Source organism: Peromyscus leucopus, chromosome 5 (genome assembly GCF_004664715.2).
Source record: "Peromyscus leucopus breed LL Stock chromosome 5, UCI_PerLeu_2.1, whole genome shotgun sequence".
In the NCBI taxonomy this organism is placed as follows: domain Eukaryota; kingdom Metazoa; phylum Chordata; class Mammalia; order Rodentia; family Cricetidae; genus Peromyscus; species Peromyscus leucopus.
The window spans coordinates 138431439-138719796 of NC_051067.1; the positions used below are offsets into that span (position 1 = coordinate 138431439).

At 43.7% G+C, this 288358-nt stretch overlaps 3 protein-coding genes, 4 non-coding genes and 1 pseudogene across 21 annotated transcripts; 5 read left to right on the top strand and 3 right to left on the bottom strand.

Annotated features, from left to right (window-relative positions):
- Window positions 1-25569: 25569 nt before the first annotated feature.
- Window positions 25570-189053, top strand: Dnajc5b (DnaJ heat shock protein family (Hsp40) member C5 beta). Of its 12 annotated transcripts, XM_037206401.1 has the most exons (9): window positions 25572-25796; window positions 49951-50069; window positions 51717-51862; window positions 55043-55239; window positions 132132-132385; window positions 150203-150329; window positions 174256-174469; window positions 177991-178162; window positions 188730-189053. In XM_037206401.1, the coding sequence occupies exons 6-9, from the start codon at window positions 150211-150213 to the stop codon at window positions 188822-188824; spliced, it is 600 nt and encodes a 199-aa protein (XP_037062296.1). In that variant the 5' UTR covers window positions 25572-25796; window positions 49951-50069; window positions 51717-51862; window positions 55043-55239; window positions 132132-132385; window positions 150203-150210; the 3' UTR covers window positions 188825-189053. The 12 variants fall into 12 exon arrangements, with proteins under 12 accessions (XP_037062301.1, XP_028720359.1, XP_037062302.1 ...); XM_037206399.1 differs by lacking the exon at window positions 49951-50069 and having other exon boundaries at window positions 51717-51866; XM_037206398.1 differs by lacking the exon at window positions 49951-50069.
- Window positions 185963-186280, bottom strand: LOC114690086 (annotated as a pseudogene).
- Window positions 189054-207216: 18163 nt separating the features above from the next.
- Window positions 207217-207289, bottom strand: Trnar-acg. Its single transcript has one exon. It is a non-coding gene; the product is annotated as a tRNA-Arg (tRNA).
- A 294-nt stretch (window positions 207290-207583) lies between these two features.
- Trnay-gua lies at window positions 207584-207676 on the top strand. Its single transcript has 2 exons — window positions 207584-207620; window positions 207641-207676. It is a non-coding gene; the product is annotated as a tRNA-Tyr (tRNA).
- A 342-nt stretch (window positions 207677-208018) lies between these two features.
- Trnay-gua lies at window positions 208019-208107 on the top strand. The gene is given in 2 exon segments: window positions 208019-208055; window positions 208072-208107. It is a non-coding gene; the product is annotated as a tRNA-Tyr (tRNA).
- Window positions 208108-208219: 112 nt separating this feature from the next.
- Window positions 208220-208292, top strand: Trnaa-agc. The gene has a single exon. It is a non-coding gene; the product is annotated as a tRNA-Ala (tRNA).
- A 10741-nt stretch (window positions 208293-219033) lies between these two features.
- Trim55 (tripartite motif containing 55) lies at window positions 219034-267536 on the top strand. Of its 4 annotated transcripts, XM_028864528.2 has the most exons (11): window positions 219034-219371; window positions 219877-220049; window positions 226362-226527; window positions 228754-228849; window positions 242200-242433; window positions 242690-242712; window positions 242798-242922; window positions 244274-244521; window positions 245770-246057; window positions 247309-247396; window positions 267275-267367. In XM_028864528.2, exons 1-11 carry the CDS (start codon window positions 219204-219206, stop codon window positions 267283-267285), a joined length of 1620 nt encoding a protein of 539 aa, XP_028720361.1. In that variant the 5' UTR covers window positions 219034-219203; the 3' UTR covers window positions 267286-267367. The 4 variants fall into 4 exon arrangements, with proteins under 4 accessions (XP_028720361.1, XP_028720360.1, XP_028720362.1 ...); XM_028864527.2 differs by lacking the exon at window positions 247309-247396 and having other exon boundaries at window positions 267275-267536; XM_028864529.2 differs by lacking the exon at window positions 247309-247396 and having other exon boundaries at window positions 219035-219371; window positions 245770-246022.
- Window positions 267537-269191: 1655 nt separating this feature from the next.
- On the bottom strand, window positions 269192-271323 carry Crh (corticotropin releasing hormone). Its single transcript, XM_028864643.2, has 2 exons — window positions 270967-271323; window positions 269192-270322 (listed from the first exon to the last, which is right to left on the bottom strand). Exon 2 carries the CDS (start codon window positions 270306-270308, stop codon window positions 269706-269708), a length of 603 nt encoding a protein of 200 aa, XP_028720476.1. The 5' UTR covers window positions 270309-270322; window positions 270967-271323; the 3' UTR covers window positions 269192-269705.
- Window positions 271324-288358: the final 17035 nt, after the last annotated feature.

Consider the following 288358-nt stretch of genomic DNA (forward strand, 5'->3'; position numbering starts at 1 on the left):
TACATCCTGTCTCATTGAGTTGACCTTGTTTTCATTCTGCTGGCATGGAGGTAGTCTGAAATTTGAAACTTTACAAAGCAGCAAGATTTAGTTGAACTGTCAAATAACTGAGGCCAAGCAAAACCTGCAAATATGCAATTAGGAGAATTGCTGCTGTTACTGTTGAAGTGTAACTGCTCACCCAGTAAAGCTAAAGGTGTGCCCCAATTACGGGTTTTCAAATGCGTGCTGATATTTGTATGATCGCGATGCTGTAATTATATTCAAAGGAATTTGTGGTCCTTGGGGGACACATGGCTATAGAAGACACTACTGCTGCTGTAATGATTTTTCACTGTTTATTTATGATACAATAACTTCATCAGTATTAACCTTCAGATAAAATGGGCTGTTGATATGACCATTGAAAATGTAAACTACACCGTAAGACACTTCTGTGACTGGAAAACACACTTTGGTTATGTTCTCCTGAAGAAATGTTTTTTCACAGAGTAGGTGGCAAGTATCCTTTTTTGTTTTGTTCATAGTCCATCAGCTGTATGATAGCTGGGGTTTCCATGGCTTGTGTTTTTGAGCATTAAGAAGGTATATCTTGGTTTACATTCACCTTCATAAATAACACATTTTTTTTTTCACCCAGCAACTGACATTCTGGTAAGTGGATCAATAAGAAATAGAAAGAGAGGTAAACAGAAGCAAGACATGACATGACACCTTGTCCCTGGCTGGGTTATTTTACTGCCCGCAGCACCAGGAGTGTGTGCTGCTCCATACTGGCTCTTTCGTGTTCCTGAGCAGGCTGTCCTGAAAGCTTCCATGGAACAACTACACCTGACTTAACCTACTGAACAAAATGGCTTTGTCCAAGACCCTAAGCTTGCTGGAACTAGATGATTGCATCTTCAGAAGAAAAAGTTCTTATTTAGCTACACAGAAGAGGACATTGATGCTTTCTTGTTATAGGACAGTTCAATATATAGCGTGGAGGTCAACTTTGAAGATGCCTCAATCCGTTGTCGGAGCACAGTCTAGGAATGGAGTCGTGCAAAGAGGATGCTGAATGCTTGTGAGAAAACTCCAGGAAAACAAGAGTCTTGTTGTTGTGGGATGCTCTGTATGGTAAATGTGTTGCTCTGATTGGTCAATAAATAAAACACTGATTGGCCAGTGGCTAGGCAGGAAGTATAGGCGGGACTAACAGAGAGGAGAAAAGAAAGAACAGGAAGGCAGAAGAAGTCACTGCCAGCCACCGCCAGGACAAGCCGCATGCGAAGATGCCAGTAAGCCACGAGCCACGTGGCAAGGTATAGATTTATGGAAATGGATTAATTTAAGCTATAAGAAGAGTTAGCAAGAAGCCTGCCACAGCCATACAGTTTGTAAGCAATATAAGTCTCTGTGTTTACTTGGTTGGGTCTGAGCTACTGTGGGACTAGTGGGTGACAATGATTTGTCCTGACTGTGGGCAAGGCAGGAAAACTCTAGCTACATCTTGTGACCTCAGTTTCTTCAAAAACCTGGAGTTGTTCTTGGAATGTGTTTACGTGTTCCTCCCAGGGGTAACAGATAGGATAGGAGTGAGTTCGCTTCAGCTCTTGCTATTAGTATTTCTCTATGGAAAAACAAGTTTATGCCACATGTGTGGCTTGTCCTTGTGATTGTATACTTTACTCAGGTGATTTTTTCTTAACCCTCAGAGTATAAATTGTCCAATGCTCTGAATAAAGTTGCCTATTGCATGAGACGTTAGTCTGCTTCATTTATGCTCCACTTTCCCCAGGCTCATGCTGCTACCTAGAGTGGTAAACAATTCATACTCATATAGACCATGACCTTGAACTTACTGGCTGGGACTGTGGTGAAGGCAATTTATCTTCTGCAAGTCTCAGAATCTTAAAAGATAAGTTTCTCAACAGAAGGTCTGCTGAGATTTTGCAGGAGATGATTCTTTGCAGTGGAGAATCCCTTCCACAGGGTAGAATGTCTATCATCTCTGCCATTAATTCTGGTAGCACTTTCCCTCAGTTAAATCATCCCCAATTGAGAAACATGTTCAGTGTGAAATTATAAACAATAGAACTCATTTTACAGGAATGATAGGAAAAGTAGTCACCCATATGTTGGTCATATTTCTGTCACTGTAACAAACATCCGAGGTAAATCAACTTAAAAAGAGGAAGGTTTATTTGTCCATAGTAACAGGCCCATTGCTGTTGGGCCTATGGTGAGGCAGTATTTTATGCCAGGAGGATGCTGAAGAGCAGCCCATCCATCGCACGGTGGCTAGGAAATGAAGGAGAGAGGGTCAAGGTCCTGACACTGCATCCAAAGGCATGTCTCCACTGAGTTCGCTTCCTTACCAAGTTCCATTGTCTAGAGGTTTCCACTGCCACTCTTGATGAACAAGTCTTTTCTATGTGGACCTTGGAGAATCTCTCAAAGGCACGAATTCCTGATCCAAACCATGTCAGATCCCCCAAATGCTCTGAGTTCAATCTCTGTTAATGTACTACCTTATATTGTAAAGGGCAATCAGGGTGGCACTAAGGTTACTAGTCATCTGGTCTTAGACTATCTGGAGAGACCCAATGTAATCACAGGGATTCTTTAACAGTGAGAGTGGGTGAGGAGCAGAGGTCAGAGTGATGAGATGTGAGGACTTATTTCCTCGCTTTGAAAGTGGGTAAAGGTTCCAAAGAGCAGTGGAATGTAGACATTCATTAGAAGATAGAAAAGGAGAAGAAACAAATCCTTCCAAAGATATATAGGAAAAAACACCTTGATGATTTAGTAATATCTATGTAAATCTTCTGGCTGATATCATAGGATACATTTGTGTTTTGAGCTACCAAGGTGGTGCTAAAATTTATTACATCAGTAATAGAAAACAGAAACAATAGGACTAGACCCTTATACCATATGCAATAATTAGTATTTTCTCAAATATGATATTCAGATAAACAGTAAGCACCAGAAAAGATGTTCAATGACCGTCAGATACTAAGTGATTGCAAATCAAAATGGCATGAGATACTACTTCATGTCCACATAGAAATAGTTCATCCACTTTGGAAAATGTCTAGTAATTGCTCAAGTGAATAACATAGAAAATCCGGGTGTGGCAATGCATCCTAGGAATCTCTACACTTGAGAAACTAAAACAGACAGGCCGTTGAAAATTTGAGACCAGGTGTCCTTACCAAGAGAGTAACATTCTCTACCTGTTGGTTAATGAACTTGGGGAACCCAACATGACCCCACATTAGTTGTGGTTCTGGATTCAGTGTTGGATACCTGATAAAGAATTTTTTCCTCCCTGAGAGCTGAAGCATTTAACCAGGCATATCTCAGAACTGTGGGTGTAGGAAATCTAAGTTGAGCAGGTGAACTCAAGGGAATCGTGCTTAGAGGAGCTGGTCTTATCTCGGTCCTCTCCCTGAGCTTGCGCAGTACACTTGGCAGGAAGAGGCTCTATGCATCAAATGTTTGTAGAAGGCCGTGGAAAACCTGCAGGGTGTCAACTTAATAGCACATGTGCAAGCGCTGCATCCACTAAAAGTCACAATGTCCACATGGTGGTTTAACAGTTCCCTAGAGAGTTCTCGTCGGGAGGCAAAGAAGCTGCAGCCTGATGTCAGCAGAGCATGGCAGTAGTAGATGTAGTCACTGTGTTGATTAGGGTGGGTTTTGTTGTTGTTGTTGTTGTTGTTATTTTTTATGTCAGCTTGACCCCAGATAGAGTCATCTGAGAAGAAGGAATCTCAATTGAGAAAATGCTCCCATCAGACCGCCTTGTAGGCAAGTGTATGGTGCATTTTCTTGATTCATGATTGGGTGTGTTTCATGGCTGTTTCCTCTAAGATCAAAACAGTCCAGCTTACAGGGAAGCTCATTAAGATAGGATGTAGACAGCCGGGCGGTGGTGGCGCACGCCTTTAATCCCAGCACTCGGGAGGCAGAGTCAGGCGGATCTCTGTGAGTTCGAGGCCAGCCTGGGCTTCCAAGTGAGTTCCAGGAAAGGCACAAAGCTACACAGAGAAACCCTGTCTCGAAAAACCAAAAAAAAAAAAAAAAAAAGATAGGATGTAGACAACTCGAAATACTTTCTGGAACTCCCTGAAACTGATCAGATTCACCTGTACCCTCCCTCCCCAAGAGTGTATGAACAGTAAAGACTGCCAAGAGAAGACTCAGACAAGCCACGCCTCTTGGAAGAAGCAGAGACCAGCCTAGCAACCTGAAAGAGTCTCAGACCAGGGAAAGACACTCTCAGCTTGTTGAGCTGCCTGCAGGCTGTGCAGTGCACTCCAGGCTCCCAGCTTTCATAGACTGTCATCCAAAGGAGTGAGCTTTGAGGATGCAGCTGTCTTTGAGTCACTTCAGCCCCTGTAAGTCACACCTCACCATATTCCCGGGGCTAACCCCAATAAACCCTCTGGACACCAAGCTGGACACCAAGCTGGACTTCAATGGTATCCGTACTTTGGTCTATCATCAGTTCTCTGTCTGGGGTTTGTTCCTGTCTCTCCAGGAATAGAGTCCCACAGCAACACGGAAGGGTCCCGTCCACTGTTGGCAATCTCGCCCAGGTGGCAGGTGGTCCTGGGGTGTATAAGAAACCAACCTGGCAACCTAGGAGGAACAAAACAGTAAACAGCACTCCTTCATGGCTTCTGCTTCAGTTCCTGCCCCCAAGTTGCTGCCTTGAGTTCCTTCTCTGACTTCTCTCAGTGACAAACTTGCTTGGAACATGTAAGCTAAACAAAGCCTTTCTTCCCCGAGTTGCTCTTTGCCGGGGTGTTTTATCAGAGCCATAGGAAGCAAATTATTACAGAATTGGTAAAAGGATCATGGGGAATTGCTGTGATAGACCAAACTATGCTGTCCTTTGGAGGATTGTGGACGTTTCTAGAACTTTGGTCTTGAAAAGCTGTTTAGTGCTCAATAGGCTATTCTGTGAGAGTCTGGAAGATGAGAATGCTGAGGCAAACGCAGAGGATGGAGGCCTGGCTTGTAAAGTTTCAGAGAATGTTTGTGTGACATTTTGAGTTAAGCATCCATGGAAATGAAGCTTGTGATTCACTGAGGCAATAGATACTAGTCAGCTGGGGCTGAAGAATCAGATGTGATTAATAAGACACCAGCAACATTCATTCATGCAAAATCTTCTGGGGAGTGTTTCTTCAGGGTCAGCACACAGAAGCTGTGGTTCAGAGAAGGCCAAGACTGCATCTCATACTGTCAGCCTAATGTGGTAATGTGTAAGAGTCTCCCCTGTGGTAATGGTTTGGGCATCATGAGAACTTCAGAAGTGTGGTCATGGAGAGATGTAAGGCTTGGCACCATATGGCAGAGTTGGAGTTCCCTGAGAGAGGCCAAGAGGCCATTGGTGCGGCCTGTGGAGACCCCAGCACAATGGAAATGCCAGTATTGTGGGCAGGACAGTGGCAAGTGTTGCATGGAGCTGGCTGAAGTTGTCTGTAGCGGGACTGAGCCTAGAACATGAGCTGTGTGCGCTGTAGATGGCAAAATTGGGAAAGTGGAGCTTCCCAATTCCTTTGGACCCAAGAAGATAATAAGTGAATCCCAGAACTTGGACACTGAGTATCTATATGGTTGAAGTTTGTTTTGTTTTGATTTTATTGTGACTGTGCCCTGGTTTTTCCCTCCTGTAATAAGAAGATATTTAACTTATTTTTATTTTGAAGGAGCTCACAGTTGAGAGACTTTGATACATGAAAAAGATGAAACTTTTAAAGTGTTAAAATGTTTAAAGACTGTGGGACTTTTAAAGCTGTACTACATTTTCTATTGTGATATCAATATTAGCATGACATCTTGGGGACAAACAAGAAATGAAAGTTTATGGTTTAATAGTGATATGTTTGTGTGTCAAGTTGACAAGGGTTCAATTGTGTTGGTTAGTTTTTTTGTTTGGTTTTGTCAACATGACACAAGCTAGAGTCATCTGAGAAGAAGGAATCTTAGTAGTGAAAATACCTCCATCACATTGACCTGTAGGCAACTCTGAGGGGGCATTTTTCTTGATTGATGATCAGTGTAGAAGGGACCATCTCACTGTAGTGGTGCCATCCCTGGGCAGGTGGTCCTGGGGTGTATAATATAACAAACTGAGCAATCCAGGAGAAACAAGTCAGCAAGCAGCATTCCTCCATGGGTTCTGCTTTAGTTCCTAACTCCAGGTTCTTGTTCTTCTTGAGTTCTAACCCCGACTTTTCTCAGTGATAGACTATGATTGAGAAGTGTAAGCAAAATAAACCTATCACATGGTGTTTCATCTATTTGTTTTGCAACAGAAAGCAAACTAAGATAGATGTACTCACCCAAGGAGACCAAGGGCAGGCAGACAGCACTGTCCCCCCACCAGACCTCTTTATATTTAGGTAGATCACAGGAAGGTGACAGCCACTTTAAGGATCAATTATACTCCCCAATTAATTTGCATCTGAGCTTACAGACACACTCAGGAGTGTGTCTCCTAGGTGATTCTGAATCCCATCAAGTTGACACTCAAGACCAACCATCACACCAGACTGTCTAGTCTCTGAATTTTCACTTTTGCTGCTTCCAGGCCCCAGTTAACCAGTCAGATCATTTACTACTGTCTGCTATTCTAATGGAATTAGAAACATCAATATAGAAAACCCTTAGAAGTGCTTTCTATGAAGGGATCAAAAACCTGGGGCAGTGGTTGAAATGTGAACAACATTTCAAGGGGTCCAAATGATTATTTAAAAAGTAAGTATGTCAGTATGCTGATGGAAAAATCCAAATGAAATAGAAATTAGGATATCAAGGCTGTTGAGAAGACTCAGTGGGTAAACATGCTTGCTGCCAGTCCTGATGACCTGAGTTTGAATTCCCAGAACACACACACACACACACACACACACACACACACACACACACACATACACACACACGTGAGATATAATTTTAATATTTAAAAAATGAAGTTATAGTATAATATACTGAGAATAGGATTCATAGAGATGGAGTCAGTGGCCTTGAAATATACTATAAGTGGCAATATTTCATTTGAAGATGAATGATGACATATAAATCATTTTTATATAAATTTTAACATGAGTATATTAAATGGATTATCTATTAAACATATATTAAGAATTCACTGGGAATTAGGAAGATATTTTTTCTAAAGAGACAGATAAACAAGACCTCCTCAGAAAATTCATCATGAAAGAGGTAATGGTAGTAAAAGTTAATTTCAATTCAGCATGAGGCTTGCTCTAATAGAAGCACATAGAAGAATCTTCATTGTGATATCATACATTCAAAATACTCAAATAGCTCTTCACATACATGAAGCTAGGTAAATGTGGAAGACACATCACTAATTCTTTGAGAGCTCTGAAGTATCTTTTATCTGCTGTGCTTATAAGGGAATCGCAAGAGAAACTAGTAATTTTTCATTTAGCCTTAATCTTTTCTTCCTGCAAGATGATGGGCGAGGCAACATCAATGTGAATGTGGTTATTAAAAGTCACAGTGTGAATAGCTGGTGCTATCAGCTACAGATCCTGATCAGTGGGTGGTATATGGAGCCATGAAGATAATTGGCAGAAGAATGTCATAAACTCAGATGCGCTTACATAGGAAATTATTAGGGGAAATTGCATTAGAGTGGAGAAATGCTCGATTTATTTGGATTTTACTGTCTTTTACTGAGTATGGATGTTTCATAAAATTGCATGATGTGAGTCAGTTTACCTTGAGAGGGAAAGGGGAATGCAGTTTTGGAAGAAGATTTAAGCCCCAAACCTGAAAATGCCTTATATGTATTTATTATAGTATATCATATCATATTATATTATATTGAAAGTCTCTCTGTTTCCTTTTTCTATAGCATTGTGAGTGGATCTGCAGATGGGAACATGGGTGAGGACCAAACGGAGCTGACTTCTGGCAGTAAGCAGCAGGGCATTGGAAGATCAGCTGCCCTGAACCAAACCAAGGCTCATTTTGTCCCCAGATGGCATCAACCTTAGTAAACTCTCACGTCCTCTCCAAAACATATTATTTTCAATTGCTTTAAAATTGAAATGCTTTTATGATTTCTAATTTCACTAGCTATAGATTACTTTGCATTACACGTAGATGCCCAGTCTGGTTAGAGTTGAAAGGGTGATATATATTTTAAAACACTTTTTAAAATTACAGGTGGTATTACTATTCATTTTTAACACATCATAGGCCCCTAAAACGTCGCAATTCTAAGTTCTTTGCCAAATAATGACTAGTGGCTAGCATTCACATGGTACGTAGGTCCTGGTTTTGTTCTCCTTTATTCAAGAATGCCTCTACCATTTGAAGATTATAAAGTTATTTTGTAGTGAGCCAGAGTTATGGCACTTTCAACTTGGGAGACTGAGTCTTGAGCATCCCAGGATAGCCTGTGCTATGTAGTGAGAAACCTGTCTTAGAACAAATTTAAAAATAACTTTAATTAATTGGCTCACTGTGTGTGTGTGTGTGTATGTGTGTGTGTGTGTGTTACAATGATCTAGGTACATATATACATACGTTAGTATTTCTATTTGCCTGAATGTATTTACTAGTTAGTGGAGGATTTGTTTAAGAGAGATGCTTATGTTGTCAAGGCAATCAGCTTTCAAGACGGCAGAGAGGCCAAGTAAGGGAAATGAAATGACAGAAAAATGCGAGTAAAGCATGGAGGAAATGACTCCTTTTCTTATCCTGGGAAAGTGTCTCTTTTTCAGCTCTCCTCCTGGAACTTTGCGTATGTATACTAAAGTTACAGTGAGTACAAATACAGCCAGCAGATATTTGTAAAGAGATCTTGCTTGATGGTCAGTCATCCAGGAAGTTCCCAGTGGGGGAGAGGGGAAGGCAAACCTGAAAATCAGGGCTTTTGGGGTTTCAAGATCTTACTGATCTCAGCTCCAAGAGAGAACTGCACGCTCAAGCTGGCGTCAGATAGGAGTTTCCCAGAAGCTAGCATCAAATTTAAAGTTAATGCAAGCACAAATCTGATTCTAGGCTCAGGAGGCAGCCGCGTGGCCTTCTGGGATAAGGCACTGGGCTCTCATGTGAGCGCTCTTGGATAATGCTGCTGAAAGTGCTCCGTGTGGAAGCCTTAGGACTGGACAGAAAGGTGCCCCGCAGAGCGGCAAAGGGCAGGGGAGACGTAGCTCCTGGGCTTTCTCTTTAAAAGGAGCGGTGGAGTGCCGGTACTCTGGAGCAAACATCCTCAGACAGATGTTTCTTGACACTCACCACGCCCTCCAGAGCCGATAAAAGCTCCCGAACGTCGCCAGCACCAGGTCTTCCCTGTCTTTTGTTGGTTTCTCCAAACCCTGCTCATTCCTTTATAAATCCACCCATCAAACTTGGCCCAGTGCTCCCAGCAGAGTGGTGCTGTTTCCTTTAGGGACCACAGGGCTACAGCCACTGTGCTCATTGTCAAGATCCCGAACAGAGACCCTCCTTAGAGCCAGGGCATGTGACGAGACTTTAAGCTTATTATACTTCGTACTCTCTCTGAGAACATGGTGTTTTGAAGTTTTAGCTTCATTGGAGGAGGAATGCTGATTAGATTCACATTGATTAATTAGAGTCTGGGCTTCATCTCCTAATCTTTGCACCCGGGAAGTCTTTCAAAACTGTAGGTCAACTTCCCAAGATTCAGGGAAGAACCCAGAAGCCAAAACCCAGCTAAAGTCTAGCCTCCCCTGAGAGCTGGACCTGAGAACTCTCTTCTTTCTCAGTTCGTTGATGGTCTTACATGTTTTAGCTTTGATCCATGACTTCCATGCAATCATCTTATCCCCAGAAATGAAAATTCTCCCTCATTTTCTTTAACAACATATGAGAAATTTTCTCTTTTACATCCTTCACCATCCTCTAAATATCATATAATATGTTTGTCTATTCTATATTCGGTGTTATTGTATAGCAGTTTCCTCCGAATTGAAACATTCCCTCCAGGAAGGAGGAGGGGAGCTCTTGGGATCCAGGAATCATGAGGATTCCCTCCCCAGGTTTGTTAAACAGAAAATAACTTCGTGGGAAGGAGCCTGACCAGCTGAGCTTCAGACATGCTGACCAGAAAACAAACAGGCAGCTCGTGGACCCCTGAGCTGCCTCCAAATTGTACAGAGAGCTCCAGGGTTGCAGCGTCTGGGTCAGGGTGATGGATTGGGGCCTCTTATCTGAGTGCTCTCTGCTCCTGTTAGTCTCCCCTCCCCCACACTCCTGTGGCAACCCCAGCCAAAAGCCACTGGGCCCCCAAGTTGGTCTTTGGTGCAATCGTTACTTTGGTCAGCTGTGGGCTCCCTTTCTGGGGTGAATAGATGTATATTTTGTGTCTCCTGAGGGAAAGTCTCTCACAGAAGTGTTCTTGTTTCAAGTATGAAAATATCATTCATGTTCAGACCAGAGAATGTGTATGAATACTTTTCTCTCTTGTTTTTTTTTTTCCTGCAGTCAGTCATACTTAAGTTTTCCCAGAATCAAGGGCTTTCATCCCATACCTGCCTTAAACATCTTTTTTAGAATTTATTTATTTAGATTTTATGCTTCTGAGTGTTTTGCCTGTATGTATGTATGTATGTATGTATGTATGTATGTATGTATGTGTGTATGTGCACCATGGAAGTGTCTGGTACCCAGACAGGCCAGAAGAGGATGTCAGATTCCCCCAGAACTAGGTTACAGATGATTGTGAGCAGCCACGTGAGTGCTGGGAGTGGAACCCTGTTTGTCTGCAGGAGCAGTAATGCTCTTAACTGCTGAGCCATTTCTCCAGCTCCATATCCTAAGCATCTTGATTGATGGCTTGATGATACAGGTATTCATAGATGCAAGTCATTTACCTAAAGATTACTAAGTACATTGACCTAATCTTACCATGTGTCTAATGCTGCCACTGAAAGATCTGACATCATAGTGATGCCTACACCTTAGTATTCAGTTTTCTTTTTCTCTGGAAGGTTTCTGGAGCTTATTTTTCCCCCATAATTCAATGAAACAAAGTGAATATGTCTCTTCAAAAAGATCTATCTTGTCACAGTCACTAATTTCTGGAAATCTACATTTTTGAAAGTTTTCAGACTATTGCTTTAGATTATTTGATAATGTCCCCACTTGATTTTCCTTCTTGAACACATTTTAGTTATATGTCCATCTTCTAGGACTAGGGTTCCAATACTGCTGTATTTTGCATTCACTTCTTTCTTGTCTTTCATATTTCTGAAATTTGTGTCCTCCCCCACAACATTCTGATGAATTAAAAACTATTTTGATGATATCATTATTGTCAAGTTCTTCGGTGTTCATAGCTTATGTAGCAAACTGCCTTTGTTTCAATTTGCAGCTTCTTTTCTAATCTGCTTGGCTGTTAGCTACAGGGTTTTCTTGTTTATAGCTCTTGTCTTTTGGGTTGGGAGTGCTTTCAAAAGGCTGATGACACACTCTAAAGCTGTTCTGAGGAAGTGGCTTTTGATAAGCCTCACTGTCGGACGGTGACAGCCCCACACCCACCGAAGACATTTTTATTATAAAGAGGTTAAAAGAATCTTGATGAGTAAGCGACAGAAACTATCTTATGCTGCTAGAGATTCTATGGTGAATGGGACAGCCCCTCTCAGCAAAGGATTATCTGAGACAAATGTCAGCCGTAGCAGGGTGAGAAACCCTGTCCCAGATGAGTGGCCAGCATGCTTTCTCATTATACAGTAGTCAGTAGAAGCAGGCCATTTCTCTGCTGTGTGTGGGCAGTTTCTCCAGGGAAGGATGCTCCAGCTTTTCATGGAGAACATAGTCTGGGCGCCCCTGTTTCAAACTAGGCAAAGGAGGTAACTGTTAGTATGAAGGCTTTTGCTTAAAATTTTTCTTTTTACTATAGTTGTTTATAGGGTAATGCCTGGGGGGGCACCCACCAACCTAAGACAGAACACCTGTGTGGCCTGGGCAGGCATCTCCTTGACGGGTAAGGTGACCTGCTGATGTCCCATGCAACCCAAGTCAGAAGCTCATTTTTTAACAAAAGGGGGACCTGTAGGTCCCTGGCCCCCATTTTGGGTGACTGTTGCCTTGCTTGTGGACCTTGACCTTGATATCCTCCCTATGCTAATTCCCTGCCAGGTTCCACCCTCCTGAATGCTTAAGGGAAGTTCCTTGTCTGTGTATCCCGAATAATGGGCATTAACAGCTTAGATACAAGATTGTAAAACATCAGTAGCGAACTTCTGCCCTCCAGGGTCCTCCCATTGTGCTGTAAGCCTGTATTTAAGACCTCCTACCTTCAAGAAATGACATTCAACATTTAATATATATATGTATATATATGTGTGTGTATATATATATATGTAAAATTGAATGGATACTACGAATGTAATCTATGAATACCACAAATGTGATTAATATCATGAGTGTAATTTAAAAAATAAATAAAATTTTCTTTTTACTATAGTTTTTTACACTTTCCCTCTTCATTTATACTCTCTATGCTCTGAGTATTTCTGGAGAAGGTATCACCAAGTTGAAAAAGGCAGGAATAGGATATATGGACCCACGTTATATTCTTACAGACTTTCAAGCAATTGACTTATTAACATCCACTCATCCCCACATTTCATATCGCTGAGCCCTCCTTTTTCTGAGCCACTCTGGAGTCCCGTGAGTGTAATTAGCTTGCTTCTGTGTGGCATCACACCTGCAGACACTTAGACCTGACCTTACTTGGTCCAATAAACATTTATTCTCCTTCCACATGACTTCCTTCCTAATACAGTGTGGTTTGGGGTTACAGATGTTTCCTAGGTTCAGCAAAGATGGGATTTAAGTTTCTGTTTCTCATTCTTACTGTGACAAAGACGTTAGAAAGTCTGTAAAAGGAAGTAATCAGGACTTTTACACCAAAGAACAGAAACCTATTCTGCCTCTTCATTTGCATCAAGTTCACAATTTAAACACACTTGGTGCTCTTTCCAGTGTTCCAATAGTGGCTCTTTGAGCCCTTGCTCCTCCATCGTGGGTGTAGCATGATTATTCTTCCTGCTTTTCTTTTTCTTCATTTTGTGTCTCTGAGCTTTGAACCCAAGGCCTCATGAAGACTAGTCAAGCGCTCTACTACTGAACTACACCTACCAGCCCAAGTTTTTCTATTTGTTAATGATAAAAAGGTAAATGTAATGAATTAATGATTTTGAAGTTCAGAGGAGAAACAAACACCCTTGGGAGACAGGAGGATAGTGTTGGAGGAGTGAGACTAGCTGAAACTGAAAAGTTAGGATGGTGTTCGCTCATGAAAGAATGGGGGAAAAGGAGAGAGGATAAGGAGGAGACAATTATGGCAGAAACAATACAGATTAAATAGATGAAGAAACGTAAAAAGTTGTTATGGAGAATAATGATGGCCATTATTAGCATTTGGGTGGCAAGGCCGTCTAATCCTCACATTATATCTGTGTAGAAGAATGTTTATTGTCATGTTCCCCAAAGTACCCTTGAAGAAACTTAGGCAAAGAGATATTTAACAACTTACTCAAGGTCCCTTGGATGGTAAGTCACAGAGCAGGAAGGGAGGCTCAGGTGGTGAAGTCCAGAGAGTGAGCATCTCATAATCTCAGGAGTGTGTCTTCAAGAGGAATGGCACTACAAGGTGACAATGATGGGGGATAGGACCAGGGAGGAAAAAGTTAGAAAAAAATTATATCTGTGGGTGTTTTCCTGAATCTAATTCTGTACACATGTACATGCCTGGTGCCCAAGTAGGGCAGAGATGGTGTTAGATTCCCTGGGACTGGAGTTATAGGTGGATGTGAGCTGCCTTGTGGGTGCTGGGAACTGAACCCAGGTCCTCTAGGAAGAGCAGTCAGTGTTCTTAGCCACTAAGCCACCTCTCTAGCTCCTAGTCTTGTTTAAATTTAGTCCTAAATTGTTACTGTTCTGATGCTCTTATAAGTGGAATTGATTTCTTAATTCCATTTCTGTATTATTCATCTTAGACTTATAGAAACACAAGAACTTGCAGTGGTGGCCCACACCTTTAATCCCAGCACTCAGAAGGCAGGGGCAGGTAGATCTCTGAGTTCAAGGCCAGCCTGGTCTACAGAGCGAGTTCCAAGACAGTCAGGGCTACATAAAGAAACCCCATCTCAAAATAATAATAATATTAATAATAATACCAACAAAAGCCAAGGATTTTTGTGTGCTTGTCTGACATCCTGCAATTTTGTTGAATTTATGTACTATTACTATGCTTTTCTGTGTGGATTGCTGTTGTGTTTTGTTTTTTGAAACAGCATCTCACTATGTTACCCAGTTTGCCTTCAAGCTTGTTATCTTCCACCTTAGCCTCTTGAGCACTCAGATCACACGACAAGTGGCATCACGTCATCTTCTAACATAGTTTCATGTCTTCCTTCACTATCTGGGTTCTGTTTTTTGTTTTTTCCTTCATTGTTCTGACTGGGATCTCCAGGACAATGCTCACAGACATCCTTGTTTTGTTTCTGATCCATTACACAGAATATAACTCTGTAGTTTTCACTGACATCCCATTAGCAGGTTTAATAAGTCCCCTTTATTTGTAGTCCATGAAGTGCCTCTTATCATGAAAGACGTATTCTCCCAAGTGCTGTTTCTATACTTAATGAGGTGATCATTTGATTTTGTGTTTATTTTGTTGGTATACGTTACAGTGGTTGGTTTTTAAGATACTGAACCAGTTACACTTTCCTAGGATAAATTATATTTCATATGGTGTTTAATCCTTTTTATAAGTTCTGAGTTCTACTTGCTAGTATTTTGTTGAAAATCTTCATACCTATGTTTGTAAAAATATATCATTCTGTAATTTGTTGTGATATTTTTCTACAGTTGGGACAGCAGAATAAAACTGGTCTCATGAAATAGACTAAAAAAATGTTACCTTCTTGGAAAACTCAGCAATGAAGCCAGAAAGAGTCCAGGTTCTTTTTACTTTCTTTCTGGGTGGTGTTTGGCTACTGATCTGGTTTCTTCACTTGTTAGAGGCCCATCCAAACAATGTCTTACTTCCTTTTTTCTTTTTGTACGGGTCTCACTTTATAGCTGTGGTTGGCTTGGAGCTTGCCATCTAGACTAGGCTGACCTCAAACTGGTGGTAGTCCTCCTGCCTCTACTTCCTAAGTACTGGGGTCATACCACACACTCAGCTGGTCTCCTGCTTCATGAGTTACTCTTGCCAGTTTGTGTCTTTTTAAGAATTTACGGTGGGCGGTGGTGGCACACGCCTTTAATCCCAGCACTCGGGAGGCAGAGGCAGGTGGATCTCTGTGAGTTCGAGGCCAGCCTGGTCTCCAAAGCGAGTTCCAGGAAAGGCACCAAAGCTACACAGAGAAACCCTGTCTCGAAAAAAAAAAAAAGAATTTACTCATTCATTCCATCTAAGCTGATAAATTTTTTTGTGGATAATAATTCATATTGCTTGTTTATAATTCTTTTTGCTTCTAGGAGTTTTACAGTAATGTTCTTTCTTTCATTTTGGGTCTAGTAATTTGAATCTTGTCACTTTACCTCCTTGTCAGTCTTGTGGTATTTCTGTGGAGCTTTACAAAGAACCAGTTTTTTCTTTCAATAATTTTCTTTATCATTTTTAGTTTTTATTATGTTTTAAACATGTGTTTGTTTATTACTGTGTGTGTGTCACAGCACGTGTGTGGAGGTCTGAGGACAACTGGCTGGAGTCCGTTCTCGCCTTCCACCATGGGTTACAGAGATCTAACAAGGTCATCAGACTGGTGTAGCAAGTGCTTTTACCCAGCACGCCATCTCCCAGGATCTGCTCTTTGCTTCTTGTGTTGATTTGAACTGGTGTTTAGAGTCACTTGCTTTCATTCTGAATAATTTTCTTAGTATTCCCTAATTAGTGGGTCTAGAGTTGGGGATTTAGCTCAGTGGTAGAGCGCTTGCCTAGCAAGCACAAGGCCCTGGGTTTGATCCTCAGCTCCGGAAAAAAGAAAAAAATAGTGGGTCTACTAATAAACTGTTCTTATTTTTTATAAGAATGTTTAATTTTGCCCTCCTTGTTAAAAACTGGTTTTGCTAGGTATGATACTTTCAGTCAGGTTTTTAAAACTTTCAGACCTTTTAATGTTTTCCCCCTGACGCCTGCCTGGGTGTGTCTGACGTGGCAGCTGTCAGTCTTACCAGGGTTCTTTTCTCAGCATGCTCTTGCTGCTGTCATCATTTTTTTCTTTTTGACTTTTGAGTGATATTTCTACTTGTGGATCTCTTTGTTTTTGTTAAAATGGTGTAGACTAATGTCTTCATCAGTTCAGGTTGTCACCTCCTCGAGACTACTTTCTGCCCCCCCCCCTTCCTGTTGCTCCTGTATGCACAGGCTGTTACATTGCTATGCCTCATTACATTCCTCTGTAGCTCTGTTCATCTTGTTTTATTTCCTTCCGCACTCTGTTCTTTACTTACATAATATCTATTGACATATCTTTCAATTTTCTGAGTCTACCTTCTGCTATTTCAAATATTCCATTGGGTTCCTTCAGTGAATTTAATTAATTTCCATTACTGTTCTTTCCAAATCTATAATTTTTATCTGGTTCTGTTAATAATTTGCCTTTGGTATTCTTTATAATACATTGCTATCCTTCTCTAATGAAGATTTCCTTGAGTTTTTTTGAGCATAAGGAGTTCTTGTTTGCTTGTTCTGAGACAGGATCTTACTGTGTTGCTTTGGCTGGCCTGGAACTCATTGAATGATTACACTGACCTCACAGAGATCCACCTGTCTCAGCCTCCGGAAGGCTGGGATTATAGCTGTGTGTCACCATGCCTGGCTCAACTGGATGGTTTGCAGACAAAGACCTGTTAAATACGAGGGTGTCACCACGGGCGGTTTCTGGACTGTTCCCTTCTGTATTTATGTCACACTTGGCTATTTTGTTTTGTTTCGCATGTCTCTTCTGTGATAATTGTTGAAAACTGGACATTTTAGGTACCATGGCAATCCTGAATCCTGTTGTCTCCACCACAGGATTCGCTGTATTGTTGTTTGTTGATTTGTTTGCTTGGTGACTTGGCTGGATTATGTTTCCGAAGCGTGCCTTCCCAAAGTGCACAGCTGTAGTGCTGCTGCTCAGGAGGCTCAGTCACCCCAAGAGAAGAGTGGGGTCAGCAGAGTCTTCTTTAGCTTCTTTTCCTGAATCTCTCTGTTATTCCGTCTGCTTTGGTGGGCTTCTTGTTCAGCCACTAGACTCCGTTAGATGTTGGCCGACTCTTTATTGTTTTGGGCCATTACATGATACAAAAATTACTCTATAGTGTGATTTACTTCAAGACAAGCCTCTTCACAGGAGTTATTTTGAGAGTAGTTTTGGGGTTTTGTTTTGAAACCTGGTAGTCATTTGTGTATGTGTTCACTTGTTCAAATGTGTGTGTGTGTGTGTGTGTGTGTGTGTGTGTGTGTGTATGTGTATGTGTGTGTGTGTGTGTAAACCAGGTCAGGTGTGGGCTCTCTTGTGTGTGGATGCACATTTGTAGAGGCCAGAGGTCCAGCTTGGGCATTATTCTTCAGGCACTGTCCACCTTGTCTTTTGAGGGACGGTCTCTCACTGGCCTGGCACTCACTGCTGAGGTGAGGCTGGCTGGCCAGCAAGCCTCGGGGAGCCACTTGTCTGACTCCCCCACACTGCAATGACAAGTAGTTCCCTGGCCGGCTAGCGAACTCAGGCCCTCGGGCTTGCGAGGTAAGCACCCCACTGATGGGGCTAGCTCCTGAAACCCGGCAAGTTTGGGTGGGTGGCTGGTTGGTTGGTTTTGCTTCTGCCTCCGTTATCTCTGAGTAAACAGCTGGCAAAGGCCTACCCTGGTTCTCGCGGCAGCAACAGTCTCTCTCAATTGTTAAGTTGTTCACTACTGTTTCCAGTAAAGTCTGCCCCTTTGGGGAAAACGTCAGAATTCTCTTTTCTCATAGAGTACTTTCTCACAGGCAAAGTCTTTGATCACTGTTCTAGATTTGGGGATAGGGAAAGGGTCTACTTCTCTCAAAACATTGCCCTGATTTATGAGTTGGACACGGGGGGGACGACACGCTCTGGTGAGTATGAACGAGGTCTCAGTGTTCTCGGCCTGCCATGCCTGGGGTAGGGTTTTTACTGTGTTTGTTGGGACTGGGTGAAGGAAGGAGCCCTCAGTGTGTTCCTCGGGGATTTAGTGTGTGCACACCAAAGGCGGGAATGACAGAGGCTGCTGGGCCTGCCTCAACCAGGAAAGCCTTTCAATGCTGTGCCCTTGTACAAGAGCTGAGGGGAGCAGGAGTCTCATCCTGTCTACACCCCCCTAGAGAAACCCCCATCACACTCGACTGGGGTTGAGGAAGGAGGAAATGGACCATGACACTGGCTGGGTCCAGGCTTACTGTATTTCTTATGGAGACATAGCAGATCTTTAAATATGTGTCTCTTCATTTGTCATACATACATACATACATAATACATAAGATGATTTCCAAAAAATGTAAATAACTTTGCTTCTTTTTAATTTTCACCAGATATGGTTGTTTTTCTGGGAAGTAGGTCTATGGTGCAATTTTTTGTTGTTGTTGTTGTTCTAGAAACAGAAGTCTCTGAAATCATCAATTTTGTAAAATATTTAGTTATGTGAAGGCATGATCATGACCTAATAATGGACAGCAGAATAACTTAAAACTATTTTTGATATAGTTCCATAGATATATGGCTAAAAAATTTAAATAAACATGTTCTATATATTGATAGAGATTAGAAAATGCAGTCATAACATCTTGTATAATATCAGAGGGGCCAGCCTTAATATTATACATCCCAGGGGCTCAGGAGAGAGAACTACTAACGGCGAGGACTATTTTCGGGAAATAGAATCTCAGCACACCGAGCTCTACAGTCCACTTGCTTTAATTCCTCTGTCATAACATCCTACATACACAGCTTCAGTTCTGTTCTCGTGCCTAGCTCCTTTCTTGCCTGATTTCTCTCTGTTTATCTACTGCTCCCTCTAAGTTCTATCTTAATTCTCTCATCTTAATTCTGCTTCATCTAGGCCCTTTTCAGCTTGTTATTACCCAACTAGTACTTTCCCATCTGGCTCTTCCTCATCTTCCATCTCGTTCCTCTAGTCCTCTCTTCTAGCCCTTCAACCTAGTTCTTCCCCATCTCAGTTTGTTCCTCTCAAGTTCTAATTCTTTCATTCTCTTTTCTCTTCTCCCCCCTCATGCCCTGGAAGTCCTGGTATATAAAGCCAGGCTTCCAAGATCAAACAGAGGGGTGATAAGAAATCACATTGAAGCCGGGCGTTGGTGGCACACGCCTTTAATCCCAGCACTTGGGAGGCAGAGCCAGGCGGATCTCTGTGAGTTCGAGGCCAGCCTGGGCTACCAAGTGAGCTCCAGGAAAGGCGCAAAGCTACACAGAGAAACCCTGTCTCGAAAAACCAAAAAAAAAAAAAAAAAAAAAAAAAGAAATCACATTGAGAGGCAATAACCATTAATTATCATTTGCAACCCCAAAGGGAAGTGACCAATGGGGAAATGAATTAACTAAAGGCTAAATTTGGGTAATATCTAAGAAGAGGGATCTTATGTGCTCCACTGTAGTCTTAAACGTGATTAGTAGAAAATGTTAAGAATCTATAAGTTGCTAGGTCAATGGGAGAAAATAAAACTGTCTTCTTTTTTCCTGTGGCTCCTATCTGTCCAAGCTATCTGCCATTTTTCTGCAGGGTGGGGGAAAGTGTGCTCAGTCGCTAGGCAACCTGTGTACAGCTAGATGCCTCTGGTGGTAGTTAAAGGGAGATCTGGAACTAGAGGTAAGGTTTGGGAAAGGAGGAAGTAAAGCTTAATTAGCACATCTGCCAGGTCTTCTCAAACAGGTAGCCTGAATGCTTAAGTCTGTCCTTAGAGAGTACAAAGGTATCTCTGATAAGGTACTTTCCTCCATCTGGGGATGGACCTGGCCAGATGCTGCCAATGATGATAATTACAGGGAGGCTTGAACCAGGGTTCTGGTTGAACATAGCTGTCAGGACAGAAAGTTATCTAACTATTCCTAGAAGTGGTTAGGTAAGGAGTTAAAGGTCTATAAAGTTAGTAAGGCTGTAAGAAAGGAGGGTCTGAGCTAAATTGTGTAAAGCTATTACTTAACGTCCACCTGACCTAGGCGGTGTCTCCTTGTGGAATTTATCTTAAATCAGGAGACTTGCATGTGGACTGTTATTACTGCTAGTCCTTGAAAGTGGCCAAGGGAGATATCTGATTCCAGAGAAAGCCTTTCCTGAGGCTGTTCTCAAAATGCCTGGAATGTGTATGTCCAGAGAGTGATCAGTCCACACTGTTAGCCCTTCTTAGGGAAAAATCAACTGTGAAAACTATGAAGGCACACATGATTTTCATAACAGAAGACAGCTGATATATAACAAGCCAAGTAACACCAAAAGCTCCTTGGAATTTGGCTTCCTCTGGAGGAAATCCTTGATCCCTCCAGGTAGTAACTTTGCCATAACCAGCTGAGTTCTTATGATATATTTCTGCGGTCTGCAGCAATAACATTGATTTTCTTTTATTTCCCAAAGTTTCTTTTTGAATTTAGGGAATATCAGTTATTTATTTACCTATTTATTACCTTTTTGTTGATTATGGAGGATGTGCCATGGTGTAGGTGTAGAGGCCACTACAACTTGGTGGAGTAGGTTCTCTCCATCACTTTAAGGTAGGTTCCGGGTACCAAACCCACACCGTCAGGCTTGCCTCAGGCAAGAACGTGCCTTTACCAGCCGAGTCACCTTGCCAGCCTCCAGATTTTCTTTAAGGAATATATGTCACCAGTATAATAAAAATAAAGTTAAAGTGAGATACAATGACTTGGTGCTTTTAGCACAAGCATGCTTTTGTCGGCTCACCTCGTGGGGAGCTGCAGCAGTCGTGTTAGAGGAACAGTGGTGCTGTGCATGTGTTTGCGCATTTCTCCTCTGCAGTGGTAGAAACACCAGTGAAATGCATGGTCACCATAGTAGTCAGAACAGATGATGCATTTTTATGAATCAAATTTGGCCTGCTTTGTACCCTGAGGATATAATTACGCTTTATTCCAGTTCTGCCTCTGCCTCTTCTTCCTCCCTACTCTTTCCTCTTCCTCTGGTCTCTGTCTTGCTATTTGGACCTGGGTGGTCTTGAACTTGCTGTGTATCCTAGCCTGGCCCCAAATTAAATTCATGGCCCTCCTGTCTTTGTCTCTGGGTGCAGGGATTACAGGTGTGAGCTCTCTGTGCCTGGCTGTTATGGCTCTTGCCTATTATAATGATGGCAACTGGCAATTCTGAGTACTTAGAGTGAATCAGACCAGTTTTCTCTAAGTGATAGACCTATTATATTGCATATTTCACACTTTCCAGATTTAATTGTGTTTAGAGACCTGGACAGAAAACCCGAACAACATTGCTTTAAATTTTTAAGGTTTGTTGTTGTTTTCAGAATTTTCCATCTGTCTTTGTTTTCACATTTTACCTTATGTCACACAGCCTCAGGGTCCTAACAGTCAATAGCGCAGTTCCTGAGTTCTTAACTCTATGCCTCTGATTGTTGAGCCGTTTCAGAGAGCACTAACCAGTTAATGTAACATTTTGCCAGGAGAATGACCTTTGTATTTGTGGTTCCAGAACTCTGAGGAGGATCAGGAGGATTAGTGATGCAAGGGATGATTTGAAGAGGCTGTGAGGGCTGTGGTCCGAGAAAGATCTCACTAGCATGAAGACTCAGTCATGCAATCAAGGGCTTAGTTCAGCTCATCCAGAGGGAGGGAGGGAGGGAGGAGGGTAGTTCGTGGGATTCCATCTACTAACATTAAGCTACTTGCAAGGGAAAAAGCAAGGCCAATGGGAGCAACTATTATAAAACTGAACCCACAGAGACATGCAGACAGACTATCTCTGGTGTGCTGGTTCCTTGTGTTAAGTGTGTGTCTCCAGGGTCTTCACCTATTGACCATCTGTTTGATAGAGATTGTCTCATGATCACAAGTCATGGGCAACACAGGCCAGTCAACTTGCCCACATATTTTAACTCCACTTCTCTCCAGAAGACCATTACATCAATCAAATGGAATGTTTAAATTAAATTTAAGTATAATGAAAATCAACCAGCACACCAGTGTTTCCTCTGTATAAAATGTAGGAGATATGGTGTCAGATTTATTTTTTAAAAGTATAGCCCTTAAGATGATCCGATGCGTCCATTAATCTTGTGATGTTTTTTGCTTTAGCTGTATTATTGATTTTAGACTTACATTGAGGTTGATAAGCTTAACCTGGCTGGTTCTGAGTGGATAGAATGGATGAATTGATAAGCACAATTAGTTCTAAGTGAATTGAACAAATAGTCCTAACGTTTTAAGATGGCTCAACAGTTTCTATATGTATGCAACTCATATCTACGTTTGTATCTCTCTACATATTCAATTGGTCAGTTTCCAGGTCATTTTGCCTGCAAGCACTCTACCATACCATGAAAACATTTGTTTCCGAAGAGAAAATGTTAAAATAGGACATTTGCAAATGTATTTAAAATATTGGAAGAAATGACTAAATAACTTGGAGGAACTAATGATTATTGTAAAGCATTTAGCCTGGATAGTGTGAATTAGCCAAATACTAGTAAAAGAATAAGTAAAAGTGATTCACATCTTCATTAGAATCTTAAGTAGAAGAACATTGTTTATTAATTGCACTTAAAATGTGAGGATGCTAGATTTGAATTTTCCAACAGTAAGTAAATATTAATGTAAACGCACAGTGACTGTAAATTGTTCTTTCTCTGCAGAGCCCCCTCGGGCCTGAAAAGGCTGCGCATGAACACATTTCCATTCTGGATGAATAGAGGCTTTGTGCAGCCATTCACTGTTTACTCAGCCCGCAGCACTTGTCTAGACAAGGACAATGAGCCACTTAGTGCCAAATATGAAGGGAGCAGCAGGTTCCAAGAACCCGTGGTGTGCCGTGGTTACTGGAAGCCGGCTTCTCTGAGGCCCCCACCACTCCATCCCTTGCATAACATTCTTATTTAAAACCGTGTTTTTTCTGACTAAAAAGTGAAATCTGCTGTTGGATTAGGACAGACTGAGGGTGTTCCATCTAACAGCTTCGGTTATCTGACAGCAAAGCCAAAAAGCATTGCTCACAGGATTCCTAACTGCTGAGCAGCCTGGGGCATGTGCTCTGGCGAGAGGCTCTCAGACTCTCCTTCTGAGAAGGGAAAGGTTTATGTTTTCTGTAAGGCTGTACTGACATCCGTCCTAGTCCAGAGGGATGTCGGTTTGTTTGTTGTGGCTGTGCCAAAGTTGCTGGGCTGAACATTCACCTGCTGAAGCACCATACTATTCCCTGTCTACAGCAGGCATCCTCTCGTCATGTGCCCAGCCTAGATCTATGGCCAGGAGAATAATGTGCCGTTCTTTGTCTCTGTCTCTGTCTCTGTCTCTCTGTCTCTGTCTCTCTGTCTCTCTGTCTGTCTCTCTCTCTGTGTGTGTGTGTCAGGGATGGAAGTAGAGAGGCTGTTTTGCATGTGATACTCCTAGGTGGGGCAGTTAGCTCAGCTAGTGGGTTTTGTGAGTTCCAGATTTTCGATGGATGTGTGTCTAGAAGCAGTCAGCAGCAGCTCTTTCTTTGATAATGCTCTGCCTTAACGAAGTCGGCCTTTTGTAGCCGAGAGCCCCCTGGTGCATCCTTTTCTAAAATCTTCCTTAAAATCTCCATTGTGAATATAAATTTCCTAAATTCAGGTACTGTTTGCTTTGCTTAATGGGTTTTAGTTATTTAGTTTTGTTTTTTAATTTTTTTTTATTTTATGTGTATGGGTGTCTTGTTGCATGTATATCTGTGTATCACACATGTGTCTGGTGCCTGTAGAGGCCAGAGAGGGGTGTGTGATCCCCTGGAACAAAGGTTAGAGATGATTGTGGTGTAGAACTCAAACCTGGGTTCTCTGGAAGAACAGCAAGTGGTCTTAACTACGAATCCATCTACCCAGCCTTATTTTTTTTAGTTAATTTTGTTCTTTATGAATTTTTATGGTACTGGGGGTGAATCCAGAGGCCCCAGCATGCCAGACAAGCTATACCTATGAGCTACATCCTAGCCCTTCCACTGACTTGATTATAATTTAATATTACAAGTCATTTTCAAAAGTAGTTTCAAGTTCACACTCCTCTGTGACAGAGTGACTGAATTTACAGTAATACTGGTGTCCTTGGAAGACCGCAGAACATACAACAAAAGTGCCACCAGCCTTTGGGGTCCCAGAGGTGACTTTAAATCCAAGTCCCTCAAGGTGTCAGACACTGGGATTACTTGCCAGGTACACACTGGTCACTGGGCAGTCTGAGTGTCTGTGTATCCCGCGTGACTCCCCAGGGCCCCATGGACTACATTGCCTCCTGAGTCTGGCATCTGACCTCTCTGTCACCTCTTCTTCCCGCTGGGGCATCAGATCTGCACCTGGGAAGCAGAGATGCTGCCGTCTGAATGTTCCACATCACACGGTCAAATCCACAAGTGTTTTGGGGGAAGTCCAGGCTTTGCAAGCTCCTGGCGATGCTCTGTTGCAGTTTCTGGGGCCAAAATATAAAGAGAAAGGATTGAAAGGTGTTTCAGGTTCCTGCCTTCCCTTTCCCCTTTCCTTCCTCCCCTTCTGTGAGGCTCTGGTACCTGATGGAACTTGTGAAAAACAAAAACTTATACTTTAAAAATTCCCCACCCTCAGTACCTGCATCAGAATTTAGGTGGAAATGTGTGCAATTGTAATGAAGGAGCTAAGAAAACATTTTGCCATTCAACTTGCAGTCTTTTAAACTGGATTCAGCTAAATAAATAAACAAACAAACAAACCATTCAGCCTGGAGTCACTGTGGATCACTTACCTATAACGTGCCAAGTTAAGACTGAAGATAATTTTTTTTTTTTACATAGCTTGCCTTTACTTCCTTTTAACTTAATTTAAATACTTATGTTTTTATGGTGCTTAGAGATCAAACCCAGGGCCTTGTACTTGCTAGCCAGGCACTGTGCCACTGAGCTGTTCCATACTTACCCCCTTAGTTCCTCTTAAATAATAGAACTTGATACATTTTAAGAAATTAACTTTTTAGGAAAAATGAATTTCTGGTGACATTACCGCTATTGGATTCCAAGAATGCAGTCATGATTTAAAATAGAATTGATGTTTTGGAGAACTTCCCTGATATATGGGATAGGGAAAAATTGTTTTCTTTTTAATAGCTAATAAAAATAACCAAGTGAAAATAATATTACGTTTCTAGCCTTTAATTCTGGGGCTTCTGCTCTTGTGTTTTTTACTTTTTCTTTCTGACTTTTGTATCAGTAGCTGGTCTCATCCCATTACCGAAGACTTCTAGCTTCCTCACTGTGTTACCAGATGTGGTCGGTGATATCTGTCACGCCAGGAACAGTGTGACTTCCTTCCTTTCCGGAGTGGCCACTGCGGAGAGTAGATCTGCACAGAAAACTGTGTTGACGTTACTATCACAACTGAACCTTGTAAGACAGGAAGCCCAGTTTAAGTACTGTGGATCTCACTCCACTTTTCCAGCCTTGCCAGCAGAGCAAGAAGATGCTGGTAATGTTGCTGGGTTGGGTGATTCAGTGTACCCTCTAGAGAGAGGCTTTGGCCTGGGTCAGAGGGAGCACCATGAGTCTCTCAGGCTGGTCCATTGACTTCAAGGATTGCCAAGACCATTGCTTAGAGTCAGGTGAGTACCAGAGGTTCTGGGATGGATCTGAGCCCCCATTGAAACCAATCCTTGCCCAAGTTCTCTAGTGAGCTTCAGTAGCACCCCGGCTTTTGTTATATGCTGCCGGAACTCTTTCCTAAAAGGGGCCCACTTAACCATGTTTCAGCATCTAAAAACCATTTCCATATGAATGGAACGGCTATTGCGCCAAGCGTTTACTCTCAGCCAAACCCATTATTTAATTCTTTGAACGTGTCATTGAAGAAGTGAGCTCTGTGTTGCAAGTAAGAAAACTAAGACCACAAAGTGTTAAATAACTTGACCAAAGTTATTTAAATCAAGAGGTGAGTGTGGGTGTGGCCAGCCCTGGGTCTTGGCAGTGAGAAAGTGCATTGCTTTCAGAGAACTGTAATATAATATTAAAATTAGTCAGGCTACATATATTCTTGGCATTTACAAAATTTGGGTAAATACACATAACAGATTTTTTTTTCCATTTCAACCATTTTTTGTTGTGTAATTGTTACTATTGTCTACCTGCAAAACCCTTTCTATCACCCCAAATTGAAATCTTGTGCCCATTATACAGCTACCTTTCTTCCTCCTCAGGTCTGAAAAGCCACCACAGGTGCCTCCTGTAAGTGGAACTGTATAATAGTTATCTTTTGTGTCCAGCTGATTTCACTTAGTATAATGTCCTTAAGGCTAATCCACATTATGCAGGTACTAGAAATACCTGTCTTCTTAAGAATTGATAATATTCTGTTGTATGCATATGGCACATTTTGTTTGCCTAGGCATCTGTCAGTGAACATGGAGTTGCTTCTTCTTTTTGGTTATTGTGAAGAGTGCTACCATGAACGTGTGTGTGTGTGTGTGTGTGTGTGTGTGTGTGTGTGTGTGTGTGTGTATGTGTGTGTGTGTTTAAATCATATTGGTGTACTAGCAACTCTAAATAATATCCGTAGTATGACATTCAGAACCCTGTTTTGGCCTTGGCCCCATGACTCCTGGGATTTACGGGATTGTGTCACCACCACACCCAGCCCCTAGACTTCTAATGTGAAAGCAATTGTGGGTGCTATTGGGTTTTAATAGTGCGTATGACTCAAAGCTTGTGCATGGGCTGACAGGTTGCAAGATGTATTCAAATCTAGGTCTGTCTAAGTCTGTGCATTTGACTCCTGCTCCAAAGTTTAATTATTTACTAGCAAGTTTTCCCATTTTCTTTTTTTTAATTTATTTTACAGCACCATTCAGTTCTACGTAATAGCCATGGGTTCCCCTGTTCTCCCCCTCTCACCCCCCTCCCCCTCCCCCAGCCCATCCCCCATTCCCACCTCCTCCAGATCAAGGTTTCCCCCGAGGACTGGGATCGACCTGGTAGACTCAGTCCAGGCAGGTCCAGTCCCCCGCTCCCAGACCGAGCCAAGCGTCCCTGCATAAGTCCCAGGATTCAAACAGCCAACTCATGCAATGAGCACAGGACCCGGCACCAACGCATAGCTGCCTCCCAAACAGATCAAGCCAAATGACTGTCTTACCCATTCAGGGGGCCTGATCCAGTTGGGGGCCCCTCAGCCTTTGGTTCATAGATCCTGTGCTTCCATTCATTTGGTTATTTGTCCTGTGATTTATCCAACCTTGGCTTCAACAATTCTCGCTCATATAAACCCTCTTCTTTCTCACTAATTAGACTCCCAGTGCTCCACCAGGGGCCCAGGCGTGGATGTCTGCATCCAGATTCCTCAGTCCTCGGATGGGGTTTATGGCACAACTATCAGGGTGTCTGGCCATCCCATCACCAGAGTAGGTCAGTCCCGGCTGTCTCTCGGCCATTGCCAGCAGTCTTTTGCGGGAGATCCACAAAGATACCCCCGCAAAAGTTTTCCCATTTCCTAAAGACAGCTTGCTGTCTGCTGTCAGTGTGAGGGTCACACCTACTCTGCCAAGCACAGTAGCGGGTGAACATGGCCTTCCCTTCCTCAAGGAACTCTACCCTTGGTGGCGAAGAAACGTGGTGTGATTGTTTGAACCGTTTTAGGAAATCCACTGGTTTCTTGTTCTTGTATTGCTTTTGTTTTTGTGCTGCAATCCACACGGCAAGATAGGAGAGGGATGAGGAGTGGTGTGGAACAATGGGACTCAAAACCCTCTCCCAATCCATGTAGGTGGAGAGTCCCGAATTTGGTCTACAAATGCACACACCTAACATTCTCCCCATCTCAGATGGTGGTTAACACCTTTCCTGTTTCTAATGAGTTAAAGCAGGATTGTTTGGTTTGGCTCAGGACGCTGGATAGAGTCTTAACTGGGGAAGGCAGGAGTGCCTCCCGTGGTCTGTGCATGGGGAGGGAACAGGACGGGCAATAAATGAAGGCAAGGAATCTGTGGTGTTGCAGTACATGGCAGAGTCAGGTATGAAGAGTTGGTGGTTTTCTGCCGTATTGGAAAGTCAGTCCATATGGACTAGTACATGCTGAGTCACTGAACAGCTGCAAGGTATTGTGGGTCACCTGCAGATGATGGAGAGTACTGCTGTGGACGGGGTGTGGTGCCTGAATGCACCTTAGAACTGGAACTCAGCAGGTCAGGATGGAACTACAGCATCACAGTTTTCTGCAGAGAAACAGTTTTATAGTCCTTCATGAATTCAGAATTCTTGGGTGATCTCATGACCAAGGGTGGGACAGGGAGGGAGCCCATGGATTAAATTCTTATGAGTCAAGAGGGTGAGACAGAGGAGTACATTTAGTTTTAATTTTAGAAATAATGGAATGTGGCTTTTTTTGCACCTGAGTAATGAAGAGTAAAATTCCTGCATGTTATACAAATAAACAAGTAATTGCAACAGAGTGGTTAAAAAAAAAAGTTTGGGGAAGCATCAGGTTCACAGAGAGCTTTTAGGAGAGAGAAAGAAAGAAGGCCTCCTGGGAAGAAATGTCTAAGCCAAGAACAAACAGCATTAGCCAGAAGAAGGGTGTTGGGAAAGCAGAATGTTCCAGAGACGGGGAATTAAAGGCACAAAGGCCCAATGGTTGCAAAGGTGTCAGGGGAAACCTAGGATGGTTGGGCAAGGAGTTCCAGGGTAAGAAGTCGGTGCCTGGTTGGGTAAGAGGGACAGATCATGAAGACCTCGCACTGGGAAGGAAGTGAGGGTTTATCCTGAAGGCAATGTGGGGAAATGTGTGTTTAATGGAAATGTGTGACAGGATGAGAGCCAGGGTTTGCAAAGGCCACTCTGGCTTCCAGAGTGGCGAGAAGGGAGGCTCTGTCTGATGACTTCGCAGCTGAAGGGAGGCAGGATTGTTGGAACTGGTGGAGCCATGTCCTCCATAGCACCCAGAGAACCTGTGTTCTGTATCTTTCTCTTAGCTTCTGGAGTTGCCAGTGATCCTCGGTACAGCCTGGCTTTCTGATGCATCACCAGCCTTTGCCTTCGTATCACACAGTGCTCTCCTTGTGGCTCCTGCCTCCACATCATCTTTTCTCTGTGTGTGCCTCTGTCTTTTTGCATCTTGCTATGAGGCCAACAGACAGACTGGATTTAGGTTTTCCTGTTCCAGTGTGACTTCATCTTAATCAGCTGTGTCCACAGAGACTCCCTCCCTCAAACAGTTATGTTCTGAGGTGTCAGGAAAGACATGAACTTAGGGTTGGAGGGAGCTCTAGTCTACATGGAATACATTTCATGGGAGCATATCTAAGCTGACTATGAATTATGGGACACCAGGTATCTGCCTCATCAGGAATTTCCCCTTGCCAAGGCATCCCTGTGCCAATAGGAGCTAACATACTCTAGAAGCATGCTCCCATGAGTTGTGTGGGAGTCTCAGGAGTCTGTCATATCTTCTCTCACGAGAAGTCATAACTGGCAGATTGCCATCAGTGTTTTTATAATTTGCTTATAAAACCATTGACATGGCCGGGTGGTGGTGGCGCACGCCTTTAATCCCAGCACTTGGGAGGCAGAGCCAGGCGGATCTCTCTGAGTTCGAGGCCAGCCTGGGCTACCAAGTGAGTTCCAGGAAAGGCGCAAAGCTACACAGAGAAACCCTGTCTCGAAAAACCAAAAAAAAAAAAAAAAAAAAAAAAAACCATTGACATGGAATGGAAGAACAATGGCCTTTCCCACGTCCCTCCAGGTTTACATTGCCTGGAGAGCATCAGCCCTGTGCAAACACATCTGTCTGTCCATCATCTGAACTTCAGACTTTCTCACATCTGGAAAAGCTTCTGTCAAGGTTCCAGGAATAGCGACTACAACATGCATATTCTCAACATAAACACGTACTTTTTCTTTTCTTTTCTTTTCTCCATTGAGATAGCATATATTTCTACTACGACATAAGCTGTAAGTATCCATGGAAATTTTAAAGGAGTAATGCTAGGCAAATAACCATGCCATCCATAGCTGAAGAGGTAAAAGCAGTGAGGAGTGGGCTGAGGTGGACGGCCTGATTGTTACCCAGGGTCATGGTAATGTCTAGGCTCCCAGGGCCCACGCCTGGGTTCATGGCCCTGTTGTAGCCTCGTGGCTCCTGATACTACTGAAGGCCAAGAGGACAGGGCTGCACAGAGTTGGTCCCACCACTTCCTAGTTGCAACACTGGGAAGAACTGGTCCTGCCCCTCACTGGTTGCAGCACTTGGGAGAGTGGGCCCTGCACCCTGCCTGGGCAGCACAGTAGAGCTGACCCTGTTCCTGGGGGTATGGGCAAGCTGGCCTGGGAGCACGAGAATGGGAGAACAGATCCTATCCCCCCATCTACCTCCCCCCTTCCCACTGATACCTGCGGCAGGCGAGGGAGCTGACCTTCCCCTTTAGCGGCTGGAGCCCTCGGGAAAGCAGGCCCTGCACCTCTTCTGAGCAGCACAGTTGAGCTGACCCTGTTGACAGGGTGCTGTGAGCCACCCTGACAGCGTGAAGGCCCCACCCCTCATCTGTCATATGGTGTCAGGGGCAGAGGAGACACCACTCCATCCTACTCCAGCCCCCCCACCCCCCACACCTGTTGTCCCTCACTGCCTGTGGCAGGTGGGAGAGCTGGCCCTGCCCCTCACCGGCTGCAGTGCTCAGGAGAGTGGCCTGGGCAACACAGTAGAGCTGGCTCTGGTGGTGTAGGTGTGGGTGAGCCAGCCCTGAGGGTATGAAAGCAAGAGAACCAACCCCAACCTTTGCTCATTGCTGCTTAGGTGAGCTAGATGGGGGGGGGGCATGGGGGCATTACCAGAGAGTTCACTCTGGTTGTAAGATTGGGGAGAGCTAGCAGGCTGACCAAACCTGCAGCTACCTAGGCCCAGAGCCAATGTTATGAGTTGGCCTATCCCAATATCCACCCCATCTATGATCTGCTGAGCACCAGAAGGGTCCAGTCCTGCAAACCCTAATCTGCGGGATCCCATGACACAGGGCAACAACAAGCTATCCAAGAGGAGTCCCAGTGAGGGCCCAGTATCAATAGTGCAGCAGAAACAAGGGGCCCTGAACCAGACCAATGACTTTGCAATGAACACTTGCACGTAAAGATATATGGATAAAAGGATAAACTGTGTGACCCACTGTGTCCACTGCAGCCTCCACGACATTTTTCTTTTCCTTTCTTTTCTTCCTTCCTTCCTCCCTCCCTCCCTCCCTCCCTCCCTTCCTTCCTTCCTTCCTTTCTTTCTTTCTTTCTTTCTTTCTTTCTTTCTTTCTTTCTTTCTTTTTCTTTTCTCTTAAATTTTATTTTATTTTGGGGAGGTTGCAAGGGCAGAGGGTGGATATGAAGGTACAGGTAGACAAATAGGATTGAGATGCATAATATGTAAGCTACAAAGAGCAAATAAAAAGAAAGTAAAAAAAAATCCATGCCAATTTTTAGAAAATCCTAAATCTAAAGTTGGAATGTTTAACTATTTTAGGTAGAGAAAATACTTTTACTTTAATTTAGAAGCCAAAAACTGTTTATACTTTAAAAATTTATCAGAAAATTCAAAGAGAATTTGTATCATCAATAGTTTTAAATATTGACCAAAATTATGAAACTGGGACATTAGACAACCAATTTCATTTTTGTATTGTATGCATACTTAGTATATGTTAGCCCCTTCCTGTATGATTTACAGTGCTATCATGTCTCACTATCTATGAAAGGAATATACCTTTCCATGTATAATTTGATAAGTAGCTTACCATTTTCCTTATCTTTAGTGTGAATTAGAATATGTGAGTTTCATTGTTTACTCTATGCATTTTGACCATGGAGTCTTAATAATCATGCCTATTTTGGAGATTACACATAGAAAAGAATTCATTGAAGGGCTAGGCCTGTTTTCCTGGTCTTCCAAGAAAGCTCTTCTGGGTCCCATGTCAATCATAGCTTCTGTAATTAGATTTTATATTTTGTCAGATTGCCATCGGTGCCCTTTTCTTATTTTCCTATAAAATTATTGAATTAGAATGAGAGAACAATGACCCTTTCTACTTCCCTCCAGATTTATATCACCCTTTGGCAAGAGCGGTCAACCACATGCAAATCTCCCCATGTGTCTGTCATCTGGCCAGCTGGTTTCCTGCGTGCCTTGTGAAGTAGTTGAAGCAGTTTGTTTACTTTCTTCTTTTCATTTTGCTTGTTATAAACCAAGTGTGGTGGGAACCATGTCACAAATGAAGAGAGGTTGATTGTACCTAATTTGTTGACAAATCCATTTATAGGATCCACTTGGAACACGTGGCCACATCGTTTCTTTTTAGGTATTAGAAAAACATTATTTGGCAGTTTTAGCATTTTGTCTGGGATTAACATTACCATGCATGCTTTATGGATATAATAACAACCTCACATACTACCATTTTATCAAACGTCTACTCTATACCAGGAACCATGCATACTATCGGCTTGTTCATATGATGTTCTCTGCAAGCCTAAGAGGTCAGTTTTATTTCTCCACAGAGAACTGAGGGCCACAGTTGCTTCTTTCCATATCCACGTGGCATGTAAGGGAAGAGCCATCTCAAGACTATCTGGTTCATTAGCTATGCTCCTAACTTCAGCTCTGATAGCTTGTGAAATCACACACAAATGACGTCACTGAGCTTTCCCAAGTCTTACTCTATGTGCTTGTCTTCTCTGAGAACTGTGCCTTATTTTCTTTTTATCCTCAGTACTGGGCCCAGTGTTCCATAGGAGGGTTCCCCGTAAGTTCTTGAATAAATGGGTTTAAGATGCCCTTTCCTTTTCCATGTGTATTCTTATGTGTAGGGTTAGGAGACTGTCTTGATCATTCTCCTCTAACACCTATCTGCTGCCCATGACATTTACATATCATCACCCAGTGATGTTAACGTCTCCAGCAGCCATGGGGCTTTATAATATTCCCTGTCATCTAAGATTCAAGGAAAGCCTTGGAATTCAGCTTTTGTAATCTGATGATTATATCAAAGGCCAAGAACATAAGGTCCAATGGAAAATGAGTAGGCTTCTTTTTGCTTTTACCAATTGATATTTAAACACACACTTAAAATTGCTGTGTTTTCATCTTCAAACACAAAATAGTACTCTTTTAAAAAAGAAAGTCAGTGCTCTTTTAGTTCTTTTCAATTCCATATAATATTTCCCCATGTATCAAACATAGATTCTTTTTTCATAAGTATAACCTGAATAGTTTCTCCTTTTTCCCCTCCTCCTAGTTCCTCCCAATCTCATCTCCAATCTGGATCCACTCCCTTTCTGTCTTTCACTAGAAAAGAACAGGCTTCTAAGAGATAACAACCGAACAACAAAATATCATAAGACAAAACAAAAACCATCATATCCAAGTTGCACAAGCCACACCAACAGAAAAAGAAAAATAAAGAGAAGGTACAAGAATCAGAAACCCACTAGTTCTCACATTCAGGAGTCCCATAAAAAATCCTAAGCTGAAGGCTGCAATATGTATGCAGGTGACCTGGTGCAGACCACCCGATGCAGACCCATGTCAGGCCTGTGCTTGCTGCTGCAGCCTCTGTGAGTTCAGATGAGCTTTGCTCAGTTGATTTAGAGGGCCCTGCTTTCTTGGTGTCTTCTGTTCCTTCTGTCTCCCCATTCCCTCTGCCTACTCTTCCCCGGGGTTCCCTGAGCTCTGAGGAAGGGATTTGATGGAGACATCTTATCTAGAGCTGTTCTAAGGTCTCTCTCTGTGCAACATCTGGCTGTAAGTCTCTGTATTTGTTCCCACCTGCTGTAGGAGGAAGCCACTCTGATACTGGCTGAATAAGGCACCAATCTATGAGTATAGCAGAATAGTGTTAGGAGTCATTTTATTGTTACTTTTTTTTTTTTTTTTTTTTTTTTTTTTTAGACCAGGAATATTTGGTTTTACCCTAGGTCTCTGGGCTATCTACTCTCTGGTTCTTGGTCACCCAAGAAGTGTTTGTTTCCATCTTTAGAGTAGGTCTTAAGTCAAATCAGACATTGGTTGGTTATTCCCACAAGCTTTGTGCCACCATTGCCCTAGCATATTTTGTAGGCAGGACAGATTGTAGATCAAAGGTTTTGTGGTTGGGTTGGTGTTTATGTTTCTTTTTTGGTAGCCTGCAGAGTACCTCTCCACGTCAAAGACTCTAGAACATGAGGGGTGGAGGTTCTGGGTGGGCATCAGCTTGACCTCTCCATGTTCAATGAGTTATGTGAGGTTTTGTCTTCAGCAGTGGGGCTCACTGTCAGTATGTGGAGAGCAACCTATTGTCTTGGCAACAGCCTGTGTTGTTTGGAGATTTAGGTGGGACTCTTTTGGCCAGCAGCTCGATTGGATAAAACCCAGTCCTGGTACTGGACGCTTCATCTGGTGACAAAAGGTGGCCAGTTTGTGTGTGTGTGTGTGTGTGTGTGTGTGTGTGTGTGTGTGTGTGTGTGTATGTGTGTGTGGTCTCCATCTCTCTTATTATTTGGAAACTTCATTTGGATTGCCTTCATATATTCTAGGAAGTTTCCACTGCACTGTTTTCATACCACCCCTCAAACACCCTTCAATTCTAGATGTTTCTCTCCTCTTTCCTTCCTTCAACCCCACTTCCCCTCCCCCTTCCCACCTGATGCTCCTGTTTAAATCCTCCCCTCCAGTCCATCTATAACATATATTCTGTTCCCTCCTCCCAGTGAGATCCATGTGTCCCCCAATCCCTTCCTCTATCTCTAACCTCTCTGGGTCTATGGATTGTAGCTTGGTTATCAGTTATTTAGTGGCTAATATTCACTTATAAGAGAATACATACCAATTTATCTTTCTGGGTTTGGGTTACCTCACTCAGGATGATTTGTTTTTTGGTTCCATCCATGCATGCAACTTTTATGATTTCATTTTTTTAAGAGCTGAGTGATATTCCATTGTGTAAACATGCCACATCTTCTCTACCCATTTCTCTGATGAGGGGCATCTAGTGTTTACAGTTTCTGGCTATTAAGCAGCAATGACTTGGTTGAGCAAGTGTCCCTGTGGTACCATAATGCAGCTTTTGCATATATGCCCAAGAGTGGTGTAACTGGATCTTGAGATAGATCAATTCCCATCTTCCTGAGTAACCACTATACTGGTTTCCATAGTGCTCTTATTGCCCATGACCTTTTACTTTAGGAGGTGGCCATATTTAAATCAATAATGCATAGAACACTTCTTGGCCTTGGGTCTCATTTGTTTACTCATTCATGAAGTCCTAGTTCAGGCATAATTTTTATCATGCCAAAATACTGGGATGAGAATAAAATAAAAAGGTTTTCCTAATATTCAAAGAATTTTGAATTGTGCTGATGGCAACCTCAAAAGTGGAAGAAAAATAAAAAAGATGATTTTTAGTCTTTAAAGTGGACAGATAATTTATTTAGGCTTTGGCTAATATATACAAATTCTATTCTTTACTTACTTAGCCTACAGCATGCACACACACACACACACACACACACACACACACACACACACACTCGGAGCTACTATAGTTGAGGATTATCTCTTAGTAGCCAAGAATGCTAAGTTTTTGTTGATAATCTGAAATGACATTTGATTTGGATTGGACATTGGATTTGACATTTGATCTAATGTGTTTTCTAAATTGTTGTTCCTGAGGAGAGGACTGAACTGTAGCTAGAGAAAATGGATTCACTAAAAGATACAAGAAATGAGCCTGAACTCAGAAGGGGAACCTCCACCTAGATGCCAGCTAGGAAGGGGGATGGAGCAGGTCCAGGTTGGCCGTGGTGAGGCTCTGGAAGAACTGGATCTGGATTGAAGAGGGCACTACAGCAAATAGTTGGAAAAGGAGGATTCTAGCTGAAATCTTTCAAGTTGCCCTATCAGAAGGTTCTGACCATTGAACACTGGTCTCTTTGTATATCTCTGTTTTAAACAGTGTGTGTTAGTTATACACAGTGAATTTCATGATGGAATTTTCACACATGTATATAATGTATTTTGGTCATATTCACTCTCATTACCCTCTCTTCTCCCCCTTTTATTCCCTCTGATTTCCTTCCCTTCCCAACTAGTTCCCTAATACTGCCCTGCTTTGATGACCCAGTGAGTTACAGAGTTATATTAGGGTTACTTATAGGAACATATGTGAAGGGTTATTTAAAGAAACATGGCACCTTACCAGCGGCTACACCACTGGAAAAAATATTCCTCCTTCCCCCATAATTTATTAACAGTTAAGTCCTCAAGGAGGGGTGGGACCCCGTGAGCTCCTCCCTCATCCATCCTAGGATGTTGATGGGCCCAGCCTTATGCAGATAATCACAGCTGCCATGAGCTGAAGTATGCACAGGCCATGTATGTCATTCCCAGCAGTAGGTGTTCTCCGTATTACCCCTAGCCTCTGCCTCCTACATTCTTTCTGCCCCCTTTCCACACTGTGCCCTGTGCCCTGGGGAATATAGATGTCTAGTTAATGGCTGAGCATTCAACGGTCACTTATTCTCATTACATGTATCAATTAGGAGCCCATGAGAGAAGTGTCTCTGAGCAAGGCCGGCAGCAGCAGTCATTTGTGGCTACAAACACAGACAGAGAGAAGGCAATTTGATGAGCACATCATGTACAATTCGCAAAATAACAGCAGTATCTTCTCCACTAGGGCCTATGACCTACAACGGGCTTTTGACTAGATTTACAGTACCCGGGGAGGACACCTTCCAGTGCAGCAGGCCTCAGTTCCAGTCAAAGAGCCGTTGGTCAGCCCTGGAATAGACATTGCCATTATTGTACCAGTGGTTGCATCTCGCTTGGCTTGTTGATAATGTTTCATGCACAATCCAAAGCTGAGTGAGATTGTTGCTGTCAATTCTTCCCTACTGGACTTGGCCTCATAGGTCCCCTTCTAATACTATGAGGGCCAGCTCGTGTCTCTTAAAGTGACACTTCCTCCTGTTAAGTGCTGCGTATACAGCTATCTTGACTCATTCCTTTTATTTGATCATTAACCACCGTTACACTGCTACACATTAGGGACACACAAAAAAAGTGGCTCAAGTCAACATGTTTTCAGAGGAGCTGGGTAAGTGGTTATGCCAAGTAGCACAGCTGCTCATCATAACCTTTAAGACAACGGAAGTTTGAGCGCTAAGTCACCCCCACAAGATGCAGGGAAGCTTAAGTATGCTTATAAACATGCCTCTGAGTGCAGCATTAAGTAGGAAAACACACGATGTGTCTACTACAGTTCTTAGCAAGATATACTGTTTGATATGTGCAAATAATTTCTATAATAAAATCACACTTTTGCAGATAAGTTATTATGCATTGAGTCCTTACAAACAAAATCACCACTCTTAAATGCCACACTTGTTTCCCCTCTTACAATATTTCTACAAACATACTATTTAAAGGATAAGTTGCATGAATATCTTGACCCTTTATTCCTAAATACCTGTTCATACTTCCTAAGCACCTCTTAAAAGCAAAAGAATCCTTTTATGTATCTGCAAGTCAAAAGCTAGATTCAGGAATTTTAATGGCAATCTACATTCCTGTTCTACAGCATCTACTCTGCATTCAAATTTCCCCAATTCTTTTCATAACTAAATGTCCTGATTGACAATTTCTTTTCAAATCCAGAAACCAGTACCAGGTCATGAACATCACTTGGTTGATATTTCTCTTGTCTCCTTGACTCTAGAACAGTCCTTCTCTGTGTCCGTGATGAAACTCACATTCCTGTTTGTAGCAGTGCTTCATTTGGATTTGTCTGGTTATTTCTCCAGGTTGCTTTTCAGAGTTCCCCAGGTATGGCATGGAGGAGATGCCCAGGTTCTTCTCTCTGGCTGCTGTCCATGCTTTCCATGTGGGTACCACTGCTTCATCTTGTCCCAGTCTTCTACAGATGAGTAACTTGAAGGCTATCCATCCCTTTACCTGATAACCCACTGTTCATAACTAAGGCAGTTTCTATGAATGGAGAGTTTAACCCCCCACCCCTAGACCACATTTACTAATAATGTTAGCTTGTGCAGGTGTGGGCAACACTGAGACAAGACTCTAGCCTGGATGTACTGACTCAAGGCAAACCCAACCCCTCCAGCATACAGGGAATGGCCTCTTGCAGGAATCCTCCTACAGACAGGTTTTCACTCATCTGTAAACATATGCTTGGACAAGAACCTATAAACACCTCTCTCAACAACAACCAGTAATTTTCAGACATAATTTCTAAATCCAAATTGAGGAAAAAATTATAACCCTCCAGGAGCATAATTGAGCTTAAGATGTGCCCAATTTACATCACTAAATACACCGTCCAAAGCATTTGTGTTTGGGTTATTTTATTGCCTTTTGGCTTTATTTAAGAAAAATAGTAAGTTCTTGCCCTTAAACCTACACAATTAAAAGGCCTGTTGAAATGATGTTTACAAGGACCGATTGAGCAAGTTGGATCCAAATGTAAATTCCATCCTCTATCCCAGGCTGTGCAACTTTGAGACTAGAAGGTTTTCCCACCTCGACTAATTTTTTGTCTTTTGCTACTTTGTGGTAGATTTTCTGTATCACACTACATTACAGACTGAGTCCTTCTAATGTCCCCTCCCCCACAGTCCTGATTGCAAAGCCTGCCTTAGTATCCCATGCTTCTGCCAAGCAGAGCACCACGCTGTTGATTTCTGATCACGCTACTTACTTGTTAGCCTTTGTTTTTAATGGCACTTCTATCTTGAATCTTCTCTGTATCATCCCAGTTTATTAAATTTCTATTTAGTCTTTGAAAACAAAAACCTAATGCTATCTTATAATCTTCACCGCTAGATATGATTGCTTCTCTCCCTTAAATCCATGTTATGGTCTCGATAGTAACTGTCCCTCGGAGGTCACAGTTGAAGTTTTGGCCCCCAGAAGGTTGTGCTGTTGGGAGGTGGTGGGGCATTTAGGAAGTTAGGGCATGAGAGCATGCCCTTGAAGGAGTCACTGGCACCCCAGCTTCTTCTCCCCATCCTCACCTCTGCTCTCAAGCTGCCATGAATGAACACATTCCTGAGTTGAGTTGACACATCCCTACCATGATCTTCTGCCTTTCCATAGGCCAAAAGCCATGGGACCAAGTAACTGTAGACTGGAACCTCTGAGGCTGCGAGCCAGAGAAAAAAATTCTTTTAAACCTTGGATGTGTTTTCAAAGCAGCAGGAAGTACACACATTCCATCCCTCAGGGTCTGCTCCCTTCTATTATGAAACTGTCTTCCCCTTGCCTGGGTTCTTGTCCTATGTATTCCCCTGGGATTTCTCAAGATCAGTGGCAGAGTCCTACTTATCTTAGAACAGATGGTCCAAATGCCTGATTGAGCTAAGAGTGCAGGAAATTTCATATCTGACCTCAATTACATCTCAAGATACATCCGAAAACTAGCGGAAGGACAGGAGAAGAAATATGCCAGTTTATGCTTATTTGCTAGCCACAGCATTGGCCAGTCACTAACAAAAGCACTGTAACCAAAGCACGTTTCAGACCCAAACTTAATGAACATTTGATGGTATAGTAGAACAGATGGGCAAAAATGATTCCTGGATGGCAAAGTTGGAGGTTTACGGGGAAAGTACAATTGTTGTTAAATGGGAAGTACATAAGTACATACTTCTCTTTCTGCCCGTTTGCTCAGCTGCAGTGGAAGGAAAATTAAAAATCAAAACAAGCATACATTAAAGATCTTTAGTCACACACCTCTTGTGATAGGGGAGCAAGTACAAGGGGTGTGAGTGAATGCCATGTCTAGTATACAATACTAGGAACTGTGCAAAGTGTTTCTTCTGTGACACCACCCACACGCAGAAAATTTTACAGAGGTCACAAGAAGGTTTGAAGTGATTGGTTCCTCGTGACGTTCAGCAAAATAGTCAAAACGTTGCACAAGAGTTTCTGTGGGAAATAGAGAAAGTAAGCTGTGCTGCAGGGGCCTGAGTCAGAGGCCATCTGGAAGGCCCTGGGAACGCCCAGAAGTCCGAGGGACTTCCCCAGCCCATGGCTATCAGGGCTTTGAAAAATTTCCCCCAGAGCATAGAAATAGAGGCCTTTTAAATAAAATTATCACTATAGCTAGTCTAGTGGGTACAGGCTTATTGCCCAGTACTTCAGATATGTTGGCCAATGAGTTATTTACGTAAGTTCTATATTGATTGTTACAGAGAGGGGGCTGTGAAAGGCAGTGGACTATAACATTGCTAGATAGACCCTTTGAGGCTAGACACCTGAGTCTGAATCTCGGTTCCATTGGTTTTTTTGTTTGTTTGTTTGTTTTGTTTTTGTTTGTTTGTTTGGTTGTTTTTTTGTTTTTTCAAGACAGGGTTTCTCTGTGTAGCTTTGTGCCTTTCCTGGAGCTCACTTGGTAGCCCAGGCTGGCCTCGAACTCACAGAGATCCACCTGGCTCTACCTCCCGAGTGCTGAGATTAAAGACGTGCACCACCACTGCCCGGTGGTTCCATTGTTTATTGGCTTTGTGACCTTGGTGAGTTACTTGACAACATCTGGTGCATCTGTTTCTTATTTGAAAACTGTAAATGATAAAACTTGTGAGCAAAGAATTCAACAAAATTTGTTAATCTTCTGAGCGAATCAAACACATTTGACTATCTTTTCTCCTAGTAACTTGGAAAAGGTAAAAATATTAACTATGTTACAACCATATACTTGTAGTGAAGATGAGCCTTGGTTAGTAAAATAATATCTGGGCTAGGAGGAAGAAGTGAATCATAAATAGGCAATGGGGATGCCATGCTCGAGGCTTTTGTGAATGTAGTGACTCTAGTACCTGGATGTTTGCCTTATATCCTTGAAAGCATGCCTAGAAAAAGCCTCCTGTACATATGCTTTGTTTCATAGTAAACTACTTTAAACTTGAAGTAAATAAATAGGAAAAGAAAAACCCTACAGGGGATATTAACATATTGTTCAACAACCACACACACCCTTCAGCATTTCACCCAAATGAATTGGACATGTACGTCCACACAAAACCCTGTGCCTGGATGCTTCCAGAAGCTTTATTCCCAACGGACAACAAAACATGCAAGAAGCAATCAAGACATCTTGCAACAAACGAGTGGGTAAATTGACAATGAATCCAAACAGTGGAACATTGTCCAGCACTACAAAAAGTGATCTATTCAACCACAGAAAGATGTGGCACAATTCGAAATGCAGGTCACTCAGTGAAAGCAGCTGGTCTGGGGGCTGAGCATAGCATGCTCCTAGCCTAGGACATTCTAGGAGAATAAAAGATTACAGAGGGAGGCATTGCAAAGGTTAGCGGGTGCCAGGTGCTGGAGGTCAGTTGAGGTAATCAGAAGGGAGCACAGGTGGGACACAGGGAATTTTTAATGCATTAAAACTATTTCATATGATGCTGTCTGTACCAGTGGGTACATACACGCGTACATATCTATCAATATGTGCAGAATGTATACCACAGAGACTGCAGACCTTGGCTGTTACTAAATAACCATGTATTAACAACATTGTCTGATCAAGTACAACGAATGAACCACACTAAGGCTATGTATTAATAATAAGGGAACTGTGTGGCCACAGAGGGTTAGGACATATGGAAATTTTCTGTACTTTCAACTCCCTTTTTCTGAAACATGAAACTTCTCTAAATTATGAAGTCTAGCCAGTGAAAGAAAAAAATCTATCGAAGGTTTTTTATTAGCTTTGGTGGAGAGTAAGATACCTGACTGAACTAGGGTAAATGCCGTGCTTACATATCGATCTCATTTCCATGGACCGACTGGTTTGCTTCAAGAACTATATGGACATAATGAGTTCTAGGACCGCCAGGGTGATATGGTGAGACTCTGTCTCAAAAGAAAAATAAAAAAGAGCTGTCATAGAAAGGAAAGGCCTGAAGCTGCTTGGCTGCTGAGCTCTGGTCCCTGTTCATGTCCTTCTGAATAGACTGGTGGCCTGTGGTCACTCTGAGTTTGTGCATTCAGCTGAGCTTACAAAGACTTCTTTGTGGTCATTAATTATCCCCTAGCATTTAATTGTGACAATTACCGGAGTTGATCTAAGCAAAACATTCAGGGCTCTGGATACATATACACTGTATCATTGTAAGATTGTTGTATGGATGAGTTCTATAGTTTAACATTTTAATAATTATATTCCAAAGTTATGACCAATAGTAAGGTCACTGTAGATAATGGTAATGCATGGCTTGTTAAAGTAAAGTTAGAAGAAAGGGTTGTCAATGTTTTAAATGCAAAGACATGATAAATGCTTGAGGACATATACTTTCCCTGATTTGAGTATCATATAATACATATACATATTGAAACACAATATGGTACTCTGTAAATACATGACAATTTATAAGGCAATAATTAAAATAAAAGTGTGAGTGAAATTCCATGTCACATTATATAGATACACACACTTTGCTCATTATATAATGCCTTGCACATAATTTGTTTACCAACATTTTCCAAAGCCCTAAAATGTGCTGAGCACTAGGCTACTAGTTATTTAGAATAAAGTCCTAATCAAAAACATAATCCCAGAGTTGAACACACTCAATGTTCCAGCCTAGTTTCTCTGGGCTCCACCTGCTGCATGGGCCTTTTTCTTCCCAGGAGCCAGTTTCCTGCTTATTTCATTTCTATTTCCCCAGGCAATGTCTGGCCTTTGGTATTATCCATTACTTCATCACATGTTCTTGGGTGGAACACCATATCACAGGCTAGAGAAACCTGGCTTCACGTACTGAAGCAGCCTGGAGACGCCACAGAAGTTTAGGCGAGTTAAATCAGAAAGGAGACTGATTGGTGGATGACGTCAGGGTTACTACCGCAGTGATGAAACACCATGATTAAAAGCAACCTGGGAAGGAAAGGGTTTATTTCCCTCTCACTTCTATAAAACAGTCCATCATCGAAAGCAGTGAACCTGGAGGCAGGAGCTGATGCAGAAGCCATGGATGGTGCTGCTGACTGGCTGTTTCTTACGGCTTGCTCAGCCTGCTTTCTAACAGAAGCCAGGACCACCAGCCAGGGGATGGTCCAGACAACAGCGGGCTGGGCCCCCTTCCATCAACTGCTAATTAAGAAAATGCCCCACAGGCTTGCAGACAGCCCCATTTTATCGAGGCATTTTATTTTTTTCTTCCTTTATTCTTTTTTTTCAAATCTGTAACCCTCTCTAGGGTTTCCCACAAGTCTTTGGCACTTTCCTTCCTTCCTTCCTTCCTTCCTTCCTTCCTTCCTTCCTTCCTTCCTTCCTTCCTTCCTTCCCTCCCTCCCTCCCTCCCTCCCTCCCTCCCTCCCTCCCTCTCTCTCTCTCTCTCTCTCTCTCTTCCTTCCTTTCTTTTTTTCCCTGGAACTCACTCTGTAGACCAGGCTGGCCTTGAACTCACAGAGATCCACCTGCCTCTGCTACCCGAGTGCTGGGATTAAAGGCGTGCGCCACCACCCCTTACTTGGAGGCATTTTCTTAATTAAGATTCCCTCCTCTCCAATGACTTTAGCTTGTGTCAAGTTGGCATAAAACTTGCCAGCCCAGTATATATGGCAGATTCTTCTTCTCCACCCATCCCTATAAGGGACTGCTTTGGGTTATGAAATTCCTGTATGCTATGTTTAGACACAGACCTTTATGGAAGAGGCCCTCCAAGTCCCTTCTTTCTCTCTCATTTGTAAAGTCCTGGGTTCGACAACCAAGCAGACCACTAGCTGTGAAGTTCTGCGTTAGGTTCTGTTCTTTGGGACACTGACTAAGTCTTGCTCCCCTCAGTCACCAGCCCTTCTACTTACTGTCTACTTTCTGGACCCTTTCTTTCCACACGTGTGGCAGTTTCTTTCTGTTCAGTGTCCAACTCTTCTGTTGATGATTCTCTTTGGTTCCCTATTTTGGTTGATCCGAACCCCCTGTTTTCTTGGGTTTCCTTTTTTTCTTATCTTTAGTACACAGGGTTCAAGTAAGACTTGAACTTCCTACAGCACCCAGATCTTGGTCAACGGCACATTCTGTTTGGCTAGTTGCAGGAACTAGATTAGAGATAGGCCCGTGGCTGCATCAGTCCAAACAGTCCGTCTTCAGCTCTGTGTTGAACTACCAAGAATAAACGCCTCTTTCTCTGCTTGAAAGAGACTGGAAAGTAGGTGAGTCTGATCTCCGAGTTTGCCTGAGAACAAAGCCAGACCTGGGGCAGGGTGGGGGGTGGGGTGGCACCTGGAGCCAGTGAATCTATCTGTGCCTCCAACCTTTAGGTTTTTCTGTGTGAATAAATTTCATTTGGGGTTTTTCTGTTCTCAGGCGGAAAGCATAAAGACTACTGTGCTGCTGCCTTTCTCTGAGCCCTGGGTGTTAATATCAAAGCCTGGTACCCAGCGAAATAATAAAAGGGCTCCCTAAAACACTGATCACTCAGCCTTCTACATCCGCTGCTGCTGGAAGAGCTCCACGGACCGTTTGGTGGAGCCAGGGCTGGAGTTCCTGGCCCCCGAGGCAGGCAGTCCACGCCTGCTGCTCACACTCACCACTGCACAGCTCTGCCTGCCTGCCGGTCTTGTCACATCTTGTCTCTTTCCTTTCCCTCTTGACCTGTGTTCCTGTCTGGGTGTGTTGCCAACAATGTGATGCAATTTCTCAAATCTTTCACGCTGTAGGGAACTTTGACGGGCATTCAGGCACATCGTTCTGAAGCAGAGCAGGGCAGGTGCAGTTTCTGGATCCCTACCAGACAGGAAAGAAGGCAGGTCTCACGCTGGGGGGTGTGGGGGACCCTCGAAGGGACTTTCCAATCTGACCATCCCTGTCTCCCGAGGCTAGTTCCTCCTCTTTCTCCCTGACTCATGTTCCTGTCTTTCCTAACCCTCCTCCTCATGCTGGTTTACTTCTACATTTTGGCTCCAGACAGGCTCCCCTGACCCTTCAGAGTCTCTTCTTTCCTCCAGTGCCCCACCCCCGCCCATTAAAACAGTGCACATTCATGAGTTGTGAACCAACACGACATAGAGAACCTGGATGCTGCTGAGATCTAGTTAGACCCCTGTGGGAGATGTTCTGAGAGTCGTGTAGTTGGGTGATTGATTGTCTTGAAAACTCAGTGCACTGTTACACACTTAGATGGTTTAAATCAGTCCCTCCATGTGGCATCTTGATGCATCCAGGGAGTGTGGGAACAAGATATATGATGCTGTTTGTTGGTATAACATGATGTTTACTGGTTTACAGTAAACTTTTTCACATAAGGAGTACACTTTAAAATAATGACTAAAAAGTACAGCAGAGTGAACACACACCAGCAATATAGTCATTTGTTATAAAATACTACGTAGTGCACGTAAACTGTGTACTGTGACCTTTTTCAAAACTTATCTTTTGATAAGTTTTATAAGCACGTGCTTATGCATGCATGTGTGCACTTGTGCATGCTTATGCATGCATGTGTGCACTTGTGTGTGCATGGAGGCCGGAGGAAGGCACCCATTGTCCTGTCACTTTCCACCTTGTTCCTTCGAGGCAAAGTCTCTTGCTGAGTGTGGAGCTTGAGTTCTTTGGCTGGGTTGGAAGCCCGCAGGCCCCAGGAGTCCTCTTCCCTTTGCTTTCTGCAGTTCTGGAGTGACAGGCGCCAGAACTCTATGCCTGGCTATTGCGTGAGTGCGGGGATCCGAACTCTGGCCCCAGGGCTTGCCCAGCCAGAGCTGCACTGTGAGCCGCCTCTCCTGCCTCTGTGCTGTGCTTTATACAACGGGCAGCACGGTGGGGGGTCGTTATCCACAGAAGCAATGCGCTGTGACGGGCAGCCGAGACAGCTGTGATAGCACTCGGTGGGAAGGGGTTCTTTAATCTCCTTTATAATCGATGGTGTCACGGGCTGCAATGTTTCTATGTCGTGCATGACTGTATTGTAAAATAGGGTTGATGACTCCAGTGTAATCCAGGATGTCCTCATGTGTCCTGGTCAGCACTAGGGAAAAAGTGAAAGCTCTTCACCTTTACTAATGAGTGTCCAGCAAACCTCTAGAGCAGTGGTTCTCAACCTGTGGGTCAAGACCCCTCCACAGGGTCGCATATCAGATATTTACATTATTTTATAGCAGAAGAAAGATTACAGTTATGAAAGAGCAATGAAATAATGTTGTGGCTGGGGTCACCACAACATGAGGAGCTGTCTTAAAGAGTGGCAGCATTAGGAAGGTTGAGAACCACTGCTCTAGAGGATGTCTGTCCTGCCCTGTTCTCCGAGGACCATCCTTGGTTGGTGATCACTTATATATTGGCAAGGTCTAAAGACAGCCAGGAGTCTCCTCCTTACAAAACTGAGTGACCAGCTTCTGGGTTAGTTCATGAAGCACAGGCTGAAAACTATTCCTGCTCATGCAATGGGGCAACTTCTGTCTGACAAGTTAGCTCCATTCATCTGAACAGTTTCTAGACCTGTGTGCTGACTCATACCAAAGCTACACCCTCAGTCTGTAGTCAAGAAACATCCTAGGCAACCATTAACTTTCAGACAACTGGGTGGTAGAATTCTGGTGGCCCAAACAATAAAATCCATATTGATGCTCAGAAAATAAACCAAGCATCCTCTACATGCAAGCCTCTGGCTAGTGTAGTTTTGGAAGAAAACACCCATTTCAATTAGGTACCATGGTGCATGCCTATAAGCTAAATGCTTGAGAAAAGCATTGCAAGTTCGAGGTCATCTTGGAAGCAGATTTGAGGGTAGCCTGAGCTACATGATAAGACTTTTTAAAAAAAGACTAGAAAAAGGAAACTTATGCTACGAAACAAACCAACTTTGAACAGAATGAGTAAGAGGCACAGACAGAAGAGAATAAAAATCCAGGGGAAGGCTTTTCCAAGAGTTTAGGAAAAAAAAAAAAGCAATGACTAATCAAATCAAAACAAAACAACAACAAACCCCAGAGAAGGTCATGGAGGAAAGAACAATGTTACAGCCCAAAAGAGATCCACATGTGAAGATCTGTAAGGTGTATCAAGGAAGTGAAAAGAAATCAGTGGAGTCTGAGGTAGAAAGCAAGGGGGTTGGGAGTGATGGAGGTCAGCAGGACTTGAGGCCAGGCTGTCTGGCCTTGGAGAGTTTGAATGTAATCCATGTGACAAATGAAGCCACTGAAGTCAGAGGACCACAGGAAACATTTGAAATCCTAAGGTCATTGTTCCTCCTAAGAGTATGCACGGACAGTGGATTGCTGAGGTCCTGCTGGGGAAGAGTGAAATGCTGTCCTCTGCTCAATGGAAGTTGATTCAACTGGACTTACTGTTAGAGTTCATTGTAGTTGGCATTTTATTTGAGCTGCCAACCAGCTCCCAAATAAAGATACGGAGACTTATTATTAATTATGAATACTTGACCTTAGCTCAGGCTTGTCCCACTAGCTCTTTTAACTTAGTTTAACCTGTTTCTCTTCATCTATGTTTTGCCTTGGGGCTTTTTACCTTTCTTTCATTCTGTATGTCCTACTTTCCTGCTTCCCCCATGTCTGTCTGTCTGTCTGGCCCCTGGCATCTATTTTTCTTTCTCCCCTTACTCGAGCCTAAATTCCTCCTCCTGCTTACTCTCCCTGCGGGAAGTCCTGCCTACACCTCTTCCCTCACTACTGGCCATTCAAATCCTTATTAGACCAATCAGGTGCCTTAGGCAGGCAAGGTAAAACAACAGCACATCTTTACATAGTTAAACAAATATTCTGCAACATAAACAAACACAGCACATCTTTACATAGTTAAACAAATGCAACACATCTTTGCATACTTAAACAGCTATTCCTCAACAGTCCATGTGAAAGGTGAGGGCCAGAGTAAGCAAGTAGGACTCAGATTTCTTGCCCGAGAGGCTGGTCCATGGTGATACCATTAAGTGTGTCCGAGAGGGAGGTTGTATGGGTTAGCATGAGTGAGAATCTGTTCATTTGGGAATTAAGTTTCAGACATTTGTCAGGTCGCCACATGAGGACACTCATTGGAAAGCTGTAACCTGGAGAGGAGGTCCAGACCCGGGGAAGGATGGCATTTAAAGTGATGGAATTGGGGCTGGAGAGATGACTCAATGGTTAAAACAATTGCCTTGCAAACTACAGGGCCAGATTTCAGATCTCCAGAACCACGTACATTCCTGGTAGGCATGGCAGCCAGCCAGTAATTCCAGCCTCAAGAGGCGGGGACAGGAGATTCAGATCAAGCTGACTAATAAGACTGACTAGCTGTGCAGGAAAGCTCTGCATTCGCCTGGGAGATCCCACCTCACAGAATGAGGTAGAAGAATGATAGAAGAAGATCCCTGACACCAACCTTGGGCTTCTACATGTGCACATATGTGTCCATGCACCTGTATATGATTATACATATATGCACAACACACACAAAAGAAGAAAAATAACAAAGTCATGGAATGAATGGTGTTTTTAGAAGGTGTGGGAGGGAAAGGGAAGGTCAGAGGTCCTTCATCCCAGCCCTTCCCCTCAAGCCTTCTTCTTATTTCCTACTCCTTCCTTTAGGCCTCCTGTGAAAAAGATACTTCTCTGCTCTCTTTCACACAGGAGCCTTGTGGTCCTCGGCAGATGAGTCAGCTCTGCCTCATTCCTATTAGAAAGCTGGATTCCAGCAGGTGTGGTGGCACACGCCTTTAATCCCAGCACTCAGGAGGCAGATCCAGGTGGATCTTTGTGTGTCTGAGGCCAGCCTGGTCTACAGAGTGATTTCAGGGACAGCCAGAGCTATTATGATAGCAAGACCCCATCTCAAAAAATCAAAAACAAAAAACAAAACCAAACAAACGCAAACCAAAAAATGAACAAAGAAAGATGGATTTCCACCCCTCCATCTCCTTTCTGATGACCTTTCCTTTTCCCACCTAAGTGTGAAGACCCACAGAGGTTTCCTAGTGAGATCTGATCTTGCTTTACCCAGCAAGGCTGTATAAGGGGATGATTGGACCACGGGCATGGTTACCAGGTGTTTTGAAGGGTCTATACTTGGCTGGGTGGTGTGCTTTGATCTAGCAAGGGGGAGGTCTTTTACCCTGCCTCTTGGCCCTTTTGAAGAGACAGAGGGGGCTGGTGGATTTTGATCCAGGTCCTCCCGAAGCTATCCTGCATTTCTGTCTGTCTCCTCTCTGCTGTCTTTCTATCTAAAAGTTTCTTATGCCTCTCTCCTCCTCATAGGAATCTTTGAAAATGTAGGAGCTGGCCTCCTACAGATGGTGCCTGAGACTCAAAGACTGTACCTGCTTGTCTCTATGTTAAGTGACTGGGCTTTACTTTTACATCTCTAGGAATATATCCTAGTTCAGGGTCATCAGATTATCTGTAGGATAAAAAGGAAGGAATCAACTTCAAACATCTTCCCCAAACAAGTACCTAAACAAACAGCAATAGTGTGAATACTCAGAAAGACTACCCTTCTGGCCATGTCTTGGGGATTGATTGTCTTTCTGACTCGTAGGCTTTTGTGATGAATAATGCTTCAGCCTGCTCTGCTAAGTCTTGCTAGTCAGTGTGCGGCACAGCCTATGAAAGGCAGAAACAAGAGAACTGCCTGGTTCTGGGTCAGCTACCGTGACCAGTAGACAAGCGAGTGCTCCCCTGAAAGTCGGTTGTGAGGTCCAAGTGCACCGTAAAGAATCAGGTGTCTTTTGGTGTGGTGCCAAAAGACTCAAAGACTGTACCTGCTTGTCGTTATGTTAAGTGACTGGGCTTTTCTTTTATGTCTCTAGGAAAAACACTTCCTGGTCCTGGTAGACTCATACCTTCTCCCACCCATAGACCCCAGACTAAGCCAGGAGCCAATTCCTGCTACAGAGAGAAGTGAACAGGAAATGTCTTCATCACGGCTGTAGGTTACCCACAACACTGAGGTTTCCTTGTAGTTCATTTCTACTTAGATTTCATGTGCCCGCCCCTTTCCTTCTGGGGCAGCGTGAGGCCCCTTTGCTAGTCGCTTTCTACAGTGCCGAAGTTCTTTTTGCTTTTCATCTGCCTGTGACTTTTCCGACCGTGACGCACGATGAAATGTGGTCTGATCCACAGCTTTGTCCCGAGACTGGAGTGCTCTGAGCATCCAGTCTTTCGGTCCCTATGAGACAGCAGACCAACAGCGAAGCACAAACCCATAGCCTCCACTGTGTGCTCTCCCGGCCCTGGGTTCCTTCCTGACTGAATGCTGGCCTTCACCCCCATAGCCCCTCTGCTGACCTGTGATGTGTTTCTGCCAAAACTGCTTCTTGTGGTGCGATTGCTTCCCATGCACAGCTGATGTGGTTATAACTCCTTGTTTATATATTTTTATAGATTTTTGCGACATTTTGGCTGGGTCTCTTGGGTATATATGATTCAGTAATACTTCCTCTTTCTAAAAAGTTAGACATTATCATGTGACTTGTTTTGGACAAAGAAACATGAACAGAAGCTACATTGTTGCCTCTTAGTGGAGACTCAGAACCATCCTGTGCCTTGGCATACTTTCTTCTTCCAAGGCCAGTGCCATCCATCAGAAATCCAACACCAGCCACATGAAATCTAAAGCATTTCAGTAGTTACACTTCAAAAGGAAAAGACAAAATTAATTTTAACAGTATAGTTCATTTAACCTAATTAAGTAAAAAAAAATCATCCAGCAGGTAATTAATGTTATTCAATACAGTTCACCCTTTTGTATTAAATATGAGATTTAATGTGTATTTCACAATTATTTCTCTAGCCAGATGAGCCACATTTCAGTCTCAGTAAGTGTATATGCCTAATGACTACAGTTGCCTTTGGTATCCATTAACAATTAATTCCAGAAAAACCAGCACATAAAATTTGCAGATGTCCAAATGCTTCCTATAACACTAGCATAGTGTTTGCACATAGCATATGCCCAACCACTCTCCCATGTATGTAATCATTTCCAAATGACTCTATAATATCTAACACAATTACATTTAGGGTAAATAGTTCTTATACCACATGCTGCATTTAAATAATTTCTTTTGATTAAGATCTTAATATGTAGCAAAGATTGACCCCAAATTCAGAATCCCCACCTCAGTCTCTTGAGTACTGAGAGTACAGGCATGTGTCACTGTGTTCACACCTTTTGTTGTAGTTCATTTGGGCATTAAAATAATTTTTTAAGCCAGGTGTAGTGGTGATGCACACCTTTAATTTCAGCACTTGGGCGACAGAGGCAGGCAGATCGTTGAGTCTGAGGTCAACCTGAGCTACATAATGAGTTCCAGGACAGCCAGGGATATGTAGAGCAACTAAAAAAACAAATGAGATAGGGAATCACTCACTCTGTAATGCAAGCCGGTCTGGAACTCACTGTGTATTCTAGACTGGCCTCAAAGTCATGATTCCCCTGCCTTTGCCTTCTAAGTCCTGAGGATTACAGGCATACAAACCATACCTAGCCTATATTATCTTTATGATTGTGTGACTATTTTTTGTTTGCTTGATTGTTTTAACAATTTTGTCCCACAACTGGTTGAATCTACAGAGGCAGAATTGCAGCTCTGGAGGGCCAACTACACCAGACTGAGCAGTGTGAGCCTCAACATCAGATAACAACAGACAGAATCCACAAGGATTCCCAGAAAGAGTGACTTTGAGCAAAGACCACACATACCGCCCTTGGCTGTATAGGTAGGTGAGTGTGAAGTTGGCCCTCATTGCTGTCAATCACTGACTCTGGGGTTGTCTTTGCAGTGGTATAACTTAACTAATAGAGAAATATTAATGGAAGGTTAAATACTGATATAACAGTAAGCTGAAATATGTGGTGTAAGTTGAACATCCATCTTGAAATCTGAAACCTAAAGCCCAGTTTGGAATACTTCAGATTTCAGAATTTTAGATTAAAGATGATTAACAAGTAAAACATAGACAAGTATTCCATAATCCAAAACCAAAGACATGAACAACAACAAAAGCCTCTAAAATCTGAAACACTTCAGGCCTGAGCACTTTGGATAAAGAATACTCAAACTGTACAATCTTAAAGCAGAAGCAACAGATAACCAGGGCATTTTTAGCAACTGGAAGGGTAATAATGAGCTCTATGTAGTGACAAACATTTGGTCAATCTCTTACTTTTCTTTGGAAAATTTACAAGGTATTTGTGGTGTTCTGAATGAAAATGGCCCCCTAGACTCATAGGGAGTGGCATTATTGGGGTAAGGCCTTGTTGGAGTCGGTGTGACCTTGTTGAAGGAAGTGCATCACTGGTGGGTGGGCTTTGAGGTTTCAGAAACTCAAGCCAGGCCTAATGTTGCCCTTGTCTCTTCCTGCTGCCTGGGGATACAGATGTAGAACTTTCAGCTACCTCTCCAGGACCACATCTGCCTGCATGTAGCCATGCTTCCCACCGTGATGATAAGGGACTAAATCTAAACTGTAAGCCAGCCCCAATTAAATATTTTCCTTTATAAGAGCTGCCATGGTCATGGTGTCTCTTCATAACAATAGAAACTCTAAGACAGTATTCAAAGCACTTGTATCAGAAACAGGGCTGGATGGCAGAGTATTTAGTAACATGTGTTAGCTGTTGTTGTCTGCATTATTGAAGTATTATAAGTTGAAAATCAACTCCAAAGATAATTGCTTTTTAAGAAGGAAATAGAGTTTTTCTAACTGTGTTGGCACTCATATGGCAGAGACTTATTAACTTTTTATCAAGCCCCAAATGGCTTCTCTAGTCAGCATCTTTGAATTCTTCCAAATTCCTCCAGCAAGCCAGTTCCACATATATTTAACAACTGCTGTGGGATGGTCTATATGTCAAATTGCTCTGATTGGTCAATAAATAAAACACTGATTGGCCAGTGGCTAGGCAGGAAGTATAGGTGGGACTAACAGAGAGGAGAAAAGAAAGAACAGGAAGTCAGAAGGACTCACTGCCAGCCGCTGCCAGGACAAGCAGAATGTGAAGATGCTGGTAAGCCACGAGCCATGTGGCAACGTATAGATTTATGGAAATGGATTGCTTTAAGCTATAAGAACAGTTAGCAAGAAGCCTGCCACAGCCATAAAGTTTGTAAGCAATATAAGTCTCTGTGTTTACTTGGTTGGGTCTGAGCAGCTGTGGGACTGGCGAGTTACAAAGATTTGTCCTGACTGTGGGCCAGGCAGGTAAACTCTAGCTAAAAGGAAGAAGGTTTATTTTGGTAACAGTTACAGAACTTTCAGTCATTATCCCTGTTGTAAGGCAAGACATCAAGACCGTTGGGAATGTGTGTATGGTGAAGAAGCTTCTTTCTCTCATGGTGACCAGGAAGTAGATTGGGAGCCCAGGATGATTCTTAAAGGCGTGCCCCAGTGATCTTCCTCCTCTGGGTAGGCCACACATCCTAAGTTTCTGCAACCTCCGGAGACGGTGCTACCACTGGGAACCAGAAGTTCAAAGCGTGAGCTATGGAGCTCCGCGTTTTGAAATCATGACAACCACCACCCAGTTCTTCCTTCTGTGTCATTTGGTTGATTCCATAGAAATATCTTAGACGATGCCATTGTAGAGAGCCGTAAATACTCTGCAATCTCACTTCCAAGGAACTTAAACTCTGATTTTTTTTTCTAGAATCCAAACAACCCTTTGACAAGTTGATCACCAACTACCGGTTTTGGTTTCGGTTTTAACTATCTTCCTTTTTCAGTAGCCTTTTCTCCTTTCATATTACAAGTCAAATTATATTAGATGGGTGGTTTAGATCCTTTTCTTCAAGTTCATGTGCTGAAACCCTAGCCCTAGTATCTGAGTAAGTGACTGGATTTGGATGTAGGGCTTCTAAAGATGTGATTCAGATTAAATAAGGTTATACAAATGGGTCCCAAATCTGACTGGTGGCCCCATAAGAGGAGAGTTTGTTGTTGTTCTTGTTTTAAATAAGAGATAATTTATTCTGAAGCCAAAATTATGAGTAACCATGGCTTAGGAACTTGGAGCTGGATTACCCCAGGTTCCACATTCCTCCATGGGAGCAATTCCAGGAAGCTGTTAGTGGTAGAAAAAGAATGTCAGTATCAAGGCAATTGTAAAACACATTGGTGGGTACATCCGAAAAGCAGGTCACACTTAGGTAGGCAAGCCTCAGGTATTATCTGATAGCATTCTTAACCCTTTGATGGGTTAAGAGCCTCGTGAAGTCAATGCATCACAAAGGTCTTTATGGGTTTATAAGGATGTTAGGTCTGACACAGAGGTGAGTAAGGAATGACCCCCCTCATAAGAGGAACTTAGAGCATATAAATATCAGGGATGCTCATGTCCACGGAGATTTTATAAAGAACATGAGAGAAAGTAGGCCACCGCAGGTAAAGGAGTGCACCCTTAGGAGAGACCAGACCTGATAAAACCTTGATGTTGGGCTTAAAGCCTCTAAAAGTGAGCAAACAAAGTTTGAGTGTTTGGCAATAAACAAATAAATATCATATTATTTCAAGACCTAGAAAGACCATCAGGTCTTTTTGATGAGTCAGATGTGAGTCTCTATAGAAGACAGTCAGTCCCTAATGCTTCAGATACATTCAAGGAGGATGCTTGATACGCCAGGTTACCCAAGTACCTTCTCTGCTCCCAAGTAGAGAACCTTTACCATGCTTTCTCTAGGAGGCTAAAGAATTCTGGAGGACTTCTGGGGCTGTCACACTCTCCCAGATTTTAGAGGAGAGATAATGTGAAGGCCTGAAGAGAAATCACTAGTGTAGCTGATGGTAGAGATAAGGACGGAGGACAGAGAAGCTGGGGATAAGCAATTAGAATTGTTGGAGTCGTATAATTTGGAGTCAGTTTAGCTATCTTGGCTACTGCTAGGTTTCTTCTCCCTCCAGCACTCCTTCCAGAGAGCATTCCCAGCAGGGCCACGGCACTGGATGAAGTGGAGCAGTGCGGACCACACCTACAGTAGCTTGTCACCAGGACCTTGCATACCTCCCTCCCACACATCATCCAGACCTGATCTTCATAAACATTGGTTGACCGTACTCTCTCCATTGAAACCTTTCAAGGCCCCTTCATTCTTCTTAAGGTAAAAATTGAACTCCTGAAACATGGTATCCAAGGTCCTTCCCAATCTGACTGCTGCTTTATTTAAGAGAATCATTTCTTGTCACTCATGTTTTTTACTTCTGGGAAATGAAGTATGTTGAGTTTCTTGCTTGTAGCATGGTTAATCTGTACTTTCCTAGCTTACTCTCTTCCTGATTTTTTAATCTACTCTCTACTGCAATGACTCTCAACCTTCCTAATGCTGTGACCCTTTAATACAGTTCCTCATTTTATGGTGACCCCCAACCATAAAATTATTTGTATTGCTACTTCATAACTGTAATTTCCCTACTGTTATGAATTGTAAATATCTGTGTTTTCTGATGGTCTTAGGTAACCCCTGTGAAAAGGTCATTTGACCCCAAGGGTGTCATGACCCACAGGTTGAGAACCACTTGTCTACCTTGTAGCCTGTTAGGATGATTAGATGTTCTTATCTGGATAGTTCTAAGGCCATACACATCTATTGCTAAGCATACTATTCACATTAAGATTATGCAATGCTATTTTGTCATGTTGAGAGCTGGATAGATGATTAGTGTTTCTGACTCTTTTTTGTCTTCCTTTTTAATTTATTTTTTTGGAAAATTTCACAGTTACATTATTGCCTCCCTCTTTATCTTCTCTCCTTCTCTTCCCTTGTTCCCCCAAATTATGGCCCTCTCAAACTATGGCCTTCTTTTCTTTAATTATTATTGTTACACACACACACACACACACACACACACACACACACACACACACACACGTATGAAACCTGCTGTGTCTATCTAGTGTTGTTTTGTGTGTATATGTTTTAAATTTTTTTTTTATTATTTTAAATTACATGTAGGTGTTTTTTGTTTATTTACACATGGGTGCAGATATCTGCAGAAGCCAGATGTGTCAGATCCCTTGGAGGTGGAATTACGGATGGTGTGAGCTGCCTAACAAGGCTGCTGGCAACCTGACTGTGCTTTTGCAAAAGCAGTATGTGCTCTTAACCCTGAGCCACCTCTCCAGACCCTTGCGTGCATTTCCTTTTAACGCTGATCACTGGTATTGGAAAACCAATTAAGGACTTCTTCCCTGGGTTCTTCCTCTCTCGGCAGTCATTAATTGCCCGTATTTCTTCATCTGGGAGTGATACTTGTGAGTTCCCCCATCCACAATGATATGTCAACTGATGTTGTCAATTGTTAACGAGCACCCGCATTGCTGAACTGCCGTAGATGAAGCATCCCCATTCTTATCTTTCTGGCCCATCTTCTGTGATGTTTCCTGAGCCTGGAGTTGTATGAGCTGTGTTGTAGGTTCGTCAGTGTGGGCTGAGCACCCCTTGGTCAGGTGTTCTCTGCTTCGTGTTTAAGTTGTAGCTTTCTGTAATGGTCTCTATCTGCTGCAAAAAGAAGGTTCTTTGATGAGGGTGAGAGCTGCACTTGTCTGTGGGTGTAAGTGTGTAAAACATAGTTGAAAATTGTACTGTTCTACAGAAGCGGCGTAGTAGTTTCTCCTCTCGGTTCCGTGGTCTCACCTGCCCTGGGTAGTTGGCTGGATTTATAGAATGAATTCCCTACTATTATAGTGAGTGAACCTTAAATCCAGTAGGGTAGCTGTTGGTTACAACCAAGATTTAAGTGCCTCCAATATAGTACCTTTGGGGGTATCTTGCTTTTCTGGCCATTATTATGGTTTGTAGGACTTACAGCTGAATGAGACTATTGGCCTTCTATTCACCAATAGGCATTTTATCACTCTTTCTTTTCCATATTTGTTGGTGGTCTGCTTAAGTTGCTGATCTACTCTTTTTTTTACTTTAGGGATAGGGATGGATCTAGAAATTCCTCCATTTCTTTTAGGTTTTTTTTCCTTCATGGAATATAGACTTTTAAAAATATTCCCATTTATTTACTTGTTTGTTTGTTTTTGTGTTTCTGTGTTCATCTCTAATTTTATTAATTTGAGTCATCTTTATCTTCTGGTTGACTGGGCTATCATCTCAAAGAACCAGCTCTTAGCTTTGTTGATTCTGCGTATTTTGTTGCTGTTGTTGTTGTTGTTTTCATTTCTTTAATTTCTGCTCAGATTTCTAATGTTTCTTGCCATCTACTGGATTTGGGTTGAGCTTGTTCTTGTTTTTTTCTAAATTCTTGAGTAGCATTATTATGTCATTTGTTTGTGACCTTTCTGATTTTTGAATTAAGTACTTAGAACTATAAGTTAGAACTGCTTTCAATGTGTTCCAGAGATTGCATTGTCATTTTCATTTAATTCTAGGACATTTTTTATTTTTTATTGATTACTTTTTTTTTTACCCATCCATCATTTAGTAGTGTGTTAGTCTTTGTATTTTCCTTATGTAATTGAACTCTTCTACCTTATCTTCAAGTCCTGATGTTCTATCTTCTTCTTGATCTGGCGATGGACAGAGAAGTGTGTAGCTGAAATAGCAGAGTCTGGCTCTAGAACACACAGTCCAGATGCCGAAGCACTACAGGCGTGTTTGTATACCAAAAGTGGAACGTAATTTCCAGATGCTTATTTATTTTTTATCAAGTAGGCCTCTAGAATTCTGATTGTCTAAGTTAGTCAGCTTGGTTTTGCCTTCTTGGAGAACAGTTCCCAGCACCTGGCCTTTACCATAGCTTGCCATCAATTCCAACTGGGGAGCAGAAGCCCAGGCTTCCTATGGTTGAAGGAGCTGGCTATGTAGTAACTGTGACAATGTTACTGTTATGCAACATGTCTGATTGTGCAACCGTGGCTAAGACCTTAGTGGACCTTGACACAGTGGATATTTACTGTGCATTTCTGGACTGAGATATGAAATAATGGACAGTTGTTAAGTAACCTTTTATTAAATGCCAAGGTTCTTGACAATTTATGGAGCTGTGTTCTCTGGAAGCACTCCATTGTATTGTTTCTTGTCCCTGGAACACCAGGAGCTCTACTGAGCCTTTATGTCACCCCTGGACATAGTGGATTGGTTTATAAGTGAAAAATGAATTTCAGTTAGATCAATAACAAACTCCCAAATTTTAAATCATACTTAATTGAACTGAAGTTATCACCTGACTGGAAAAAAACCTGTCTATCTTATTAATAAAAAGAAAGGTTGAAAGTTATGAGATGAAAGGCCCAGAGAAATTCAGGTAGCTGTACACAGCTGCTAATAAGTCAGCCAGGAAGAGTAGCCTTGGGGTAGACATGATCTTGTTCACATCGTGTTCCTTCAGGATGATTCCAATGTAAACATAGCCATGAACCTTCAGTTCCACAAATATCAAAGCCCAGCATAGTTACAGATGAGGAATTAGAAATAGAAAAGGAAAATGACACAAAGATAACAAATTCCTCAGTGAAAGACACTGTAGGCCTGGGCTTTAAAGTGTATGGGTGAATGTTCCAAGTCCTTTCACCCATTAATATCTAAACAACAGACTCATATGGCTTGCCTTGAAAACATACATTATTCTGACTTGGCAGGTTATATATTAGGAATATCTATCTATCTATCTATCTATCTATCTATCTATCTATCTATCTATGCATGTAACAATAACTAATGAAAAAGAGGCCATGAATTTGAAAGAGGAGGGGTACATGGGAGGATTTGGAGGGAGGACAGGGAAGGGAGAAATGGTGTAATTGTATTATAATCCCAAAAGCAAAAGAAAACGGTTTCAAACAACACCTCGGAAATGACTTCTTGCTAGCTACACCCATAGGTCAGATCATCTCTTAACAGGGATCAACCCTCATCAGAGAAACCTCTCCTGGCAATAGATGGCAATTTATACAGAGACCCTCAGCTGGTCAGTGTGCAGAGCACAAAAGACTGTGGAATGCTCGGACCCATCTCAGGCATTCCCACCACACTTCTTAGCCCAGAGCTCAGGGGCCTTTGCAGAAGAGGGTGTGGAAGAGATGGTGAGAGGCAGAGGCAGGGACCTCAAGGAAGCAGTGTTTTCAGACACAACAGGGTAGGCTCACTCAGAAGCAGTGACTGTTGACTGCATGCACAAGACCAGTGCAAGTTCTAGCCAGACATATCCTGGGGTGGGGGTAGGGGGGAGTGAGAGGTGGGGGGGGGTGGGAGTGGGGGGCATGCAATCCCACCACTAGCTAAGGAGATGTTAGCATTTGATCTTCCTTGTTGAAACCTCCAGGGCTGTGTAGGAAGGAATGGGAGGTTGAGAGCAGGGTAAGGAGAGGGGTTGAGGTAGGTGAGTATGTTCAGAATGTACGTAATGAAATTCTCAGAGAATGAATAAAAACATTTTAAAAACACATTGGAAGGTAGGACTGCTGAATTTTTTTCAAGAGTAATTTTATATGTGAAAAATACTTACGAAAAGTTAAGAAACTTTCTCCATGGGTAAATGGAATAATTTCATTTCCATATTCTAGATTTTCTCTTTTAAGTATTTAACATTCTATGCTATCTGAAATTAATATTTATAATGGTGTACAAGTCTAAGTTGTTTTCCTATTAGCTACCCAATAATCTCTTTCATTCTGTGGAATTCTTATAAAATTATGAAGTATGGGTTTAATTTTTGCATCACAATTCATGATATAAAAACAATCATGAGAAAAATCAGCTGTTTCAAGCTACAGGCTACTTTGAGGCTACTTTCCTGCTCAGCATCAGAGAAACAGAGCAGTTTCTTCTTTGAATTAACGATTTAATCACAAGCACGTGCTCTTCTCCTCATGGAAACTGTTAGTTATACAAAGTTTGAACCTGCCTGACCTTTTGACTTCTAGCCAATAGACTATAGCAGAAGTGATGATGTCTTCATTTTGAGCCTCAGCCTGGTGTGTTTGTGAAGACATGACTCATCCCTGCTGGCCCCACAGCCGACCACAGACTTGAGCAGCCCAGCTGAGATCAGCCTGGCCCAGCCCAGAAGACCTGCCCAGTTGGCCCCAGCCTGTACTGCCAATCTACTAGAGAACCAGGCTTTAGAAAATGGTTATTGCTATAGTGTTTTGAAATAGTTTGTTAAACAACCATGGTTATTGGTACACGGGCCATTTTTTTTAATTCACTGTTCTCCAAAAGCAAAATTAAGAAATATTGGTTGTTTTGTCCAGTTGTAGAGAGAGTGAGGTTTTTTTTTATACTTTATAATTCTGAGAATGAAGCCAATAAAATAACTGATTATTTTTCTCCGTGGAAAAAAAAATAGCATGGGAACACCCAATAAATAGTCTTCTGGCATTCTTATTGTGAATTTAAATCCTAAATTCAATTATGAGGCAATAGATGAATCCATGGCCTGAAGATGCTCAGTGGGTAGGGTCATTCGCTGCTAAGCCTGATAACCAGAGTTCAATATCCGCGTTCTACAAGGGGAAGGAAAAAACTGACTCCTGTGAGTTGTCTGCTGACCTCCACATTCATGCCGTGGTGTGATACTCCCCCTCACACACAACACATCACACACACACACACACACATACACACACACACACACACACACACACACACATACACACACACACACACACACACACACACACACACAAATGTAATAAAATTGAGAAAATAAACCCAAATTGAAGGACATTCTTTAAAAGAGTCAAGGTTATAAAGATGGTGTGTTTGTGTGTGTGGGTGGAGGGGGGGCATCATGCAGCACTTAACTCCAGACTGGAATCTTTTATTATAAAGAATATTTTGGGGACAATGGACAGATATGGGTAGAGTTCATAATTAGATGGCTGTAGGACATGAGTGTTCATTTGTCAGTTTGTGTGATTGTATTGTGTAAGAAATATTCTTGTATAAACAAGGAATTATGCATTCAAATGTTTGGTGGTTTTGTGGACTCATGACCTTTCTCAATAGTTCAATTTAAGAAAAGTTAACAATAAGGGGTTGGGGATTTAGCTCAGTGGTAGAGCACTTCCCTAGCAAGCACAAGGCTTTGGGTTCGGTCCTCAGCTCTGTCAAAAAGAAAAAAGAGAAAAAAGAAAAGAAAGAAAGAAAAGTTAAAAATAAAAACAAAATATTAAAACAATAGATATTAATGTAAGGGCAGTTCTAGTCCCATAACATAATTTTAAAAAACCAGTTCTTATTTACTTCAGTAATTTGTTTTTGTTTATCAGACTTCCTGGCCGTAAATGTTGTCTAGGATCTGATTTCTTTCTTTCTTTTTTTTTTTTTTATTTGTGATATATATTTTTTATTTTACAATACCATTCAATTCTACATATCAGCCATGGGTTCCCCTATTCTCCCCCCTCCCACGCCCTCCCCTTACCCCCAGCCCACCCTCCATTCCCACCTCCTCCAGGACAAGTCCTCCCCCGAGGACTGTGATCAACTTGGTAGACTCAGTCCAGGGAGGTCCAGTCCCTTCCGCCCAGACTAAGCCAAGTGTCCCTGCATAAGTTCCTGGTTTCAAACAGCCAATTCATGCATTGAGCACAGGACTTGGTCCCACTGCCTAGATGCCTCCCAAACTGATCAAGCCAATCAACTGTCTCACCTATTCAGAGGGCCTGATCCAGCTGGGAGCCCCTCAGCCTTTGGTTCATAGTTCATGTGTTTCTATTCATTTGGCTATTTTTTTTCAATAATTGAGTAAAACTGAAATTTATTATAAGCCACAGTCGTCCTAGGGACCTCCATGCTATATATATATATAGCCTTTATGGTTCTATGGGTTGTGGTCTGATTGTTCATTTTATATCTAGAATCCACCAATGAGTGGGTACATACCATAACTGTCTTTCTGGGTTTGGGTTACCTCACTCAGGATGATTTTTTCTAGTTCCATCCATTTGCCTGCAAATTTCATGCTTTCATTGTTTTTCTCTGCTGAGTAGTACTCCATTGTGTATATGTACCACATTTTTTTCATCCATTCTTCCGTTGATGGGCATCTAGGCTGTTTCCAGGTTCTGGCTATTACAAATAGTGCTGCTATGAACATAGATGAGCATGTATCTTTATGGTATGTATCAGCATTCTTTGGGTATATGCCCAAGAGTGGTATGGCTGGGTCTTGAGGTAGTTCGATTCCTAATTTTCTGAGAAACCGCCATACTGATTTCCACAGTGGTTGTACAAGTTTACATTCCCACCAACAGTGGAGGAGTGTTCCCTTTGCTCCACATCCTCTCCAACATTGGTTGTCATTGGTGTTTTTGATCTTAGCCATTCTAACAGGTGTAAGGTGGTATCTCAGAGTCGTTTTGATTTGCATTTCTCTGATGATTAAGGATGTTGAGCATTTCTTTAAATGTCTTTCAGCCATTTGTAGTTCTTGTTTTGTGAATTCTCTGTTTAGCTCTTTAGCCCATTTTTTAATTGGACTGTTCAGTGCTTTGATGTCTAGTTTCTTGAGTTCTTTATATATTGTGGAGATCAATCCTCTGTCAGATGTGGGATTGGTGAAGATCTTTTCCCAATCTGTTGGCTGTCTTTTTGTCTTATTGACTGTGTCTTTTGCCCTGCAAAAGCTTCTCAGTTTTGAGAGGTCCCATTTATTAATGGTTGTGCTCAGGGTCTGTGCTGTCGGTGTTTTATTTAGGAAATGGTCTCCAGTGCCAATGCGTTCAAGAGTGCTTCCTATTTTCTTTTCTATTAAGTTTAGTGTAACTGGATTTATGTTCAGGTCTTTGATCCACTTGGACTTGAGTTTTGTGCATGGTGACAGATATGGATCTATTTGTAATCTTTTACATATTGACATCCAGTTATGCCAGCACCATTTGTTGAAGATACTTTCTTTGTTCCATTGTATAGTTTTGGCTCCTTTGTCAAAAACCAGGTGTTCATATGTGCATGGATTACTGTCAGGGTCTTCAATTCGATTCCATTGGTCCGTATGTCTGTTTTTATACCAGTACCAAGCTGTTTTTATTACTATGGCTCTATAGTAGAGTTTGAGGTCCGGGATGGTGATGCCTCCAAGGGTTGCTTTATCGTATAGGATTCTTTTAGCTATCCTGGGTCTTTTGTTTTTCCATATAAAGTTGAGTATTTTTCTTTCCAAGTCTGTGAAGAATTGTGTTGGGATTTTGATGGGGATTGCATTGAATCTGTAGATTGCTTTTGGTAAGATTGCCATTTTTACTATGTTAATCCTACCTACCCATGAGCATGGGAGATCCTTCCATTTTCTGCTATCTTCTTCAATTTCTTTCTTTAGAGATTTAAAGTTCTTATCAAAAAGGTCTTTCACTTGTTTAGTTAGTGTTATCCCAAGGTATTTTATATTATTTGTGGCTATTGTAAAGGGTGATGTTTCTCTGACTTCTTTCTCAGCCCTTTTATCATTTGTGTATAGGAGGGCTACTGATTTTTTTGAGTTGATCTTGTATCCTGCCACTTTACTGAAGGAGTTTATCAGCTGTAGAAGTTCCCTGGTAGAGTTTTTGGGGTCACTTATGTATACTATCATATCATCTGCAAATAGTGAAAGTTTGACTTCTTCCTTGCCAATTTGTATCCCTTTGATCTCCTTTTGTTGTCTTATTGCTCTAGCTAGAACTTCTAGTACTATATTGAATAAATATGGGGAGAGTGGACAGCCTTGTCTTGTTCCTGAATTTAGTGGTATCGCTTTGAGTTTCTCTCCATTTAATTTGATGTTTGCTGTTGGCTTGCTATAAATTGCTTTTATTATGTTTAGAAATGTTCCTTGTATTCCTATTCTTTCTAAGACCTTTATCATGAAGGGGTGTTGGATTTTGTCAAAGGCTTTTTCAGCATCTAGGGAGATGATCATGTGGTTTTTTTCTTTCAGTTTGTTTATATGGTGTATTACATTGACTGATTTCCGTATGTTGAACCATCCTTGCATCCCTGGGATGAATCCTACTTGGTCGTGATGGATGATTGTTTTGATGTATTCTTGGATTCGGTTTGCCAATATTTTGTTGAGTATTTTTGCATCAATGTTCATGAGGGAGATTGGTCTGTAGTTCTCTTTCTTTGTTGCATCTTTGTGTGGTTTGGGTATCAGGGTAATTGTAGCCTCATAAAAAGAGTTTGGTAGTGTTCCTTCTGTTTCTATTGTGTGGAACACTTTGAAGAGGATTGGTATTAGTTCTACTTTGAAAGTCTGGTAGAATTCTGCACTGAAACCATCTGGTCCTGGGCTTTTTTTAGTTGGGAGACTTTTGATGACTGTTTCTATTTCTTTAGGGGTTATTGGTCTATTTAAATGGTTTATCTGGTCTTGATTTAATTTTGGTATTTGGTATTTATCCAGAAAATTGTCCATTTCTTCCTGGTTTTCCATTTTTGTGGAGTACAGGTTTTTGAAGTATGATCTGATGATTCTCTGGATTTCCTCATTGTCTGTTGTTATGTCTCCCTTTTCATTTCTGATTTTGTGAATTTGGGTGCTCTCTCTTTGCCTTTTGGTTAATTTGGCTAGTGGTTTGTCTATCTTGTTGATTTTTTCAAAGAACCAACTCTTTGTTTCATTGATTTTTTGTATTGTTCTCTTGTTTTCTATTTCGTTGATTTCAGCCCTCAATTTGATTATTTCCTGGCGTCTATTTCTCCTGGGTGAGTTTGTTTCTTTTTGTTCTAGAGCTTTCAGTTGTGCTGTTAATTCCTTGGTATGGGATTGCTCCATCTTCTTTATGTGTGCATTTAGAGCTATGAATTTTCCTCTTAGCACTGCTTTCATAGTGTCCCATAAGTTTGGGTATGTTGTACTTTCATTTTCATTGAATTCTAGGAACTCTTTAATTTCTGTCTTTATTTCTTCCTTGACCCATTGATGTTTCAGGTGGGCATTATTCAGTTTCCATGAGTTTGTGGGTTTTCTATAATTTTTGTTGTTATTGAGTTCTAATTTTAAGGCATGGTGGTCTGATAAGATACAGGAGGTTATTCCAATTTTTTTGTATCTGTTGAGATTTGTTTTGTGTCCAAGCATGTGGTCAATTTTTGAGAAGGTTCCATGGGGTGCTGAGAAGAAGGTATATTCTTTTGTGTTAGGATGGAATATTCTGTAGATATCTATTAGGTCCATTTGAGTCATAACATCTGTTAGGTCCTTTATTTCTTTGTTAAGTTTCAGTCTGGTAGATCTATCTTTTGGTGAGAGTGGTGTGTTAAAATCTCCCACTACTAATGTGTGGGGTTTGATGTGCGTTTTAAACTTTAGTAGTGTTTCTTTTATGAATGTGGGTGCTTTTGTATTTGGAGCATAAATGTTTAGAATCGAGACTTCATCTTGGTGGATTTTTCCCGTGATGAATATGTAATGTCCATCCTGGTCTCTTTTGATTGATTTTAGTTTGAAGTCTATTTTATTAGATATTAGGATAGCTACACCAGCTTGTTTCTTAGGTCCATTTGCTTGGAAAACCTTTTCCCAGCCCTTTACTCGGAGGTAGTGTCTGTCTTTGGAGTTAAGGTGTGTTTCTTGTATGCAGCATATGGATGGGTCCTGTTTTCTTATCCATTCTGTTAGCCTGTGTCTTTTTATAGGTGAGTTGAGACCATTGATATTGATGGATATTAATGACCAGTGATTGTTAATTCCTGTTATTTTTTTGGTTGTGTTGTGTTGTCCTTCTGTGGTGTATGTTGGTGTAGGATTATCTATTGCTTGATTTTTCATGGATGTGTTTAGCTTCTTTGGGTTGAATTTTCCCTTCTAGTGCTTTCTGTAGGGCTGGGTTTGTGGACAGGTATTGATTAAATCTGGTTTTATCCTGGAATATTTTGTTTACTCCGCCTATGGTGATTGAGAGTTTTGCTGGGTATAATAGTCTGGGTTGGCATCCGTGGTCTCTTAGTGTCTGCATGAGGTTTGTCCATGATCTTCTAGCTTTCATAGTCTCTATTGAGTAGTCTGGTGTTATTCTGATGGGTTTGCCTTTATATGTTACTTGGTCCTTTTCCTTTGCAGCTCTTAATATTTTTTCTTTATTCTGTGTGTTTAGTGTTTTGATTATTATGTGGCGAGGGGACTTTTTTTTTGGATCCAGCCTATTCGGTGTTCTGTAAGCTTCTTGTATCTTCATAGGTATTTCTTTCTTTAGGTTAGGAAAGTTTTCTTCTATGATTTTGTTGAATATATTTTCTGTGCCTTTGAGTTGGTATTCTTCTCCTTCTTCTATCCCTATTATTCTTAGGTTTGGTCTTTTCATGGTGTCCCAAATTTCCTGGACGTTTTGTGTTAGGACTTTTTTGTCTTTATTGTTTTCTTTGACTGACGAATCTATTTTCTCTATCATGTCTTCAGCGTCAGAGATTCTCTGTTCCATTTCTTGCAATCGGTTGGTTATGCTTGTTTCTGTAGTTCCTGTTCGTTTTGTCAGGGTTTCTATTTCCAGCATTCCCTCAGCATGTGTTTTCTTTATTGTCTCAAATTCATTTTTCAGATCTTGGAATGTTTCTTTCATCTGTTTAATTGCTTTTTCTTGGCTTGATTTGATTTCTTCCCATTTTTTGTTCGTTTTTTCTTCCATTTCTTTAAGGGAGTTTTTTATTTCCTCTTTAATGGAGTTTTTCATTTCCTCTTTAAGGGAAGTTTTTATTTCCTCTTTAAGGGAGTTTTTTATTTCCTCTTTAAGGGAGTTTTTTATTTCCTCTTTAAGGAAAGTTTTTATTTCCTTTAAGGTAGTTTTTCAATTCCTCTTTAAGGAAAGTTTTTATTTCCTCATTGAGGGAATGTTTTATTTCTTCTTTAAGGGCCTCTATCATCTTCTTAATGTCATTTTTAGGGTTGATTTCTTCTGTTTCTTCTGTCATGGTATGTTTAGGTCTTGCAGGTGTAGAATCACTAGGTTCTGATGTTGCCATATAGGTCTTTATGTTGTTGCTTGTATTTTTGCACTGGCGTCTACTCATCTCTTCCTCTGTGAGGTGCAGGTGGTGTCTGTGTCTGAGAGTGCCTCTCTTGTTCTAATTTTTAGTCTTGGTTTAGTAGTGGTTCTTGGTTAAATTGGTGCTATTGGGCTATTTCTTCAGGGGCAGCTGATTTCGATCGGTGAATTATATACTTATGATTCTGGTGATCTGGTTTGGTGTCTGGGTAGCGCCTTCTTCTGTGTTCCCAGGTCACGTTTTGTTCATTTGTCAACTCCTCAGCTGATCTTGATTCCTCAGACTTTAAACTGTAGGCATCTGAATCCTCTCCCAGATGGGTTTCAGCTGAGCAGGGTAGTCTCACCAACACCTCCAAATTGTTGGGTTTCACAGGATCAGCAGCTGGGCCCTGGGTTGTTCTCAGACGGAGTGTTCAGATTCGTTCTGGTTCTGACCCACCGAGATAGCTTCTTCCCCAGATGTTGGGGTTAGGGGCGTCCCTGTTCCAAGCTGCGTCTGCTTGTCTCCGTCCCTGGGCCTGTTTACCTCTGCAGTCCGCCACCGGGTCTGTATGTCCCTGTCAGCTGCTGCTGGGCCTGTCTGCCTCTGGAGGCCGCCACCGGGCCTGAATGTCTCTGCAGGCTGCAGCCGGGACTGAATGTCCCTGTCGGCTGCTGCCGCCGGGACTGAATGTCCCTGTCGGCCGCTGCCGCCGGGACTGAATGTCCCTGTCGGCCGCTGCCGCCGGGCCCGTTTACCTCAGCGGGCCGCTGCTGGGCCCGTCTACCTCCACAGGCCGCCGCCACAGGCCTACCTGCGTCTGCTTGTCTCTGCCGCTGGGCCTGTCTACCCCTGTGGGCCGCCGCCGGGCCTGAATGTCCCTGTCGGCCGCTGCCGCCGGGCCCGTTTACCTCAGCGGGCCGCTGCTGGGCCCGTCTACCTCCACAGGCCGCCGCCACAGGCCTACCTGCGTCTGCTTGTCTCTGCCGCTGGGCCTGTCTACCCCTGTGGGCCGCCGCCGGGCCTGAATGTCCCTGTCGGCCGCTGCCGCCGGGTCCGTTTACCTCAGCAGGCCGCCACTGGGCCCGTCTACCTCTGTGGGCTGCCGCTGGGCCTGAATGTCTCTGCCAGCTGTCGCCGGGTCTGAGTATCCCTGTCGGCTGCCACCGCTGGGCCCGTCTACCTCCACGGGCCCCCGCCGCAGGCCTACCTGCGTCTGCTTGTCTCTGCCGCCGGGCCTGTCTACCTCTGTGGGCCGCCGCTGGGCCTGAATGTCTCTGCCGGCTGCCGCCGGGCCTGAATATCCCTGTTGGCCGCTGCCGCCGGGCCCGTTTACCTCAGAGGGCTGCTGCTGGGCCCGTCTACCTCCACGGGCCGCCGCAGGCCTACCTGCGTCTGCTTGTCTCTGCCGCCGGGCCTGTCTACCTCTGTGGGCCGCCGCTGGGCCTGAATGTCTCTGCCGGCTGCCGCCGGGCCTGAATGTCCCTGTCGGCTGCTGCCGCCGGGTCCGTTTGCCTCAGCAGGCCGCCGCTGGGCCCGTCTACCTCTGTGGGCTGCCGCTGGGCCTGAATGTCTCTGCCGGCTGCCGCCAGGTCTGATTATCCCTGTCGGCTGCCACTGCTGGGCCCGTCTACCTCCACGGGCCCCCGCCGCAGGCCTACCTGCGTCTGCTTGTCTCTGCCGCCGGGCCTGTCTACCTCTGTGGGCTGCCGCTGGGCCTGAATGTCTCTGCCGGCTGCCGCCGGGCCTGAATGTCTCTGTCGGCCGCTGCCGCCGGGCCCGTTTACCTCAGCGGGCTGCTGCTTGGCCCGTCTACCTCCACGGGCCGCCGCAGGCCTACCTGCGTCTGCTTGTCTCTGCCGCCGGGCCTGTCTACCTCTGTGGGCTGTCGCTGGGCCTGAATGTCTCTGCCGGCTGCCGCCGGGCCTGAATGTCCCTGTCGGCCGCTGCCGCCGGGTCCGTTTACCTCAGCAGGCCGCCACTGGGCCCGTCTACCTCTGTGGGCTGCCGCTGGGCCTGAATGTCTCTGCCGGCTGCCGCCGGGTCTGAGTATCCCTGTCGGCTGCCACCGCTGGGCCCGTCTACCTCCACGGGCCCCCGCCGCAGGCCTACCTGCGTCTGCTTGTCTCTGCCGCCGGGCCTGTCTACCTCTGTGGGCCGCCGCTGGGCCTGAATGTCTCTGCCGGCTGCCGCCGGGCCTGAATATCCCTGTCAGCCGCTGCCGCCGGGCCCGTTTACCTCAGAGGGCTGCTGCTGGGCCCGTCTACCTCCACGGGCCGCCGCAGGCCTACCTGCGTCTGGATCTGATTTCTTATTATTCCTCTGCTTGTGTTTATTTATTTTATTGTTTTTGGGTTTTTTCTTTGTCCTATTGTTTTGAGACAGTATCCCATACTGTAGGCCAGATGGGCACAAACAGGCCATCCTCATTAGTGCTGGGATTACACTGGGAGCCCAGCCATCTTCAGTGTTTCAGAACGTAAGAAAAATTCTATTTGGCATGTCAAACTGAGCACTTAGCCAGCTTTCTTTACCCGGAACCAAACATGATAAAATGACTACATGTCAGAGACATCCTACATAGCGGTAAATAGATGGTATATATAGTGTTCAAACAGTGCTCGTTGACTACCAAGCAAGAAATATGGTAATTAACAAACTTCATTCACATGCATTTCGTTGTCACTTTATTTCGGAATGGTCTGCACATGACACTGTCGAAGTTAAAACCTTCCTTTTTGAAAAAGAAAAAAAGGGGACGTGCTGTGAATATAGCTCTGTATAAATAAACACTGATTGGCCAATGGCCAGGCAAGAAGTATAGGCGGGACTAACAGAGAGAAGAAAAGAGGAAACAGGAAGGCAGAAGACAGACTGCCTGGAGTCACCAGGACAAGGAAGATGTAAAGTACCGGTAAGCCACAAGACACGTGGCAAAGTAAAGATTAATAGAAATAGGCTAAATATAAGAGTAAGAGCTAGACAATGATAGGCCTGAGCTAATGGCCAAGCAGTTTAAATAATGTAAGAGTCTGTGTGTTTATTTTATAAGTGGGCTCTGGGACTGGTGCGACTTGGTGGCAGGAGCTGGAGAGAAATTCTCCAGCAACAAACATCATTATGGATCATAATTTTAGATAAATCACAAATTTAAACATTTGAAAAAGAAAATCTAGAAGAAAGAGGGATTGCAATTTTTTTATTTATAGGAAAGTTTCTTAAGGTTAGAAATACAAGTCAATACTAGCAATAGTGGAGAGGGAACCTGAACTGGCCTACCCCAGTAATCAGATCGGTGAATACCCTGACTGTCATCATAGAGCCTTTCTCCAGTAACTGATGGAAACAGATGCAGAGATTCACAGCTGAGCACCAGCCTGAGCTCCAGGAATCCAGTCAATGAAAAAAAGGGGGATTCTATGAACAAAGGCATCAAGATCATGATGGGGAAACCTACAGAGACAACCAAACCAAACTAGTAGGAACTCATGAAATTTAGACCAACACCTGTGGAGCCTCCACAAGACTGGACTAGGCCCTGTGCATAAGCGAGACAGTTGTGTAGCTTGATCTGTTTAAGGGCCCCTGGCAGTAGGATCAGGATCCATCCCTGGTGCATGAGCTGGCTTTTTGGAGCCCACTACCTATGGTGGGACACCTCGTACAGCCTTGAGGCAGGGGGAGGGGCTTGGACCTGCCTCTACTGAATGTACCAGGCTCTGCTGACTCCCCATGGGAGGCCTTACCTTCTTGTAGGAGGGAATTGAGGGGTGGGTTTGGGGGGAAGGCTGAAGAGGTGGGAGGAGGGAAGAGGGGGAATCTGTGATTGATATGTAAAATGAATAAAAAATTTTCTTAATTAAAAAAAAGAAATACAAGCCAGTAAGAAGCAAACATACAGATGTAACATACAGATGTAGATACAGTAAAAATATAAAATTCTCAGTGTGCGGCCTTAAAAGGAAAATGTACAGCAAATATGAGACACAGTGATAAATGTTGAGTTCACACACAACAGGGTGAAAAATAAGTGAAAGATGAGAGAAGGAAAAGTCAATTCATAAGAGAAGAGACACAAATAGAGAAATTATGAGAGAAGATGTAAAAATACTGAACCAGTTTACAGGGAAATTTGCTAGTGGCCCAAGAGATGAAAATCCTAACTCTGAGCTGTCAAAGGCATCTGCTAAACTGGAAATGTCATATAGCAATGTCACAACACTCAGTGGTGATGAAGGTGTAATGGACTAGCTAGGTGCCTTAGCTGAGCGTCCCTGTGAAGGAACACATTGGGGAAGTTATTTTGCATGCTGACCTACGAATATGAATATGTTTTGGAATTAACTAGTTCTTCTACACAAAGGTGATCATTACAAGCATCTTTATAACAAAAATAGTACCTGTGTTGGAGTCAGGGTGGAAGCAAAAACCTAAATACTGTGGCTATCGGTTAAGCAAGCTATAGCAACAGCACCTAATGTAAGAGTAGGCAGCCATTAAAATAGGGTCCCAAGTGAACAACGATGAGTTTAGACGCCCCAGAAAGTAGAAGACAACATGGTATGCCTTGTGACATTACAGGTCATTGTCACAGAAGAACCAACGTAAACAAATACACCACGAGATTGTTCACCAAGGTATTGACAGGACATGTAAGTGCTAAGGGATGAGAGATTCTTTAAAAAAAATGTCTTCCCTATTTTTCCAAATTAAAAAAAAAATACATTGACGTTATGATTTTCAAAAGAAGAGGAGAGGTGATGTGACAGTTAACTGGATGTTTCTTCCTGTACAAGGATTCGGTAACTGTCACCTAAAGTTCGTGAAGTGATCATCTGCTTGTGAATGTTAGCGCACTCTGAAAACACAGCTGGACGATTGTAGAGCACATCAAAGATCCAGCACCCCGCTGAGGCCCGTGGCAGTGCCAGAGCAGACGGAAGCCGAGCACCGACCTGCACCAGGAGACTTTCCTCTGCTCACAGCTGTGAAACTGTGAGGCTTTGCAAACCTACCCCGTGCTCACTGGTCAGGAAACCAGTCTCGCTGTTTATTTCCACATAATTCATGCCTGTGTCATCCCAGCTTTTCGTACAATTAAATTCATGGTGTTTTTTTTTTGTTTGTTTGTTTTTGTTTTTGTTTTCATTGTGGAATTGCTAACTGGAAGGGAAACAAAACAAAACCACAGAAAAACAAAACAAAACAAGCTGGGCAGTGGTGGCGCACGCCTTTAATCCCAGCACTCGGGAGGCAGAGGCAGGTGGACATCTCTGTGAGTTTGAGGACAGCCTGGTCTATAGAGCGAGTTACAGGACAGCCAGAGCTATTAAATAGAGAAACCCTGTCTCTAAAAAGCAAAAACCCCAGCCGTCCTGCCAACCACTATGTTTAATGGAGGGGCAGTGAGTAGTAGGATCCGTTTTTCTCTCCAGGAAGGCCATTTTGAATTTTCACAGCACGTTGGGGCTGGTAGTATTGCCAATCCAGGAAGTACACCAGTAATATCGTCTTACCTATAATGTTGCTGCTTCTTGTGGTGGAGGGCGTTTAAAGTGAGTGTAATGCAGCAGGGGGTAATCTCCCATTTAGCTTTATAATTCCATTAGCAAAATGCCAGGAGAGAAGGAATATCATGTTTTCTCAGAGTTGTGTCTTTTGCAATTTGAGATTCAAGTTCAGGTTTCTTGACGCACCTCTGGGCATTAAATCTGAATTAATTATTGTGTCCAGTTTCCTCCACCTAACCCCTAAGACAAGTGCAAACAAGCCTGCAAAGGTTACACCATGGCCGGGAGAATCGTATCAAGGGAGGGCTCAGACAACATGGTGCTCTGCTGGAGTTTGTTCTCTGAGAAGAAACAAGGGGAGGGCCAGGGCGGCACGGGTTAGAAGTTGTTGAGCACACCTCACATCTTCTTGTTTAATTCACACTTTCCAGGGATGGATTAAATCGCATCAAGAAAATTTTTGCCCTAACGACAAAGGGGGTGGTTTCTTCTTTCTTTTCTCCTCTTTCTTCCCTCGAGGAGCAAGTGGGTGGGAGGGGCTGGAACGCAGCAGGCAGGCCAGGTTGCCTGCAGGCTGATCAGGTTCCCACCCATTCTTAGGAGGAAAAATGTTGTTTCATGGCAGGTCATTGGAATGACTCAGGACAGCAAACAGACAGAGAGCTCTCTGAAGTTGGGCCTTGCCAAAGGACATCAACTCCTCGAAGTGTTTTATTTCTCGTGATAAGTTCTCAGGAAGGAATAATTAAATTAAGGGAGAAATTTCATCATTTTGACTTCTAGAAAGTATACAATTTTCTCACATTGCCTTTTTGTCTTGGTCATAATTATCCATGATATATATTATTGAGGGACACCGGAAGCTGATCCTGGGCAGGAGAAATAGGAAGTCTTCTTACTCTCTTTACTAAAAACATAAGTGAAGGATTCCCTCCTCTTAATATAGTTTAGGGGCCAGAACTTATGAGAGCGACTTGTAAATTACTTATGAGATTGAATATTGCACAATTTTATTTTAAAAATAAAAATAGATATTATTAATTAATTGTCATGAAGCAAACTACAAAGACCACAGTATATTACGGTTGGGACATGGATGAGAGCAAGACAGACCTGGCTGAGAGGCCCAAGTTAGTAACCATTAAGTCTGGGTTTTTACTGCCACCCAAGAAGCCATTGTTATTGGTGGGTGTTTGCTCTTTCTTGCCTGATGGTGATGTAGGTAGGAAAATGTAGGTAAGGAGAAGGAAAATTGCCAGGGGTAGAGAGAGAGAGGCAGTACAGTCCGATATGAAAGGTTTTCTTCTGAATTCAGATCAAAACATACCAGTGAATGTCACCGAGAAAATGAGACTCGGGGATGCCCATATGTCTTGTGGCTGCCTTATAGATAATGGATAGGCATAAGACTGGAGGCCTGACCTAGGATGATGGAGTGGTCCAGTGAGAGGTAGGTATGGCTGGGCTACTTTATAGATAATAGGGATGGGAAGGAAGGGACAAATGCTTAACTCTGTCCAGAATAGACTCCATAAGGTGCAAGAATTTGTTGGCAGTATCAAGAATGAATAAATTACACACTTCGTGTTCATCAGTTTTCCATCACTTTAACCAAGTCCAGAGAAAGTCAACTTAAAGGAGAAGAGGTCTGATTTGGCTCATGGTTTCTGAGGTTTGAGTGTGTGGTCACTGGACTTTGTTGCTTTGGTCCCGAAGTGCTATGTGTCACAGTAGGAATCATGGAAGAGGTCTGTTCATTGCACAGTGACTCGGAAGTAAAGAGGCAAGAAAAGATGGAGATTCCAATAGCATTTTGAGAGTATGTGTTCCATAACCTAATCCTCTGCCGTCCAGGAGGCCTCTCTTCCTCAAGGCACTACCATCTCTCAGGAGTACTGGCTGGGAAGGGCTCTTGGGGGACAATTATCTAAATCATAGCAGGTATCAGAAGGAGAATTGCTGATATGGAAGTCTCCTGGTGTATATTGTGAATTAATAGGGATCATCCAGTGCATGGTAGTTTTATCCAAAAAATAACAAATCTTAGTAATTCTCTCATGATCCCTTTTAGTCCCTGACTGAAGGCAAACATCTTTGCCTCATAGGGCTGGCCATTTGAGTGCATCAAGAAGACTCATACTTAAATAAAAGTTTTGGACATGTGTTTGAAATGTCTAAATCCTTTATGTGGCTTTTTAGAGTATAGTATTAATTTTTAATTATTAAAACTAGTATTAGAATTTATCGATTATTTTTGTTTAAATGTGTTCATAAAAAGCATTTAAAACTTAAATTAGATTTATTTATTTTAGTTTATGTGGTGAATGTTTTGTGTGTATGTATGGGTGTGCACCAGATACATGCCTGGTACCCATGAATGTCAGAAGAGGGCAGCTGATACCCTGGAACTGGAGTTGCAGATAGTTGTAAACTACTATGTGGGTTCTGGGAACCAAACTCATGTCTTCTGTAAGAACAGCCAGTGCTCTGAACTGCTGAGCCAGCTCTCCAGCCTTGCAGAAAGCACTTATTTTATAAATACCCTTATATTCACAGATGCGTATAGCTCTCATCCCTCACCAAAGAGAAACTTTTTATTTTTTATTTATTTATTTTTGTTACAGTAGATGGAGGCTTCTACAGAGATTTACAACTGGTCAAAATGCAGAGAATAAATGACCACAGGGAACCCAGCAAAGGTGGATAAATCTCGATCCACTTTTCAGTTACGGACATGTAAGTGGCTGTGTGGCTTATTTGTAGTTTTTCTTGATAGCATCTTTAGGCTATAAGTCAGCCTTGAAATTAAAAAAAAAAAAAACAACAACAGGTGTTGAAACAGCTGGTATTTAGAGAACTCGGAGCCTGGACCGGAGTTTGAACCAGAGCTAGGGATACAGCTCTCTGGTAGAGTGCTTATCTAAGATGCATCAAGGTCCTAGGCTCAGCCTCTCATACTGTAAAAAAAAAAAAAAAAAAAAAAAAAACGAACTGTGTGATTGGATAGCATCTTATATAGCAAGAAACTCAGAACCATAATTACAATGATTAGTTTTACAGAAAAAAGATATGTTTTTAAAATCCGTTTGTCTTTCTTACAGATTAATTTTGACTCTATTTTTTTTTTTAACTTGAGAAGTAATTACTGAGAGCTAAGAAACAAAGGATGACTGGAAGACTTCGTATGATTTTAATTTATTAGTCTACTGTTCAGTAACTTATTCTTTGATGACAATGTAAACAAATTTCTAGGCTTTTTGTGTTTTCAAAGAAAATGTTTTTGATAATATCTCTGTTTGTAACTAACCACGTATACTTCCTAGAGTTGTGAGCCTGAGATGTGTTCAGTGGCTCAGACATATCACTAATGAGTTCACCATTGCCACCCAACAGTTCAGGTCAGCAGATGTGAGTGGCTGCCTGGTACTCTGCTGCAGCTTACCGAGTGCTTGATTTCTCTTTATCTTGTTTATTATCTCGTATGGTCTAACGTAAACAAGCTAGGAACTCATCTGTGTCCTAAATAGGGGAAAGCAGAAGTTCCAAGTTTCTTTCCCAGAAGCTGGTTTGGGAGCTTGGGGATGTCGGCCTGGAAGCAAGCCCCAGAGCAGAGCTTTTCTTCTGTTGTGAGTTATCGGTGCCTGGCTGTCCCATCACATCCGCAATTCCTCTCCATGAAAACTGTGTTCCAGGAGCGCAGGCAGTTTGCTGTGTCTGTTCTCATCATTGATTCTTTTTTATTGTGTTTATCGGTAGTAACAACCACTCCTTTTCTGGAATGTCCCGTCTGTGTTTGTCGTGTGAATCATGAAAGACCTCTGCAAGTCTCAGCATTCCCACGAGAACCTTTCGGCTCCCACTAGGGGAAGGGACTGTTCTGTCCGTGGTCTCTTTACAGTATCGGAGAGTCTTAACCTCTATCAAGTTTGCATCCCACCAGACTTGTTGCTCCTCAGCCTTCCTGACCAGACCACGAGATATTAAAACACATCCTGTGTTCTGAGCACTTTGTACCCCCACCTGCCCACACTCACACCCACACTGGCGCTTGGCTCTGGGCTGTGATGGCCTTTGAATTCAAGGAGCTCGTGGAAAGATTGATGACTCCCTGGCTGCTTAAAGCTTCCCTCCCCACCCCTCACGCCCTCGCTTGGTTTCTCCCCCTTTCCCATCTCTTCCCCTTCTTGCTACTCCTGGTCTTTATTAGGTGGCCGTATCTTCGGCTGCTCTCCTGTGCTCACTGGGGTTTGAAGACCAGGCTTTTAGAAGTGAATGGATGTCTTGAGCATAGCCAACCATGTGACCCGTGTTGTGTTGTAAAGCAAGTGTGACCGCACTTCCTTTTAGAAAGCAACCGTTTCCTTATAAATGCCAGAATCAAAAATCTCTCCGGGAAGGAGTTTATTTTTGTAAGAACTTTTAGAGAATTATTTAGTATGAAACCAAGTCGCTCAAATATGCAAAGACATTAGCTATTATTTACCTATCTAAAGGAAGGGTTTGATAGGTCGGTCTCAGCTATTTCAGAGTCACTTTACTGAGAAGCTGGTTCATACTCTGCTGTTCAGAACAGAAGTAAAACTGCCATGAGGTGGCTTAGGCCAACAGCTCTCCTTTCTTTTCTCTTTCTTTCTCTCTTTCTTTCTCTCTTTCTTTCTTTCTTCCTTTCTTTCTTTCTTTCTTTCTTTCTTTCTTTCTTTCTTTCTTTCTTTCTTTCTTTCTTTCTTTCTTTCTTTCTTTCTTTCTGTCTTTCTTTCTTTGGTGTTAACCACATGACCTTTAAAAGCGACCTTTGCAATTTCTACAGCTACTATTCTGGGGACTAAAGTCAGTAGTTTGTGGGTTGGACAGTTTGACTTGGTTAACCCCCTAAGCACATTCTAGAAAAAAGGGACATGACAGAAGGTCTTTGTGAGGTGAGCTGCTGAAATCCAGCCTACTAAATGAAAGAAGTGGTGTGGACCCAGGTGAGGGGTGGCTTGTGCCTGGGTATGGAAGCAGGGCACATAGTTCTCACTGGGCCTGAGAGCAAATGGGAATTAGAAGACAGGATTAACGAGATAGCTTGGCATCGAGGCCGAACTCACCAGTGAAAGAGCACTGAAGTTTTTCCTACAGTGGAGACCGCTCTGGGTACTTACGAGGAGTACAACAGGATTCAGTCAGTGCTTGAAAATGAACACTGTGGCTTTTTAAAAGGAGGCTCAGGTAGCACCACAGGGATCCGACCGTGCAGGGAATGAACTGGAATGGCCACGGTAGTGGTAGCGTGGGCTGACTATGGAGGAGTTCACAGCAAGAATGATCAGGACCTGCCAGTGGAGAGAGTATGGAGAAGAGGGAGCCTCAGGATGGTTTTGAAGCCCTGAGCTCAGGTACCTGGAAAGCAGAAGTCAGACCTCACGAGAGGAACTCATTTTAAGATGCAGTGGACCAATTCAAGTCTAAGTGTTGAGTCAGAGGTAGAGGCAGCAGAATGACCAATGGAAGCACAGCACGGACAGACGACAGGTGCAGACCCCTTGGCTTTAGAGAGAGGACTAGCGCCCCCCTCTGGTGTTATTCCCACGCACTCAGCACAGAAAGCACAGTCCTCCTTAGGAGACTGACAGCATCTCTGAGAAGTGAAGACAGAGAGTTTTAGGATGAACCCCCAAACAAGCATAGAACCTTCCAAGGCAATCAGGATAGAACACCCAGATTGGGAAGATGAGAAACCAGGTTGTGTCGTGGTGGAGACAATCCCACAACCACACCAGTTGTTGCCATCAGTTTCTTAATGGAAACAACCAGAGATTCTGAATCACCTGCACATTCATGGCTGGCTATCCAGAGTCACTTTCCTGTCTATAGCCGAGTTCCATGTGTGGTAAACTAAATACAGTTCTTCTCAAAGCAATCCTATCCTTCCTTGCACTCCTTTGCTGGGTCCCTAGGTTAACAATCTTCCAGATAAATTGCTAGACAGGAACTATCGTAGCCAAGAGGCTGTGCATGTTGACAGACTAACACAGACACTGCACTTTGTTTGTGAGGTCTGCGTTGAAATAGCCATGTCTGCACTACAGAGCTAAGAGCTGAGACTGTCCGCAGCTTGGACTGAGCTAAGGGTGATCTCTGTGCGTGCGTTTCATTTGAGAGTGTGAGGACACGCTCTTAAGAGAAAAAAGGCATATCTGCTTCTATCAAATTTTTTCATACAGTATAATGAATTTTTAGCTAGGAAAATTTTTTCTTAACAATAAAGACTTACAAGTCCAGAAAACATCTTTAACGTTTTAGAAAGTAAAGGGAGCCAACAAGGCGAATGCAGTCTTCCTCCTAATGGCATAGATTTGTTACCTTAGCCTCTGAGCCTCTCCCCAAGATTTTTAGCTTCCCAGGCTTTATCTGCACATATGTTGCTGACAATTTGATATTACACAGTCAGTTTTGCAAATGCCAGAGGTCAGATTTCCTTCACCATGTACTGTGTGATGTCCCAAGCAGAAAACTTACACCTTGCTTTGTTTTCATTCTGCATAGGTTTCATTTTGCAGATATTGGTGGCTATTAATGAATGTTCCATATGATCCTTTAGGGAGTTACATGATTCACTGCCTATGTAAAAGGCATGCAAAGTATTGATCTCCAGCACTGGAAAAGAAAGGGAAGGGAGGAGAAGAAAAATAGATGATGTAAGGCACATATAATATCTGTGTGTGGGGAATAAAGTCTACCTGTGCCTGTTGGGGAAACAACAGTTAAGGAGAGTAGATCCCCCAAAACAATAATACTGAAGTCCTAATTATCCAGATTTGAGATTAAAATTCAAGGCCACATTTTCTGGGTTTTTCTAGGTACTTTCCTATGTGGAGAAATATATAAAAGCCCAGCTGACACTGGATTTGCTGAAGATGACATTGTTTTATGCTCTGGCACCTCCTGCAATGAGAGGACTTTTTGCTCAGGGGCCTGGTGAGGAAAGAGCTACCAAGTGGTAGCCAGTGGCAACTGGTATCACAGACTCCCCTGACTACGACCCAGGAGCCCTGTGGATCAGGGGCACACTTGGATGGAAGGCAGATGGCATTGGGCGAGCACTGGTGTTACAGACTCCCCTGACTATGACCCAGGAGCCCTGTGGATCAGGGGCACACTTTGATGGAAGGCAGATGGGCATTGGGCGAGCACCCAGGACTGCCAACTCCTCAAACGTGCACACACTCAAACTTTTTGCTAACACTACAATTAAATTCCTGCCTTTACTGTTCCCACTCATGGGCTGGGCTGAGCTCTTGCCCCGTGATCCTGACAAAACTGCCTGGATTTCATTTAACCATTGTTATGGGTGACAAAAAGATGTTGCAAAAGGAAACTGCCAAGTGTATTTAAGTTTATAACTTTTAACTATACACTGTTATGTTTATAAACAGCATGACACAAAGAGGGTGCCTTTTCTTCACTTTTTATTTATTCTTTTGACTTTCATTTAGCCTCTTTCAGAATGCGCTAAGCTTACTTTGCAGTAGTTGTATTCTTATACTAAATACAAAACACCGGCTTCTACCTCATACATCACAGATTAAAGTGTGTGCCCAGATCAGATGTAACAAAACAGGGCTTTTCAAACACATTCATGTTTAATAATTAAAGAGGAGCTTCTGAAAATATGATAGCCAAAGTACATTAATAAATTAATACTTTTTCAAGGTAGCAAGCAGTCACTTGTAAACAACCCCACTGAAAAAGAGTTCTCCTCGCTCATAGGAAGGCTGAGGTCTACACTGTGGGAAAGCGCACTGACTGTGTGCACGTGCCATAATATCTTGTTTTAAGCACTGAATCCTAGTCTTTGGTCTTTTTGCTAAGCCAGAGTGCATTCCTGGGATGTTGATAACCAAGCTGGATGTAAAAGGATTTAGGCAAGGACCAGAATAACTGTGGCGAGCGGAGAGGGGCCATTGGGTACAGGGGTGGCCACGGCGGTCAGAAGGTCAAGGGCAACCATGTGACCCACCGAATGGGTCCGTGGACTGAATTCTCCCGGATACTGGAACTGAGCAGTCTCCCCTGCTCTGCCCCACAGGCCTCCGCTGTAGCAAATGAGAAAGCGCTGCTGCAGTCAGAAAGCTACTCTTTGCACTCAGCACCTCCTAGGCTCAGTTTCCTGACCTGAGGCAGTATCTAGATTGCAAGTTGTCATAAATACTCAATGAGATAACACATTTAAACTGCTACACTTAGGGCTTGCGATTCAGCAAGCGCTTGGTAAAGTGATCCTCACGCACTCACTCTGTGCTATTATTGTTGCCTTTGCTTTTCCCTGGCCACAGAACCCCATTGTAATGATTATTTGTACATGTTTACCAAGCACCAAACCATTATCATGAAATTATAGTGCAGGGGAGTTAAAATGTATGCGAGGATTTGCTAAGCAAATAGCGGCAGCCGTGGACCATGAGATGTAGGTCAGAGTCTGTGTGTCTAGTCCCTGCTCACTGAGTACACAGCCACATAGTGGAAAGGTGGTTGTTATTACACAGCTTAAGGTGGCATTGGGTGGCTTCTGAGGGCTGGTCTGGATGGGAATGGAGAGACAGCAAAGGCCTGCGAGGTGTGCATTTTCAGGACGGCTGCTCTCATCTGGGATCGAGAGGCCTGTGGGCAAGTTCCTTGGTGAAGGTGGGAGGGGACAACTGTCCATGCTTCAGTCCCTGGGTAGAGAGCGAAAGGCTCTGTGGACTCCGAGGCAATGCTTCTCCCAGGGTCATTGGAGAACAAGACAAATTTAGAAAGTAGCCATGATCTCCAGGGGCCTTGGGATACATTCTCGGTAGAAAGGGGTCTGGGGACTGCTTTGGGGACTCCCTCTGTACTGTTTACCTGCTCAGACCCTTGTCTGGTCTTACCATAGTCTTCATGACACCAACACTCTATGCCTGGAGTTTCTACTCTAGCCACACTAAAGTCTTTCCAGTTTCCTAACAGTCCCCCACCTGCCCCCCCCCCCGCCTTTGACTGAGAACAGAACTGCTCTATCTCCCTTTATCAGCTCTGTCCAATCAGCCTGTCTCTTCCATGTCCACAAGACCCAGGCCAGGTGCTGCCCTTGGGGAGCCTTCCTTCATTCCCTCCATGACTGACCACTAGTGAGTTCTGTGGTCTCGGGGCTTATGGACACCGTGGCCCTAACTGGGCTCTGATATACACCCACACACCTGACCTCCTGTTCCCACATAGGTTTGCTGAGAGTAGAGACCATATTTGTTTACAGCATAGTGCCAGTTGTACAGGAAGTACTTGATAATCAAGAGACCAAGGCGGGAGACACACACTGCATGGGGAAACTGCCTGGAAAATGAAAAGGGGGGAAATTAGAACATGCTTAGGGGATATTCAGGGAACAGTCTTGAAAGATTTGCCATAACTTCACTCCGTAAAAACTCCACCAGCAAGTAAGTTGCTGATTCCTCTTCAAACAGGTAAATAAAACAGGGTCAAAAGCATACATTTTCCCTTTCCTCTGAATGCTAGAAAGATATGTGTTTATCATTAAATAGAGCCAAATGTATACTTGAGAATCCAACAGTGAACGCTATACATGGTCATTAACACATATTTTCTTGTACTTGCTTATAGGGACTACAGGTACCTGTTACCATGTAGGAAAGAGGCACTTTTTTTTTAAAGAAAGAAAAAATACACGTGTACTACCCCGTAATCTTAGAAAAAATACAACGGGGATAGTATGAATTTAGTTGCTTATTTTGTACCCTTCACTAGGGGAAGATTAACTTGTTTAAACATATATTTATTTATCTATTTTCTGATGCAATACATACAGGCTTTTTATAATTTTGTGTAGCAATTACAGAAGTTGGGCAGTTATCTAACATGTGTAAGGTCCTATCCTTACTCTTGGGTTCTATCCCTAGCTTTGAGGAAACAAAAGAATAGAATACAAGTTCAGAAATGAACAAAAAACAACAAAATATTCAGTAGCTGGCCTCCATGGCTTCTGGCCATCCGCAGCTAGCTGCTGGTTGAATTGTGAGGGACACAAAACGCTGTCTCCACTGTCACTCTTCTCCATCACGTGGCTTTCTTCAGAATTAACTGCTTTTCCTACCTTGGCTCCAGGATGGCCTTTGACATTGAAAACTGACCCGTGAACCACAATGGGTAGATCCAGAGACCTCCAAATTTGATCTACTTTCCATTAATGTTAGCATCTAGGGTTTGCCAAATAAATGCTGACAGGAAGCAGTTTGAATAATGTGGAAAACTTCAAAGATGAGCATAATTATCACATTGAGGACAGAATCATTGAAATGCTTCCTGTGTCCTTGAGATGTCTCCAAGGAGATGCCCTAAAACTGTCATCATTAAGAGTGACAACATCATGCTATCAACAAAGAAAGTTTCGACATAAACTTCTAAAATATTCAAAGAGCTCTGACGAGCCAGGAGACAATGAAGCTGCTGTGAATAAAAAGTTACACAGACTTGGGGGCATTGAGATGCACAGCAGTTAAGATGTTTGCCACCAAGCCTGATGACCTGAGTTTGATCCCTGGAACCCACATGGCAGGACAGAACTGACTCCTGCAAGTTGTCCTCTGACTTCCACATAGTGTCGTGGCATGCCCCTCCTTTGCAGACAGAAATATTTTTTAATAAATTTTTTTAAAAAGAGCTTAGTCATTTCTTCCCACAATTGATGGCAAGGTCCTATTGTTGAAGACAACACTTACTTATCTCATTGAACACAGAGAAGTCAAGTTGGTGCTTAACTAACGCTATCATTCCTACTGAAGAGTGTTCATGGTACTAGAAGGTACTCTGCATGTTACCAGAGGAGAAGCGTAGCCACCAATACAATTCCAAACCCTGTTATCTACATGGTGACTTACCTGAGTGATGTGCCCATGCAATAATGGCACAGACGTGAGAGTAGCCAATCACTCTATGATAGATTTAAGGCCCCACTCCATTAGATGGAACCTGTCTTAGGTAGGGTTACTATTTCTATGATGAAGCACCATAAGCAAAAGCAAGTTGGGAAGGAAAGGGTTTATTTGGCTTACACTTCTACATCATAGTCCATTTTTGAAGAAAGTCAGGACAGGAACCCAAACGGCACAGGAACCTGGAGGAAAGAGCTGATGCAGAGGCCATGGAGGGGTGCTGCTTTCTGGCTTGCTCTCCACAGTTTGCTTAGCCTGCTCTCCTTCAGAACTCAGGACTATTAACCCACAATGGACTTGGCCATCCTCCATCAATGACTAATTAAGAAAATGCTGTACAGGCTTGCTATAGCCTGATTTTATGGAGGCATTTTCTTAATTGAGGTTCCCTCCTCTCTGATGACTCTAGCTTGTTTCAAGTTGACATAAAACTAGCCGGCACAGACCTCTTGCCTGACATTGCTTGGGTGGCCAAGAACCGGAGACTAGATAGGCTATGAGCTTAGGAGAAAACCAAATACTACTATTGTTCTGCTGAAGGAACATAACAATTAAATGACTCCTAATGACATTCTGCCACCCCCATAAAGCGGCGTCTCACTGAGCCATTATCAGAGAAGCTTCCTCTGCATTAGATGGGAACTAGTACAGAGACCCATACTGTACGATAATCAGAGTGAGAGAACTCGGAACACTCAGGCCTAAATGGGATGTCTTCATCAAGCCCCCCACCCTCAGGACTTGGTGAGCTATGCAGAAGAGAGGCAGAGAGACTGCAAGAGCCAGAGAGAATGGACGACAAGGAAACAGTATCTTCTAGTCACCGCAGGATTAATTATATATAACTGTAGAGACGATGATGACGACGATGACGACAGTATGTACAGGGCCTACACGGGTTCAAGCCAGATGGGGTCCCAGCACAGAGGATCTTCCTGTTCCAGAAGCTATCTCTAATTGATGACTATGTGTAAAGGAAAAGTTTATTTCCTCCAACGGAGTCCCACTGGGTACACAAACCACACTTGAGGTCAGGGCCCACACCCAACAGTGGACAGTCAACACAAAATGAACTCAACAGTATTTTTTTTTTGTCTCATATTGCTTTGTTGGAACATTTTTCATCTGACTGGTCTTTTACTCCTATATTATGGCGCCCAGTTTTGTGTTTTTATGGTTTTTGTTTGTGTGTATGTGTTTCTTATGTTTTTGTTTTGTCATTTTTTTTATTTGCCTGTTTATTTTCTAAAGAGAGAGAAAAAGAACAAAATGTTGGAGATGGATGGGTAGAGAGGTGGGGAGGATTTGGGATGATATGGGGGAGGGGAAACTGTGATCAGAATATATTGTATACATTTACAATCTATATCTATCTATCTATCACCTATCTATTTATTTATCTAAGTTTTTTGAGACAGGGTTTCTCTGTGTAGCTCTGACTGTTCTGGAACTCATAGATTCACTCACCTCTGCCTCCTGAGTGCTGGGATTAAAGATCTGTGCCACCACCACCCAGCTTAAAATGTTTTTTAAAAGAGCTTTAAATATATATACAGGCATAGTAATAATGACCAGATTCAATTCCTGATTTTTCTCTGAGCAGCTGTGTAACTTGGTCAAACTGTGTTTCTTCATTTGAATCTGGATTCCTAACTACCTCCTTAATTTAGTATTCATTCATTCAATAATTTCAAAATGTTTTCTTATTGAGCAAGCATTAAAAGTCAGACACCCAGCTGGGTGTTATTTTCTCTCTCTCTCTCTCTCTCTCTCTCTCTCTCTCTCTCTCAAGGGTTTCATTGTCTTGGGGCAAAGCCTATTGATTTAAAAAATGTAATAACCCAAAAATAATGCAATGCATAATGAAATGGTCTTGATATTAGTAAGATTAATAAGGTGTCACCATACTTGAAAACATTTTCATTTATTGTATTTGGGAAGAGACTATTTACTCTTACTCAATTTAAAAATTGCTTAAGCTCAAAAGATATTCCAGCCAAAACTTGTCTTTTAATAAAACAACAGAAAGATGGACAAGAAATAAGGTATGAAGAAGAGAGGACATTCAGACAATCAAGGAAGGCTTTGAGAAAGAGAAGTTTCAACACCATCTAATGCTTAACAGGTCAGCAGAGATGGTGATGGAAATGACCTCAAATGCACAAAACCCAGAAAGTTTAGGGAGTCAAAATGAGGTGTTTGTGGTGTCCTAGAGTTTAGGAAACATTTTTAAAGGAGATGGCAGCAAATATCTCACACTAAGAAAGCATGCAGAAGAAAGTCTCCATTGGTGCTGACAATATTTAGCAGAATCAAAGGGGCACAGAATTGGCCAGTGTATTCACATAGTACAGATGAGAAATTGCAGCACAGAACAGCTCCCTGAGAGAGCTGTGTGGAGAGGTGAGTGAACCAGACAACAGCAAGGAGCTTATCCCCTCCATCCCTAATGGTCTCCCCTTCCTCCCTCTCTCCTTTCTGCCTCTCTTCTCCATTCCCTCCTCCCTTCCTGATTGATAAGACCCAAACCCCCTTTAAGGAATGTGAAGCGGATCTGAGGGTGAACAGCCAGTTCCCCCAGAGTGCAGAGGCTACAGGTGAAGGCTGGTCCTGCAGTAAGAACAAATGCCTCTTCTGAGAATGAAGTGAATGAAACATGGGGAGTGGCGGGGACAGAAGGCTTTGACGGGAAAGAAGGAACCAATTACCCAGGAAGAGGAGGGGATTTGTGTCTGGTAACCTGCAAGTTCTCTAGACAGGGTTTGTTTTGGGGGACATAGAAAAACATTTGGAATAATTACATTAGAGAATGGGAGTGGGGAAACAATATGCATCAATATACATTGATGGGACATATTGGAACTCAGAATATATTTGAGATACACCCAGATCAGCTGTAGCAATGCTATCATTAGATGAACTTGGGCCAGTCAGGAGTGCTTCCATTCAGAGCAGTTACTGTCAAGGCCACAAAGACATAAAATTGCTGAATTTGAAATTGGACAGATGGTACCATTTGGTTATTAGACCTACGGTTGTGACTGCCTTGTTTTGAGAGCTGGATAGGAGTACTCAACTTCTTGTCCTACTCATGTCCACAGACAGACATGTAAGAATTTTTAACAGATCAATCCAGTATTTTCTTGTACATAACCTTCAGTGTTCTAAAAAATAGTAGATTAGTAAATTCTGGGCCCATATTAATGGAATGTCCAACAGCAGAGACACTTTCTTATGCATACTATACAATGACAAAAGTTTCTCTCTCTCTCTCTCTCTCTCTCTCTCTCTCTCTCTCTCTCTTTAAGAAAAGAAATCTGAATTCAGAGATGGCTGAAGCAAGAGTCAGGGACAAGAGCTAACGGAGCCAGTTTGTCCTCTCCCCTGGCTGATCAAACTTCTAGGTACTGGGGGTCAAGGCGGGACCGGGACACGGGGTAGAGCAGGAAGGCTGCCCAGGCTTATGCGGAGAGCATGCAGATGTGCTGCTACTCCTGCGGCTGTAATGGTTGTAGAAGATTTCAGAGGGAAGCCCATGTGTGAGCCCAGGTGCCTGAGGCAATCCCACAGATGTGTCTTTGTGAGTGTGAGGTAGCCCAGAAGGGAAGGGAAGAAATCTAATGTTTGTTGAGTCCCTAGTGTGAACTAGCAGCTCACTTTTCCTCATTTGAGTTCACATATCAGCATGGTGCCTTACATGGATTTTTTTTTTCTTAGAGAAAAGACGGCAGGGCTCACAGCAGCATAAGAACCTGCCTGGGTTTTGCACACAGAGGTCATCCTGGGTAGCTCGCACATGTGTTACAGAAATAGGCACTGCAGTCTGGGTGTCCAGCTCTGCCACTTACCAGCCTGATGTGTGGAGGACTAGTTTAGAGCAGCGGTTCCTAGTTCACTGTTTAGTGAGAATGCTGTCTTCAGTGTTGTAAGTCTGTTTTGTAGATGCAGTTCAGTCCTTAACCAGTTGACTTTAAGAGGGTGTTCTAGATAAATCTGGGTGCAAGGATGTAAGAGTGGGGCTGGTTTACTAGAAGAGGAATTCCACCTGTGAGCATCAGCTTTCTCCAGGGCCCCAAAACCTAGTTAGTCATTCCTAATAACCTTTGTTGTAGGTCTCAGAGTTTCCTAGCCAAAGTGTGATATCGCATAAACCTACTGCCTAAAAGCAACAACAGCACACGCACATGCCCAAATACACACTTATGCACACACACACAAACAAAAGCACACTTACATACACGCATACACACAAGTCACACACACACACACACACACACACACACACACACACACACACACACACATCTTATTCTGCATCTCAGGTACAGCTCTGAATCAGTCAGTGCTTCCCTCCTATGCACTGGGAAGGTGAATGAAGTAACCAACAGGAAATGGCTCTCTCAGTGCTAGAAGCACAAGAAAGCATTTTATCCCTTGGTGGTTGTTCTTATGAGAACTTAGCGAACACCAGACTGAATTCCATTTGGCTGGCTTCTAAGCTTAACTCTCTACCCAACACAGACTCGGTTAGTAACTGAAGTCCCAACCTGAGCTCCCAACTCCATCACTAATTCAGTGTGACCTAGCATAAGCTTCAACACCAGTTTACTTTTAGCTAAGTGAGAGGGTTGGGCATTAAGTGACTTCTGTATAAACCTCCAGCTCTGGTGTCCTCTAGGTCAGTTTTGGATATCATTTATCAGATTTTTATTAGGTCTTCTCTACTTCCTCCAACCAGCAGACAAGTCCTATTCCATTACTGCTCCAAGCAGGGCTGCTCTTACTAAATGGCCCTCTAATTACTGGGTGGTTTATGGCCCGAGAATGCAAACTGAGCTTAATATTAACCTGGGCAAAGCAACCATACCCATTTAGTCAGTGGTTATAGAACTCCTGTCTGCCCCAGACGATGGGCCAGGGGGCATATAAAGAAACATTAATTGTAGTCCCTTCCCTCAGGAAGCATAAGGAGACATCCAAAAATCTGACACTACTATGAGGGAGTATATAACCAAGTTCAAGCACTACAAGATTGGAGACTAAGGAAATAACAAGACCATTCTGAGCTGGGGGAACCAGAAAGGCATAATACAAGAGTCAGGAGTTTAGACACAGAGGATGCTTGTTTAAGAGGTAAGAGGCATTCAATATTCTGCTCCCAGTGTGCATCATGTATGCCAAGAACCAAGGGTGAGGTCTGAGAAGCTCTTTACATCGCCTGTTGTCTTTGCTGATGCATATGCGTGGGGCCAGGTGACTCTAGGCATTCTTCTCCTACTCTCCCAGAAGTCCTCACCATAACTGTTTTGTACAAGGACAAGCATACAGTGAGTTACTGCATTTACACACGTGGACTTGCAGGTGCCAACCGTGCGTTTGGGGACCCCCATGCTAGATTACTCCCATAAAACAGGCTTTCAGTAAGTCTTTGTGGGAAAATAGATGAAAAATTATCTGCACTCCCTATGCATATGGGTGACATATTGGGGGTGCTTCCCTATCTGAAGCGCTCAACGGCATTAAAAGTGTAGCAGTGGTGATTCTTCTGTATTGGTGAAATTATTAAGGCCACTCCACATAGCTAAAAGGGAGGTTTATTTAGTGGTATAACTTACAAATGAAGGGATAGGTAGGTAACAGGGTCTGGGAAAGACATAGAGCAGTCCTGCGGTGTTCTCTGGAGAACTCTGCTTGGTCTACCTCCAGCATCCAGGGTCCAGGAACCAAGAGAGCCGGCGCATCCGGATCTCGGGTCTTCAGGGTCCTCTCTTGGCCCTGCCTTGTAGGCGTGACAGTTACTGAAGCCTCAATGGGGGTTGGAACTTCCAGATCAAGGTTGGAATGGCTACCCACTACACTTCTGCTTTTGAAGTTTGTTCTGTTTAAATGTTAGCCCAATCCAGCCTCCTGGCCCGACTCTGATGCCTAAGTGCTGCTGGCAGGATTTCTTGTTCCAAGCCACTGATAGAGCTACTGCCAAAGCTTGCTGGAGCTGAACAAAAATCCAGTGGGTGTGGGTAGAAGTAAAGCTATGCTCGGATGACAAGCAAACACCAGAGGGATTAATTTTACAAACTCACCTTTGAGATCAGATAAAGGCAGTTTGACTTTTAAAAGACAATATTCATTTTTATCAGTTTAATAAACATCTCTTAGCAACATTGATAGTCATCTCTTGATGGGAAGATATTTTTAAAGCCTTATTAGAAATTAAATGTAAACCATTCTCTCATCTTTCTTTAGCTTATTGCCTCTTTCCTGATGATATTTCACTAAATTAGTCTTAAAAAAAATACTTGGTGATATGTGCAAACAAGCCAGAAATTCTTAGGACTGTGGTCTAAAGAAAGCAAATAAACAGAGTTTACAAAATAATTCAGAACTCTGAAAGAGACAGTGTTTGAGGTGTAAATATAGACCTCTAAAACAAGAAGCTAATTATCATAAGTCAACACTCATAAGAATCGCTATAAAGATTGGAAAGGGGAAAGGATCCTCCAGATTCATAAAACCCTGCTAGCCAGTTGCAAAATAATTCTCTCCACAGAGTTCCAATGTGATGGTGATTGACATTTGTACTCCATCAACTGTGTATCAGCATGGACTGAGCACCAACTCTATGCAATGAATAGTTCCCAAACACATTGCCATTCTATATGAGCTTCTTCTGTGGGTCACAGCCAGGGCTCAGATTCAATAGAAAAGAGACAAGGGACATAGCTATTATTTGACAAGTCCAGCCACTTGGCCTCTGGGTAAGTGGCATTAGTATTTGCATGAAGGCATCAATACCAGCTGTAGTGGTTTGAATGTGAAATGGCCACTACAGATCCATGTGTTTGAACTCTTGCTCCCCAGCTGGTACTGTCTTGGAAGGGTGTGCAGGTAGGGCCTCTGGAGAAAGTGGGTCACTGGAATAGGGCCTTGGGGTTTTGTAACCCAGCTCTGCTTCCCTCTGCTCTCTGCTTCCTGACTATTAGCACAATGTGACCAATGCGTGATGCTCCTGCTGCAATGCTTTCTATACTATGATAGATTATATCCATTTGAATACGAGATAAGGGGCTAGATAGATGACTCAGTGGATAAGAGCACTGGCTGTTCTTCCAGAAGACCTAGGTTCGAATCCCAGTACCTAGTGGGCAGCTCACAAAATATGAGCTAAAACAAATCCTTCTTACCCTTAAGTTGATTCTTGGCAAATACTTGGCCACAGCATCAAGAAAATAACCAGTACACCAACACATTCTGCATACATTGGCTGCAATTTTACTACTGGGGCCAGTTCCTCTTTCTACTTTTTCATAAGGCCTACTTTACTATTAATCATTCTTAAACAAGATTTGGAGTTTATTAAGGAAAGATGTTAACATTTAAACAAGGGCACGGGGAGGGGGGGTTGGAGGCACACAAAAAATGGACAGTAGTGCATGCCCTACAGCTGGCATGGGTGTTTCAAGAGAGAGCCACCATACGGTCAACTTTCTTGATCCTGATCTTCATGAGTTAGCCTAGAATCTTTACTACAGCCACTCAGATTTTCTTGCATTAGCAAACTAATATATATAGGAATTTATATTATATAAAATATATGAATATGTATGATTTTATATTACTTGAAAAACCCTAAGGTCTTTATTAAAATGGTTTCAAAAGAGAATAGCAGTTTTATTAGGGAAGAGGACTCTAGTTCGTTCATAAATAAAGACCATTTGCAGGAAGAAGCAGAGATGTATTTTTTTTTCAAAAATATCATTGCATAATTCCTATTTAAATTCCAACACAATTCTTCACAGAAATTGAAAGGACAATTTTTAACTCTATATGGAAACACAAAAAAAATGCCAGGATAACTAAGCCATTTCTGAATAATAAAAGAACTGCTAGAGGTATCACCATTCCTGATTTCAAGCTGTATTACAAAGCTACAGTAATAAAACAGCATAATGCTGTCATAAAAGGCATGTTGATCAATGGAACCAAATTGAAGACCCAGACACACAGTCATATGCCTATGGGCACCTGATTTTTAATAAAGAAGCCAGAAATATATACCAGGGAAATGCAGCATCTTCAATGAATGCTGGTCAGACTGGATGTCTGCATGTAGAAGAATGCAATAGATCCATACTTATCACCTGCATAAAATTCCACTCCAAATGAATCAAAGACTTCAACATAAAATCAGATACAATGAACCTGATAGAAGAGAAAGTGAGGAATAGCCTTGAGATCATTGGCACAGAAAATGACTTTCTGAACAAAACACCAAAAACACAGGCACTAAGAATATCAATTAATAAGTGGAATTTTATGAAACTGTATGACAAAGGACACCGTCATTTGGACAAAGCAGCAGCCTACAGAATGATTAAAGATCTTTATTAATTATACATCCAATATCAAATTATATATCTAATATTCAAAACATATAGAGAACTAAAAAAAACCCTGGATATCAAGAAAACAAATAATCCAATTTTAAAATGAGGTACAGAACTAAACATAGTTCTTAAAAAGATGAAATTCAAATGGCCAAGAACACTTGAAGAAATGTTCAACATCCTTAGTCATCAAGGAAATGCAAATGAAATTCACTTTGATTTCATTTTACACCAGTTAGAATGCCAAGGTCAATAAAACAAACGACAGCTCATGCTGGTGAAGATGTGGAGTAAGGGGAACACTTATGTGGGAGTGCAAACTTGTATAGACACTATGAAAATTAGTGTGGCAGTTCCTCCAGAAGCAGGAACTAGATCTACCTCACGATTCAGCTATGCTACTCCTGGGACTATACCCAAAGAATTCTATATTCCCACTACAGAGACACTTGCTCATCCATGTTCATTGCTGCTCTATTCATAATGTTCAGAAATTGGAAACAGTCTAGATACCTATCAACAGATTTTAAAAATGAAATTCACAGGTAGATGCATGGTACATGGAAAAAAATCATCCCAAGTGAAGTAACCCAGACCACAAAAGATAAACATATGTATTTGCTTACATGTGAATATTAGCTTTTAAGTTTTCATTGGACATACCAAAGTCTGTATAACCACAGAGGTCAGGTGTAAAGTAAGGAACTAGGAGGAAGGGGAGGATCTCCAATAAAGAGGAAAAATAATATATAGTTATGGAGGGACAGGAGGGATATTTAAATGGGAGAATTAAATGGAGAAGGGAAGGGATAAAAAGGATAAAAGAGGGAATATAGGAGGGACAATTAAAACTAAGGGCCATTTGAGGCAGGCATATGGAAACTTACTACAATAGAAGCGTCTTAAAATATACACATACATGAAAGAAATATGAATGGAGTTACCAAATAATGGAGGAGACAAGGCCCCAACTAGACATCTTTCACCACCAAGTAAAACTTCCAGTGCCAGAAGGATGTTACATCTAATTGAATTGTTGGCCAAAGGGGCCTCATGGGAACCTCCAAACAACTCAGGTTATTTGCCAAAGTTATTAGTCACTCTCCACAAACTGATGGTAAGACGCTGTTGCTGAAGACAACATCTTTATATTTCATTGAACACAGGGAAATTTAGCTGGTGCCTACCTAAAGCCTTCACCCCTACTGATTTGTCTTCATGGTACTGGAAGATACTCTGCATGCTACCAAAGGAGAAAGGTAAACACCAAACCAGCTACAAACATGGCAATCATACAAGGGTGACCTGCCTGCAGGATACTCTGATGCAATAGTGGCACAGACATTGTGGGCGTAACCAACCACTATCTGATTGTAGTTCTGACCCACTCCATGACATTGAACCCACGCCTGACATTGCTCAGGTGGCCAGGAACCCAAGACTAGATAGGCTGTGGGCTATGGGGAAAACCACATACTATTCTTCTGCTAAAGGAACATAAACTTAAGTGACTTCTAATGACATTCTACTATACCCATAGAGCAATGTCTTTCTCAACCATTATCAGAGAAGCTTCCTCTGCTTCCAACTAATACAGAGACACACAGCTGTACAATATTCAGAGAGTGAGAGAACTTGGAACACTTAGTTTTAAATGGGATGTCTTCATCTCTCCCCTTCAGGCTCAGTGGACTATGCAGATGAGGAGGCAAAAAAAATGTAAGAGACAGAAGGAAAGGAAGACACCAAAGAAACAGTGTCTTCCAGACACAACAGGATTAATGTACATATGAACTCAGAGACTGTGCCGTATGCACACAGCCTGCACAGCCCCCCCCCCAGAAGTGGTGGGACCTGGGAGGATGGAGCCTTAAAATGAGGAGGACTAAGGCCTCATGCAATAGCCAACTTTATTCAGAGCATCATACAATTTATACTCTGAGGGTTAAGAAGAGTAAACTGCACATGAGTAAACTGTGCAATTATAAGGTCAAGTTGCACGTGTCAGGCAAGCCACATGTGGCAAGATCATGTTTTTCCAAAGAGGCATATAAACAAATAACAATAGCCAGTTGTATGAATAACCTGAAGTAAACTCACTCCTATCCGCTACTCCTGAGAGGAGCATGAAAACATGTTCCAAGAACAATTCCATGTTTTTGAAGAAACCAAGATCACAAGACTCTTGTCTTGATTTCTTGGAGTTTTCTCACAAGAACTCAGAATTCTCATGTGACTCCATGCTTGGACCATGTTCTGACACAGGTTCAAGCCAGGTGGGGTCCTGACACAGAGAGGGGGAAGTGGACATGAACTCCCATCCCTAATCCAGAAGCTATCTCCAACTGATAACTGCTTGCAAAGGAAAAATTAGTTTTCTCGAATGGTGTCTCACTGAGCATACAAACTCTACTTAAGGATGGGTGTTGCAGGAATCTTAAAAGTTCTTATTAATAAAATCAAACCCGAGGCGAGTTATTGGGGTCCATGCTGGTAGATCAGAGAGACAGAACAAGCCACAGCTATCTCACCTTGCCAATTCCTCAGCTGGTCCTGTTTCCTCAGACTGGAAGCTTCTGTGTCCTCATCCCAGTGGCTCTCAGCTGAACTGCTGCTAGAAGCCTGAATGCTTAACCAGCCCAAACCTTCTTGTTTCTGGTTCTCACGCCTTATATATCTTTCTGCTTTCTACCACCACTCCCTGGGATTAAAGGCTGGCTTTCTGGGATTAAAGGCGTGTCACCATGCTTGGCTATTTCCAATGTGGCCTTGAACTCAGAGAGATCCAGAGGGATTTCTATCTCTGGAATGCTAGGATTAAAGGTGTGAGTGCCACCATTTTCTAGCCTTTGTATCTAGTGGCTGTCTGTTCTCTGACCCCAGATAAATTTATTAGAGTACACAATATTTTGGAGAACACAATACCACCACATCTCCTTTCTTTTTGTCTAAAATTAAAAAAGCTTATAACTAATACAAGAAAAACTATCTAATAAGTATATACAATATATACAGACAAAAATTACATTAATGATGTCTAGTCCATTAACATTTGACAGATTCAGATAAAAACTCCATTATATATATTAACAATGTCCAGTCCAGTAACATCTGATAAACTCAGACCAAAAAATTTTCATTACTTATCTTATTTAAAACAAGTAGTTCCTTTTAAAAGTAGATTCCATAATCTCCCTTTTTATCTTATCATATCCATATTCTTTCTCTTTTCTTTTCATAATAGATCCATTAGTCTACCTTTTGTCATTTTTATATCTTCCCCTTTTTCTTCAGTGTAGATTCAGTGATCTACCTATTTATCCTATTATTTATCTTTTTTCTCAGAGTAGATTCGATGATCTATCTCATATCTATATTCTCTTTTTCTTTTAGCTTTCTAGGGGTGAAGATATCTTTAGGGAGTCTTGAAAAGAAAATTTTGGGGTTAATCATCAAGTCCTGTATTGTTTGTCCAGTCTCTGCATAATAGGAAAGTTCAGGGCTTGTTTCAAGTCCTTGTTTGAGTAGTCTGTCAGGCTGGATCATCTCAACTAGTCCTCTCGAAATTGTTCTGACCAGTTTGTAGTCCAAAGTCGATTTTTCCATGGTGTTAATCGGCTTAATGGCTTTATCATAGTCCATTCCCAGCGATAGATAGTCAACCCAAAATGAGCTCAGTGGCAATTTTTGTAGTTTTTCTTCGTCTCATACTGCCTTGCTTGAGCACTTTTAAAGATCTTTTGCTTGTATATTATGGTTTCAGATTGTGTGATTTTGTTTTGTTTTGGTGTATGTGTATGTGTTTCCTTTTTAAAATTTTTTCATTGGTAGTGGTTGTTTGTTTTTGTTTTGTTGTTGTTGTTGTTTTGCCTGTTGGTTTTCTAAAGCATGAAATAAGATATGGATTTGGGTGGGTGGGGAAGTAGGGAGCATCTGGAAGGAGATGAAGGAAGGGAAACTGATCAAAATATATCATATGAGAAATTATTTTCAATGAAAAAGTGTCATTGCAAATATTCATTATATATGGTAGTATGTTGCATAAGGACAATTTCATACGAGCATATATTATAAATCGAGCATGCTCTCCCTGATACTTCTACTTATTTTCTCCTCATTCACCCCTCTACCTTCTACCTTCACCCCTCCCCCTAGTCTCTCTCTGTTTCTTTTTACAGTTTAGCTTCAACTTTCATATCACATATAATTAATATTTTATGTATTTATATAAAATATGGGAACCATATATAAGAGAAAACATATTTGTCTTGATGAGACTGGCTTAATTCATTTAATTCATTTCCATTTACATCTATTTTTCTGCAAATACCATTACTTTGTTCTCCTTCTATTGTGCACACGTCACATTTTTTACCTATAGGTTGGCTCCATCACTTAACTATTGTGAACGGTGCTGCAATACACACCAACGTGCAGGTATCTCTGTGCTGTGTTAACTTTGAGTAAATGCTCAGGTGCAGTATCGCCGAGTGGTACTGTAGATCCATCTTTAGTTTTGAAAGCGCCTCCATCCTGATTTCCATAGCGGCTGGACGAGTTCACACTCCTACCAGCAGGGCATAAAGGCCCCCTTTTGTTCATATGCTTGGCAGAACTTATTGTTGCTTGTTGTCTCCATGACTGCCATTATGACTTGTGTGAGGTTGACTCTCAATTTCTTTTTGATGGCTTGCAAGGTTAAATGTTTTTAAATATGTATTGGTCATTCACGTTTCTTTTGAGAATTCTTTCCATTTCATTATCTCATTTATGGGTTGGGCTACTTGGTTTCTTAGTACTTTCCTGAATGCTGTAGAGATCAGTCTTCTGTCAGATGGACAAGTAACAAAGGCTCTCATTTGTCCGTTGTCTCCTCACTTGACGGACTGCTTCCTTTGCTGTAGAGAAGGTTTAGACTGCACAAGGTCCATTTGTTGCTTGTTAGCATAATCTCCAAGTAACTAAAGTTCCATTTAGAAAGTCCTTGCCTGTGCTTATTCCTTGAAGTATTTCCCTCACTTTTCCCTCTAAAAGTTTCAGATCTTACTTTAAGCTCTCTGATCCATTTGAAGTTGATTTTTTTATGCAGGATATGTGAAATGGCTGCTTTTGTGTCAACTTGACACAAGTTAGAGTCATCAGAGGAAGGCGCCTCAGTTGAGGAAATGCCTCCTTGAGATCCAGCTGTAAGGCATTTTCTCAATTAGTGATCAATGGAGGAGGCCCCAGGCCATTGTGAGTGGTGCCATCCCTGGGCTGGTGGTCTTGGATTCTATAAGAAAGTGGGCTGAGCAAGCCAGGGGAAGCAAGCCAGTAAGCAGCACTGATCCATGGCCTCTGCATCAGCTCCTGCCTCCAGGTTGAGTTCCTGTCCTAACTTCCTTTGGTGATGAACAACAATTTGGAAGAGTAATTCTAATAAACCATTTCCTACCCAACTTGCTTTTTGCTCATGGTGTTTTGTTGCCCCGGTAGAAAGCCTAACTAAGACAATGAGAGACAGAGATCTAGTTTCATTTGTCTATTATACATGTGGGTATCCAGTTTCCCAGCACCATTATTGAAGAGGCTATCTTTTCTCCAGTGTATTTTTGCCATCTTTGTTAAAGAATTAGACGGTTAAGAGCTGTGTGGGTCTGTGCCTGTTCTAGTCTATCAATTTACATGTTGGTTTTGTACCAGTATCATATTGGTTTAGCCCCTATGGCTCTGTAGATCAACTTGAAATCAGATATGGTGATAGATACCTTAACCATTACTTGATTCTCAGCATTGCTTTGTCTATCAAGGGTGTTTTATTTCTAGACAAATTTTAATATTTTTTTTTCTATTTCTGTGAAGAATGGTATTGGGGTTTTGATTGGGATTCAATTGATCCTGTAGATTCCTTTTAGTTTACTAAAGTCATTCTCACAATATTAACTCTTCCAACTCATGAACATTAAGAGGACTTTCCATCTCTAATGTCTTCCTCAATTTTTTTCCTCAAAGCTTTAAAGTTTTCATCGTAGAAGTCTCTCATTTTCTTGATTAGCTTTATTCTAGCATTAAAAAAAAAACCAAACAGTTGAATAGATGCCTGTGGTACACAGAGAATGGCACTATTAGCAGTGTAGTCTTGTTGGAGGAAGTGTGTCACTGTGGGGGCAGGCTTTGAGGTCTCCTATACTCAAGCTACACCAAGTGTGGGCACAGATTCCTTTTGCTGCCTGCAGATCAAGATGTAGAATTCTCAGCTCCTCCTCCAGCACCATGTCTGCCTGCACATCGCCATGTCCCACCATGATGATAATGTTTTAAACCTCTGAAACTGTAAGCCATGTTTTCCTTTATAAGAGTTGCTGTGGTCATGGTGTGTCTTCACAGCAATAGAAACCCTAACTATGACAATGCCGTTTGCATGGCTCATTTCTGGCAGTGCCATCAATGATGACCTCATTCAACTCCTCATATACAATATGTGAAGCATCAATGATGATGATGTTCAACTCCTCATATACAATGTATGAACCAGAAGGACTAAAGGGCAATGGTTTTCTACCTTCCCATTAATACAGTTACAAAGTCTTAAGAACAGTATTCCATATAAGGTCAGCTATTCCTCTCTCAGCAAAAATTGTAGTTCTTTTTCTAGTTTCTTGAACTCTGAAAGAATAGAATCTGACCTCAAATTTCTTGAATTCATTCATTTTTTTTACTACTCTACTGATTTGTAGTACCTTTTGTAAAACTTAAACTTCTGATACAGCAGAGGTGAGAAGGTAGGTGGGTACAGGACTCACCTCTCACCGTTTGTGGAGTGGGTACCCTGCCTTCGGGGCTTCCTTCATTCCTGGGAGTGATTCCCCTTTAGAGAGCTGATGATTGGAAAGCAACAGCTATGAGAGGAGGCTTTGAGTGCTTGTTCTACTGGACTTGACCTCTTGACCCTTAGTGATCCCTTTCTCCCATCATTAAGGAGAACTAGCCTTGGGTTACTTTCCACAGAGAAAGAACTGGTCCCAAGGTGAGAGACTCAACAAGACAGATCTCATCCTGTACCATACTGCAGAGCAGCATGGTTGCACCTTGTGGGTCGGAAGTAAATGCTCTGTTATTCCAGATTATTGACAATTTGTTATATAGAATTACCACAGCAAGAGATGATTGATGCGGCTAACAAAGGGTTCCAAGGGACTGAGGGGGAGGGGACAGGTAGGAGACAAAGCTGAGGGGCCTCTGGATAACGATTTGCTTTATCTACAAATGAAGTCACGGTACTTCAAATCCCACGATGAGAGACGGATATCCTTTATGTCACATTTGCTATCTAGTTTCAATATTTAGTGATAGCGTTAAGACCCAGGTGGCAATTAGAGTCCTAGACAAGGTCCAGTAATGGAGAAACCCCTGGGAATAAGACTGAGATATGTAATGCAGCAAGTGCTAGAATGTTTTATGTTCTGGAGAAATAAATTTCAGGTCAGTTTAGGAAGAATACAAGAGCTTTAGTGACCCACTCTTAACTGGGCCTTTCTGATAAAAACTCAAAAGCAATGACTGAAGACAAAGATCAGTTTCCATCCTTACAGTACAAGATTGAGAAGTTACTCATTCTCTTTGGAGCAATAAGATTGGACCTGTTGAGACAAATACAAATAGAGTTAAAACTACTTTTATAGCAAAAGTGTTTGAATCTGCCTGTAATGGCCTAATTAATAGTAGTATTGGTATTTCCTTCACTTAGACACAAGCTCTGTATTTAATTTCATGCTAAGAAATACGTGACACAATAAAATATCAAGACAACAAAATGATTCGGACTTACCTCTGGAGTCAGTCTAGATGGGACTTGATCTGTGCTCAGCAACTGCAAACCGCTTAAACAGGTTTCTCTTGTTTGTCTGAGTCATTTTTGTAAAAAGACGTTTATTTTTCACTTTTCCTGGTGTTAACTGGGGACAATCATGCCACAGTTCTACTTTACAAAACTCCCAGGAAAGAACACTCAATGTGATGTTCATGTGAAATATAACTACCCACTTTTCTTCCTTTACAACATGTTTGCAGAGACAGGATAACAGGCCAAGAAGCATATAGTATAGCGCCTGTCATTAATAGCAAGCGCATGCTATTGAAAGCATTTCACAATAACACTTATCCAAAAATATCATTTTTTGATTCTTTGACTATTTTATGACTATTATAGCACCTCAGAAAGGATTGCCCATAGCAAAGGTATAATAGGAATTTATTGAATAAATGAATTCACGATTTCAATCACAAGTAAGTGGTATACATTCAGCGTGTACCAAACTACCTTCTCTGTCCATGATCTCCCAAGTTGTCCCACTGGCAGGGTCGTGGTTATTCTTATGAAGAGGATTTAAAGTGAAGTGAAGTGATCCTTTCTCTTGGTCCTAAAAAAACCATCTCTCCTCCTTCAAGGTTTATCACAAGACTGACAACTGAATAGACTTTTAAGTATCCCATAATATGTGATTCCTTCCTCCTTTTAATCTAGTTTGTACCTCAATAACCTAATAAAGCAAACAGCGCTAACGATCACACTGAATTATCAGTGAGAATTTCCACTGTGCTTTAAGTCACGCTAATGGGACATCCGGCATCTCATTTCGTCTTTGCAGCACTCCTGCAGAGTCTGTATAATTTCCACAATGCACAAAGAAACCGAGCACAGATCTGAATGATAGTTTTAACACCAAAAATGACAGTCTTAGCAATGCAGCTTCAATATTTGGTTTACCTTGGGGCAGAGCGTAAATTTGCCCCCCTACTCACTTGGCAAGTTCTTTAGGGTGAGTATCATTGTGCAAAGATGTCTATACCCCCACCACAGGATTTTGAATAGTAAATAGTCAACAGGTACTGTATTCCCTGTGGTCCGAAAGTGGACCCCTTTTCTACAACTAAGAGCCTTATAAACTGAAACATTTGTCAGAACGATGTCTTGATTATATGGCAGCATTTTCTTTTTTCCTCAAGTGTGTTATTAATCCCCAGATGTTTCTGAAAGAATTCCATCTTAGAATCAAGCCATTACAGAGGCAAACAAGTGCAACTCAATCCAAACTTCTCCAAGAAAAGCTTACTGTAAAGATAGAGTTCTTAATATTTGCTCACTTCTTAGCTGAGGAGAAATTCAGAGAATACCGAAAGAGAAGAACACCAGACAGGAGGTTGTGAAGCCCATGGTGTCAAGTGAGCCAAGCCCTCTGGTTGGGGACTGTTGGGTGTGTGTATAGTTGTGATCCCAACACTGAGGTGAGAGGGAAGGCAGAAGAAGGGCCAGGCTGGCTTGGATAGCCGTCTCTCAACTATAGCTTGAGGGAAGACCTAGAAGACTGATGGTGATACCACAGAGGAAGAATTAAAGTGCTCCTGGGTCCGCCTTGTCTTGCTTGGGGCGTCGGTGTTGTGGTTTGAAAGGAACTATAGTAGGCAACTCTTTCCACGCGGGCGGCTTGATCGAGGAGACAGAACTGAAGGTAGCTGCTCCTGGGACCCGTTCGTTCTGTTTGGTTTTTTTCCTGAGAAAAGAGACAATAGAGGCTGTGGTTGAAATTAGCCAGAAGGAGCCATGTCTCTGAAGTGTCAGCCTGGAAGGAGGCTCAGGGCATGAGGGGAGGTGTCTCAGCGAAGGACGCCTTTTCCACCAAGCCAAAGGAAAGAGATACACGTAGGCATACATGCAGTGCATGCAGAAGTATGCAATGGGGCCGAGGGACAGAATGCCCAGTGGCTCTTAAGTTCTTTGCTAAGAATGAAGTTGTGACAGATAGGAAATGGCTCATGAGACTGCAGGAGACACTGGAGAGCTGCCTTGTGCTTATGCAGCTGGGCATGATTCCCAAGACGGGAGAATTGATAAGCAATAGAGACGTTTCTCATAGTTCTGGAGGCTGGGGAGTCTCAGATTAAGGAAATAGCAGGTGTGGCACCTGGGGAGGGATACTTTCTGGTTCCTTTCGCTCCAGTGAGATCAGAGTCCTCACGCAGCGGCAAAGCAGAAGAGAAAAGTTCCCCCCAGCTCCTTTGTAAGGCACAAATTCACCGTGAAGGACTTAATTACTTCCCCAAAGGTGCCCTTTCGATACCACAACAGTGGGAAATCTGGTTTCACACATGAACTTTTGGGGAACCTTCAGACCACAGCAGAGACCATTCGCAATAGGAGTGATCTATGCAGTGTCCTGAGTTCCTTTTATGGTGGTAACTCTTGGGGTAAATAAAGAGGAGAAAGGGGAAGATTATTCTCATGGATATAATGAAGTAGGGGATTTTTAGAGAAGATGGGTTTGGTGGAAAAGAGTTAGGTGGGAATTCCAGTTTGGGGGAATGTAGATGTTCACAATGTGTGTCTCTTGTTTTGGTTTAAGGTGTCTCCAAAAGGCCACCACAACTGTTCCAAATGGAATGTCACTGATGGACTACAGAGCTGAATATAAATAAGCCCCCACTCCTGAAGTTTTTGAGTTCTTTTCCTCAAATATGACTTTCCATTCTTTAGAGACCAGCCAGGCTCTATAAAGCCATCTTACAGAATCTAGGAGTCATTTATCCCCTACTGATGACCTAGCAGAAAGTATATCTCTCTCTTGGTGAGAACCCAAACATCGTATTTCTGTGACCACTTACTATTTTAACCTTTCAAAACTAATAATTTTAAAGCACTTAACTCAAATACTTGATTGGTTTCAAGATGTTTTATTACAGCATGGATGTCATCATTTCTTAATAATACCATCAACACTGTTAAAAATGAATAATACCATCAACACTGTTAAAAATGAATTCTAGGGATAAAGAGATGGATAAGAGCATACAAACAATATAACTAAAAAGCCAGCCATGGCTTGCACATACATAAAACCCCAGCACTGGGGGCCACGACAAGTGGATTCTGGCAGTTCTCTGGTTAGCCAGCCTAGGGAAACAGTAAGCTTCAGGTTCACTGAGAAACCCTGTCTCAAGAGAAACAGGCAGCCTCTGGCCTCCATATGCAAGTATACCTTCAACCCCAAACCTCACCACGCATACACATTGAATTCTGTTGGGGTGTGTAACACTACATTGTTACAGATTTTTGAGAGTACCTGACCAGTATCTTTTGAGTTCTACAGGCATTCTTACATTTCTACTAAGCATAAGTAGTTTCATTTGGGGAAAGGCCTGGACTACAATGCACTTCTCAGGATAATGCTGAATTTTTATAACATGCTTTAAAAGAGAATCCAGCTTTGTGTCACCAAGGCTTGATTAAAGTCTCCACCGCACAGTTCATTCATATCCACGGCTTGTTTTGTAGGCTGAGCCCGGCAACTGTTGCTATGCTGTTCACTGGGTCATTGAAGTAAAATTAATGTAAGCACCTAGAAATTCAGGCACCAGTTGTGTTCATTTATTAAGTTTTTAATATATCATGCCAGGATAAGCACCAAGTATGGGAGTAGAAGTGTTTACCAGATTAATACTGATATGCAAGTTGTACTAAAGAGCACACAGCACTGGCAGAAACACTGGCAAGTTTTTCAGAGAATCTCCTGTCTGAGAGAAGGCAGAGTTTTTCATCAGGACTGCTGGCTCCTAAATAACCACACAGAGACTTAACATTAGTTATAAATGCTTGGCTGATAGCTTAGGCTTGTTACTAACTAGCTCTTATGACTTAAATTAAGCCATATTTCTTATCTACACTCTACCACATGGTGGTACCTTTTTTCAGCACAGCATGTTCATCTTGCATCTCTCCTTGTGACTCCACTCTTCTTCCCAGAGTCCTCTCAGTTTGGCTCTCCTGCCTAACCTCTTCCTGCCTAGCTATTGGCCAGTCAGCCTTTTATTAAAACAACCAGAAGGCATCTTGGCAAAGACACATCTTCACAGTGTACAAAAAGATTATTCCATAACAAACGGAGTCCTCTTCCTACAGTTTAGAGGTTTCCTGGCCTTGTTTCCCAATTCTATCTGTGTAGGTAAGAGGTGAGATGCTCACTATCCTGTTAGGTAGGGAAATTGTAACACTTTTGCCCTTCTTGAGAATGGCCATTTGGGGTAAGGCACTAGGACTTATTAGAAGCTGGGCTGCAATATAAAGCATCATGTTACTTGTTCGGACTTCAGGCAGGTAGAATCTGATTGCTAGAAAGTGAGGGCTTTGGTTTTGTTTTGTCTTTTATTTTTGACTATTTATTTATACCTTTTGTCTCTACATAACATTGTAAACAATGCAAAATAAAAGACAAGTATTTTGTTTACCATTAGAAAATCCTGAATGGGTAGACAGACTACAATCATTTTTATCAGGAAAATAAAAATAATCTGCAGGAAGCGAGTGGGCTGCAGATGCAGCTCAGTGATAGAGTCCTTGCTTAGAATATGAAGGCTGGCATATGAATATGAACCTTTAATGCCACAGAAGAAGTAGGAGAAGGAAGAGGAGGGAGAGGAGGAAGAGAAGAAGGAAGAAAAAGAATGAAAATAATACCTAAAACCTAAGTAATAATAAAATTCAATAAGGAACAAATTGTTTTTTGAGTCTCTAGAAGTTAAAGACTTAGTTCCCCACACTGTATTTTGTAGGCCTTGGGAAATGCCCTTAGAACATGTCTAGTGTCTTGGGCCAAGTATAGCGGTGCTTACAGTGTGGTGTCTATCACCAACCAACGTTCTTGTTAAAAATGTCCCATCTTGGGAGAGAGGCTTCTGAGTCCCCACCCTTCAGCTGAGGAGCTGTTGGTATTTGATGGCTACTAAGAGGAGCAGCATTGCTTTTTTGGGGGTATGTGACTTCTGGTGGGTTGTTCAAGTCACAATAGATGGCCCCACACCCATTCCCACATGGCCAGCACTAACTAGACTCAGGGGCCTATTAATTATCATCATCATCATCATCATCATCATCATCATCATCATTGCCACCATCATCATAAGGGATGTCATCAAGTCCAGAGAGGTAAGGTTGGTGGGACCCACGGAGAGTTGCAGGGAGGTTGTGGAGTGGATAAGAGAAAAATACATTATATACATGTGTAAACTTTCAAAGAATTAATAAAGATAATATTTTTAAAAGACGTCCCAGAGCTGGAGAGATGGCTCAGAGGTTAAGAGAGCACAGTACTGCCTGTGCAGAGAACTGAATTCAATTCCCAACACCACATCAGTGGGTCAGCAACTAGAGCTCTGGGGATCCAATGCCATGTACACAAACACACTCACAGAATTAAAAATGGAAAAGTAAATAGGTCTTGGCCAGCCACTATTGGTGAAATTATTAAGGCTACTCCACATAGTTAAAAGGGAGGTTTATTTTGTGGGGTAACTTACAAGTGAAGGGATAGTTAACAGGGTCTGGGAAAGGTGTAGCGCAGTCCTGCGGTGTTCTCTGGAGAACTCTGCTTGGTCTACCTCCAGTGTCCAGGGTCCAGGAACCAAGAGAGCCAGTGCATCCTGATCTCGGGTCTTCAGGGTCCTCTCTTGGCCCTCAATGGGGGTTGGAACTTCCAGATCAAGGCTGGAATGGTTACCCACTACATCTCCCCCTTTTGTCTAAATAAGAAGGTTCTAACCTAATACAAGACTATACACAAAGGAATGGTTATCAAATATTGTCCAGGAGTAATGAGGGATAATGACCTAGATAAGATGGAACTACAACCAATGCGAACAATATCAAGCAAGAAACACATACTAAAATCCAGAGAAGTCTAGAGCGTAGGTAAATGGCATGTTACAAAGATCATTCCAAAAGGTGTCCTATCCTAAAGAACCTGAATCTAATACTTAATATGTTCTGTCTAAGATAATACACACACACACACACACACACACACACACACACACACACAAAGTTGTAACTATAACTGCTAGTCTTCAATCTCATCAAAGACCTGAGAAGGAATATAATGGTACCTGAGAAATGGAAGATGGATGCAAGCAACTTTCGGGAATCTTGCAAGAGTAGACAGAGACAGCTGGCAGCCTGGACAGTCACCTAATGTTTTTCAGCATTGTTGGTGCATTCAAATTGGCTGCAGGCCTAGAGTATCTGACAGACCATTTTCAAAAGCAGGAATTCTGAAAGACAATTTTACCCTGTCTTGGCAGAGTTCAGAAGTCACTTTTGTGTCCCGCTTGTCCAGAAGGACAGCACTTGTATTGTCAGCAGTTGAGGCGAGGGCAGTTCTTTGCCCAATAGATCATTTTGTGCTAAGAAGGCAAACTTCCAAATGGAAATGTCTTAAAAGCCCAACATTCTCTTGGGATCAAATGGTGCTGCCAGGAGCAATTGTATCTCATGTCAACAGAATTCTAAGTTATTTAAATGTCATATTCTCTAGGTCTATGAAGTGTTTGAAGATTACCTGTCCATCTGACATGTATCTGTAAATCTGGATAACCTAACTAGCATAACTATAGAGATGACAAGCATAGGTGACTATAAATCTATAAGTCTTATCTACCTAAATAACCTAAGGACTAAGGCTTCATGTAAACAAGGTAAACAGTCTATAAGAGAATGTACAGTAAAGGACAGTGACTTCAAAATTGTGACGATACACAAGATATTTATAACAGAGGTAGGAATGTATAGTGTAATATGCAATATGACAATAATCTTAAATATATACCAGTATATAGAATATCTTAAACAGAAGTAGAACATACATACAGTATGATAGATATAAATTTACATTTGTATCAATATACAAATATTTCAAATAAGAGTAAAAATATGTGTACATTATAACAATTATAGTTCTGTATTTATATCAATATACAAATTATCTTAAACAGGAATATAAAAATAGTTTACATTTGTATCAACATATAAGAATCCATAACAGTGCAAATTATCTAAGGCTGCTATTTTACTAAATTTGTTTACTAGTATATACAATAATCTACCATAATATCTTATACCTATCCATTCCATTTCTTCTTTTCCCTTTTTTTGAGACACTTTTTCTTTTCTTAAGGAGAATACTGAGTTTAATATTTTCTTCCACCCCCAACCCTATAACCATCTTCCATAACCCTGAGAAATATAAAACCTTAGGGAGAAGGGGCGTCGTTTTCTTAGAATTGCTTCCTGCTGTTTAGGCCTTTAATCCTAGTGCTGAGAAGGCAGAGGCAGGCAGATTTCTGTGAGTTTGAGGCTATTCTGGTCTACATAGCAAGTTCCAAGACAGCCAGAATTACGTAGTGAGACTCTATCTTGAAAAACAAAGCAAGAAGAGAAAAGAGAAGAAATCCTGCTTTGGATCGCCTTCCTCCAAAAGCAGGACCAATGATAGCCTGTTGTAAGTGTTTCAGTCCACTTGAAATTTTGCTCAAATTCTTAGGAACTTCTGGCTAGTTCTTAAGCATTGTGTGATCAGGATCTCCTGGAGGGCTTTATGGGTATACACAGTTATCCTTCACCTCTACAAGGGATTGGTTCCAACATCCCCAAATCCTCAATGGCGCTAGTTCTTTATTTATATGTAACACACACACACACACACACACACACACACACACACAATTTTAAACCACCCATCGAGTGCATATAATTCTGAAAACAATGTCAGTGCTATGGACATGGTTGGAATACTGTATAGTCTAGAGAGTAATGGACAGTACAAAAATTCACTTCAGACACAAGACTTTTAAACATTTTCCATCTACAGTTGTGGTTGAATCTATGACATGGAGCCATATAGAGAGAGAGCGGATATGGAGCCCATGAATACAGAGAGCTGACTGTAAAACACACACACACACACACACACACACACACACACACACACACACACACACACACAAAGTAGGTGGTTCTCATCTTGGTGGTCTGTAGACCAACGTGAGAAATTCTTGCTTGAACTAGCATTTAAGTTTGGCAAAATTGGTATTTTTCCCACAAAATCTGCCTTCAAGTTGAGCAAAACCCTTTGCTATCATTCCTCATTTACTCTTTTTGAAAAAAGTTGGCTGATGAGAATGTGAGCGCTTCACTGTCCCTTTATCAAGGACCTAGGGCTACATACGCCCCAGGTGAGGCCCAGCCCACCTCCAAGACAGGTAACATTTGAGATGCATTACAGAGACACATGCTAAAGAGAAACAGTGAGATCCACACACCGTAGAATATAATTTTCTAGCTGCTCAGTCAAGGTGAGACACAATTAAGGATCATGTTTTTCCCTAGAGGTAACAGCTGGAAAGAACTCCTTTGGGAAAGGGAGTCCTGATCCTTGTACATACTGCTAGGAGTACACATTATCTAAGTAAGGTTATCATTAAAACAAGTCTTGGGGATTGCTGATTTAGTGCACGGTGTATATAAACAGATCTAGCTGTGATATGGAATTAGAGACATACTTCATTTCTGTACTGAATCTTTTATAGAGTGATGAAAAGTTGTTCTGTATTTTAGTATAGAAAGATCAATTTTTGATGGAGATGAAAGATATTGTTATTTGAATAGGTCTGTTGTGTATTTTCAGTTAGATATCAGGACAAAACTAAGGCATTAATAACAAACATTCCCTTGTCTTTGTCTCATCTTTATTTTTTTTTACCATCATCAGACATGATCATTGATGCTATAGTTCTACCTGTTATGTAAAGTACTTTCAATCACTGTTTTCTTGCTAAAATATGAGTTAATTGAAAGGAAAATGTCAAGTAAACAGTGTTCCTGGCAAACAAATGGCCAACGTTGAGGAAACGCTGTTCAAAGCCACCATTCTCAGGAGTGTAGCATAATTCATTTTACCACTTCCCTATGGCTGAGCTTCGAATTTCTCTCCTGTTACAAACAGTGCTGCAAAGAACTCTTCCATCTGAATATTGTTCACGTCCATAATGGATTCCTTTGGAGCATTCACAGACATGGAGCTGAGTGAAAGGGCAGTAATTATATCAGATTAAAGTTTGAAATTAGTGTCCATCAACCAGTTTTATGAAGGCATTTAAGAGGTTAGTAAAAAGGCATTTATAACCCATGGGAATGATTTCTTCTTCATTACCCGAAGGGTCACCAAATGCAGGTGCCTTTAAATATTTTCTGGGACCAAATGACAGTTCTGAGCCAGGGGAAGCCCTATGATGGGGAAAATGCTTGACTGGAAGTTCTGGTTCACAGTTAATGTTAACCTTTCTACTTAATTAGCTTTGTGATCTTGTGCAAGTCCTAACCACTTTAAGCTATAATTTTCCCATCCATAAAATTGTACTAAAAATAATATACTACCTCACTGAGATGTGATTAAATGAAATGATATATGTGAAATGGCTTGTAAATATTGAAGCATGATATAAAATGTTAGTTGTTGGTATTACAACAGTGTGATATATGTTCCTACACCCCAAGGTACTCAGAAAGAACAATTTTATGACTTCAGAGGCACAAGTCATCTCATGCAGTGAAGAGAATCCCTTACCATCATAGGGTAATGTCTGTCTACAAAAAGGAGATGGACATAAGAACTGTTGTAGTGAGAATCTGCTGCTTTACTGATACTTTTTTCCAGTGAATACTAGCAACTGATATGTCATTGCAGTGAACACAATTGGCAGCTTCTACTTTGTTATTCATCAGCAAATCTGTGAAAACATCAATTACTTGGAAGTCACATGACTTGCTATTCTAGAATCGGTCTGGTGGGTCAGGATTTCTGAGTCCGGGTTAAGACGAGCACTTCCTGGCATCTATGGGTTGTCAGAAAAACAACTGGTGTCCACTGAGACTGCTGCATTCCTGCATGTACTGTGTCTGGGTGGCTTCTGGCCCTGGACAGAGGCAGGTCGTCCTTTGAGCCTCCTGCCAGAACCCCCTGGTGTTGGCCAACTCTGGAGAGGGGAGCAGGGTGGAAATGTAATGTGTTCAAAAGGGCTAGCAGCCAGCACCGAGGGCCTCTGGGCTCTAGTTAGCTCAGACACGTCACCATCCAGGGCCTCGGTGTTGTTATGTACAGAGCAGGGGAGCTGGGTGGCCTTCCAGGTCTCTTCCTTGAGATTTCTAGAGAGGTTCTGAGGGCTGAAGCGAACAGAAAGTGGGAGATGGTCATTGATGTGGACAGAGAGGTTGCAGCTGGGCAGTGCGGTGGGGGTGGGGGAGCAAAAGTTCTACCCTGTGACATCACAATACCCAACACAGACTGGATCTTAGCATCGGAGAAGGAAAGCAACAGAAGTTGAGTTATTGACAGAGCAGAGGTAGAACATACCAGGAGGAGCCAGAGGGACCAGCCAGCCATGACTCCAGCGCAGGTACACGACTTTTGTTCAGCTAAGGGTAGAACTTGCTAGTGTCTAGAGAAAAAGGAGGCACCCATAGGTGAACATGTCTCCAGGAAGAACAGCATGGCGCAGATGCAGCAGCTAAGGTACCTACCATTCCTAAAGAGTGGTAGGAATCCAGAGGGGCTTCCAGCAGAAGCAGAGCTGGGGTACATCCTCTCTATAGTCATTCACAAGGCCATGAAGCGACAATACCAGGCATTTCCAAAGTTCTCGGACCCCCCACTGGCCTCTCCCCAGTCACTGGGAAAATTCAGAAGGCACGGGGATCTCCAGTGGTCAGTTCACAGCAACTATCTAAAGAAAATAACTCCTTTGATGATAATATTCTGCATGGGTGTTTTTCTTTTTAATGGCTTCTCCCAGAATGACAGAGAAGAGTAAGTATTTTAAACGTTTAAGTGAAAGAATCATTTTAATATATATATATATAGTTTTAAAACACAATAAAAATTCATATAAGGTGAAGAAAGGTGTATTTATGGGTTAATGATGGAGATTAACTCCAAAGTCTAGTTATGAAATTCCAAGGTTTCAAAAGCAAAAGGCCACCCTAGGGACAGAGAAAGAGAAAGGCCTTCTGGCTGAGAAATCAAGTCCTACAGTTCAGCTGGAGCCATCCACAGTTATCCCCACCCACTCCGCCCCCATCTAGGGATCCTCCAGTGAAATAGTTGCTGGACATGTGAATGGTTCTGTTTTCTTTACCTTGCCTTGGGGTTTTGGCTTCCAAAGTATTTGTTTCTTCCTGGAGGCCCAGAGAGATTCCAAGTGACAGCAAATAGCTGTTTTGTTGAACAGCAGGGCAGAGCTCAGTGCTGGTGCCAGGCCCTGACTCATCTTTATTTGGACTCCGTTGGGTCTTAACACACAGCAACCCCCAGTCAGAGCCCCTGACTACTCAGGCAGGCTTTTCTGAGCATAGTCTGCAAGGTCTGTTTGTTATGATGTTCCATCAATGAAAGCAGTAACCCAGGGCTTCGAGGGAGATCAGTTACCCACAGGGCACACCAGGCACAATGGACAAGAAAGAGACCAGGGCACAGTTTTAACAGTCTTCAGGCCCCACCACGTCTTGAATGAATACATCACAGCAGTAAGACCAGTGACCTGCTCTAGGAAAGCTGCAGTATCCCACAGCATGTTAAACCCAGAGGGACCCAGGTCAAAGCAGAATGTGCTTACATGCTAACTGTATAGCACACATTCAGCTTCCATTTGGAAAGCTGCTATGATTTTTCATGATTAAAATGTGGTCCAATTTCTCAAGACTCTGAAAATTGTCTTTGACCATTTTTTTAGACTAATTTCATTTTATAGATAGTTAAAAATTAGGCTTAGGCTTTACCTAAACTAAAAGACAAAAAACATGATTTCCTAATTCATCTGCATTTACATTTTATTGACAGTAATGTTTCATGAACGTTGTGTTTGTCATGTGGCATGGGATTTTAGAGCTGTAGGGGACTAGGAAACCATCCCAGCAGCTCCATCTCCTGAGGAAATCAGCACAGAGATTGTGTGTTGGCTGGGAACCAAGTCTTGTCAAGGAGGTGACTGGTCCAGTACACTCTGTCCTTGACTCGTGTTGATTTAGTTGATATTGAACTAACTCTTGCCATTTCCAAGTTAGAATGTTCTAAAAATGAGAACATCTCATTTTCCCCACAGGTTATTGGGGAATGCAGATGCTCCCTAGAGGTAACAATGTTCTCCTCCTAGCCTTTGCACCAGCACCAGACTAATAGACCTATAATCACAGTCACAAAAAGACCCCAAACCCACCCAAAAGGTTGAGATAATAATGAAAACAGAGGGAAGTTAGCAAGCTACCTTGTCTTGAAGCCTGACTGGATATAGCCCATTACAAAGAAAACAAACGAACAAAAAATGGGGAAATGGCTCATTCTTAACATGCTTACTATGCAAACATGAGATGGCCAGAGTTCGGGTCCCCAGTGTGCATGTGAAAAATTGGGCATGTTGGTACATGCCTGCAAGCACAGACCTAGGATGTGGAGGTAGGAGGATCATTGGTACTTACTGGCTAGCTAGTCTTGCCTAATCAGGGATCTTTAGGTTCCTCAAGACAAGCTGCCTCGATGATGATGATGATGATGATGATGATGACGATGACGATGACGACGACGACGACAATGATGTGGAGCGGGATAGACTCAGCTCTGACTTCTGGCCTCTGCATGTTCATACACACACACACACACACACACACACACACACACTACACAAACGAACACAGGACACACTGCATGTATACACTCTAATAAGCATTTATACAATTTACTTTGTAACAATTATCGTCTTCCTGTGGTCTTGCCTTTTACACTGTAGGCTATTGAGAGCTGATGTTAGCAAAGGACCATGGGAGTATACAGCAGGTGACAGCTAGGGCTCAGAAGGTCAACCTATCAGAACCAAGGGTTCTGTTAGAGGAAACCATCATGCAAGGCATTATGGAATTACTGCCTTTTGGATGAATTGGCTGTTTTTTGTTATAAACTTCTTATGCAATAACAGCTATGATATTTCCCCATTTTCCATGCATTTCCATGTTATATGTACATGCAGTCTCATGATTGCATGTCATTATGGGCACACATAATTGTGGATAGTCTAGAAGATGGTCTCTTATTTAGCTGTACAATTTATATGAATAGAAACATACTAAAATATGCTTCATACTAAGTCTATTATTCCATGTGGACTGTAGACACTTAGAGGTCTTGTTCTCCATCCTTAGCCACTGACGAGGCAAAATTGGCCAGACAAAGTGTCCTCATAGAACTTTCACAGAGTGGAATTGCAGGTGCCTGGCCTTGTTGGATCAAAACCTTTCAGGAGAATTATAGTGAACCAGAAGTGATAGTGAAGGTGTGTGGCCTTGGTATATCTCAGTCCTTCAAGAGATCAATAGCACCCGTGTTGTCCTAAGTTTCTTCCACCGGTACCTCCCTACTCTGATTCAAAAAACAGTTAACAGTTTGCATTTATTTCTATACCATTTTTTAATGCAAGATTTTAGTCTCAGTAGACTAATTATGTATAGGTCCTGAGATTTGGGTGATTAACAGAAAAAGGCTGTTAACTGACTAACCATGTCTGGATATTATTAATCACATAAAATTGTATACATATTCTTTGCCTTTTCCTTAAATCTCTCATTGGTTTAATTTCTTCTCTCATAACCCTTGTAGCTATCCCTTTAAGAGACAGCCAGAACTTTTTACAACCTACAGCTGTTGTCAGTCACCAGTTAAGCTGACCAAGTCTTTGTTAAATGTGAGTCTTATCAGAATACTTGTGCCTGAGAGTTTACTTTGTAGTTTTTACTAACAAGTTGTTAACAAATGGATATATATATATATGTGTGTGTGTGTATATATATATATACATACATAATGTGCAAGAGGGGAAGAAAGATGGAAGGAACTAGGTGGAATGATGAGAGAACAGCAGAAGGGACTGAGAGGAGCTAAGTATGAGAACAGAAAAGAAGCTGTGTCGATAAAGTTGAGAAGAATAAAGTGAATGGACTAAAGAACTCAGTGTTTGGGTTCATTTGTTATTCCCTCAGATTAGAATCCTAGCCACTTGTAGCTTCTGTTCTGGACCTTGGTAGAACTCTCTCAGGGCAGGCACCTGTGGAGAATTCGTTATTAGGTAGACCTTGTTCGTTTTATGAGTGTATATGTGTAGCCTGCATGTGTATGGGTAGACACTTTGTACAGCAGCCAAGGTTATTTCACACAAAAGTGGTAAGTGACCTACCCTTATTAACCAATATATTTGCTAAGTGGGGCTTCGGGAACTTTTCCCTATGGTTTCAGATTTTATTTGGAATTACCTTGTTAAGTCAGGTGCTTTCTCAACCTTGCCCAGGGTTTTTCTATAGCACTGCATATGTCTTACATCTCCATTCAGTGTGTAGGTTTATGCCCTGGCACTCTCTGGACACAGGTACTCCACATTTCTAACTGAATTCCTTGCAAATATATTAATATCTATCCAAAGATCTAAATCCTGGAAGAAAGTGAAGTGAAACAAATAATCTGTTAGATAAATGCATCTTAATTGCCATGGTTGTCAGTTTGCTCCATCATTGGAAGCAGGTGAAGAGTATTTTTGTTGCTATTGGCAAATGTAGATGGTCTTATAGAATCATACTGGTTTATAGTCAACTAAAACATCTGACCCCTACATGGCTCTTCTATCTATTCCCGGCGTTCCATGCAGACTTGTCCGTGGTAAAGAGAAGTGTGAGCGTTCCTTCAGGGAAAACCAGGCCGTTGTGACACAGGCTTTGAGCAGAGCTGTGCTCTCTCTTTCCGCTTCCATATTAATTTCAAAAACTGTGTAATATATTGAGAAATGTGCACACACTATAGCAGGAAGCTGATTGTGGAAAACAGGAAGAAAGGGAGTTTAGATTCAGCTTCTGCAATGGGGTTTTGAAATCCCAGCTTTCTCTAGAAAAATGACATGCAGGTATACCTAGTAAACTTTTGGAATGTTTCCCCTAAAATCACCCCAAACATGCAGCTTGACAATGTTACTTTAAAAGCCTCGGGAGGGGATAAAAGAAAGAAAGGTACCTCCCCAAAGATCCTGAGGCATTAAATTGTGAGTCTTGCTGCCACCACCTGGGTGCCTTGGCACCTGGCCACACAGAGATCCCTGACACGCACGGGGCACACCCCTTCGGCCCAACCCAGCCCCGGTCATACCCATTCCTCTAAGGATTGTGCAACAAGGCCTTTGCAACCTGAGGCCTGTGAGGTCTGGAAAGGAATGTGACCCAGAGTCAGTGGGTGTTGGTGCCACCGGGGACACAAGGATCTCTCGTGCTGTTTACCCTGTGCCTCCTGGGAATCTCGGGAGGGAAAAGGTATGCTCGAAAACAAGCCCTCGGCAGAGCTATGAGGCAACCATTGAAGTGCCTGACCCCTTGTCCTTGCTACCTCCGGAGGCGTGCCTCTCATTGCTCCCCAGTAAACCTGACCCCGCGACCTTGAATCCACTCTTCCTAGTCTCAGTTTCTCAGTTGTGTCTCTGTTGCAAGCTGTGTGTTGGAGGTCTTGTGTGGAGGGAGAGGGGATGTTTCCAGTGGAGAGTTTATATGAGACAGTGGCGGCAGTGGTAGGGTGCCAGAAGCTAAGGCTGACTGGCCAGGGCTCACAAGACAAACCCCATGACTGCCCTCCGTTCCCCTGTGGCAGACAGCTTTCTCCATCTTGACAAGCGTATTCTGGCCACCACAGGTGGCTGCCTCACCTCTTCTGCCTGGAGAATGGTGCTACAAGCTGAGTCATTGAATACCCTTCCTTTAAATTTCCCAAATAACAAGATGGCCATGCCAACAGAGCTCTAACCAAAAGGAAGGCATTCACCCCAAGTCCTGTCATTTGTGCTGTTTAGTACTTCTGGGTATCATTACTGGGTATCAGTACTTCTGGGTGTCATTACTGGGTATCAGCACTTCTGGGTGTCATTACTGGGTATCAGTACTTCTGGGTGTCATTACTGGGTATCAGTACTTCTGGGTGTCATTACTGGGTATCAGTACTTCTGGGTGTCATTACTGGGTATCAGTACTTCTGGGTTATCAGTACTTCTGGGTGTCATTACTGGGTATCAGTACTTCTGGGTTATCAGTACTTCTGGGTATCTTTACTGGGTATCAGTACTTCTGGGTATCAGTACTTCTGGGTGTCATTACTGGGTATCAGTACTTCTGGGTGTCATTACTGGGTATCAGCACTTCTGGGTGTCATTACTGGGTATCAGTACTTCTGGGTGTCATTACTGTAAGTGACAAGTGCTGCGTTTTGTGAACCAATATTGTTCACAAACTAAGTTCAATCTCAGAAAAGGAACTTTGAATTGGTTGACTAACTTTTTGCAGAGCTGAGAGTGAACTCAGGCCTCAAACATACTGGGCAAGATTCCTGAGCTACACCTCACATCAAGCATTCTCCTCCTTTGGGGAATGTTTACAATGAAAAGCTATCATTTTTGAAAGGCTCCTTATTGTACTGGGTTCTATTCCTTCCTGTGTGAGAAACTGATATGGTTTCACTCTCCTAACCAATGTGCCATCTCCTATCATATCACATCCTTTCAAGGTAGTTATTTTCATCCTAAAGAATTCAATGTTGGTCTCAATCCAATTCATTTTTTTTGAAAATATATGTTCCTGGGACTGTACCAAGCACAGGGCATTAGGAAAATGAAATACTGTATAAGCTGGACTTTTTCAAAGTTCAAAAATTTAGTTGGCATGACATGTACACCTGCCAAGAGTTCAAAGGCAAAGAAGAAACTCTAACTATGTGAAAAATGTGTACACTGTGGATTTCAAAGTGTCCCCGGGGCTCAGCAAAGAAGAGGTGAAGTGGTCTGGAGTGTTTAGGGAGCATCGAGCCATGGAAGGAATCTCAAGGAAGAGAAACAATATGACTGACCGACTGACCCATGCTTGGGGAAGAAACACATTTTGTAAGGAAAATTTTGACCCTGGCAGGACTGGTTTTGTTCTTGCCTTTCTCCCTTTGCGTTAACAACTCCACAAGCACAGAAAACAATTCTCGTGCCTTACTGGGACTTCGTAAACAGGAGCTCTAGAAACGTATAGACACAGAGAGGAACAAAAAGGTCCAAGTAGGTAGGTATCTGTGGGTAAGGAGCTGCATGTTATCGCGAGGGCTAGGTCTGAACTAAATCTTGCGTGCTGACTTGGGAACAGATACCCTAATGTCAGCATACTCCAGATGTAACTCACTGTCTTCTGTCAACCTGCTCCCCCTGGAGATCCCCATCTCAACCAGTGACCGTTCTGGATGCCCGGTTGCTCTAGTGGGTATCTGAAATATTCTTGGACACCTAGGTCTGTGTCTCTGCCTTCATCCATCCTGCTCGCAAGCTCATAGCTCTGCATCCTCAAATCGATCATTTGCAGCCAAACCTGCCTGTTGCTCCTGGTCCAGTTGTTCCATCTTTTCCTAAGTTGGCTCATCTCTCTCCCTGTACATCTCTGCAATGCACTGGACACTCCTTTATAAAACTCCCTGCTTTAAAAATAGATGTTTGCAAAACAAGGGCTGCATTTGCTTCGCCTTGTTTGGCTGCATCAGCCACCCATCCCCTCATTCCCCCTCCTCATTCCTCATAAGCCAGATGGATCTGGCTACTTTCAACTTCCTGTCCACCCAGCACTTCCTCTTCTCCGCGCTCTTCACACCATTTCTTTAGCATTGCTGAGGCTGAATTCCTAACCCGTAGCCTCTGCCCTGCGTCCTTCCCTCTGCTTCTACCTCCGTTAGGCATGACAGTCTTGCTGTAGACAGCTCTCTGAAGCTTGAGCCAAGTAGTTTGGGAGACACGGGACCCAGAGAGCAGAAGAATGTGTCAAGACGGAATAGCACGTGCAAAGACCCAGTGGAGAGAACGCTGTTTAAGGAACTGAGGAGTCTGAGTGGACAGGAAGGAACTGGCTAGAGGCTACCATGAAGAAAGAGTCAGGAGCCAAACCGGAGGGCCGGATGTGCTAAGAGACTGTACTATTTGCTTAAGTTGAATGGGAAGGTTTGAAGGGTTATGAACAGGACGGTGAGAACATGTTATTTACATTTTTAAGAGAACAGTGAGGGCACAGAGGAGATGGAGAAGGACTGGAGAAGGTTCCAGTTGGACTGGCAGGGCAAACCTAAGAGAGGCAGCTGGTCTAGGGCAGCAACAGCAGGAAGGTCGTGGGGCAGTGAACTCAGAGCACGGTCAGGACAGATGATCAGGCCTGGCTGAGTGATCAAGCATGGGCCAAATGAAGATGAGGCCAGTTTAAAAAAAAAAAAAAAAAAGGAAAAGTAATAGTGAAAATAGTAAGGCATGGTATCACGTCCTCTAATCCTTCTGTGGAGACTGGCTGTTATGGTACAGAGACAGGAAGCAGCAAGGATTTTTTGGCTTAGGCAAAACCTACACTTCTGTGAAAAAAAACTTTTTTGTTTGTTTTGTTTTGTTTTTGAGACATGGTCTTGCTGGGTAGCAAAGTTGGCCTCTAAATCGCAGCCATCCTCCTGTCTCAGCTTTCCAGTTACTGGAATTAGAGGCCTGCACCATTGCACTTGGTACAAAACTGCAGTTTTTGAAGACATTGGAAGTGTCATGGCGGTAGACTGGAGATGGCAGCTGTTGAGACGGGCCGCTCACGGCTTACAGCACACCATGCTTAAAGCCACGGGCCTGTCACGGCTGTGGTGTCCTGGCACACACGTATTCAGGAAGAAAAAAAATTGTGATTTTGTTGAAAGTCTATGTGTACATGGGAAGCAATTTTTTTTAAAGCAATATTATTCTGATTAAAAACAATCCTCCTTCCCATCCCAAGTCCCAGTCTACCTCTATGGAACTTTACATGTTTTATATATGCTCCAGCCATGTTCTATACATACACAAATGTGACTGAGTACATACATGCACTCATGTTCTCCACATGGTTACATATGTGTATTGTTCATATGGTATATAGAGACGAGGTCCGTTTTCATGTGAGACTACCACACAAACGCTTCTATGACTTGTTTTTTAAAAAAAACTAGTTTCCCTATATCTTCATTTTTATTGAAGTACAACTTACGTTAAGTAAAAAACACTTATTCTAGATGTTCACTGATGTATGCTTTGATTAATTTATGTACCCGTGTAGCTGCTACCCTAATTAAGACATAAAACATGTCTATCACCCCAGTAAATTTGTTCCATGTCTCCTTCTATTTGATTATCTAGGCTTTTATGGGTAATTACCGATCAGTGTACCTCTCTAGGTTAGTTTTTCCTCACCCAAGAATCTCTATAAATGGAATAAAATAAACTATACCCTTTCTTTTCTCCCCTTATACAAGATGCTTTTGAAATCTTTGTTGCTGTGTGAATCTCTAGTTCCTTGTTGATGGGAAGCACCCTTTGTGTGGAAATCATTGTAGTATGTGAGTCTTTGTGTCTAGCTTCTCTTTCTGCTCTGTAAAGATGAGGAAACAGAAGAATTAAAACGGAAACTTGAGGAGCAAACTTGCGATGCCCAAATGGAATAGAGGTGGTATGTGTTAAGACATTGACAGCACGGGACTGGATGGGTCATTGGTTAGGAGCGTTTGCCGCCCTTTCGGAGGACCCAGATGCAGTTCCTAACATGCACATGCAGGTTCACAACCACCCTTAACTCCAGTTCCCAGGAAGCCAACGCCCTCTTCTGAACTCCATAGGCACAGACACACGCGGTGCACATGTATACATGCAGGCAAAAATACAAACACACAAAATATGTCAGTGGACACACTGACACGGAATGGGGAAAGCTTTCAGGGCCTCAGCCCTAGACAAACAGTGACAAGTAATTGGAAAATGCCAGGAGTAGGAGAAATGGTCTTCCCTGGGGACAAGCCCCCAGTTGTTTCTCCAATACAAGCGGTCAGCCCTGGAAAACACAAACGGGTAACAGTATATGGACTGAGCAGGTTATCTTGATGCATTTAGGGGTGTGTGTGCATGTGCATGTGCTGTGCATATGCATGTGCTGTGCGTGTGCGTGTGCGTGTGTGTGTGTGTGTGTGTGTGTGTGTGTGTGTGTGTGTAACAAAAAAAATAGAAGTCAAGAATTTGAGAGAGCGAGGAAAGGTACCTAGAAGAGCTTGGAAGAAGGAAAAAGAAGAAGGAGAGGAATTACAAAATTATAATTTCAAAAATTAGAAAATATTAAAAAAAAACAAGACAAACATTTTTAAAAAGATATTGACAGCAGTCAGAAGGGACTATTGTGTCAAAGTCATGCCTGGACAGACAGGAAGAGATCGTGCCACCTGGAGCCCCACGTCCTACATTTCCTCTCTTCCTCCCTTACAACCCCTTTAAAGCCCCCTCCTATCCTCGGGGTACAGAGCGTCTCCACACTGATGTCAAGGATGCACCTGCCCTTCTTCCCAGGCCACCACCGCCCCTGCCGGTGTGTGGAGGAGCCTTGTCAGTGGGGCCGGCCTGTATCCCTCCCACCCCACCTCCTGTGGCAAGTTCTCCCTTTCCCTGATTCTTGAAAGCGCTGCAGCTCTTCCTCCTGTGCCCGGGACGGTGTGACATTGTCTTCTTGGGCCTGTGCTTGTGAGAACCCTCCACTATCTCTACACACTGCAGCAAGAGGCAGCCAGACCAGCTTCTCTCTCTAGCGAACCGGGTTTGCATCAGTGATTTCATCATACCCAACAAATGGTGAAACCATAGCACAAATAATACGATTCTTAAAATTCAGAGAACTATACAAAGAAGAAATTGAAAATAGACATCTAAAATGTCTTACTCAGAGAGTGGGTCTCCCTGCCCCAACCCTTGCTACACGTTTTGGATTTAGAAGATCAGACCTACCCACTGAACAGCATACTAGGGACATTTCTCCTGCTTCTTAAACAAAGAATTTCAAATGCCTATACAAGCAGATGTTACTTTCTCCTTAATTTTGACTTTTTTTTAAAATCAATCATAAACCGGGCGATGGTGGCACATGCCTTTAATCTCAGTACTCAGGAGGCAGAGGCAGGATCTTTGTGAATTTGAGGTCAACCTGATCTACAGAGCAAGTTCCAGGACAGCCAAGGCTACACAGAGAAATATTGTCTCAAAAAAAAAAATCAATCATAAAATATTTTTTAAGTACATACTATATTAGTTGGAGTTTCTGAGAAAAACAACCAATGGGATATATTTATAAAGTAAGGTACTGATTCTCATGATTTGGAAGCTGACAAATCCTAGGACCCAGAGTGAACAATCCTGAGACCCAAGGAAAGTGGGTTCTTGGTTTGAGCTGGAAACTAGGGGAAAACAATGTCTCTGTAATGAGTTCTCGGTCAGGAGGAGCTTTGCTCTCATCTCAGGGAGGGTAAGATTTTTGCTCTGTTCAGGCTTACAACTGAAGATGAGGGGCATCTGCTTTTGGGGGTCTACTGACTGAAATATTAACCTTATCCCAAACACATTGCCGCAAAAAGAGGAATGTTGTACCAAATATCTGGGTACCCTGTGGTCCAGGCAAGCTGGCCCATTGAATTAGCAATCACACCCAGCGAACAATGAACTGTAACAATGATCCTGAGTGGACAGTCATCCAGTCTCCAGCGGATCGACACTGTTTACTACACAACATGTTAGTCTGTTTTAGAAATGAGGAAACAGACTCAGAGAGTTGAATAAGTTTATCTAAGCAGCTCAGCTAGCACATGGCAGAGCTGGGATCCCAGACCTCTTAAATGCCTCCGCTGGGTGTGGGCAGTTTTCCACGCGTCCCAGGGTTCCTCCCTCCCTCAGAAGAAAGAGAGCTGAAGGCAGTAGCTGTTGCTCACAGCTCAGGGAGAGCCGTGGCCTGTCTTCATGTGTGAACACGCTGGACGGTGTGCTGTGTGCAGCGGGCAGCTACGGAAGGCCCCCACACTCCTTTGAAAGGGCTCCACGGAACAATAACAGTTGCTATTTACTGAAAGCCACACCCTTGCGCTTTGTTCGGACACCCACTGTGCAGTGTTTACCACAACCCCGTGCCCTTCCACTGCCCACTCTGCCGTGGAGGGGCAGCATGCCAGGCCTGCCACAGGCTGCGGTGGGCAGGAATTCTGAGGCATCCCTTTAATACCAATATCTTCGGATCCACAGAAGTCTCCTACATTGTCTCATCTGTCCCCATGGGCCAGTTCAATCCTGTTCCATTCCTCTCCCAAATCTTTTATAAACAGCTTAAAATGTGCATGAATCAATCATTTTGTAGGAGTGTGCTGACTGCTGACTCACCCAGTACGGGCTGGGCCTCCCTCTGGGGAGATGGCTCTTATTGCCCGACGTGCTGCTGCTGTTCGCCATTGTCCAGCCCCCGCCCCTCCATGCTTTAAGGAAACATTGTCCAATAGCAAGCTTTACTGTAAGCACCTAAGTCCATCTTATATACAGACTCCTCTGCCCTGTGTCCTTGTAGCCCCTTCCTGGGTGCTCTTGGAGTTTCTTTTATCATGACAATATAATCAGTCCTCACAGTGCTGTTGAGTTGATTTTGACAACAGCAAGCATCCCTTTCGGACAGAGGGAAACACTCAGGCTGACAAGAGTGAGTTCCTTATCCAAGTCCAGTTAGAAGCCATATCTTCCAGGCCAGAGCTTCTGATGTAGCCTGTAGATATCTGCTCTGATGAAGTGAAGCTCTGTGGTCCCTCCCAGTGTGGGCCACATCCAGGACAGGATTTGTGGGAAGGCCGGTGTGGAGGTCGGCATCATGTACAATATAGGTGCACAACAAAGAAAGTCGTATTAGAAGAAAAATGGGACAGAGGAGTACATGTTACTGACAGACAGAAGCAGAGCTCCATGGTCTTCATGCTTCAGTGAAAGGCCCAGGAAGGAGCCGAGACTGCTACCTGTCTGAAATTTTGATGGGTGGCTCAGCTGGGTCCCCTATTCCCAGTAGAGGTGGCTTTAGCTCCTATTATATGTTGACAGAAAATCAGCTAATCTTTTAACTGTAGGGCACTTAGATCAGTGAGTTCTCCGTGGCCTCGTCACAGCCTATACTCATGTGTCTCGTCTCTGTGGCATGATGCTTCCATAAGAGTTTGATCTGACTTTCCATAGAGTATGGTTCCAAAGCTGTGACCCAGATTATTGAGAATGGACAGTCAGGTCTCAGGCAAGGCCTCTAAAGATGACAGAGCAATAGATGTACAAGGAAACTCCATCCTTAGTACTCACAAGTTTCCAAAAAAGGGGAGATAACTCTTGCTTTCCAAGCTGTTTCACATTTTTCTTTTAGACAGGAATAAATTAACTGCAGGTGCTTTGCCAGCAGTGGCGACCAAGGTCTCCCTGGAGCCTGTGGACAGAGAATCCACTTCCCACATGACAGGGGTTCTCAGGAAGCTTATTCCTACCCGGGGTTTTTTAACAACTGATTTCTGTAGGAGAGCGCTCAGGGCCTCGTTTCTTGGCTTGTAAGAATTTGTCCCAGTTTTTGCGTAGGTCAAATGTAATCACATGAAATGCTTTGTTGACAATAGAATGCAGCATTTTCCTTCAAGATAAGAGGGAGTGTCTTTTGATAGAAGCAAGGTGGGGCAGGTCAGGAGAGCAGTGCAGAGTGGTGAACACACCTCCATCAGATCAACAGAAAAGTGTGAGCTCTTCCTAGGTCCAGAGACTGCGGTTTGAGTGGGAAAATGTTGTGCTCCACTGAGACATAGAGTCAAGTCTTGGTTGGGATGAAGGGCTAGGGTTGTTGACAAAGGCATAGTTACATTTGATCTGACAGTCTCGGCTGACCGGAAAAGTGGTTGGAAAAAGGATGCACAGATGACGGAGGAGCTCAGAAGTGTCAGAGCGTTTTAACTGCAGCAACATGTTTAGAAGGGAGTTGGCTCTCAAGACAGGTCAAGGTGGGCACAATGTGAGGCTGGAGCTTAAGGCCGAAGAGGCTGAAGACATCAGGGACAGAGTAGGCTAAGGGAAGGGAAGGTGGATGAAGGTGTGACTGGGAGGGACACATGGGCACGAAGGCATCAGCCTGGTGAATAGGATGGAGAGAGTGAGCTCTATGCCAAGGTTACCTTGAGGAGATAAGAACCAGATCCGAGGCTGGCTGCACCAGGATGAGACCGTGGAGGTAACAGGGATACCAAGGGTCAGGGCAAACTGTCCGGAAGAGCTAGACAGGAAGGGTAGGGATGCCCAGAAAGTATAGTGGCCTGGATACACACTCCGATTTAAATTTTATATGAATCATCTATAAACTAGTCAGTACACATATAGTTACCATTCTAGCTGCAGGAGAGACACCAAGGATGTGGAAAACAGGGCTGAGAGTGAGGAATGTTTTGAAGTTGAAAACTGCTGTTTATGGTTGTTTTCTTTTTGAACACTAGAGGGCAATACAGTCACGTTGAATGCGGATCAATTTTGTGTTTGGACTGAACTGAGTGTTTGAGTATCTTGCTTGAGTTTTTAAGAAAGTTACAAAGAAGGCCTTTTGACAGACAGACATGTACAGGAGCCTGGGGCAGAGATACAGTTAGATAAGTACTTGGTACCCCATCTCCTCTGAATTAGGTTATAATTGCTGTGACGAAACACCATGACCAAAGACACTTGGGGAGGAAAGGGTTTATTTGGATTACCCTTCTACATTGCTGTTCATCACCGAAGGAAGTCAGGACACGACCTCAAACAGAGCAGGATCCTGGAGACCAGAGCTGATGCAGAGGCCATGGAGGGTGCTTGCACAGCCTCCTTTTATGTAGAACCCAGGATCACCAGTCCAGGAATAGGACCACCCGCCATGGGCTGGGCCCTCTCCCATCAATCACTAAGAAAATGCCTTACAGCTGGATCTTATGGAGGCATTTCCTCAGCTGACGCCCCTTTAGTCAGATGACTCTAGCTTGTGACAAGTTGACATAAAACCAGCCAGGACGTCCTACTTGCCACTTCCCAGGTCCAGGCTCACGGGTCCAGGTTTTTACCTCCAGGGCTAGCCCTTCACCCTGCCTTGTCTGCTAGGAGAGGCGCTGGGAGAGAGGCTGGGGGACTGGTGTTTGGTTGCTCCTACATCTGTGGGATGGGGTGACAGGGACAGCTGGCTGGCTGTGTCTGTGGTGTGGAACAATCCAGACAACTTTGTACGATTTCTATAAGACACTGGGAGGAGGAGGAGGGTTGTAATAGGGAGCATGGGGCTTGATGGTGATGAGAGACAATGGGTTTGTTCTCCAGAAGGTGGAGACCTATAAGAAGAACTTGTGTGAAGGAGGCAGAGGGGGCAGAGGAAGAGATGCCACCAGCATTGGAGCCCATCTGATCTTGCATGTCGAGAACCCAGGGGTGTGGGTGTCACTGTTGAAGAATCGGCAAAAATATTACCCACCCTATTCTTACACTTTTGGTTGTGAGCCCAGCCTTTAACGGCTGAGCCATCTCTGGCCCACCCACCCTATTCTGAGAGGGGCCTTTCCACTCTCACTCCCTCTGAGAGGCCACTCAGCGATGGTTGTCCAGTTCCGGGTACCTTCAAAGGGCACTTCAATAAGACTAAGCCGTAAGTGCAGGCCGTCAGGACTGGAAGATCAGGACCACAGCCAGAGGCTGCTTGCAATTCAGGGGGTTCGGACCATTCCTTTGAAATTTCTCTTCCACAACCAGAGTGAGAAGGCCGGCCTACAAAGGACGGTACAACACTGTTGCCTTTCCTTCCAGGAGCAGGTTGGCATGCACTGCTGCAAAGATCCACCGAGGACACCAGAGGCTTATGCAGGCCCTGCTGTACTTAGTGCAGTGGCTAAGGACTAAGACAGACAGAGAACCAACCACTCAGCCTCCCAGGCTAGGGACCATTGACATGGGGAGGAAGATGTGTCCCCAAAGAAGGGACACACTTTGTCACTTAAAGCTCTCTTGTCCAGCTCGCTTCTTTAAATTTAACAAGACTATAGAAACACAGTTTGGTGACTGAGCACTGCAATCCCATTTCCAGATTTTTAGCCCTTCTTGACTGATGTCCGTAGGAAAAATCACATGACCACAATAAACCAGATCTCTTTCCTAAATGGACATGAAGTCCTAAAATGTCTGTGACTGTGGAAGCATTTAGGAAATTGCCAAGTGTGACATCTGTGTGGTTTTTCTTCAGCATTTCCTTCTCTTTGCAGAAGACATCTGTTACCTAGGTAAGGTTCCAGGCTTCAGGTCAGACCCTTTAAACCACCACAAAGACTGTATCTTGGCTCCAGCCCGATTCCCTTTGCAGGCTGCTGGACCACAAGTGCCGAACAGCCTGCACCATTGAAACCCTTTAAAAGAGACTTTTGCCCTGAGCAGGGAGCACTCCCCTGAGCAGGGAGCACTCCCCTTGTTTTTTTAGTTGCCTAACACCAGTCACTTGAGCTAATCTGAACAGGAGACAAGGACTGGCTCTTGAGTCCCCGGTCAAGGTTCTGTTTACAGATACTCTGTCAAAGAAGGACATCTGTCAGGCTCAAATCTCCTCGGTTTATTACAGCAATTTCTTATCATAAGTAAGCAACAAGGTGTTTAAATTTCACACATGTGAAATACACATTGCGTTTCCTAGCAGGTGACAAGACTTCATCAATATTTTCTCAGTAAGGCCGTTCTCAGATTAGAGATTTACTTAAGTAAATGGATGCTGTCCCTGACACTGGACTGCGAGGCGGGCCTCATTTCTAGTTCCATGTCTAAAGCCATTACTTCTACCTCCTTGAACTTTAGCTCATTCATTACCCACCTCGGTCACAGGTTGGTGAGAAAGGAAATGGCAAGCCCTCTCCCCCCACACCCCCCGACACCCAAATTATTAGCTCTTGAAACAAAGCTCTGCATAAGTTAGAAATTATCTCAGAGCCACCCAAGCTGTTTTCAAAGCCAAGGTCCACTATCTCCTACCTGAGGACCTTGGGTAATTTTCTTAACTGCTCCCATCTTATAGTTTTCTTCTATAAAATGATAATGTAAAATGGCTCAATGAATACTTTCTTTTTAAAAGTAGTAAAAGCATGCTTTATTCAGTAATGATTATAACAGGGAAGGGAGTATGGAACTGGGCTCCATTCTGAGTCCAGTATGAGCCAGTCAAGATTCACCGCTCGGGGCAAAGTCTGGACCAGCAGATGGAAAATTACTAGAAAGGCACCACCAGGGATGGGAAGGATTTGGGTGAAGTAGACCTTAGTGTTCTTATTGAATGTAGCTCAGGGTACCAACTGCGAGGAATGGGGAATTTGATAAAATATTGAGAGTTATCAGACATTGAGATGGGGGAGTCTCTTCTAAGCTCAGGGACTGGCAAGATGGGTCAGTGGGTAAAGGTGCCTGCTGCCAAGCCTCAGAACTTGAGTCCAACCCCTGGAAGCCCGCCGTGGTGGAGAGACAGAACCTGCTCCTGAAAGTTGTCCTTTGACCTCCACATTCACACACGGCATGTGACTGCCCACCCGCACAAAGTAAACAAACCAATGTAATAAAAAGTAAGAATAACCTGAGTCCTCATGACTCACCCTCAAATCATGTGGTCCAGGCCAGACACAGAGACTAGGCTGTAGTTCTAGATGGAAAAGGCTGACTGAAGTTCAGTCAGAGTCTTTGCCATATGATAATGAAAGCAATAACACTGTGATCTATTGAGACAGCACTGAATTTTAAGAATAAGAAATTCTCTATTTTTTCACTGTTTGTACGATTTTAGTACTTAAGTGAGATAGTCTTGTTACTGCTAGCTACTCGAATCTCCAGCACTGTTACCACCACCTTGTCATTACCGCCGTTGTCATGGCAACCATCTTTGACTCACCACGTCACTGGGTAAAGTGCCTCACGTGACGGAAGAGAAAGCAGTTTCCACTTGTTGTATGTCATTCAACTTAGTGGTGCATTATAGGCTTGGGATGCAGTCTGTCAGGACTTCATGTTCAAACTCTTAAAACACCTCTAGTGTACTAGGTTCTGATGTGGGGAGGGAAGAAAACAATAACCACCCTCCCCAATTCCAACTGCTGCTGCTCTTCCCCTCCCCTTGAGTTCCTCCTCCTCCTCCTTCTCTTTTTCTTGAGACAAGGTCTCTCTACATAGTCCTGGTTGTCCCTGGAACTCACTGTTTAGACCAGGCTAGTCTTCACCTTGCAGGAGGTACACCTGCCTCTGTTTCCCGAGTGCTGAGATTAAAGGCTGTCACCACTATACCTGACATTATTATTGCTTTTGGAAACTTTTTCATACAATATATTCTGATCACAGTTTCCCCTCTCCCAACTCCTTCCAGATCCTCCCCACCATTTCACTTACCCAACCCCATGCTTTTCTCTCCCTCTCTTTAGAAAACAAACAAAAAACCCAAACTAGAATTTAAAAAACCATAAGAAGCACACACAAGCTCGCACGCAAACACACACACACACACACACACACACACACACACACACACACACACAATTTCTTAATCAGTCCAAACTAACCCCATTATAGCAATGGGCTATAAAAGTCCTCAGTGTAATTGTTGACATTTTGTAGTTGACAGTTTACAATAGTCTTGGGAGGTATTAAAGAGCCCACTGCTATTCCTCTTTTTCAGAGGAGACACTTAAAGAGAGTGACTTGCTGGAAATCTAAGAACACAGGACTATTATTTTTTAGATACTGGAGCTTGGGTTAAATTTTATGAAGCCAAATTTGACTTTGTGTTTAATCACATGGATGTCATTATCTTCAGCAGACGGTTCCTTAGGAAACCTGAGCTGTGGAAACATCTTCCAGAGGGCGCCCGGCTAGCAGGCGTTTTCCACATTACCTGACTGAAGAGCTCTCTGAGTCTGCTCTCTCTGACGTGGGGTCAACAGCAGCTCTCAACTGGGCAGCTCCCTAGAACCACCTGGGGACCTCTTTAAAAATGCCTCCAGCCCAACCATGGTGCAGGATTTGGCTTTGGGTTAGTTTGTGTGGTCCTAGGCGTGAACACTCTTAGACTCGGTGCCTGCCATTCTTGAGCATTCTGGTCTAGTTCTTCCTCTTTCACCTTGTAAGTTTCAGTACTTCATACATATTTGTAGATTTGGCCAAATTAAAATCTCAGCCCCCTTGTAACTTTAAAATTATATTAGTATTTTTCAAGATCTCCAGGTGGGAAACAATGGGCCTCAGCTTTGAAACCAGGCTGGTGGGCTTTGTAGATAAAATTATCAAGAAAAAAAAAGTTAAAAAAAACTTATAAGAATAACAAAACACTCTGGGAATTAAGCTGTTTGCTCTCCTATGACACATAGAACTGGATTCTACAGAGCGGCCGGGTCGTTATGTAGTTCTGGCTGAGACACAGTGGAATCTTCATTTGACAGGGCCTAAGAAGCAAACCCGGAAAGTTCCCTTTCCAATTTCATTTAACACAAAGAATTCTGACCAGACTGTCGCTCTCTTTGAAACTGGTGTGAGACTGGATATGTAACCCAGTAACATAGTGTTTGTCTGGCGTATTTGAGGTCCTGCGTGCCATCCCAGCCTTGTAGACCAAACCAAACCCCAAACCCAAACCAGCTGAACAGCAGCAACAACAAAGAAAACAAGGTGGCCTGAGTTCTACAAATAATAGTGATTATGATGATGATAGTGATGATGATGACGATAATAATAGTGATGATGATGATAATTAATAATCACACCTAAACAGCTGCTGCTTGTCAGACTTGTCATTTCTGAACCACACCTAACAGAAGGTTTATTTCTGCTCATGGTCTTGGGGGTTTCTGTCCGTGGTTTTCTGACTCCTTGTACTTTGGCAGGACATTGTAGAAGCAGCATTATGTGGAGGAGGAAGTTGTTCACCTCATGGTAGACAGGCAACCCGCAGAGGGGAAGGTACTGCAGGATCACGTGTGACCTTCACAGCCACATCTCCAGTGACCTATTTCTTCTAGCTAGGCCACCTCTCAAAATAACATAGCCACCTGGAGACTCAGCACCCGGGACTGTGGGGGGCACTTCATATTCACACCACAGCAGTGATGTCTGGAGGTGACACAGAGTGTAACAGGGACAGCAACATTGCCTTTACCCATGCTGTTAGGGAGCCTTTGTGTGAAGATGTTGTTAGAGCTCTGTGTCCCTGCACGGCCTTGTTCAGCGTAAGTGCTGGGTGAGCCTTCTTAGATAGGAAATTTAAATGAGAGACCAGGTGCTCCCACATTCACCGTTTCAGTTGAGCATTCAAGGACTTAGTCTGATGGACAGCACCACAGATTCTGTCCTGGTAGATCAGGTATTTCTTCAAATAATCCTAACCATATGTTTTAGTTGAGAATGATGTCTTAAAGGCTCTAAGAGCCTCTAAGGGAACAGTGAAGACTACTTCAGTAGAACACAGGGGGGATATTAGTGTATTCGTTTATTTTTGTATCTGACCAAAGTACCTCACGGACCTCACGGACCAACTGGGAAGGTTTACTTTGAATCGGGTTTCAGTCCATCATGGCGGGGGGCGGGGAGGGGAGGGGAGCCACTTAGTCTGTGGCCGCAAGAGAGCATAACAGAGATCCTGTTCACGGCGTGGCAGGCCAGGGAGGAGAACGGGGTAGGAACCAGGGACTGGGTACAACCTTCAAAGGCTTGTCCACAGCGGCCCACTTCCGCCAGCTATCCCGGCCTCCTGAAGTTTCCAGAATCTCCCAAATGGCACTGCCAGCTGAGGACAAGTATTCAAGCATGAAGCCATGGGACATTTGGGATTCAAACCATGACAATTAACATTTCACACTCCTCTGGCCACCAACATGGCTCATTTCAACCTTCCACCCTGGCTTTTCTAAGTCCTCCTTTTTAAATGTGTGAACCTTACAATGCCTCTAGTTTAATGCTTTCAGATCTGTTGCCTATGTGCCGTCCATCTGTTCTCCCTTTTACTAATATCACCTGAAACTCTTTCCTTCAGTGAAGTCTCAGTAGGCTCTGGCTTTCCTTTTTGGTGGTGTGTGCTCAGAAACCCTCTATGTATAGGTGTGTAATAGCATCTTACGCATGAGGGTATACATATGTAATACACATACATATATAAAAGAAGAAGCCCCTTTTACTTCATCCTCCTGTTTGGTATATACCAGTAATGGCTTCATGAGGCTCTTTTCTGATCTGTGTGGTTGTTTTTGTCCAGGGAGGCATGGCCAGATCTGTCACTGCTTTACATGACTTGGCAGCATCTATCCAAAAACCCACTTTTATGCTTCCTTGAATGGCTTGAATACCATCCCTTCAGGAAGTCTGTGACTCTTGAGCCCCACACCCCCAAAGTCTGCGTCCTTTTTTAAAATAAGTATTTTTCTAGCACCCAGCCCTGTGCCTGGACCCAGCGGGTGACTAGTTTGAGAGAACAAGTCAGTAAGAACCTACAATTTCTACTTTATTCTATTATTTTTTTGTTGTTTAAAAAAATGCTTTGTTGCTTAAGCATAGCTACAGTTCCATTTTACCCAAGAGTTTTACAATACACTTCTAAAGCTAATGAATTACGCAATACTAAAATATTAATGACGTAAGAAAAATAAGTGTGAAAAATACTGAATGTTACTGAACTGTCTGGTGTTAAGTTGAATTTGGAACAGCGGCTGTAGCTTTTTCAAAGCTATCCACCCTTGTCAACACGGCAAATATTTTCATTTCTTTAAGGACACTGTCCTTAGGCTGAAGTGATGCTGGAATCTGAGCACTTAGCTCTTAAATCTCTTTAGGGGTGTGCCCTCCCTCCCATGTCTCTGGGATGGGTTGCTTCCCAAACTCTGACTGGAAATGAGGATGAGTGAGGTTGTTCTTTGCTGTCTAAAATCCAAACGCCCTCTAGAGGCGGAGTGTTCTGCACGGAGCTATGGGATGGCTTCAGGCCTTCCTGTCCTGCTAGGGAGGAGAGACCACCTTTAGGCGGGGAGCCACGCCACCTGAGTCTGCCATCAGTATGTTCTTACCAGCCATCGCTGGAGCTGTTTTCTCACATGACTTTCTCGTGTGAACGTTTGCGATTGTTTAAAGATCAAATGACTGTGAAACTATGGGAAGAGTTGTATCAATATAGTAAGCCATTAAAATGCCCCTTTACTATTTCCCAGTAATTTTAGCTCAACTGGGCATTAAAATGCCCCTTTACTATTTCCCAGTAATTTTAGCTCAACTGGTTAACTAGCCTTAGAACAAAAAGACAATGAGATCTGAAGGGAGCCACTCCAAGGTGAAGGGAGCCGAAGGGAAGCACAGGGCGGTTCCACGGCAGAGCTGGCCGAGCAGCGCACCAGCCGATGAAGGGTGGACGCTGCGTAGGTTCGGTGTCACGATGCTCTGTAATAGCAGACTGTATGATCATGTATGTTTTATTCATCCTTTGTTACGTTTTCCAGAGGGATAACCAATTGGCTGATAAAGTAACAAATGAAAAGTAACCCGACTCCATTGGCCTGCGCAACCCGGCGGCAAGGATGGAAAGGAGTGGGTCTTAGCTCTGCCACAGCGGGACGGCTATGGAGTAGAGCTCCTTTCCTGCTGCTGCTGCTGCTGCTGCTGCTGCTGCCGGCTCTCTGCACACCTGTTTCCAGACCCGGCGAAAACAGCACGTTCTTCCTGTCGGAGGACAGAATTGGAGTCATAGGAACAGGTACTGTGGGCTATTGGAAACACGCCTGAATTGCCCCGTCTTCAGGTTGCTGTTTATATAAATACGAATGCAATTAAGAAGCATTTATGTCCAAATAGCAAATAAATGATTATGCTAGGGACAGTGATTATTTTTAAAACATGGCGTGCTGTTTAGATTATGAGAGGTCCCCCCAAAATGGCAGGGCCTGTTCGTTTCCCCAGTGACGGCCACTGCGGTGTGTTGTCTAGGTTTAACCAGCTAATCTCCTGGTCCACACTCGTGTCTTCTAGTCACGAAAGAACCATGCTAAGAAAGGCATAGTTTGATTCTTTTTTTCATAATTCACGTACTGCAGCGTGGAAGAAGAGCACTCTTGGATCCCTGGAATTAGAGTTTTTAGAATATTAGTTTTATTGTGACCCAGTGCCCATCTCCAGCACAGCACTGACCCTTCTTTCAGTTCTAACTAGGACCCAGGAGCAGGTGAGCAGCATGCAGTTTGGTGACAGTGGTCAATGCTTTAAGAGTTTATGATGCTAGTAGAATTATAATGCAGCCAAAAAGTCATTTTCAGCTCAGAAGATTAAGTATCAAACGTCAATTGCTTGATGACTTTGCAAGGCAGCATTTCCCCCACTGGATGGCTTATAGAATTCTGCTTGGGAATATTAGAATTGAAAAGTATTTAGAAGAATTTATGAAAATTAAATTTACATGCAAGATTAAATAATGGGCCCATTATTTACTACAGGTTGTTTAGGAAGAGGTTTTATAGGCAATTTTGACTACAGTTGTCTAGCTGGTATTTCTTGGGACATAATATCTTCATTTTCATATAAGGATTTCTATGTATTACTCTCTCTGAGATGAAATAACACCTGAATAATACATGAAGAGTCTGGTTCTGAGCCCAGTGAGGAGATGAAGCATATATTGTTGCTGCTTACACATGAAGAAAATGCGCAGTTTTCCTGCACATTTCAGAGCCAGCCAACTAATAACCACACTGGCCAACTTTTTATGATGTCCTAAATATAATACAAATGCCTCGGGGCATTTTTAAGTACCTTAATTTAGAGGCATTGAATGTCTAAAGAGAATTTTTTGGACATAAGGCAAAGAGGACATAAAATACAGCAAACTCCACACCACCCTTTGTGAGCATCGCCAATCTATATCATCAGGCAATAGTCCACTACTACATTTAACTTAGCAAGAATAAATTATAACACAGATTTCTCAAGGAAATGATGATTTGAAAAACCTGTAAATTGAAGGAGCACCAAGCTTACCTGGCTATAGATTTTCATTTAGGAAACTAATCAGTGAAATCTGTCTTTATTTTTCCATTGGGAAGAGGAATGTAGGAAAGCATGGGCCCGGGGGCAGGGAAACATCCCATGATGATGTATCCAGGACTTTTCTCTGGAGGGTTTAGGCATAGCCCAATCTTCCTGTTCCACACCAGGGACAGTTTTGAAGGCAGCATCCTTCAAAATAATACTACAATGATGCCTGAAGATATTGCCAGGGTCCCTGGCCTGCCTTACTCCTAGTGGAAAGTGTACTAAATCAGTATGCAGGCACTCTCATCCCTGGGAACTTTGGGTGGTTCCTGTAAAACATGTAAATGCTAATGGCTAGGATGCTTTGCTTGTACATGAGAGCCTCTTATGCCTGATAAAATGACGCTGGATACCAAATCTAACATTCACCTCCTATCAGGGACTGGCCAGCAGGGGTCAGCACTGAGAACCAGGAGCTTTGGTATGGAAGGTGAAGCGTGCTTTTTCATAGGAGGCAGGGGCAAGTTTAGCAAAGACCAGAAGGCCTCAGGGTTGGGGGTGGTGTGGCTTCCAGAGCTCTGAGAGCAGCCATGGGACTATTTGGAGATGCTTCAAGGAGTTTTGACACAAAGATAATCTTCTTTTCTACTTATTTGGCTTACAAACTGGTCTGCAGGCAGAAACTCCTAAATTTTTATGTGGCTCTTGCATTTCTTTAGTTTTGAGTATCTCCTCTCCTATTTTCCTTTGGGAGTTCCCTCTTAGTCTACAGTCTTACTGTATGTGCTGAGAGAAGAACCTGTCACGGTAGTCCTTAGATCCTGTTGTCCTTCCGGGGGGCCTCTCATCCTGGACACAGCTGCAGGCCCCCTCAGAGCCCTGGTCAGGTAAGTGTAAGGCCGCACAGGTCGATGTCATCCCATTCGGGTGATTTCAACACTGTGGACATTTTTGTGAACTGTTAGGCGCCTTACCCAACGTACACCAAAGAACACAGGCTTAGAATCAGATTGATCCAAACTCAACCCTCACCTGTGTAAACCTGACCAGTTTTAGTTCCACTGGACTCAATGTTATCAAGTAAAAAACAAAAACAAAAAACAAAACCCCGGACAATGACATAGAGATTCACACTTGTGACCACTTGGAAGCTACCAACTCATCCTAAAAGGCTTCATAAGATGACATTAATATACAAACTTTCCATGATTAAAACAATAAAAGACTACCCAGGTCCTCATCACGGTGAGTTTAACCAGCTAACTTGGGTAATATCCAGAGACCAGACATTGCTGAAGGCCAGACTTCCTGTAACTCCATTTTCTACCGTGATGCATAAACTCTTCGAGTTTATTATTTTAAAAAGGGAGACAGTACTCCTGTGAGTCAGGTAACTCATGTTAACAGCCAATCAATACCTTCCCTGCCTCTCTGAGGCAGACCTCAGAAAAAGGTGATTTCTCACTGGGATGCTAATTTATTTGTTTACTCTGGATTCTCTACCTTAAAGAAGGCCCACCCTGGAGGCACATCAGAATCAGAAAGTGAATAAGGAGCATGGAGTGAGATGAGCCAACTATTCCAGAGCCTCAGACCATTGTCTCTGGCTCCATTTCTTTCAAGCAGAGTTGCATGGCCAATGAGACATGGATTCTTTGGCTCTTCCCTTTGGTAGTACCTAGTTGGTACGCAAGTCTTCGCCTCTGCATTTCCTTTCTGTTCATGTCCATGTCTGTTGTGGTGTGAATGAGAAATGTCTCCCATAGCCTCACATGACTGGACACTTGGTCCCCAACTGGTTACTGCTGTTTGGGAAGGTTGGAGCCCTTCAGGAGGTAGAGCCTCACTGGCGGTGGGCCTTTAAGGGTTTGTAGACGGCCCTACTTCCTGTTCGCTTTCTGCTTTCTGAGTTCGGCTGTAGTGGGACCAGCCAGTTTCCCCCTGCCCGTTGCCATGTCTTTCCTGCCATGAGAGACTGCATCTCTCGGGAACTGTAAGACAAAATGAGTTCTTTCTCACTTATGTTAATTTTGGTCAGGGTATTTTATCACAGCAACAGGCTTAAACTAAGGCAGTGACTAATTACTCTTCAAAAACAGCACAGAGGGAACCTGGTTCTGTCGGTTTTATTATTCAGTTATCCGAGGTTTCCATCTGGTCTTACAAGACCAGGAGACATTTATCTCTTTAAGATAACTTTAAGACAAGGTAGTTCTTCCCAGATCCATCATGGCCTGACCTCCCAGCTTGAATTAGTGCAGTCTCTCCCTGGTATTCTTCAGTGCCGATACCAGGATCAAATGATATGACACATGCAGAGATGTCCTGAGACATAGATGATGCTCTGTAAATGCTAGTTCCCTGTTCTCCATCCCTTTTGTGCCATACAAGAGCTTTGATAGCCTTATTGGTCAGAACGTGTCCACAAACACGGACAGCAAGCTTTGAGGACTAGAGATCAGTAGTGAAGAGAGACATGTGAGTGAGCAAGCATAGTCCACTGAGCACAATGAACAAATTGTTCCCAGACCCACAAGCTGTGGAGATAAATGTAGCCTCACCGTTCAGTGTACTGCTCTGCGGTACAACCACAAGGCCTCATCATCATCCCCTGCACCTGAAGAGGGCCTCGAAGCTCCACCCTTCACTCTCGTCATTGGCCCCTAGTTTATATTTATATCATTGTTTCCCTTAGTAATCACACCTACAGTATGCGCAGTATAACCTGATGCTCCGCCCACACCCACCCTTCCCGCCCTTTCAGGTCTTACATCTCTCTGGCTTCCAGGGCTCCCAGGCATTTCCAGACATCCTTGGAGGTATGACAAATGCTTTCTGAAGTATTATTGGGTCTTCTGAGAGCTATCCTCTGACCAGGCCCAAGGGTGGCGGCAGCAGTGTCTCCTGTCAATCTTCTGCCTCTGCTTCCCCTAGAGGAAAACTCAGGTCTTTGTCTGCCTGAGGCTGCTTCTCCCTAGAATGTGGTCTCGAAGTTCCAGACCTTTGTCCTCTTTAAGTCCTTAACAAGTGTCTGAGGAAACATCTCTTTGATTTCTAACTCTCTCTCTCCATAAGCCAAGCCTGATGATGCAGGCAAGTAATCCCAGCACCTAGGTGGCTAGTTCAAGAGGGTTGGCTGGTTCAAGGTCAGCCAGGGTATACAGTGAGAGGGTGGGTTTGTTTTAAGTATTCTAGGACTATCTGTTGATTTATGGGAACCATGATGCCCTAATTAGCTTTAATTGTCAACTTGACACATCTTAGAGGGATCTGAGAAGGAAGCCTCAACTAAGGACTTGCCTAGATCAGATTGGCCTGTGGGCATGCCTGTAGGGGGTTACCTTAATTACTAATTGATGGAGGAGGGTTCAGCTCACTGAAGGCAGCACCATTCCCTTGGTGGTTGATGCTGGGTTGTATAAAAAGCTGGCTAACCTACATACAAGTAACATTATGCAGACTGAGCAGGTTGCGTTTATGTGTTTGGGAATGTGTATGTATATACATATGTGACTATCAAAAATTAATGAAAAAGAGGCTATGGATTCGGAAGAGAATAAGGAGGGGTGTGTGGGAAGGTTTGAAGGGAGGAAAGGGAAGGGGGAAATGCTGTAATTAGATTATAATCTTAAAAATAGTTTTTAAAAAGCTAGATAAGCACCAGCTGGAGTGAGCCCACAGGCTGCCCTCCTCCCTGGTTTCTGCTTCAAGTTCTTGCCCTGACTCCTCCAATGGGACAGTGACCTGGAAGTATAAACCAAATAAATACTTTTCTCCCTCAAGTTGCTTTAGTCATGGTGTTTTATCATGACCAAATGAAACTAGAACACAGGGCATCTCTCGTGTTTTCTGAGACAGATGACAAAGAATGAACACATTTTTTTTTTTCCTCCCTCAAATTGAAACCATTTTGAATCCTGACTATTGAGAAAAGTCAATAAAGAAAAGGTAACCGGGCTGGGAAGAAAGCTTAGTCAGTGACGTGATTCCCTCACCAAAGTGAGGATCCGAGGTCCCCGTGTCCCCAGAAAAACCCTGCTACGCTGGCCCACACGTTTAATCCTAGTGTGGGGAGGCAGAGACAGGTGGATCTTGGGGCTGGCAGGCAAGTCAACCAAGCCAACTGACTGAGCTCCAGGCCAGGGAAAGCCCCTGTCTGATAACAGATGAGTGGATTCTGAGGAAGAAAACCTGAGGCCCACTCCTGACCCCCCACTCATGTGGCACACACCCACGCATGGACGTATGCGCGCGCGCACACACACACACACACACACACACACGTGCGTTTGCTGGGCTTTGATTTCTCCTTAACTCTCTTGAATAGTTCTCCCCAGGCTTCCATCGCCCACATCAATCAATTTCTCTTATCTCTACTGGGAATACTACATTCTGGATCTACTGGATGTATTTGGTTCAAATATCTTAGTATATAACTTATTTTTCCCAAATTATTCTTTACCAAGGACCTGGTGAGCACCTTCAACTTAAAGGACAGATTTAAGAAAAACCCACAATAAATTAACCTGACTGGGAGGAGATTCCCCAGGAATCACCATAGGTGTTTGAGGGTATAAGGTACTTGGGCGCCATGGTGATTTGAATGAAAATGGCCCCCAAAAGGAGTGGCACTATTAGAGTGTGTGGCCTTGTTGGAGGAGGTGTGGCCTTGTTGGAGGAGGTGTGGCCTTGTTGGAGTAGGTGTGGCCTTGTTGGAGTAGGTGTGGCCTTGTTGGAGTAGGTGTGGCCTTGTTGGAGTAGGTGTGGCCTTGTTGGAGTAGGTGTGGCCTTGTTGGAGGAGGTGTGGCCTTGTTGGAGGAGGTGTGGCCTTGTTGGAGTAGGTGTGGCCTTGTTGGAGGAGGTGTGGCCTTGTTGGAGGAGGTGTGGCCTTGTTGGAGTAGGTGTGGCCTTGTTGGAGTAGGTGTGGCCTTGTTGGAGGAGGTGTGGCCTTGTTGGAGGAGGTGTGGCCTTGTTGGAGGAAGTGTGTCACTGGGGGTGGACTTTGGGGTTTCAGTCCCACATGCAAGCCAGGCCCAGTGGCACTCTCTCTTCCTGCTGCCTGCTGATCCAGATGTAGAACTCTCAGCTGCCTCTCCAGCACCATGTCTGCCTGTGTGCTGCCATGCTTCCTGCCAGGATGATGAGCTAAACCTCTGAACTGTAGGCCAGCCCCAATTAGATGTTTTCCTTTATAAGAGTTGCCGTGGTACCAGGCAGTGATGGTGCATGCTTTTAATTTCAGCACTTAGGAGGCAGAGGCAGGTGGATCTCTGTGACTTCCAGGCCAGCCTGGTCTGCAAAGTTAGTTCTAGGCCAGCCAGAGCTGTTAGACACAGAAACTCTCAAATTAAAAAAAAAAAAAAAAAAAAAAAAAAAAAGAGTTGCTGTGGTCATGGTGTCTCTTCACAGCAATAAAACTCTAAGACAGGCCTCCTAGTTGACAATAACCAAAAAGTAGCTAAAACATGCTTAGAAGGGAATGTGGGAGTGTGTAAATGTCTGTGTTGGTATTTATTCGTTCAATCTAGGAGAAGGTTGACTGGTCCACTGTGGGAGGGTAGGAGCTTCCCAGGGCAGGCCTGGGGAGATCAAAAGCCAGAGGACGGGGTTCCAGGGACTTTCTCACCTCCTACTGCTCTTCTGATAGTTGATTTCAGATTTTTCAGAGCAACTGGCAATACTTAACTTGCCCATTTAGTAGACACACTGGGTCACTGTCCTATGTAAAATAATCCAGGGATGAATGCTAATGTCTGGCTTGGATCAGGTAGCAGCTCCTCATCTTATCAGGTGAAACTTGAAACAGAAGCAGGTCTTTGGGAAAGCATGTGTTACACTGGAGACCTATATACTCCTCAGAAAAATAGAAAAGAGAACTAATTGGTTGCTAGGAAGATTACCAGTTATAAAGATTTCTAGCCAGAATGACCCAAAGTGTACTTGATAATATGCCTAGATGACCTTTAATTCCAGATTTGAGGATTTGGATTGCTATGTTTATGCATTAACTAATTACTTAATTTGGCAAAATGATATATATTTATTATGTGTAACATGATGTTTTGAATTATGCATATTATGCATACATGGTGGAATGGCTAAATCAAGCTGATTAGCATATGCATTATCTTATGCTTTTTGTGGTGAGAATGCCTAAGCTCTACCCTCAGCAATTTTTAAGAACACAGTGCACCACTATTTGCTATAGTCACCATGCTGTATGGTAGGTCTCCTGAGCATATTCTTCTGTCTTACTGAGACTTTATATCCCTTACTAAAAGCTCTTCAGCTTCTCCCCACCAGTTCCTTGTAACCTGCATCCTACTCTTTAATACTCTGAGTGCAAGTTTGGGGGTATTTTATTTTATTTTATTGGCTGGAGAGACAGCCGTGGGTGCTGGGAACCAAACTCTTATATTTTTGGTTGTGAGCCTAGACTTTAACGGCTGAGCCATCTCTCCAGCCCATATTTTATTTTTTTAATGAGGTCATGTGTTATTCTTTCTTCTGTGTCTGGTTTATTTCATTTAACATAATGTCCTCCAGGTTCATTGATGTCTTTGCAAATGACAGTATTTCTGTCTTTTCAAAGTGCAGTCCGTTGTGTGGATACACACACCACAGCTCACACTATATGCCATGTATGCTTAAATTGATTCCGTATCTTCCTGCTATGGACAGCGCTACAATGAGCTAAGGATGCAGATTTCTCCTCAACACACTGATTACATTTCTTCTCAGCCTACACCCAGAAGTGGCATTTGCTGATGCATTCATATTGTTATCGGTCAGTAACTTTCAGAATCCTGCTATCCAGCAAGACTTTGGACTCTCATTCAAAGGGACAGCAGGATGGTGTCCCTCCTTTCCAATCCTTTTCATTCACAGCCTGTGTGTAGTGTGACTTGTGGAGAAGCTGACTTGTTACTTCTGTTACTAGAAGCACCAGAAGCCAGAGGAAAGGATTTCCAGGTTACCAGTTACTGTGGCAGTTTTTTCAACCTTGTGGGTAGTCACCAAGGCTCTGGTGCCAAGAGAAGAGTGAGATGGAGGATTGGAATAGCAGCTCTAGTTGCTAGAACAGTTGAAAAGTTCAGTAGTTTACCAGATGGAGTGGCGTCCAGTGTGCATGTTTGATTTTGTGTTGTGGTTGGCAGTTAGGATTCCTTCTCCTACTTTTCTTGTGTAAGATCCTGTAAATTATGCCCCTCTGACATCCAGGGACTCCACTTTCAAGGAAGAGGAAAATGTATCCGGTTCCATGGCTAGCTCTTGACCCTTACAGTCTTATTATTGGGTAGGCTGCTTTTGATCTCAGTGCCTTGAGGCAGTTGGATGTCACTTTCCTCTTTAAAGAAGCTGAAGGTTCAGAAAAACATTTTGAAGTTACATTGTTGTTTTTAGGACAATCAGCCATCACTAAACCTTGCTGAAGTCTTATGGACTTCTAAGATCACTGTAACCAACCAGCTAACAATCTGTAGCTTTTGCTTTTGTCTGAGGAGATAGCAGCATGGACCTTGTCGGAGGAGAGCTGGGAGTTCCTCCAGCTGTGCCTGCCTGCCACTGCTGTGTGTAATGTGGCTCTTTTAATGCCTGTCGTATCCTTACGCTGCTTCAATGACTTGGCCTGACTAGGGGTGCCAAGAGAATGGAGAAGAGACAGACACACATGCCCAGGAAAGCTGGGAGCAGTTGGACAGCACTTTCTGTTGGAGAAACTGCAGCAGCCCAGAAGCATGACACGATTATTATATACAGTAGAAGAGAGGGCAGTGTTGCTGCACACAGCTGAGACAGGAAACAGAGTTATTACAGATAAACAAGGAGGCGGGCTTCATGGTATACAGCTGAACATGGAGGCAGCTTTAACTAATCTCAGAAGAGAGTCAGCAGCAGTGGGCATTTTCTTCACACACTATCAACATCCACATATAGACCAAAAGGAAGGCTTTGCCATCCCTCCGAGCCTCACCCGGAGCTGAAAGGGTTGACCATTTCCATGGATTTGATGCTAGGGTCCTTGACACGGCCAGCTCATGACAACACACATTCACTTAGGACTTGACACACTCAAGGCTTCCTCAACTCCCCACAGATGCCACCACTCTCACCAGGGATTCTTTGATCTGTCCCCTAAACCCTGAAACCAGCTCCTTAGCCTTGGTATATTCATTCATTCACATTGGTTCACTAGAGTGTGTGTGTGTGTGTGTGTGTTAAAGAGATGGATATGTATCTTTCATTTAGAATGAACATATTATCTTTTTCTGATTCTTTAATGGTTTTTAGTTAATGTTTAATTAGTATACAAATTAGGGAGTTCCATTATGCCATTTTCTTGCATAGATATCACTCACTATACGTTGTTCATCTTCTTCACCACTTCCCTTGGACATTCCTTTCTTCTTGCTATCTCCTTTCCTCTCCTAAATAGCCCCCTCTACTTTCACACCATAGAAACATATGTGCATATAGTTAAACACAGATTCTGTGTGGGAGACAAATAGGAAATAGTTTGTCTTTCTTCTCTCTAATCCTTGCTTCTCTAGACCGGCTCCCCTTCCATCATAGACCCCCTGTCTATATTTAGATCTTGATTGCCCCAAGAGGGCAGAGGCAGTCTTTGTCTCTGAGTGTAGAGCTTTTTTGCCAGAACTGGTAGTCCCCAGGTCCATCCATTTCCCTGCAAGTGAGGTTTTCATTCTTCTTTATGACTGAAGAAACAGCATATGCTTGTACCATGTTTTCTTTAGCCATCCATCTGTCGAGGAGCATCTAGGTTCCAGATCTCAGCTGTTGTAAACAGTGCCGTAAAAACAGTCGTGCGAGTTTTTTCGCGCTTAGATTCCTCTGGCTATGTATCCAGGAGTGGTGTGACTGGATCATATGGTTCTTCTGCTTTTAGTTTCTTGAGGAAACTCTGTGTTGCTTTCCATAGTGGCTGCATCACATTAGAGTCCCACCAGCCCTTCATAAGGGCCCTTCTTCCCTACATTCTAGCCAACATTTTTTAATTTTCTTTCTTTTTATTTTTGAATAGGGTGTTCAGAATAGTTTTAGTTTTGATTTCCCTGGTGGCTAGAAGTGTTTATTGACCATTTAGAGTTCTTGAGAAGTATTGAGTCAATTCACTTGCCCATTTACTAATTAGATGATTCGTGTGTGTGTGTGTGTGTGTGTGTGAGAGAGAGAGAGAGAGAGAGAGAGAGAGAGAGAGAGAGAGAGAGAGAGAGAGAGAGAGGAGAGAGAGAGAGAGAGGAGAGAGGAGAGAGGAGAGAGGAGAGAGGAGAGAGGAGAGAGGAGAGAGGAGAGAGGTTTGGAGTATATTAATTAATCCCATGATAGATTTGTAGCTGGTAATGATTTTTCTTCCATTCTGTAGGCTGTCATTTGCTCTATTGATTGTCTCCTTCCCTGGCAGAAGATTTTAATTTTATACAATGCTGCTTGTTACTTTGGAAAACTGTTTCCCCGAGCTGAATCTTTTTCCAGAAGTCTTGCTTATATCTTTATATCAAAGTGTTTTTCTTTATCAGTTTAGAGTTGGGGGGGGTCTTATGTTAAGATCTTTGATATATTTTTAATTGACTTTTTACAAGTCAAGAGAGACACAGTTGCATTCTTATACATTGGTAATTTTCCAAGCACTATTTGTTGAACACTTTCTTTATCCTTAATGTATATTTTGGACACCTTTGTCAAAAATTAGGTGGCAGCCGGGCGGTGGTGGCTCACGCCTTTAATCCCAGCACTCGGGAGGCAGAGCCAGGTGGATCTCTGTGAGTTCGAGGCCAGCCTGGGCTACCAAGTGAGCTCCAGGAAAGGCGCAAAGCTATGCAGAGAAACCCTGTCTCGAAAAACCAAAAAAAAAAAAAAAAAAATTAGGTGGCTGTAGGTGTGTGGCTGTATTCTAGGTTCTCTGTTGTACTCTATCGGTCCATGTGTCCATTTCTGTGCCAGTATCATGGTGTTTTGTCACTATGGCTCAGGAGTATAATTTGAGATCAAGTATTGCAATACCTCAGGATTGTTCTCTCTGCACAGGATTCCTTTAGCTGTCATATAGACTTTAGGATTGAGTTGTCTAGTTTTGTAAAGAATGCCATTGGAATTTTTATGGGGATTGTACTGCATCTGTAGATAATATTTAGTGATATATTTTTAAAATATTAACTCTGCCGACATGGAGATTTTCCCATCAATGCTAATGTCTTCTTCTGCATTTCAAAGTTTTTGTTACAAAGGTCTTCTATCTCCTTGGTTAAATTTATTCCAAGTTATGTTTTTAAAGCCACTGGCAATAGTAATACCCACACCCAGGCAGGTTTTATTGTTAACTTCGTATTCGGCTATTTTGCCACAAGTGTTTATTGAGTCCTAGAGTTTTCTGCTGGATTTGTTAAGTCTTCAAAATACTGAATCATGTCATCTGCAAGTAAGGATAATTTGACTTTTTTACTATTTGTGTCCCTTTTAATTTTTTCCTTGTGACTAATATTCACAGCGTGTAAGAGTGAGGAGAATGGACACCTAATGTAGTTCCTGATTTAGAGGGAATGTGTTCTGTTTTTCTTATTTGATATGTTACTGTGGGCCTTGCTGTAGAAAACCTTTACTATGTTAAGGTATATTCCTCACATTCCAAGCTTCTCTGGGGTTTTTGCCATGAGGAATGATGCACTTTGTCAAGGGCCTCTTTCTGAGTCCCTTGAGATGATTGTGTGTAATATTGTACTGTTGATCTATGTATGTTGACCCATCCTCGAATTCTGAATGAAACCAACTGGTCACAGTGTAGGAGCTTCTCACTGTGGTCTTGGATTCATTCTGTATTAGACTGAGATTTTTTTCTATATTCATCAAAACTCTTCTCTTTTTCTTGTATCTTTATCTGGTTTTTTATTCAGGGTAATTGTGGTTCATAGGATCAAGGTTCATTGTGTCCCTTGGCTTTCTTTTTTTCCTTCCTTTCATTTTCTTCCTTCTTTCCTTCTATTTTGGAACAGTGTGAGAATCACTGGTGTTGGCTCCTCTTTAAAACTAGTTCTTTTAAAATTCTGGTAGAATTTGGCAATGACATCTCCAATTCTGTGGTTTTCTCAGGTATGAGACTCTTCATTACTACTTTAATCTCATTGCTTATTGTATATCTGTTGATTGATGTATTTTAATTATAGCCTCTTGATTTGGGTTTGGTAGGTCATAGATTTCTAGAAATTTACCCATTTGTCGCAGATTTTCCAGTTTATTTGAATGTGTTTTTAATTTTTCCCTGATTACCCTGTGAATTATTGATATCTATCATAGTGTTTTCCTTTTTGTCTTTAATTTTACTAATCTCTTTCTCTCTCTTTCTCTCTTCCTCTCTGTCAACTTGGTTAAGAATTTGTCAATCCTGTTTTTTCAATCACTTTTTCAAAGAACAAATTTTTTGCTACATTGTATGTATTGTTCTTTGATTCTCATTTCATTAATTTCATCCTTATTAATTTACTTCTACTTATTTGGGGTTTGGCTGGTTCTTGTTTTCCTAAGGCTTTAAGGTAAGTTACTAAATTCTTTGAGATTGCTCCAATTAAACATTTTAATTATGAGCAGTTATAAATGTCATCTTAGAACCACCTTAGCTGAATTTCAGGTCCTATTAAGTTCTGGTTTTATTTTAATTGTTTCAGGAATTTAAATTTTTTCCTTGATGGATATTGTTTTCTTTAAGCGACCCATTGACCATTCAAGAATATGTTGTTCAATCTTTAAGTACTTGGATAGTATCTGTAATTTCTCTTGCTATTGCTTTCTAGTTTTATTCCACTATGATCTGATACATAAGATCACTTGAATGCTAATTTGGAAGAATTTCCACATGCTCCTGAGAAAACAGTCTGTCCTACAGCTGTTAGGTGGCATAGTCTGTAATGTGTGTCGAGTCCATTTGATCTATGGTGCAGGTTAACTCCGAAGTTGCTTTGTGGATTTTGCGCTGGATGATCTACCTATTGGTGAGAGTGAAATGTTGAAGTCACCATCACTATTGGGTCAGAACCCAGCTGTTCTTCTACGCCTCTTAATATTTCTCAAAACTGGGAACCCCAATGCTTGATGCAAACATTCTTACACTTGTAATACTTTCCTTTCTTGTGTTTTGTTCTTCCTTTGAGACAGGGTCTAAACTCACTATTTGCTTGAGGCTGGTCTTGAACTCCCGATTCTACTCTCTCTGCCTCCTAAGTGTCACAATTACAGATGATTATAGGTATGCATCACCATATCTGGCTCTGTTATATTTTCTTCATGGGTTGTTTCCATTATTATTATGTAGGGGCTGTCTTTATCTCTTTTGGATAATTTTGGTTCAGAGTTCATTTTATCATATCAAGATGCCTATGCCAACTGGGTTTAAACTTCCACTTGCTTGGTAAATAGTTTCCTTCTTACTCTGTGTATTTGTCAGTGTGGTGTTTTACTGGGAGACAATGGGTAATTGTATTTTTGTCTTTTAACACAATCAACTAGTTTTCATCTTTTAATTGGAGAGTTAAGGCCATGCAAATGTAGAGTTTTTATTGATAGAGGTAGTCTAATTCCTGCAATTAAAAAAAAATGCTTACACGATTGTTCTTTTCTTTCTGTTTGTGTTGGGGGTTTGCTGTCTTTCTGTTGTAGACTTGATGGTTCATTTCCAGCTTCCTTCCTTCAGACATTCCTCTCTACAGTTGTATTCTTCCCTGTGCTTTCTTGACTGAGACTGTTTTGCTTCCTCTTGTGTGTTTAGATTCCTTTAAGTACTTTTCAGCAGTGCTTTAGTCTGTGTTTATGCTGAAATGTTCTTATTTCTCCATCACTTTTAAAAGATAGTTTTGCTGGGCCTAGCAATCTTGGTTGGAAACCATTGGCCTCAGAGCTTGAAATATATACTTTTATAAACTCCTGCCTTGGGGTGATTTCTGATGTTTTTTTAATGTGTTTACTTTTGGGGTTTTTTTTGTTTGTTTGTTTGTTTGTTTGGTTGGTTGGTTGGTTGGTTTTGGTTTTGGTTTTTTCAAGACAGGGTTTCTCTGTGTAGTTTTGGTGCCTTTCCTGGATCTCACTCTGTACACTAGGCTGGCCTCAAACTCATAGAGACCCACCTGCCTCTGCCTCCTGAGTGCTGGGATTAAAGGTGTGTGGGAATGTGTTTACTTTTGTGTGTGAGTTAGAATTTTCTCTTACAGCTTCCTATGCTGTTTATTTCCATGGCATTTTGACTATAGTGTGTCATGGAGAGGTTCCTCCAGTCAGGCCTATTTGGAGTATTAAACTGTCTAAACTTGTATATTCATTTCTTTCCCTAGACTTGGAGAAGTTTCTGTGATTTCATTACATTTTCTATGCCTTTAGTTTTTAAAAATATCTCAGCTCCATCTATTTACCACAGTCTAGGGTAGATTTGGTCTCCTATTTATATTCCATAGTTTTTTGAATTTGTAGCCATGCTAATTTTTATGTAATTGATATTTGAATGCAGTATTCAACCTTTTCCACGATCCCGGGTACATTTTCTTATGTTTGGTCCAAGTCTATTGGTGATACATTTCCCTTTGTTTTCTATTTGATCCACTGTTGTCCATTTCCAAATTTCCTTTCTTCTCACCCTCCCTTCCCCGTCTCAGTTTTCTAGTTTGCATTTCTTATCCATTTTACTGACTTTCTCATTTGTGTTTCTGGGTCTATTCCTCGGGTCTTGAATTGAGTTCTTCTTTTATGTTATTGATTATTTTTCCTGGTTTTTCGAGACAGGGTTTCTCTGTTGTTTTGGCGCCTGTCCTGGATCTCACTTTGTAGACCAGGCTGGCCTCGAACTCAGAGATCCCCACCTGGCTCTGCCTCCCAAGTGATGGAATTAAAGGCATGCACCACCACCACCTGGCTATATTTTTATAACTACACATATCAGTTATTCATCTGGCATTTTACCCATGTCAGTGTCTTTGAGCTCAGGTATTGAGGAGCTGTGGTCTGGAGGAGTCGTGTTGCCTTTCCTTTTCATACTTCTTGCATCTCTATTTTAGTTTGAGCATCAGTTGGTTTGGATGTCTCTTCCAGCTTTATTGAAGCATATTAGTGAGTAGCTTCTTTTTGAGTACTAATTGCCAGCACCATTCATGGGGAAGGGGAGGCTGCTATAACAGCAACAACATCAAACTAAACAAAATATAGACATATACTTACAGTTGATTAAAGCCTAGTCATACACCAGTTACCATAAAATAGCAAACGGCAAACGTAGAGTGTGTAGTAAAGTTGAAAATTGAGAGTAAAGGTAGAAATGCTAAATGAATGAGATAAAGGGAGCGGAAGAAGGGGGAAATAGAGGGGCAGGGTAAATAAAGGGACAAGGAGAAGAGTAGAGAAGAATGTTATAGAGAGACAGAGGAAAGTTCAAGAACTTGAAAATAAAAATACTGCCCAATAACAGAAAAATACATAAGCAAAAGTAATATAAGGATACAAATCAAATAAAAAACCTTAAAAAAGATAAACCCAAGGTATTACTAAAAATATAGTAAAAAGGAAAGGAGTGGGCAAAAAGAAAAAGGAGATAAAAGGATTGCACAGGTGATGATTATTGTTGATGACCAACTGAGAGGATCCAGAGTCATCTAGGAAGCAAATCTCTGGGTATGTTTGTAAGGGAGTTTCTAGATTGAGTTCACTGAGGCAAGAAGACCCACCCTGGGTATGGGCAGCAGAATTCTTTGGGTTATAAGGAGAAAGTAAACTAAATACTAGCATTTATAGCTCTCTGCTTCCTGACTGTGGATGCCAAGGGCCAGCTGCTTCACACACCTGCTGCCATGACGTCATCACTGCGGCAGACTGTAGTCTCTAACTGTGAGCTCAAATGGCTCTTCCTTCCTTAACTGACTTTTATTGTTTGTCACACAACAAGAAAAGAAACCAATACACATGCATCAACAAAATCAGAGGCACGGCAAAAAACGAGGAAGTCTCTCCTTTAAGACTAAAGATGATGTAGAAACACTGCTAAGACCCCAGCAAAAGCGAAAGAGAAACACAACTCAGTAAAGGGGTGCTGCGGTGGCTTCCTTTGGGGTCCTCTAGAGCTGGAGTCTTGTGGGTGGACACAAGAAAGTGATGATCAGTTGGATTCGTAGACTCTTGTCTGTTCTATGGTCTATGCTGGGCTGGGCCTGCACAGTGTCTTCCAGAGCTGTCTTCTTCATGTTTCTGTCTTTCCTTCCTGTGTACCAACAGATTCTGCATTAACCGTGCATCTTTGACCCGGCCGGGTTCTCACATCTTCCCAAAGGTGCCTCAGTCTGTACACTCTTGTGTGGCTAGTGTTCTAGACAGGCTACCCCCAATGTCCTGGTAGTGGGGAAAGCAAACCCCACACTGAGACACATACAGATGGCTCTGTCTCTGTTCTTTCCTGCTAAGTATTAGGCAGAGAGATGTGACTGTTGATGTCAGGCAGTCCCCTGGAGTTTGAGAGGTCTCCGTTGTGAACCTCATGATAGATAGTTTGATCTGTCTCTAGGTGTCGACCTACCTGTTGACTTCAGGCTTGTGTTTACCCTCAGGGTAGCTCAGTTTTAAACACTGGGTCCCCTTCAAGATCGTGCCTAACCACAGACCTCTGAGGGGCGGAGTGTGAAATGGAATCCCCCTCCACGGCTGACTTGGTCCACTGGAGGAGTCATTCAGTCTCACGGAAAGCTGTGACCGGCTTTGAGTTTTATGAGAACTGTGGGCTTGACTATGGGGAGGATTGTCAGGCTCTTTGCATCAGAGCCTCGGGATGGCCTTTTAGATGGAGTTTCTGCCTCCCCCACCCCACATTGCAGAGCTGTGCAGGGTGCTTTGTGCTGCATCACCCTTCTGGGCCTCATCACCTTTCAGGAAGTCCTGTTCACCAGCTCCCTGAAGTCTCTTGGCTCTTTATTTTAGAATTTAAATGTTTTAATTAATTAATTAATTAATTAACTAATTAATTGTGTGTGTGTGTGTGTGTGTGTGTGTGTGTGTGTACAAGAACACACATGTGTGCATGTGTAGAAGTCAGAAGACAGCTTGTTGAAATGTGTTTTCTTCTTTGACCATGTGGGTCCCTCAGGTCAGGCACAGGTCATCAGGTTTACTGGCGAGCACCTTATCAGCTCATCTGTCTTACCAGCCAGTAGAGGTGGAATTACATGGATGATTGTCCCCATGGCTAGCTAAATTTGGAAAATGTGCACACATAAAAGATACACAAAGTTTATGCAAAGAGAAGAAAACACATTTTAACCTATGAGAGCTGGTTCTCAACACTTCTGGAAAGCTTTCTATGTAAAGGCCTGTTCTGTTTGTGTGGCTCCTGCAGTCTTTGGCTGGAAACAGCGTTTGGCTCTCAACAGTTTCTCCCCTCACGCTGTACCTAGCACACAAGGACACTTCGGATTATCATTTTACCCAGGGTTAAAAATGCACTTTCTTCCCTGGCAGGGGGCGGGATCCAGAGCGCATCGCCTTCATGGCTATTTTCCCCTCTTTGGTTTTGCAGCTTGAGAAATGGAGTGTAACATACCCAACCAGAGACAGCGGACGATGTCAACAACAGGAGTAACTCTCTACGAAATTCTTGGCCTGCATAAGGGAGCATCGTGTGAAGAAATTAAGAAAACCTACAGGTACCCTAGAAGTGCTGGGGGTGGGGGACGGTTCCCGTGCTACCATTGGTGGTTTCTGGTGACTGGCAAGTGGTGCCAAATTAGAGACATAAGCTTCCTGCCAAGGCCAGGTGATCTGAATTTTGGACCCAAGTTTCCTGTTGTGTAACATCAACAGTTCCGAAGAGATAGGTATAGCAGTGATCTTTGAAAGAATTACTGTGTGATGCCCAGCCTGAGAAAAGGATAATACTCTAAACTGGGAGAGGAAGTCATCAAGGAAGAAGGAGGAAGGAAACCTAAGCCAATCAGTAGCTGCACTTTAACCCATGTGACGTGATATCACATCTGGTAGACAGGTTTGTCACAAATGCTGTACTGTCAATCACACTGCTGAAGCCTTCAGTTTGGATCTTTCCATAGCTGATTTGTCTCTAATAGTTACTGTAGGGAAAAACCTGAAATATCATTTTACTTAAGATTCTAAGGAATAAAAATACTTGTGAAGCATAAAATTGCTGATTTTAAACTATCAAAAATGAAGATAATGTGTATCTATACTTTTACCTTACTGTCGACAGTTTTCATGGAGAGTTTGCTTCCTTTTCCTTTTCTGTCCAGATAAGACAGTAAAAGATTCAACTGAATTTGTCTACAGTTTACACCCATCTTTCTTTCTCCTCAGTCCTGTAATGAAAACATCTTGATGTTATTAAATGTCCTGTTTTCATGCCTATGACCTATGTTTATTCTCAACTTATTTAGGCATTTTACAAGCTATTATTTAACACGGAAGTTCTTTTAATCTTTCTCTATGCTTAACATCCTGTATATAAATCACAATATCTATTCCCTCTTGTTTACTAATTGAGGAATAAAGCTCTTCTTTCATAAGACAAAATGAAGCAAAACTTGATCGTTTTAATTAGTATCTTCTTAATTTTTATCTTGAACTAGGTTTTTTTAAACTTATAGTTCTTTTTTAAATATGTGGAATTTAAAAAATTTGAAGTAGACAAATTGTTAGTGACTTCTGTTGTGTCGTGGTCATACTTGTCTTGGCTAAAAAGCCCCTCTCGATTACAATGTCATAAAAAGATACCTCCTTTCTCCTGTCAGCACATTCATGATTTTGCTTTGGCATTAAATCTTTGACCTTTTCAGGCTTTAGGTATAAGGAATGAGGCAGCATTCCAGACTTGGTTTTATCAAGTCACTAGCCCACCAATATTTATTGACTTCTCAGATTTTACCACTGATGAGACCTTCTTTGGCCTCGAGCTTCACCACGTGATGCACTGTGGGAGCTGATGAGGCCTCAAGAAGCTTGCAGAAGTGACAGTCCTCCCGGCCGCCATTTGGATCCAGTGTTTAGAAAATGGCGGAGGCTGATTAAGGTCAATGCAGATCTTCTAACTCACATTTCACTTGGAGTTCTAGGGACAGAGAAGTCCTTACTGCTTTGTTTGCCATAAGAGCTTTAGAAGTGTGCCTAGCAGTGGCACAGCCCACTACTAATGAATGACCTCCTTGGAACATCACTGAATCTTCCCTAAGGTTTCAGGCTAAGCTGGTCTGTGGGGACATTGGCGGTGGGAGTCAGAGCAATTGCATTTGAGGTTTAATAACTACAAAAATGAGGAGTTAATCTACATCAAACTTCCTTTCCATTCTTAAAGCTCAATTTACAAATATGACTTTTAATTGCCTTTATTAATTTTGGAAGCTGAGATTTCAGGTCATATCCTAATTAAGGCATTAATTATGCCGAGCTGCTTGCAAGTTTAGTAATCACAACATAAAGTCTTTTCATGTAATCAGTGTCTTGCCATTAATTTGGTTTTAATGTCAAACAAATATTATTTTTCAGCTGATTAGGGTACTAGCATGCTGCCCAGAGCATCTACTTCTATCTAAATTAGACATTTGTATTCTGCAAGTAATTCAAAATGTAGGAGCAGGCTGCAAATCCACTGAGAATATTATTCTTATACTCAGAGATCTAGACTGAAGCAGCGAGAGCATAGTGACATGAAAGGCCAGTGAAGTGTAATAAAATTACCAGCTGCTGATCCATATGCTGTTTGACCTCCATTATAATCTTTGGTTGTCCTCTTGAAAACAAGATTGGGGTAGGAAGTTTCTTCTTTTACCTCTATTCTTACTTTTGAATAGATATTAAACAATATTTCATTGAGTTAAAATAAAAACATACATGTTCCAGGTTACCTCCTCAGGAGAAACAATATCATTAATTCCTTGTATACCTTTGTGAAGAGACCTCATGCCTATATGAGCACATAGAACTTCTAGACTGGGCAAGATGGAGCAGAATTCTCTCTCCCTGCCCTTCCTGATACGCTTGGCTGCGGTCCTTAAGAATGATACAAGAGACAACTAAACTGAACTCTGACAGCTAGAAGGGGTGAACTGGCTGATGACCTCAGGATCAAAGGATTAACACAGCCACAGAGCATCCTATGACTCTCCCACTCCTCACCTATCAGAAGACAACCCAGTCGGGGTGTCTTCTCAATTCCCACCTGTTCTTGCAGCAGAATAAACCCAGGTAGCCTTAATCTTTCCCCAATTGAAGACATCACCCAATAACCCTAGACAATCCCTGCATGATAGAAAGATTGTCAATTAAAAGTCCCTTGACCATAAGCATAGGGAAGCACTTTCATGTCTTATAGCCTGTGGCTCCCTCTTCCACTCAGAGGCTCTGTTTGGCAGAGGACACTAGTGTGAGAGGATCTGTAGTAGGCAGTTAGTCCTGAAGTGCGCCTTTGTCAGAGGAGCTCAGAGATTCCCTTCCCCACCTAAGAGCAACTCAGCCTCAATGAAGTCCCGCTCAGCTTCCCAGGTACTATAGAGAAGGATCCCAAAGGCTCCTAGGAGGGTGGAGAGTTGGCTCAGCAGTTAAAAACACTCACTGCCTGCTCTTCCAGAAGACCCAGGTTATCCAGCATTCACGTGGGAGCTCACAACGGCTGTAATTCTAGTTCCAAGTAATCTAGTACCCTCTTCTGGCCTCAGCACCCACACCAGGCATAGTTCTGGTACACAGACATACAGGCACATACATACACATAAAATATATACATCCATACACATAAAAAATAAAAATAAAGATTTAAAAGAAGAAAGGCTCATGGGAGACAAACTAGTAAGTCAAAATAGCACCATAAAAGCTCTGAAAATTAGATTCTCGTCGGCACTACCCGAAAAAGTAGACTGAGACCTATTTGTTAAACCTAAGTGGGTGACTGTTATAAAAAGTAGAACCCAAATTCTCTTAAAGTTACAGTCAAGATATCCAGACAAGATTTAAATCACCTGTCATAAAATGAACTAGGAAAGTCACAATGTGAATGAGAAAGGTCACCTGACTCCCATACTGACAGGAGACAGATACTGAAAGTCAAACCCTGAGGGGGGTGGGGAAGGACTTAACAACGAGCTACAGATGATTGTGAAACAAATGAAACTAAAAACCACAGGAAAGAATGCTCACAGCCAAGAACCAAATGGACTTACCCAACTGAGAGGTAACAGAAACAATGGTAACAGCTATCGAGCTGGGTAACAGTGGGGAGACTCAGAACAGAATCCCCGGATTTGAGGATGGATCAGTAAAATTTACCAGTCTGAACAACAGAGAGAGAAAGCAACCAAGGTTTGGGGATCCGTGGCTCAGTAACAGATTCCTGTGCAGCACTGGAGTCTCGGTGGAAAGAAGAGAGAGCAGACTGAAGGAATATTTAAAGAATTAATGGCTGAATCTCCCCAAATTTGGAAAACCAAAAAACCTATGGTTATAAGAACCCAAGTGAACCCAAATAGGCTAACAAAAGAAATCTAACCCAAATACGACATCATTAAATATCTAAAAACTAAAACCAAGAAAGAGACTTGAAAGAGAACATGCTGTCTATGGTGAAGCAGGACTCTGAGTGACAGGCCTGAAGGACAGTCTGGAAGGACCCGGGCACAGCGCTCTTCAAGTGCTGAAGGAGAGCCGCAAATATGGATATGGCATCCTGGGACGCTGTATTTCAGCTATCGGGGAAATAATGAAGTTAAGAAGTCCTCAGACAAAAGACATCCAGAAGAGTTTATCACTAGTAGATCTACTCTCGGAGAATTTCATAAACTTGTGTGTGCACCCATACACATGTGAGCACACACATGCACACAATGCATGCCACATACACAAGCGTGTGCACGCGTACACACACACACACACACACAAATTTAAAAAGAATTACTTCAAGAAGTTTTTCAAAATATTGGAAATAACAAAATGAATGTCATATCATCAAGAAGAAATGGAGAAAGTTGAAATCAGAGTAAAATAAGACCACCCTCCCTATGCGTTTCCTAAATTATGAACTGTTGGATCAAAAGTTACACTACCACATGACACTTTTGATGATCCTGGATGGCAGTGAGATTTACACACTTTACTAAAATCAAGAAACACTGATACCAGTATAGTCACAGATTATTTGAGGACTCCCACCACAAACTACTAAGAGAACTATGTAATAACTCTACAAATAATCAACATGTAATCCTGAAAAAATGCTCAGATAGCCCACAAGAAGACAAAAAAAAAAAATAGAAAATGGGAGAAGAAATAGCAAACAGAAAACAAAACAAAGAAAAAAAACAGACATAATCCTTAACACAAGATGTATATTGCCAATAGCCAATTACATATATCTCATTTCTTAAACAAATTTGAATATGCTATCCATCCCAGTTCATACATTATGTTTTAACAATACACCTCAGCAGTGATCAGCTCAAAAAGGCTCTTAATCATTTTGTTAACTGCCATGGTACAGATGCCCCATGACCTCATCAGTTTTCTGTTGACAATTGTGGTTTTGGTGTGACATGTGCCCCATAGTTTCTATGTTTGAAAAGTTGGTACTTAGCTAGCGGCACTGTTTCGGGAGGTCACAGAACTTTTAGGAGGTGGAAGCTTGGTGGAAGAAGTGGGTCGCTGGAGGTGGGACTTGAGGTTATGAAGTCTGGCCCTACTTCCTGTCCGCTGACTGCTTCCTAGGTACAGATGCCATGTAACCAACCACCTCACTCTGCCACTGTGCCTTATCTGCCAGGAGGGACTGCATTCCACCATGCTGTAAGCCAAACTAAACCTCTGCTTCCTTAAATTCCTGTCTGCCAGGTGCTTGCCCGCTACAGCCAAAAAAGGTAACCAATTAGGTGGTTGCCCTTCAAGGCTGTGTTGTTAAACAGTATTTGAGCTTCTCCTATCGAGAAACCCCATTGCCCCAGAAAGTCAGGGAGGGGTAGAAGAAATGAAACAATCTTTGTTTCCATTTCCTTCCCAGGTATTGTGGGTTCTAATCCCAAACCCCTGAAACAAGGATCCAAGGGACCCAGAAAAACCATTTACTTGTTCAGTCCTGGTTGTTTCTGATTAGGGATCTGAAATTATAGCATCCTCACTGCAGATAAACAAGGACATGGGATCTCACTCTCTGGATGGGAGAAGGAGAAATGTCCTCCCTAAGAGGGGCATACGAAATTAGGAAGGAAAGTTTGGGCACCTTTAGTCCTTTATTCTTTTAGAGAATTACCACAGGTGGCTGCTTCAAAGACCTCTCCAAAACCCTCCCATACCTGTGGGTAAATCCGTCTCAGGGTCTGAAAAATGCCTTTTCCTTTTAATTTCTGAAATGCAACTCTTCATTAAGTAGTTGATCTAGTAGAGTGCCTTCTCCCTCAAAGACAGCTGGAGAAAGGACAATAGGAAAGCTTTTACTGTGTCAGACTATCAGTCACCTAAGCTCTTGCCTTGCTGAGATTTTGTAGAAAGAAATGAGACCATTTTTCTCAAAGTCTGTGGAGCCCTTTGTGAGAAGGCACAGTGGAAATACCAGGTGCCATTGTGATCGAGTGAATCTCCTCGTCATCCTTCTCAGTCTAAAATTAGCCTGCCATTTGGTGCTACTGTTCAAAGACCATTCATCTAGCCAGCACAGGTGAATGCTTGGGCTGTATCTAAGTGACACATTAGGGAAAGAGAAACCCGTGGCGTGTCTTCTGTCACCCTCAGCAAAGAATAAACTGTCTTCAGCATTGCGGACTTTTATCATTCCAAAGACTTTAGCAGCCGAGGCTCATTTAATCCGATCTTCTTACAGATGGGCGAAAGCATTTCATCTTTGCCAGTGTTTGCAGGAGATGAGCAATGTCTATTTATTCCATCGCTCAGAAGTCCTACCACCTACTTAATGTATGGTTGGGAGGAGGCCCTGTGAAAATGCTGATGCCCCCAGAGTGTCAAAGGCTAATCTCCCTTCCCCTCATTTGTCCTAACTTTAGCAGGTTTTGCCTGCCCAACTTAGTTTCTCTGAGTCAGTAGAGTTCTTAGGAAGTTCCTGAACGAAGCGGGTGAAAGAGAAGAGAGATGTTAGTGAAATGTGAGGTGGCCAGACAGCCGGGGACTTGACAGGGATTTTCAAGTGACCATTTCCGCTAACTCAAGAACCTGAGTTTCAATTTCTACCACCCAAGTTATTCTCCAGGTCCCTTCTGAGAAAGCGTATGGAACCAAAGAATCAGGTCGTTCCCACTCAGCGGTGTCCTCCAAGCCAAGCTTCCACCCTGCCAATGACACCACTTTGCCAGCAGCTCAGTGGCTGTGTCTGCGGCCACTGTCTGGCTCTGGCTCTGGCCTGCCACTGCCACTCGGTTAGACACAACTGCCCTGCATCTGTGTGCATCTCCCATGCATGGCAGGCAATGCAGGGGCTCCCTAGCAGCCACCCGAGGCTCCAGGTCCTCTGACGACTTCTGACCCAGAAGTCTCCCCTAGTGTGGAGACCTGAGCCTCTAGTCCCTGGTGCTGGGCTGTGACCTGGGGAGGCATGGAGCTGAGTACAGAGGCTGATGTCCCCCCTTCTCATGTTCTGTTGAGCTCCCTAAGGGTCAGCTCTCGTTTCCTATAGGACCGAGATATGTGCTCAAGGATGAGCCGGAGACCAGCAGCAGGGATGCTCTGTTCCGAATCCCAGCCCTCTCGGACAGATGATGCTCCTCGGTCAAGGTCATCATGCTTCCTTCTTTCTTGTAGATGGATTCTTTCCCACAAGATTTCAGTCCCACACCATGCTCAGATGGGCATCTTCAAGGCTGCCCCACTGGTTCTCCATGTACTCATTTGAAGGAAGCCCTGGGCTTGGCTTAGATTCCTTTCTCAAAGGCTGCTGCCCTGGCTTTCCAAACGTGGCCTGATACGTCAGATTTCCAGCAGTGAGTGAGAAGAATGTGTGCAATGATTCAAAGGTGCCATCCACCTGTAGTTCTGCAGCCAGGCTACCTTAAAGAACTTGAACTGGGTAAACTGGCCAAATTTAACACTTCAGCACGGCTGCTCCTGCTGCTCAAAATCCATCGCTTGTGTGGTTAGAGTCCCCCTTCTCATTGACACTGATGAGCATATAAGCATTCGTACTCCAAAGCCTCTGGAGTGTTGTTCTGTACCTCACACTGCTGCGTATCATAACAGAAGTCAGGAGGGCTGATGGAGCACTTAGAGATCTCAACTAGGTCTAGGGAGTCTCTCTGACAATAGCAGTAGCTTCATAGAAGCAAGTTTTGTCATTATCCCATGAGTACTTACCAAGCACCAACTATGTGCTGGACTCTCGTCTAGGTACTGAGAAAATAGCAATAAAGCAGTTGGATCAAGCGCTTGCCTCATGCAGCCTCTGTTCTGGGGAGGCTTACTAATAAGCAAGTGAAATGTGCAGCCCGGCAGATGTTAATTACTGGGGAGAAAGGCAAGGCATGGCAGGAAGGTGGGCGCGTTAGGCATGACCTAGAAATTGCCTATCCTCTTCAAAGTGTTCCACGTGGATTTTCACACTAAATTCTTCTAAGTATGAAGTAGTGGTTAGGAGTGCAAAGTATGAAGCTACAGAAGCCAAGACTTAACCTCTTTTCCTCAGCCTCATTTTCTTAAAAAAGTAAAGTGGATAAAAAGTACTAACTTGGGATGGCTCCTGAGAATCATAGAAGACTCGAGGTGCCAAGTGGTTCACCCAGGTCAGAGAGACAGTCAGATAAATAGACCCATGGAACAGAGTCATCAAGCTCGGCCAGGACACGGGACAAGGAACTCTGCTAGGAGCATATGTGTGATATCATATTTTGAAATACTTAATTTTCACGGAAGACGTTAAAAGGTTGGGGGCTGGAAAAAGATGGTTCAGAGGCCGAGAGCACTGGCTGCTCTTGCAGAAGGTCCCAGGTTCAGTTCCCAGCATCCACATGGTGGCTCACAGTGGTCCACAACTCCAGTTCCAAAGTATCTGACACTCTCTTCTGGCCTCTATGGATACCAGGAATGCATGCAGTGTGGATATGTGCACACAGGCAAAACACTCACACATCATCTTTTAAAGATTGCTACAGTTGCTAGGGGTATAACTCAGTGGTGGAGCACTTGCCTAGTAAGTGCAAGAGGCCAGTGTGATCCCCTAAACCAAAACAAATGCACAAATGAGTAAGTAAATAAATAACTATAACTTCTATTTAGCACGCTAGTAATGAGAAAATCACATCCCTTGCACGTTTAACCTTCGCTTTTTTTGTACTAAGCTAAAAATGAGTTTCTCAAATTTATTTTACGGGATTACAAAAGCCAAACAAGTTAGAACTCAATTGAAGGACAGAGGAAGAAAAAAGAAGCAAAAGTAAAACTTTAGTTGAGGTCTAACTTTTTTTTGCAAGAAAAAGCAAAGGAAAGAAGGGAAGAGAGAGGTAGGAGACTAGACGGCCCTTACGCGACCATGGGGTGCTCAGCAGGTTCCCTTTTTTGCAAGGCGGGGCACTTTCCAAAGGCTCCCTGACTTGATGCTGCCTCGCTGCACCCACCCAGCGGTGCCTGACACGCTTTTCCTTTTCTGCATCTCCCACTCTGTCAACTTCCTTAAGGGCAGACACGCCCCTCCCACAGAGCTCCCAGCCCCAGCCCCATGCCGACATTTGCCAGATGAAAAACTACAGCGATCAGCAAGTATATTTTGATTGTGTGGTTCTGCCTGTGCTCTCCTTGATTGTGTTTTCATTTTCAGCTCTTTAGAACCGTTTCTCAAATGATATACTTCACCATCTTGCCAGATGAGAAGTAGTCAGCTAACCCAGCAAACGTAGATGGGGGCAGATGGACAGGGAAAGGCCAGGTTTTCTGTTTGGGACACAGTGAAAAGTAAACAGGAGGTGAGGGAAAGGACACAGAGTCAGTTTAGAGAATGTAAGTTTTAAGTGTCCCAAATCTCACATGCTGGTGTGGTTGCTCACACCTGTGCTCCTACTATTTGGCAGCAGGAGGCAGGAAGAAGGCTGTGAATTCAAGGGCAGCCTAAATTCCATAGTGATTTCTAGACCCTGTCTCAAACACCAGCAACAACATCTTCTATGTTATATAAATGTTAATTTAAAATGTTTAATATGTGTGTGTGTGTGTGTGTGTGTGTGTGTGTGTGTGTGTGTGTGTGTGTGTTTGAGTGGATGTATATGCACCATGTGCGTGCAGAAGATTCTGGAGTCAGAAGAGGGCATTGGATGTCTTGGAACTCAAGTTATAGGTGGTTGTGTGCCATCATATTCACGCTGGAAACCCAGCTCAGGTCTTCTGCAGGAGCAGTAAGTGCTTTTAACAGCTGAGCCACCTCTCCTGCCATAAATGTTACTTTATATTTACACCAATATTTATACTTTTAAGGTTATACAGAAATAAGATAAAGAAATTGAAAGTACTAGGTGTCCATGGCATGCCTGGTAAAAGGGCCTAGCAAACGTCAGCCCACTGATTAAGAAACCACACGAAGATCTCATTCTTTCTTAGCTCCTTGGAGGATGATGGCCAGATGAAAGGAAATTGGTTTCACACATCAATGAAGTCCCCATGCTTTGTGGACCAGTTTAACCTCTTGTTGACAGGGTATCAAGTGTCTTTGTTCACAGAGCAGCAGGAAATTCAAACAATGCTTTTCTATCTCATTCTCTGTCACATGGAACTTTCTGGAAAAATTATCCCAAATTCAAAGTTGAGAGTCTCCTGGGTGAACCAAAATGAGGCAATGGCTGGTTTCACAAGGAGCAGGAAGAGTGCCACCTCTGTCGCAGCTCCGGTCTGTGGTGTTTTTACCCATCTTTATTAGCAATTACAGGTAAAGAGAGAGGCTGCTCGTGAATAAAGTAACCGTCAGGGGAATGCATAGCTAATAGAAGAATTGTAAATATTTGCAAGGCCGAGTGATGATTCAAGCTCACAAGATTAATTGAAATTAATCTCTATCAGGCACTAATTTGTTTCCTGAGTTCTAAAACCTTCCACTAAGAAGTATGCAAGGCCATGCTGGAGACAGTTTCCGGGGGGCCACGTGACCTCCCTTCTCCTGGATGTCTTCATCTACTCCATCCTCTTGGCTCTTCTGGGAGCACCAACCTGCCCTTCCTCAGCACTGGGAACATTACAGTCAATGCATTTCCACTCACTCAGCATTTATTCCATGTCGCATGCTTATGTTATACGGGGGGCATATTGAATTTTTCATTAATAGGAACCCGTGTTTTGTTGTCCCCTCTCATCATGGTCTCTCTGATTTTGCTCCTGATTTGCTCATTATGGAAAACGTATCTTGCTAAGTTTGTTCCTGCACAGTAAGCTCTAAACAAGAGGGACTGCATGTCTACAAACTCACGGCAGACAGAACACGGGAGGCTTTGGCAACCAGCAGAGACGAACAGAGTTCATATAAATCAAAACCAAGAGCTTCCCATCACTCATTCCTAGCCCCTTCCCATCACTCATTCCTAGCCCCTTCCCATCACTCATTCATAGCCCCTTCCCATCACTCATTCATAGCCCCTTCCCATCACTCATTCATAGCCCCTTCCCATCACTCATTCATAGCCCCTTCCCATCACTCATTCATAGCCCCTTCCCATCACTCATTCCTAGCCCCTTCCCATCACTCATTCCTAGCCTCTTCCCATCACTCATTCATAGCCCCTTCCCATCACTTATTCATAGCCTCTCCCCATCACTCATTCCTAGCCCCTTCCATCACTCATTCCTAGCCCTTCCCATCACTCATTCCTAACCTCTCCCATCACTCATTCCTAGCCCCTTCCCATCACTCATTCCTAGCCCCTTCCCATCACTCATTCCTAGCCCCTTCCCATCACTCATTCCTAGCCCCTTCCCATCACTCATTCCTAGCCTCTCCCCATCACTCATTCCTAGCCCCTTCCCATCACTCATTCCTAGCCTCTCCCCATCACTCATTCCTAGCCCCTTCCCATCACTCATTCCTAGCCTCTCCCCATCACTCATCCCTTGCCTATACATTGCTAGATGCTAGAGAGAGAAATCACAGGAAATAGAACTGATGGTTACAATTGAGTAATGGAAAAAATGAGCAGATTTTTACAACTCAGGAGCTTTGAAGAGAGTCTATGACAAATATAGAAATCTACATGAAATGTTAGAGAAAGCTTCCCTGTGAAAGTGAGGGAGGAGGTGTGGGTGGAGGCCAGAGGACAACTGTGAGTGTCATTTATCAGGCATTGTGCCCATATTTTGATGAAGCAGTCTCTCACTGACCTAGAACATGTCAAGTAAGCTAGTGGGTGAGCTCCAGGGTTTCCCTAGTCCCTGCCTCAAGGCCAGGATTGCTAGTGGGCACCAACCAGACCCAGGTTTTGCTTTTGCTCTGTGTCGGTTTGGGGATGTATTCAGATTCTCAGCAAGGGAAGTTCTTTGCCAACAGAGCTACCACCCTAGCCCTGCAAGTACAGGTAAATAGTAGTATGGAAAACACTCTTCATCGCATGTCCCCTGTCCTCATCCCATACTTGCTCCTCAGGGCAAAAATAGCATTGGAAGAACTGCGCGCCATTCCAGTGACCACTAACAATTTGGGTACCAGAATGATCAGGAAATAATCTTACTTGCAAAGAAGTATTCTTGATTGATCTGCCTGGTGGCTTACTGGAAGACTCAAGGACTTACTCGAATCTACCCAATCTAGCTCAGCAGTTATGGGGAGCATAGGGGTTGTGGAAACATTTGTAGGCAAATGTTTTGTCACTGCCTCCTTGGCCAATGGGGAACAGCTCACTAAGAATCATGGGAGATTCTTATCATGGAAGAACCATGGAATGGTAGAGAACGGAATGGTCTAGGGAATGAGGCTTTGGAATAAGTCATGTAATGGCCCTCAGTAGCCAGAAGCCACTCCCGTGCCTAAAGTTGTGCTCACACTTAGAAAAGACCCATGAAGGCCTGGAGTCACTTCTGATTGATTTCAAGCTCTGTGTACGCACACTAAGGATAGGCAGAGCTGTAAACTGTCTAGATGAGTGTCAAAGGTGTGCCTTAACATACACCTTTGACACTCATCATTTGCAAAGACCGTGAAATTTCTGGTGCCAACTAGATACAGAATTCCACATCTGATCTTTTAGTTGATTATTAAGCCTATGCATACAAACTTTACAAGTTAGGCCAGAAAAGCGACTTTAACTAACAACTGTAACAACAACAAAAATCACAAGGAAAGAGAGAGTCTGGTTTGTTGAGTTGCTGCAATTATCCAGTTTGAAATGTCTAGTTTTCAAAATAGATGAGGCATGCACGTAGGGAAGTGTGGCTTGTACACAGGTTGAATAATCCAGACAGAGAATCGGGAGGAGAGCTGTGATACATAGGAGAGCTGTGAAATATTGTCTTCTAGATATGGCGTGGCTGCTGCTCACATGACAGCTGTGGCTATACCTGCACAAGACCTGCACGAGGTCAAGTCAGTCAGCATTTCTGCATGAATGGGGGAAGGGTTTCTTAAGCTCCAGCCATAGCCCAGGAGCTACTGCCAGTCATGGCTGCTGAGGTAGGAAGAGTCACTTTTCTTAGGAGATGTGGCCACTAGAAGGTTGTCCATGCCCAGTGGGTGCTTCCACACCATGCACATATATAGTCAGCACTAGCTGAACTCAGAGACCTAATAATAGTAATAATTAATAGTAACAATAAATGACAACAGAGGACATGAAGCTGGGAGAGAGATGGGCTGAAGTGGAGGGTCCGGGGGGAGTTCAAAGGAGGTAGTAGGTGTGGATGCATTTGGAATACATTGTCTATATGCATGGACATTTCCAAGAGTAAATTTAAAAAATCAAAATCAAAGAAAGAATACCTTGGAAAGCTCTGACTTGGGACATAACAACACAATAAAAACTGTAAATCAGCTAATTCAAATTTACAAAGGCTAATAAGGAAAATGGAGTCTAAAGAATGAAGGGAAAGGATGAGAATAGTGAATCATCAAACAGAGAATGTCAGTAAAGAAACAGAAATCACAAAAGGAATCAAGCAGAAATTCTGGGATTGCAAATTCAATAACTTCAGTGAAAAGTTTCGTAGAAAGGCTTGATGGGAGACTGGAGATGCAGAGGAAATGCTCACTGACCTCAAATGCGGCCTACAATCATCCAAAGTGAAACAGAGAAAGGAAAATAAAGAATCCAAGAGACTGCTGGGCATCAGGTCTCACAGCAGCACACAGATATCAAGTGTCTGAACCTGTTTCTGCCACTCGTCCATGGGCACACTCTATTTCTCTATGTGGGCTAGGTTTTCCTACAGGAGTCAACTCTCTGAGCTGGCCACTTCCAAATCAGGTGGACAGCCGAAGAGAAAAACAAGAAGCAAGTTGAAGAGAGAGTAGGTGGTGAGGGCAGGTGAGCAGGCTACGGGAAGACTCAAAGCAAAAATGGGTCTCGAAAGCCACAGGTGTGTCTGCACTACTGGGTCACGTTAGAGGGGAATGTGCAAGCTGGGAGCGGAGGATACGGAGCTGGAAGAGCAGCCCAGGACCCGGTGTGGACGTTTGAAGTGGGAACGTAGGTGGACCAATGGCTTTCAGATAGAATATGTCATTAGACATTTTATCAGAGGAACCAGGTCATCAATTCTCACATCAGCTTAAACCAGCTTTATGCTACAGTTACAAATGAGAAGATAGATTCTGTATACAAAAATACCACAAACTAAATTTCCAATAAGATAACAGCAAAACTATAAAACCTGTGGTTCGCTGACTTCAGTGCCCAGCTGAATCAGCTGGGTGACTTTGCAACCATGAGAAACTCCAGACCTTCGGAACCAGACACCCAAGGACCAGGGCCAGCATGTGTGAGTCTCCTGAACAACACTCCTTCACACATGGTTCTTAGCAATGGATGCTGAAAACTGTCCGGGCCAAGGAGAAATGATGGGCACAGAAAACCACAGTGACAAAAGGTTGCCCATCTATCCTTGGTCCCTTATGACAGACAGCCCTCATCTGGTTTAGGGGTAACGAGTGCAAACTTTCTGGGTTCTGTCCACTCTCCAGTCACGGCTGCTGTCGTCTGGGTTATCTGATGGCCTGTCCTCCTCCTTACTTCACTCACTTGCAGTGCGCTGGCCGCTTGGTACGAAACACCGATTTTGTCAAACTTGGCTGCAAGAGCTCCTCAAACACCTTGTGCCTGCCAGCCTTTCCCCATCCTAGCCGCTCAAGCCAGGACCAGAAAAGAACTGAAAAGACATCCAGGAAGCCTAGGGAAGAAAGGAGCGGCCATCAAACACAGCAAAAAGGTCAAGAGTCAGAGGGATAAAAATAAGCCTGTGGGTTCTCATCCCGAGTGTCATAGAAGGGGGAGTACGCTGGGGAGAGAACTGAAAATAGAAACCAGGTTACAGTGGGCTGCAGAGGGAATGAGCATTGAAGAGTGACCTTCTGTGTAAACTGTGCTTTGAAGAAGTGTTCCGGTACAGGGGAAGAGAAGAACATTTATAAACAAAGGGAAAGATGAGGAAGCCAGGCCTGACAGCAGGGGTCTGTAATCACAGGAAAACTGAAGTAGGAAGACCATGAGTTCAAGGCCAGCCTGGGATACATAGTGAGTTCAAGGCTAACTTCAGTAACTTAGTGAAACCATATCTCCAAATACAAAGAAAAAAGGGGGAACTCTTGGGCTACAGATTGGCACTGTACACTTGCTTAAAATTTAAAACATGACCTAGGAAAGTGTGACTAGTGCCTTGACCTTAAAACGTGACCTAGGCAAGTTTTATTACTGAGGAGAAGGGACTGGCAGAGACATTACTGAAAACATGAGAGTTGGAAGTGGGAGTCTAAGATGCTTTAGGATCCACTCAGATGAGCAGAGGGGGGGCACCGTGGGAGGATCGGGGAGACAGTGGTGTGCTTAACTCAGAAATGTAGAGGCAGAAGAGTGTGGATTGCTTCTTTCTGGTAATCTTTTTATCCTTCCCAAGTCAGAGAGAGAGGGTGAGGGAATTGGGAATAGAGGCGTGGACATCTTTCTTGAGGTCATGAAAAGGAGTTTACTGAACTTGAACGTTGCCAGGCAGGCCTCATGGGAGACCAGCAAAGGGAGGAAGTGTAAATTTTTTTGTTGGTTGTTCACAGGGTTGTAAAATCTTGTCCAACAATGCTGCGAACCCTGGAAATAGGAGTGGCAGCCACAGTCATCTTCTTGGGGGTATGACAGGAAATCATTTGAGGAATTTGGTAGGATTTGAGGAAGGTTCAAGTGTATGCCTCTGATGTTCAGAAATTATTTCAACAAGACCTCCAGTGTGTGAGAAAAGGTCCTGTTAGGTTTTGAAAGGGAGTTTAGGGAAAAAACAGTTTTAAATGAGAGCTTGACACAAAGATGCATGAGAGGACGATGCTGCGTGTTTTTACACGGAAGGGCTTTGAAGAGGAGAGACTGACAGGTTTCCAGCGCTGCCAGCTAGGCCAGCTGCAGGTGTTATTAGGACCTGCAGGGAGCTATGTGCAGTTCGTGGTCCCTGCAGCTTGATTCAGAGGGGAGAGGCAGTCTTGGCCTGCTGGGTGCTCTCACTAGGAGCAGTGGTGGGAGCTCCAGCCGGAAGCAGGAGACACGGTACCAGGCTGAGGAGGTATGACCAGCCATTTCCCCTCCAGCCTAGTGCTTCCGTTTCTCAACAGTCACAGTTCAGTAGAGGTGGCTGACCTGAGAAAAGAATGTCTTTTCCCTCTAGAAAACGGTGAAGTTAGAGGCCCAGAAATTGTTGCTGGGGGCTTGCTCCATATACAGAGGTGGATAAATATGCACAGCCTTCTGACTCTCTGCAAGCTGAGGCAGGAGACATTATATGCAGCATACCAAGATCATAGTGGTGTCTGAAGTTCAGGGTCTCTTTCTCAGATCAGCATTCGTACAACCAGCATAGAAAGACGCCTAGGGAGTTGGGACATATTTATCAATATGCTAACGCAGACACTCTAGTGGGTTCCATTTTATCAGGGTTTCATTTTCTCTAGGTCCGGGAAAGCCATACAAGAGCATGGCAGCAAACAGGAGGCTGAAACACAGTGCCACCAATAGGCATTTGGGCTTTTGGAAAGCCTAAGTGTTGGTGTGTTTTTAAAACACTCAATTTTTTTAAAAAAAAAATATTGAAGTCAAATTCACGAACATCTCCAGTACAGTGGCCTACCATCGCAACTGCCACTAGAGGGCAGCACTTGACTCTTGATGCGGTTCTACTGGGCACAAAGAGATCAAGTCTCAGACGCAATCGTCTCTGGCTCCTCTCTGTCCTTGTCTCCCGCTCAATAGTCTGAATCGCAAATGTGACTGTGGATCCCACAAAACTAGGACAACTTCTTCAACCATGGTGGAGTGGACTGCTCAGCTATTGCGTCTGCAGCTGTGGGGAATCGCAGGGCGGTGTAGTGTGGCCTTTCGCCTGCCCCCGCGGCTTCCTGGTGCTGAAAACAATTGAGTCATGCATCATGGTAGCAGGTGCTCCAGAAATCATCACACAGCAGGGGCAGGGTCGGCATCTGTGTCTGCGATGCGAAGCCAAATGATGTCCTGGCCTTTCTATTTTGTCCTTTTGGTGTCCTTATACTCTTCCGGCCCCATGGAGCCTGCTTCCTTGAACACCACGGCATTCTCATTCCAATCTCCTCTCAGCAGCCCCCGGAATTAAATCGTCTTGTGTCAAGGGCCGCTGACCAGGGAGCGGCATGTAATGTAGTTGTACAGGGTTCTGGGAGTCTGAGAACCAAACAAGGGAAGGGATGATCACGGTAGGCCGCAAATGCAGCGGACCGCTTGGTACTTGGACAAGGTTGCACCGGAAACAGTCCCTCCTGCACGAGGTTCACATGCTGACAGCCAGGAGGCACCATACTGAAGGGCTAGGGAACCCCAAGAGCAGAGAGGATCAGCAAAAGCAATACCACTCAGTCCACAGCAGAGTCTGCTCAGAGAACTTCCCAGGGTCTTGCGGCTCAGGGCTGAGACAGCCCTGCGGTGTCAATGGCCAGCAGATGCCAATGAGTTCTTGTGGGATGTGTAAAATAGGAAGGTTCCAAGTGACTAAAAAACTGCTTGTTTGGGCTATTTTTAAAATAATCGGATGTGTAAAAAATTTGCCTTTGGCTTTGGCAGGCTTTGAGCTAATGGGTCTCAGCTGCAGGGAAGGAAGAGCCTGGGGCCGACAGGCAAGCTCATTTGTTGCACAGGCTAGGAAGCTGGTGAGATTAGCAAAGAGTTGGAAGAGGATAATCCGGAAGTTCCTGGCCATCACTGACTAAGAAATCCCTACTAGTTCTCTTGCCAGAGAGAGACAGGGAAAACTGAGAGGAAATAAGCTCTCAAGAGCAATCGGCAGTGAAGAGAGCTACTGACCACTCCACAGTCTGAAGGGAGAGAGGCTGCATGGCTGAGCAGGCTTCAGACAACTCCACAGGAAGGGAGAAAACTGTATAAATGGCCCAAAGATGGGAATTCTGACGTTGAATTGTGACCCTAGAATACCACAACTCAGGGCCAAGAGCACCAGAAGCCAATCATCTGTGGCTGGAACACCACTGGCAGACCTCAACAAGGGTGGCCCTGTGGTGACCTCTTGAATCAGGGCTGGGGTTCTGAGTCCTTTTCAATAATGTGTCAGAAGTGATGGTGGTACAGGTTTATAATCTCAGAACTTGGGAGGTGGAGGCAGGGAGATCAGGAGTTCAAGGCCATCCTTGACTACCTATTGAGTTCAAGGTCAGCCTGGGAGATGAGAGCCTATCTAAAAACAAATAAATAATCCGGAAACAACCCACCCGCCTCTGTTTTGCAATCTGGCTTTATGTGAGCACTGTTTAAGAAATCTGACTTCTCCAGAACATCCTCTTTTATCCTATGGGGAAACCACATGGGAGAGGGTACTCAGCTGAACTTCCCCAGAAAAGGCAAGTAGTGCTGAGAAAAACTGTTCCCACCTCTTTCTCTCTGACTACAATATTGTAAGCAAATAAATAAAATGCTATTGTTTAATAGCATTAAGCCTTAAGCTGTAGGCTGTTGGGCGTGGGTAATTGAAAGAACATCTCTGGGCTACCACTAAACTTTTAGATACCTGTGTAATGAAGAAAATCTTGGTTCATTATATTGGGTTCAGATGATCCCCCAGACTTCTAAAAGTAGGAAATGAATTGCCCTGTGATGTGAGATTACGTCTTGATCATCAAATTGCTACTGGGAATATTAATATTAATTAGACTAATTAATATTATCACACAGAGATTATGAAAGCCAAGACAGTGGAGTTAGAAGTAAGGCAATAGAACTATGGGAATTTCAAATGTTAGAATTATCAGATGCAGATTTCAAAGCAAATATGATTAAAAAGATGAAAGACAAGATTGAGAATTTGCACGGAAAGTCTCTGCAAGTTTTGTGAATATGTGTGAATAAATTTACAGGCTAATGCTGTCACATTTATACCAAAATGTAAGACCCAGACTGGCCAGAGCTCTTGGTCCCTGTGTTGGATGCTGACCCAGGAACTCATACTTACCTGTCATATACTCTGCAACTCCAGAGCAGAACTTTTTTTTTGGGGGGGGGGGGTGAGACAGGGTTTCTCTGTGTAGTTTTGGTTCCTGTCCTGGCTCTTGCTCTGTAGACCAGGCTGGCCTCGAACTCACAGAGATCTGCCTGGCTCTGCCTCCTGAGTGCTGGGTGCCACCACACCACTGCCCAGTGGGACTATATTTTTCTAATTAATTTTTTTTCATACACTATAGTTTGGTCAGTTTTCCCCTCTCCCAATCCTCCTCACCTAACTTCATGTTTGTGTTCTACCCTCCAACATGCAACATTTTCTCTGTCTCAAAAAACTAAACAAATAAACTCCTGTAACACAAAAAGAATAAAAATAAACAAAAACCCAACAAGATTTTTTTAATGTCAAAATTAAAAGGAACAAAAAGCCCGCTTGGTACTGACTCTAGCTAGTCGGCTCTGCCATGGGGGTAGTTTTAGAATACAGGAAGAAATCCATGGCTCCATCTTCTTTTCAGCAGCGTGCAGGTAGATTTCTGAGAGATGGGAAGGGACACAAGTTTCATGGTCCAAAGGAAATTAAGGTATCTTTGAAATGGTAGCCACAGAAAGAATCTGAGGAAGGGGGGGGGGCATGTATTGAGCAGGAGAAAGGCATCTGGAGACACAGCCATGCACAGTGGAATGTGGCTGAGGACACCCACAAAGTTCTCCTCTGACATTCCAACCCATGGAGGGAGAGCTGGGTGAACCCATCAGGATCTGCCCCAGAAGACTGGAGGTTGGGGAGAGTAGGAAGTAGGTCTGACCCGAGAGTGTGAGCCATGACCAGTTTATCTCCCTTAGGGGACACTTTTGGAAAGCACACAAAGGTTTGGAGATGAAGTCTCGCATTCTAGTTGAATACCATACCATTCGTACATGTAAAACTAGAAATACCTTTAGCACAAACAGGCGATTGTTCTATTTCAATGTTGTCCAAGCTTCCTCACCCCTTGGGTCCACTCCATGTTTGCTGGCTCGAGATAATCCCCAAGAAGGTGGGACACTCAGTGGCTTCACCTGCTGAAGCAGTTGTAAGATTCTGGCATCTGGCCCTGCTTTACCATCTGTGCCAAGGAATCTCAGAGCCAAGAGCGTCTGCCAAGAAGAGTCAAAACACCACTGACAGCCAGGACTCGGCCTTGCTACAAATGGAGGCGTTCCAGCCCTCCAAATCAGCCAGCACCATTGTTAGAGGGGTGTGATAAATGGATTGAGTGCATCTGCCCTCGCGAGCTGACGGAGATCCAACAGGGTAAAAAATGACAGGAAGCCAGGCTTCTGCCAGAGTCTGGGTAGAGTGTGTAGTGTCCCACTGAAGCCTGGAAACACGGCAAGGCCTATCAGAACCATTTTTCCTTCCAGGCAGAGGTCGTAGCCCTTCCATTTGATTGGATGGCACGTGGTGTCTTGAGATCTAACCCGGAGAAACGCTATGCATGGTGAGAATTCCAGGAGTGTTATGCCATAAAGATACATGTGCTTGAAGAATCCACTTGAGGGGCTGAGACAGTGAACACTGTATTTATTCCGAGGACATTTCTTTAAACTTCTCTAATTCCCTCTGGCTCAGTGACAGGTCATTTAAGGCAGCAAAACCTGAATTTCCAGATGTCCCAAAAGAACAGAGTTGCCACCAGAGCTTCAAGATGCTTTGACAAAAACATATTTATAATAAGCAAAAATAAAGCAAAGAATCACCTATAATCCTAAGTACTGTTAATTTACTGTTAATAAACACTGTCAGTTTTGGTTGTTACCTTCCATTTTCCTATTTCCTACTTTTTTTTAAACCTTTCTCTCTTTTAGACCCCCCCCTCTAGTGCATGCATGTGTGCGTGTGTGCGTGTGTGTGTGTGTGTGTGTGTGTGTGTGTGTGTGTGTGTGTGTGTGATATGGATTCACAACACGCCCCCACGGTTGGGCATAGTTTCACATGCTGCACAGACCTAGGCACTTCGGCCTTACCATTTCCGGGTCAAAACATCTCTCATGACCAGGACCCTGTGGCTTTGCGTGGTTGCGTAAAGCACGCAGCGCAACCATGTGATCTACACACATGTGTGGAATAGCCACATGGACCTGTGTGCGCAGGCGCGGCCCAACCTTTATAAGCCGGTGCCGTATTCCCAGCTCCATCTTTACTCACGTGTCTTTTCCACAGGCCTGTCCACATCTGTCTCTCTCCCTTATCTTAATAAAACTCTTATTAGTGGATTCTGTCATGTTTCATGACATTTCCTCGCAGGGTAAGAGCGCCGCCAAATAACCAACAGTGTGTGTGTGTACATCACGAGAATATCAAGTTACTAAATCACCCAGTGGTCAGTTCTGAGTCCCTGGCTTTCACAGCCTCCATGCATCAGCCTTCTCAGAGATTGCTTGTCTTTGAAATGCTCTTCCCTTGGATCCTAAGACTGTGCACTGTCCAGATTTTTCCTTCTGTTTCATTGATCCTTGCTTTTTATTGTACGTTTTAAAATGTTTTTGATTTCTGAGACAGATTGGCTTTGAACTCAAGAGCCTCCTGCCTTGACCTCTTTGGTCCTGGGATTGTAAGTGTGCCCACTCTACATGGCCAGTTTTTCTTCAATCCTGTCTTTGAACTTCATGGACTGCTTTCTTTGGACTCTATTGCAAAGTTTCATGATTGTAAACATCAGCTGCCTACCAAGAAATTCCCAATGTGTGTCTCTTACAGTATCTTCCTTCTGAACTCTGGATTTACAGCTCTCTAGATCCACTTAGAATTTTAATAGGCATCTCAAATGTCCAAAATAGAACTTTTAGACCACATCAAAACTTTCTCACTACAAAAAAAGTCCCTTGCTATCTAATTACCAGTAATTCCCAACTCTGTTTGCTCGGGCCAAACTTTGCTATCATCCCCATCTTTCTTTCATCCTCACATCCAACTCATCAGCTGTCACTCAAAGTATATCAGGAACACACCACGCTTTGTTCTGTCCTCCACCACCACCAAGCTTCTGCCTAGAGCACTAGAAAAGGCCCTAGAAGCAACTGCCCACTTTTGCCTTGGCCAGCTTTCAGATTGCACAAGCCTTCTGAAGACAGAGTTGGGTATATTGATGATCGCAGAATATTCTGGTGGGCTCTCATGTCACACAGACTAAAGCCAATTTTTTTTTTTTTATTTTAAGACACAATAGAGCAGAATTTAAGAACGTATGGCCTAAGAGTCAAATTGCCTGTGTTTCAAGCCTAGATGTGACCTTTAGCTGTGTGATAATGGGCAGGATACTTCACTTTTTAGCATCTATGTATTCTCGTGCGTGAAATGGGGCCACTGTAATCCCGTTCTCATGCTTGTTGTGAGAATATTTAAACCAAGCTCACAAATGATGGCATACAGTAAACACTGAAAAAGTTTAAAAATGACAAGGTAAGCATTTGGGGCTAGGAGTAAAGACTTCTTATCAATTCTGAATTTAAAGACCATGACACCAGTAGTTTCAGCTGTAAGAAATTAATGTTACTCCAAACATCTCTGAAAGCAAAAAACAAAATAATGCAAAACAAACAAACAAAAAACAGTTTGGTCAATGAAACTTAAACTAATAAACCCTGATTAGTCTATTCTCTTTCTTTATTCTGAGATGAGGGTTAGAATGGATTATAGACCTCAGTTTACATTTCCAAGTATTTTGGTACTTCTTCAGCATCCTTGATCCTTAGCTTGCATAGACTTCCATCCACTTCTTAATCAGCAAATTCTAATGCCTAAAATACTGTGATTTTTTGGCTTAGTTTACAGGTTGGTTTTAATATGTGGCACTCTTCTGTTCTGCTTTTGGGCTTTTAGGAAAGCACTAAGACAAACCATTGTGTCTGACTCAATACCATACCCAGCAGTGCTTGGCACCTGTGCACACCCGGGATGGGCATGCGGGGGAGAACAGTCATGTGGAACTTTAGCTGGGGGTCACATAATTGACTTTTTAGTGGGGAAAGAAGGTGGAGGCTCGATTTTGAACATGGCTTTAATCATTTGAATTGTTTCTTGAGGGGAGTGAGAAAAATGGTTGCTGGCTAAGATGCCACATGGCTGACTTGTTAAATCCATTATACAGGTTGCTTTTCATAGCTGAGTATATTTAAGAACAATCCAAGACATTCCCCAACACAGAACACAGACCATATCCTCAGGATCAGCTTTATAACCCCCATGGGAAAGAGGAAGAGCCTTATACTCATAATTGTATATGCCCAGACTGTTGGAAGTGGAAAGAACTCTGTGGAAAGAAGTCAATTGTGTACATGGAAGCAATAAAAATCATGGGTTTGTTTAGAAACATAAAAGGTGGAGGAGGTGGAAATCGGGGATGGATTGGAGGGGAGAGCTGGGAGGAAGGAGGACGGGGGAATCCATGGCTGATATCTGAAATTAAGTTAATTATAAAATAAAAATGTATGAAAAAAGAACTTGATCACAGCACCCAGAAAAAGAAAAAGAAAAAGACAAAACAGAAACATAAAAGGTGATAAAGACACGCAGGGGACTTATGAAGGGACCCAAATATTTGTTCATGGTAATATAGATTTAATAGTTTTTATTTTACACTTTAAGAATATGTATTTCTGCCACTGTAGGTAGCTCTACAGGTTCTAGGTGAAATTTTAGTGTAAACCAGAATTCATAAAGACCTCCATGTGTTGGGGTGGACTACAATCACCTTCATTTGCCAGTAGTAAGCTGTTTCAGGCACAGCTTCTACCTAGTGAGAATTCCTTGGAGGATGTGAGGGAGAAACAATTGGACTGTTTCTGCACACTAGGAACAAATGACGTCATGTAATGAGAACTTACTTTTTAGGCAAGTGTGAAACTTAGCATCCCAGAGTATGTGTGTGAATAAGAGATGTACAAATGAACCCTGCCTCTTGTAAAATGTCGTTGTAATTTTTGATAAACAGCCAATGCTTTTCCTCCTTACTTTTAATTTTAAAAGAAAATTAGCCCTGAAATACCATCCAGACAAGAATCCAGATGACCCATCTGCTGCTGAGAAGTTTAAAGAAATCAACAATGCCCACACAATCCTCACCGACGTGTCAAAGAGAAACATCTATGACAAGTATGGATCGCTGGGACTCTATGTGGCTGAGCAATTTGGAGATGAAAACGTTAACACATACTTCATGCTGTCAAGCTGGTGGGCAAAGGTAAAATCACTTTTTCTTTCTTCAAAAACAATTTCCTAGAAGATCACAGTATTATTCATCCTCTTAGACCCTATCTCAAAGAAAGACCAGCCTTCCTTCTATTAAACTCTTGTAAATAAAATGAGACATCACTTCCACTGAAAGCTGTTATTTGGGGACCATTTTTCATCAGTCCATCAATTAATTATGAAATCCAACATGACTTAACAGACTTCTAGACATTAATTATATTTGAGTTTGGAGCTTCAGGTTAATTCTGACTGCTCCTCTCTTCTCCTGTGGTGACTAATTAGGAACTGACTCATTGCTCGAAACCCAAAATAATTTATTAGTGTGACAACTACTTAATAAATTATTATAAGACAAATTTAGCCATGTACTTTACTATCTATAGCGTAGGCTCCATCAGCAAAGACAATACCTAGGAGGAGGAGGGTAACTGTGTCACAGGCTCAGCTGGAGCCTGCCTTGAGGTAGCCGAGAAGGCGATGAGGGAGAGGGGAGAATTAAGTAGTAGAGGACAGGGAATTGGCCAGGGACAGAGGAATTGATAGATACCTGGTTAAGAAAAAGACAATATAAAGGCTTAATAAATCAGAATTTTAGTAGTAATCTTCTTTTCTCCGGGACCCCTAATATATGTACGTATGGCGATGGCTTTATATTTCTAAGAATTTTAATATTCTTTCTGATGAAAGTAATATTTTACATATAGAACATACATATGTTCCATTAAGGTGTTTTGTGGGCAGTTGACATTCATATAAGTTGTGGTAAGTAATAATTTTTTAAAAGCCCTGTTCTCCAGAAAAGGCAGAATTATGAATTATGAGTAGAATTTTGATTGCCATTTTCTCCATTTCACCTTCCTATATTGAAGAATTTGATAATCGAGAGAGTATGGTTTTGTAGGTAAGCATGGAGAGACAGTCTGTACACAGAGCTCCACTTGCCTTCTGCTGACTTCCCTAGATCCCCACTGACCTTTCTCTGTGGGGAACTTGGGAGAAAGAGATGATGCTAAGTGGATTTGGAGCGCAGATTGGGAGCGCAGAATAAGAAGGACTCTGACCATGTCATCAGTGAGAGCAGACTAGTAATCATATAACAAAGTGGGCTTTGGAGGGGTTACCTAGGACCCTTTCTTCCAGGCATGACACTATTCCCGTGGAAAGAATCTACAGACCCACTAACCAAACACATTTACCTGATTGAATATTGTACCTTGTCTGCCTAAAGATGAGAATGGATTGCCTTGTCCAGGAAGGTGAAGAAGCTGATTAAAATTCCTATAGATAAGCCTCATCCACTCAGTAGCAAAGACATATGATGCAAAGCAATTAGTCATGGCTCTTTAAAAAGAAGTATACTTTCCTTTTCTGCTGTACCAAAGCTCAGTTGCGTAGTACTCACAAAGTGGCATTAAGTATGCTCCATATGCATGAATCAATGTACCTTCAAGATGCACATTTTAAAAAACACCGGCTACCTGCTTGTATCTAATGGTGTAGTAAATGTGGTAAGGGCTGAAGTAAGGCTGTTTCCCACAAAAGGCAGCTTCCCTGGAGGAAGAAACAGGATAGGGATGAAAAGGAGATTTTCAGAAAACAATGTGCAAATTGCAGAGTACAAAGAAAGCGGTCGGTATGGGTGAAGAAAGGCACAGGTCCTTGAGGGTCATGCCTGGGGGATGCTCACAGGAAGGTCTTGGAGGCAAGTGGGGGTTTTCAGTTTCCCTGAAATGATGAAATCATACAACACACATAGCAAAGAGACCATGAGTGGATGTGACCAAAGGTCCCCCTCTGCAAGCCATCCTCAGGCTCTATCCCATTCCAGGAGCCAGAATGAGTAGATGGGGAGTGAGGGGAAGGGGGGGGGGGTGTCAGCACTGAGTTCTTCTTAGGCCGCTGAAGAAGAGCGTGTGCGCGCATGTGATCTTTATCTGTGCACCACCCCCACTCACTGATTATATAAAATCTACATTAAGATTTAAGATGTATGAACTTCTTTACGTATTATAATAAATTTGATTTTTCTCAGTTGATAAAAAAAATGGGATTTTTCTTGGAATTTCAGATTGGGAAAGTCAAGAGAAAAGTGTTTCCTGTTTAATGAGCAAGGCATTTGTGCTTGCAGGGAACTCTTGGTGCTGTTCCCTGGGAGGAACAAATAATTTGCTTGTCTATTATTTTGTATATTCATTAATTCAGTAGAACTCGGTGTCTGCAACACATCAGGTACTAATCCACCAGGCACACGGGGTTGAAGGTTGGCTATTGGTTGTAGCCTGGTATAAGGAGACGGACCCTTCAGCCGATCGGTGTTCCTACCGTCAGCAAGAACAGAGTAGAGATCTAAGTTCATACGGCACACCTCTGGGACATGAAGGACAGGCGGGAACAGAGTAGAGATCTAAGTTCATATGGCATACAGCTGGGATACGAAGGATAGGCGGGAACAGAGTAGAGATCTAAGTTCATATGGCATACAGCTGGGATACGAAGGATAGGCGGGAACAGAGTAGAGATCTAAGTTCATATGGCATACAGCTGGGATACGAAGGATAGGCGGGAACAGAGTAGAGATCTAAGTTCATATGGCACACCTCTGGGACATGAAGGACAGGCGGGAACAGAGTAGAGCTCTAAGTTCATGCAGCACACAGCTGGGATATGAAGGACAGGTGGTCATTGTTTCACAGTGGAATCAGGAAAGGTACCATAAAGGTGATTTTTGAGGTGTCTTAGACAACAGGTGGGTATAAACTGAAGAATGGGCAGGGCAGTCTGGCAAGCAAATCCACACAGAGAGTCCAGCCGTATGGCAGGAACAGGGTTGTGCCAGTGCTGGGGGAGTTAGGCACCCGATGCACGAGTTTCAGAGAACCAGGGTTTCACATAGTCCACTTCAGCAGCCCCACACAGGGTGAAGTCAAAGGAGGCAGGCGTGGGGACAGAGCAGCCAACAGGCGGCTTCTAGAGTGACACCAGAGACACTGAGGGGAATCCGCAAGGCCACCTGACCAACATAGGGAAGCGAGTGAGGACTTAGGGGTCTTCGGAGAGGCTATGCAGGATCAGATTACTAACCGGGATGTGGGGTGGCAGGGGAAGGAGCATTACTCTGCTGTGCTTTGGGGGTGATGATTGACTTCCATTGAACAAGTCAGTGGGGCTTGACCAGCAGATGTTCTGTCCAGTGGTTGGTCTGGTTTTCGTTTTGCTTTGCTCACTCTTAGTATTCACAGTAGCCTAAGAAAAAAGAAAGTGCCAAACTTCATTACTTTGACCGAAAGTAATTTCCTCTCGGTCTCCTTTGTACACACGTTTGTGAGAAAACAGTTATTTCAAAGGACCTTAAAAAATGGTTCCCGCAGGGGTAAGGATAAGGGGTGAGTGTGTGGCTGGCATGCAGGGTACGCTGAGATGTCTTTAAGCCTCTGAGGTGCGGGGTTACAGGACAGCTTCCTCTCCGTGGCGCTCACTCTGGATTTGATCCTCTGCCCCTGCCTGCCCTAGACCCTGTTCATCATCATCGGCCTCTTAACAGGCTGCTACTTCTGCTGCTGCCTTTGCTGCTGCTGCAACTGCTGCTGTGGACGATGTCGGCCCAAGTCATCGGCAGCAGAAGAGGACTTCTACGTGTCACCAGAGGACCTTGAGGAACAAATCAAGACTGACATGGAAAAAGGTAGGGCAGGTGGAGAGCAGAGGTCATGGGCGTCGTGTTCCGGAGCTGAGTGGGTGCTAGGTCTTACTAAGGTAACAGGTCCAATGGCCATACAGGGTCACTCCCCAAGACTGTCAGCTTTGGGGGATATTTGGGAGAAGATGTAGGGCATTGACCTTGGCTGAGCTTAGAGAAAGGCTAAACTTAACAATATTAGAGAGAAATTATTAAATGCCCATGATGATGTAAAACAAGTATAGTTCTCCTTCTCTTGACAAGGGAAATGGGCTCTGGGTTCAGGGGAGTTAGGGTGAGGGTGTCCAGTGCTGGAGAGCTAATGTAATTGATTTTTTTTTAACTCTTCAGGGGCTTACCACCCAGCTCCCAAATAAATACATGGAGACTTATTCTTACTTATGAATGCCTGGCCTTAGCTTGTCTTGTTTCTAGCCAGCTTAAATGATCCCGTCTACCTTTTGCCTCTGGGCTTTTACTGTTCTCTATTCTGTATGTCTTTCTTTCCTTCTTACTCAGTTGCTGGCTGTGTGGCTGTGTGGCTGGCCCCTGGCATCATCTCCTCCTCCTCCTTCTCCTTCTCCTTTTCTCACTCTTCCCTCTTCTTCTCTTTATTCTCTCTGCCTGGCAGCCCCACCAGATGTTTTAGACAGGCACAGTAGCACAGCTCCACAGAGTTAAACAAATGCAACATAAAAGAACGCAACACATCTTTGCATCATTAAACAAATATCTTCAAGTGATACTCCACAACAAGCTAAGGTAGAAATTGCTCCTTGGAGATACACTTCAGTCTTTAGGATACCTGTTGAAATACACGGAACTGACAGGTCACAGCCTTGACTTCAGATTGCTGTGTGATGATCTGGGAGTGGAGCAGGAGGTAGACTCCTCCCCTTCCTCTGGATGTAGCTTCTTTGCTCATACGCACACTCACAGATCGCCTCAAAGCAACGTGAAGAATGAACTCTGCTCAACCACCTCTGTCTGTCTGTCCATGTGCATACATCTCTGGGCTACATTACTTCATCCTTCAAGTTCATATATCCAGAAAGAAAAAAAAAACTGTAAAGAAAGAGCTCACAGAATTCAAAACACCAGGGAGGTTTTATGTCTTTGGACAATGTCTTTGTTAAGCAATCTAGGGTCGGGCCAGCCGTTGTACAGCTCTGCCTTGAGGTTATTCTTACTGTCTTTTTCTCCTGTGAAATACGTTATCATCTTGGGGTGCATTCTCCATCACTAAATCCCACTCCCAAGTCCCCCCAAACAACTGAAGGGATTCTTTGATAATTGAAAGAAGCACGCTGTTTTCAGGACGGCTGGAACCAGAACAGCGGAGCACTCCTCTGGTTCTCTGGTCACACTGAAACGGCACCGGAGACTATCTAAAGGCGTCCATATGCCTGCACCTCCCATCAGCTGTGACGCTAAGTAACATCCTGTGTGAATGAGCCATGCAGACTCCAGCAAAAGGATGTCTTGAATCACTCGAATAGTACTGAATCCCAGGCCATCAGAATTGGGAGCTCAGAGAGGGTAGAGGGTTTGTTGGTTTGGTTTGGTTTGGGTTTTTTTTGTGGGTTTTTGTTTGTGTTTGTTAGTGTTGTTTTGTTTTCCTGTAAACTGTAACATCTTGCTATGGGCATAGCTACCCAGCAACTAGAAGTATTCTGGTCATTTCATGTTCCTGATATTGGAACTAAACTGTGGCCTAATGGTAAAATACAATGATTGTACTTTTACTTTGCATTATTTGGTATAAACAGTGACAAATATGAAATCTTTTAATGAGGGTGGACAGAAGGAACAGGCATGCAGGATTACTAACAAGTGAATTAAGCAGTGCTAATTACATGGAAAGGCCTTCCATTAGGAAAAAGTGGGGTCTGTGTCACAACTTGCTCACAGGTGATGATTGCAGGGCATGGGTCACATAAGCTCTTGTAAGGGAGGTACTTAAGAGTTAAAAACGAAATGCCACACTTCGTTTCTGTGGCAACGACTCATTTTCTCTGGCTGTAACTTACCAGGAAAACCAGGAAACTGACCTTGAATGAAACTGAAATGCCAGTTCCCACAAGGGAAGAGACAGGGTGCCTGTGTGGTCTATGGGGTGCGGTATGGTGTCTCTGTGGGTGCAGCATTACAATTCCATGTCGGGGATTACTGGCTGCGGTGACATGTGATCTTTCTCCCTGTTCCCCCCATCAGTCGGCCCAGTACTCAGCCACAGACAGCTCAGGGAGACAGAGAGATGAGAGAGTCAGCTGCTGTGGTGACTTCGTCTTAGCTTTCTCATCTTTATTCTTTTTATGCTGGGTAGAATCGATTTTACACTTTTTTGAGTCAGAATGCAAACTAAAGAGTTTCATTGTGGCATCTTCCCACAGGTCACTGCACTTCCAATTCTTCCTTGTGATTTGTAGTAGGAAAACCTAAACTAGATGAATTGAACCCAGATCTCCCGAGTCCAGCAACCACACTTATCTGAAAAGCCTCGCTGCCCTTCCTGTGTTAAGTTGGATTAAAGCTCCAGCAGGTCATTTCAGTAGACCTTGGTGGAAGATCTCTATTCTGGAACAGAGACTTAGACTAGGTGCCAGGTTCTCCCCAGGGCTCCTCCCTGCTGGGTGATTGGTGATGGATCTCTGTTCCTCTCACTGTTCTGACACTCCAGAGCTACCAACTCCATTACAGAGGTCAGATCCTAATCCTTAATACAGAGGAGTGACATTTTCTTATTTAGAAATATTTGAAAGATCTTAGGCTAGGGCGACCCAGGTTTAAGGATCCTGAAATTTATGCAATCTCAGCAGGGCTCTTACACACACACACACACACACACACACACACACAGTTCTGAACATGAGTATTTGCTTAAAATGAGAGAAAGGAATCACAACAAATTAATGTGCTTAAAAATACCATGTATATCACAAAATCAAGGGAAAAAATACAACCATGAGCTACCCAGCTCATCTATATGGTATTTTCCTATGGCTGCATATTATTTGATTGCATGTTCATGTAACATAAATGTACTATATCATTTTCTGTAGAAAACATAAAAATAATTGTCTTTATTGCGTTGGACCAAACTTTACTTTTTTTTATTATTGATGGATTAGAAAAGTTTCTTCTAGCTTTACAACTCAAGCTGACAGAGGTGTGTAAGGTTAGAGACTATTGTCAAATTTGGGAAGCCTGTCTAGTTCATTTAATACATATAGGAATTAAGAATTGGAACAATTTTCCATAGACAACTTCTTTACTCTGTACATTTCAAACCTTGTTAGCGCTATAATACCTAATCCTCCTGGGGTCAGAGCCCAGAGGACACATTCATATGATGTGTCACAGTCTCTGGTGTGGGTTTAGTGTCCTCTCAGCACATGCATTGACACAGTGAGCTGGAGGAATATTCTTTAAGCCAGTCCTACACCTGTCTGGGTAGCGATAACTAGCTAAACCCAGACTTACTGCAAACCACAAAATCAAGTCCCATTGAATTCAAACAGAACTCCTCTTCAATTCAGTTTTCCTTTAACTAAATCTCGTAATAGGTCTTTTGTATCCATTGTCAGAAAGAGATGCCATGAGAAAAGTCAGTGTGGAAAGAGACAGGGCTTTTTCTGATTTTGGTAAAATGTCTTTTGAAGGCCGTCTCTGCAAATAGACCCCTAGGTTCTGCATTGGTAAGGGTCTCTGGGGCTTAAGTCTTATTAGCTGTGCACTGAATCCAGCATTACACTGGAATACCTGGGCGTGAGGCTACGCTTCATTTGTGGCCAGTTGCCATGGTTAGGTTCAGATTCACATTCGAGATAAAGTAATTTAATTCAGAGACATGTTGTAGCCTACTGACAATTTAGGTTCAGATTACATTCCACTAATTCAGAGACCGGTGTAGCCTACTGGCAATTGTAATGCAAATTAAGACTGGTAAGGTGGGAAACTAGACCCTATCTGAGGACTCTGCTTTCTGGTCTGTGGTCCAAATGATTTTGGTACTGAACACATTTCCCTGGGAAGAGGAAGGAACAGGGAGCTAAGATAGTATAGTGCATGGATTGATAGGCTAAGAGGGGTTTATATTAACTGTCTATCTAAGTGCTATACATCTGGTCATCCTGTGCTTAGAGATTTGACCCATAAATGAAGGTTATGACTGGAATTTTTTTTCGTAAACACTGAAAGGCAGCATTTCTTTTTCCTGTTAGTTCTTCATCCAGAAATGCCCAAATATGAAATACAATAAAAACTTATATGAGGTTATTCTACTTCCAGAATAAAAATGAACAACTACTGGGTCTTTCCCTTATACCTTACTATACCAACCAAAAGGAGAACAGGAGTTAGCAAGAGCTGGGACTTCATGATCCTTCCCATCCTCTGCGGTGGATTTAATCTTCTACAAGTCTTGTAAGGGCAGCCACAGCCTCTGTGAGTTCATATAAGCAATGGCCCTGCCAAGTCCAGAAAATACTGTTTCCCTGCAAAAGTTCACTACTTATGCTCTTGGAATCTTCCCAACCTCCCCTCAGCAATGATCCAGGAGCCTTGGAGAGACGGTATCATGCTCTAGAGCAGTGGTTCTCCACCTTGCTATAACGTAGTTTTGCTACTGTTATGAATCATAATGTAAGTATCTGTGTTTCCTGATGGTCTCAGGCAACCCCTGTGAAGGGTCATTTGACCCCCCCAAGGGGTCATGACCCACAGGTTGAGAACTGCTCCTCTAGCAGCTGGGCCTGTATCCACGGACATATATGGGGGTACTCTGTGCACTCTATGGGTTGACAGAGAGAGGAGAGCACATGGAAAGTTGGGAAGGAAAAGCAGGCAGGGGAAGGAATGGAAGATTTGATCAAAATACATTATATGCATGTGTGAACTCCTCAAACAGTGAAAAAAGGAAATACTGCAAGAAGGGAAAAAGGAGTTAACTAGAGAAGTACATTTCTGGTTGAATTAAGTGATTAACCCCTTCTTCAAATTTCACTTTAAAATGTATTATAGGATGCTATATTTCTTAATTTGTAAAAATCTAAATTTGAAATATCGAATCTGTTGGCTCATCTTTAAAAACATTAGAAATACTAACTGGCTTTGAAATAGTGTAACAAGTCTGATTTTCCACATGCAGCTTTGTCTCTGCACACTTCTGTCGTGTGTGTGTGTGTGTGTGTGTGTGTGTGTGTGTGTCTGTGCGTGTGTGCGTGCGTGTGTCTGTGCGTGTGTGCGTGCGTGTGTGTGTGTGTCTGTGCGTGTGTGCGTGTGTGTGTGTGTCTGTGCGTGTGTGTATGTGTGTGTGTGTGTGTGTGTGCGTGCGTGCGTGCGTGCGTGCGTGCGTGCGTGTGTGTGTGTGTGTGTGTGTGTGTTTCAGCCACACCCACTGTTTGCCGCTGCTGAATTGTCAGGCGTCTTTGTCATGGTAAACATGGTACAGGTCTCTGCTGGGGTGTGGTGGTGCTGGGTGGGATTTTCAGGCAGAAAGGAGAGAATTGTTTGGGTTGTTCTGTTTCTTTAGATGATGTTGAAGAATATTGCCCAACCTCTATGATTAAAAAATGAAGGGTAGGGACTGGAGAGATGGCTCAGTGGTTAAGAACACTGACTGCTCTTCCAGAGGACCCAAGTTCAAGTCCCACCACCCATATGGCAGCTCCTATCTGTTTGGAACTCCAATTCCAGAGGACCTGACACCCATGGCAATACACTCATGCACATAAAATTTTGAAAAAATGAAGGGCAGACGGTTCCGACAGTGCCGCCCTTCAGTATTTGCTGCCAGTTGGAGAACTCACAATTGGGTTCTCCTATCTTTCTTAAAATACCCTCCCAGTTCGAACCTAGGACTGTAATGCTCTTGGAAATCAGTCGATATCAAAAGAGCTTATCTTGGGTGATTGTTAGTCTATGGAGAATTAAAACCTAACCAGTGAAATGTTATGTCCCTTACTCTCACATGTTCACCTTTAGGAACCCCACTCTGGAATTTTGAGAGGCATGATTAAAACAGGCCATGTGCTCCTTTGACATCTGAAGGGCACAGAGAAATCTGAATTCCATCAGCTGTGATAGAACCATATTCTGTGAAGTTATTTCTCTCCCCTTCCCACTCCCTGTGTGTATTTAACAAGGAATAAAAGCAACAAAAATCTAAATTGCAGCCAGTCATCAAAAACATAAGGACTAAATTCAGGGTTTTTTTCCCCCCTCTTCTGTGTGGAAACCAATAGAATTAAATCCAACCAAATCTGTCCAGGCAAACACTAACAATTTTGTGTGGATTGGTGGCTTCCTTTCTATGGGGAGAGGTAGAGAATCTAAAGGAGAGGAGAATTTACAGTACTGACCTTGAGTTTAAGAAAGATGATTCAGAACACAGAAAAATGTTGATGGCTTAGTTGTTACTGCCACTTGCCTGGGTAGGACTCCAAAAAATTCACAACCGCCGAGCAGAAGCAGCCATATGGCTCTTGTTCTCCGCCAAGATAGAGACATGCATCGCACATCGAACGCTGCTCAGCATTCATCGCATCTGCCTGCCCAGGGAAAGGGCACGGAGGAAAATGTAAATTCATCTTCTCTCCTTTTGTGCTCCTTACTCCTTTTGTGTCTCCTTCTCTATGCAATGAGGAACCAGTGTCTAGGAACAGTGCAAGGAAAAAAACACTAGAAATCTGTGATGCTTCATACAAAGACATCATTGAGCATTAAGGCACCAGGCCAGGGCTGTAGGATGGGGGAGCCAGCCCAGAACCGTCCCCAGCAAGGCAGCTCAAAGTGCATCTTCGATGTTTGGCTGCCAAGATTCAGTAAGAAGTGTGTGTGTGTGTGTGTGTGTTAACTGAAATCATCTTTCCATATCAAATATTTATTGTGCACTTGGTATCTGTCTGTTAGCAGACCTGGTTCCTGGAATCTTGAGGATTATAATCTAGCAAATAAGATTTAGAGGCAAATATTAAACATAGAAACACAGAGAGCTAGCCAATTTGCAGGCACAATAAATCTACCAGAAGAGAAGCATGGAGGCTGTCAAAGTGAACAGTAAAGGGCTTGACCTGTCTTCAGGCTAGCACAGCTTCCCCCAGCGAAGTGACACTTAATGCAGAAACGTAGAAGGTCAAGATGTGAGAGACTGTGCAGATGGGAAGCCTTTGAATAAAGGAATCTCGATACAAGAAATAGTTGGTACAGCCCCTCCCTAAGGCCTGCAGATAAGACAGTAAATGGTATTATATACGCCAGGCAAGGCAGATGGAATCATATTAGAGGGCTCTACCAAGCAGTTTTATCACTGAATTAGTGTGCCGGACTTTGTGAAGGCCGTATTTACAATGAGCTCTGAACTAAGATGTGTTTATACAAGGAAGGGCTCAACACATCAAAATCACCAGGGGCAGCTGGATGCTCCAACAGTCTGCCTGAGAAGAACAAGAGTGCCAGGAACAGCTAGGGGAGAGGAAAGGGGGTCCAGAGAGAACCACAGAGGCTCAGAGGGAAGCGCCAGGACACTCTGTAAAGAGACAGACTTAGGGGTGTGGTGCTAAGTGAAAGAAGCTAGGCACAAAAGACAAGTGTGCTGTGATTCCAGTGAGGTAAGAAATATTCAGGAGCGTTGAATTAGTGGAGGAGAAAATAGGTTGGTGGTCACCAGGACCCAGAGGAAAGGGAGACCAAAGAGCAGTCCTGCTGACTTACATTTTGGTTCAGGGAGACATTTGGGTTTTGTTTGTTTGTTTGTTTTTACTTTCTCACTTTTATTTATGACAAATATTCTCCGATCTCTTCTGGTCAAAAGTTCTTTGAGACAATTCCATCAGCCTTAGCAATCGGAGAATAGAGTCATCCAATTCACTCATCCTTTGAATGGCCCCACAGATAGCATAGATTTTAAACTGGCCATTAAACCGGCCTGTGCCCCTGTCAGCCTCGGCCACATTCATCTGGATGGATGTGTGGTCCTTGGCACCAATAATGCGGTTGCTCACGGAGCATTTCCACGGCACATACAGGTCCACGAACTCGCCAGCGTCGTTCTGCATGTCGAGGCTGTGCCTGCTCGCTAGGCCTGCGGGAGCGCAGAAAAGGAGACATTTGGCAACTTCATAGAGGTGGTGAATTGTGTGTGTCTGTTATCTGAAAAACTCCCGGTAACAAGAAGCATGGGGGGTGGGGGGGATAGGCCTAAGCAAGGCAAACTATTAAGTGTGGGATGTGGGAAAGTTATCCCAGCCTTTTGTTGGCTAATTGAGAGCAGCACACTGCTAGCTGCTGAGACAGGGGGATGTGTCAGCCCCAATTCTGTGAAATGTGATTGAGGTTTTTTTTTATTTAATTCACTTCTTCGATCTTTTAATTGTCATTGTTTTTATTAAACAGATACAAGCACATATTGTGACCTAACTTTTCACATCAGAGAAACCAACGTTACGCTGATCTGTGGTGTTCCCTGTTCACTTTTCCCTTCTTAGAAGGAACCGCCTTGAATTGTTGGTCATCCTTCCCTACAATTACTTTTGGTATCACAATTGTGTTTATATTCCTAATCAGCATACTGCTTGGTTTTGCACATCTTTGAGTTTGAAATGAATGGTCTTGTTGTATAGTAACATTTTTCTATAACTTCCTATGCTCCACTCAACATTATACCGCTTAGATTCACTTTGTTGATATGCTTGACTCTCTCCTGGAACACCTTTCTGTTTTCAGTCAGTCTGACTTTGGCTCACCCTGAACTTCATTGTCTAAGCCACCGGTCCCATTATTCTCACTGTTACAATATTCTGAGAAAGCATCCCTCGTTTAGTATCCATTCTACTGGTGATGAACATTGAGTAGACCCCACTTTATTGGCCATTCTAAACAGCTGATAGGAATGTTCTCGTACTTATATCTCAATCCGTGAGTGCTAGGGGTGTCTGTGTTTACACACAGGACTAGAATTCCTTAGGCACGGGGTATGCACACCTACAATGCATTAAGTAGCACCAAGCAGTTCTGCAAAACTGAGGGGTTGATTTACATCCTTACTAAGAGCTGATGTGAGCTTCTGAAGCTTCCCATCCTTGCCAACACTTGACAATGCCAACCTGGAAATACGTGTCAGTCTAGTGTGTGGGGTATGGCATAGGGCAGTGGCTCTAATTTTTATCTTTGTGTTTACTAGTAAGGTTGACCATTTGTGTGCATGTGTGGTATGTATACGTGTGGTATAGGTTCAGGATATGTGTATGTCCATATGTGTGGAGGCCAAAGGTTGACCTAGGTAAATAAATGGCTCCTAAGGAACAACACCTGAGGTTGTCTTCTGGCCTCCACACATGCATGTGTACCCACATTAAACAGACATCTGGACACACAAACACACAACACCACCCAGGAGAGAAAGAAGCAAACAAAAAAAGAAAGAGATGATTTTATAACAGAATCCAGTTGCTTCTTAGACCTGTGAATTCAAATACTACTTCCCTACTTTTGTAATTTTATCCCAAAAGGCATATTATTAGGTGTAGGCTAAGTCTTCACACTGTCCTTCATAGATTTTCATCTTTTATCACATTTTCTTTTTGTGTCTGTGTTATGTTCTGAATAATCTCTTCAGACACGTCTTCCACTTCATGAATTCCCTTTTAGCTTTTTGAAGCTCTTTAGTTTTTAAAATGTAATTTCAGGTACTTTAATCATTAGCTCTTTGTTGGTTTCAGAGTCTGATAACTTTAAATACATAATTCTTTTATATTTTGTTAGATAAATGCAAAGAATGAAGTCTCTCTGGGTCTTATTTTGTCTTTTGTTATTACTATAGGTTTTCAGTTTGTGTACATTGTTTCTATGTCTCTTTCTTTTGGAGTTGTGTGGTGTGTGTGTGTGTGTGTGTGTGTGTGTGTGTGTGTGTGTGTGTGCGTTGACTATGAGCTCAAGTTTCTTACAGTTTTATAGGGACTTTTTAGTGCTAGGTGGAATGTGAAGTCATTCATTTCTGCTAGGTTCCTGAGAGTCCACCTTGTGTTGAACAACTAACTTTATGGTGGATGATTTTCTGGGTGTCTTCTAGAAGACACGGGTACAGAAAAGACAAGGGCTGCCAGCCTGTGTGCGTATTAGTTGGCCATCAGACATTTTTAAGGAAGCCTCTCCAGCCCGGCATCAGAGCAGAACTCCATGGAGACTTGAGAGCAAGCGTGGCTACTTTGCACACGAGCTTCATGTGTTAAACTTCGCCTTAGGAGCTCCACCTAAGCCAGCCCTGGGCTCTGACTCCTGCTCCAACAGGAGCCAAGCATGCAGTCATGGACTACAAAACCTCAGGGCTCATCCTCCATAGGAAACATATTTTTCATACATATTGTTGCTTTCGTGAAAAAATGGAACCCAGAATACGCCATGTCCAACCTGGGTTTAGTTATAATCCTGTAAATAGCAGAATGTGAAGAATTCAGACAGTGTCTTGTGAGTTGATTTGCTTGTTATTTCAAGAGAACACCTGCCATGTGCCCTGTTATCAGAGGAACTTGGTAAAAATGGGTCTGATGGTTGCTTCTTTGTGTTTTTCCCCCAGATACGGACTTTCCAGTTGTTCTCCAGCCTACAAATGCAAATGAGAAAACACAGCTAATCAGAGAAGGAGCTCGAAGTTATTGTACAGACTCTTGATGTTGGGCCCATGGAGGGTTCACAGCTCCTCTTCTCAGTTCAGCCATGTCTCTGGGTGGTCACAGGGGAGGTGGGAACATGAAATGCTGTGAACATATTCACATTTGTATTTTATTTTTAGGTTAAGGGGAAGATGATTGCTACATAATTTTCTCAGACTTTCTCTTTGAGTAGAATTCCTAATGAAAAGCATTCAGTTTGATGAATAAAGGCCTGAAGAGTTCTTTTATGCTGCTTGCATGAGGTAAGACTGTGGCAGTGGACAGTCTTTATGAATCCGATTGTAAGATGAGCCAGACATTATTCCTCACAGAGAAAAGTCGTGGAAGAAAACTCTTTTCACCCACTTAACTAAACACAATAGTCACGTTTGCCACACACATCATAAGCAAAACCCTCAGAGGAGTTGAGGTCTTGTGTTTGTGGAGCTCTTTGTCGATATTTGAAATGGTTACAGAAATACGATCTAAGAGAGAAATGGCATTTTCTGAAAACTGATGAGTGAAAACAGGAACAGATCGAGTTAGTGCATGCTTTTAGACAGCAATCCTCAACCCAGGTAAACTTTAGAACCGAGCAAGAGGATCAGCCTGACCCTGACCTAGCCCCAAACAGTACATTGACCATTTTCTTAGTGAAATAGTCTGTGTATAACCTGCCCATATGAGGCAGATAAGGAACAGAGACACACACAAAGTAAAGGATACACCTCTGATGTCTGTAAAGTTACAGTGCAAAGCATAGCACCCGTTTTTTGTAAAATTCAATATGTTGAACAGCTCTGCGTGCTGGGCATCCTGAGCTTCAAAGTCACTTCGGTCTACGCTTGTTAGATTCCTTTATCTCCCCATGCCGAAGGGACCACGTGCTACTTCTAAAACGGTATAGCGGCAAGGCAGTTTGTGGCTTCTTCCTGAGCCTTTCTTAGTTCTTTATGTAATCTTCATTTTCAAGTCCTTGTTACATTTTTGTATAACATTGCATAAAACGCCATCTTCTTTTCCTTTTGTTTCTTCTCCCCACCCCACCAAATTGCAGTCAATTGCTGCTAAATATATATTGTAAGTGAAAACTAGTGTCACTGCTCTGAGAGTTCTGGAGTCACTGAAACTCTGCTCAAACTGTGCAGCTCCTGGGGTCTCCCCCCCTCCACACTGAAGCAGAAAGTTCAGAGAACTAGTCCTAACCTATGCTGTGACCAGTCCTGTGTCGCCGGCATAGGGATGCAGATGCACACCACACCGGCAGCTTCCCGGAGAGTTCTTTTCAGGGACCTTCAACCAGATGCAACAGGACTCGTGGCTTAGACAGTGGATTTCAGGGTGAGTCAAATGTGAGGCAAAGTCAGCCTGATTGAAAACAGAAAGGTGCCCCAGGAGAGGGCCAAGCACACCAACTAGGATGTGTCAGGCTTCTCTAAGGGAGAGCTGCAGTTAGGTTTCTTTACAATAGTTATATGTGAGATTTGGGTGGCTTTCGAGTCTTGTCTGTAAAGCTTGCTAAGAAACCACTCCCTCCCTCACATTGCCCAAAGACTTTAACTTGTAACAGGATTAAAAGTTGAAGTCTTTTTTTAAATCAGTGTCTTAATTAGGGTTTCTCTTGCTGTGAAGAGGCACCATGACCATTGCAGCTCTTATAAAGGAAAATATTTAATTGAGGCTGGCTTACAGTTCAGAGTGTTGTGCCCAGATCGTGAACCCCAGAGAGACCACCAAAGACGAGCATGCCGGAATGCAAAAGCAAGGTTTAATTCTGGATATCCAAAAGCAATACAAGCCTAGGCAGGGACTTCGTCCAATACATCCAACGCAGTGGAGGCTGGAGGAAGCGCCCACCTGTCTGCAAGTTCAGTTTTTAAAGGGAAAAGTCACAAGGTTACATCATTTAGGGGTGCTAGTACAGGTACAATTCTGATTGGCTCACTTCTAGGGACTTCTAGAAATTACTTCTAAGGGAGTGGTTGCCCGCCACCGTTTCTCATTGGCTGCCCTCAGGTGGGGGCATTTCTGTGGTCAGTTACCCTGGAAACCAGGGAGAGGACATTCCATAGTCTGGCAGGCATTACCTCGTGACTATCTTGTGACTCTGTACTTTTACACTTCCTGGTTTCTGGAATCTGAACTGACTGGTTTCAGTAACTAATGGCCTATTCCCAAAAGGAGAAATCTTAGGCTTTAGTTTTTGGGTGAAAGCATTTTGGTCTTATTTCTAAGATGGCTCATTTTGGTCTCACAAGAGGTTTAGTCCATTATCATCATGGAGAGAAGCATGGTGGCACACAGGCAGACATGGTGCCGGAGGAGGAGCCAAGAGTTCTACGTCAGGATCAGCAGGCAGCAGGAAGAGAGCGCGACACTGGGCCTGGCTTAAACATCTAAAACCTCAAAGCCTGCCCCAGTGACGCACTTCCTCCAGCAAGGCCACACTTCCTAACAGTGCCACTCCATATGAGCCTATGAGGGCTACTTCCGTTCAAACCACCACAGTCCACTCCCTGGCCATATCATAATGCAGAAATGCACTCAGTCCAACTTCAAAAGTCCCCATAGTCTATGTCAACCCTGTTTAAAAGTGCAAAGTCTCTTCAGAGACTCATGACAATCTCTTAACTATAACCCTGTGCAAAATAAAGATAAAAGAGGAGATCACTTACTTCCAACATATAATGGCACAGAATATGCATTACTGTTCCAAAAGGGAGGAAAAGGAGCAGAATAAGGAAATACTGGACCAAAGCAAGACCAAAACTCAGCTGGGCAAACTGCACATCTCCACATCTGATGTCAAAGCACTCTTCAGATCTCCAACTCCTTTAAGCTTTGTTGACAGCAACACACTTCTTTCTCTTGGGCTGGTTCCACTCCCTGTTAGCAGTTTTCCTTGGCACGTATACCAGGACTCTGGCATCTCCAACATCTTGGTGTCTCCAAGGCAACCCAGGCTTCCACTTAACGGCTTCATGAAAAAGCCTCTCTAGGCCTCCATGGAGGAGATTCCATAACCCCTTTCTTATATCCTTGACTCTAGAGCCAGAACCACGTGGCTGAAGCTGCCAATGTCTGCTGCTTGCTGTGGCTGGAACATGGCTCCCTTGTTCAATTACATCTTCACCAGCTTTCTGCTTTTGATGGTTTCCCTCACTGCCTAAGCTTGGCTGACCTAGAACTCGCTCTGTAGACCAGGCTGGCCTCAAATTCAGAGATCCACCAGCCTCTGCTCTCTGAGTGCTGGGATTAAAGGTGTGCGCCACCACACCCAGCCCTAAGCTTCCATGTAATTCCTTTTCACATGTTGGAAGCTTAGCTGAGCGGGGTCTTTCTCTGAGGTCATCGCTCCCTTTATTCCACTTAGCATCAGGCTTTTCTTTAACTTGTTTACACTTCCTGGTGCCCATTTTCTCCTCAAACTGTACATTTTGTATTTTTTTCTAGCTCTGCTTGCTCCTTTTCATTATAGATCTTCCTAAGTGTGGCCACTAGTAAACGAACAACACAGTCAATACTAGGATGTCTTGAAATCTCTTCTGCCAAAGCTCTTAATCCATAACTCTTCAATTTTAGCCTCGGGCAGACTTTTTTGGACAAGGGCCGAAAGCAGCCAAAAACTTACCAAGGTATTGTGGAGGCCCAAATTACTCAGGGTCAGAGAATCTGGGCTTGCTTTACCTAGGAAGGCTGCATAAGGGGATGATTTGACCACAGATGTGGTTATCAGGTGATTGGAAGGGTCTGCACCTGGCTCTAAGGTGTGCTTTGAACTTGCAGGGGGGAGGTCTTTTACCTCTCCCCTTGGCCCGTTATAAAAAGCCTTTTGAATAAACCTTTGAGGCGGTTGGGTATTGACCTAGGCCTTCCCAAAGCTACTCTTGTGTTTCTTCTTGTCAACTAGGTCTCTCTATCTAGTATTTTTTTTTTTAATCCCTCATAAGAACCCTTCAAAAGGTCGGAGCCGGCCTCCCACAGATGGTGCCAGACCGTGCGACTTAGGTGCAGAGGGTAAGAGAGGGAGGGGGCGCCTTGGAAGCTGGGGGACATGTCCAGTTATGAATTAGTGTATGCGGTAGTATTCCAGGAGCGAGACTGTATATATAAAGCAGAGCGGCTACGGTTAAGCTGTAGCAAGTAAAGGTGGTCTGCAGCAAGTGTCTCTCTGTGTCTCTCTCTAAAGCTGTAAAAAAGTTTGGTGAAGTCTAGTTCGAGAAGTGTAGGCTTGGGTATATTAGGGTAGAATAGGCTTTAGGTCTAGGGATACGGTGAAGGTTTAATAAAGTCACTTAGGGTAAGAGCAGATTTTTCCCAAGTGGGACCTGGAGCGCACGGGGCCGCGTCCAGCACTGAGCAGACCCTGCGAACCTGGCAGTCCGAAAATGAAAAGCCACTTCAGAGACCGTCAGCTTCAGAAAGCATCAGCAGAGTGTGAGCAGCTGCCCCGGGGAAGGAATAGGCGGCTGAGACCCATTGGGGCATCATAGCTTCCCAGGCAGCAGACGCCAAGAGCCAGCCAAAGTAGAGGGGTTCTGTGTGCTTTCTGCCACGAAGGAGTCACGCCGCCAGAGAGGCAAATGGCAGGCAGCATCTTGAAGAGTGCAGCAGAGACTTTGCACCCCAGCAGCTGGAGCACTGAGAGCCAGAGCCCCTGGCTGCAGAGTGCCCAGCAGACTCGATGCGGCAGAGCCTTGGAGCTACCCTGGGAGCGGAGCCTTGGGGCTACCCTGGGAGCAGCGTTTGGTTGTGTGAGCAGGGCAGGGTGCTGAGGACGCCTGGTAGAACAGGTCAGACCTATCAGGGGTACAGCAGCTGTGACTGGCTGCAGCTGGGTTTCCTCCTGGAGCCAGAGTTGGTAAAAGAGAAGCCTCAACTATTAGCAGTGGAAAGAACCTTGAGCTTGTATACTGTGAGGCGATTGAAAGCCCTCTAGCCTCAGGACACAGGGGTCCTTGGTGGATGTGCCTGTTATGGGAGGCACAGACAGATTGGAACTGAAAAAAAAAAAAAAAAAAGCCATACAGTTTCTGTTTGCTGGCTGTAAGAAGGTCTCTTGAAAAGGACTCTGCCCCAGCAACTAGCAACTTTTGCCCTGGAGCAGTTTTCACCCAGGGGAAAGCTAACTGAAGTGTCTCCGTGGCTGAGAGTGAGGCTTGTTTTATCTGGATTTCATCCACTGAGGCTTCTGGGACCCAGTGTGCTGAGTGCTGGTGGCCTTGCACTCACCAGACCCTAAGTTTGGTAAGCTGGTTGCCCCTGAGGAGGCAGAGGACAGCCCAGGTGGGCTGAGCAAAAACCTACCCTTGGGGAGGCCTGGGAAAGCCACCAGTCAGCAATCTGCAATCCTGGGAGCCATAGCCATAGCCCAGTGGCCCTGGAACCTCCGGGATCAGAGGGGCTGAGGGCTGGGACCCAGGAGGGAAGGCACCAAGAATGTGCTCACTGAGGCTGCTCAGAAAGATAAGGTTGGCGCCTGCCAGCCTGCCCATGGTAAGCAGCATTGGCAGCAGAGGGCCCCTGGCGAGGGCTCAGCAGACCAGCATCAAGTCCCCCAGGCCTGCAGGGGACCACGCTGGGACTCCCAGACCACACGTAGCCACCTCCTCCTTCTCTTCCTACCCCCCCACCTCCCACCCTCACCCCCTATCCCCCACCCTGCCCCAGCCTGAGTGTGGCTGGCAAGCCCTCTCCTCTGCCTCAGATTCATTACTAAACATGGGTTTGAACTGAGTTGAGCTGTTGCCTTCAGGGGAGCTGCAACGAATTTTGGTAATGGGACTCCTCAAGTTTGGAATTGTTTGCCTAAGAGTTATTACAACTTGGAAAGTTATATAAAGACTTCAGGGCAGCTGATGAACCAGACTCCGATCTTGGGCTGTCAGTTGAACTTTGAGACTAGTATTAGAACTGACTTTTTGAACTCGGAAATGGAAATGAAATTTTGATTTCAGCTGTATACAATATCAACTTGATGACTTATGAATTGTTTTGTGTATGCATGTATGTTTTGTTAACTGTGGTGACTCATGAACTTTGTGTAGAAATGGAACTGTTTATGGAACTGTTATATAGGAATAAATGGAACTGGTTTTCTGTAGAAATGGAGAAATTTGTTTTCTCTACCCAAGATGCAGTTTAAAAAATTATAAAAAGAGGGAATCACTATTCCTCAGTCTCTTTAATTTTTTAAAAAAATATTTTCTTGTTCCTTGAGTAACTAATGTTAATTTGTGTTGATATGCCCTATGTCTTGTTAGAAGAAAACGTAAATAGTTCTGTTAAGAGATCACTTTTGGGAGCTGGGCAGTGGTGGCTCACTCCTTTAATCCCAGCACTTGGGAGGCAGAGCCAGGCATTTCTCTGTGAGTTCAAGGCCAGCCTGGTCTATAAAGCGAGATCCAGGATAGCTCCAAAACTACATGGAGAAATATAGTTCTATTGAGAGTTTGCTTTTGGATATAAATTTGTGAGAATTGTAATTGTGTATAGTAATATTCATGCTAGAATTAATGATGTTAACCTGGTAGTATTAATGGTGATGCTTCAGGTTTGATGCAGTTGCATCAGGCGTTTACTGATTTATTTGATGTGGTTACATCAGGAGTTTATTGATTTAAAAAAGGGGTTGGTGCAGCTAAGACTGCTGTAGACATCTTAGACCCATTCAAAAAGGCCATTTCATCTTTATCATCCTCTACTCCTTTACTGGGAGAGATGGCAGCCATATGGAGCAGGAGTATTGCTGTGGTTGTTCCAATTACTTGCAAGCTCTTAGTGGGAGCCTGGTTCAGAGCTGCATAGAGTTAAGCTTTGCACCCCTATTTGAGATTTATATTATTAATTTATGGAATTATTAATTAATAATTAATTGGGAGAATTTGGGAAGGCCCAAATTACTCAGGGTCAGAGAATCTGAGCTTGCTTTACCCAGTAGGGCTGTATAAAGGGATGATTTGACCACAAACATGTTTACCAGGTGTTTGAAAGGGTCTACACTTGGCTGTATGGTGTGCTTTGATGTAGCAAGGGGAGGTCTTTTGCCTCTCCCCTTGGCCTGTTATTAAAAAAAAACCTTTTGAATAAACCTTTGAGGCTGTTGAGTATTGATGCAGGCCCTCCCAAAGCTATCCTGTGTTTCTGTCTTTCTTGTTGGCTAGGTCCCTCTTCCTACCTAGTATTTCTTGGGCCTCTCTCCTCCTCCTAAGAACCCTAGAAAAGGTGGAAAAGGTAGGAACTGGACTCCCACAGTCTCCTATAAGGTATCATAAGAACGACCTCTAGGCTACATTAAAATTATTCTCTTCTGAAACTTCTTGAGCCAGGCCCCCACAGTTGAAATTATCCTCATCCTCGTTGTCTTCCATGTTCCTACTAGTATGGCCCATTAAACAGCACTTAAAGCATTTGGTTGCTTTCCTAATCCAAAATCCCCAAATCCACACTCCTCCAATCAAAAGCATGGTCAGGCCTATCACAGCAATATCCCAGTCCCTGTTAACAACTTCTGTCTTAGTTAGGGTTTCCATAGCTATGAAGAGACACCACAACCGTGGCAACTTATAAAAGAAAGCATTTAATTGGGGCTGGCTTACATTTCAAAAGTTTAGTCTATTATCTTCCTGGTGGGCACAGGCCAACATGGTGCTGGAAAAGGAGTTAAGAGTTGTACATCTAGATCAGCAGGCAGCAGGGAGGGAGGGAGAGAGAGGGGGGAGGGGAGAGGGGAGAGGGGAGAGGGGAGAGGGGAGAGGGAGAGGGAGAGACTGGACCTGGCTTGAGGATCTGAAACCTCAAAGCCCACCCCCAGTGGTCACAACAAGGCCACACCTACTCCAACAAGGCCATTCCCTATGATCCCACAGGGTCCATTTTCACTTAAACTATCACAATCAGTAAATAAAGTTGTGCAGTACATTTATGATGGAAATCATCTAGGTCCAAGAGAAGAGAGAGCTAGGAGCATACCATTTGTGATGGCTATTCTTGGTTGTCAACTTGACTACATCTGGAATTAACCAAAACTAGGGGGCACAATTGTGAGGGATCTTTGTTAAATTTAAAGTAGGAAGATTCACTTCTAATCTGGATCTTTGAGGTAGGAAGATACACCTTTAATCTGGATCTTTTGAGCTGGGGAATCTCACCTCTAATCTGGGCCACACCTTCTGTTGGAAGCCTATAGAAGGACATGGAAGAAGGAAGATTTTGCTCTTTGCCTGCTTGCTCTCACCTTGCTGGCAAGTCTTGTCCCTCACCGGCATTACAGCCTACTTCTTTGCGACTCCAGTGCTTACTGAAGACCAGCTGAGGCATCCAGCTTTATGGACTGAGCAACTACTGGATTCTTGGACTTTTCACGGCCCGTAAATTATTCTAATGAATTCTGTAAGTTCTGTTACTTCGGAGAACCCTGACTAATACACCATTACACATCGTTTTAGCCCAATTTAGCACAACCTAGTCATTGTCCTCAACATCCTTGATTCAGACGTCTTTGGGAGCATATCACCTGGCCCTAAGTGAGCAAACTTCATTTATTGCCTTTGTTATATGATACCTCTTGGGAAACACACGTCTTTGTGGACCACTTGACACCCCATTAGTCGCCTCTGAAGCCTGAAGTCTCCTGCTTTTCTGAGCATCAAAAGCAGATGGGGTCTCAGGGCCACAGCCTCCTCCCTTCCCCAGCCTTCTCTCCCTATGGTACCACAATTCACTTTCTATCCTGCCTTATCTGTGACCAAGAACAATGAGAATAAAATGACTAAGCTCTCTTTGACCTCATGTCTCCTCTGACCTCTAAGTTGCTGGGGACTAGATGCAGCTCCTGCCTTGAAGCAGCTTCTGGAACGTTAAGCATTCAGCAAATGTGAACTGGTTTTATACAAATTATGATGTGCCAAAGCAGACAAATGCAGTGTGACTTCTTATGCATATAAACTCTCTCACCCAACAAGACCCATGAAGACTCCCAGTATTAATAGCCCCAATAACTAGCAAGTGCTTGGAAATCTGTGACCAACAAATAAATACTACTTTGCATTTGGAGGAAACAAAAGGCTAAATAGCCCAATCTGTGGGTAATTTGGGCTTGACATTTCCTTCCTGTGTTCTGGCTACAGGAAGGCAGGCCAGGCTTATTCTGGATAGCAAGTTATGATCGCAAAGCTCACCTCTCTCTCTCAGACCTCTTTCTTTTTTCCACATGGAATTTTTAACTTCCATTTCCAGCTTGTGCGGGCATTTGGTCCAAAGGTGCTAAAGGTAAGAGCCAGGCATGATTTGGAATCGAAATCAAATTCTCAGAGACCCCAGAGAGAAACACTGTTAGATCAAAGCTGGGCATTGTGTAGGCCGCCACCACCACAACAAAAATCCATTTTGCATTTTACCATTGCGAGGGAGCTGAGACAGGTTTTCAGCAAAGGGTCTTTTAAAGGTTGGTCACAGCGTCCATGTGACAAAGGCTATCACTTGCATTTACAGGCTTCTGAAGGGATAAAGTGCTTGAAGACAATATATGGCCTATACTAAGGGGTAACTGGGGTACCAGGCATGGGAGTAGGGTTATAACTTGAGTTTCATCAAGCTGAGCTGGGCAACTGCAGCCAGAAGCTGGGCTTATTTTCCCTAGCCTACCTGAGGGCTGAACTTTCCAACAGTCACAGCAAGGAACCAGCCAAGCCAGTTCTTTACATATGCATCTGAACCAGGAGCCAAGAGAGACTGCAGCCCCCCCCCCCCCCACACACACACAAAGACAATGTCTGGAGATCCACCTTGCTCTAATAGACTGACTGTGGCCTGGGTCATACTTCTGCTGTCCTGAACATAGAATAACTGGAACATAGCTGTTGTAGTGTGTTTATTCATTATCCTTCCTTCTCCATTTCCCTCCTGTAATTCCTGGTCTCTAACCTCATCTTTTCCTTTGCCCTTTTCCATTCCTCATTTCAGCTCCTGGCCTGGCCTCCTGCCTCCCACTTGCCTCTTTTTTTCCATATGACCCCCATTGTCCACTCTGTACCTACACACTTTCTTTCACCCAGATACACCAAAGTGCTGTGAATCAACCCAAACCACAAGGGAATATTTAGTCAAGAATGACCTTGAACTCCTTAGCCTGACCTTCTCATCCCCCTGCCTCCAGTTCCCATGGGCTTGGACTACAGGTATGCACGCACACCACAGCTCTAGGCATTGTTGGCCCCAGGCTTTCATGTGTACTTGGTAAGCACTCTACCAACCCAACCACACATCTCCTGTGTTGTCTGGCCCACGCCTGGCCAACTCCACTAACACGATGCACCACCCAGGCATCTGTTTAGAAAGTGGCTGCTGAGGCTTGAGAAGGGCTGGATTGTTAAGGTCCTTACAATTCAATGTGGATTTGAGGTGTTTGGAGGGCATTCCCAGTAGTCCAGACTTGTGACTCTACAGGGAACAGGCCATCATTCGGATGCCTGAGTGACAAGAGTAAGTCACAGCTTCACAGTCCTGCCGAAAGAAGTGGCCCCTCATAGAGTCATACAGGATTAGACACCTAGTCCTCAGTGATAGGAATCCTAGCCACGGCCCTGAGATCATGTATGCCCAAGTGGGACATTTAGTCACTTCCGGGTCATATGTCCTACGTAACGCTGCATGGTCATGTAAATCACACGGTGTAACCACATGATCTATGCACATGTGTGGAGTAGCCACATGGGCCTGTGTGCGCATGTGTGGGGTGGTCCTTAAAAGGCCGGCCTCATGTTCCCTGCCCTCTTCTCCCTCACGTGTCCTTTCAGCAGGCCTGAACACATTTATCCCTTTTCCTTTTCTCAATAAAACTCTTGTTAGTGGGTTCTGTCATGTTTTGTGACTTTACCTCTCAGGGTAAGAGTGCCACTAAAATCCATCACTCAGAAACAGCCAGGCTAGAGCAGGACAAGGACTGTTAAGTCATCAGAGGACCAAGACATGAACCTCTGCAGACCGCACACCCTAGCAGGGAGAGCTTGGAGCTTCCCTGAGTGAAATGCCATGCTACTCTCTTAGGCTACAGCTCTGAGCTGGAGTTAGACTGAGACCATAGCGCAGCTGGATTTGGAAGATGTAGATGAATCTTCTAGAGCAGTGATCCTCAGTCTTCCTAATGCTGCGACCCTTTAATACAGTTCCTCATGTTGTGGTGACCCCCAACCACAAAATTATTTACATTGCTACTTTCTAACTGTAATTTTGCTACTGTTATGAATCAATCCCTATGAAAGGGTCATTCAGCTCCCCCCACCAAGAGAGTCCAAACCCACAGTTTGAGAACCACTGTTCTCAAAACCTTTTCTTAATCTCTTCTCTGTGAGCCCTCCTCAGATGTCAGTATGGCCCCCACACCATTTTTTTTCTCCGTAGAACATTCCACTAATGTACTATCTCCACACTTTGAAGATAAGGAATTGTGTCTGTTTTTTTATGCTTGACACGTAGTAGCTAGTCGGGGAATATTTGTGAAATGAGGATTGAACCTATGCTGCAGAATGGAGAATTCTCTGTCTACCAGAAATAAGAAGACTGCTGCAATCTTTGCTCCTAAGGAAGCTTAGTGTGCTAATTGTTTTCAATATTAATGTTTTGTGATATATTCTGAAATGAAGTAGGATAGAAGAAATATCCACTATCACTCGACTCCTGGCCACATGGTTATAGAGCTATTTTCTAAACATCTGAGTAGTGTGTCTTCCCTCAGTCCTCATCTGTACTTAGAGCTGTCTGTTTCAAGAACACCACTCTTCTCCAAGCAGAGAAAAGCCATTGAGAAAACCAAATCCTCCTGTCCAAAACCCTTTTCAGACTGCACAGAGATCCAAGCACCAAAACACCGTTCCTCTCCATTCAGTTCCCAGGTGGTTCTCAACTAGAGATGGCCAGAATTGAGGCCAAGCCCTGAATAACAGGCTCTTCTAAGCAAAGCCTCTGCCAAGTCGCACCTGACTCCAATACCTGTGGCTCCTAGCCTTGCACCTCCAGTCAGAGTTTATACCTGCATCTCCACGGCGCTAACAGTGAAGCAGGAAACTATCGCATACCTGCCTACTGGTTGTTTCTCCCAGCACATGCCATTTCTGAGAAAAGCCTTTCTCTAAAAGGAGACCTAAATAGGGGTGTGTTCAATGAAAGGGTAAGCATGATGTGACTTTCTGGAATTGTCATGCTGGTCCAAGGCTGTACCCAAGACGCCAAATTACACTCTGAGAATGAAATCAGCAGTCATGAGGCAGCTGTTAACATAGTCTGCTCACCACTGCCGGCCAGCAGAGATCCCGAAGAGCCAAAAATCTGGCCATCAGCTGCTCTAGGGCCTAAAACCCACCAGGCACAGGCTCATTCTCAGGCCAGAAAGAGTGGTCCAGCCTAGCAAGGGCTAGCTGTTCTCTGTGGAGTTGTCAACTCAGATACCGGATCCTCACCCCTAATGTGTCTGGTTGCTAAGTGTCATTTTCTCAGTGTTTATTTAATTATAACTTTGAGTTTGGTAAAGAGTAATTGTTTTTTCCTGATACAAATACTCATTCCTTAGATGAAATTGCAGCATTTTCTTATATTAAAAAGTGATCTGCTTGAATATGAATACACTAATGAATATTATTTTAGAAGCAAGCCTGTGAAGCTAGCCTAAGTTTAAAAGCAATATATAAAAGAGACCACACAATGGGGAAAATCAGCATACACACACACACACACACACACACACACATTCATCATATATATGCATATATATTCATCATATATACATATATATTCAGCATATATACATATATTCAGCACATATACATATATATTCAGCATATATATGTGCTGATTAATTTACTAGCTTAAACTCACATTAAAAGAGGATTTGAGGGGCCAACAAGATGATTCAGTGGGTAAAGATGCTTGCCAGGCAGGCCTTACAACCCGAGTTTGACCTGTGTAGTTGTGAGAACCAACTCCTGCACGTCCTCTGACCTCTACACATGTGCCATGGCATGCACATGCACCCCACCCCGTCTCTCCTCTCCTCTCTCTCATATAATAAATATAATAAAATAAAAATAAACGGGATTGAAGTGTTGGCTGTGTGGTCATGGGTGCATTTATTTTGTATTTTGAAATGATGCTGTATGTATTCAGGTTCTCTAGAGGAACAGAACACATAGAATGAATAGATGGTCCAGTTGGTCCCACAATTGCTGTCTCCTGAAAGAAAGTTCAAGAATCCAAAGGGTGTTCGGTCCGTGAGGCTGGGTGTCTAAGCTGGTCCTCAGTATGTGTCAGAATCCTGAGGAAATGGGCTCTAAGACCACTGACGGGTGCCTCAGCAGCGGGGACATGACCTGGCCAGCGAGAATGAGAGCAGCAGGCAAAAAGCAGAAGCTGCTTTCTTCCACGTCCATTATCTAGGCTGCCAAGGGTGGATCTTCCCACCTCAGATAATCCAAGAAAAATCCATGACAGGTGTGCCAGGCTGCCTGGGTTTTTAGTTAATTCCACATGCAGTCAAGCTGACCACCAAGAATAGCCACCACAATGTAATTAATTCACATATTAAAAAGAAGTCTGTGTATCGTGTGTGGTATCTGACCCCGACATTTTGAATGGGTTTAACTCAATGCTCCCAGCACACTATGAGACAAGATACTGTCACCACCATCCCTTTTTCCTTCAGACTAAGCACAGGAAGGTCATGACGAAGCTTGGCCCCATCCAGCTAACGGGTAACAGGCTGGCTGACCACCATAACCCGCTGTGTTAAACTGTTCCTCCAGGATGCTCACATCTGCAGTGATATCGGCCCTCCTTGAAAACCACCCCTACCCTCATGGCCACTTGTCCCCAGGTCGCCTATTTTCCTGTCACCATCTTTAGCATTAGCCATTCTCTTCTACTGCCCTCTGCAGCTCCAGAGGACAACCGTAGGGGTCTCCCTTACTTTCTGTGTCTTCATCGAGAGGCAATCTGAAGACTCCCCCTCTCTCCTCCCCCTCTCCCACTCCTTGCAGTACCACCTTTCTTTGTGGCCCCTTAGAGCTAGGTCTTTGTCATGTTCTCTGTTTGATCAACCAACAGCTGTTAACAACCTCTGAGTGAATGTTTTATTTGTTTTTTTATTTCAAAGGCAATTTTGGGGTCTGGCATGGTGATGCACGCCTTTAGTCTCAGCACCCAAGAGGCAGAGGCAGGCAGATGTCTGTGAGTTTGAAGCCAGCCTGGTCTGTACAGCTCCAGGTCAACTAAGACTACAGAGTGGGACCTTGTCTCAAAATAGAAGATTTTTGTAGTGGTTGATTATATAGAAATCTGGTTCTAGAGGTGTGGTTCAGTGCATGCCTAGTATACACAATATCCTGGCTCTGTCCCCAGCACCAAAAAAATTCTAATGGTTATTTTTAAAATTGTAATTCTAATTTTATCAGGTTCCTTCCATAATTTCCCAGAATGTTTTGAGGGTGTTAAGAAAACCCTCTTCAAGCAGACTCCCCTCTTGTCAGTGATTACACTAAGAGCCTGTGTAAGTTGACTGATGCAATCCTCACGGCAACTCTCTGGGTTCAGTACTACAGTTACCATCCCCCAGATGAAAAATCAGGGATCGGAGAGCCGTGAATCACAAAACCAGGAAGCCAGCAGTTAGACTAAGGTAATCAGCCTTTAAAGTCTACCTGCTAAAGTACGATATTCCCTGATGGTGAATTCTATAAAGTCAGACACAACTTCTTAATGTGAGACTGGTATTGCATTCGATACATCCTGATTTATCCCTCCCCAACTTGAAGTGGCTACCATAGGTCTATAAATCTAACCATGTATTCTGTTCCATTATTCTGAGTCCATGCAGTTGGGATGAGAACATTGCTGTGACATCTAAAAGTAAGGCATTTCAAAAGCACTCATATAATGAGTTGCAAAATCTTTTCATAACTTTAAATGTTATCTATTCATAATAAAACTGAAATTATACCCAATTTCTCCATTGTACATAATAAGGTACAAATTGTGAACTTTCCATTAGTAAAAATATATCATCCTCCTGTCAAACTGACAAATTAGTAATCTTTTATTAGTTTTTCATAATACAAAGGGAATAGAGCTTGGCAAGCTTAGTTTTTCTTAACTTTAGTGCTTGCCGCCCCTTAGAAGAGGGAATGCATGTGAGTGTGTGTGCACTAATGTACGCATGTCACAGCAGCTGGCTTTGCCGCCGGTCATCTGTGTTTATGGCCTTGTGAGACGTTCCACTCCACACTCAGATCTCCCGTGCCTCACCTCTCTCTTTGGCCCTCAGCTCCGTGGAGTGTACAGCATGTGTTATCGTCTGTCTGCCTCTCCAAACCGTGTGCTCCATCAGGTCGGGGACTTGGGTCTTCCTTTCCATCGTTCTGGAATAGTGCCCAGCAGCTGTTAAATAAGAACGTGGAGAAAGCGTCCCTGAAGAAAGGTTTCCTGCAGGAGCCTCCTCACAAGCCCCAATCAGACCTGGGGAACAAAACAAGGACAAGGGCCTCACTTGCCCTGAGTCTGAAAGACTGACTCCAAGTGAGCATGTGGTGCCCTGGGAGCTGGATGGAGGTCAGTCTAGCCATCTGCCGGAAACCCAAGGACAAGTTAATCTTCTTGAAGGGTGTGAGGGCTGGGAGCTGTTCTCATTGGAATCCTGTTGGTGTCGTGATTTTTACATGTAATTCAGAGTTTAGTTATCATAACAATACAGCTAATCCTCACTATTCACATCTCACCTTTGTGGAGGCAACACACTTCTATGCTGATTGTATCACCGGAAAAGCGTCCACATGCTCAGGTTCTTTGGCTAGACCTTGAAGTCAGTCTGCAGCAGGACAGGAGAAATGAAAGGAAGTTTTATCCAGTTCTATGCACGTGTGTCTTCAGAGAGAAAACAAAGACCCAAAAAAGCCATTAGGTGCAAAAGCTTCAGTGATGCTTTAAATTGTGGACATGTGACAAATTAAAGAGGCTTGGGCTAGGGTCAGTGAATTGTGTGCCAGTCACCTGAAAAAAATTTAATGAAAAGTAAGAGTTATCTTTGTAGGTTCATTCTGATATCCACTCCAAGTGCCCGGTGTTAAGAATGCTCACTCTGGTACACTGAGCATCTCTTTCTCTTAGGAAATTTTATGCATGTTTTTAGGCGGAACTTCCTTCCTGTCCCAACTTTCTCAGGTGCCATAGCTCAAGCAATGTGTCATGGTAGCAGTTTGGGGTTAGCATCTTCTGAGTTCTTTCACTTACTTACTAAAGTTTATTTGTAAACCTGAAACTAGTACAGCCCTTTCCCGTTCATTAGGAGAGTGGTAAGCAGTATGGCACGTCAGAGCACTGTCCTGGCCATGTTGAGCAAGGCTCACGGCCTTTTTCCTGCAGCGTAACTGGAAACAGCTATCCTTGCATTCTCTTGAGCGCTCTGGATTTTGCACCTTTGTGCTCTTTGTTCATTTTGCCATTTAAAGCGTTCTGCAGAGGTACAGTCTGACACCCCGAAGCACAAGAGGCTTTGCTACAAGAGTCCTTAGAAAGAAAACATCAGGTCCTCAGGCCTGGTTACAGTGCTATGGGGCGTGATCTTTTGGAAAAGGAGGTCCCACACCCTTGTAAGTACCCTTCACCTATGCTCCGTGAGGAAGCCTAATACACCTATCATTTCCTCCAGTCAGGTTTGCTGCTGGGACCTTAGGAGGAGGGGTAGGCCTTCAAGACACTGACATTTCATCCTTGGTTTCCTAGGGACGCCCTTTATTATCGCCTCTTGTAGCTCACGTGAAATTTTGTCACAAGCGCCAGAAATCACAGGCTTCCTGGCCCCCTCCTGTTCCGGATAAGCTGTTTAAGTGTGATGGTTTTGATCACAGTGCAATAATGACCGTGACAATGACTCGCAGATAACTACCTTGTTTGCCACCCTTTCAAAATAAGAAAAAGAGGTGGCTCAGAGTTTAAAAACACCGGCTGCTCTTCCAGAGGCCCTGAGGTTCAACTCCCAGCAACCACATGGTGGCTCACAGCCATCTGTAATGAGATCTGGTTCCCTCTTCTGGTGTGCAAGCATTCATGTGGGCAGAACTCTGTATACATAATAAATAAATAAATAATAAATCTTTAAAAAAATCAGAGGCTCTTTGCTCTTAAATGATTTGGTTTGTCTATGAATTTAGCTGAAGGATGGCAACATTCCACTCCCCCCGCCAAAAAAAAAAAAACCTCTAAGAAAACATGAAACACTACACAACTTTAAAGACACCAGCCCCTTGCACGTAAAAACTGACAAATACCAAGGGGACATAAAAAGAAAAACTCAGCCGGGCGGTGGTGGCGCAGGCCTTTAATCCCAGCACTCGGGAGGCAGAGCCAGGCGGATCTCTGTGAGTTCGAGGCCAGCCTGGGCTACCAAGTGAGTTCCAGGAAAGGAGCAAAGCTACACAGAGAAACCCTGTCTCGAAAAACCAAAAACAAAACAAAAAAAAAAAAAACCTCCCAACGTTTTCAAATGAGTCTATGCTTCCCCACCCTCTGAAATTCTAGGTTCTTTTAACCGCCTTTAAGCAGGCCGCAGCACTGCCAATAAAACAATTAAAATAGTCAGGAAATAAAAGGGGGAAGCGGGGGCTTTATTGTAATCTAAAGGAGAGCACAGCCAGAGACATCCTGAAGCTGAGCGGACGTGGCCTGCAAACCGAACCCGGCCTGTGGGGAGAGCGGGAGGGGAGAGGCGGAGGGGAAAAGAGAAGCCTGGGGCCCGCCGGTCTCAGCCGGTCCCGGGCCGATCGATCGATCGGGGAGCAGTGCGAGGAGCCGGGACTGGGGGGCAGGACCAGGGCCTCCCAGGCCGCTCTGATGGCCAAGGGCACCCCGTTAGCCATTGGCCCCGGGTTTGTTCCAACCTCGAACCTTCTAACGCCACTGTAGAGCGCCGCTGTCAACGGCGGCAGCATCCACGCAGCTCATTTGCTCACACTCACGCCTGCTTGGTGCAAAGACCCAGGTCTGGGTGGATTTGTTGTTTTTAATCTCTAACAACTGAAGTGGACACAGTATCATAGAAAACGGCGACAAGCACTTAACGTCTTACTAACTCACTAGACTTTCCACGAATGGCCCACTGGGGGGGAAATATTTTTATGGAAACTTAATTAAGAACTTCACTTTTTTTAAAAAAGACAATTTTAGTATTCTTGGTGAGTGTCCCTGCATTGTGTGTTTGGAGGGGGAGTGATGGAGGGGTTCCGTCTCCACATCAAGGCAGGGGCCGGGGCTTTGTGCACACGGCTCTGCAGAAATGCAAGCTCCACTGTTGCTCTTTGGGGCTCGCGTGATCCCGGGTCCTGGGTTTCATTCAGACGAGTTTGGGTCTAAAAGGCGAGGTGACAAAAACCTCGAGCCAGGCAGGAGTCGAACCTACAATCTTCTGATCCGTAGTCAGACGCGTTATCCATTGCGCCACTGGCCCGTCGATGAGAGGGGCCGTGGGGGCTTTCGGGATGACAGCATGAGAGAGCCCTCACCAGTCACCTGGGTGCCACAGGCAGGCCACGTGACCGACGAGAACCCGAGCCCAGGCCTCCTGAAGATTGGCAGCTCTGGGGGGCCAGTGAGGCGGAGCTGAGGCTGTGCGCGTGCGTAAAGCGACGTGCGGCCGGGAAAGTTGCGCGGCCTGGGAAGTGCGCATGCTCAGTTCCGTTTGTTCTTGCCGAACTCCCCACAGACCTGTTTAGGGTCAAGGGGCGAGAAGTGCTCTTGTGTCCCTTCGATAGCTCAGCTGGTAGAGCGGAGGACTGTAGTTCACTCCCCGGCAGGAGACATCCTTAGGTCGCTGGTTCGATTCCGGCTCGAAGGAGGCCGTAACGTTTTCCCCAGGGTTCCTATGATTTCCTGGTCCTTGTCAACCATTAACTTCCCCATCCCTCTTGTTAGCTCTAGGACTTTCGCCCCAGATCGGGGCCCGACCCCGTCCGCGCTTGCGCTACTTTTGCGAGCGTGCTCACACAGATTCCAGAGTGCGGCCGCCCGCCGCCCCGCCGCCCGCCGCCCAGGGTCGCTTCCGTGGCCGCACAGGTCTGCGAGCTCCCAGCTCCAGGCCCCCGGACGACTCTCGATCAGCCCCCCGTATCCGCCGCGAGCGCCGCGCGGGGCCGTGACGCGGCGTTATGGAGCCAATCCGCCGGGCGGCTCTCCGCTCCCTTCGATAGCTCAGCTGGTAGAGCGGAGGACTGTAGGCGTACGTTCGCGGTCATCCTTAGGTCGCTGGTTCGATTCCGGCTCGAAGGAAGGAGCTCACTTTTTGGTTTTTCAGCAGTGAGGCATGTTCAAGCTTTAATTTCTGTCCAGCAGTGCTCCCGACCGCCTCTAGAGGAACAGATAAAGCGTCGTGAGCAGCGGTGGGGGATTAGCTCAAATGGTAGAGCGCTCGCTTAGCATGCGAGAGGTAGCGGGATCGATGCCCGCATCCTCCAGCTCTTTTCTTCCTTGCCCCTGCAATTCGGCAGCTCTCCCTTTCCTTTTGGCATCGACCTCAAAGACTGTCGACCAAACTTAGCGAGGGGGCATTCGACGTCACTCTTTGTCTCAAGTCCCAGTCTCCCCGGCGTGAACCTAAGGCTAAGCTGCCCCTCGTTTGCTGGCCTCGCTATGAGGATGCAGCAGGACCTGGACCCGGATCCGTGTAAACCGCGGCTGTGCGGCGCCAAGGAGGCCAAGGCTGGTGCCCAGGGGCGCAGGGGCCGCTAGCCTCGAAGAGGGAAAGGTGAAAATTAAAATACATATATAAATATTTAAAAGTTCGATTCAGGCTCCCCTTGTCAAAAGACACACACACACACACACACAAGCACACGCACACGCACGCACCATACTCTGAAACCAACATTTGGATAGTGACATAACACCCAAAAGCCAATTTGGTGATCGGTTATCCCTGTCCTATTTTCTAGAATAGACTCTCAACAGAGTTACTAATGTAGTTCTTACAGCACGGAGCACTGCTCTTTCAGCCAATGGCAGAATTACTACCCTTTTGAGGCTCACAATAAATCATGATTCATTTGTACACGGTAGAGTCCTGGGCCACTTGTGTGCTTCTGTTTCCAGAGCATTCAGCCTGCTGTGATCTGCTGCCTTCCACTTTCTAGCTTGCCATTTTCGATCTCACTTTGTTATTTTCAATAAAAATTTTAATTGAATCTTTGACTCACTTAAATATATCTCCCTACATATAAATTATGCGTTTTTTATTTGTAGTGTCTTGAGACAAAGCTTTAGTAGCCCAGGCTGGCCTTGAATGGCCTCTGCCTCCGAGTGCTGTGATTAAAGGCCTGTAGCACCACATCCAGCAGGCCTGTATCTCTGGTCGTCTGCCTCGGCTTCCCCAGTACCGGGATTACTGGTGTTCACCGCAATGCTCTGCCAATTAATTATTATTTGTGAACGGTAACAATTACCCTTCTGACTGTATGTGATGAAGAGAAAGAAGTGAACAAGTCAGGGACTGGGAAGGACAGCATGTGGGTCAGAATCCAGTCACATCCTGAGGTCAGCGGCCCAGATGGGAAATCACAGAGTTCACAGATGTAAATCGGGAGGCAGCGTCCCATAGCGGTTAGTCATGTGGACAGTGAGAGCCGATGGCCTGTCCTGCTCTGTAGGACCTTGGACAGGTTGCTCAGCATCTTGGTTATTTCCGTTTCATCTTTTGTAAAACATGATGGTTATAACAGCACTTCCTTTCAATTAAGATAGAACTTGGAATCTCTTATACAGAGCCTGGTGCACGGTAAACACACTGCTGTTATTAGCAGGAAAGCGGAGATTAGGGGAGGGGAGAAAAAGAGAAGACTGAGGAAGAGCGGAGGGGGAATGAGAGGCATGAACAGGGCCTGGCATTTTGCTGGCATGCTGCAGAAACTGAGACCGATTTCCACCCCTAGAGACCTGGTAAACATCCCCCACCCACAGCAAGGCCCAGAGGATTTACAGGTTTGTATGTGTGCTGCATGAATACAGTGCAGCATGGGGGTGTTTGGCTCTCCCGAGCAAGAGAGGTAGAACAAGACTGAACACACAGAATGATGGCCAAACGCATCACGGTATGGCCGTAGCATGCCATCTGTGTAACTACTGGCACTGCTACTAAGAACTTGTAAGAACACAGAGGCAGGCGTGGGTGGTTATGGTGGTCCTAAGGAGGTCCTGGAGCCCAGGTGAAGGCTTCAGTAGATTTATTTCTAGCACAGAAACTGTGCCAAGTGATGTTCAGAAGAAAGCACAATGTGTAGTTTTTACACCTTTCCTCAGAGATCCTTAGGATGACGTGAAATTTATAAAGAACAGTTGTGAAGCTGGACCAGCTCTCAAGATGAAAGACAGCTTCCAACGAGAGGTCTACAATCAACCTAACGAAAGAAATGCCACGGCATACCAGCACTGTTCAAGTGAGTCACTTCCCAGTGATTTTCACCTCTGTGAAACGGTATTTCTCATTACAAATGTAAAACCGTGTGTTCAAACTTCGTATTGCCAGGTAGCAAGAAAACCTGCGAAAGGCCTGCAGGTAAAGCAGCCCAGCAAGTGTGCCCTAGATGCCCAGAGTCAGGCCCTGGAGCAGGCTGGGGCAGGAATCGATGGCAGGAAACAGAGCGAGGGGCTGTATTTTATTTTCCAGTAACTTTTAAGGTTGTTATGTGATGGCAAATTCTTCAGACAAATAATGATTAGGGGTGCTGCTTCTGTTGTTGCTGGGGACGGCGGGGTGGTGGTGGTGGTGGTGGTGGTGGTGGTGGTGGTGGTGGTGGTGGTGGTGGTGGTTGTGGGGTCCTGGCCTTCAATAGGATGTGTAGAATATGGCCTTGGGCTCCATGCTCAAGGAAAACAGGCCTTCACAAATCAGACCTGGCTTTTTAGGAAGTGCTTTTTAAAACGGTATCTTCAGCTGTAGGAAACCAAAGGAAAGCCATTATATCTGGGAGAACTGATCTATGGAGGCTTGTAGGGAGCAGATGAAGTCCCAACTGACTATATATTGTTAACATGGAGTCCATGTCAAGGACCCCAGGGCCTCAGACCCATGGGAGTGATGAAGCCTTCCCCAGGTGAGGCTCAGAGGGGTGGCAGAGCCTTCCTCTGGTCCAAGGGCTAGTGAGGAAGGACTGGCCTTTAGCTAAAAACCAGTGTGTGCAGAAACCACCAACCACAAGCTTCTTCCTCCTGGATGTTTGCAGCAATCCTGAGACTGCTCCCCTCCAGGGACCTCCCACTGAAGGTAGTCAGCCCCTCCCCTTTAGGGTGTTCACAATAAACTTTTGATGGTATAGTAGGTGCCCCCCCCACAGCTTTATGTTCTGTCTGTTGTTTCTTCAACCCTGTGTCCCCTGAGTCATGTTTCCAGAACCAAGTTGTACAGACCACAGCACAGCCTGGTACTTGGGACAAAACCAGTTCATCTAAATTTCAAAGAACATATAGCCCTCTTTATGGAATATGTACTTTCCTTACAATCGTCATGGGAAGGAGGAGGGGGTAGATGGATAGATAGAGTGGATGGATGTGTATTGCAGAAAGCTAACATTTTTGCTCTCTTAATTAAAGAGCATTTAGTTTGTAGCCCAGGAGTTGGCTCAAGCACCCACATAAAAACACTTGTAACCCTAGTGCTGGAAGACGAAAATGGGAGAATCCTGGGGGGTCACTGGCCAGCCAGCCTAGCCAATTGTCCTGTCTTAAAATTATGAGGAACATGATAGAATAAGACAGCTAATGTCAATGTCTGGCCCTCATACACACATACATGCAGAGCTAGCACATTTGTGCATACACACACTTACACACACACACACCAAGAGCACTTACTTGACACAAGATTAATTATTCGATGCTTTGTTTGGGCCTGGGCTTAAAATAATTTAGGGGACATTGATTAAATAGAGGCCTGTGTGGGCCTTAGCTTCTAACTGTTATGCATGTGTGTTTATGTGGGAATGAGAGCGGGTAAAAGTCACGAAAGTAGGAAAGAGCCCACAAGAGGAGAAAACAGAGACCTGGGGATGGATGGGAAGGAGGTAATAAAACACATTGACATGAAAGTGGAGAGAGGAATGCCTGGGGAGGAGAGGGCATGGGGAGATAAAGGAGTTGGGAGGACCAACCAAAACAAAGCATGTATGAAGAGGTCCTGGGCAAGCCTGGTAGTTTGTGCACTAATTTAAAGAATAAGGCGGCTCCCCTACACCAAGGCCAGAAGATAAGACCATTGTGAATACTTTGATCATGCCAGCGCTTCGGCCTGGGGCCTCACACAGGGTTCTAGATTCCTCTTACGATCTTGTCACTCACTGCCACTAAGGAGACAAACATCAGGTCACCCAACTTGTGCCTCCTGATGCTTCAACATTTGCTGTGTTACTGGGAGGAGATGCTGAGCAGGAGAGCTGTTTCCAACCCTCTCTGTTACAAGTTCAATTCCATCTTTATTAACGACACAACTCACAACGCTCCCACATGACCACCTGACACGGAATTCACCACGTGAAATATACCCTAAAACATCCAGGCATGAAATATATTGGTGGATAAAATGGCTTCATGTCACACAACTTTGAGTTTATTTAATATATAGGCAAAACATTAAATTCCAGACTAGTGCTAGGCACATCCTCGGTGCTCAGTAGAAAGATAGAGACAGCATCTTCAACATCATAGAAAATCCTGATGCTGAGTGCCATTCCAGGGCCTGAGAGCAGCACAGTGGAGCAGGTGAGAGGTCCCGGGATCCGTAATACACAATGCTCGACTGCATAGCGTAGCACAGGACAGCCTCTTTCAGCCACAGCTGGCCACACAGTGACAAGAACAGCTATTGTGGGGTGCTACTATACAGAGTGACTGGGACTCAGAGTGCGGTTACTTGTGCTGAAACAGAAGTAAGAGGAATTTTAAAGCCTCCCTTCCCCAGTCCTGAAGATCATATGGAGGCTTTAGTGAATGATGAGGAATTTAGCGCTGGTCCCAACTTCTCTACATTCTCAGAATTTCTTGAGCAATGAGCATGTCTTTGATAATTTATGCTAATCAGATGACTCAGGAAGGGATGGAGAGAGCAGCCCTGTGATTAGAATGTTGGAGTTCTGAAGTGTGTAATATCAGTCAGGCTTCTGTAGCATGGAGAGCTACAGATATTCAGTCACGTGACCAACAATCAATTCCAGCACGCCTATGTAATAGATCTGTACTCAGAAGCATGGATGAGCATCCCTAGATAAGGTTTCTCTGCGTGTATGGTCTTGCATCTATATGCCAGGAGGGTGGTGAATCACATAATATATATATCTTATATCAGTTACTTTTACTGTGACTGAATTCCCGACAAAGGCTCACTGTTTTAAAGATCCCATTTGACATGGAGGGTAGACACAACAACAGCTTCTGGATGGCACGAGTGTGCAGCTGGGACTCCTTGTCTCTTCACATCTTGGCAAAAGAGGAAACAGAGAGCAAACAGGAAGTAAGCAGGCCTGGAGCTGGGCCTGCCACCTGTGATTCCCCTACTTCCTCCAGTGAGTCTCCATCTCCTAGACTTCAAGATTTCACAACTTTCCAAAGACGCACCACCAGCCAGGAGCCGAGTGCTCAAATGTGCCTGGGGGCAGGAGGGGGGATTTTATATTCAAACTGCATGAAGCCAGAACTTAACTGCAATGCTTTTCTGAATTATGCATCACTAGCAATTTGTCAAACTGAAGATATAGTAAGAATCCCTGAGTAAACAGCCAGTAGATCAGATGTTCAGAGGATCTCAAAACCCATTTTTCTGGTAGAGTCCCAAGTAAGGACAGTTAGTTATGTGGAGCCCTGTGCCTTTAATTTGTAAAGCGTGTCTCAGCTTCAGGTGGCTATAATTGGTGTCAGAATTGCCTTGCCCTGCTTCTTGAAGCCTGCTTCCATTTGCCCTGGAGAATATCATAAACCTTTCTGTAGTCTTCTCCTAATGCCAAATACACTTTGAGGTGCTCACCCAGGGTTTTGAGAACTCATTCTCCCAGCTCACTTCAGGAAAGGGGTTTCAGTTTCTCTGGGTTCCTAAACATAGGACTCCACTAGCTTGATGGACTCAGGAACGAAGAACAGTGATAGCTTCTACCACCACGTTTTCCTGTGTAACTGTTCCTAGGGATTTCATGCTCTGTCTAATGTGTGTGGTGAGATGGAAGGCAGAGAGGAGGAGGTTGTGACCACCATACACACAGTCCAGAAGTCCTCCAGGCCACTATTTACGAAAGCTGTAATTACAGAATACTCCCAGTCTCCCGGACTTTGAAGAATTTAGGAGTAGGCTAAATGCTTCAGCTTCTCTCTAGACCACACCCCTGTGTTCCACCCCCGACACACAGATCAGCCGCATAGATTGCTGATCTTTGAAAGAAGGCAGGACAAAGAGACAGAAAAAAAGAGGATGAGGGCAAAGTGAAGATCAGTCAACCCTTGGTTGAATTCCTATGTAATTCTAGCTGGTTTCCATGTGGTCTACAGGAGGGAAAGTTCTAGAAAAAAAGTGAAAGGTGGAGAGCCCCACGAAGCAGAGGGTAGAAAGGGAGAAGGCTGGGAATCAGCTTACACCAAAAAATGGAAGCAGGGTTTTCAAACATCAAAAGTAATACTGTTTCTGAGGTACTTTCCCCTTACAAACACTGCTAAGTTATTTATGAACCCTAGTCAGTGGTAGATGACAGACCCTAAATCCAGCCGGGTAAGGGTAATCTCCCAAGAGTACAAGATGAGGCAGACCAAGAACCCAGAGAGAGTCTGCCTGCTGCCGCACAGTAGCATCCCGGGCAGCATCACTGGTGCTCATGCCAGACATCGGAGCCATCCCCGTGGAATCTACGTTCATAACCCCAGAGTCCATTTCCTACCGCCTTTCCCAGTGCTACGGTCCGTGCCAGGGCTCCCTGACCTCTCACCTGGACTATTGGCAACAGTTTCCAATCTTGCCTTTAGCCAGATCAATTGCACTACCACCTGTCCCCATCACAGCAGGGAGGTTTGACCCACCAACACACATGTGAGCTCATGGAAACATTCTGGTGAGAAACTTTAGTGACTTCCTGGGGCCTGATTTAGTAAGTATTTAAAAAACGACCTTTTAGTATAGTGTTCATGGGATGGCAATGCATCAGTAGAGTGCTCTTCACTCCAGGCCAAACCACCAAGTGCTCTCAGGGTCCCTGTATACCTGTGGCTCCATGTCTCTGGAAATAGGTCTTTCCTGAATGAATCCATTCAAAAGCTACTCAACCCATGAAGCCTCTCTCATTCCTACCTGTGAGAGTCTGTGGAGTCCAGCTCTGACCTCCTCTGACCTATCGAAGGGCTCTTAGGTGGAGGAGAGAGGGATAAGAAATCATCAGATAGAAAGAGAGACCTAGATGGTGAGGAGAAAGACAGAGACACAGGATAGCTTTGGGAGGGCCTGGGTCAACACCCAAGAGCCTCAAAGTTTATTCAAAAGGGCTTTTTATAACATGCCTAGGGGAGAGGCAAAACACCTCCCCCTTGCAAGATCAAAGCACACCGTACAGCCAAGTGTAGACCCTTCTAAATACCCGGTAACCACACCCGTGGCCAAATCATCTCCTAACCTGCTGGGTAAAGCAAGCTCAGATTCTCTGACCTTGAGTACTTGGGCTCCCACACCTACCACTCGTTAGCTCTTTCTCACTGTGGCTCTTACATGCGGATGTGTTATCTCCATTATACTGAGCTCCTTGGGGGCAGTTACCTGATCTTTTACTAGTCTTTGGATTCCCAGAGCTTTGTACAACAGGAACATATGGTAAGTTTTCAGTGGATTGTTTTCAGAAGGAATGGATTGTTTCCACCGAAGGTTCTGCCTCCTCAATGTGCGCTCATGTATTGCATAATAACGTTTCAGTCAATGGTGGAGCAGTGGTGTATACACTCTTATATCACTTGGTGATGTCTCTGTGGTCATAATGCCATACGTAGTCCATTATGGACATGATTGTAGTGATGCTGCTGGAGGGTCTAGACCAAGGTCATGTACTTAATTTTCAATTAAAGGTTTCAAGATAAACACAGAAGAGGCTTACATAATGAAGATGTGAACAAAAAAAGTTTACAGCTGTGTTTAATAAATGGTTATCACGCAAAAGGACAAAGTTAAAAGTTTACAAGGTTTAAAGTTATAGTAACAGAACTGGAGAGATGGATCAGCAGTTAAGAGCACTGGCTGTTCTTCCAGAGGATCCAGGTTTGATTGCCAGCATCCACAGGGTAGCAAACAATTGTCTTAATCCCAGTTCCAGGGGATCTGACACCTTCTTCTGGCCTCCGAGGGTATCATATGCATAGATACACAAACATACGTGTAAGCAAAAAAATGCCCATACACATAAAAGAGAAATAAAATATCTCAAAAAAATAAAATTATGGTAAGCTAATGTCAAATGATCCCTGAAGAAGTAACTTTGATTTATTCATAATTTATAAATTGAACAGTCTTGTGCACAGCTCTGGAACAGTCTGCAGCACACTGCAGTCCTGTCCCAGGCCTGCACACTAGCTCACCGTCTCATCCAGAGCAGCGTCCGGTCTTTTTATCCTTTACCTCATCTTTTCACTGTATTTGGGATGCACCAGTGCTCACCACTATCCATAACTGCCTGCAGCATCCCACACTAGAGTATGCTGTGCCCGTTTGCAGTCTAGGAGCCATAAGACACGCCGAAGAGCCCAAGCACGTCGTCACCTCTACCAGCTAGCTTTGTGTGACTCTGATGGCCACACAGTGCTGGAGCTGCCTAAGGATGCAGTTCTCGGGATGGAGCCCTGGTGACAAATGAGTCATGACTATGTTATTAGTTAAAGACTGTAGTGGTTAGTCTTTGTTGTTAACTTGATTAAAGACACATGGCAAATTTGCAGAGGACCTTCAAACTGATTAGGTAAGACCCACTCTGAATGTGGGCAACTGGAACCTAGGAATAAGAAGAGGAAGGGGGGGCATCCATATTTGTGTGCACACCGGGTTCTTTTCAGGTGATTCGGTGTTTGCTGCTGCTGTCATCCCCGGACATCAGACATGCCTTTCAACATGGACTCCTGTCAATAACTCTTCAGGGGCTTCCTGGCCTCCTGCCTCCGACTACGGCTCTATCACCGCTCTCTTGTTCTGAGACTTCCAGCTGCTTGAATTAAGAAGTTATTGGTTTCTGAAGATCTCTAGTCTTCAGAGGCCACTGTGGGACTGTACAGTGTTTGGTCATGTGTTCCGGTCTGGTCAACATGCATACATACATACATACATACATACATACATACATACATACATATATGAGTGTGTGTGTGTGTGTGTGTGTGTGTGTGTGTGTGTGTGTGTGTGTGTATAATTCTACTGATCCTGACTAATAAGTGCTTTTCTTTAGATAGCAAGGTCGTTTACTTCTGCAGTAGAAACTCCCCTGGAAATCATCTCATATGCTGAGCTCAGAGCTCTGTTGCTAAGGTGATGATGAACAGACTCTAACTGCTGACGTGAATTGACAGGAAAATGGCATGAACTCTCTCCTTTGATGCAGTCGCTAAACAAGTACTGAAAGTTTTTAGAGAATCCTTCAAGATTCCCACCCCCTGATGTTTATGTAGTTGTGTAATTTTTTATTAGATCACCAAGCTTACAAATTGCAAATAAACTGTCTATACATATAGAACAAGACTGCACACAACCAATCCCAAGGACCTGCCCTTTATTGTAACTGGGGCACACTGTGGATTTTTGTGTTCTTTCTGGGATTTTTGAAATCATAGAGAAATAAGACAAAAATTCATCACTTAAAAAATGACATGGATTTCTTTTGCTTTCTATGTGATTTAAAGTTTTATGTGCAATACATATCAATTACAATTTTTACAAATCCCTGGCAAATGTCAGAATCTGTGTTTATTATGCAAGAGCAGACCAAGAATATCAGAAATTATTAGGGATACTATCATTTAAAAAAAAGGGCCTTGGATGAAGGGCAAAATACACAGGCATTTTAGGAGCAGACTGGGCAGTATATCGTACTCTATCATCACTCCAGCTATAGAAGGCACTGACATCTTCCTCCAGCACATGGCGGAATGCAATTATAGCATGCGATCCACATGCCAGCTGCTATCCCATTGAGGATTACTGTTGTAAACCAAGCTAAACTTTTTAAAGACTGTCACACGTTTTCTTTGTGTTTTGCGCTGTATGTGGGGTGAGAGGTACAGGATAAGAGTGGGAAGGAGAGCGGCATACTCAACAGTTTGGTTATCTGGGGAGATAGCTTAGTGGATAGAATACTTGCTGCACAAGGGTCTGCTGGATGTGGCTGCCCACCCGTGGTTCCATGGAAAACAGAGGAATCCCCCGAGCAAGATGGCTCGCCAGACTAGTCCTGTCAGCCAACTTTGGCTTCAATTGATAGAGTCTGTCTCTACAAATAAGATGGAGAGTGATGGAGGAAGCCGACCACATGCCTCCCCACACACATGCATATGTACAACACGTTCACCCCCACACACCTGAACATGCATGCATGCACATAGACATGCACAAAAAGAAAAAGATTTTGTAGATACTTTTGTAGTGATAGGGTCTTAAATTCAGCTTTTAAACTGGAATTTCCCCTACACCGAAATCTTGGCAAAGATGAAAAATATAATATCAAGAATGGCTGTTTTTTTTTTTTTGTTTGTTTTTTTGTTTTTTTTTTTTTTTTTAACACGACTGCCCTGTGAGATCAGGACTGCCCTGTGAGATCAGGATGGAGTTCCTCTCAGCTTCCACCTAAGAAGTTGCCATCCTGTTACTTGGGGTGGCTTGTTTCCTGAAGTCCGAAGAAACAATGTTTCTTATACAGTTACACTGTAGGGATGCCTTCTGAAGCAGCCTGTCACCGGGTTCTTTTCCAAGCGCTCACCCATGGAGGGCAAGGCTCAGAGACCAGGCATGCACATTTGCATTTGTTGTTGACAACTGTGGGCTGTAGACGCCCTCCCTTCATAACCCCTGCTAAATGGGACTTGTAATCCCCTTCCCGCCCACTCTCTTACTCCCCAGGGCAAGAATGTGGACTCCTGCTCTCTGTCACCTGTCAGAATCCATCCCTCCTGTCACTGGCTTATATGGACAAGTCAGTCCAGGGTCACGTGACCTTGAGTTTCTAAAAACAGCTCCATCACCCACTCTGAACCAGGGCCTGAAGCAATGTCCTCCGTAGAGAGAAACATAAAGGACACTTAATCGCACAGTCCTTGGAATTATTTCCAGGAAACACTTGCAGAAGCCATTTGGGAGTCCTGGCGGCACAGTCAGGGGCGGCCAGGAAATGAGCGCTTCTCTGAATTACAAGTCTTTCTCTAAAGAGCAACAGACCATGGATAACTTGGAGAAACAGTTGATCTGTCCCATCTGCCTGGAGATGTTCACGAAGCCCGTGGTCATTCTCCCCTGCCAGCACAACCTGTGCAGGAAATGTGCCAGTGACATCTTCCAGGTAGGTTTGTTTGGAATTTGGAGGGTGTGGAGTGTCCCTCCATCCTGCATCAAGTGTTTGGAACCAAAGCCGGTTCCCTTAGCGAGCTCTCGGAGGCTGTTTTCAGTGGGCTTGAGTCATTTCCCTGGGTTTGCCTGTCAACTTCCTCCTCACTTCCAAATCCAGTTGTGTTTTAATTCTAAGAACCTGTTTGTCCTTAGTGAAACAAAACAGGTGGGCTGAATCTGTTTAAAAGTTGAGAATGAGCTACTGGCCAGGGTATGGGCGTTGGAGCTTCTGGTTGAAACTCTGAGTTACGAAAACAGCGGATAGAAAACCACTTCTTGCTGAGGAGGGTGTACTGTAGGTCTGGCTGTGGATCGGGGGAGGCCCCGTGTTCCAGGACCACTTGCGGGAAGCCCTGAGGAGTCCGTCTTGTGCGTGGTGTCAGAGAGTGAAAATAATCTCCAAAAAACTCCCCGTGGCATTACTCAGTTCCTTTTTTTTCCTTGCTGGGCAAGAACAGGCCTCTAACCCGTACTTACCCACAAGAGGAGGCACCACTGTGGCATCCGGGGGTCGATTCCGCTGTCCCTCCTGCAGACACGAGGTGGTGTTAGACAGACACGGGGTTTATGGACTTCAGAGGAACCTGCTCGTGGAAAACATCATCGACATCTACAAGCAGGAATCCACGAGGTAAGAGCTGCTCTCAGAGCCAGACCTACTGGAGGCTTCGTCTATTTGTTTTCAGCTTAATGGGTCGAGGCGCTACATGTTTGTTACTGGTCACTGGTTAATTGTTCCTTAAAAGGCTTCCCACGTCAGTCCTTCCCAATGAGACAGAGTTACTCACGAGGGAGGAAGGGAGCAGTATGCATGCTTCTGTGCCATCAAAGGTAGTTATGCTGAAAGAGGTGTGATGCCACCCCACAGCCTTGTATTCCATTCAGTTTAGACGTGTTGACACATGTCGGTTCCTTGTAAGTCCAGATCCTATGTTATAGAAAAACTCTAGTGCAATCATGTATATAAGGTAAGAAACATCACTGTCCAAAATACCCCAAATTCCCAGTTGTCTTGCCTTAAAACTGTCTAAACAACAGTAATCCTTATAATTTAAAAACACTGACATTATTGCTTGTCCTAATATTCACCCTATGGCACGTTCAAGGCAAGATACAATGCTGATTTTCAGAAACTTCATTTACAGAAATGGGAGAGGAAATGCATTTCAGGCTGCTTCCCTATGACTGCATACTCTTAGCATGATTGATTGATTGAGGTATGTCATATGCATTCATTCACTAAAACATTTTAAAGGCTTCTTATTATCATCACACCACATAAGCTATGCAGTTCCTTTCCTAGAGATGAAATTGCAGAGTTTATTCCTAGAAGGCACAGTGTGAAGAGCCCTGTCTCCATTCTGCACAGGTCATTTGAGTTCAAAATCTTGGTATCCATATGGAGATCATGTAGAAATGGACCCATTGTGATCCTTATTACAAGGGGCATGTGCTTACGGAACATCTGCAAGGCTGTAAATGCCTTGCACTCTTTGCAGGAAAGTTGTTCCATTAATCTAACATGTAATTATTGTGATTATTATGCCCATTAGTTTCTGCTCAAGATTCAGAGCTAAATTAGATAGCGCCAGGCTATAGAGGGAATTGAGGAAGAATTGCTGATGACATATTGCAGCCACCTGTTTCCCTTGCTTCCAACTCTACTGCCAAGAAGGACAGTGTTACCAGAGTCACAGACCTGAGTGCACTGTATTGCATCGCGTATCCCAATGGATACATCTATACAATGTCCCCACTCTCAGGGCTCAGGGGACATTGCAGAAGAAGGGGTGGAAAGACTCAGAGCCAACTGATCAGGGAGTTTGCTGTGAGACTGTGTCAGCTGCCCCCATAACTGCCCCCCATCAACGCGACTGCCTAAGTGTGAGCTGGACAAGGACAGGAATAGACATGGCAGAGTGGACGGGGACAGAGCACGAGGCTTCAGACCACAAAGAACTACAGGCAACTAAGGAATGTTGGGAATAGGGGAAGTGGTCTTCCCCAGCAAAGAGCACACCAGCTGGTTATCTGATTCCAAATGGTCAGTCCTGAAAACATAACAAGGGTCACATTGTACAGACTGAGCAGGTTTTATTTAGAAATACGTGTATATACATATATGCACTTAAAAACAATTTAAAAAGAGGCTGTGAATTTGGAAGAGAGAAAGCAGGGGTGGATGAGAGGTCTTGGAGGGAGGAAAGAGAGGGGAGAAATGATGTAATTGTAATCTCAAAAATAAAAAAATTCAACTGCACATTGTCTCCTTAAGAGATTACCCTGCCAGCTGATGACCAACCAATTATTAAAAGGCGTTTATGTGACTGTGGTTTCAGTGTCATACACAGTGCCTTCCAGAACAGGGGCTCCACAATGCTGGCTCCTTACGCAGCACAGAGAAACACAGCGCCAACAGTCTTCTGGGTTCTGTTTACTGCAGTTGTCTTTCCTTCTTAACACTCACCTAGTGGGAACCTCAAACATGAACATAATAGCATTTACTATGAAACCTGGAGGTCAGGAGATGTTAAAACTTGTAGTGTTAGTACAACTAAGAGACATAGCCTTGCCTTAACCATGAAGTCAGCCTGGTGCCTCCTCAGAGGATGGGGAACAAATTGCACAAAAACAATGAGCCAAATACCCACTACTCAAGCAAGAGCTGACTGGAATAGGGATAATAGGGATTTTGTGATTATGAAATTCTTACATTGTTTCTTAAACTCAAGTCACTTGAGGTATTTTTACATGGTAGTTGCCTAGAAGGGCTTAGTCACATCCAACTAGCTGTTCCTGAAGTTGGGGAGTCGTACCAGCCCTGAACCCCACACCTCAGGATATATTAGATGACCTTAAAATACCTTAGGTATGCAGAATAAGCTAACCTCAGCTCTCGTCTTTGGCTGTGTCCACAGAAAGCGAAAAGGCTGCTGGGATAGACTTTGAAGTATCATTCAACCCTGGCCTCTCACAAAACAGCTGGAGTCTTGACAAACCCTGGCCTTATCTGTCATTCTGCATGCTGATGCACTCTCCACAGTTTGGCTTGGGCAAGAGAAGGCACTAATTTGGTTAATACTATTATTGAACATAGTGATTAATTTGTTGATCTAATAAGCAAAATGGCATTGTACTGTGTGCTAGACCTGCCAGGAGCTTTACCTGTGAATCAAGTGTGATTCCTTGATGCTCCCAATAGTCCTCTGAGGTGGGTTTTATTATCACCCTATCAATTTTTTTGAATGCTTATGCATGTGTGTGTGTGTGTGTGTGTGAGCTTTGCATGTATGTGTGTTCGTGTGTGGGCAGGTGTATGCGCACATGTGTGTGGAAGGCAGTGGTTGATCAGATGTTCTGATCTGTTGCACTCCACTTCATTTTTTAAAGACAGGGTCTGTCTCTGAAACAGGAGCACCGCTGGCCGGCAAGCTCCAGGGGTTCCCGTTAGTGTCACGTGTTAGGATCACAGCCACACACCACCACACTCTGTTTTTAAAGACGCTGAGAATCAAGTCCAGGTCCCTGTGGTTGCATGGCAAGAACTTTACTGACTAAGACATTTCCCAGCCCTGATTAAGTGCTGCAACAGGAATGAAATACACGAATACTTTCATTTTAAAGAGTCCTAAGCAGGACTACGAGGCCTCCAGTGAGAAGGGGTGCTCCCACCTTTCTGTCTCACACTCCTGTCACTCCCCAAGGGCAATAACTTTCAATTCTCCTAGCTGCTTCCTGCTGTTTATCACCAATGGTAATTGTGTTACTGGTTTGTTTTTTAACACAATTTTTAGATTTATTTACTTTATTTTATGGGTATGAGTGTTCTGCCTGCATGCATGGATGTGTACTATGTATGTGCCTGATGCCTGTGGAGGTCAGAAGAGGGTGTCCAATCCCCTAGAACTGGAGTTCATAACATGGTTATGAGCGACCACGTGGGTGCTGGGAACCCAACTCTGGTCCTCAGCAAGAGCATCATCGTGTGCTTTTAACCACTGAGCCAATTCTCCCAGCCGTGTGTGTTGCTGTTATATTTCTATCTCCTGCTTTTGTTTTTCAGTGTTAGGGGTGGGGTGAACCCTCTCAGTGCTGAATTCTGCTCTCAACTTGGGAATTCCTTCCCCCTTGGAGCTGTGTTTTATCTGTTGGCTTATGGTGTTGCTTCTATGAACCACATCTCCATATGTAATCTCTTAAAATGTCCACTGAGTCCTCCTCTTTATAGCCTGCCTTCACAATATCCCATGGAGCTTCTGCTAAAGATTTTGGCTGCAGTTCTAGAAACTTCCTAGGACCCTCAGCTTCTTGTAGGCTTCTGCGCAGCAGGCCATCAGCAGTAATGCAGCGGAAGGAAGTCACTTCGCTTTTGTCAAGAGGTTTCCAACGTTCAGCCTTTGGTAGACGGCTCCCATTTGTTGCCATCTTACCTTTTGTGTTTCTTATTTTTATAAAATTGTATTTCCTTGATCTCTTTGAGAGTTTCCCCCTGGAAACATAGATAACTGCCTCTGCTCATTCTGCCCCATTTCATTATTCCCAGGTCAGTGATAACTGACGTCAAAGGTTTAATAATGAATTTAAGGCCACACATCAACACTTGCAGAAGTTGAGCTGGAATTAAGCTTCAGATCCCTTTAACGACAGCAGGACTAACTGAACTTCCTCACCAGGACTTAATGCTCACTCCTCAGTAAACACTATGGTAGCCCCAGCAACCCAGGGGACCCGAGAGAACAAGCTACAGGTGCCCGCAGTCCTGAACAGTGAGAGGCCGCTTCCAGCACGCAGCTCTGAGCCTTGAACAGCAACTGTGTGACCAGCCACCCTCACCTACCTACTAGAAAGGGTTTGCATCCTCATTCTCTATGCCCAACTTGTTTCAGGTCTGTTATGCGGTGTAAGTTGTCCACGGGTTTTTCTTATGACTTACTAAAAGAGATTGGTGCCTCTAGGCCCATGCTGCTCCTAAACAAAGCAAAAAACAAAACAACAACAAAAACTACTAAAAAATAAAGGGTATTGTGGGAAAAATGAGTAAGTGGAATCACAAAAATAAAATACAAAATTCTATCTGTTTCCACATGTTCAACGTCTGTGTTTCCTGTACCGCGTGAGCTCGCTGACACTGTCTCTGCTTGTATCTGCAGCCATCACGGCCGCCCAGGCGGGCAGTGGTGCACTTGGGACATGTGTAGGGAAGATAAGCTACTTTAGCATGCCTGTGCTGTGTTTTTTCCAGTGGCTAACCTCCAGACTCCAGCAAAGCCCAAATTAACAAAATGTGCAGATGGCTTGGAGCAGGCAGGGACCACCTTGTGACTCCTACTCTCCAGATAGCCCCAAAGTCCCAACCGATCCTGGATTTATCCACTTCCATTTTCATTTTGATTTTATCACCCATTCATTCAACTAACATTTCAGCAGCACTCCTGTCTGTGGGGAGAAATGCTCTAGACACAGGGTATACAGCAAAGAAGACCACAGACGTTGGCTCACCTTATGGTGGAGGAGGAGACAGGCCTGGGAAGAGGAAACGATCTTCCCATTCACGGCCACACTTCCTCGCTTGAGTCTCAAATAAACCGGGAATCAGGAGGCCGTAGATTTCATGAGCGCATACAGCTTCAGGACCAGACAGAGATTCCTCTTGCAAACACCAGATTCCAAAATCTTGGACCCGGAAACTCGTGAAACTTCCTTACGAGAGCTTTCCCGGTATTTATTTCTGCCAGTGTCAAGTACAGGACTTCTACCCATTACCATAGAGATCTATCACCACGCCTCCTGCCCTCTGGATCTGGTACTGCAGCTGCATAATCCCACACACCAAGTCCAGGGTTTCTAAACCCTTGGACGCATGACTCCCAGGAGAGAGTGTGTTTTACATCACACTACGTCTTTACACATCTGAATGATATAAAATACATATTTTGGTTTTGCATATGCATGTTTACATCACACAGTGTACATAGGTAATCCACACAAATACTTGAAGCAACACTTTCACGTTTAATTCTTGCAATTCCTACCACAGGTAATTCACGGTTTGGCTGCTCTATTTCATTTTGATTTTAGAAACACTGTCTCTTACTTGCTAAATGGGTTCCTTGTCCATACAACCCTGTGCTTTTTAAGAAGGAGATCTCATCAGCAACTGGAAAAAAAAAAGTAGTGGCTGAAGTGAGACGTTTCTATATAACTACATTTGGGACTACGGGAAACTTGTGAATTTGGATTTATTTTCAAACCTTTCTAACAGTCTGAGTCTTAACTTTTAAAATGTTACATGTGTTTATTTATGGTGTGGGGGGCGGGGCGGGGTGTGCTCATGGAGAAGACAATTCACAGCAGCCAGTTCTGTCCTTCCACCATGCAGTCCTGGAGGGAGGGAGGGTAGCAAGTGCCAGTACCCACTGACCCATCTCGCTGCTCCCAGGCTCAGTCTTTATGTGGGATACATCCAATTTTCTGGGTTTTATATAAGGAGGCAACACTTATAGCAAACTGATTCTATATCTCCTTGGCGCTTCAGTTATCAGACTTGTAGGTAGGAAAGGTTTTCTGGGTGCCAGAGGCTGAAGGGCGGCACTGAGCAATCCCACCAGCCTAACTAAACTGGAGATGGAGCTCACTCACAACTTCCTCTCCATCCATAATAAGGTTTCCAGAAACCTGTGAGCTTGTCTGTGGGCACAGAGCTGGAATGAGTTCCAAATGGTTGGCGAGAGTCCAGGGCAGAACTTTCAGGAATTTCACGCGTCAGTTTTTAAATCTTGAACTGATGCAAACACACCATAAAATTTGACAAATGCTAACTGGCGAATGAGTGTCTGTGGTCCTGAGTCTCAGCTCAGGCAGACAGAGATTTGTCAGCACTAAAATGAACATGAAAAGCTCTGGGTAGTTGTTGATATGTATGTATCTTCCTACCTCCTCCCAGGCCAGAAAAAAAGTCCGACCAGCCCATGTGTGAAGAGCATGAAGATGAACGCATTAACATCTACTGTCTGAACTGCGAGGTGCCCACCTGCTCTTTGTGCAAAGTGTTTGGCGCCCACAAGGACTGCCAGGTGGCTCCCCTGACCCATGTGTTCCAGAGGCAGAAGGTAGGAACTTCAATCCCCCTCTTCCTCAGCCCCTTCTAAGCACTATCGAAGCAGCTTCCTGTGGCTAAAAGGGGGAGCCCAGCGAAAGGAAGGCTGTATGTGGGAGGCCCTACCGTCTTGCAGTTGTTCTCAAGTTGACTCTGTCCAAGGTTGTGGAGTTGGCCAGAGAGGGAGAATGCTAAGGTTCAGGAAATGGCGCAGAAGGGCTAGGTCACTTTCTGTGACCTTTGGAGGTTGCTGAAGATACCTAGTGTTAAGGGGGCTGGTCAAGGGCCAGCTGCTAAAGATGACTCAGAGTTCAACACAGACAGGAATTAGATGGTCTTCACTTCCCCTTCCAGTCCTAGAATAATTTTTATTGCTCATCAGTAAAATGTTCCCCTGCCCTCCCCCACTTTCCTTACCCGGGGGAGAGTCAACCATGGTACCCAGCTACAGAACACCTTGAAGACTGGTCCTCCGGCTGGCCCTCAAGTCGCCTAGGCCAGATGCCAAAAGGCACCCTTGAATGTGGTCCATGTCCCTCTCCCCAGGGAGTGAATCTGGGCCTCCCCATTCTGACTCAGTGGTCCTCCCCTGCTCATCGGCCCTGCATCCTGCTGCAGCAGCCCAGAATTCATGAAAATGAAAGGGGGGCACATGTCGGGACATCAGCCTCATCGTTGCATCTTCCACTTACAACCATTGATTCCAATTTTACCTCAGGGACCAGAGTTGAAATCAATTTGGAAGCCAAACTTTTGTAACACCTGTCATAATCAATAACCATGATTTGCATTTGTTACTATTACTTATTTTCAACTTACTTTTTTACTAACTTTGATTCCTCCTCTCCTTGTCCCCAAGGCCTAGCACGGTATAGAGCTGAATGGTATCTGCTTTTGATAACTTTCCTCAGAGGCCTGGAAATTCATGGGATGGATAGAGGGATGGGGAGTAGGAGTCCCATGCCTTTCCTTTTCAGTCAGAGTCCCTTCACATTTACTAATAGGTTTCCATAGTAATGTCCACATGTATTGATGACTGCACGTTTTTTGTTTTTTGTTTTGTTTTGTTTTTGGTTGTTGTTGTTTCAAGACAAGATTTCTCTGTGTAGCCCCGGTTATTCTGGAACTCATTTTGTAGACCAGGCTGCCTCGAACTCATGTAGATTCAACTCCAGTTTTCAAATGCTTTACAACCAGTTTTACTGGGTTTTGGACTGGACCTCTCCTTTGAAATATGAGAAAATTCAGACTCAAATTGGTTACACGTCTTCTCAATAACCTGGAGAAGTTCAGGCCAAAGGGAGATGAGAACTAGATTTCCCAAGTCTCCATTCAAACTCCTTGTGGCCCCCTGTCCAATTTGGGAGGAGGGTAAATAGGAAGAGAACATTGCTTCTTGGGCTAAAAGAACACAGGAATTTTAAGGTTGTGATAGCTCCGCTAAAGCCAGCCTCATGTGACAGTTCCAAGTTTGTGGGACAGTCTGGTGAACATTTGCATGTGTCTGCACCACATTAGCATAATAGGATTGAAATACACATATGCCCAATAGATAAATATTTACCGCATTTATTGCTCAAGTAAAATTAGTCCTGAGCTGCCCTAGACAATTCATTTTGAGCTCCCAATGTCACATCTCTGAGTCTGTCACATTGTTCCACTTATGAACAATGTTTAGAATTCTCCAGCTTCAATGCACTATTATTGATGGCTTATAACAGGGTGTTCTTCATGTTTTGAACAGAATCCAGGTCTTCAGCAATAATGTGATGAAAACTATGGAACCTTGTCCCACACAAAGCCAAAGTTTGCTCACAATATCAAGAGGCTCCATGGTTTCCCATGACTAGCCCCCACCTCAGCCTTTAGATGGGATTAATCACATTTCCTGGGTTTTATATAAGGAGGCTACACCCACACCTACCTCTTACAGTGACTTAACTCACACCTAAACTAACAATGACAGAACATTCTGGCTTTCCTTGGCCACCTTCACCCTCAGACTTGCTTTCTGGGGCCAGAGGCCAGAGTGGCATCACCGAGCAACCCCACCAGCCTAAACGGGAGATGGAGCTCACCAGCAGCCTCCTCTTCTTCACTCCCAGTAAGAACATGTCTCAGGAGAAATCCGTGGGCTCGTTTACTCCTTAGGGATTAAATCCCCCCCTACCCCGGAGGATAGTGATGTGACCAGTTCATGATGATCCGTGGCTAGGAAACGCTGTTTTCTCTTCATTAGTCAGAACTCAGTGACGGCATTGCCATACTTGTGGGAAGCAATGACCGGGTCCAGGGAGTGATCAGCCAGCTGGAGGACACCTGCAAAACAATCGAGGTAAGTCAGCTGACTCACAGGGATGCAGAACCAATCCTAATACTCGTAGGGTCCAGAGGTTGGCTCAGTGACACACTGAAAGTTCCCTCCCAATGTTCCAGTCTTTCCCTAGAGAATGGCCTCCTTCCTGGCACTTCAGAGAACTCACCTCACAGTTTGATGAGGTAGACTTTTACCACAGTTGCTCAGTTATTGTGTGTGTTCTGCCTCAGTCAATTCCTTCTTAAAGATTAGCAACAAGACAAGTCAGTCGCCAGCAATGGAAGTGAGCACTATTGCTATTATTTAATAAGATTTCTTGGTGGAAGCCTGGACAGCCTTCAGAAATGCTGATGGTGCTTCCGGGAGTCTTATGAAGGTGTCACCTGCACACCTGGGCTCTCAGAGCAGCCATCATGGGGGACCCTGAGGAGGAAAAAGGTTCCTTCAGCTGTGGCTAACAGGCTGGGGTATTAACCACTCAGCTTCCGGTACACTGTTCTCATTGTTGTGTGCAAGGCCCCTCTTATAAACTATTATTTCCTCTTGTCCCCCTTTCCCCAAGATAAGAGTTCTAACATGTTGGATGGTCTCTGTGTGTCCATTCACATAAAATATGTATTGGGTTTTTTTGTTTGTTTGTTTGGTTGGTTGGTTTTTTTGATTTTTTGAGACAGGGTTTCTCTGTAGCTTTGGAGCCTGTCCTAGAACTCTGTAGACCAGGCTGACCTCGAACTCACAGAGATCCGCCTGCCTCTGCCTCCCAAGTGCTGGGATTACAAGTGTGTGCCACCACCGCCCGGCTCATGTATTGTTTTTTAATGCATGTGTCTTAGTTACTTTTCTATTACTATGAAGACACACCATGACTAAAACAACTTATAAAAGACAGCATTTAACTGGGGGCTTGCTTACAGATTCAGAGGTTGAGTCCATGACGATCATTGTGGGGAGCATGGCCGCAGGCAGGTATGGCACTACAGTAGTAGCTGAGAGCCTACATCTTGTCTGTAAGTTGGAAGCAGGGGGAGAGAGAGACAGAGACAGAGACAGGCAGAGAGAAAGAGACAGAAAGGAGACAGAGAGACACAGAGACAGAGAAAGAGAGAGAGACTGGGTCTGATGTGGGCTTTTGAAACTTCAAAGCCTACCCCCAATGACACTCCTCCCCCAACAAGGCCATACCTCCTAATTCTTGTCAAAACAGTTCCACCAACTAGGGACCAAGCATTCAAATATATGATCGTGGGGAGTCACTCTCATCCAAACCATCATGGTATGCATGCCTTTTAATTTTACAATTGCTATTGCATTATAGCTTCTTTTTGTTTTGAACCAAGCATTATGTTTTTCAGATCCATCCGTGTTACTGTAAGCATGAAAGGGAACAATCTCCCTTATTCTGAAGATCTTACAGGCATGAAGTGTGTGGTCTCATTACTTTCCTATTACCAAGGCAAAATCTATTATTACAAATTGAAGGCCAGGTCCTAGGGGATGGGATGGCTTCAAGACTTCATTAGTTATCATTTCCCATCTTAGATTCACACATCACTAAAATTGATTTCCTTTCTTCTCCACACTCACATTACTGAAAAGACCTTTGGTACATGGAGATTCACTTACAGAAGAAAATTTTTCTCTTGGTGAAGAGCCTAAGAAATTCAGAAATGGGCAATGTAAACTGTTTTCTCTCTCCTTACTTACAGCGAAGACCAGTCAGTCACTGGCCATGAATCAGCACTCCAATATGGGGCTCCGTTGGGTCTGGTGTTTATAAATAGTCTGTTGCTTGTGTCGAGTGAGGCTGTCTCTAGCCACCTCCTGGGACTGTGAAGCCTCCCCAGAGATGTCTTTGTGGAGAGGTTGGCTTCCTGTCTGGGATAAAGACATCAAAAGATGTGTGGAAAGTCCTGCGGGCCACTGAAGCCTTGGGCAAGGGAAACAACTTGACTTTGGCTGTGTTTAGGAAGGACAAGGGGCATCTGTCACAGAGGCTAGCCAGAGTCTCAGCAGGAAGCAGCGGTCTCTAGTTACACTTGAGAACAAGCCAAGAAAGTACAGGTTTAAAGCTAATTCAGCAGAAAGGGTTTAGTTAGGGACAGTATGGAGAGCAGCCGAGGTCAGGATCATCACTCCTTTCTTACTGGTAATGTCACCATCCAGCTTGGTACACTCTTATAAGTATTTCCACAAAGTCCTGGAAGGTATGCTCTCACTCCTTTGAGTCATTAAGCTATTGGTTATCTTTAAAGTGTTCATATTTATACCAGGCTTGGTGATGGACACCTATAATTCCAGCTACTTGGGAGGGTGAGGCAGGGGGATTAGAATTTCTAGACTAGCCTATATAGAAATAAAATAAAATAAAAATTAAAAAGGATAAAGAGTGATTTCTAGCACACAAAGACGCTGAGCCCAACCCCAGTTCTTTGAGGGAAAATTAATCTACCCACGTTCACATGTTTATTTCAGTCATTGGGCTTATTGGGAAATAAGATTTTTTTTAAAAGCACCGTGAGCATAGGGTTCTGCATATTGTGTGGGATATACAGATTCATACCTGACCATTTTGAATGCTCACATTCATATCCAACCAGTACTTTCATGGGAGGGAAATGCTAAAGGGCCAGGACCTTTAAACAGTACAACTGGGGTTGGGAGTTTTGTTGTTCATTTGTTTGTGACGGGTTCTCCCTCTAGCCCAGACTGGCCTTGAACTCATGGCTTTTATGTCCTTTCTCAGCCTCCTGATTGCTGGGATTAGAGACACAAGCCATCATGTCTGGCAATTTTCAATGCCTTACTTCCGTATTCCTGCCTTTCCCACCGTTGTAAAGTGAGTCCAGTGTTTTTATAGCTAGTAACACCAGGCGGGAGTGAGCAGATGTGGTAACACCAGGCGGGAGTGAGCAGATGTGGTAACACCAGGCGGGAGTGAGCAGATGTGGTGTGTATGGGTAAGCATGGCTCTCTCTTGTCAGTCTGGGTGGTTCATGTGGAGATGGAGGGGCTGCCTCAGAGCCACACGGAGACCTTTAATTATGACTCCTGTGCTTCAAAAGGCCTGAGGCCAGGCAAACATCCACCTTGCTCAACTCTAACTCCTACAGGGTGGTGGAAGAAGGAACAACTTAAATTCTTTGTCCTTCAACCTCCTCAGCTTTATAGTGGGCTGATAACCCTGTTTCACATTGCTTCCATGATAAAAGGGGTAAGAGGCACATTCAAGGAGCTTACTGTTACACCATGCCTTCCCTGAATCAGCATGGAACACACACGCTTGTCTGGTGATAGGAGGGAACCATCAGTTGATGGACTGGAAACCGTTGTCAGTGGTGTAAGAAGATTATCAGAGCCCTGCTTAGTCAAAATGGCAAAATTGAGCAGCTCCCTCCAGGGCGAAAATGGCAAGTGAACGGGAAGTCAGCCTTCACTCTGTTCTTGTGAGAACCCCAAATACTGCCGAGGAAGGGAGAATGAACACCTCTGGGGGGCACGCTGTCTTCTGCAGAGCATAGTGAGCTAACACCTATGCTCAGGGAGCCACATGGCTTTCCTGAACCTGCACCCACCTGCCCTCAGGCTTCACAGCGTTTACCCAAGAGGGATTTAAATGGTGTGGATTGGCCCAGAAAAGCCCTGATGCCAAGGCTATCAACAGCAAGCATGATTTAAATGCCACACATCACTTCACTATCCTCACATGTGAGCATCAGCTGGGAGACCCCAGAACCCTGGCCAGTACAGAGTTGTTTTGATGAGAAAGGGCCCCAGCTGAGAGGGCTTGTGCCCAAAGGTCCAATGTGTTCCTTCACTAGAAACATTCTAGTCTGTGTTCACGGGACTTCTCCAAGCGTTTACAAGTGGAGCCTTGCAAATGAATGCTTGGGCTTACTAACTTCACTCCTTAAGATGGGTCTGTGTTCAGTGTTACTAACTTGATGTCTTTTTCTATTTCTTTTTGCGGGGAGAGCAGAATGGGGCTTTTGAAGTACTGAACCTCACATGCAGTCGCCTTTCTGCACAAGTGTGTCCAGACGAACGCTGGAGGAATGTGGAGGCGACATGAATGGGTGGGAGAGTCACAGGTGCACAGCGACAAGCGGCCAGGCTGAGGCTTTATCTTCAGGCTATTTTGGACACAGAGCTATGCCCCATACATGGCGAAAGCAGCGGTCATAATCACTTTAGAATTTCCCTGTCGTGCCTATGGCACATGCCTAAACTGGGTCTGACGTTTTGTCTTGACACTCTGAAACTGCCTGGGAATGGAGAGAGGAATGTTGTAGCCTGAAGGACATCAGAAATATCTCCACATTTCTAAGTCATGGAGTCTTAGAGCTGTAGAGTCAGAGACATCATCAATTAATGTGGGACTGCCACTACTATACACATCATCTTTTTAAAAATTGTCCAGAGATTAAGTGGTTCCATAGCTTTGAATAGTTGTGTTCAGAGTTTCTTTTTGAGGAGTAGACAAAGTAGAGATTTGGAATATACATTTAAGTATTTATTTCCCTGGGACAGGATGAAATGGAGTGGAATCAAATATTTATATGTGCAAATCATTTGATCATCGTCCAAACCCCCACGTTCCAAGAGTTTATTGAATGTTCCACTGTGTTCACATAATGCTGGGGAAGAACTATGTCCTAAATATTTTTTTTTTAAATTCTTTGGGAGACCAGCCACCTAGCTCCCAAATAAATACATGGAGACTTATTCTTCCTTATGAATGCCCGGCCTTAGCTTGGCATGTTTCTAGCCAACTTTTCTAACTTAAATTTTCCCATTTCCCTTTAACTATGTTTTGCCTCTGGACTTTTTACCTTTCTTTATGCTATATATCTCTTTTCTTCTTACTCTGTGGCTGGTGGCTGCCCCCTGGCATCCTCCTCTCCTTTTCTCACTCCTCTCTCTTCTCATTTCTCACTCTTCTTTTATCAAGCCTAGATTTCTCCTCTTATTTATTCTCTCTGCCTGGCAGACCCACCTATCCTTTCCCCTGTCTTTCTATTGGCCATTCAGAGCTTTATTAGACCAATCAGGTGTTTTAAGCAGGCAAAGTAACACAGCTTTACAGAGCTAAACAGATGCAACATGAAAGAATGCAACACATCTTTGCATCATTAAACAAATATTCCACAGCCTAAATGAATATAACACATCTTAAACTAATATTCTACAACAGTACTGAATTTGGACAAATGTTTATTCTAGTAGAGGATTTAGATAGTTAATCAAAAGTGTAATGTTAATTTTGTAGAAAAATAAGTACCTAAGAAAGAAAAACGAACCAATAAAAATCCAACCATTAAGGACAGGGAGACAGCTCAGGGTGTGTCATGCAAGCCTGAAGACCCATGTTTGATACTCAGAACCTATGTAAGAAAATCCTGGAATGGTGGTACATGCTAGTGATCATAGCGCCAGGGGATGCAGGGACACGTATGTTCTTGGGGCTTGCCGGCCAGCTTAGCATAATCATTCTATTATTTTTCTATACAAAGCTTCCTTTTGCAATTGCATGTCCTTTTTAAGAAATTGTATATGTGTGTGATATGCTTATGTGTGTAGTTTACATGGATGTGTTTGTGTGTTATGTGTGGGGGTGTATGTGTGAACATGTATAGAGGGCTGAGGTCAATTATCAGTTATCTTCAGAAATTGTTTACCTTGTATCTCACTGAGCCCAGAGTTCACCATTCTGCTTAGTCTGACAAGCCTGAGCTCTCCAGGGAGTCCCTGTCTCTGCTTCCCACACTGGGATTACAGATGGGCTGGCATGCCTGACGGCTTTTGCTGGGTTCTGAGCACACAACCCCTTGTCTTTATGCGTGTGGGGCATTTTCCTCACCGAGTCATCTCCACAGCCCTGTACATCTTGTTTTGTATTGTTGCTACTAATTTTAAAGATGGCTAAAAACAGCCTCTCCATCTTGGCATTTCTTTAAAGGCTACAGTCAGTTAATGGCTTTAGGTCAATGTTGAAGACAGCCTACCTACTTCTATGGGAATAGCTGAGTACCTGATTTGCTTTTATTTTTCTTTGGGGTTTCAATCTTGGTTAGAAACACATATTCTACCTGTCCGCATCTTACCATGTCAGTGTGCACAGGATATTCTTCCCTTTATGAAATAACACCTCCTTTATTGCATCCATGCTTGGTTCTCCTTGGCAGTGGGGTGAATTATACTTTTATTAAGGTATTATAGACAACTTTAATTTATTCTTCTAAGGAACCAGAATATAACAGTTCTGGCAGACACAGGAGAAGAGTCACCCTGCAGCCAGGAGCTTGTCATCAGTAGGCACCTGTCTACTACATCAGACGACAGTGGCTAGTGCATTTGAAGTGAGTTAGTTCACTGGCTGAGCACACACATGCAGGTGCAAGGTGTAAGCGCGCGCGCGCACACACACACACACACACACACACACACACACGCACAGCATAGAAACCAGAGACACCAAAAAGAAGAAAATGGAAGCTATATGAAAAAAATAAACTTACATAGCTTATTTAACAAACTATGTATCTTAATTCAATTACTACCTAGAGAAGTGGGAGAGGAAGGATGGGAAATGGGCCTTAGTCTGTTTATTGAAATAGATAAAGTACTATGATTAAAAAGCAAGGAGAAATCTCTGAAGAGAATAAGGTTTTGTGGAGAAGAGAGAAATACAGTTGTGATCATGCTTTTTCAGGTAATAACTGCCCTTCAAAGTTTCCTATCTGCAGACACACAGATGCAAAGAAATCTGCATTTTCCCCATGAAGTCTACATTTTCCCCCTTCTACTTTTCAGGTTACTACATGGTCACCATTGAAAGTATCGCAGGTTCATATTTACAGGGACACTGGAAGGATTGGATTCAAAATGATTGACTCTTTATTTTATTGGGGAGCACATGCCTGCTGCTTAATTAAACTAAGCACATTGATAGCCAGAGGTGTTCATTAATTGTTGACAGCATTCCAGAGGTCCTGCTCCTAAGAAAGACAGAGAGGCACCAAGTCAGAGGGGACAGAATGGCTAAGTGAGGTTTGTTATTCCCGAGCATGTCCCATACGAACCATCAGGTTTACCTGAAAACCACAATCTATCAGTCTTAGGACTCCAGAGGAGAAGGCTGAATTTCCACATTCCAGGGCAGATCTGTCTCATGTCACAGTCTGCAGAGAATTATCTTAAAGGCCAAACAAGCAAGAGAAGAACATGCCTCTTTTCTGTTAGAAATTAGAGAATGTAATCATTTTGTTTTGCATTTATCATTTATTATGAATTTTATATTCACCATTTCCTGAACCCTGAGAAATTATGGCAGGGTTTTGGGTTGTGCGATGCCTGGTAGAGAGTAAGCAGTTAGTTAATTTTATTGAAACAATGAACTAAGAGATATACATCTAAAACATTTTGAGAATTCTTGTCTTTTAAAGCCCTCCTTCAGCATAGTAGATCTGATAAATGGCCTATGTTCAGTTCATAAACTTTTTTTTTTTTTTTTTTTTTTTTTTTGGTTTTTCGAGACAGGGTTTCTCTGTGTAGCTTTGTGCCTTTCCTGGATCTCACTCTGTAGACCAGGCTGGCCTCGAACTCACAAAGATCCGCCTGCCTCTGCCTCCCAAGTGCTGGGATTAAAGGCGTGCGCCACCACCGCCTGGCACATTTTGTGTAAGTTTTAAATTTTTTATTATTTGGACTGAGCATAGTGGCACATGCCTTTAATCCCAGCAGTTCAGAGGCAGGTGGGTCTCTGTGAGTTCGAGGCTAGCCTGGTCTAAACAGTGAGTTCCAGGACAGGCAGGACTGTATAGAGAAAACTTGTCTAAAAAAAAAAATATTCTTTAACAGTTTCATACATGTATATAATGTATTCTGATATCTGTCTCCCAATATCACTCTCTCTGGATGTTTTCTACTTCCCAACACCTTCTCTGACTTTCTGTTCTTATATGAATATATTTAGTTAGGTTACTTGCATGAACTAGGTATGGGGCTATTTACTAAAAAAAAAAAAAAAAAAAAAATCGAGCCTCACCTTCAGCAACCATTAACCGCCAACAGCTCTGAAGGTAGGGGCGAGAACTCACGCGCCCTCTTCCCATACATGACGTCGGCAGCTCAGGCTTGTGCAGGTCTTGACAAGTAACCACAGCGTCTATGAGTTAAGGAGTGCAATGGCCACACCATGTCCAGAAGACAGTGTTTTCTAGCGCTCTTCCCAGCCTCTGACTCTTAGGTTCTTTCTGTTTCCTCCTCCTCTGCAATGTCCCTTGAGCCTTAAGGGAGGGAGGTGATATTGATGTCCCATATAGGGCCGGGCAATCAATCATCATGGATTCTCAGCAATTTGACTTGTTATGAGTACCTGCTCACACTATTGCCCAGTACAATCTAATCTATAGATATGAACATGCAGATGTAGATGGCAGTTGGACAACATGCCATTTTGTAAACAATAATAGAATAGTAGATTTCCACCTGGGCCCTGGGCCCTTCCCGGACATGACCCTTAGACCAGGTTTATGGGACCAGTCATAAGTTCCCTAAAAATCTTTTTTTTTTTTTTTTTTTTTTTTTTTTTGGTTTTTCGAGACAGGGTTTCTCTGTGTAGCTTTGCGCCTTTCCTGGGACTCACTTGGTAGCCCAGGCTGGCCTCGAACTCACAGAGATCCGCCTGGCTCTGCCTCCCGAGTGCTGGGATTAAAGGCGTGCGCCACCACCGCCCGGCTTCCCTAAAAATCTAACAAGAAAATGGCTGGTTATTCTCAATAGCACCACTATTGTCCATGTGGGCACAGCTTACCTTCCAGGTCAACCATAGCATGCAGGGTCCACCAATGGGTAAGGCCGCTGATGGTTTTTCTTTCCCAACAGCATGCACAGCACCTGTGAAAACTACCCAGCAGGGAGGGAGCTTCCAGCTCAGTTATAGCTTGGTTATGTTCTGCAACCAAGTATATGATGTCTTTAGTAACAGGATTTTACCATCTAGCTCTGGTGGGCGATCAAGAGCAATGGCATTGGCCTGGATTGTCTGTCTTAGGAGCCTCTGAGGCCTCCCTGACAATACACAGAGGGGTGTACCACACATGGCATGAGGATTTTTATTTAATAAGCTATGATCCTACTTCTAAGAGTAGCATTATCCACCTATTAGTATACCTCTGTCTAGACTCAGTTTTGATTATATTTTAAATTTAACTGACAAAGCAATGGAGGTTTCCCTAAGTTTTTTTCACACACCCCAAATTTCTGTTAATGTTTTTCCCAACTCCCACCCATCCCCCATCCCTGCCTAAACCTTACCATTCCTGGTACCCCTCTTCTCCTCCACACATGCTCTATTATCCTCTCCCCTGTTAAGCCTCCTTCTCCTCTTTTTTTTTTTTTTTTTTTTTTTTTTTTTTTTTGGTTTTTCGAGACAGGGTTTCTCTGCGTAGCTTTGCGCCTTTCCTGGAGCTCACTTGGTAGCCCAGGCTGGCCTCGAACTCACAGAGATCCTCCTGGCTCTGCCTCCCGAGTGCTGGGATTAAAGGCGTGCGCCACCACCGCCCGGCTCTCCTTCTCCTCTTATGGGCCTTTTAGACTTCCCAGCTTCTACAGACATTTCAAATTAAACATACAAAACCTACAGATTCAAAACCAGGATCCAAGGACAAGAGAGAATGTGCTGTCTCTCCCTGTGGTTTCCTCACTTTATGTAAATTCTGTCAAGCTACTTACAACAATGGCCACAGCTGGGAGAGAGTATGAGTTCAGAGTTCTCGGCTCCAGGCCAGGCACCAAGAATGAATGGTAGAAAGTCTTTTAACATGACATGTCTGTTGAGTTTTCCTTTCCATGGGAGTGAGTTCATCTGTAGCAGGGTACGTCTAACATCCACACAGTTTCAAGATCACATCACTGAAGGAGTCAGGTTAAGGGGTTTGACTCTATACTGGAAGAATAATGACATCATTCTTATTGTGGGCCCAGTACAATTATAAGAGCTTTCCAAAGCATCAGTGATATAATAACTACAGTTAAAGCATAGATCGAACATGTAGTAGTACTTCCCACACTGTAAGGTATAAATGAATGAGCATTGCTGTTAAAATGGTAAAAGTGTGATTCAAGTCCAATCTGTGAAAATGACTTAAAAACCAAAATAGAATAAAATAATATTCATAGTTGAAAATAACACAAATGCAATTAGTTATTTCATTTAAACCACTGAGTACGTTTATTTGAATGAAAGAAAGGTTGTAATCTTGATTTGGTTTGAGAAACTATACTAGGCCCTCATTACAAATGATTTAGCCGCCACTGTCGAATACTTGAGTGCTCTCCCATCTATGAAACGACAGCGAAGAAAACTGCTAAAAGGCAGGCACGCTATCAGGTCGCATCTCAGTCTAACCAGCACCATTGGTGTTGCTACGGCACAATTCGTAGAGGGACAGGCTGGCAGCCGTCCTACATTCCTGGTAAGCAGTGGCACTTCTAACTGTCAGAGAGACAAGTTTCAGGACCACACTGGGCACGTGGCTGCCTGTAAGCTTTGGACGAAAGGTACTATAGTAAGCGACGGCTTGACTGGAAAGCTAGTAGCGGGCTTCAGTTCCCTAACTGTGGTAAGAGTCCAGGTTTGGAGCGAAGGAGCTGAAAATTCATGCGACTTTGGCCAGCCCCATAAGGTCTGTCTAAGAGGGCCCTTTGTTACTTCCACACACACCACCACCCTAAATTCTCTCTCTCCTTCCCCACCTTCATTCCTTACTCTGACCTCACCATGACCTCACTTGACCTCACTATGACCCTTGTCTCATACCACTTCTAGAAAGTTGTCCCTGAGCCAACACTTTTTGTTCCTCTGAATATCCGGTCTACACTAAGGGTTGAGTTAATGTTCTGCGTCTGTGCTGCTGGAAGCTATGCTATGAATCTCTAGCAGGTTTCCTTTGTTCAGACTCTTCTATTGCATCACACTATTGGTCCCCAGTTCCCTTTGGTAAACTGTAAGCCACTGAAGAACAGGAAGTATGTTTAATTCAGTTTTTGCATCTCTGGACTCTTTCGAGACAGAGACAACATACGTAAAAAGTTGTTCACTGAATGAACCAGTGGGTAGATGGCAGCCATGTTATCTAAATAGTTCCAACCACAGTAACTCCTGCATGCGTTACAGTTTGGTTAGAAGTGAAGCAACGGTGATGGTGATGCCTACCTGTAATCCCAGGGTCACAGAGACAGGGACTAGAGAACCAGACGTCTGAGGCCAGTGCTGAGTTCATAGAGCATTGAAGGCCAGCACGGACTGTAAGAAACCCTATGTTACCACCACCACCCCATAAAAAGCTGTGGGTATACCTGTAATACTAATACTTGGGAGACTGAAGCAGGAGGACCACTACAAGTCTGAAGCCAGCCTGGGCTACATAGTGTGTTCTAGGGCAGCCTGATCTTCAATGTGAGACCCCAACAAAACAAAATAAAAACAATCTCAGGCAAACAAACAAATAAAACAACCCATATGCCAAGAAATAATTAGGCCAGGGTTGGAGATATGGATTGGTAGTTAAGGGTCCTAGTTACTCTTACAGAAGACCTAGGTTCAATCCCCAGCACCCACATGGTGGCTCACAACCATCTGTAGCTCCAGCCCCTGGGGATCCAGTTATCTTCTGACTTCCGTGGGTACAGGCAAGGCATTCATTCACATAAAATAAAGCTAAAGGGGTTGGGGGCTATGGATGAAGGCCTTTGTGTGCACTTGTGGAGCACACTTCTACTCAGCGGACATGTGCAGAGATCTAGAGCCTAGTCCCAAGGATGACTACAGTTTAGATATTTAATAAACTTATGTAAGCATAAGAAGAAAGCAAGGCCTGGCAACCAAGAGAACATGGTTTACTAAGCTGAAAGATGAGAGTCAGAGTGAGGTCATGGTGAGGTCAGAGGTGTCAGACATAAATTATTTGAGTCCTCAGGGCAGGAAAGCTAGGTGAGGTCTATGTCTCACAACCTGCTCTCAGCCCTGAAGCCCTGGACCCAGAGATAGTCAGATCTTAGGACACTGGCACACATGCCAAGCTTACCGGAGCTGGAAAAAGCGAAGGCAGATGAATGGGCAGTGGAGGGCTAATTAGTTATGATTTAACACGGGCTTAGGAGGCATCGGCCACACGATGTGTGTGAGAGTCAGACTTGCCTTGTTTCCCAGCATCTCCGTCTCTTCAGTAGTGCTTGGTAAATAGATGGTCTTCCAGGTGCAGACTTGTGCCATGGGTGCAGCTATTATGGGATTTCAGAAGGTTCAACGGTGACACTCAGCCTGAGAGATCCAGGGAGCTCTATGTAAGAAGTGGCGCTCCAGCAATGCCCTCCAGGTGATGTCATGTTGTCGCTGTGATGCAGGAAAGGACGTTGTAGACTGAGGGAAGAGCCAGAGCTGGGAAGGGGAGTGGTCGATTTTTGCCGGACTACAAGCCATGTGGTACAGGAAAGCACAGTGTTATAAAGGAAAGCTAGTGTTATTGTTTACAGTTAGGGATCCCAAACAGAAAAAACATGATTAGAACTGTACTCTAAAAAATCTAATTTGGCTGCTTCCGGTTGCTTGGTTTGGAGAAGGGAATCCCAGATGCAGAGGCCTGTGGGAAGCTGTAGAATCTACATGCGGAAGAAAGGCGAGTGTGTACAAATTAGGAAGTAGCATGGTTTTTCTTCACCTCCCCTCACCAAATATGGCCTGCGCAATCTAAATAAAGTATAATGTAAAACCTGTTCTAATTTCTATGAAATTTTCCAGAGGACCAGGGCTGGAGAAATGGCTCAGTTGGTGAATTGTTTGTTCTTCAAACATGAGGAGCTGAGTTCAAATCCTCAGCACTCACACAAAACAATCAGGCACAGCAGAGTGACCTATAACCCCAACCCTGAAGAGGAAGAGACACTGTCTAAAAAATATGGTGGACAGAAATTGAAAAAAAAAAAAACAAACCAACACAAAGCATCGATCTCTGGCTTCCACACACATGTACACATACTTACACATGCATTGGAACACATATGTCCACACACATGGATATGAACACACACACAGGTGAGAGAGAGAGAGAGAGAGAGAGAGAGAGAGAGATATCATTGATTCATTTAGCCAATACGATTGAATATTAGTTGTCTACCTAAATATCAAACTGTTAAAAATAAGGCTTTCAAAACTCTACCACAGTGTCTGTACCTACAGAGACAGCTGAAAGGGGAAAAACCCTACAAATCTTCCAGAGGTAGATGCTCTTGTCTCCTAAAATGCCCGGACGATTTTTCTGCTAGACGTTCTCACAGACCGTTGCTAACCCTGGCTAACCCAATGAACAGGAATGCTGTCGAAAGCAGAAACAGGACCTGTGTGAGAAGTTCGATCACCTCTATGGCATCCTGGAAGAGAGGAAGACTGAAATGACCCAAGCCATCACCCGGACACAAGAGGAGAAACTGGAGCACGTCCGAGCTCTTATCAGAAAGTATTCTGATCACTTGGAGAACGTATCAAAGTTGGTGGAGTCGGGAATCCAGTTCATGGATGAGCCGGAAATGGCCGTGTTTCTGCAGGTAATGCTTTTTGGCACCAAGGACACAAACCCACATGGCGGGTGCTGAGAGCTAACTCTGACCATATTTTCAGTATTTTATTCACATGTCATTTAAAAATTTATGTTATTAACTAAAAGGTCATCCATTCAGTGTTGTTTAAGTAGAGAGGGTGGCATTTGGAAGTCCAGCTAGGAGATTCTGAGTCACAAGTGGAGGAAATCTCACCAACTTCATGAAAACAAGACAAGTAAGCTTATCTTTCTTGCTTTTGCAGAATGCCAAGACCCTGTTACAAAAGTGAGTATTTTCACATTTTTTCGTTTTTACCCAAGGCTGTCAGACATTAAACAGTGGCAGGAAATGACAAGTGTCTTTGCTGCAGGATCGCAGAAGCATCCAAGGCATTTCAGATGGAAAAAGTTGAACAGGGTTATGAGATCATGAGCCACTTCACAGTCAACCTCAATAGAGAAGAGAAAATTATACGTGAAATTGATTTTTACCGAGGTGTGTTATTTCTTTGACTCTGTTTCGAATTGCATTGTGGGAAAACTGTTGGGTGAGAGGAATGGGGTGTGTGTGTGTGTGTGTGTGTGTGTGTGTGTGTGTGTGTGCAGACCCCTCCAGAACAGACATCTGTAACTTCACAGGGACCACAAACCAATGTGATTCTCAGTCTCACCACATGATCACAAAGCTTTTGACTGTTGGTTTTTATAGTGTTTTAATGCCAGTATCAAAATTTTGACTCTGGGTAATGAAATCCTTAATAATTGACATAAATGGTGATAACTCAACTTCAACTCTATCCCAGAGTATGAATCATAGTGATGTAAAGGAAAAATGTTAAAGATGAGGCATAAAGAAAACACAGAAGACGTCTGGGCTAGGTATGGCAGCACACTGACTTGATCGAACGTCAGAGACGAGATGGTCTCAAGTCACAGGGTCAGTCAGAGCGTGGAAAGAGGACAGAGTCCGTGAGCTATGACTGTGTCTTTCACTTTGGGCTCTGCGGTGGACCAGCCACCACTTTTACAATCCAGCGTACTCTTGAGTAGGGAGAAGTGAGAAATTTTAACTAGAAAGAGATACCTAGACGATGAGAGGAAAGATAGAAACACAGCATAGCCTCGGGAGGGCCTGGGTCCTTATCCATCGGCCCAGACCCAGAACTTTATTCAAAAGGGTTTTTTTAAATGACAATGCCAAGGGGAGGGGCAAAGGACCTCCCTCTTGCTAGATACAGCCAAGTGTGGCCCCTTACAAACACCTGGTACCCAGGCCCACGGTCCAGTCAACCTCTTATGCAGTCCTGCTGGGCACAGCCACTAGGAAACCTCCAACAGGGCTCAGAATTCCCACTCTTAGAACTATCCTGATGAAGTACTTGAAAGGGAGAGAATAACTCTGGAGCTGACCCCAGCTCTAACTGCCTTGACTCCTGGTAGATATAAAAGAGAGACGGACACAGCGGTGGGCTAGACCACTTCCTATTCCATGAAATTGCACCAGCCTCACACACACAAGTTTAGAGGCACATCTTCATAATGGATTATTATGACTTGTAAAGGAGATTGCAGATATAATGGCCATGACAGAAATGTGAGCAGGCTCTGTGAGTGGGGGTGTATGGGGGGAAGGGGACAACTTTGTACCGGAGATGAAAGCAAGTCGGTGATTCCTCCACACTTGCCCTACCGTGGTGAACATGAGGAGCACACGGTTTCAGCATGGTCCACCTGGACCAGTGTCAAGTGTCAGTGGAAGTGACTTCTCTAGCCCTAGGCTGTAAGTGCTATGTTTCCATGGCTACCATGGTAGCCATAAAAAGTTTTAAAAGATCTTTTCTCCCTAGAAGAGGAAGATGAAGAGGATGCAGGAGAAACAGAAGAAGAAGAAGGAGGAGGAGGAGAGGATGCAGCGGAAGTAGAAGAGGTAGAAAATGTTCAGATAGAGTCATCGGGGGAAGAGGAACACTCAGAAAAAGCCTCAGAGCCCCCGCAGCTTGCCTCAGAGCTCCAGGCTGCCCTGGAGCCACTTCTTGCTTCCTCTCCAGAGCCACCTTCATCCATGCCACCTGCTGCAGATGTCCTGGTGACACAGGTAACCATTCACAGTCCCTTCCTGCCAAACTGCCTCATTGCCAACTACTCTAAACAACATACTCTACTATAAGACAAGAGGAGGTCAGGACAGTCACAAGGCCAGGGAGAAATGCCCTCCAGGTCATCCAGCGGGTTCATCCCCATTACAGCTGGTTGGCAAGACTTAATTTAATGCCACATTTATACCAACAACACTCTCAGATCTGTGGCAATCTCTGTCAAGAATGTGTGTGTGTGTGTGTGTGTGTGTGTGTGTGTGTGTGTGTGTGTGTGTGTGTGTGTAATAAGAGCTGCTCTTGGGACAGTAGGCTACCTTTTGTTGCATAGTCAAGGAAAGCACAGAGTACTTTGCAGAAGTTATATGAGGTGAGAAATGAAAGTGATTCTACTTCAGAACATTGACTCTCCTGCACAGAATAGAGGAAGTAAAGAGAGAAACCACAGGAGTTCACGTAGCTTACCCTGAAACACAACTTCATCTTTCCTTCGGTGGACAAGCAAATCCAGCTTGGTTTTCCAATTGTTTGTCATTTGAAAAAAGTGTGGTTAGAGGTGTCTTAGGAAAGCAGTGACTGATCAGCTTCCCTGGGCTTCTAGAAGGCCACTGTTCAGTTTGGGGCTTTTGTGTTGACTTCCAGGGCATGCCAATGCACAGAATCCTATATATATACAGAATTTATATAGTTACTGGGTGTGTGGGAAAAGCAGGCTCATCAAAGAGGGGTCCTGGTTCTGCTTCTGTGGGTTGAGATTATTGACAGAACCAAAACCCCACAGTGAACCCGGACATGGAATTGCATTCTGTATTCTGTCTCCATAGGAATCCAGGATAAAACGTTTTTATTTCTCGAACCCTTGACCTTCTGAACATCCTAGCTGTGCTGGCATTGAGAGGAGGCAGACATTAATGGGGGTTGGGTTTGATCAATTAGGTCAGTATTGGTTTCTAAAAATCAGATTTGGGGACCCATGCATAATGCCAGAGTTAATTTTGGTCAATAACTTGCCGTGTGTGGTATTTCATACGCAACTTTTCACTCAAAGCTTCACCCCCCTATTGGGGCTCCCACCTAGTGGAAGGCAAGCTCAGAAGCACGTAGATGCCCTCAGAGGCACAGCACTGTGGTGAACGTTCAGCCCCAGCATCCCCAGAGAGCTCAGGGTCTTCAAACCCAAAGGGAAATAACACCAACTGCTTTTCCTCTTCTTCTTTTTTACTGTGTGACCCCCATCTGTTCTGATTAAGGGGGAGGTGGTGCCCATTGGCTCTCAGCAGACCACACAGTCTGAAACTCCAGGCCCTTCAGCAGCGGAAACCACGGATCCCTTGTTTTACCCTAGTTGGTATAAAGGCCAAAACCGGAAAATCATCTCCAACCCACCTTGCACCCCTGGGAGTGAAGGTCTGGGGCAAGTAGGGCCTCCTGCTGCTGAGGACTACAGTGTGCAGTCTGCAGAAGTGGCAGAAGCCGCAGCCAATGAGCAGGCAGCAGTGAGTGGTAAGGAATCTAGTTCACCTGCAGCTACCTCTCAGGTTAGTGGTGAAGCTCTTCTCTGTGAATGCTTTTGCACACCTGCTACAACCCTGCGGGAATAGGCACAGCCAGAGAGCAGGGCTTTCTAAGGAGCAGAGGGAAGCCACTGCCCTGGGGGAATGCCGCAACATCTCATCCTCCAATGCTGGCTTGCACTTAAGCATTCTACCCAAGAATAAACAAAGACTCAGAGAATCTGAACTCCCTTTGCCCATGTGACCTCATCCCAGGCTTTCCAGGGGATGCGGTGCAAGCAAGTCTAGCCCTTAGGCATGCTGTGCAAAGCTGTTTTTATCTGCAGTGACTGGCTGGCCGACTCTCTGGTTCTTTGAGAAATTCACTTGCCCTTACTTGGCCTTTACAATCTCCCCCTTGGGCTTCCAAAGACTAATCACCTGCCTTGGAGTCATCCCTAGCAATCACCAAGGAGCATATTTGAATTGGTTTAAATTTGCTCTGTGAAATAATCTGGGATTCATGTCTTCCAGGAATGTGCTTGCCGTGGCTAGATAGTCTTGGCTCAATGAAATCTGTGCTTCCTAAGCTTGGGTTCCTGGGGGCAGGAACACAGAGTTTCCTCCACTTTTATAGGCAGCTCTTAATAACTTAAAAATATTGATAATATAGCTTGATAAACTTTTGTTTTTATAATAAACATTGAAGTCCAAGTCTTCCTTCTATTGCTTAGTTAGATGTTTGCATGTCTCCAAGAGCCCATATCTGCAGTTTCTTTCCGAGGAAGAATGTAAGTCATTCTAGACTCGGGATTCCTAAATATGGTGTGGGGAGTGAGTGTTGCCTGGATAATAAGCTGTCACTCAGCACCCATGGGTCTGTACTCCTGAGTCATCAGGTGACAGTGGACAGCAAACAGTATGATTTTATTGTGTCTGCCCAAGTGGACCCGAGTCTCTCCAGGTAACAAAAGGATATCATTTTGGAGAGTTAGGCGTACCAGGTTTTTAAACCTGATCTTTATTCGCAGACACAAAACGGCAAAAGTGTTTGTAAAGCAACCTTTCCAGGGCTAGTTTTAGGTTAAAAACCAAAGCCAATGGATGGACTGATTATTTCTAGAAACGTTATGGAGATGTCTATATTTGAGGAGGAAGAGGTATTTCCGTTAGCAGCAGAGCAGTCTTCCCACGAGGAACACATAGTAGGTCTCCCACTCAAGACGTTTGTCTAAATGCTATGGAAGAAATGATTTGTGATGACGTCAGTGAAGATTTCCTCTTGTTTTCTCACAGGAGTTAGCAATCTGCCTAGCACTGCTGGCTTTTCTTATTCTCCACTACATCTGGAGTCAGATTCAGTGCTTGATTTTTGCTCTAATGGGTAGGAAACATTTTCTTTTCCGTTTACTAATACCTCATGTATTTTCTCTCATAGAGTTCCTCTTCTTTAGTCCCAGAGATGCTTTTTCCACAAGCCTTGAGGTTCAGTCATCTAAAACCATGTTCACTCAGGGCCCCAAGTTCCCTCCCTACAGTACAGGTGCCCACGCACCTTCCGAAGGGAACCCATTCTATGATCTATTCCTGCATGAGAACCTTGACCCAGAACAGTGACTCCGTGGGCAATTATTCAGTAATCCAGTAGGCATGGGCCCTCCATTGGGGGAGTGCATCTGCACAAGGTGCGTTCATCACTGTGAGGACTCTGTTCTTATAGTAGAGGGAGTCATAGCAAAGAACCCATTCAGGAACATGCAGGGCTGCTGTGGGTTTGAGAGCAGGATTCCCTGTTTACCCAAAGAGGCCCAGGAGGTAGCTGCTGTCAGGAATGCTGTCTAGGGCAGCCTCTGCACTAGACTATGACTAGGTTCTCTTTGGACCCTCATTCTCTTCAGGGTCTTCCCCTGGAGGGGAAGTCTCTGAGACAAAGATGCTACAGCAGAGCAGCCATTAGATACACTGAATCAAGAGCTAGGCATTAATGTGCACATAGCAACCATAAGAATCTGAATCAGAGAAAAGCCACTATTTTGTTCAACAGTCCCTGCCTTTTGTTTCAAGTTACATTTCTCATAGTTAAGCTATGAGGTTTGCTTTGGGACTGACATCTTACCTTTTGGGTAATCTTTTGAAAGTTACCCATTTAATCAGCAATATTTGAAGCGCATGAACTCAAGCACATGAACTTTTGAGTGAAGGGCCCTACTGGCCTAAACCCTTCCTCTCTTTCCCTTAGCCAAAAAGCAGTCCAGGATCCCTGGTGCTAAAAGGCAGCAGCTATTTCTGGCTCCCTGACCTCCCATGATAGGCCTCCTTTCTATCTCATTAACCATCTGCTCTGCACTGGCTGTAGGAGCTCCATGGGTACCAGCTGCATCTATCACCATGTGAGCAGAAGCCCCACCCACCTTGTGTCTAACCGTCAGCTGTGACCTTGCGCACACTCAAATATCCTGAGCATGCATATGGTATTTCAGCTGCCTGGCTCCTCCTTCCACATTATTTGTGGTAAAACGGAATCACAGGCAATGGGTTCAGGGACAAAAATAGGGAGAGAAAACAACATGGTTATTGGAAGCAGGACCTAATTGTGGATCTGAATAATTGTCTGAAGAGTTCTGTTTACCTTCCAAGAATGTGGGTTTGGAAGCTTGTCACCATACCTCCTTACAATATCCTCTGAGGCTGTAAGGGAGTGTCCTGCTTCATGGCTGCCAGTCACCAAGCTCATGTCATTGTATGCTGACATTCATCTGCCTGTGTGGGGAGACGGGCATGAGGCAGGAAGGGTGGGGTTGGATGCAGTGGATTGTTACTTGTTGCTGCAAAGCACCTTGATTGTGTGGTTTTGTGTTTGAGAAAAGCCATTTTCACATAGCAAAGCTAACCTGATCATAATGGGAACCACTCTTTGTAGCTGGAGAGTTTCTCTCCAGCTCCCACCACACCCCGGCAGTCCCACAGCCCACTTTAATAAAATAAACACACAGACGCTTATATTATTTAAACTGTTCAGCCTAATGGCTCAGGCTTCTAGCTACCTAGTTCTTACATCTTAAGTTAACCCATTTCTATAAATCTATACCTTGCCACATGGCTCATGGCTTACCGGTATCTTACATGTTGGTACACTGGCAGCATCCCTGACTCAGCCTTCCTGTTCCCAGAATTCTCTTCTCTGCTTGTCTCACCTATACTTCCTGCCTGGCTACTGGCCAATCAGCATTTTATTTATACAGAACAATATCCACAGAAACTCTTGAAGTAGGATATGAATAGAGTTGTAAAGACCCCCACAACGGTAGTGAATTCCTGGCCTCAATGAATTTTTATGTCTGGTGCAACTTTGACACTCAGAGCCAGAGCTACCAGATAACTGTTTGTCCAGTGTACATTCAGCTTGTTGCAATGTCTCCCTGAACTACTATTCTACCCTCGAGCATCATGTATGTGATACCAGGCCTCTCAAAATTCACCGATGTCATTACTAAATAGTTCCAGGTCAGGGTGGCATTGCCTTAGAAGCTCAAACATCACAAGGTAGATTGCTCACCTCCAAGCTCACCTCAGCCCCAGTGGCTGACCTGTAAGCCCTTTACGATGGTCTATCCTTAGGTGCTTGCCACATATCCTTTGACATGGTAAAACCCACCTGTGACCCCAGAACACAGGTGCATCATGCTTCCATAATCTGGTCATGGAAAAAAACAGACATCAGCTCCCTCTGCATTGGGGGATGAAGGGGCTACTTTTTTTTGTTTTGTTTTGTTTTTTGTTTTTCAAGACAGGGTTTCTCTGTCTAGTTTTACACCTTTCCTGGAACTCACTTGGTAGCCCAGGCTGGCCTCCAACTCACAGAGATCCGCCTGGCTCTGCCTCCCGAGTGCTGGGATTAAAGGAGTGTGCCATCACCGCCTGGCAAGGGGCTACTTTTTAATCAATTAGAGGTGGATTGTTGCCATCCTCATCCCCATCTCCTATGAAAATAATTGTTTTTAAAAAATCAAAATTGGGATTTATCACAGTTGTCAGTTTATATCTTTAAAGATGCTAGTTCCCACCTTCTGCAGGATGAACTTGAACCTTCTCATAACCTTATTCCTGCCAAAAGACTGTACAGAGACTGAAAGTTTGACCAGGCTGCCAGAGGCAGATTGTCCCTGTGTGTACCACCCTTCTGGATCATGTTTACTATATGCTTAGCTGATGCAAAGGGAATTTAGTAGATATAACATTTGATGCTTTCATGTATTTATCTTAAATATTTAAAAAATATGTTTAAGAGTATTTTTAGAGTTTTATGCAATGTATTTTGGTCGTATTCACCACTCTCTCAACTATTCCCCAATTCTCATACCCCATTCCCTACCCACCCAACTTTGTGTGCATGTCTCTCTCTTTTATAAATCCTTCAGGACCGATTTGTGCTCCCCAAATATTCTTGGATGTGTGGTCTTCTACTGGAGAGTGGTCAACTTGCAGGACCTATAGTATAGGGAACACACACACTCTCTCTCTCCTAACAGCAGCATCGCCAACAGCTCTGCCATCTGGGGTGGGATTGTGTGCCCAGCTCCTTTGTCCTCGCTGGGATTTGGTCTGGTTTGGGCTTGCACAGGTTTTGTGCATGCCATCACACACCCTGAGCTCATATGTGAAGCTGCCCTGCTGTGTCCAGAAGAGAATGTTTCCTTCTAGTCATCCAATGGTTCAGACTTTTATAGTCTTTCAGGACCCTCTTCCATGAACACTTACCATACGAGTTTTGAGATTAAGTTTTCATCAGAATCGTAACAACTGCCTGTAGATGAATTTCTAAATGTTCTTATTAAATAAAAAACACGGAGCCAAATATAGGGGTGAAAGCCTTAGATGAGGGAAATAGTGAGAGCCACCCGCCAACCTACCTCACCAGCTCTGCAGCTTCCAAATGCCACGACTTCCTGTCTACCCAGGCTTTTATTGCCTTGCTGTTCTGCCCTCTCATTGGCTCTCTTAGCCCAGCTACCTCACTTCCTCTTCCTACACAGCTCTGTCACTTTCTGTCTGTCTGTACAGACCTCCAGGTCTCTATGGTTTGTACTGAAATTAAAGGCGTGTGTCACTACACTTGGCTCTGTTCCCTAGTGTGACCTTGAACACACAGAGACCCTGCCTGCTCAGTGATAGGATTAAGGGTGTGTACTACCACTGCCTAATTTTTGTGTTTACTTAAAACAGCTTTCTATTTCCTGTGATCTCCAGGCAAATTTTATTTATTAACATACAAATAAAATATCACCAAATTTCTGTACAACTGCCCTTGGTCAAACATCTTGTATTTGGTCAATTCATTACATATTTATGCAGTATGGCACCATTTCCAGGTCTAACATGTTTCACCCACTGCCCTTGTTACAGGTTACCCAAAGTCCACCCCCTCCCCAGTGCTAATGTGAGGCTGCCCCCATCCTTGTCCTCTCCAAGTGAGCATTTTATTGTGAATATGTGTGGCGATTAAATATTTTGGGGACAAGGTCTCCCAATATCGTCCTGCCTGGCCGGTCACTGCGATCTCCTGCTTCTGCCTCCCAAGTGCTAGGGTTAAAGGCGTGCACCACCACACCTCACTCAGCAATGCAGTTTTCCCAGAGGTGGGAGCAGCAGGAGGGCATGTTGCCTCTGTTCCTCTTCCTCCCCTCTTAGTGTTACTGAAGGCACTCCCATGGAAGAATCCATCCACAACACTTAACTGGAGTTGTACAGGGAAGGGAGTTTCCGGAAAATTGTCTCTGTCGGTGGTTGGTGGACTCAGCAGCTGCTCTGGCTGATACTTGAGCTGGGCATAGCAGGTGCTCAAGGTCAGAGACACCGCCCCTTCCACTACACACACACACACACACACACACACACACACACACACACAGAGAGAGAGAGAGAGAGAGAGAGAGAGAGAGAGAGAAGCACTGTGAAGAAACTTTCTGCTTTTCCTGTCAACTGTCTCACTAGAAGATAGAGCTATAGTGACAAGAGATGAAAACTTTACCGTATTATAGCTATTTGCCGTTCCAAGAATAGACTGTCTACTTTTCCATTCTCTAAGCCTGAGAATAGATACTCAGCTCATGTAGAAATTCTGCCAAGGCTCCTGGGAATGCAGAGATCAGTGTGATTAAGGGAAAGGGCTTCAGTTCTAGCTATGTCTGACTGATCATTCCATTTGTTTGAGCCTCGGCTTCCTCTCTGGGAAAGTAAGGGGACTGAATGCGTTGACTCATTTATTTAGACAGCTTTAGAAACTGAAGGCCTAGTACTGAGGAGTTTGGAATGTGTGTGTTTCAGAATGTTTTCCGGGGGAGCTACAGACTTGGGCTGGACACAAGCCATTCAGAGTAACAGAAGGCTAGGTGCCTGGGGAATGGACAATCCTTTGCATTTCTCAAATTGCATTTACTGTTACTAAGTTCTCACAGAGACCATGCCCCCTTGCTTCTCACGCTGATTTACAGGTATCTCCCGGGTACCCATGTATAGCTCGGCAGTTGCACAGGTGTTCCTCCATTCAGTCTGTGTTGACTGCACCCTCAAGTCCATGAAAGGATTCTTAAAGATCTTCTGCGGCTCAGTAGACCCAAGGCAAGACAGACACAGTAGAGGCAGGCAGTCCTAATGTGAGGCGGGTGAAGATGTGTGACTTTTAAAGTCAGCTTTATTGAGCTATCCATACACTGAAACTTACCCCATGTAAGCATACAGTTTACTGAGTTGTGACAAATTTGTGTCCTTTTGCAGCTATCAGTACAGTTATTTAAAATGTTTTGGTTGCCTCCCAAATTTCCCTAGTCTTTAACAGTATTGCTTTGAAGTATAAATCTACCTTCGGCTTTTATTAACTCTAACTTATCACTTTACCTCTACGGTTTCTGCTTTGTGTTGTTCTATTTAAGAACTATTTTTATCCTTTTAGCTCTTCGGTTCTAGTGTAATTGTGCTGTTTGAAGGTGCAAGGTGAGGCAGCAGGTGCTCTTTCCTCTCTTGGCTCCAAATCCTTGTCCACTGATCCACCAACACATTCTTCTTGTCTTTGTTGAAAAGACCCCCACACACACACCTTCCTTCTGGAAAGGTAGTGGGCCGTACCTGTGTGGGTCTATTTCCCAGTTCTGCTTTGTGTCACTGTTCTGTGTTTTCTACCAGCTGATTAGTACAGTTTTAAAAAACCTTCAAGCAAATAAGCTTTGATCTGCTTTCAAAATGGCTTTTCCTATTTGCTATTTTTACTAATCTTTTGAAGAATTAGCTTTCAGTTTTATCGTTTTTCTTCATTTTTGGTCTGTTTTCTGTTTTACTTATTTCTATTATTTATTGTTTGTCTCTGTGTGTTTACTTTTTCTTATCTTTCTTTTTTTATGATGTTCTTTGATATGAATGTTCCACGCCATAGGGCTCATTATTTTGGCATTTCCCACACGCTTTCATGTGTTGTTGTATTTTCTTTTCATTTTATTAAAAACATTTGTTGATTAGTGTCCTGATTTCTTCACTAGTGAATGGTTTATTTCGATGAGGATTGCTAACATTTGAGACATTTGGAGATTTTTTTCCCAGATTTTTCTGTTTGACTTCTAATTTGATCCTATTATGGAAAGAGAATTGCTCTCTACACTCCCACCCTTCTGAGTTTATTAAGTTTTACAACCTAGAATGTGACTCAACTTGGCAAATGTTAAAGTGTTCCGGGAAATACAGGACTTTCCTGTTGTGATTGCCATTGTCTATGAACACCAGTTACAGATTGATGATGCTGTTCTGATCTGCAGCACTCATTCTGATCTTCTCTTAGCGGTTCTATCAATGGCTGAGAAAGGAGTTTTGAGATCATTTACTATACTTAAGAATTTACTGAGATAGACCTTGCAGATCTATTTGGGGGTTTGCTGCATATATTTTGAAACTTTATTTTGGTACTTTCATATTTAACATTGTTACATTTTCCTCAAGAAATTCCAAGATGAAGTGTGGTGGTATTGTGTTCTCCAAAATATTGTGTGCCTTAATAAATTTATCTGGGGTCAGAGAACAGACAGCCACTAGATACAAAGGCTAGGAAATGGTGGCACTCACACCTTTAATCCTAGCATTCCAGAGATAGAAATCCCTCTGGATCTCTGTGAGTTCAAGGCCACATTGGAAATAGCCAAGCATGGTGACATGCCTTTAATCCCAGAAAGCCAACCTTTAATCCCAGGGAGTGGTGGTAGAAAGCAGAAAGATATATAAGGCGTGAGGACCAGAAACTAGAGGCTTTTGGCTGGTTAAGCATTTGGCTGGATAAGCATTCAGGCTTTTGAGCAGTAATTCAGCTGAGACCCATTCCGGATGAGGACTCAGAGGCCTCCAGTCTGAGGAGACAAGACCAGCTGAGGATCCGGCGAGGTGAGATAGCTGTGGCTTGTTCTGTCTCTCTGATCTACCAGCATTGACCCTGATAACTGGCCTCGGGTTTGATTTTATTAATAAGAACTTTTAAGATTCCTGCTACAATGAAGTATTTCTAAATAACCACACTCATCTCTTCTCTCGTACCTGCGTGCTCTGAGGGGTCTACAGATGGTCCTCTTTCTCATATACAGGTTGTAGCTGCCATGATTTGTTGAAACCATAAGTGGTGGTGCAAGGGAGGATCCTGGAGGAGAATGGTGTTAAATCCTTAGGCGTTATTCCTGATAGCAGCCCTCAGGGAAAGCATCATAGCCTGGATCCAACACACCTGGTGTCCTTTCTTCCCTCAGCCATACACAGGCCCAGGGCAGCAAGTGCCAGGATGGTTGAGACTCTTGAGTACCTGAGCTGAACGTCTCAATCTCGTGATCCATTTGGTAGGGCTGCTTTTAGTTTTAATTTCAGCTGATTTATCAGCTAAGATCTCTGAGCATTTTCATGACGTACCTATGCCCACGGTTGTCCCTTAAGCAACTTTGAGTAAGTACCTAGGAATGGAACTGTTAGGTTGTATGTCGTTGTATAACTAACTTCACTAGCAGTTGTGAATCTGTTTTTCCATAGTCTATTGATATTGTTTTCCCACTAAGAATGTAGGCGTTCCAGCTCCTCTCCATATTAGCTGATGGGGCACTGCATCGTGCTTTATATTTCAGCCATTCTAATGCATGTGTGTGATCTTTCTTATGGTTTCATTCACAAGTCCTTGTCAATGAATTCTGTTTAGCATCACCTCATGTGCACGTGTTGAAGTGTGGCATAGAACTGCGGAGGATACTCTGTCATGAGCGGGTACTTCAGTGGCCTGTTTGCTGAGAAGCACTGATCCAAGTGTCCAAAGAGGATGTGGTGGTCTGTTCTGTGTCCCCAGCTCCCTTCTACCTGGCTTATCATCTTCTCAGACATAGAGTCTCAGCAGCAATGTGGGTCCCCCATGCCTTGAAGAACCTCACCCTCACATAGAAGGGGGTTGTGTGCAGGTTAACTTCGGTGGCTTATTACAGACAGAAGCTATGGGGAAGTGTCACAGAGAAATGCAGCTCACAGCTGTCCTTGTTATCATCCAGGATCTAAAAACGTGCATGTTATAAAAATGCTCCCCGAGAAAAAAATCAATTAAGCTGATGAAAGAAGAGAGAAATGGAAAGAAGTTGAAAGGGACTGGAGGAGGAAGAAAGAAAGAACATGACTGGAAAGATGAGTAGAGGCCTGTGCTCATAGCTAGTCTTTAGTTCTTAGGCTCTCAGAGCAGTGTGTTTCCAGATCTGAACCCCTATCAAATGCCACCCAGTGTTCCCATTTCCCTAGGCCTGTAGCTGGAGAATTTCTCTCCAGCTCCCTCCAAGTCCCGGCAGTCACTTAGCCCACTTATAAAATAAGCACACAGACTCTTACATTATTAAAACTGCTTGGCCATTAGCTCAGGCCTATCATTGTCTAGCTCTTACTCTTATATTTAGCCCATTTCTATTAATCTATACTTTGCCAGGTGGCTCGTGGCTTACTGGTACCTTACATCTTCCTTGTCCTGGCGGCGGCTCCAGCAGTCTCCCCCTCTGCCTTCCTGTTCCCTCAATTCTCCTCTCTGTTAGTCCCGCCTATACTTCCTGTCTGGCTACTGGCCAATCAGTGTTTATTTATACAGAGCGATATCCACAGCACTTCCCCTTTTCTTCTTTTTCAAAAAGGAAGGTTTTAACTTTAACATAGTAAAATTACATATAGCAAAACAATTATCGAGTAAGAATTACAGTTACAATATTAAAGAAGATATCCTATCTATCTTATATTTGTGAGTTTAAGGTTTTATATCTAACTTATCTTTTATCATAACTAAGGAAAATTGTGACTATCTAGTTTCAACTACATCAAAGACCTCAGAAGGATATAATAATACCTGAGAAACGGGAGAATGATGCAAGCAACTTTCAGGAGTCTTGCAGGGTAGACAGAGACAGCTGGCAGCCTGGACAGTCACCTAATGTTTATCAGCATTGTTGGTGCATTCAAATTGGCTACAGGCCTAGAGTATCTGACAGACCATTTTCAGAAGCAGGAATTCTGAAAGATCATCTTACCCTGTCTTGGCAGAGTACAGTGGTCGCTTTCCTTGTGTCCCGCTTGTCCAGAAAGGACAGCATTGCATTCGTACTGTCAGCAGTCGAGGCAAGGGCAGTTCTTTGCCCAGTAGGCCATTTTGTGCCAAGAAGACAAACTTCCAAATGGAAATGTCTTAGAAGCCCAACATTCTCTCGGGATCAAATTGGTGCTGCCAGGAGCAATTGTATCTCACATCAACAGAATTCTAAGTTATTTAATGCCATATTCTCTAGGTCTTTGAAGTATTTGAAGATTACTTATCTATCTGAAATATATCTATGTATACGAGAATAGAAATATATATATACAGTATAATAAAATTAAGTTTAAACTCATATCAATAAACTATAATCTATACCAAATGTAAAACATTTTAAACAAGTTGTTCTTTAATAGTAGGTTCATTAATCTACCCTTTTATCCTATCATATCTATATCCTATATATCTATATTATAGGCCAGCATGAGCAACCAGTCAAAGTTCCAAAGCTAACAAGCAGTGTGAAGCTCTGTATCTCCAACCGGTGCTACATGCAAAAAAAAAAAAAAAAAAAAAAAAAAAAAAAAAAAAAAAAAAAAAAAAAGTCACGTTTTATACAAATGACCTTTGAGACTAACCCATCCACTGTGGCTTCAAATATAAACATTCCCTCAACTGCCACTGGAGACTGAGAGGCAAGAGGGCCAAGGAGCTTCTATATGTGAGATGAATCTCACAAGGTAGTCATTGCATTTAAAAAAATGAAAGAAGAAAGCAAAGACAAGCAGGAGACCGAGAACATGATTTCCCTTGAGTGTGACTGTGTGTCTTGTGTTCTTTGAAACGATCTACTTAATTTTCCAAACAAACAGAACTGAATAAGAATTTAACTATGTTCCCTAAATTTAAGGAGGGATCCAGGGTATCAAGTTATTTTCAAGCAGAAACCCCTACCGAGATCGATTGCTCAGTGCTTTACGAGAAGCAAGCTTACACGTCACCGTTCTGTGGGCACCCTGGTGCTAGAATTCCCACTGTAAGAAAGCAAGTGCAAGCTGATGGCGTTCAGGAAGGGCCTCCATCTACAGATAACATTGTCAGGATTTAGTAATCCTAGCAGTTATGGGATGTGATGGTGAGATTCTGTCCCTTTTATATAGAAGACTGTTGTAAGCAGAAATAAGGTTTTTCTCAGTGAGTAGGTTTCAAGGAGACCATTCTATTAACACTGCTTTTGCTCGGTATCTTACAACATTGCAACTATATTTATTTTTGTACTTTTCCCCTCTGCTGAGAAAGTGACATTCTAATAATCATCAATTTGATTGTTTTACTGAAAGATCAAATAGACAAACCAATCCTGAAATTATAGGCTCTGTTTCATAGGAGCAAATAGTAAATGCCACTTTAGGAGAGAAATAAATTGGATGTATCCATTTTTTAAAAAGCCAAATACTATGTAAACTGTTTGCAGGCATGTGGTGAATTCATTTCCCCAGATTTTTTTGAGCGGGCAGTAGGGATGACTCTCTGGGGGAGCTGGTCACTGGGGAGGGCACTGTGGGGAGCTGGGCACTGGGGACTAGGGAGGGCACTGTGGGGAGCTGGGCACTGGGGAGGGCACTGTGGGGAGCTGGTCACTGGGGAGGGCACTGTGGGGGAGCTGGTCACTGGGGAGGGCACTGTGGGGGAGCTGGTCACTGGGGAGGGCACTGTGGGGGAGCTGGGCACTGGGGAGGGCACTGGGGGGAGCTGGGCACTGGGGATGCTCTGGAGAGCTGTTGGGACAGAGATGGTGGTTTGCTCCCTGTATTTTCAAGTATCTTTTGTTCTGATTTGACCTCAGCCCCTTGCTAGTGCTGTCCATCCTGCTTGTTATTTTGTGTTGATTTGTGTGTCTCAGTGATTTCCATGAAGCACATTTTTCTGGCACTGCCAGCAAAGTACGGCATTGTCTAATACACCCCAAACTCCATGGCAAATGCTGGGGCCTGTAGTGTGTGTGTACCTTGCTTCTTCTCATGCATGGAGTCTTTTGCTTGATCCCCACATCAGCTCTGTACAGAAGTAAGGACCCTGAGGACTTGCTCGGGATCACACAGCAGTTGGGAGGGCACTGGTTTTGTCTACACCCTTCACCTCAGAGTGTGGTGTGCAGTGTTATGGAGGTCACCCTGGCGTTTAGAAGAGTGGGTGAATCTCTCCACATTGGTATCCATGCGGCTGAGAGGCCCCTGCTTTGACTCACCACTCATGATGGGTCGCACAGCTTTGCAAAGCAGCAGGGGGAGCTTTCAAGGCCTCCGCTTCTGTCCATTGCAAATGAATGAGCCAATCTTTGAGTTTCATTTAAACTAAGACCTCCTGTCTTCTAGTGTTCAGTTAGCCCCATCTTGAATCTCATATTTGATATGTTTGCTTAGTACAACGTAGAGAAACGGTTGTGTGAATATCATGACTCATCCTCAGTAAGAATGAGAACACACACGGACACCATACAGACACAGCTGTCAGAGCCATACTTGAAAAGAAGGCTGGCTGTATATCAACATCGATAATCTGCTTTTCGCTCTGACCCTGCCAATACCTAGGAACCATGTCTGAAACAGGCAAAGCAGGACACACTCCAGCATCCCCCTCAGGGTTAAGAAAGTGTGAGTAAATTTAATGTTGTCTGAGAACGTTGCTCTGGCTCTGGTATTCACTTCCCAAGAAAGATCCACTTAGCCGGGCGGTGGTGGCACACGCCTTTTATCCCAGCACTTAGGAGGCAGAGCCCGGCGGATCTCTGTGAGTTCAAGGCCAGCCTGGTCTACAGAAAAAAAGATCCACTCCATCCCTCACCTCATCACTCAGTGTGTGGGAACACAAAACCTCTCAAGAAGAGAAGTTCTTTAGTGAATGTGTTCTTTCCTGGCCTGTTTAGAGAATCCCTATTTTTTCTTCCCTAACATTCACGAAGACTGGGTAAAATTTTCCCCACTCTGTGCCTCACGGTAACACATGCTGCTTGCTTGGTTCTGAGCAGAAATGCCTATATTCTTGTGAAAGAAGTGCCTCTGTTGTCCCCAAGGCTTACAGCCACAGGACACACTTCAGTTGCTTTTACCATTCATGGGCTAAGGACCTGGCCTGTCCTCATCTTCCCACTCTGAGCGTGTAACACTTAAACTACCCAAGGTTCAGAAATGCTAAGCAGACCAAGTCTTGGATTTGTTCTTTTTGAATCAGCATTCTAAATACTCAAGATTTCTGCTCACACCTGTTTCGAACATCAGGCTTTGATTCTCTGATCCAGCCTAGCAGGTGCAAGACGGAGGCTGGATGGCTGTGCATTTGGAAACCTCAAGTCCAGCCTTGTTCTTCCTACCCACATTCATCAAGGCAAGCAGATTTTGTTATAGCTGGGCAAAGGTTGTGTTTTTTTTTTTTTTAACTGACCTAAAAGGAATGACATTTATCACGCAGTAGTAACCAAATTCTGTCAGGTTAGATTTCTCATTGGCATCCACTGCCGCTCTGACACTGAGATGTGGCAGCCTGAGTATGGGCACTTGGATCCACCGTCTCCCCCAAATCCAGCATCCCTTCAATGGCCCAGTATCATTTATCTCTTGCAGTAAGACACTGACATTCTTAAGTAATATGTTATCTGGGGTTGCACATTAAGTCGTCACATTAATGATTTTATTGAAGTGCATTTGATCACCTGAAAAGTAGAACCTGGCTATGATAAATTGAAATGGGGCACAGAGAATGAGCATTTGGAAAAGGGCAAGTATGGGGATGCTATGCACACCCTGGGAAGCTGGCAGGCAGCTGGGATTCCTCATTGCTAGTGGGAACGTGTTCACCCTTCTGCTTTGGGCCAGCTTAAAAGAATGTCCTCCCTAAGTGTGGCTTCAGACACTTGTGTCTGAGTGAAAGCTAGGACAGCACTTGTTCAGTTTTATTGATCCAGTGGAGTATGTGAGGCAGAGGCATTTAGGGAAAGGGGACTGCTGACCTGACCCCCCAGGCCAGCCTCATGTGAGCTCTCTACTACACTCAATGAGAACCCCATGATCAGCACCCAGGGGCTGCTTTGCTCTCAAGTGAATCTGACAACATTGTCATGATTTCATTGCCAAGAACCTTGCCACAGATTCACTTTGGCTCCCCCGGGCCTTAATTCATCACACTAAACATAGAAATCCACCTAAAAGCTGCACTGAGCATTTTTACTTTTTTGTAAACGATTTCCTACCAAAAAATAACCCAGTAAGAGCGGTGAGCTGTGGCTGGAATATAAATCTGGGGCAGAACTGATGGTCAGTGTGTACAATGAGGCCCTGTGTGCCAGCTTCAGCCCCACTCAAAACAAAGTCCACTACAAGCTGTGTACCTTTATCAACCAAGCAGTATTAGTGACAGAATAGGCCCAGATGACAGACACGTGTTGACAGAAGCATAAATACAAGATGGAGTCCCCTGTCCTCTCACCTCCACTCGAACCACAGCAAGTGTGCAAGCTTCCTGACAGGCTCAGTGGATTCTCACAGTTATAGCGGGAAGGCAAGAGAAGGAAGTGAGTTGTAGGCACTTGGGAGGAGGGAACACAACCCATCCAGGGCCTGGGACTCCTCGGCTCGGCATGCCAATCACGTACGCACACTCCTTCTTTGTTCACAAGAAGTTCTAAGTGCAGATTTTCCTATTAGGTCACGTTTGAGAAAGGGTTGTGTTGGGGACAAAGGAAGGAGAACATAAAATTTATCAACGTCACCGTGTCTTATTGTACATGTCAGCAATGTTAACTATATTCACATTTTGTGACTAATCCTGGAGAGTTTTCATCTTGCAGAAATGAAATGTAATACCCATTAAACAAAAACTTCCAATCCTGCCTCCTCTGGCCCCAGGCCCTGGCCAATCATCCTCTGTTTCTATGAATTTGGCTACTGTATGGGTCTCTTACTTTTTTAAGCTGAGCAATATTCATTTACGTCCATGGCGTAGTTAATTTATTCCTTCCTCTAAGGAGGCACCCAAGGCTTGCTTCTGTTTCTTGGCTGTTATGAATCACATTGCTCTGGCATGGTGTGAATGTGCAAATTCTTTCTCTCAGTTCTTCTGAGCATATACACAGATGTGGAATCGTTGAACCACATGGTATCTGTTTAATTTTCAAAATATTTTTATTGCATTTACTTCAGGGGAGGACCTGGGAGATGACGTATGTGTAGGTCAGGAAAACTTGTGGGAGTCAGTTTCCTCCTTCCACCATATGGGTCCTGGAGAGTCAAACTGAGATAGTCAGGCTTGATGGCGAGTACGTGTACCCTCTGAGCCACTCAGCTGGCCCATGTTTAATTTTGTGAGTCTCCCCAATACTATGTTCTGTAATGACTGTACCATTTTACATTCCCACCAACAATGAACAGTAGCCATCTCTTTGTACCTTCACTCCTGAATTTTTGATGTTTACAACTAGTTCATGTGTGTGTTTGTTTGTTTGTTTTAACTACTGTACACCATCCATGACCTGGAGCTGACCTGCTAAGATTCTGCTACCCATCAGCCTCTGGCAGGATGCATGTTCCTTAATCTCCATCAGCAAGAAGTGATTCTAGGTGACATGGGGCGGGCGGGCGGGGGGGGGGGATCAAGGATGATGCCTACATAGCACGTGTCTCTGAAAGGGAATGCCTCACTTTACCCGGCTCTCCAGTGGAGTGAGGCCATACCCCAGTGCGATAAGCAGACACTCACTTATCCTTCTCAAAGTACATTTGATGCAGTAGTAAAGCAATAGCAAAGGAGAAGAAAGCACTCTGTGTCCCTTGAGAGTCTCGTCTTATGAATAGCCTAAGCAGAATGTTTGAGGAAAGGGACATCATTTCATGCTGCTGCTGCATGTGTCTGGGAATTTTGGCCAAATCCCGTTAAGAGTTGAGACAAAGTTAATGCTGCCTCTTTCTTCCACTTCCTGTTCTTTTTATGATGAAAATTTGTATTTGTCCAGTTATCTGTATTCCAGGGCTTGAGAGATGGCTCAATGGTTAAGAGCACTTGCAGAGGACCTGGGTTCAGTTCCCAGCACACACAAGGCCGCTTACAACTGTAACTCCAGTTCCAGGGGATCCAATTACCTGTATTGCTGTGGCCTTCAAGCACAGTGTCAAATGATGGCTATACAGTTTTGCCACGGTGTTAGCTGCTCTTCCTGTCACTTTGACAGATTCTTGACAAAAGGCAGGCAGGCAGGGAGGGAGGAAAAGAGGGAGGGAGGGAGGAAGGAAAAGAGGGAGGGAGGGAGAGTACATTGTGGCTCCTAGTTTGAGGCCACAGTCCATCATGGTAAGGGAGGCATGAGTCGGAACACAGGGCAGCTGGTCACATTGTATCCTCAGTCAGGAACAGAGAGGTGAATGCTGGTGCTCAGCAGGCTTTCCTCCTTTCTCTGCTTTTTATCCAGTCTGGGACCACAACCCACAAATGCTTCTGTCTACATTCATAGTTTGTCCTAGATCCTCAGTGAAAGCGCTCTGGAAAGGACCTCACAGGCATGCCCTGGTCATTCACAGTTTGTCCTAGATCCTCTGTGAAAGCGCTCTGGAAAGGACCTCACAGGCATGCCCTGGTCATTCACAATTTGTCTTAGCTCCTCAGTGAAAGCGCTCTGGAAAAGACCTCACAGACATGCCCTGGTCATTCACAGTTTGTCTTAGCTTCTCAGTGAAAGCGCTCTGGAAAGGACCTCACAGGCATGCCCTGGTCATTCACAGTTTGTCCTAGATCCTCTGTGAAAGCGCTCTGGAAAGGACCTCACAGGTGTACCTGGTGCATCTCATAGACAACTGAAAATTCAGTCAAGGTGACAGTGAAGAATATGCATCATGGCCACCTGAGGAGATATTAAAACCTACAAGTGATATGGGACCAGAAGTCCCTGGTTTTCCTTTTCATACAGATCAAAGCTAGCCACAGTCAACACTTTGTTCTTCTCTATGGCGTCCACCTTGCCAAAGAATGTTTGAGAGAGCACACAGCATAGGATTCCATTTAAAAAGGGAAGACAACAGGAAGAATATATGCTTTCGGTTTGCTGGGTGGTGGTTTCTATCCGTCCTGAGATAATCATACAGAGAGCTGGACCACTTGAGATATATGGAAGAGCATCACAGATGACCATGATTACCACATGTCAAAAGAGTCATATCATATAAATCGCCTCTGCTTCTGGGAAGGTGAGAATGCAAATACAATTACCATACAATTGTCTTTCCTCATTGGAGGTTATTGGCACTAACTAATTTCACCAGAAATGGCCCCTGATTCATTCTGTGTGACAGAGGTGCCTCTCCACTGTAGTGAGGAAGAAGAGGAGGTAGAGGGAGTAGAAGGAGACAGGGAACAGAGAGGGAGGAATGACTGACTAGGAAGTAGGCGTGTGCAAAGTGTCTCATGTCCATTACTTTATTCAATCCTCGTGATGCAGGATTTCTTTTCCGTGTCACAGAAAAGAACACTGAGCTCAGAATGGTTAAGTGACTTGCCCAAGTCACACCCCTGGTGAGCAGTTGGTCTGGTGTTCCAGTTAGCTTCTCTGTCACTGTGATAAGACAGCGACCCAAGCCAACTGGAGGTGGGAGGCTTTTGTTTGACTTAAAGGTTATACTCCAGGCTCCAGGGAAGTTAAGGCTGGAGATCAAAGCAGGAACCTGAAGCAGGAATCAGTAGATGCTGCTTACTGGTTGGCTCAGCTATTTTTCTTACACAGCTGTGGTAGTGTGAATGTAATTGGCCCCCATAATCTCATAGGAGTGGCATTATTAGGAGGTGTGGCTTTGTTGGAGTGGGTATGGCCCTGTTAGAGGAAGTGTGTCCCTGTGGGAGCAGGCTTTGAGGTTTCCTATGCTCAGGATACCATCCAGTGAGTCAGTCGACTTCCCATTGCCTGTAAAATGTAGGACTCTCAGTTCTAGCACCATGTCTGCCTTTAAGTCACCATGCTCCCCACCAGGATGATAATGGACTGAACCTCTGAAACTGTAAACAAGCCGCCCTCCATTAAATGTTTTCTTTATAAAAGTCGCTGTGGTCATGGTGTCTCTTCACAGCTGTTAAAACCTTAACTAAGACAACAGCCCAGATCCATCTACCTAGGAATATTAGCACCCACAGTGGGCCAGCAGTGAGCAATAAGAAAATGTCCCACAGATATGCCCACAAGTCAGTCAGATGCAGTCAGCTTCTTAATTGCCGTTCCCTCTTCCTGAGTATGTCAAGTTAGCAACCGAAGCTAACATGGCATCTGAGATTCAAATCTCAGCTAAGTGGCCACGGGTTTTCCTGCTGAGATGGTTAGTAAGTCTTCAGCCTGAGGAGATAGCATGAACATTGAAGACACTCCAGACAATCTCTGCTCTCAACCGCTTTTCTGTTACTTTCTTCTCTAAAAGTGAGAATATCAGTCCATATTGTTTGGAGAGGGAAAAAAAAAAAATACCTGGAACCATCCATGGTGGGTGTGTGAGCGACAAATGGTTTAATCTGGTTTTGACAACCAGCAGTACCAGCAGCTACATATTTAAACAGGGAGTAGATCTTAATACTTGGTCTAGAAAAGCTTTTATAAGCCAGCAAATTCCAAAAGCAACCCCAAACAGCATGTCAGTCACCCACCCTTGCCTAAACATGATAATCCTCTGCAGGAAATAGCTAACCCGATTGGTGTCACCTGTGAGCTGGAAAAGCTGTCACAGAAACAATCTCTCTGGAGTAGGCACTGCCTTCCAAGAAAAGACACGATGTACAGGCAGAATACCCTGTCCTCTCATCCGAAGTGATCAGAAGAAACAGTGTCGTGTCCTCTGACGCTGGGCTGTTTGGGTTTAGCATTAGGGGTAGCTGACTCTGCTGGGCCAGAGAAGGTTTGGTACAATCAGCCCCGGGACTCTGAAGATAACATCTACTCCACCTCAATCTTTTTCTTTTTTGGGTCAGAGTCTCAAGTAGCCCAGACTAGCCTTAAGTCACTATGTAGCTGAAGGTGACCTTGAACTCCTGATCCTCCTGCCTTCACCATGTGCCTCTACACCTGGCTGCACCCCAGCATCAGGGGACATCTAACCCACTACCAAGAAAACCTACTTCACTTGACATTCCGACTTTTTTTTTTTTCCAGAAAACAGCGTGCTTCACTTTTAATCTAATACAACCTCATAGCCCTTATTAACTTCTACCAAGAAGCAATTTGGTATCAAAAAGGAGATTCCTAAATCCAAATAACCCACTATGATTGTGCTGTTTTTTTAATGTCACCCCAAACCTACATTTATGGTTATGTAGAACTGGGGAGGTGCTTGCCAAGCACCCATTTTCCTCTAAAAACTACTACAAATAGCAGCAATATACTCATACTTACCAGAGTTCTGCTTTGTATGGCATCGCAGCCCCACACCCACCCCGGGGACTTCTGCATCGAGAACGTGTGCTCCCTCACTGCTTCAAAGCCTTTGGCATTTCAGTACTGCAGAGTTTACCAGAGAAGCGTGAGAACATACTTGACCATTTTCCCTGGGCAGAACCAGGTTCATCATGGTGCCTTTACAGCTTGAGTGAATACAATCCAGTTGCAAGTCTTTTTATACCTATGTCTGCTGTTCCTCTACGCTGTGACTTTCAAAAGTCAAGACAACATGGCGTTCATTTATAAGACTGAGTCGGTCAGTTAACTCAAATCTATCACCCATATCAGTCAGATATTGATCAGAATTATCTTTTTAGAAGTTCTGATATTAGATTTGATTTTGTATAAATGTTATCAGATTTTAATGCCTAGAGAAATTCCCTTCAGGATTTGCTCAAGATTAATCCTTCAGCTTTGCAAAACTGGGGTGGGGTGGGGGGGTACAAAGCTGAAGGGGTGAAGGGGTATATAAAAGTATAAATGTATGCAAAATAAGGTTTTAGTCAGCGATATCCCGTGTATGATTCTTTTAGACAGTATGGTTTGCTGGTGTTGTCTCATCTTGTTATGTGTGCATGCAAACTGGTGTCCACACAGCAGTGACGTCGCCTAATGGTGCATTGTTAGAAGCATACATACCCCTATTAGGTGGCACATGAGTGTAATCTGGTGGAGACTTCTAACTTCAGCAGTGGAGAGATTATATGAATATGAATCCATCCTGCAGTATCATGATATAGCAACATCCTTTAAATTAGGGCTCTCCCCCCCTTCTCTCCTCCCTCCCTTACCCTCCCTCTGTCCTCTTTGGGGTTGGAACTCAGGCCTTACAGATGCGGCGAAAGCACTCAGTCACTGAGCTATGAGTTACAAATTTGGAAGGATTTTAATCAGTTATGCAGATTTTCGTAAACCTAGACACCTGTTTGTGTGAATGAGCCTGTCATGTCTGTAAATCATGCTCAGCTGAACTTGGGGAAACATTGGGGCAGCCTGACCTGTTCCCACCAAGTGTCCTTCCACTGCATGTGTTATTGCTATTCCCTTTGAATCATGAGTGTGAATCACTTTCATGGCTCTTGACCATAGCTAAGATAACCTGAGCTTGCTTTCTGTCCCTAATAATAATTATGCTTCATATAATTATTATTATCATCCTCTCTCCTCAGTAGAACGATGCCTGGACCAACTCCCCAAAGGTCCTACTCTCTGCTTTCTCTCATCCACATTTTCTTCTTTTGCAGATTGGCTTTGAAGCGCCTTCTCCCCAGGGACAGGCCTCAGCCTCAGGGAGTGGGGGTGGGGCTGATTCTGAACCAGCTCGCCACGTCTTCTCCTTCTCCTGGTTGAATTCCCTGAATGAATGATATTTATTCTGGCGGCCCCTGGCGGCCTGGGTGAGATGCACAAGAGGCAGTGGGTGAAATTCACCATGATGCATATGAATGGGACCTCTGCACAGGATTTCTGAAAGAAAACAATAAACCTTTAATTCCGGATGACTTACCTAACTTGTGGAGAAAATGAATGTGCTCAGAACAAAGTCGCAGCAAACACTGTTATAAAGAAACTTGATCTTATGCAAATCTTTCATCATGTGGGAAACATTCTGAAGGGCTGTGTGGGTGTGTTACATGTGTGCCCGTCATCTATAAGTGGCAAGTGTTAACACAGTGGGCGCTACACACCCGTCTCTCATGGGCACCGGCTTCTTGTTATTTTTAGCACAGGTGTGGTTTTTGTTTTTGTTTTTTTTCTTTTCTCCTTAGCATTCAGTGTCAGTTCAGAACCGACCAATTTATCAAAATATAGGCATGCGATCGATCACCGACCAAGGCTAAGAAGGACTCTATAAAGGTTCCTCATTTCTACACCTGTCATTGGATGTGCAGCCGGAAGTAATCTTTGAATTTGGCCACACTTCTATAGTCCAGAAGGCCAAAGGTCTAGGGCATTTCTTTTGACATTTTTCTAATCTTAATCACATATCTCATAATCTTATATTCATATATCAGGCATTCTAATTGAAGACTTTCTGGGAGAAACAGTCTACTTTCTTATGTGTCCACCCTAGCAGCAATTTAATAAACTGTGGAACAACTGCATGTATTGAAATATATACACAATTCTCTATCTATCTATCTATCTATCTATCTATCTATCTATCATCTATCATCTGTCTATCACTGTGATGCCTTCCTCAAATAAGTGTAACTTTAAGTGAACTCTTAAATAAATGTTGTTTTTAAAAACCTTACTCTCCAAATGATTTCTTTAACTGCTCATATTAGATTATTAAGCCATTAGTCAAGCATATTTCAAGGGCCTCCAGAGAAGTACTATCTTCATGCATATAAATTAATTCTAAAGTATTAATCATGGGACTGGGATTTTTTTAAAGCTGTAACTAAACTACTAAAGGCAAATACATTGTCAAACTAATTAGATGTGCTGTTTAATTTTAGAAGCGAATAACATAGTCCTGCAAGTCACAGTTATAAGGATTGCAATAGAGACGATATGAAGGGTATTTGTGCAGTTATTAAAGTCAAAATGTTCTTTTTAAGAAAAAATTTCCCCAGTGCCCCTTTCAGCAAAGCTGTTTAGTTACTTGAAGTGTTTGTGTTATTAAGTTTCTCCTGTCTAAGGCTGGTGAGGTAGTTCAGTGGTAAAGGCACTTGTCTCTGGGCCTGAAGACCTGAGTTCAGTCCCTAGGACTCATGTGGTAGGAAGGAACTGACTCCTGCCAATCATCCTCTGACCTCTACACATTTGCCATGGTGGACACTTACACACACACACACACACACACACACACACACAGAGAGAGAGAGAGAGAGAGAGAGAGAGAGAGAGAGAGAGAGAGAGAGAGATTATGTTTGCATGTTAATTTCCACTGTGACTGATCTTCCAGTTGCAAAATTATCAAATTTTAGAGGCGAGAGGAACCTCTAAAATTATTTAACTCAATCTCAAAGAGAAACCTGAAGTACAGAGAAAAGCCCAGGGTCTGTGTGAGCTACTTAACAAACATTGGTGGGTTTAGGAGAAAGTAAAATGGAGGGGGTTTGTGGAGTTTTGTTTGTTTGCTGTGTTGTTTTTATTTCCCTGTGCTGGGGCCATTTCTTTATACACACTGAAGAGGAAACATAAAAGCCCGATAACCTTTGCAGATTTTATTAAAAATATAAATGTTCAACGTTCTCTTACACAACCAAATTGACCAAGGATTGGACAGATGTTTTATTATTGAAACGTTTACAAGAAAATGTTGATTCGGAGAGCTTGCACATCTCGTCCTGGCCACCCCTTGAGAATGAATTCTTTTCTGCTGTGACCCGCCAAAACAACCAGTGACTTCCATATGCTTCTCAAAAAACCTTCTTCCTTGGGTCCACGTTTTCTTTAAGATACAGCTATAAAGACACTTATTTGCACACGGAAAACTAAGCACGGGCAATTCAAATCACATTGCTTTGCTACTGCACAGAAATACACTTTGTGCATGCTAATTAAACAATAATTATATAGGCTCTCTCCCTGTACGTAGTCTATGCTTCAAGCTCTATAAAAATAAACAATATCAGAGCTGCGATATGGTACAGAATACTGTGTTAAACTTTTTGTTTTCACTGTTGCGCTAAATGCAGAATCGCCTTGGCCAAACACACCATTTCATTTCCCAGCAATCTCCATCAGTTTCCTGTTGATGTGAGCTTGCTTCACTAAACGATCTGCATTGACCATGTCGAAGACTTCGCGCAGAAGGTGGAAGGTGAGATCCAGAGAGGTGGGCCTCTCCTGGGCCCGCTTCACCCTCTCCCGCGCCCCCTGGTGGTCGCCGAGGGTGTCCTCGGCGCCGCGCTCCGCCGGCCCCGCGCGGCTGTCGAGCGAGCGCTGAGGCATCTGCTGCTGCTGCTGCTGCTGCTGCTGCTGCTGCTGCTGCTGCTGCTGCTGCAGCAACAGGCGGAAAAAGTTAGCGGCTGCCTGGTCCTGCGAGGGGCGGCTGTCGCGACCCGCGGAGAGGGGCGAGGGGTCGGGCGACAGCCGAGCAGCGGGGCCCCTGTGGAGGTTCCCCAGGCGGAGGAAGTATTCTTCTCCCATGCGGATCAGAACCGGCTGAGGCTGCTGGGGCTCTTCTGGCTGCAGGAAATTCAGGGGCTGCGGGGACCGCGGAGCGCCTGGGACGGGTCCCCTGCTCAGCTGGGCCCTGCACGGAGGGCTGGGCGACAGAGCCATCAGCAGGATGCCCGCGGACACCAGCAGTCGCAGCCTCATGTTAGGGGCGCTCGCTGCAGCACAGAGGTGGAGGAGAGCGGAAGAGAGAAGGTGGGGAAGAGAGGGAGGACTGGTTAGAGTTTAGCTCAGCTGGGAGGTGCACCCAAGCTTCCGATCTGACACCCACAGACAAGCCCGGCTCTGGGCACGGTTGGCACTGTCCGCGGTGCTGAAGCCAAGCACCCGTAAGACTCATCTGCTAGCCAGCAGGTGACTCGTCTTTGGAGACCTAGAAGGGACAACCCCTGAATCCTCTTCCTAAGGATCTCCCAAACGTACTCTCAAGACAGACTTCCCTGAGCCCGAAGAAGTGCCACAGGTTTAAGCTGTCGCCCGCCCTGATCGCCCCCTTTCGGACAGCCTTTTCTTCCAAATTGAGAACTACTCTCTGTCTCCATCCTTGCCCTTGCTCCCTTTGCTTGGGGGTCGGGATGGACATGGGACGCGATGGGGGAGCCATTCTTTACACAGACTGTGAGCGGTAAGTGGCAGATTGGGTGGATAAAGATGAGCAGCCGTCTAACTTTGCTTTTTTGCCACATCACCGCTGCCGCTGGAATTTTAAGGCACAGTTGGGGACACACAGACATGCACGCACAGGCACAGGCACCCGCACAGGCAGCACAAAGTTGGTGGCGCCCGTCTAGGCGCTGCCTACCTTCTCCTCCCTTGGCAAGTGAGCCTGCTGCCGCTGCCTCTGCAGAGGGACCTCTCCCAGGATGTCTCTTGCAGGATCTCTTCCTCTTCGCCTTTCTCTCCTCCTTCCTTTGCCTCTTCCCTTTCTCTTCAGTCGCTCAACGTACTTGGGCTCTGAGTTTCTCCACACCAGAGCCTGGAGTGAGATTTTATAACGTCGACCCTCTTCAGAAAGCACGCAGCATTTGCCTAATAAGCTGACGCTCTCTTGACAGCTCTATTGCGTGCTGCCTCTGCTCCTGCATAAATCATAGGGCCCTGCCAAGGAGCGAGGGACAGAGTTCTGCTATTTCAACACTGAATCTCACATCCAATTATATCAACAGATATTTATCGCCTCTTTGGTGACGTCAACGAGCCCTAAAATGGAAGGGCTTCTTATGACTTGTCCATTGACAAAAATTCTTGAATGAGATTATCCAAGTGTGGAAAACATACTGACCTCTTACTATGATAGGCCAGATAAGGACCAGAAAAGAAACAGAGATCGGGAGAGGAGTGAAGAAGAGGTAAGGAGAGAGGTCCATCAGTGCGGTGCTGCTGATAGTGTAGCCACAATTAAGGGGCAGATCTGGGCATCCCCTGGTGCTTCCCTGCCACACCTAACTTTTATGTCAGGTTGTCTTCTCAAGAAATAGCTCGGTATCTGAGATACGTCTTTACTATGACCCCACCATCTTTCTGCCTGGTGGAGAATGAAGAATTAGGTAGGGGAGGTTGGTTCAGAGACAAGCAGGTTTTAGCTTTTATCCACTTAGTCCTCCCCACAGCAGATAAAGGAATCATGGATCCGAAGACAAGACCAATACTTTTTTTTTTTTTTTTGAAACCCAGATCAATGTTTTTCTTAACAAGAAAAGAGCTACTCCAACAATGAAGGGCATAAACACAGATTCTAACAAAGACCTCAGGTTCAATTCAATCTCAGGCCTCCTATGCATCTCCTCTCAGAATCAGAAGTTAATCAGGACTTTTCTCTTCCCCTAAGAAGACCGTGGAGAGCTGTGTGCATTAAACAATCTATTCTGAGTCTGTACTACACACCCGAGGAGGGAGGCATCCATTCTAACTCCTGTGTTGAGAGCCTGAAAAAATAAAATCAGTTACAGAGTCTGTAAAAAGATCTTTCCTTTCACCTCCACATCCTATGAAATCATGATAGTATGTATAGCAAGGCACTCAAGTTCCTTTTTTTTTCTGTTTCTTTCTCCAAATTCAAATGTGCACCACAAATGTCATCAATAATTGCTCTCTGACACTATTACAGAATAGAATACCATGTCTACAAATCCACTCTCAATGTTTGAGTTAAATGGATAGTTTACCTAAGTGGGGAGCAGTTACCTTTGATCCTGCAATTCAAAACGCTGTTACAAGCTCTGGTGCCTGTGATTCGGTTCAGCTGCTACATAACTGCCACTGTTGTTTATCCAAAATCCCCTGTTCCTTGTCTCTGGGTATCTCTGCCATTTTCTCTGTAACTAATGTGACAGATAATGCAATGCAGATTTCAACCCCTATTTGGGGCCTGTACTAATTGACAGCTGATCTAGAAACAAGAGGAAGGTCCAGAGAAGTCAGCTCATAGCTGGGGTGATGCACTGTGGGATTTACTTCTGATAGAAGAGAACAGAGAGAGAATCCTGTCAACTGGGAATATGCAAGTTGTTAGTAAATCATGATTAAATAGTGCTTTGGAGAAAAGCTGTGTTTGCTTTGATAGGGAGGCCTCCAGAACCTTCATTATTGTTACTTGGGGCTTTTTAGAAGTTGAAATTCATCACAAATGCAGTGGACATTCTCTAGCTGTTGAATGAATGTAGTGAACACTCTCTAGCCTGTTGAATGAATGCAGTGGACACTCTCTAGCCTGTTGAATGAATGCAGTAGACATTCCCTAGCCTGTTGAATGAATGCAGTGGACACTCTCTAGCCTGTTGAATGAATGCACTGGACACTCTGTAGACTGTTGAATGAATGCAGTGGACATTCTCTAGCCTGTTGAATGAATGCAGTGGACACTCTCTAGCCGGTTGAATAAATATAGCTGACACTCCCTAGCCTGTTGAATGGATTCAGCATATACTTCTTAGCCTTCTGAATGAATGTAGTGGTCACTCCATAACCTAAGTGGATACTCCATAGTCCAGTGAATGAATTCAGGACAGAAAGTTCATCTAGAAGTCCACCATCCCAAAATAACTAAATAGCACAACTATATTCTATAATTTTCCTCTTTCCACTTAAAAATATGATACAAACATTTCTCTCTGACCTAATTTTACTGAATTAACTCTTTAAAGGCCATTTCTTAAAATTCAGCTCATTCTAAGATTTTGGGGGTTAGAATTTCAATATGTGAAGACACAGCTCAGCCCCCAGCAATAGATTTTATAAAATCCTACCTATTTGCTTTTGGCATAACAGGCAGACATCTGAATGTCTTGCCTTCGCAGAGGATGAGAGAGCTTGAATCCTGCATACCTAGAATTCCAGCTATCTGCTCTAGGTTCTGTCCCTCTGCCGGCGGACTTCCAGAGTGACTTCACTTTTGCCTGCCTGCCAGACCCTTTTCCTTGGGGCTCACCTCCCACCCCTGAGCAACACTTCACATCTGTTTCTTCATTTTGCTTCCTCGGACATTACTTCATTTTTTCCTGATCTTATTTCAGAAGCATGTCGAACTTTCTACACATACATGGTTCTTTACCAGGGATTATGCTTCTATTGTGCCATTCTGGGATAGTACTGTCATTTTAGTGGGCCTCGGAGACACGGACGATAAATACAAATGCATTCTGAATGCAGTGTAGCAAACGGATTGGGGGACATATACTTTCTGCTCATTAAGATTGCTCACCTACAAAGCTGCCGTCAAGTATTTAAGGGTGATAGAAGTTACAGAAGGCAAAGTGGGGATCCAGAGAACCCAGAACACTCCACCTGTGGACACCCAAACCATACTGTCCAGATTTATGTGGACACAGGGCTTCATCTCATTTCCCACTAGCCCTCCTTTCAGTTTCCAGGAGTCATTCCTGGATGCCTTATCTCCTGTCCTCAGAGAACAGCAAGGACATTATCACCTAACCCTCTGACTTTCCAGAAGCTAAGAAGTAACTGACCCTAGGGAGATGACCCAGGGTGTCAGGACAGGGACAGGTCTGCTTCTCTGACAAGTCCCAGTCCTCTGGTCATGATAGACATGACTGACCTTTCCATTTACACCGTAATGCATTGACGTTTCTGTTGGAGGCTCAGATAATGGATGGAGGGTGGTGAACTTTCTGTCAAGAGGGGTGATTTGTAGGAACTAATCACCTTACAATAGTTGGCCACAAATAAGAAATCCAGCAGAGCATCCTGAGCAGACATTTATATTCATAAACATTACTGAGCCCCAAGGAAAAAGTTCTCCAATAAGGCTCCTAGGGACGTTACCAGCTTTACAAAAAGGGAAGGGCAGAGGTAGAGCAGATTTGAACATATATTTACTGAAGAATTTTAGTGTTTTTACATCTTTATTCTGTAGTGTCCTAAATCCCAAGTCTTCAGAATCTTTAGACTGACTTGCCCACCTGTTAGAGTGAGGCTACCTGGGAACAGAGTGACCCTAGCAGCAGTCTGGAATCGGCCTGCATTTCCTCTCTTTGGCACCTACAATTTAAGCCAACAGTTAAACCTGCTACTTATTTTTACCATTTCTGGGAGGAAAATGGCATATTTTGCTCTAGAAGAGCATCTTGGGGTATGATGACCCATACAGTTTTAGGCTGTCAGAATTTCTTGCCCTTGAAAGGGTCAGCTTACAGCGGGAGACAGCCGAACCCTCATTTGCCACTGTTAGGGTGACCGAGCCTGTTTGTGACTTTCTTGGTCAGGTGAAGGGGTTGGTTTCCTTGGTGCAGATCTCTGGGCCTGGCTCTCCAAGGAAGTAATCTAGACAGAGCCGATCGCAGTGAGAGACTGTCTTCATTTCCTGTAAATTTGGTTACCCAGGCGGCAGTAAACAATGAGGCAAGCAACATTCAGGATCTGGGGATTTCTAAGACGTTTCCCTAGATCTGGGTTCGTGGCTGTTGTGAACTTTGGAACAAGCTTTTTGTTTTTTTCCTCTCCAAGGCTTCTTTGATCCATATGTAGAAAATAGGATCTTACCTTCCATCATGAAAGCTCCAGTTGTTTCCATATACACACTCCTTTGACTCTTAGCTTGAACTTGTCTCCCACTCCTTCACAGTCTGAGACTTAATGCACAGCTCACACGTGGTGAGTATTGCCTGTGGAGATTGACTGTGTGCATCCTATTTAGCAGAAAGGCCACATGGGCCCTATAGTTCTGACAGCCAGTGGACACTTGAAACGGGGTTGTGGGAACCCATGTCTGGAGTAAGGATTGTCTGATTTGCCACATTTGCTCTCCCTTTTTGAATAAATTTTAGGAGTGATCTGAACAATAACATCCCTAGGATAATAGAAAAAGACTTAACGGCCACAAGCCAGTCAGTTTAATGGTGTTATTCATATGAGGTTAAATACAGAGACATCTTTGAGTTGCACCTAATTTCCCAACTTGTTTTCTTTGTGCTTTAATTCTTAGCTCTAAAATTCTGCCGTGGGCTTTGGTGCTTTTAGCTTCCCAGAAACAATAGTAACTGCAAAGATGGTTTTTGTTTTTTTTTATTTGAATGGAGAACTATAATTACATAACTTGATAGGTTTCTTCTGTAAAAAGTCCTGCTCAGCTTTTGAAGAAGAATTACCCTATGTAATGAAAATTTTTGTGCCCCCTCACCCCCCCCCGAATTCTTACATCAAAGTCTCATTCCCATTGTGATAAGATTTGGAGGTGGGACCTTTGTGAGATAACTAGAATATGAATGTAGACACACCCTGAGTGGGACTGGTGCTCTGAAAACAGAGACATGAATGATGGCCTCTCTTTCCCTCCCATCCCTTGTAATCAGAAAGCAAGAGGGTCCTCAGCAGACACTGTATCCGCTTGGTCTTGGACTTCACATCCTCCAGAACTGAAAAAATCAACCAATATTCATCGTTTAAGTCACCTATTCCATGAGCATACTAAAATAAATGATTTTTTTTTTATGGAAGTTGTCACAGTACCTTTGCTTAATGAGTTTCTTAAGTACAAAACTCTTCAAATAACTTTTCAAACATTTCCTGAAGGGGTGTAGCCCTCTGAGGTGGCAGTTGCCAACTGTCAGTACTGTACTTCTGACTTTGTTACTTCCTAGCTGGGTGACCTGGACCAGATCTCAATTGCATTCCCAAAGCAAGGTCAGGGACATCCATTCCACATCACCTTCTCCAGCACAGGGAACTTTCTTGGGTAAAGGACTAGGCTAAGAGCCAAGAATAAGTCCGTGAACCAACATGAGCTATAGCTGAACATTAATGTCGGATGGGTTATGAAATATTAAAAGATCACCTTAGGATCCCATAGAACGTTATCAGGAATCCTCTACGGGGAACTTCCTAGGCTGAAGAACTTCTCAGAAGCCGGACACAGACAGACATTTCTGCTAAGAAATGTGGGGCACTGCAGCTCCCTCCTTTGGGGCCAGGAAAAGTACAATAATAGCTTCCTTTGTCTGCGCTTCCTCCAGAAGCTCTGCTTTTGTACCTCTCATCCTTTATTCCAGAACCCTGCTGGGAAGTAGGAATTATTATCCACATTACAGAGACGAATAAGCAGAGGCCCAGAATGGGTGGGCGAATTGCTTCACATCTCCCAGCAGGTATGTGGAAGGAGCTGGAATTCTCTCATCTCTCCCTCTCCTTCCTATCATTCAAGCCTCCCTGGGGCTCTGGGTAGGGGTATGGCAGTCCCATGGTTTCAAAGGAACAGACCCAATAGATGTGCCAGGCTTCCAGGATGTCTCTTTCCTCATCATTAACCACAAGGTGTGATGATGAAAAATTCCACACCGTTTGTACTCGTCCTACAAGAGAAGACTCCAGCAGTCGGCTTAATACAGCACACCTTAATCATTCAGCTGCTCACAACCATGCCCCTTCTTGAATGTGAATCCTCCTCCCTCTTCTGTATAAACCACGCTGAGCACCCCATTCTGCCCATTTCTAGCAGCCACTGAGGGGCAATGGTTACAAGCCATTAACAAATGTGCTTACAGAGAGCCTTAAGACAGATCCCAGTCTCCCAGTCTGCATCTCTGTCCTTCAAAAGACTTGCAGCGTCTCATCCTGCCATGGGTATGTACTTGCTGCTTGTGCCTCACCCTGGTTCCTAAATTCCTGTTTGCTGTATAGAAAGCTGCTAATTAACGTGTACCTTTGCTAAAATTTCAAATCAGCTATTTGAAATGGAAGGGAAGCAGAAAGCAACTTGTAAATTCTGTGCATAATGAAGTAAAGAACAAGCACACATAATGAAGGCAAACAATCGCACAGCCTCGGTGTGATTCTTTTATCTTAGAAGACAAAACGGAGGGAGCTGATTAGTGCTGAGCCTTGGGTGAAAGACCGGCTTCTCTTTCTTCCCTGTGCGATGTGGTAGGGTCCTTGAAGCCACATTTCAGGTCACAATGCTTTCCAAAATTTTTGTTATTGTTTTCGTCCTAGCCTGAAATGGGTAATTCTGCTGTGTGGTTGTCTCTAGGAAGCAGCCTTTGGCTGTTACATATGTGGCCAACAGAATACCCCTACATGCGGCTCAGACCACTGGACTCCAACAGACAGAGAGTACTAAGAACTAAAATATTTACTACGCCTCAGTCCCTGTGCTCGATGCTGTAGATAAAAACAAAGAAGGAAAAGAATATCCACTACCCTTGAGATATCCACTGCTCATGGAGAAGAAATGTCAGAAAACAACATTCATGATGGGCAGAGAGGACTTCTGCCATACACAGGAAAGGGAGTAGGTCTGAGAAGAGCTCTGTGGAGGAGGAGGAGAAGAAGAAGGTGATAGCTGAGATGAGACAAGAAGGAAGGAGAAGCAGAAGGAGACTATCCCCAGAAAGCAACCTCAGATTGGAAGACGCAAGTCTGGAGCATTGCATCAGACAGGGTTTCAGGAACTGCACATGGTTTCCTGCTGTGCGTGGAGGTGTGAAGATGTTCAGAGAAGGAAAACCTGGGAGGCAAAGGTGGAATGGTCATCAGAGGCCAACTCTAAAGGGCTGGGCCAATGAGGAATAAGTGGGAATGATATAGCAGAGTCAGACTTTAGAGCGTGAACCCCAGTTGATTGGACGATGGCAGGAAGCAGTGATGGTGATGAACACTTCCATGCTGACCATGTGAGGCCTTGAGGAAGCGGTGATGGTGATGAACACTTCCATGCTGACTCTGTGAGGCCTTGAGGAAGCGGTGATGGTGATGAACACTTCCATGTTGACTCTGTGAGGCCAGAGGCTGAGGATCCTAAGACTAGAAATGCCCAGCAGAAATCTTCAAGTATATTAAGGCAATCGGGGAACAACCAAGTTATCTGAGAACCGGTCAAACAGAAGGTTGTGATCTGCCATCCTAGATCCAAATCCCAGCTCTGTGGGTCATCATGCATGTAACTAGGCAGGCCGTGTAACATTCTGCTTATTGATTTCTTCATAAGAGCGAAGATAGGATCCTCTTCTTAGTTACTGCTGTGAGGACTGAATGAGTTGAGCCTTTGGTACATGTCACAACCAGTCCAGTTCTCATATGAACCATGATATGGAGGAGGCAGGAACTGGCGCCTGGTGGGGCAGAGGAAGCTGTCCAAAGGAATCCCATTGTTTTGTCTTGGGCAGTGCGGCAGATGGTAAGCACAGGAGGGGAGCAGCGAATAAGGAAGATGATGTGGATTGATATGGGAGCCATTGAGAGTGGGAAGCCCAAGGAACATGCCAACAGAACTATCCTTCTTGCCACCATCAAAGAGGGTGAGTCCTGAGGACCAGACTGAACAGTTAGAGAGCTAGAGTTCTCAGTGACAGCTCAAGGGCTGACTCCGAGGGCCAGGGAGACAGAGGGAAAGGCCAGGGAGGCAGTTTGGGGAGGGCCTAGATGGCTGAAGGAAGAGGTCAGCCAGCCTAGGGAGACTCAGCTGGGATAGTCTGAGAGTAAGAAGGAAAACCGGGAAAGAACAGCATCGTGAGGCCATGGGAGAGCAGCTGGAAATGTTAAACGGGGCATGGAAAGGCTGTGGAATGAGGAATAAGAGATGACATCTATCTGACTGGGCAATATGCACATTCGTGGTTGTGCTATCAGTCAGTCTGGATAACCACAGTGGTTCCACTTGCTTACTTCACAAAGAAACTTAACCTAGAATTAGGAAAAACAGGATTTGGAGAACTGGAAAAGAAAAGAGAATAGAGAAAGTAACTGCAGGAACAGCTCCCTCCTTGAGGGCCAGGAAGCAAAGACAGGCTGGAGTCTCAGGAGTGGCTCCCCCTCTGGGTGGGGGGTGCGTCCCACCTGATTCTGATACCTCCAGCTCGGAGAAAGAAGGGTCTTAGGGAGCTGAGAGTCGGGGAAGGAAACTCAGGTCCAGCGGAGCTGCTGCCCTGGAAGCTGGGAAGGTAAACTCAAAAGAACAGAGGTTGAACCTGCAGGTAGTTCCGGGGTGTGTGTGTGTGTGTGTGTGTGTGTGTGTGCGCGCGCGCGCGCGTGCAGGTGAGAGCCAGAGACTGACACAGCATTGTTACTGAGTCACACTAGCCAACGCCCACAGCAGGCGAACAGGAAGCAGAAGCCTGTTCTTACCTTTCCTCTTTTTGCTTTCCAGTCTCCCCGGAGTGTCCTCTATCAGTCAAACACAATGGAAGCCAGGTGTCATCGGAGAAATAGAGCATTGTAGGCTCCAGGCTCCAGGCTCCAGGCTCCAGGCTCCAGGCTCCAGGCTCCAGGCTCCAGGCTCCAGGCTCCAGGCTCCAGGCTCCTGCAGTGTACTCCAGAAAGGTGCTTGAGGCAGAGTGATCTGTCAATCTAGTTGTAATGCTTTGGAGGAAAAGGCCATCTAGCAACGGACTGAGAAGTAGAAATGTAGACAGCAAATGTGGACTGCTTTCTTAAAAACAGTGAAGCTCTCAAACCAGCCTGACATGTGTATGCATTTTGGAAACCTCCAGAGAGGTTTTTGTTTCTGTTTTTGTGTTTTGATGGGCAGCTGGAGCCCTCCAGGTATCGGCGGCCAGTGCTGTCAGCCCAACTAGGACAAGGGTACCTGGGTCAAATCCCCACTGTCAAGGTGTTAAAAGACACCTCAGAGCGCTCTGTGGATGCCAAGATGAAAGTTAGGAAAACTGGATGTGCGTATGCGGGCTTAGAGGAAGCACCGTGCAGACCCTTCCAGGGTGAAGCTCTTTATTCCTTTTAGAGCAAACTCATTCAGTGAGCCCAGAACTACTCGGGTGTCATTGCCCACAACACACAGGCAGAGACAAATATGAGTTGGTGCAGACTCACAGGAACACATGTGTACTCCTAGGGGAAACAGATAAAAAAGACAGAAATGAGTAAATGAACGGACTCGCTTGTCCAGTGAGTCATTGTAGAGTAGCCGTTCATCTTCAACTGCCTGAGTTTTTTTTTTTTTTTTTTTTTTTTTTTTTGGTTTTTCGAGACAGGGTTTCTCTGTGTAGCTTTGCGCCTTTCCTGGAGCTCACTTGGTAGCCCAGGCTGGCCTCGAACTCACAGAGATCCGCCTGGCTCTGCCTCCCGAGTGCTGGGATTAAAGGCGTGCGCCACCAACGCCCGGCTCTGCCTGAGTTTTTAAAGCATCATTTATTAACATTGGAGTTTATTTTTAAAAAGAAATTGAGAAATTGACTTCAAAGGATTGATCCCCCCAAACTAACAGTTGTTAGAATCTGTAATTTACAAGAAACAACAGTATTTAGGTGGCTTTTGTTTTAAAGAGAGGAAATCCTGCTGAGAATGGCCATGTGTTTACTGAAGCTGCATGCTGAAGCAGAAGAGCTCAGTTAGTAGGCAGGACACTCGATTAGAAGCTAACTGGGCTGGATTCCAGTCCTGCCTCTGTGTGCGTGCGTGTGTGCGTGTGTGCGTGTGTGCGTGCGTGTGTGTGTGTGTGTGTGTGTGTGTATGAGTGTGCGTGTGTGTGCACACACATGTGTGTGTGCGCGCGCGTGTGTATCTATGCGTTTGTGAAGGTTGTGTGCATGAGTGTACGCATGTGCCACACATGTAGAAATCAGAGATCAACAATGAAAGTCTTCCTTGATTGATCTGTAACTTCTTATTGTTTTGGAAGCTGAAAACAATTTTATTAGAGTTTGAGAGGAAAACAGTGTAAAATTTAAAAAAAGGTGACCCTGAAATTCAAATAGGTGGTAGGTAAAATCTAGGAATACTAGATAGTAGAGCAAAGGAATGGAGATGTGAGATATGAGAGGGAAAGATAAAATTCACAAAGAACTCTAGGAGGCCTCACATTTGACTAACAGGACTGAAGGAGAAAGAATTACAAGGAGGAAGAAATTGTCAGAGGACTACCTCAGTGGGTCTTTCCAGAGTCACAGGACATGAATCTCCAAATCAAGAAGAAGCCTGCTGCTTCTTGCTCAAGACAATTAGCTACTAAGTCTCTGTACATATATCCACATGTGCATACCTCTAGACTCATCATCATAAAACTTCAGTAATCAGGAATAAAGAAAAGATATTGAGAAATTTTAATATAAATATAAATTTAAAACAATACTGCAGAAAACAAGAGCTTTGATTACCCTGTACCACCCCCTGTGGCCAGATACTCTTAGGTTGTCCAGCCCTGGCTCCAGGAGCATTCCTGCTGTTCAGTGCTATATTTCTTTTCTAGAGTCACTGAGACTGAGCTACCAGGCCAACACTGGCATGTTGACTTTTAGTGAGCCCTCTCTGTGAGTCAGCTCTGCACAAATACAATACAACACTCAAGGAAGTCTAACCTATAAAAAGAAAAGTATTTCACTCACAATTTTAGAGGTCCAAATTTTAAAGCAGGCTCTTGATTTGGCCACTCATGAATGCAACAGAGGGTGTCACATTATGGTAGGAATTCGTGTAAAAAAAATTATGAGAGAAAGCATTTAACTGGTGGCCTGCTTACAGTTTCAGAGAGGGAATCCATGACCAGCATGGTGGAGAGTGTAGTGGCAGGCAGACAAGCATGGCGCTGGGGCAGAGGGAGAGGCAGAGAGAGGGAGAGAGAGAGACTGATCTCGGTGTGAGCATTTGAAAGCTCAAAGCCCACCCCAAGTGACACGCCTCCTCTAAAACAGGTCACACCTTCTAATCCTTCCCAAACAATTCCACCAACTAGGGACCAAACATTTAAACATATGAGACTATGGGATCGTTCTCATTCGAACTGCCACACATACATATATCACACGCAAGTCCACAGTGGGCCTTGTCTTGGGCCCATAAGTCAGTTCTCTTCAAGCTTTACTCTGTTCTATAACCTCTGATCCCCAACACCCAAATGTAGAGCCCAAAGGCAGGTGAAGAGACAGCGGGCATCCTCTATTCGTTTGACCCCTCAGCCGGCATCTAGGGTAGTCACCATATGGTGGTGATGCCATTTTCTTCCAGGTGCTCCACAGCAACAGTGAGTTCTTCCCACTGATGTCTCCTGTCTGCCCCCATGGATATGTAGATGTCATATATTCCCAGATTAGCCGAAGCTCTGCGTACTTCAGGACATTCCTTGGACCAGTGGGGCTGCTCTTCCCATTCCCACTCTGGTCCTCCGTACTGGTGACAGTGAGTGGAAGGGAAGCATCAGGCCAACGTGGAAAGAATTTTTCTCTAGGAACACAGCAACTACACCGTTAAGAGAGGAGAGGTTTGGGACACGTGTTACTCCATGTTGGAACATTCTAAGTGGTGTGGGAGTATAATCAAAATATAAATTTTTGCTTGTATTCCCCGGCTTACTCTGGATGGGGCTTGCATGTGTGGCCATCATGAGTGAAGCAAATCTGTAACATCTGAAGGACTCCCTGGAAGCTGATACTCAGAGGGACCTGATGGATGATGTAAGCAGAGTCTGATAGATGGTATTGCAGAAACAACACAGGCACGTAGATATGAATCAGTGACCCATGTTCCCAAGAACTTGACATTATAGCATAAAAATATTGCTATTCTTTTGTGGTACAAGTACAAAATTATCCAAAACTGGTGCAGTTGCCAATTGTGTTTAGACATCATGAAGAGTCTTTATATATACTCACAAAATAGTAAATATTATTACCTCATCTCTATTCATTATTCTAAATTGTTTGCAACAAAATACTGTATCCCAATATGGCCCCAGGAGTGATATAATGCTTTTATATTTGTAATTTTAAAAAATAATTTATTCTTTAAGATAGGGTTTTGCCAAAAGGGAAATATAAAAATAAGTGAAAAATGTCCTCAAAATCATATGACAGAGACGTGATCTTGATTACATCTTTGTGGATATCTTTTCCAATAAATACACAGACACAAAGGTGGGAAATCAGGATTACTTTTAGAGAAATAGTTCTATAATAGATTATAATTAAAATATATACAAATAAGATTACACATAAGTAATTAAATGTACTTGAATTTAACATAATCTGATGTTAAACTTTAAAAACCAGTAAACTTCAATGAAATATGTTGCCACACACCCAGCATACATAGCATGAACTGGAGTCAATGCTTTCTAGTACACCCTAACTCAGCCGGTGGGGTCACTTCTTTGCCCTTCAAATGAAAGCTTTCATAATTATAAAAGGTATATATAAGGTTTTTCTGTGTACCCTAAGATTGCCTCAGACTCATCATACTCAAGCCTCAGTTCCCTAAAGTGCCATAATCACAGATGATTATGCCCAATGGTTTATAATACTCTTCTAATCAAATAATTTCTCTAGAAAGAAGCCTTAAAATTGTCTAAGTTTCCATGCACATCGGAATACCCCTGTTTATAGGAAAGGGAGAATGTACTCCAGTCCATTAAGTGTTTCCAGAAAAAGTAACTCAAGATCCAGGAAACATGATATTCAACACAGAAAATGAAGAGTCAAATCCAAGGGTAACAAATATAGAAATCAACTAACATAGATCTAAAGAGAAAAATGGAGAGTCCTGGCAGAGGGATCCTTGATAATAGCCTGGATAGTTTTCAACTTCTGAGATGACCAAATGATAACAGCAAAATTATGATGAAAAACAGGCAATTTAAACTCATGGAAAAACAAAATTCTGTATAAGTAAAGTAATGTAATCATTCATTGTCTTTCACTGATCCCATAAATTTCATTTACGTAACTACCTTCTGTAAATATTGACTATTGATATTAAGCTTTTGTGTACAGCTTATAAACAAATCATTTGATAATTAAGGTCATACAGAAGAATGTTATGTCATTGACTTTAGCAACAGGGAGGTAGATTGAAATGACAGAAATGAGTGAGGGAACTGTGAGGCAGGTTCCGAGGGCTCGAGAGACCTACTTTAGTGGTTGGCTGGGTGAAGTATAAAGAAAAGGGCAGAGTGCTGGCAGCCTTGTCTTTCAAAGTGTGGACAGGATTATGAACTGATGACAATAAATTTCAAAACAGAAGTATATACAGTAGACATGGATATATGCTGACATTCCCAAGCTACCCTAGAAAGACACTAAACATAGTGAGGACTGCTTTGGGGGGATAGATAGGAGACTGGCACGATGGATTAGATATCTATGCTAATGTTGGGTGGTAGATGCTAGATAACAAATAAGACTGAATTCATCAAGTCATCCCCTTCTTGATTTGAGGGGCAATTGTGTAAGAAACTTGCTTTGTATTAGAAATATTTTAAAGCTATCTTCTCAACTGTTATTTCTTTACTAAAAATTAAATTCTAAGTTTTAAAAAGTTCAGAATATGTCTGGGCAGGGTGATTTTGAAGGCACCCTTCATGTCTGTCTGAAACCCACATAAACTGCTCCTCAAGCTCACCTCACCCTGCAGGAGCCCTGGAACTTTCCCTTCCCAAAAGTCTGGCATATATCCAAGCTATTATCTTATCAGAAGCCAGTCAGGCCAGGCCACTGGGAACCTCTTGAACATTATTTTAATAAATGTCAAGTTTTCACTCTTGACCTTATTTTGTCTTCTCAGCATCTCTATTAAGTAATTATTCCAATCATCTGCATCTCAAAGATGAGATTCAATGAAACTAATTAATTGCCCTGAGTGGCATGGGCTTCAGATTACTACAATGCATTTGAACATATGGACTTCATTCAGTCCTGTTCTCTGCAGCTAAGGCATGAGGACACACAGCAAGGTGTTCTCCTCAATTATAGGCTAGCACTTTGGGGAATCTGATGGAGGTTGGAAACTGTAGCTGCCTTCTCACTCTTGAGCTCATGAATGCCAGTGATCTGAGAGTACACTCACCAAGGTTCTCATTAGAGAACCCAGAAGACTTACCCTGCCAGTTAGTACCGACTTAGTGTACAATATCTGGAAGGCACTGGTACAACCATTTCGGGCCTCACAGCAGCATCTGTCTTCTATCTTGACATTTTTTGCAAGTCCCACATCATAGTAAACTACTCCTGCATTTCTCATTCGTACTTTAGGAAGAGGAATGCTTCCAGGACAAGTCGTCTTGGGGAGTGGGGAACCCAGGGAATGTTCTAGATAGGATTCCACTTAGGCCTGCCAGAGAAAACATCTGCCTTTCCAGTGAGTGCTGGCCCACATAGGCTGCCTACAACAAATTCATTTTTGGTGCATAGGGCTGCAGAAATTTTAATGAAAGTGTTTCAAAGGAGTATAAGCCAGAATTCTTGGCTTATAGAAACTCCACAGGACACTGGAGAAAGCTTATGTAAATTCTTGATGGAAATATTGCCTACTGAGAGTGACTGCCAAACTGGCCATCTCAACCTCACAAAACCTTTATTTGGCCTTCTTGGTCCCCCATGCTCTTCACACACAGTGAAACCTACGTGGCAGGCTACAGTCCTGTGGTTCTATTGTACAAATCTGGGATATTTTTTCTTAGCTCCCTACCTATCTCTCAGTTTTATGTTTTAATATTGCTTCAGCTTTATAGTCAAGTCTCACTGGTCTCAGGAAGACCCACTTTATTCCAGTTCTACTATCCAGTGAAATAGACTCAGTATTGCTAGAAACCATTCCTTATGCCCTCCAAAAAAGTACATAAAGTCTCTTTGATACGTGAATTTATATTTTTAATTCACATTTTTAAAAATACTCAAATGAGACATAATCAGAATACTTTTAATGACTCAAATTCAGACAGGGAAAATAAGAAATAAAAAGATAGCAAAATAAGTGTTAAGAAAAGAAAAACTAACATCAATCTCCCGGGACCCATTTTTATTAGATTTTTTTTTAATGGAAAGAAACTGTAATGCTTCACATAACTGTGGGCTTCTTCCTCTTCCTCCTTTTCGTAGGTCAGATACATAAACTTAGCCTAAATTTCTTGAGTAGATAGGCAATAAACTATTTATAACATCATTTTGTCCTGGTTAACTTATGACTAATCCTAAATAATTAAGAGAGTCTGGTGGCTGGCTATATATACAGAAGCAAACCTCAAATAAGGGTCATTTCTGCCTGAAACCCAAAGCCTAGGTGCCGCAGAACTGTGGTTACCACGTTACAGTAGCTACTGATGGAATATATGAGCAAGTCCTAGAATCCTGTGGCCAAAAGTGGGCTTAGGAGGGGGGTGCTTTGATCTGGATAGCAAGGTCACTACGAGAGGGAGCACCCTGGGCACCAGTAAAGGCCTAGCTGGTAACTCTTAGCTATCAACACTTCACTGAACTCTTCCATATGGAATCTTACCTTGAAACTTTGGGAAACAAAACCCAGTCACCACCTTCTGCCACTTCTGTGTGGCGCCCACACTGCCAACCTCTCGCGTCTCCCTCCAGATGAATCTTTTGTGCAGCAGGGCTGCCCCCAAAGCCTATCATTTTACCAACACTTAAAAATATTTTCTCAACATTCTCAGCTAGTGCTCAAAATTGGCCTGATATATATAGAGCCTCCTTTGTGGAATAACAAGATTATTTTTATCGTTTTCCGATTCTCTAAGGCCCGACCTGTCACCAAAGAACTTCTAAAAATACCAGGATGATAATGATCTCCTTCGTCATCACCCTCTGTGCTTATGGCTTCATTAGGAGGGTTGGGGTTTTATTTATTTTCTGAGAGCTCTCTCCAATCATGACACATATTTCATTGCTTCAAGAACACCTAGGATAGATGTTGTCGCCATCCTGGGAAGGTGGTTGGTTTTGTTTCCACCTTTATAGGAAAGCATTTTTTTTTTTTTTTTGAATTGCACCTTTGAGTTGCAAGTGTATCGTGGTGGAGTCTGGAAGACAAATGCTCACCGAAGAGAATAATTTTGTTCTTTTGGTAAATCTCATTCAACTCAGCAGCAGCAACAGCAGTAAGCACCTACTATGTGCTAGGAATGGAAGGATGAATGCAGAGCTGTAGCAGGAACCTTAAAAGTTCTTATTAATAAAATCAAACCCGAGGCCAGTTTTCGGGGTCAATGCTGGTAGATCAGAGAGATAGAACAAGCCACAGCTATCTCACCTCACCAGTTCCTCAGCTGGTCCTGTTTCCTCAGACTGGAAGCTTCTGTGTCCTCATCCCAATAGCTCTCAGCTGAACTGTGTTGCTCCAAAGCCTGAAGCTTAACCAGCCAAATGCTTCTAGTTTCTGGTCCTCACGCCTTATATATCTTTTTGCTTTCTATCACCACTCCCTGGGATTAAAGGCTGGTTTTCTGGGATTAAAGGAGTGTGTCACCACCATGCTTGGCTATTTCCAATGTGGCCTTGAACTCACAGAGATCCAGAGGGATTTCTATCTCTGGAATGTTAGGATTAAAGGCGTGTGCCACCACCGCCACACTCTTGCTATGGCTCTAATAGCTCTGACCCCCGGGCAACTTTATTTATTAACATACAATCAAAATCACATTTCAGTATAATTAGATTACCACCACACAGAGCTCTTTGCCCTCAGGTGTCTTATTGCTTACCAGGGTAGACCGTTTCATAAAGAGGTAACAACAACACACTGTAATTAGGGCTATAAAACATTGCTGTTTGTATAAGCATACAAGGACAGGTCCATCAATAAAGGGGCACCTGGGCTAGCAAAATGATTCACAGGTAAAGGTACTTGCAGTCAAGCCTAACTACCTGAGTTCAATTCCAAGGACCCACGTGGTGGAAGGAGAGAATTGACTCCCCAAAGCCATACTCTGACCTAAGCTGGACCTGACCTAAAAACCTTCTCCCTGGGGACTAGCTTTAATGGTACCAAAAGGTGACATTCAACTTCCAAATTAA

Coding starts and splice junctions, on each gene's coding strand:
- Dnajc5b (XM_037206406.1), top strand. CDS start 150,211: ATGGAGTGTAACATACCCAACCAGAGACAGCGGACGATGTCAACAACA. Junction 174,470..177,990: donor TGTCAAGCTGGTGGGCAAAG/GTAAAATCACTT, acceptor TGCCTGCCCTAG/ACCCTGTTCATCATCATCGG. Junction 178,163..188,729: donor CAAGACTGACATGGAAAAAG/GTAGGGCAGGTG, acceptor TTTTTCCCCCAG/ATACGGACTTTCCAGTTGTT.
- Trim55 (XM_028864527.2), top strand. CDS start 219,204: ATGAGCGCTTCTCTGAATTACAAGTCTTTCTCTAAAGAGCAACAGACC. Junction 228,850..242,199: donor ACACCTGCAAAACAATCGAG/GTAAGTCAGCTG, acceptor CCCAATGAACAG/GAATGCTGTCGAAAGCAGAA. Junction 242,713..242,797: donor GCCAAGACCCTGTTACAAAA/GTGAGTATTTTC, acceptor TCTTTGCTGCAG/GATCGCAGAAGCATCCAAGG.
- Crh (XM_028864643.2), bottom strand. CDS start 270,308: ATGAGGCTGCGACTGCTGGTGTCCGCGGGCATCCTGCTGATGGCTCTG.